The sequence below is a fragment of the Panthera onca genome, chromosome B2, assembly GCF_046562875.1.
Source record: "Panthera onca isolate mPanOnc1 chromosome B2, mPanOnc1 haplotype 2, whole genome shotgun sequence".
In the NCBI taxonomy this organism is placed as follows: domain Eukaryota; kingdom Metazoa; phylum Chordata; class Mammalia; order Carnivora; family Felidae; genus Panthera; species Panthera onca.
The window spans coordinates 19,500,541-19,788,898 of record NC_138343.1 but is presented as its reverse complement, the minus strand read 5'-3'; the positions used below and the strand labels follow the sequence as shown (position 1 = coordinate 19,788,898).

Here is a 288,358-nt window from a genome sequence, read left to right as displayed (position 1 = left end):
GAAATCAAGAGTTGGGTGCTTAACTGACTGAGCCACCCAGGCTCCCCAGTATTTATCCCATTTCTAAATTGAGGTGGTTTCTGTTTGTTTTGCTATTTAGGTGAGTATATATATACTAGATATATTAGATATGTAATTTGCAAGTATTTTTTTCCTATTCTGTAAGTTGCATTTTCACTCTTGATTTTTTCCTTTGTGGAACATGCAACGATATTTTACTAATCAATGAAAAAATTTAACACTGTCCCATAGTATTAAAACATTTTGTTAAAATATTAAAATCTTTTGCACCGTGTGAATAAATGAAAAATTAGTAAAACTAATAATTAGTACAGTATGACTGAAACATTAAAATATTGTGAACTAAAGTGTTTTATTTCTTAATAAAAAAGTATCAGGGCACCTGGTGGCTCAGTCTGTAAAGCGTCTGACTTTGGCTCAGGTCATGATCTTGTAGTTCATGTGTTCAAGTCCTGCTTTGGTCTCTGTGCTGACAGCTCAGAGCCTGGATCCCACTTCGGATTCTTTGTCTCCCTCTCTCTGTTCCTCCTCCACTCGCACTCTGTCTCGCTGTCTCTCTCCCAAAAATAAAGAATAAAAAAAATTTAAAAATGTATTAAGAGTAGTTTGGCCAATGCTTGCCTTATTCTGTTAGCATAACTTCTGCTATGGAACACCCATTCTTTCTATGCTGTGGCAAACTGTCATGCTCCTTTCCAGGTTTGGATCAGTTTCTGATATTTTATCTTTTATATTTTCAATGTCATAAAATATCTGTGAGGTTTTGTTTGTTAGTTTTATGTTAATAAATTCACCACTAAGTTCCTCTGACTGAGTATCTAGACTGTCTTGAAAAACAACACTGTCGGGGCGCCTGGGTGGCTCAGTCGGTTAAGCGGCTGACTTCGGCTCAGGTCATGATCTCACGGTCAGTGAGTTCGAGCCCCGAGTCGGGCTCTGTGCTGACAGCTCAGAGCCTGGAGCCTGTTTCAGATTCTGTGTCTCCCTCTCTCTGACCCTCCCCCATTCATGCTCTGTCTCTCTCTGTCTCAAAAATAAATAAACGTTAAAAAAAAAAAAAAAAAAAAAAAGAAAAACAACACTGTCAAGGATTCCCAAGGTCAGCTGTTTCTTCTGTTAACTCCGTTTACATGTGATTCTCCTTTCACTCCCAGTGTTACCACCTTTCATTTCTTTGCTACATTTTCATCTTTGTTGGTCAGTTCTGTGTTGATTATTCATTTTTGCAAAGTGTCACTTATTTATCACTAGGACACAAGGAAGCAACCCGACAATTATGCTTTACTGTCTGTCTGTGAACTTATGACAAATGCATTGTGACCAGTCACCGGCGGACTTTGAAGGAAATAAGAGAACTGATTACTGATCACAATGTACATCTATCATTTATATATTGATGTGTGAACTAAAGAGTTAGCAGCAAATTTTTACTTTATGCAATTACAGTTAACATGCTGTGGTAACTAAACTTGGAACTATATTTGGGGAAAATTGGTATTATTTAAGTAAAACCATGATGATTTTTTTTTTTTTTTTTTTTATAAATCCAACAGAATACTATTTCTTTATTGGTAAATTTGAACATTTAAATTTGAATTTTATACATAGTGTAATTTATGACATATTTGGATTTAATTCCTCCTTATTTTACAGTTTTTATTCTGTCCTTTTTGTATGATTTCCCCCCTTTTATACCTTCTTTTGAATACAAAAAGATTTTTAAGATTCCAATTTTCCTTTACTCACACTATGTGCATCATCACTTTCCTAGCTAATACCAAACTGTTTTCTAACATGGCTTTACTATTTATACTCCTATCAGCAATACATGAGAATTTTCTTTGCTTTCCATCCTCACCAATACTTGATACTGTTTGACTTCTATTATTTTTGGCAGTCTTGGAGGTGTGCAAATGGTAGCAGTTGTCTATGTCTTCTCTGCACCGGTCCTATGTCAATTACACGTGTCACAAATGTCTTTTTCTATTTTATTGCTCACTCCTTCTCTTTCTAAGGTGTTTTTTGATGAAAAGTTAACTTTAATGTAATTAAATTTATCATTTTTCTTTGTATCAGTAATCTTTTATTTATTTATTTATTTATTTTTTAATATATGAAATTTACTGTCAAATTGGTTTCCATACAACACCGAGTGCTCATCCCAAAAGGTGCCCTCCTCAATACCCATCACCCACCCTGCCCTCCCTCCCACCCCCCATCAACCCTCAGTTTGTTCTCAGTTTTTAACAGTCTCTTATGCTTTGGCTCTCTCCCACTCTAACCTCTTTTTTTTTTTTTTTTTTTCCTTCCCCTCCCCCATGGGTTTCTGTTATGTTTCTCAGGATCCACATAAGAGTGAAACCATATGGTATCTGTCTTTCTCTGTATGGCTTATTTCACTTAGCATCACACTCTCCAGTTCCATCCACGTTGCTACAAAAGGCCATATTTCATTTTTTCTCATTGCCACGTAGTATTCCATTGTGTATATAAACCACAATTTCTTTATCCATTCATCAGTTGATGGACATTTAGGCTCTTTCCATAATTTGGCTATTGTTGAGAGTGCTGCTATAAACATTGGGGTACAAGTGCCCCTATGCATCAGTACTCCTGTATCCCTTGGATAAATTCCTAGCAGTGCTATTGCTGGGTCATAGGGTAGGTCTGTTTTTAATTTTCTGAGGAACCTCCACACTGCTTTCCAGAGCGGCTGCACCAATTTGCATTCCCACCAACAGTGCAAGAGGGTTCCCGTTTCTCCACATCCTCTCCAGCATCTATAGTCTCCTGATTTCTTCATTTTGGCCACTCTGACTGGCGTGAGGTGGTATCTGAGTGTGGTTTTGATTTGTATTTCCCTGATAAGGAGCGACGTTGAACATCTTTTCATGTGCCTGTTGGCCATCCGGATGTCTTCTTTAGAGAAGTGTCTATTCATGTTTTCTGCCCATTTCTTCACTGGGTTATTTGTTTTTCGGGTGTGGAGTTTGATGAGCTCTTTATAGATTTTGGATACTAGCCCTTTGTCCGATGTGTCATTTGCAAATATCTTTTACCATTCCGTTGGTTGCCTTTTAGTTTTGTTGGTTGTTTCCTTTGCTGTGCAGAAGCTTTTTATCTTCATAAGGTCCCAGTAATTCACTTTTGCTTTTAATTCCCTTGCCTTTGGGGATGTGCCGAGTAAGAGATTGCTACGGCTGAGGTCAGAGAGGTCTTTTCCTGCTTTCTCCTCTAAGGTTTTGATGGTTTCCTGTCTCACATTCAGGTCCTTTATCCATTTTGAGTTTATTTTTGTGAATGGTGTGAGAAAGTGGTCTAGTTTCAACCTTCTGCATGTTGCTGTCCAGTTCTCCCAGCACCATTTGTTAAAGAGACTGTCTTTTTTCCATTGGATGTTCTTTCCTGCTTTGTCAAAGATGAGTTGGCCATACGTTTGTGGGTCTAGTTCTGGGGTTTCTATTCTATTCCATTGGTCTATGTGTCTGTTTTTATGCCAATACCATGCTGTCTTGATGATGACAGCTTTGTAGTAGAGGCTAAAGTCTGGGATTGTGATGCATCCTGCTTTGGTCTTCTTCTTCAAAATTACTTTGGCTATTCGGGGCCTTTTGTGGTTCCATATGAATTTTAGGATTGCTTGTTCTAGTTTCGAGAAGAATGCTGGTGCAATTTTGATTGGGATTGCATTGAATGTGTAGATAGCTTTGGGTAGTATTGACATTTTGACAATATTTATTCTTCCAATCCATGAGCAGGGAATGTCTTTCCATTTCTTTATATCTTCTTCAATTACCTGCATAAGCTTTCTATAGTTTTCAGCATACAGATCTTTTACATCTTTGGTTAGATTTATTCCTAGGTATTTTATGCTTCTTGGTGCCACTGTGAATGGGATCAGTTTCTTCATTTGTCTTTCTGTTGCTTCATTGTTAGTGTATAAGAATGCAACTGATTTCTGCACATTGATTTTGTATCCTGCAACTTTGCTGAATTCATGTATCAGTTCTAGCAGACTTTTGGTGGAGTCTATCGGATTTTCCATGTACAATATCATGTCATCTGCAAAAAGCGAAAGCTTGACTTCATCTTTGCCAATTTTGATGCCTTTGATTTCCTTTTGTTGTCTGATTGCTGATGCTAGAACTTCCAGCACTATATTAAACAACAGCGGTGAGAGTGGGCATCCCTGTCGTGTTCCTGATCTCAGGGAAAAAGCTCTCAGTTTTTCCCCGTTGAGGATGATGTTAGCTGTGGGCTTTTCATAAATGGCCTTTATGATCTTTAAGTATGTTCCTTCTATCCCGACTTTCTCAAGGGTTTTTATTAAGAAAGGGTGCTGGATTTTGTCAAAGGCCTTTTCTGCATCGATTGACAGGATCATATGGTTCTTCTCTTTTTTTTTGTTAATGTGATGTATCACGTTGATCGATTTGCGAATGTTGAACCAGCCGTGCATCCCAGGAATGAATCCCACTTGATCATGGTGAATAATTCTTTTTATATGCCGATGAATTCGATTTGCTAGTATCTTATTGAGAATTTTTGCATCCATATTCATCAGAGATATTGACCTGTAGTTCTCTTTTTTTACTGGGTCTCTGTCTGGTTTAGGAATCAAAGTAATACTGGCTTCATAGAATGAGTCTGGAAGTTTTCCTTCCCTTTCTATTTCTTGGAATAGCTTGAGAAGGATAGGTATTATCTCTGCTTTAAACGTCTGGTAGAACTCCCCTGGGAAGCCATCTGGTCCTGGACTCTTATTTGTTGGGAGATTTTTGATAACCGATTCAATTTCTTCGCTGGTTATGGGTCTGTTCAAGCTTTCTATTTCCTCCTGATTGAGTTTTGGAAGAGTGTGGGTGTTTAGGAATTTGTCCATTTCTTCCAGGTTGTCCAATTTGTTGGCATATAATTTTTCATAGTATTCCCTGATAATTGTTTGTATCTCTGAGGGATTGGTTGTAATCATTCCATTTTCATTCATGATTTTATCTATTTGGGTCATCTCCCTTTTCTTTTTGAGAAGCCTGGCTAGAGGTTTGTCAATTTTGTTTATTTTTTCAAAAAACCAACTCTTGGTTTCGTTGATCTGCTCTACAGTTTTTTTAGATTCTATATTGTTTATTTCTGCTCTGATCTTTATTATTTCTCTTCTTCTGCTGGGTTTAGGCTGCCTTTGCTGTTCTGCTTCTATTTCCTTTAAGTGTGCTGTTAGATTTTGTATTTGGGATTTTTCTTGTTTCTTGAGATAGGCCTGGATTGCAATGTATTTTCCTCTCAGGACTGCCTTCGCTGCGTCCCAAAGCGTTTGGATTGTTGTATTTTCATTTTCGTTTGTTTCCATATATTTTTTAATTTCTTCTCTAATTTCCTGGTTGACCCACTCATTCGTTAGTAGGGTGTTCTTTAACCTCCATGCTTTTGGAGGTTTTCCAGACTTTTTCTTGTGGTTGATTTCAAGCTTCATAGCATTGTGGCCTGAAAGTATGCATGGTATAATTTCAATTCTTGTAAACTTATGAAGGGCTGTTTTGTGACCCAGTATATGATCTATCTTGGAGAATGTTCCATGTGCACTCGAGAAGAAAGTATATTCTGTTGCTTTGGGATGCAGAGTTCTAAATATATCTGTCAAGTCCATCTGATCCAATGTATCATTCAGGGCCCTTGTTTCTTTATTGACTGTGTGTCTAGATGATCTATCCATTTCTGTAAGTGGGGTGTTAAAGTCCCCTGCAATGACCACATTCTTATCAATAAGGTTGCTTATGTTTATGAGTAATTGTTTTATATATCTGGGGGCTCCGGTATTTGGCGCATAGACATTTATAATAGTTAGCTCTTCCTGATGGATAGACCCTGTGATTATTATATAATGCCCTTCTTCATCTCTTGTTACAGCCTTTAATTTAAAATCTAGTTTGTCTGATAGAAGTATGGCTACTCCAGCTTTCTTTTGGCTTCCAGTAGCATGATAAATAGTTCTCCATCCCCTCACTCTCAATCTAAAGGTGTCCTCAGATCTAAAATGAGTCTCTTGTAGACAGCAAATAGATGGGTCTTGTTTTTTTATCCATTCTGATACCCTATGTCTTTTAGTTGGCGCATTTAATCCATTTACATTCAGTGTTATTATAGAAAGATACGGGTTTAGAGTCATTGTGATGTCTGTATGTTTTATGCTTGTAGTGATGTCTCTGGTACTTTGTCTCACAGGATCCCCCTTAGGATCTCTTGTAGGGCTGGTTTCGTGGTGACAAATTCCTTCAGTTTTTGTTTGTTTGGGAAGACCTTTATGTCTCCTTCTATTCTAAATGACAGACTTGCTGGATAAAGGATTCTCGGCTGCATATTTTTTCTGTTTAGCACACTATAGATATCGTGCCAAGCCTTTCTGGCCTGCCAAGTTTCAAAGGAGAGATCAGTCACGAGTCTTATAGGTCTCCCTTTATATGTGAGGGCACGTTTATCCCTTGCTGCTTTCAGAATTTTCTCTTTATCCTTGTATTTTGCCAGTTTCACTATGATATGTCGTGCAGAAGATCGATTCAAGTTACGTCTGAAGGGAGTTCTCTGTGCCTCTTGGATTTCAATGCCTTTTTCCTTCCCCAGTTCAGGGAAGTTCTCAGCTATAATTTCTTCAAGTACCCCTTCAGCACCTTTCCCTCTCTCTTCCTCCTCTGGGATACCAATTATGCGTATATTATTTCTTTTTAGTGTATCACTTAGTTCTCTAATTTTCCCCTCATACTCCTGGATTTTTTTATCTCTCTTTCTTTCAGCTTCCTCTTTCTCCATAACTTTATCTTCTAGTTCACCTATTCTCTCCTCTGCCTCTTCAAGCCGAGCTGTCGTGGTTTCCATTTTGTTTTGCATTTCGTTTAAAGCGTTTTTCAGCTCCTCGTGACTGGTCCTTAGTCCCTTGATCTCTGTGGCAAGAGATTCTCTGCTGTCCTGTATACTGTTTTCAAGCCCAGCAATTAACTTTATGACTATTATTCTAAATTCACTTTCTGTTATATTATTTAAATCCTTTTTGATCAGTTCATTAGCTGTTGTTATTTCCTGGAGATTCTTCTGAGGGGAATTCTTCCGTTTGGTCATTTTGGATAGTCCCTGGAGTGGTGCGGGCCTGTAGGGCACTTCCCCTGTGCTGTGGTATATAACTGGAGTTGGTGGGCGGGGCCGCAGTCCGCCCTGATGTCTGCCCCCAGCCCACCGCTGGGGCCACAGTCAGACTGGTGTGTGCCTTCTCTTCCCCTCTCCTAGGGGCGGGATTCACTGTGGGGTGGCGTGTCCCGTCTGGGCTACTTGCACACTGCCAGGCTTGTGTTGCTGGGGATCTGGCGTATTAGCTGGGGTGGGTAGGCAAGGTGCACGGGGGCTGGAGGGGCAGGCTTAGCTCACTTCTCCTTAGGTGATCCACTTCAGGAGGGGCCCTGTGGCAGCGGGAGGGAGTCAGATCCGCTGCCGGAGGTTTGGCTCCGCAGAAGCACAGAGTTGGGTGTTTGCGCTGTGCGAGGAAGTTCCCTGGCAGGAACTGGTTCCCTTTGGGATTTTGGCTGGGGGATGGGCGGGGGAGATGGCGCTGGTGCCTTTGTTCCCCGCCAAGCTGAGCTCTGTCGTCCGGGGCTCAGCAGCTCTCCCTCCCTTTGTCCTCCAGCCATCCCGCTTTCCGAGCGGAGCTGTTAACTTATGACATCCCAGACGCTAAGTCGCGCTTGCTGTGGGAACACAGTCCGTCAGGCCCCTCCGCTTTTGCCAGCCAGACTCAGGGGCTCTGCTTGGCCAGCGAGCCACCCCTCCGCCCCGGCTCCCTCCCGCCAGTCCGTGGAGCGCGCACCACCTCGCCGCCCTTCCTACCCTCTTCCGTGGGCCTCTCATCTGCGCTTGGCTCCGGAGACTCCGTTCTGCTAATCCTCTGGCGGTTTTCTGGGTTCTTTAGGCAGGTGTAGGTGGAATCTAAGTGATCAGCAGGACGCGCGGTGAGCCCAGCGTCCTCCTACGCCGCCATCTTCCGGACCAAAACCATGATGATTTTAATTTGAGCATAGTGGCACCATGAAAAGAGAGGACTACATGTTCTAAAATTGTGCAATATTGAGTAACACTGCAATAGAATTTTACAGATTGGATTAATGATGAGTTGGGTTTATATAAGGATTAAAGTGTTCTTTTAGGCCAATATTTATAAACATAGGCAATAAAGGAGGGAAGAAGCATGGTATAAGTGGGTCAGAGGGAAAATTTTCCTGAATACACCAGAGAGAGTACAGTCCTTACCAATGGATAGGCAGGAATAGGACAGACTGTGGCAGGATTTGAAATTTAGGCAAATTTATACATTAAAAAAAAAAAAAAACTGAAATGAGAAAATCATGGTTAATAGAGGCAGAAAAACCAGAGTTTTTACTTAGACTTTGTTACACATTCCATTTCTAATCTTTCGTAAGTCATGGAAATTGGTTTCCTCATTTGCACAATGAAGGTAATCCTCCTTAATCCAAATGGCTGAGGATTGAAGTTCTTGAAAGCAAATAAAAACTTAGAACTGTATTCATTCTTCAAACAGCATTTAGTGAGTGCCTGCTTTAGGACAAACTGGGCTAAGTATTTCTATCACAGAGATGATAGGAGATTGTCTTTCTCTCTAAGAGTTAAGAGATAAGAGGAGCGAATAGATGTTTAAACACAAAAATTACTGAGCAATCTGGTAGCTGCTTTAAGGAAATTAATAGTGAATGGTTGAACAGGATACAATCATGCTAACATATTATAGCATTTTAGGAAGAAATCTATGGTAACTCCTTGCAGGGTGACTTAAAGAGGATGGATGTCTAATTTTAGTGATGACTTTATAGCTCCTGTTTACTGATCCAAGGTCTACGATCAAACCAATGGAGTGAGGCACTGAAAGGTACTGAGGAAACATTTGGAGTTAAGGTCAAGATTTTGAAAGTCCAGAGTATTCCTTGAGTCATCTACATATACAGTAAAGTTCCCAAGAATGATGGCAAGATTAATCTTCATTTATAAAGGTATCTATATGAGAACAAGTCCTTGATAATTAAGGGAGTTGACTTCAATCCTTGATTGGTTATCATAGCCTAGAATATAGATTCCCAAGAAGCAGAAAGTATGTTCATTACCTATCGCATGTTGCTTTAGTGCTTCTCAAACTTAATGTGCATAAAAATCACTTGGAATCTTTTAAAAAGCAGATTCAGAATCTATAGATGGCTTCTGGTAGTATTGACATTTTAATAATATGAATTCATTGTTGGGTACATAAGTATTAATAATTGTTATATTTTTTTGATGTATTGATCGCTTTATCATTATGCAATGACCTTCTTTCTCTGTTTACCATTTTTAAGTTAAAGACTATTTTGTCTGATGTAACTACAGCCACCCCTGCTTTTTGTGGTTACCATTTGCTTGAAATGTCTTATCCCTCACTCTCAGTCTATATATCTCTTTAAGGCTAAAGTGGATCTTTTGTAAGCAGCATATTGTTGGGTCTTGTTTTTGTGTCCTTTTGTCCATTCTATGTCGATTTTAGGAGAATTTAAGTCACATTTAAAGTAATTACTGATAGCTGAGAACTTACTATTGCCATTTTCTTCTTGTTTTCTGGTTGTTTTGTAGATCAATTTTTCCTTGTTTCTTACCCTACTGTCTTTGTGTTTTGATGTCTTTGGTATCAGTATACTTTGAGGTCTTTATTCTTTCATGTAAACACTACAGGATTTTCCCTTGTGGTTACTGTGAGGCTTCCATAAACCATCTTAACCTATGATATCTTATTGTATTTAAACTTATAACAACTTAATTTTGATAGAATTCATAAACTTTACACTTTTACTTTTTTTTCCCTTTCACATTTTAGGTTATTGCTATTAGAGTTTATATAGCTTTTAAACTGTGTAATTAATAACAGATTATTGTAGTTGTAGTCAGTTTTACTATGTTCATTTTTTTAAATGTTTAAATTTTAGTTGTATGTTCTGCACCACATCATTATTACCATATTGCAGAATCCAACTATGAATATAAATTTATCCTTATAAGTGATATTTATGTTACCTTTCTTATGGTTTTATGATGTTTATTAACATTCTTTTACTCCTACTAAGGAACCCCCTTTAGCATTTCTTATAAGGCAGGCCTGGTCATAATGAATTCCCTCAAGTTTTGTTTGTTTGTGGAAGACTTAATGCCTCCTTTCTTTCTAAAGGACAACTTTGCTGGGTATAGAATTCTTGATTGACAGATAGTTTCTTTCAGTATTTTGAATATGTTATCAGTTCCTTCCTGGCCTAAAAAGTTTCTGTTGAGAAATCTGCCTGAAATCTGCCTCAAGTCTTATGGTATTCCCATGTATATAATTTCTATTTTCTTTCTTTGCTCTTAACAGTTTTTCTTTATCTTGACTTTCGACAATTTAATTATAATATGCTTTGGTGTGATCCTATTTGAGTTCAACCTATTTACGATTCTTTGCACTTCACGAATTTGGATGTCCGTTTTGTTTCCTAGATTTGAGAAGTTTATAACCATTATTAGTTTAAATATACTTTCTGTCAGTTTATCTTTCTATTCTCCTTCTTCAACTCCCATATGATAATACTGTTTCTTTTCATTGTGTCTTATAATTCCCATAGGCTCTTAAAATTCTTTTTCATTCTTTTTATCCATTTTGTTCTGACTGGGTAATTTCAAGTGTCTTATCCTCTAGGTCCCCAATTCTTTTTTTTTTTTCTGCATAATCAAGTCTATTTGAATTTTTTTTAATGTTTATTCATTTTTGACAGACAGAAAGAGCACGAGTTGGGGTGGGGCATAAAGAGAGGGAGACACAGAATACAAAGGAACTTCCAGGCTCTGAGCTGTCAGCAAAGAGACCAATGTGGGACTCGAACCCAAGGACTATGAGATCATGACCTGAGCTGAACTCGGATGCTTAACCAACTGAGCCACCCAGGTATCCCTAATCAAGTTTACTTCTGAAACTCTATTGAATTCTTCAGTTCAGTTATTATATTTTGACTCTAGGATTTCTGTTTTTTTTTATGGTTGCCACTTACTTGTCAAACTTCTCATTAGTTTTAATGCATTATTTTTTCATTTTATTTATTGTCTGTCTATGTTTTCTTATAGTTCACTATAACTTAACTTCATTAAGGAGATTATTCTGAATCCTTTGTTTCACAGTTTATAGATTTTCCTTTTGTTAGAGTCAGTTATTGGAGCTTCATTAGTTTCCTTTGGTAGTATATTTACCTGATTTTTTTTGCAATCCTTGATTCCTTATGTTGGTATCTGTACATTTGAGTAATGGGGTTGCTCTTATAGACTTTATAGATTTGCTTTGGCAGGCAGGTCTTCACCAGTCAGCTCAGTTTCAGTTCTGGGTATGTTTGCTGGTAACATCTTTGGGCAGGTGGGGCCTGCTATTATGACCTATTTTTGGTTGAGGCAACAACTATTCAAGCTCTGAGGAAAGGGATAGTGGGGTGTGCCACTGACTGAGAACACTTGGATAGGACTGCTGGGTTGGTTTCAACCCAAGTGAGGCTGTAGGATGGGCTCAGTGATAGCCTGGATTTTCTCACCAGACTTACTAGATGGTTTAGACTGGGTACTATAGTCACTAATAGATGGGGCTATGATATAGCTTCCCTGTCCTGGCAGGGAAGCAAGTTCCAGACTGAGTTCTTCACATGAGCAAGGCTGCTGATTGAAATTACTATTTGGACACTACAGGTGTGAACATGGATCCATCTACCATGATCAGTGACTCACAATGTTGAGTGGGGGGAGCTGGTTGTCCCTCCTGGGTTCTCTTTTCCTGCTGGAAGAAATGGAGGCTTAGCGAAGACCTGTTGGCATGGTGTTATGCTGGCCTTGTGGGTGGCAATGCAGTCAACATGTAACTGCTTTTTTTACTCTTCTGATGTAGTCAGTCTCGGTCTCTGTTGTTGCTTCAGCCTCACTCCCATATCCTAGAATTCTCTCAGTGGTGTCTTGTTCTTGAATAGTTGTTAGTTGTTCTTCTTGTGGGGGGGAAGCAAAGTCTGTAATGACATATGTCACCATCTTGGTGACATTACACCTTCTTGTTAATTTTTTACTCTAGGATAAATTCTGAGAAATGGAAACTAATAAGAGATATGGGAGTTACTGTAATTCTGCATTCTTATTGCCAAATTATATTAATTGGCTATTATATTCTTCTATTGAAATAAATAAGGTTATTTATTGATTACTATAATCTTTTAAATGTTTGCTGATTTAATGGGTCACAAGTTATAACCTGGTTTATTTTAATTTGCCTATGATTCTTTGATCACTAAGGAGATTAGACAATTGTTCACAATCAAAATGCAATTCCATGAGCTGTGGAATCAGATTACTTGAGTTCCAATCCTGACTCTGCCATTTACTAGATGATATATTTGGGACATTACATAAATTCTTTGTGGCTCTTTCTTGCTTTGTAAAATTTAGATATTTATGGCACCTGTCATGTGGATATTCTGAGTTTTAAACCAAATAACTTATGTAAAGGCCTTAGAATAGTGCTTAGAACATATAGATAGCCAATAGTTAGTAGTGGTAGTAGTAGTTATATTTTCAGTCATAAATGGTCTATTTGTGCCTTTTGTTTATGTGCATTTTTTAAGAAAAAATTAAATGTTTATGTATTTTTGAGAGAGAGAGAGAGAGAGAGAGACAGAGTGTGGTGGGGGGATGGGCAGAGAGAGAAGGAGACACAGAATCTGAAGTAGGGTCCAGGCTCCTAGCTGTCATCACAGACCCTGATGCAGGGCTTGACCTCACAACCCATGAAATCATGACCTGAGGTGAAGTTGGGTCTGACACTCAACTGACTGAACCACCCAGGTGCTCCCTTTATGTGCAATTATTACTGAAAGTGTCAATACTAAAATACTCACAAGTCAAGGATGCAAACAATAATTTAGGTCTGTATTGCCCAATACTGTAGCCACTAGTCACATGTGACAATTTAACTAATTAAAACACAATAAAATAAAAAAAATTAAGTTCTTATGTCATGCCAACGACATGTCAAATGGCAGTAGCAACACATGACTAGTGGCTATTGTGTTGGACAGTGCAGATTTAGAGACATTTTCATTATCATAGAATGTTCTATGGACAGTGCTGATCTAGACAATTCAGATTATCAAGATTAAAGTGTCTTTTGAACCTTGAATTATCCAATAATTTACCTTGAATTCTTTACTTTGCTACTTTAGTTTTGGCATATGTTTACAGTTCTGTTATTTGAAATTTTCAGACGTATTTCTTTAGTTTCTTAAAGTAACTAGTAATGACATAACAAAGTGAATCACAGGGTGTTAGGAATGAGAACTTATGCTATATTTGTACAAGAAGAATCAAGGGAAACTGAAATGCTAGAGAGAATGTTTTTCAATTTTCATAGGAACTGTAGTGGAAAGACAATAATAAACCAGACTATTTCTATTTATTATTTTTCCAATAATAAACTTTTATAATAAAATTTTTAAAGTGTTTAAAATTAGTTTCTCTATTATTTGTATATTCTTTATAATTACCAAATAGTGATTTCTTATATATAGTTAACCCTCAAACAAGTTTACCAAGCAGCAATAAAATTGATATTATTGGATATAATCTAACAGGCTACAAGTGTTATTTTTTAAATAATAATAACTGTACTTACCTAAGTACTTGAGGTAACAGACCAAAAAGTACTACATAATAAATTGAGTAAAATAAACTTTACAAATAATTAAAACAAACAAAAAAAGAATACATTATTTAAAATTTTTGGTTTTCTAAGGTATTGATTTTTACTAGAACTCTTAGGGTTGGAAAATGGGTCATTTACCAATCAAAGAAAACTTAACTACATTTGAAATTAAATCTTGACCTTTAAGTAAGTTTTGGAGTCATATGGTCTCCATATTATTTATTAGATGTATATAGATTAAGAAAAAAAGAATATTAGTAAAAACCAAAATGCTATAGAGATTCAAAAGAGGAAGCTAACCAAGTCATTTGAGAGAATCAAAAAGTAATATATGGAGCAGCTCACATTAGAAATGGACCTTAAAGGATGGGAAGCATATTCCTATGAAATTTAAGAATGTCATTATAAACTCATGACTTTTCACATACTGATGTTATGTCATCCATTTCAAATATTATCCTTTTTGGCTGGTGGAAACCCCATCTTTGGCCAGTGGGGACACTTCACCTTGCTTCCGTGTCCTAGAACACAACTCAATTAATCTTTCATGGCTTCTCTGCTTTCCTAACAAGATGCCCAAGCTTATCTTAAATATGTCTTGCCCTAGACATAGAATAATAATAGGCAGGTTTTTTTTAAATCTGAGATAGTGAGAAAAAGTTTTGGAAGGTAGAGGAAGGCAGACAAATGTTGAGGGGGAGTTGCTTCTGTATGTCTCCCTGAAGGAGTAGAGAGTGGGTAGATTAAAGACAGCGTGGTTGTAGGTAATTGGTTCTAAAAACTGTAGGTGATGATGAACCATCTTATCATTATCATTTAATATTTTTAAACAGATGTATGTCTTGATTATGTGTGAAATTTTAAGAAGACAGATTTAAAGATCACATGTTAGAGGAGAAGAAACTACTAAGAAATTAATTACAAGATTATTACAATAAATGCTGTGAAAGTTGATGAAGACTGCAGTAGAACTGGGGAAAGATGGTATAGATGTGAGAGATGTTTTAAAGGTAAAATCCACAATACTCGACTACTGATTGAATATAGGAGTTTGGAAAAATGAAGACTTCAAACATGAAAGAAATCTATGGCCTGGAAGCACAGGAAAGCCAGGAAGAGCAATTAGACTTATGAGAACCCTAACATTTGGGACATATCAAAGCAGGTAGGTATCTAAATATCAATGTCCAGAAAGCAATTGGAAACTTAAGTCTAAAGCTGAAGAAAGAAAAGAGACAGAAATTTGGCAATCTCTGTTATTGAGATTGCAATAAATCCATTAAGGAAGTGTTAATTTAATAGACTGCACAAAGAGGGAAAAGACGGCTTAATAGAGAATCTTGCATAGTCCTTATCATTTATGGAGAATGAAGAGTAGAAAGAATTGTTGAAAGGGACAAAGAAAAAGACTTCATAGAATCAAGAGGAATGAAGATAACTTGGTAGCATGCAAACTAAGAAATGAGGGAGTTCTCTCAAGGATGAGGCAGTACTCAACTGAAAGACTAAACAGAAGAGGAATTGGGGAAAAGCCATTTTATTTTGAAATTGTGTACTCATCGACCCAATGAAGGGTGCAATAAAAGTGAAATATCTTTCATACGTGGGCATGACCAAGAATGGGTGGTACTTGGGTTAAGAGCTAAGAGGTTGAAGTCTAGAAATCCTTGTAGCCAAACAGAAACTGATAGATGATGTATCTTGGATGGTTTATCATAAGAGAGTGAGGAATGAGGCATGAACAACAGCCAAAGGCTAGTTCCAGGAGATCAACAGGTGATCAAGAGCTACAGACAAGGTAGACATGTGCAAATTCCTAAGGCAAGGAGTAGATAGACTAAAATGTCAAGAGCTGAGACACACCATTACCAGGTGGCGTGATTGGAAATTCTGTGGTTGTTCTTCAGTGCCACTTCTCAGTGGAAGCTTGTGGTCCTTATGCACCATACTAGAAGTGGTGGAGAGGATTTGAACTCAGGGAGCAGATAAGACAAGCTGGACTTAGCTGGATTGAGATCTTCTGCAAGAAGTTTTACAGTGAGGGAAGGAAGAGATAGTTACTTCGAGATGAAGTAGGATCAAGGACAGACATTTTTTTATGAGGTTGGAGGAATGTTGAACATGTGTATATGCAGAGGAAAATGGGTCTGGAAAACAGGAGGAGATATAAAAGTGGGAACAGGAGAAAATAAGTTTGGAAAGAGAGAGAAGAAAAAACAACGAAACAAACAGAAAAACATAACCCAAACCAGTTTAATTTCCCAAAAATTGGGCACTGTTTTCTCATTTTGTTTGAGATGTTTGATGATTACTATGCCACAGGGCCTGATTTATGAGTAGACTCAAAGTTTATTTTAGTAGAATCAACTGGCAACAGTTTTGTATTTCAGATGAAATACAGGAAGATTTTTTTTAAATAATGATTTTCAAATAGTACTCTTATTAGGAAAACGTGATTTTTATTGAAGTAAAGTTAACACACAAAGTTATATTAGTTTCAGATATACAACATCATGACTTGACAATTCTATACATTACTCAATGTTCGCCATAAATATAGTCAACATCTGTCATCATACATGATTACAATATTATTGACTATATTCCCTATGCTTCACATTTTGTCTCTATGACGTATTTATTTTACAACTGGAAGTTTGTACCTTTTAAAACCTTTATCTATTTTACCCCTTCCCCCACTACTTCCCTTCTGGCAAGCACCAGTTTGTTTTCTATATTCAAGAGTATGGGGGCGCCTGGGTGGCTCAGTCGGTTAAGCATCTGACTCTTGGTTTTGGCTCAGGTCATGATCTCATGGTTCATGAGTTAGCACTGGTGTTTGGCTCTGTACTAACAATGAGGAGCCTGGTTGGGATTCCTTCTCTCTCTGCCCTTTCCTCTTTCTCTCTCAAAAATAAATAAATAAACATTTAATTTAGAAAGTCTTTTTTTTTGTTTGTTGCTTATTTGTTTTTTTTTTTCATATCCACATGTAAGTGAAATAATGTGGTGTTCATGTTTCTCTGTCTGACTTATTTCACTTAGCATTATGCCCTCTAGGTTCATCCATGTTGTCTCCAATGGCAAGACCTCACTCTTTTTTTTAATGGCTGAGTATTATTCCATTACCACATCTTCTTTATCTATTCATCCATCTATGGACACGTGGGTTGCTTTCATATATTGCTACTGTAAATAAAGCTGCTGCAATAAACATAGCGGTGCATATATCTTTTCAAATTAGTGTTTTCATTTCCTCTAGGTAAATACCCCATAGTGACGTTACTAGATCATACGGTATTGGTTTTTAATTTTTTGAGAAACCTTCATACTGTTTTCCACAGGAAGATTTTAATTGACAAAGATGTCACCGATTGCTCCTTATTTTTAGGAGAAGCATTTTTAGGTTGATTTTACAGTGGTGATAGTGGTTTTGCAATGAACCAGCCATATTGTCTTATTCAATTTCCCTATAGGCTATGGGCATGACTTTTCCTGTATAGTGTCTAGAAACATTGTTACACTTTGTGGCCATGAAAGAGAATAAAGGGAACTGTCCTTGTGAGAGATTGAAAATGTCAACTCACCTCAAGATCAGAATGTTTTAGCCACCAAGCTGTTTTTTTGTTGAGAAGTGGGTAGGCACACTTTTGTGACCACATTTTCATGAGCCCTGAATATGTTAACCAGAATCATTATTTAGTGGGTATACAATTCCCAGTTTAGTTAATTAAATGTTAGATTCATTTACTTGAATCACATCTTCCATAGGGAACTTCACAGACCATTCATTCCTTCTTGACACTGGATTTTAACTTAACCATCTTAGAAATGACTGTCTCCAATTAGATTGAAATATTTACCTATCCAGTTAGGAAGGAATGCAATGCTGGAAAATGTTTGGCAGGAATGCAAATGCTGGAAAATATTTTCACCAACAAGAATTATCTTTTTTTCTCTTAAATGCAGCATCCCACGTGCCATATGTTTCCGTCCTGAATGTGTGAGAGAGAAAACTCTATTTTATTTGTTTTTTCCACTGGCTCAGTTATGTTCCAAGAGAATCCTAGAATCAAAAATTACTCGTTAGAAAGACAACAGTTGTATAAATTTTCTTCAGCAGGTGTATAAAATCCATTGAGGAAGGTGATGACCTCAGAAACCTCTTAAACTATCTGGTAATCTATAGGAACTCAGAAAGGATATAAAAACAAAAGCTTGAATGGAGCTGTCTTCTTCCACTCACTTTCCTCCTCTCTGTTCAGTCAGTTTGAGCTGAAGCTGCTCGTGGGGTTAATTCCTTGACTGTTCTGTCAAATGTTAGGCTCCAGTACACATACTTGTGTATATATGAACAACCGTTTTTTAATAACCTGCCAAGAAGCTATAATCTTCCATTGCAGTCCCCTTGGGATTTAATTAGAATGGTTTTCCACAGCCTGACATGTTTATGGGGCATAGGTAAAGAGACAGTTCATAAAACTGTCAATTTTCTGAGAAATTAAAGAAAAATTGGGCTGCTTAGTGCTTTGGCAATTCTGTGCTGCTGATACTAGCATTGCAAGCAATGAAATCAAAGGAAACATAACAAGATACTGATGCATTAGATATGGGTGGGTTAAAAATAATGTACAAGGGCATTTGTCAATTTGAATGCATAAGGAGGCAACTGGAGAAAGCAGAACGGAAACTGGACTAGCCTGACCTTGGGGTGTTTGGGAACAAGGAGGTAAACACTGAGCAACAGTTTATTTGCATCCAGAAGATTTATAATTTTGTCTGATAGACTAGATGAAGAAATGAGTTCTTGAGAAAACGTAGAGTCTCCCTAGGGAAATTGTAATGTGATAAGCAGTGCTTTGATTTGAAGATTCTTCATTTGAAATATCTTTCCTCCTTTAGCTAAAAATTCTTAATCGGATATAGACTCTAAATTAAGAATCAAGTCTGTTGGAACAAATAAACCAAAGATACCTTGGTGAAGCCTCTGTTCACACTCCAACATCATGTTGCCTAAAAAAAAAATCCAACAACAATGACAAAACTGTAAAACGATGGAATAAGTACAAAATATGTCATTCTAGAAGAAGTCCAACATTGAGCGCTGTCAAAATGTCTGTGGTATGAGTAACAATAATCACCCTGTATGTGCTAACAACACCCAACCTAACAAATCACTGGCAGGGGTCTTCTGAAGATAGTGACATCCTGAATGCTATCACTCAGAACAGAGCCAGGGCTGGTAGAAGGTAGAGCTTGGAACCTGGATGTCACTGTGACAGTCTTACCTTGACCCTGGAGAGCTCCATCCCTACCATCTGGGAGTCCAGTTCATAGTCTGCGAGTTTTATTTATGCATCCACTTACTGATTTATTGCTTTAGTGCTGTGTTCCAGGCATTGTGCAAAGGACCTGGGGTTCAAAGTGAACTAGACATAGCCCTCTTTATACAGTGGAAGGTCATAGGCTTTGGATTCAAGATTCTGACTCTGCCACTTACTAGCTATATGACTTTGGTTACTCACCTTCATGCTACCCAGTTTATCCCAGGAAAAATGAGGAAAATATTACTTATCTTATAGGTGGATAGATAACTTGAAACATATTAGTTTTATCTTCTTTTCTTGTTCCTCAAGATGTCCTAAGTTCATAGATGTAGACACAATAAAAAAAAGAAGATTATAGTGTTAATTAATAAATGCTTAACAGAGGTATACATTGGATCTCATAGGGGAATAAAGGATGGGTTCTTCCTGGGATGTTGAGGAAGTTTTTGCAAAGGAAGTAATATTTGAACAGCATTAAAAAAAAAAAAAAAACTTTTTCAAATGGAGACTATGGAGAAGGAAGTTTTCAGATAATCAAGGGAACATAAGTCACCTTATGTTTCTGAAACACAGTGTGCATGTGCACACGCCTGTGTGTGTACTTGTATGTGTTCATATACCAGTGCAGGTGAGGGTGGGGAAGTGGCCGAACAGACAAGCACCAGACATTGAAGATAGGTAGGGTTCCCAGGGTAAAAGCTCTTACGCATTAACACTTTATTCTACTGAAATGAAAAGCCACCAAAGAATCTTAATCGGTAGGGTTAGAGGAAAAGATTTGTATAGCTTTCCTATGGAATTAGCAGGCATTTCTATATGATGAAAACAGTTTAGTTCTAAGCCACTTAAATTACGTGTTGATGCCACTGAATATGTAGACAAGGCAAAACCAAGCCCAAACAAAACAACAACAACAACAACAACAACAACAACAACAGAAAAAGTCACTGTTAATGTCAAATATGAGAAACACACAGATAGTTCTAGCAAAAGATGCAAAAACCAAAAGGGGATTTAATTAAACCTCAGTGTTACTTCCTGTGACAGAACTCCATTGAGTTGTCGAGAGAAGAAATTTGTCGGGGGCGGGGGAAGCTTGTTGAAAAATATATCCTATAGCAGAACATGGTGTTGGTTTAAAGGAAATTAGGAATTTATACCGAATCAGGGCAGCATGGATTGATAAAGTCCATATCATAGCATTTTCTGGCAACAACACTTTTGCACGACTTCACAAATCAAGGGGCCTGACAACACTGAAATTATCTTCAGAGTTAAATGCCTACAATTAAGGTCTATGTAGAACCATAATTAATGCAATGTTATACTTACAATTTTGTAATGATAATAATAATTTAGTGTGCTGTACCTTCTTCCATGTAAGCGTCTAAAAATGATTCATAATCACTAATTAAAATTCTTAACAGCATCTCAAGGATAGGCTAAATGGGTTATTCAGAACTTAATGCTTTGTGTAGAGGAAGTTTAGTCTTCATTGGAAACCACTGGAAAATACACATGTGATGGGGGGGCAGGAAATAAAATCGGTCAAGTTGGGAGTGATCAGAGTATTGACATTCACCTGTTTTACATGAGTCATTTCCAACACGCGTGCCAGATCCCAGTTGTGCTGATCCTGAAGAATGAGTGATCCTGTATAATAGTGACTCTGAGCCCTAAGTACTGTTAGGAAGGCACCTATCTGCATATGGAAAATAATCAAGTCCTTTGAAGTGAAATGTTTTGGCCTCAACGGGTGACAGAAAAGCAGGGGGGAAAACATGTTGGGTTATGATTCCTGAACAAAGAAGAACTTGGTTCTGAGTTGACAACGGTATTATCTGCCTACTCTACAAGTGACTCATTTGCTGTTCTAAGTTATATCATATTTTATTATCATATTGTAACACCTGGCCAAAAAGTGAATTAGGCTGGTAATGGTTATAACTTACTCTGGCTCACTGATGATATAGAAGCATATGTTTAAACTATGTTACTGTTCTGCGTTCATTTCAAGCAAATTTACTCTCCCCTCCAGAAAAAATATTTAGCTTGAATTATTTAGCTTGTTAGAATTATTTAAGAATAGGGGCGCCTGGGTGGCTCAGTCGGTTAAGCGTCCGACTTCGGCTCAGGTCACGATCTCGCGGTCTGCGGTTTCGAGCCCCACGTCGGGCTCTGGGCTGATGGCTCAGAGCCTGGAGCCTGCTTCAGATTCTGTGTTTCCCTCTCTCTCTGCCCCTCCCCCGTTCATGCTGTGTCTCTCTCTGTCTGAAAAATAAATAAAAACGTTAAAAAAAATTTAATAAAAAAAAAAGAATTATTTAAGAATAGGTGCAAGCCTTTTGAAAGTATTAAACCGGTTATATCTTTTCATTTGTTTTGAAAAAAGAAATAGTTACAAAGCACAGAGTTTTTGCTTACTCATTTGTACGCTTTTGATCCAAAATATGATTACAGGATATAAATGTATTTCTCACTGCTTTATATTAGTTTCAAGCAATTGGTTGCAGAATATTGATATTGAGGGTGACAATAAAATATTTCAAATCTTGAACTTGAGACTTCTAAGTTATCTAAAGACTGTAACTATTGGGGGGGGGGGGATGATCCATTCGGTTAACCATCCAACTTTGGCTCAGGTCATGATCTCATGGTTTGTGAGTTCAAGCCCCACATCAGGCTCTCCACTGTCAGCATGGAGCCTGCTTTGGATCCTCTCTCTCTCTCTCTCTCTCTCTCTCTCTCTCTCTCAAAAATAAATAAACATTAAAAAAAGACTGTCACTGCTAAAGAGTTGAATCTACCACCTATGCTATAAATGACACTACCCTTATTCTGAAGCCATGATACACAAATGAGGTACGTATATTTATTACACTAAAATCAAAAGTATTTAAATAACTTTAGTGTATAATAAGTATGCTTTTGTTATGCCAAATTCATCTTTTTGGCTGGTTTCATAAATTTTCTTTCTTAAGAATGACATAACAGAATCCATCTTGTCTGTGTAATTCCATTTCTCTTTTTCTTTTTCTCCATTTATAACCTTTCTGTTTCTCTTTCCCACAGAGTGCTGTCTTTACTTTTTATTATACACTCTGTTTCTTCCCTCTGTATTTTTTTATTCATTTTTTCCAAAGTTTCAAAATATTATTGTCACTTTTAAGGAAAGCATAGGCAATCATTAGATACAGATTTTCATGTGATTTGTCTTTTATAAACCATAAGCCATCAGAGGGAGGACATGTTAGCAGCCTGAGACATCATAATTTTATTTTTTGCCATATTTTTTCGTGTCTTGTGTGTTTATCATTTTTCTCAGGCCACTAATGGTTTCCTATGCATTCATACAATAAAGTTAAATAAGTGACATCTCTCTCTCTAAGTACGTAAAATAAAGAATGAATGCTTGTAGGCAGAAATAGAATAAAATAAAAAAAGAATGAGAGTCAAGGAGAGATGCTCTAAAGGGTCACCAAAGTAATATAGAATTCATTCAGATCAAAGAAAGTTGGGAGTTATTTGACAGTGTTTAATATGAAGCAGCTGCATTGAGAAGTCTTCTGTAATATTTTATCCTTCTTTTGACTTGCAGGGTGCTGAGCTGTCCCCAAAGAATTCAGATCATTGAATGTGGCCACCCCTTCCTCATTTCCTTCGCCTGTTCAATTCATAAGATGTGATACAATGTGATGTGTCGCTGTACGTATGATCGAAGTGTCAGTCTCTATAAGTACTCAGCTCCAGGATCCTGGGGTGAAATGCTCCAAAACACATCTTTGGTGGAGCAGAAATAATGTTGTCTTTCCTGCACTTCCCACGGCTACTGTAGATGGAATGAAATGAATTCAGAATTCTCAGGTTGGTCAGGCCGTCTTCTCCGTGAGCTTTGCCTCAGGCACCCTGGATATTGCCACGTGAGAGCTATATTAATTTGTCCTCAGATGTTTGCAGCTAAAGGGCCACGTTTTAGGGCTGCAATCTGTGCCTCCCAACCAACCATACCAGCTTCGACTACCTGTAAAAATAAAAATCCATCAGAATTTGCTAGGATTTATTGCAAGAATGGTTGTCTGTTTCATGAGTTACCAGTGATGTGAAGCCAGGCTTTACCAACCGTCCATGTTATGTAATAAATTCAAGTCATTATCTAATAGTAATCAGAAATCATTAACGGTCAGTGGAGGAACTCTCAATCACCAAAAGGCAATTCTCAGATAATGTGTGAGAACTTCGACTGGGTATTGTGAGAAGCAGAAAACATATGCTGTAGTTTACAGTGAAAGCAATCACTGGCCTTCAGATTCATTACCAGAAAGTCTGAAATTCAAAAGGTACGAGCTCTATTCTCTGTTATTGCCGTTGGAGAATCCAACATGGTAGGTTGGAAGAAAGGGATTGTGGATCATCTTGTCAGCCCCACCCCCTCATTTACTTCACTTTCTTTTCAGAGACCCAGAGGCTAAGTGAATTGCTTCCCTGCAAGTCCTTCAAGCTTCCCAGGTTCCCTCTCTTTCCCCAGCGAATACATGCATCTGTCAATATCTTCACACATTCTTCTTTTCTTCTTTCCCTTTTCGAGATAGAAGTGTAAAGGGCGAGGCTAGTCCCCCCACTGAGCCCTGGCCTCATCATCTGTTTAGCCTGGGGTCTTCCTCCAACCACGACCTTTTCTCCTTCCTTTTAATTAACTTTTATCCCACTTCCCATCAAAGGAAATAATATTGCCATCCATTCAAGCCTTCTAGAAGCTTTGTGATTTGGGGGAAAATGTTTTTTTTTAACATTTTATTATGGAAAATGTCATATATATAGCAAAGTGAATAGAAAGTAAGCCTCCATTAATACAACACTTAATCTCAGCAATCACCAACTCACGGACAGTCTTGTTTTATCTCTACTCCCACCATTGCCTCCCTGCCGGGTTGTTTTGAAACAAATCCTAGTTATTATATGATCTCTGGTATTTATTACTGAAATAAAAGGACTCTTTTATTAAACATGACAACAATGTCATTGCCACACTTTAAGATGAACATTTATGCTTTAGCAACCATCAAATATCTAGTTAGTGCTCAAATTTTCTGAATTGGCTCAGTTTCTACAGAGCAGTTGAGTCAAGATTCAAATAAGGTTGTATTTTGCAATTAGTTGGTATATCTCTTAAGTGTCTTCCTTCTCACTCTCTCTCTTGTCTCTTTCTGTCTCTCCCTCTCTGCAATGAATTTGTTGAAAAATCTCTATCATGTGTTAAGTGGAGTATACCAAAGTCTGGGTTTTGCTGATTGTATCCTGTGATGACATTTAGCACGTTCTGAACCCTACGCTTCCTACAAATTGGTATTTGGATCCAGAATGTGGAGGAGATTCAGGATATAGATATAGATATAGATATAGATATAGATATAGATATAGATGATATAGATATAGATAGGTAAGTTTTATGTATATAAATAAATTTATATATATCTTTATATATAAAGTTATATATATATCTTTATTTATATATATATCTTTATATCAATCTATCTATATCTACATCTATATCTATATCTATCTATATCTCTCTATATAAAGAAATACCTTTCAGATAGTGTTCTGGTTTTCATTTAGGAGGTGATAATGTCTGGATGTCACATTTGTGATATTGGATCAGTTGACCAGATCCAATGTCATACCAGTGGAAGTAACCTGTTCTAGGGTATAGCAATAAGGGACACATTGCCTACAGTAATTTGAATCCTAAAGAGAACTTAAAAGCAACAATAAAACTAAAGCTAGCATATTTTTTTTTTATTATGAAGGCTGCCAATTATAAATAATGTGTCTGGAAAAAAATCAGTTGGACTCAGTTCTAAACAATTGCTGTGGTTACTGTTGACTTTTAATGATATATATGTAAGCTTCAAATTAACACATTTTTATGACTTATCCTTTAATCAACAGTTTCTTCTACACGGCGATTAGTTCAGAGAAGTCCAGTTTCACAGTTAACTTTGACACTAGGTACTCCATGAAGTGTTTTCACTGTGAAGTGTTTTCATTTCAAGATAAGTACATGAGGATTTGGATTCATTACAGCTTGGTTTGAGTGTGGTCTGTGTCTCCAATCCCTGTGGGGCTGCATAGTCCTGTATTAATTAGAAATCAATAATGAGGGGCACCTGGTGGCTCCTTCAGTTCAGTGGCAGACTCTTGATTTAAGCTCAGGTCTTGATCTCACGGTCCGTGAGTTCGAGTCCCACGCTGGGCTCCATGCTGACAACGCAAATCTTGCTTGGGATCCTCTCTCTCCCCCTGTCTGTCCCTCCCCCACAATTCTCTTTCTCTCTCTCAAAATAAATAAGTAAACATTAAAAAAATGAAATCAATAATGATATCACAGTCATTTTAAAGAGGAATACACACATGGAATGTCAGTTACCTCAATCCTCAAGTGCTTATTTTGTGTGACCACTTGAAGTTATTTGTTTTTTAAAAAAAAAATTAATGTTTATTTATTTTTGAAGGAGAGAGAGACAGAATGTGAGTGGGGGAGGAGTAGAGAGACAGGCTCCAGGCTCTGAGCTGTCAGGACAGAGCCCAACGCGGGGCTCGAACTCACAAACCGCAAGATCATGACCTGAGCGGAAGTCAGATGCTCAATCGACTGAGCCACCCAGGCACCCCTATTTGTTCTTAAATTTTAAAAGACTGAAATAGAATGCCAATTGGATCGTGTGATACTTTTGTTTGGTATGTGTAAATTTTAGTTTATATGTGAAATATTCCTGTATTTGATTGAAATATTTAAAAATGAATTTATTCTTTTCACATTGTTAACTGTTTTAAACTAAAAAATGCGTTTGTATAGGAAGGCAGGATTAACACTTGGTTCTTTCTCTTTACTAGTTTTCAAGAAAATGAGTTGGTTCTTTATCATCCTTCAAAAGTAAGCAATTAGGGTTTGTTTGTTTGTTTGTTTGTTTTTTTGTCACCATGAACTCATTGATTTAAAGATATTTGATGTGTTACAACACATTAAATCATTGCAACCAGATTGCAATTATTATCTTCTGGATATCTCAACTGCCCATCTTTGGCTAGTGTGGGAATCTCTTCAAATTAGCTTCTGAGTCCTTTTGATACAACCTTAGAGTCTTTGATTGCTTTCCAGCTTTCTGGTATGACAGGATGTTTCAGATGCATTTTGTACATGTTTTTTCCCCTGGCTTGACATCAGTCCATTTTTCCAAAAAGAATTGGTTTCTTTTAGTGTGAAATAGTGTTACGATTCAGTAATGGTACTTATTGCTAGGATGTTGGTAATGGTTTCTAGGCATTTTTGTGGCTAGCACTAGATTAAAAAAATGGTAAAATGCTCAATAAGCTCAAACTGATATTTCCAAATCATATTTAAGACTCCTCAGGATTTTTACTTTTCTTCATCAATAATACATCTCCACCTCGGAATGGAAATCCAGTACTCACAAATGCCAACATAAACACTGATTTGCTTTATGACATAATTCCTGCAGCATGGCCTTAGAACAACACCACCAAAACTGCTACCCATGGTACGATTAATGAAAATAAAATTTATTTCATAATTATTTTTGTCTGTAGGGCCTCCTCTACCAAAGCCGACAGTCATATTAGTGTTTATTAAAGTCACCTAAAATTTTTCCACTTTGGGACACCTGGGTGGCTCAGTAAGTTAAGCCTCTGACTTCAGCTCAGGTCATGATCTCACGGTTTGTGGGTTTGAGTCCCGCATCAGGCTCTGCGCTGACAGCTCAGAGCCTGAAGCCTACTTCAGATTCTTTGTCTCCCTCTCTCTCCGCCCCTCTCCAGCTCATGCTTTGTCTCTTTCTCTCTCTCAAAAATAAATAAATGTTAAAAAATTTAAAAAGTTTTTTTTCCCACTTTTCCTAATTGTATCCACTTGATGTGTATTCACATTCATTACTTTCATTTCGCTTTAGATAACGGATCGCTTTGTAACATTTAATTTTGGTTTATGATGGAATAAACTGTTTGCATGGTTCCAAAAAAAAATTCTACAAAGCAAGGAATCTTCCAAAAGGTCTTTCTTTCTGTCCCTGTTCTCTCTACCTCTCGACTTCTCAGGTGTCCTCAAAAAATTCTAGTTTATCTTTCCATTTTTAGTCTAAGCAAGCATTTGCTGATGCTTCCAGTTTTAGTAGTTACAAATATAAACAGCAGCATGCTATGCACGCTCTTCTATACCTTGGGAATGTTTTTTAAAGTCTCTCACTGTATTAGGTCATGGTTAAGATAAAGGTTATGATACCTACTTGGAAAGTTTCAGTGTGTATTAAATGAAATAATATTTATGAAGTTCTCACTACACATAATTGACACACATTTATTGCTGTTTTTTCCTTCTTTCTAAACTCCATCAATCCAGATTCTCCTTGTACCTAAAGGACATACCCCACAAAGCCAGCTCTGCCTCGTACCTACAAATTTGGGGCAAGGGCCAACCAAATTCGTCAACTTCAGTCTTTCTTACAATCAATGGGAAATAATTAATTATTCATCAAAACCCTGTTAAGACCCAAAAAAACAAATATTAAATTCTTCACGGTGTGATTTTTAACTTATTTTAGCTTCCATGAATGTGTATTATAAATTGAGTAAAATATCTTTGAATGTTAGACCTCATTTTTAACCTAAAGTATTCCAAAGACCAGGGATTCCAATCTGTGCTTTCTAAACTTCTCAAGAGGACAACAGTTGAAATGGGGCTTTGAGCTGTTATATGGGTGGATCACAGAGCAATGGGAAAGATTCTTTCATTTATGTCGTTTGGTCCACAGATTCTTCCAAATCATGGACTAGTGGAAGAAAAGATAATTGAAAAAGAAAATGTCTTAGTGGTTGCGACTGGGAACAATTAACGTTTAACAAGTCTACCTCCTTCTGGATAGAGGTAGTAAGACTCTGCTCTACTCAGTTCTTTCACACAGTGTAGGGAAACACTTCATACTATATCTACTCACCATCTGATAGCTCACCACCTGACAAAGCTACACTTGAGTACAACTCTAGGCCAAGAAACGTCTGTCCTTGGCAATGACACCCATCTCATTACTCAGCGGATAGCCTCATTGGTCTGGAGGGCGTGGTACGATGACATTAAACTAGCTTCGTACAGTTCACATCCAAGTAGTTGCTGAGAAGGCAATAAACTTGTCAACACATTTAATGCTTGCAGGAGACGGGACCAGATATGTGATACTCGGCAAGCCACCCAAGCTACACTGTGACACAGAGCAACTTTCTTTATCTCTTTGAGATTTGATGTTCTCATCTGCAAAATGCAGCTGTTGTACAAGGTAAGTAACATTTCTTATAGCTCTGAAATTCTAGGTCTCCTGGTCCACCATGAGCCTAATTCACATCAGTTAATGATTATATTGGTGTAAATGTCACATAATCCTCATTTTCTCACTTTCATTTCAATTTATAAGTAGTTTTGCATTTGGAAAGGAACTTCCAGGGTGTTTTTATCTTCGTGTGTTGGAGAGAGACTGTAAAAACTGTTAAGAAGGAGGTAAATGTGAGTTGAAAGATTGGATTTTGTTGGTTTGAATGATGAACCTGAACCCTATGGTGTTCTTAAATATTCAGACCCACGAAGTTCCTTTTTGGCATGAGAACACTGAAAATTTCTGAAATCACATGGAAAATATTGCATATAAAAAGGTAAAAACTACAAACACTTCTTGACCACTTATAAGCTGGATGCATTCAAATAAATTTTCTCATTTAAACCTTACACAGATTCTGTGTTGTATATTACCATCCCTGTCGATAGCCTGAAGATCAGATATGTGTTAATTATTTTGCCCCCAAATCACACAGCATGTAAAGAACATAGATTTGAACTTCATAGAGCTGTTATGAGTTAATATATTTAAGGAGTGTAAGAGTACTCAGTATCCAGTATGCACTATAACTGTGACATATTCTTCTCTTTCTTCTTCTCATTGGTATTATGACCCCAAAGCCCATTATCTTTACTTGGTGAAAGACAGTTCAGTGACTTCACATTTAAATACACATACTGTTGTTATCTAGGTGTGTGGTTGAAGGCAAACTACTTTATCTACCTTCTCTCCATGCCTCAGTAAGTTTTTGCCATCTACAAAGTAAGAGTAAATAGAGTTTTTAAGTTTTTTCATGAGGATTAAATGACCTCGTATACATAAAGTCTTAGAATAACACTTGGTATATGAAGCACACAATAATTAGAAAATATTTCCATTAATATATTTCTTTCTTCTACATTGATTTTGCAGAAATAATTCTTCAAATGCTACCATTCACAGTGTTATTATAAATAAGATAGAGACTAATTAGGAAAAAAGAAAATACTGATAACACACATTGATCAAATTCTGTGACACGATGGTGTACAAAATGACTTCTTTCACTGTCTATGAATTAGAAAGTTTAAGTCAGCTTAGGTCCATTCTTATCACTGCTTTTTTAAAAAGTAATTCCTTTGAAAGCTACTTGCGGTGATGAGGAAAAAGTAAATTCTAAAATAAGGTCGACTCTTTTTTAGCAAATATCTATTCCTCTACTTTGAAATGAGGAAACACATAGTTGAAATGTGATTATTTTATCCATCCATCCATCCATCCATTTGTTCAATTATTCCTTCACCAAGCACCCAGGATTGCTCCACAGATGGAAAGAAAATCAGTCTTGGAATCACACATCTAATACTGAAATGACATTCTGTCTTTGCTAGCTGTGTGATCTTGGAAAATTTATTTAATCACTCTAAGCCTCAATATTCTCCAGTGAACTATCAGATTAATAACACCTTCCTTTATGTTGGCTGACCAATCCACCAATGTATGGAGGGCAATGCATTTATTCTCCTCCCAGAATAATGTCTCAGAATAGCCAACACAAAGTTTGTCTGCATTTCTATTTATCTCCTTGGGTTTTGGTTCATGATTTCGTTCTGTCTAGAGTAGGAGCATCATAGAGTATAGAGCTGGAAAAGGCCTTAGACCTCATCCTATCCAACTTGCTTATTTAATAGATGAGAACATTTTGGTCCAGACAGGCTAAAAGAGACTTGCCTTGAAATCAAATCTGCTAAACTGCAATGCATTATATTGTTTGTGCCTTTATTTTTCACTTTATCCTTTCCTTATTTCACAATAAAAATGAGTACCTTCACTTATCTATCTTTAGAAAATTCCCTGTCCTTGACATTCAATATTCAAGAAAGGTATATTTTTTCTAACCTACTTTTTTTTCTTATATCTTGGGTTGAAAATATCCCATTTTTACAAATAAGTCAATACATTTAAAGAAATACCAATCTAAATCTTCAAAATATACTTTATGGAACTTTATAAGTAAATTATAAAGATTATACAGAGGAAAGGAAGCATAGGACTAGGCAAGAAAAATTTTAAAAGAGGAATGAGGCAGAGTTTTTTCTACAGATATCAATATATAATATAAAACTACAGTAAACAAAATTATGTGTTTTTTGTATGGAAATGGAATAATAGATCAATAGAACAGACCAGATTCCGGAAGGATACTATGACTATGAAAGCAGCACTTAATTTTTTTTTAATGTTTATTTATCTTTGAGAGAGAGAAAGACAGACAGACAGAGTGTGAGTGGGGGAGGGGCAGAGAGAGAGGGAGACACAGACTCTGAAGCAGGCTCCTGAGCCAAAGTCGGACGTTTCACTGAAAACAGCATTTTAAACAGTGCAAAAATCATTTAATAAATGATATTGGATAATTGGATACAGATAATCCAATGGATAAAGATTTAGAATCCTATCTTTTAGATGTGCAAACTCTATACAAAATAATAGCGAATATGCTGTTAAAAAATAAGGAATGAAGAAAACAAATTGGCCCTATACATATATAATGAATATTCCAGTCCTATGTGTACTTAAAAGAGCATATCTGGTGTGTGTGTGTGTGTGTGTGTGTGTGTGTGTGTGTGGAATGTCAAGGAATGAAATCATCAGAGTGAAGTTTAAGAGGTTAGGGGTTAGAAGAAGCTTTTATTTTTTTATTCTCTGTGTATCAGTGTTGTTAATATTTAACATTTTCCATAATTTTTATGTAATTCTAAAAGAAACAGTCTAAAGTACCAAAACAAACAAACAAACAAACAAACAAACAAAAAACCTCACCTCTCCATCGAATGGCACAATTTCTAAAAGTTTTTGGCAAATTGTACGTGTGTGTGTGCGTTGTGCAAACCAAATTATATTGTAAATTCAGTAAGAGAACTACCTACTATTTGCAAAGTTACAGTTCTTCCTTTCAAAAAAGCGAAGACTATCCTCTAATCTCTCCAGTTCTTAGGTTTAGGATTTGGCACATCTGGCTCTCTTTAATCGTGCTTATTTGCAGTTGCCCTTGCTATCTGGGGGAACCTGATATCGATTAACCATGTCATGCTCACTTCTGAAAGATGAGGTCGGTCCTAGACTCTGTTACCTGCTTTTGCTTAAGCTTTTGTTAAAGTTTTCTGTAGCTGAAGCAGTGGTTGAAGACTACAAGACCAGTGATTTCCATGTGACCCAGGGGAGCATGGAGTAATGAAGTTCTGAGGTATAAATATAATCGCTTTCTATCATGTTATTTGGGTAAACTGGTAAATATTTGGGTAAATAACAAGGGTAGGTTAAATAAATTCAATAATTAAAAATAATAGACTCCTATTCTATTCTTCTATTAATAAGAATGATAGAATATAGGAAATAGGTCTATTTCCCTAGCCCTGAGCCAATACACATGTAGGAGACCTTTTTTTTTTTTTAATGCTTACTGTGTATCACGTCAATTTTCACGATGACTCTATAAGGTCGTTCTACTCATGAGGAAACTACAGCATAGAGAGGTTAGTAACTTGCCCCAATTCACAGATGTGTTGAGTACTGAAGCCCAGGCAACCTCAATCCTTTTCTCTAATTTTAGCCAATAAGGCAGTGAATGTTCTTACATATGTTTTCTTAGGTCCACATGGGCAAAGTTCCCCAGGTGTGGAAGTCTTGGTCGTAGGCCGTCTGCAACATTCCTAGATGTTTCCAAATTCTCCACATTTTTCCTAACATTTTATTATTTTTATTTATTTCTAATTTTTAAATTTTTATTTATTTTTTTATTGGAGAGAGAGAGAGAGAAAGAGAGAGAGTGAGGATGCATGAGCAGGGGAGAGGAGCAGAGGAAGAAAGAGAATCTTAAGCAGGCTCCACACATAGCACAGAACCCATCACGGGGCTTGATCTCACAACCTTGACATCATGACCTAAGCCAAAATTAACAGTTGGGCACTCAACTGACTGAGCGACCCAGGCTCCCCTACATTTTTACTAACACTTTAAAATAACTGTTGATATTGAGTATGAAAGGTAGATCATTGTTATTTTTATTTTTCATTTCACTTACAACTAGAGAGGTTGAAATGTTTCCACTGGATTTTTCCTATAGATTTGGAAGGTTTTGTTTTTTATCAGAATCTACCCATTTATTCAGTAGAGATATTCCTGGGCTTTGTTCTGTTACTTTGGTCTATTTCCCTAGCCCTGAGCCAATACACATTGTCATAGTTTCATGAGCTTTTTAAAACTTTTTTCTCTTCTTCCTTTTTCTTCCTCCTTCTCCTTCTTGTGAAACATCTTGTATCACATAGGACAAATCAGTCCCTATGTTCTTCCTCCAAATAGACTTGACCACTGGTGGTCTTTCAGCGTTCATATAAACTTGAAGGTAACATTATCAAATTCCAGAAAGTAGATTGGGTATGTGAATGAATTCAAGAGAATGGATATGCTAGTTCTTTCCAGCCTGTACTTTCTAAAGATGTTGGACGCTGTAATTAAATTAGTTGCAGGGGCGCCTGTGTGGCTCAGTCGGTTGAACGTCCCACATCAGCTGGGGTCATAATCTCGTGGTCCATGAGTTTGAACCCCACGTCAGGCTCTGTGCTGACAGCTAAGAGCCTGGAGCCTGCTTCAGATTCTGTGTCTCCTTCTCTATCTACTCTTCCTCCACTCACGCTCTGTCTCTCTCTGTTTCTCAAGAATAAATAAATGTTAAAAAAAAAAAAAAATAAAATAAATAAATAAATAAATAATAAGTTGCAGAACGTAAAAGTTAATGAATTTTACTGGTTGTCAAAAGGAATTAAAAGCTTCTAAAGTAACTGCTTATGGGCACAGCCTCTGTCAGATGTCAAGTGCTGTGGCTAAAGTTTTAGAAAATTTATTGTTGTTTTAATAAATACTGAGGTCTTTATATATTGTTTTTTTAATTGATGTTATTGTTTCTATTTCTCTGGTAGAATATATATATATATATATATATATACACACATATACATATATATACATATACATATACACACTCATATGCATATACATATACATATATAATATATATAGTAGAAACTAGAGAATCACATTTGAATATTGATGATCACCATTCTTTATGCAAGACCAGCTCCTTGGGATTATCTAAAAATTTCTTTGGCATCAATTCCTAATCCTTTTGGAGATCCAGAGGCAAGGCTATGCTGAGCTGGAATCAGGTGTCACAATGCATATTTCAGGCACTTGTTGATGTGGCATGATTCCAATTTGGTGATTAGGATTGCACTTTGGTGTATATGTTTCAATCTTAATTTTAATATTTTAATCTTAATCTTGATTTTAATCTGTAACCCATATTATCAACTAGATATCATCTCAGATAAACAGGCTGAAAAATCCTATGAAAATCTTGGCAGGAATTTATATAGCATGGTTTTGCTACCTTCCAGACAAAATTACCAGGCTTGACTTTTTGCTTTAGACATACAAACATCCTGCTATTGGAAGAGCCAAGGTTGCCATACACATTTCAATTACTTAGATTATTGATATTAGCACTCTTAAAATTCATCTTGCGCCATGGCTTACTGAAACCATTTCTACCACATGCCAAGTACTGTGTTTGCCCCTTTCATATCAATTACTAATTTGCTTTTCACAACAATCTTGCAGATTAAGTATTTATCTCCACTTTATGAGGAAACTAAGGCTTAGAAAAGTTTCAAAAGGTACTGTAACCTTGGGTGTTGTAACTAGAAGCAACAACATTGGATTTCAACCATGGTTGTATTACATCGACGTATGCATTATTTCATATCATTTCATTTGTTCTTCCACTGGTTAGGAACCGAATGATAAACGAATGAACAAACAAAAAAACAACAGAGTTGAAAGTCAGTCAGATGCTGATACTTGAATTAGATACTAACTCCTAAAATTTGAAAGAGCTCCTTCCTTTTGCCATCCAGTAATGGTCCAACTCAATGTTTATTATTCTGCTAATTTTGTTACTTAACTTGCTAAGAAGCCCAAATGGTATGCTAATAGAACCAGAGATATTGCACAATAGGACATTTCTAATGTTAGTTGCATTTGGAGTTCAACTCATTACTCCAACATGACAGAGTTTTTAAAATTTATTTATTTATTTATTTATTTATTTATTTATTTATTCATTTATTCAGAAGTGTGTGGGCAGAGAGAGAGGGAGAGAGAAAATCTCAAGAAGGCTATGCACTGTCAGCTCAGAGCCTGACGTGGGGCTCGATTCCATGAATGGTGAGATCATGACCTGAGTTGAAATCAAGAGTCGGAAGCTTAACCAAATGAGCCACCCAGATGCCCTATGTTTTGGAGGCTTCATAAAGTCCTAACGCTTAATGTTCTTCTCCTCTAGGCAGAGTTCATAAACCCTAATATGCCGTTATAGCAGTGATCCACAGTTGATACTGAGGAGCAGTATCAACTCTAAAGAGGACCACTTCCATTAGATTTTCACTTCACATTTAATTTGACCTTGGAAATTGAAGTCGGTAGATTTGAAAATGAGATGCTTTTGAGATAGAATAGTCCTAATTTTTCTATTGATTTTTAACGTTTAAAATAAAGACTACAGATCCAAGAAATTTAGAAATATTGTTTCAACTTCTAGTAGTAGAAAAATACAATTGAAAGACCCATGCTTTTTTGCAAATTAATTATTACACTTACATGACAGAACCAGGGAAAAGTTTGGAAAGGATGCTGTCAATTCATGAAGTTTAAAGAACAAACTTTCTTTGCATGTAGAAACTTCTATACGATCGACTGTAAAGAACAGCCAAAGGACGAAAGGAAGATAAGCCCAAATCGACGCCTTCTGCATCCAGCTACACAGGCTAATGGATTAGGGTCACCGGAATGCAAATTATTGTCCAGTTTTGCAATTTTATTTTCATTTGACAAGCGTATACTGATAAATAAAATGCCAGGCCCCCATCTAAGAAGTCTGATTTGGAGTACAAAAACAGCTGGCTGAGGATCAGTAGCAGTGTTGCTAGTCTAAACTCCCTGTGACTTGCTGTGTGATATGGGCATGCCAGTGCCTTGGTTTTCTCCATGTTGCTCAAGGTTAGGTAGGACTCACAATAAAATTGACTTACATTCTATAACATGTCCATTTTCCTGCTCTCCCACGTTCTTTCCAGCTCTCAAACTCTGTGAATCTGGGTCTGATGGGGCACTCCGGTAGAAAGAATAAGGAATGAATGGCCCCAGCTCCTAGTTTCAAATTGGAAGATACTAAACTTTTCTTTTAGGTGAGCTTGACCTGGTAATATGCATCTCACAAAAACACTAGAATGAAGCAATGGCTCTCTTTTTCCCAGAAACAAAGGACAGATTTTAATGGATGGGAAAGTTTTGGATAAAAACACCAAATATGAAATATCTGGGTTCATGTTCTGCTCCTGCCGCATATGTATTCCATGACTTAAGACAAATTTTTAATGTCTCTTTGTTTCTTATCTGTAAACTGAAGGGATTATATTATCTGAGTTACATTCAACATCTAAAAACTAAAAATAAACCCAAAACACTGACTGTTATTGTGTTTCAAATGCACATACAATTTGAGCAGAATATTAGGGTTAGCTGATAAGATGGGGAGCCATCTAACTGTATTGAGAAAATTAAGAAATGCTCAATATTAAAATCAAGGCACATTGTCAGATAAAGCCCCATACGCTTGGGCATCCCTCTTCAAATCCTCCCCAGACTGTAAAAATGTATTTTAAATTCTTAAGGTTATAATAGATGTCTCTAAAATCAATTTGTTCAAGAGCTTTTCAATTTTATTGCTTAAAATTGTTGGAATATTTTGAATATATATAGTTCACGTGGAAATTATTTAAAGCCATAAGGTGGACCCTTGTCAACCTAACATAGTTTATCTGTAATTCTGCTTGGAAGCTGGGGTATAGATTATACGACTTCCATAGGCCCCCCGCATGTCCCTGGAATATATAGGTAATTGGTTTAAACAGTGCTTGAACAGCACATGGTTTGAGTATAGAGTAGGCAGAATTTGACCCCAGGAAGACAGACATAATGTTAATTTTTTAAAAATAAGAGCACTTGAAGAAAGCCAGAAATAAATCTAGACTTAGTATAAACAAGGCAGAGAGGCTTACTCATCACAGGGAAAAGTCAGGCTCATTAAAGAAGGTAATTATTACCTCTGACATACAGAACTGTGTGCTGCTTTAAATTAAGGTTCTTAACGAGGCGTTTCATTGTATGTCCTTAACTGAGGGATTTAAGGAAGCAGCCTTTCTTCCAAAGTCAATGTGAATGGGACTTCTGTAAGAGTTAGGAAAGGATAGTTCGGAAATATTAAGTATGCAAATGTACATATGTATGTACAGTTTTCCAACAGATTGATGGGGTGCTGAATGCCCATCCAAGCCATGTGCTTCTAAGAGGAAAATGTAAACTTTGCCACACGCTAATGATACGCTAATGAGTTTTCACCTTAGATGGTAAAGGCACTGTCTTTGCTCCTTACCTGTTAATGTCATTAATGAGCTTGAATAAACAGTTTTAAGAGAAAATTGTAAATGTTTACATTTTTTCCATTTTTATTCGGTTCAGCTTATATCACTTTTCTTGCTCATCAAATGTCCTTTCTCCCCTTTCTGTGCCTTATTGCTTATGGGATTCAGGGTGGACTTTATTTTATTTCAGATTGAACATACACTCACCTTCTCACAAGATGAGGATTTGTCTTGGTCACTGAAAAGAAATTCTTTATAACTGTCTCTAACCCGTTGCTATATCCAAAACTTAATATCGAACACCAATATCAACTTCTTTTAATATTCATTTTCAGAAATGTGTTATGTTTTAAGGAAAATAAATTGTTTTTCAGTTGATACTTATTTTAAAAGATATATTTTATGGCTCTCTGCTTTTCAAAAGTCAAAAATAGCTCACCAAACCACCCTGCTATTATAAGAAATGGAATGGGGATGTTTGCTCAAATCTAAAGTTTGTGGTCTACTCTTTTCCCAAGCATGTAGCAAATTCTGGAAAACCTATAGCCCATTAACATGATTTCCCTAAGGATTTTTACCTGTTCCATCTAAGAGTAAGTGATAGTATAGCAATTTTGTAACCTCATTTTCTATATCTATCAGAAAAGCAGCAATGTCTACCAAGCACCCAAGAGGTACACTAGTCCAAGATAGAATCTATGAGCTGTACCTACCATGGAGCAAAAAATCTAAATCTTTCTAAACTTCAGCATACGAGAGCATTTGAGTGTGACCCATAATATTACTAGCTGGTTAAAATCCATTTCCAGTTAAATTACAAAGTCCTATTGTTATGCACACATACCTCACCATGGGACATTCACAGTTGGTTCATGTCCTTGGTAAGTGTTGAAAATGTTCTCTAAAGTCAAATATTCTATGACATGAACTGTTATGTCAGTGTTTGATGCTGACCTAGCCTTAGTTTCCACCATGATGTCATGCTTAAAATATATGTTTAGTCTGTTTTTAAAATAAATACATCACTTTCCGATTTTTTTACGTGCTATCTTTTCAATCTTGACAACTGGTGAAGTCTTTATTCTTCTCTGATTTTCTCTCTGCATTATTTATAGATCAGAGGACAGATGTCCTACCACGGGCCATTTCAATTAATCCAGTTTCTCCCTATACATTCCACATCACTTAAAATTGAAATTCAGGATGTAAAATTTCTTTTAAATATGAAAATTATCAGGAAACTTGAAGTAAGGTATTTATGGTGAAAATATTCAGAACCTGTTTTGAATAAAAATGAAATACATCCACATGTACACTATCTACGTCCAATATCACAGTTATTTGATTTTTAATTAAGAGTTTAATTCTATTCCCATAAAATCTGTTCATTTAAAGGGATTCATTACTTTAATCAATGGCCACATCTTCAGGTCTCAATTTTGTGTGGGTACCTAGAGACCACAAAGCACAGAAAAAATGCCTCAGATATGTATCTTCAAGAATATTCCATTAAATGCATATTAATAATCATTTCATTAAATTTCAATGTTCCGTCACTGAGAGATCTTATTGGGCTGTCTCATTCTCCCCATAGTTATTCATATCTAAATCATATGCCTTAATGTCTTTATAGGTCAATTTCTCACCTGTAAGTTGAAAGGGTTGTAAATGTCCTTATCATATTTGGGGATTATTGAGAGGATTCCTTTGACACTGTCCATTTATAGTCATGGTTATAGCTGTAAAAACTAATAGCTCATGGAGCTTTAAACATATTTTAGACCTAATTTATAGATGGGAATATGGACGTTCTAAGGAGTTTAAGCTCAATCAAAAATGAATATCCAGGGACCCCTGGGTGGCTCAGTTGGTTGAGTGTTGGAGTCTTGATTTGGACTCAGGTCATGATCCCAGAGTCATGGAATCGAGCCTGGCATTGGGCCCTGTGCTGAGCTTGTAGCCTGCTTAAGATTCTCTCTCTCTTTCTCTCTGCCCTGCTCACACACTCTCTCTCTCTCTAAAAAAAATCTAATTTTATCAATTGTTTAGTGGAAGAAGGAAAGCATGACGTGAATCTCATGATCCTTCATTTTCTAATTTTTTGCAGTAAAATAAGTGTAGAATTATGACAAAATATCTAAATTACCTATTACAGTTTAATGTGCTCTTTCAAAACAGCCCTACGGTTATCAAACATGCTAGTGAATGCTAGTTGTCAATGTTTTTGAAAGTTGCAACTAATTAACTGATTCTAAGGATCTTTTGGCAGCTATGTTTTAGAGCTATTGCAAGGAAGTTTGAACATTCGTGTTTGACCTCCTTTAAAAGCTTTTATTTTACATTTTTGTCACTTCCCAAGCACAAGCTCGTGACTACTGCTCTGAAGTTGAGACAGTCCGAAGCAAACACCACGAGTTGCCTTTAAAATCACCTTCACGTTATGCTCTCCTTATATTGAACAACTGTAACACCCTTCTCTTAGCAAAGGTAGCTGGAGCTAATGCTTCACTGTTGCTCTGGATCTCATCTTTGTAAGTCCTTCCAGGACCTCATCTATAATCACATCTCAAGCGTCTATGGAAATCTTCTCTCTTTAAACATATTCAGTTTCCATTGTCCTGAAAACCAAGCAAAATCCCATTACCCAAAACTGCTCATTTACTATCATTATTTTTCCTTATCATGGGCACTATAATTTTTCTTCTTTCTTTTTCTTTCCAAATTAAAAAAATGTTCCGCAACTCATCGATTTATTGGTTCATTCATTCTTAGATGCAATTATCTGTTAAGAATGTTTATTAGAGACCTGACACTGTGTGCTAGGCCGGTGGAGAAAACCCTATGCATGTCTCTGCCTTTGCCATCAGGACATACTTAACATATAGTAAATGCCAAGCAAATGTGTTCTTTTGCCTACTCACCCCTCATTTTCTCCCCACAGTCACGGATTCTCTCCCCTGTTCATTTAAATTTCTTTTATTAGAGCCGAAGTCATACTTACTGTGTGTAAAGGCCACATATGCAAAATATAGGGAAGTTTTTAAAAAGTTATCACTTACAATTATACCATTTTAATACTACTGTTTATTTGTTTTCATTTTCTCCAGGAGTACTTACATGTATATGTACTCTCATGTCACAATTTTGTGTTGAAATCATGGTAGTCTTATAGTCAGGCATACTGCCTTTTGCTCTATCATTTCCAAAAACTCAAGGAGTATACTGTAAAGCATAGAATAAAAATACAGTGAAATTCCATCACCTTGAGATACCATCTCAATATTTTAGTGACCATGATTTATATATTTCTTATGCACAAACACTTATAATTTCATATGGATTGGATATTGTTTAAACTGTTCAAACATTTCAAAATCATACCTGTAACATTCAAAGACATTGTAAATATAAAAATTTCAAGGAATCAAACTCATATTGAGTTCAGTCTAAGCTCTTCTTCTTGAGTTCAATGTGGCTCCTTCTTGAGTTCAATGTGGCTCCTTCTAAGTCTTTCTCGACACAAAAACATATATGAGTAAATATCCAAATATATAATATTAACAACATAACTGAGATTGTTCTGAAAGTGTTTGCCTGTGGCTCACTTAATATAACTATCTTGAACATGATACCAAATCAATGGATCTATATTCACCTCATTCAATGTTTTCAATCTCTTACTTTTAATTCAATAATACACACATGGTTTCAAAAGCACTTCCTACTATAAGGCTTGAAAATAAAACCAGCAGTGGATGGCTCCCTCCTACTCTAACTCCTCAGAAATTCTTCTGAACACTTCTTGTGCATTCAGACCTGTTTTTCAAAATAACACTTTGATACTGTTGGTCTTAGACTTCTTTATTTTAGACATTGTCTATTGATTTCTTACAACAAAGGAGTGTAATTTATTATTCCTAAGCTCCCCAACCCCTTCCCCTATTTCCACTTGCCTACCTGCTACATTTCAATCATTTGAAATTCCTGTTTAAGATTCCTGTTAATTCAGGAATCTCTCTTTATAGAATTACGACTGTAGGCATACTGTTCATGGTTAAGAAATGCAGAGCAGCACAATCACATTCCCTTTCTTAACTGCCCTGGCAGTTTATAATCGGCTCATTTTGTATTGTTTCCTTACTCTCCCTTTATATTTGTTATTAACTTATCTTCAGATTCTCCCGATTGGACTACCACATCCCCACCAGCAGGTGGAGCTCTCCTTGGAGACATCCACCTGTTAGCATTCACGAACTTTTTTCCTGGAGGACCAAACCTTTTGAACCTTTTGGTTGGGTTCTTTTTCATTCGATGAGTTCAGTGTTCACAGACCCTTCAATCTGAGAATCAAAATTTTGGGTGATTTTTTGTTCCGAGAAATTCGTTTGTATTATTTCTTTGAAGAGTTTCTTCCTTGTGATTTTGTTGTTTTTTCTGTAACTCCTAGATTGATTCTTTCTTATACAATGTTTCATTTGTATATGTTTGTTCTACCTTTTCAGAAATTCCTTTGATTTTATCTTTTCGTCTTTAAATTGCATTTTAACTTCTCTTGTACTAGCTATTAATTTCCACGGGCTCTTGTTTATGAGTATTTCTTTTACTTAATAGCATATTTTTTTCATAAATCTTCTTATGCTGTTTTATTTTTTCCCCCTAGGTTATCAAATCCAGGGTTGTTTTGCTGTTTGTTTGCTTTTTAGTTTTCCTTTCCGTTAATGGTCTTATTTTCTCTGAGTTCCTTTTCTCTGTCTCCTTTAATCTTTGTCATTCATATTGGAAGCTTTAAAAATGTTTTATGTTTCTGGTTCTATGCTTGTATTTGAAAATGAAAATTTTCAAATTTTCAGGTGGAAAATGAAGGTGGAGAGTGGATAGATTTGTTGACTTTGGTTAACACAGTCAACTCAGTGGGGGAACTCAGCCTTTGGTTAGGGTTATCCAGGCATTTTTTTCTTGAACTGGGAAATTTTCCCAGACAGACATTCTCCAGTCTCCTAACTGTGAGGCCAGGGTAAGGATGATGTAGAAGAGAATGTGATGTTAGCTTGGTTGCCAGGATTCTGAGAGTCTGGAAAGGGGGGTATGGGTTCATATTTTAATATGCATTTTTACCCTCTCTTCCCTTCTTGGTGTTTCACTCTCATGCACCCCTACGTATGACATCTGTGAGCCCACAGCTTCTTGGATTCAAAATATTTCCATAGTAACCTCCCATCCTGTAGGGTGGCAGAAATGTAGTTCCTTGGGGGAATCAGATGAGAAAGGGTACCTGGGGTGTAGTTACTATTTATACAAACTTACAACTAATCTCCCTTTTTCATCCCCATCCTATGTCCTTGCCGTCATATGTACAAGCTGCCTCCAACTTTTGAGATATTCTTAGACTGCTTAGTAAAAATTAACTTTCTCCCTTGTTGGCCTTTCTTAGAGTGAAGGGTGCTAATACTTAAGTTTGTTACCACACAGCTATCAACTTTATATATATATATCTTCCTAAATATCCTTGAAGTTTCTCCTCTGCTACCATGTTTTCTATAAAACTTTTTCTTTTTTCTTTTGTGGTTGTTTTTCTTTTTAATTCCTTTACTGTCACTTGAATAAAAATTTCCTAAGAGGGCAAATCTCAACCCGCCATTCCATTCTTTTCTCAATGGTCAGTAATGGCTTTTTTCTCCTCAAATCATTGCTGATTTACCATGTTCATTCTTGACATTCCCACAGCATTTAATATCCTTTACTATTTACTTTGAGTTCCATGAGTCAGCTCTCGTTCTTCCTCGATGCCCCTTCATTCTTGGTCTCTTTTGCAGATTTCTGTTCAAATGACTATCCTCTCAATATGAGAGTTTTTGAGGCCATGTTTATATCTGCACTTCTGAGGATTAAATTAGATAACATGTATCAATCACTTATTGTGCTGCGTAGGTTCAAACAGCAATTCAACAAACTAACCTTGTGACTTAGCCTCATATAAACTTTTATTTACCTTTGAAACACTGTTTATCAAGTTGAATTGCAACTTTGAAATCAGGATCTATGTTTAATTTGCCTTTGTGTGTTCGACCTCTAGAACCACGAACTATGTTTGCATATATATAAAAAAAAAACACATAGGACATGTTCAATGAATGCTTGTGTAGGGACAAAGGTGAATTAATAGAGGCAAAAATAAATTGATATTATTTGCAAGATTTATAGATTTAAAAAATGCTCATGATGGTTTCTTTGGCTTGATAATGAATAAAAGTGATGAGAAAATTAAAAAAAAAACAACCTTACATTCTGGGGCCACTGTTTCAGACAGTGGAGAAACATTATCAGCGTTTTTATACTCATTTGCTAAGAAAAAGTTGAAGTTTCATTCAGATCCAAGATTTCCTTAGCCTCATTCCTGCAATTAGATTTACTCTTCTGGATTATATAGTGCAAATATGCCACAAGCACAAATGTGCACACACACACACACACACACACACAAACCCAAGATATCAAACTACAATATAACTTATAACTAAAACCCACGAGAAGTGATGCACCTTGTTCAGTAATGTCTTAACAACCAAACGCATAAGAAAATGATTAATTGACTAAGTAAATGTTATCATCTACAAATGTCATTGAAATGGCTGACAAAAGAAGGTACCACAAGATAATATCCCCAGTACATAGCCAAAGTGGAGGGAGGACTTTAAATTACTGCTTCCAGGGTACAGATGTCTAGGCCAGGCCCGTCAGTATTGTGGACAGTGAATAAGTTGTAGATTTCATGAAAAGGATCAACTGGCTGTTGAAAACGTCAACCTAAGGGAAACAAATATAGGGTATATTTCACATACCGTCAACATCTACCTCAAGCATTTGAGCATTATTGTCCTGACTGTGTTCATGTTCTATAGTTATTTCGTGTCCACACGTCTTTTCTCTTGGAGATGCTCTTCAAGGTTAGAATTCTCTCTAGGCGCTAAACAAACACTTAAGAACCCAGTAAAGATACCCATTTGGTGTGCCTCTTTCCCCTCAGTGGGAATGGTCTGCATACCTCTGCCTACTTTTTGGAAGAAAGTTTCTGGGAAATGGCCATTCACAATATCTATCAAAGCAAATGATATCTGTAAAGGAGAGATTTACAAGAATCCTGCAATGTGAGTTCATTCCCAGGACCAGATTCTACTCTTCCCTCATGCCAACCAACTGGCTACAGCCCTGGTGGTGGTTTTCTCAGGATGGCGTGGTGGTGCCTTCTTTGTTGACTCCAGAACCATTGAGTAGAACACATTTAGCAATCTTAAGGGGAGGTCTAATTGACCCCAGCTCTATCATTTTTCAATTTTTCAATCAAAACAATTCTTTATATACCTTATATTTAGGGTGTTATTTTTTTGATGTTTTATTTATTTATTTAGACAGAGAGAGGCAGAGCATAAGTGGGGATGGGGCAGAGAAAGAGGGAGACACAGAATCCGAAGCAGGCTCCAGGCTCTGAGTTGCGAGCACAGAGCCCGACACAGGGCTTGAACTCCCGAACCGTGAGATCATGACCTGAGCCAAAGCTGGATGCTCAACCAACTGAGCCACCGAGGCACGCCTAGGGTGTTATTTTTGTAAGCAACGCCAGGGTACTGAGGGATTAGCTTTAGGCGGACCCTGAGCAGTCTTGTTTTTTTTTATGGTTTAATTCTTAAAAGAAATCCTAGATTGAAGTAAACCCTACTCTCAGATAGTTTCATTAATAATACAGAGAAACATTTTTTACTTCTGTTTTTCTCTGTACATGTCTCTCTGCAACATTCACAGGTACTACAGAGACGTCAGTGCAAAATTGATGTAATCAAGAAAAGAGAGATATTGGGGTGCCTGGGTGGCTCAGTTGGTTGGGCATCTGACTTCGGCTCAGGTCACGATCTCACAGTTGGTGGGTTCGAGTCCCACGTTGGGCTCTGTGCTGATAGCTCAGAGCCTGCAGCCTGCTTCAAATTCTGTGTCTCCTCTCTCTGCCCCTCCCCTGCTCATGCTCTGTCTTGCTCTGTCTCTCAAATAATAAATAAACGTTAGAAAAAAATAAAAGAGAAATAGTTACACTAATTTTCACAATTATCAATTTGTCAAATTTTGTAGAAGATAAAGAAGCTATGGGTTTAAAAGAAGGGAGTGTGCTTTGTCTCCTGTTTGTCCACTGGAACATTCTATAATTTTGGATGAGACCAGCAACAACAGGTTGTCAGAGTTCACATCCGACACTGAGAGCACATCCGTGTGGGAAATACAGTAGAAGACCACATATATCTGAGGAAGGGCCTCGGAACATTCTCTCCTGAGGAATTCAACCTCATATCAGTAGAGGTAAAGTGGATCTAAGAAAAATGCTGTGTCTGTGGCGAGCATTAGGAAAGGTCATATATTTCAAAAAAGAATATTGTTTACAAGGAGTGTTAATAGGTTTCAGGGGAAATGTTAATTTTTTTTTTCCTGGATGAAATAGTTACTGTAAGTTTTTAATGGTTAATCATTCATTCTTGAATTTTTATATTAAGCATTTTATATTACTTTATTGACTTAACTTTTATACTCTTCTTCATTTTGACAGTAAAGAATGACCAGGCAATACTCTTTGAAAATTGGAGACCATTTGGAGCTGTTCTCTGTTGAGGAGAGTGAATAATAGGCTACCCTCAAGGAATTTCAAAGGTATCACTCAACAGAAACTTTTGTGTCTGAAGAAAACTAGATCATTTTATCATGGTAGGCATACTGATATGTTTGCTTTAATAAAATGCCATATTTCTGCCTTTAATCTCTTGTCAGCCAGCTATTAAAAAGCCCCAAAGTGCATGCGTGCAGGACGTGTAAACACTTGTGGTTTTGAGGTTACTACAGAACATACTAATAAAGCATGTAATTTGTGTTTTGTGCACAGACTGTAATAATTTATTGAGTGTTAGAAAGAAGCTAGAAAAGGATTTTCTCTAACTTCAGCCAGCAAGTCAATTTAATTTTAGAGCTCTACTCAGCGGTGCATGTATACGCGTGTTCATACAACAAAATCATGCTTAAAAAGCATCACAAGGTCTTCAGAACAAAAGTAGGGCAACATGTAAATTAATTGCATGCGCACCAAACACATGCTATCAAGTAACATTGTTCCTTTAAGTTAATCAGCTAGGAGGGGGTGCTACGTATTCCTTCCCAAAGGAGTGTGCGCGTGCATGTGTGTGTGTGTGTGTGTGTGTGTGTGTGTGTGTGTGTGTATCACATGCTGACGATACACTGGCAGATGTAGATTCAGCTAATTCAGGTAAATTAAGATAAACCATAATAAAAATGACTTTGTAACACTTTATGAACAGGATCTCCATAGTCCCTGTGAAGAGAGGGCAGAGGATAGTTTTGTTTCCCTTTTTTATACGGAATAACAAAGTGTGGGAAGGTCAGATCACTTCTACGGAGTCACAGAAGAGCTTATTGTCTGACTACAGCTTCTATCACGCTTATTTGAGTAGCTGACTTATCTATTTGTGCGAGACCCTTATAGCTAAGGATTGTCTGTTACCCATCCTTCTAGTCTTTTTCCCCCATGAGTTAATTAGCATGTGGCAAATAATGAATGCAGATCATTGGAATGGAAAGGCCTTACGTGTATGGAGGAAGTGAGACCCTCACTGCATACGTGCCAAATTGCCGAAAAATTTTGTGAAATTCTGTAGTTGGGGACTAAAGCCTTATTTGCTCAGACAGACAAAAGCTTATTCAGTGGGGAGAAAATGTCTCTGCCCAGAGGAAGTGGATGTCAGGAATCTAAATGTCTTTATTCCAAAAAGGTGCAAAACTTCTGTCCTGGAAGACAATCTACCATGTTCCATGCCTTTTTTTTTTTTTTTTTTTTTTTTTTGCTTAAAATGTATACACATTTTAAATGTGCAGACAAATCTTTTGCAGTTCAGAATCTTTACATTTGAGAACTAATTAAAATGAAGCTTTTGTGCCACCTTTAAACAATGAGCCGCAGGTTAGAGTGGGAGAGAGCCAAAGCATAAGAGACTGTTAAAAACTGAGAACAAACTGAGGGTTGATGGGGGGTGGGAGGGAGGGCAGGGTGGGTGATGGGTATTGAGGAGGGAACCTTTTGGGATGAGCACTGGGTGTTGTATGGAAACCAATTTGACAGTAAATTTCATATATTAAAAAATAAAAAAAAATTAAAAAAAAAAAAAAAAAAAACAATGAGCCGCTTTTTCAGTTTGTACCTTTACTTCTATCTAATCAACCAGTTCCAGTGTACCCAATTGGGGATGGCAGAACTTCCAATGGCCATTGGAAAGTATGGAGGCATTTTGCAAATCTGCAAGGAGACAACGGCAATGAGTGCCTGAGGCCCGGAGTAAGTGAAGGAGAATTGAAATTGCACCCAGGTATGCAAAGCTGATCAAACTTGCAAAGGGATTTTTTGAATAAACAGTAAAAAATGAAAAAAAGGGGGCGCTTGGGTGGCTCAATCGGTTGAGTGTCCGACTTGGGCTCAGGTCATGATCTCACGGTTCATGAGTTCAAGCCCCACGTTGGGCTCTGTGCTGATAGCTCAGAGCGTGGAGTCTGCTTTGGATTCTGTGTCCCTCTCACTCTGCCCCTCCCTCGCTCATGCTGTCTCTCTCTCTCTCTCTCTCTCTCAAGAATAAATAAAACAGTAAAAAGATAAAAAATAAAAACTTGCAAAGGGGTTTTCTACAAGGGACTAAGCCAGTTTTCCAGTCTCATGAGAAGGAAACCATATACCTCATGGCCATTCTATGATTCCTGTGGTCTGAAGTGCTCCACTGTTTAATCATGTGCTCATATGATAGGTTCAGAGAGAGAGAGAGAGAGAGAGAGAGAGAGAGAGAAGAAGAAGAAGAGGAGGGGAGAAGAGAGGAAGAGGACAAAGGAAGAAGAAAGAAAAAGAACAAAGAGGGCCCTATCATTCACTTAGTTGTCTTGTGCATGTCAGTTAGTAGTATTTTGTTTTCTAGTAATAGAGGTACTGAAGTCAATGTTAATGAAAAGCCAGGAACTAGTGTTCTCAGATTGATAAAATTACAGTGTGGAAGGTTTTTGATTGGCATAAAATGCAGGGATATATCAAGTGGAGATTAACTACTTAAGGAGCTAAATTAAAACAAGCTTCGTTGGGGTTCTTTTGCCTCACATCTTTTTTTGTGGTATTTATCTTTGGGTCTCTAAACCCCACATGGATGTCAAATCATCTTTAGTGAAGTGTCTTTTAACTGAACCGATTACTTTCAACACACACAACAAAAGGGAAAGAGGGGCAAGTACACACAAAAGATTCAGAGTCAAAACAAAGATAGTGTTCCCCAGGTCACGTTTAAGTCTGTAATTCTGTAAGATTGCAAAGGTTCACACATATCAAACTTCCTTTATTTTATTTTAATGTGTTGGTCACAACGGCTTTGAAACGTGTTAGATGAAGATGGACAGATTTGAAGACTAGTAACAAAAGTGAATCAACTTAGAACACCACGTACAGATTGTCCTCTAAATTAAAAAGATTTAAGAAATAAAATCAATATCCTCTACTCTCTTTTTTAGGGCTTTCATGTTTTTTTTTTTTTTTTTTTTTTTTTTTTTTTTTTTCAACGTTTTTTATTTATTTTTGGGACAGAGAGAGACAGAGCATGAACGGGGGAGGGGCAGAGAGAGAGGGAGACACAGAATCGGAAACAGGCTCCAGGCTCCGAGCCATCAGCCCAGAGCCTGACGCGGGGCTCGAACTCACGGACCGCGAGATCGTGACCTGGCTGAAGTCGGACGCTTAACCGACTGCGCCACCCAGGCGCCCCAATCATGTTTTTTATTTATTTTGTTAAATGAAAATGACATACGTGAAGCCTGTAATTCCTATTTAAAGTGATTGATTTAAGCAATTCTATGGTTGCAGTAGAACCATCATTGGTACCAAAACACACATCATTGACATCACAGGATACAAGGCAAGTTGTAACTCACTAAATCTACTCATACTACATGAAACTAAAACCTGTGAAAACCCATTTTTCTCCCATCAATAAGAAGAATGAAGGAAAAGCAATACTTTAAATTTATTCCCCAATCAATACATATATTCCAATGAATACACACACACACACACACACACACACACACACACACACACACACATATATATCTTTGTAATGAGATCTAGAACTAATGAAAGAGTAGAAACTAAGAGCGAAAGAAAAGTATCACTGGTTCAAGTTCTAAGAGTTTCATAATGTCTGTAGTTTGTCAATATCTCATAGTAATCGTTGATCCTTCATAATAACTTGTAAATTTCTCCTTTTTTAAATTTTTTAACGTTTATTTATCTTTGAGAGAGAGAGAGAGCACAAGTTGGGGAAGTGGCAGAGGGAGAGGGAGACACAGAATCCAAAGCAGGCTCCAGGCTCTGAGCTGTCAGCACAGAGCCTGACGTGGGGCTCGAAGCCACAAACTGTGAGATCATGACCTGAGCTGAAGTAGGACGCTTCACTGACTGAGCCACCCAGGCACCCCATGAATTTCTTCTTTTAAGATCACAATTTTCCACCATTTAAGATTAAGTAGATTAAGTAGATGTGAAATTAAGAAGATATAGATTCAGACACATCTGGGCTACATCTTGTTGAGTGTGGCATCAACAGCTGTATTTGTTAGGATGTTATAATTTCTATTTGCTCAACTTTCTTTAGTGTTTACCTTTCATATTTGATCATTAGTTCTGAATGAACATTTAAAAAATCATTCTAAGATCTGTCAATTTTGGGGCCTGATGCAAAATATCAATAAACTCAAGTGCAAGACCTCCTAAATTCTGATATTAAAAAAAAAACCTGCATTAATCCATTAATTCATTCATTTCTCTATGTGCCATTGAGAGGGTCTAAATAAATAATGTGCAGGATGAGAGAATGAATGAGTCTGAATAAAGTTTCATCCATCTGGAGCATACCTTTTATATATGAAATGAACATTTTTTTTAAAGGCATTCTAGGTGCTGGAGATTGTGTTGCAACACAATAGACTAAATTTCTTGCCTTCATGGAAGTGACACTCTAATGATAAAATTTCGTAAAAAATACTCCTGCCTGTCAATCTAAACTCCATGACATTGTTCTCCCCTTCCCCTCCCCATGGTCTTCTGTTAAGATTCTCAGGATCCACATATGAGTGAAAACATATGGTGTCTTTCTCTGCCTGACTTATTTCATTCAGCATAATACCTTCCAGTTCCATTCACGTTGCTGCAAATGGCCAGATTTCATTGTTTCTCATTGCCAAGTAGTATTCCTTATATATATAAACCACATCTTCTTTCTCCATTCATCAGTTGATAGACATTTAGGCTCTTTCTATAATTTGGCTATTGTTGAAAGAGCTGCTAGTTAATTGGGGTACAAGTGCCCCTATGCAAGTGGGTGATGGGCATTGAGGAGGGCACGTGTTGGGATGAGCACTGAGTATTGTATCAAAACCAATTTGACGATAAGTTATATCTAATATAAAAAATAAAATAAAATCACATGAAAATAAAAAAATAGAAAAATAAACTCCACAACAGCTGGGAAAGTCATTTTTCTTTTTCCCTTTTATTATTTATTTATTTACTTTTTGAAGTGTTTAAGTTGATTTATTTTGAGAGAGACAGAGGCAGCGTGAGTGGGTGGGGGAGGGGCAAAGAGAAATGGAGAGAGAGAGAGAGAGAGAGAGAGAGAATCCCAAGCAGGCTCCGTGCTGCCAGCACAGAGTTTGATGCGGTGCTCGAACCTGTGAAACGGCGAATGCTTTAAAATGAGTTGGTACAGGTGCACTTCTCAAGGTGAGGGAACTCTGCTGCTGTGACGTGTGTGCTTGCTCGTGGGGGCATTATTAGGGCGCATCTCAGGTATAAGCTCAGGAAAAAAAAATAGATTTCTACACAGCATTAGAAAGTTGAAACCAAAGTCCGAAACATTCATCAATCGTTTCCCCCAGCGCTCTTCTCGATAGAAATGTCAAGAACATCGCCCGTGCCAATGACCATCTGTGTACAGATGTCTCCAAGAGGCATTTGCAGTGCCCCTTCTTTCAGATTAGATTAAAACTGGCCCGATGGAAAGGGGAGAAAACAATCTTCCTTTGTAGCATCTATCACTGCTTCTCCTATATTTTCCGACACAGGAGTAGCAGGTACTCTGACTGCTTCTTGAAGTCATATTTTATTTTTCTAGCAAGTCCACTTGCTGCCCCAAACTCCTGCATGGGATTTCACTGACTTGCATCACCAAGAAGAGAGACGTCAGGTGCAGTGGGGGCCCAGGATTCAGACATGGGGCAGATTCCGGAGTAGCCTTTATTTGCTTGAGGTATTGAAGAGTCTTTCTAAGGAAGCTTCCTGCCAGGATGAAAGGAACAAAGCACAGACGTTGGAACCAAAGAAAAAGGGCTCATGGTCAGAAAGGGTGATTCTGAGATCAGAGGAGGATTTGTCACCCATATCCCCTCTTCTACCCCCAGTTTAACCCTACGGAATCATGCCTGAGTGTTAGAGAGGGAGCTATGAGAGAAAGAAGAAAAAACAATAAGAAATAAATGTTTCTGTTCTGCGAGATCACAGCTGCGTGGCTGTGAGGGCCACATAGTGGGTGAGTGTAGTGGGTGGTCACGTGGCAGGGGCAGGCTGTCCCCGGGGGTTTGAAGCTCACTCATAGACGGCTACTCAGGGGTCCTAGAGAACCCATGCCTGACTCGTAGGCGTGAGTAGCTGTGGCTGGCTTTCAGGTCACACAAATTTAGCACCGGGATGCTTCAGCAGCACCGACCTCAAGACAAAACCAGGCTGTCGGCCCCAGATCTTGACAATACCCGGTACTTAAGCCCTGACTATGTGCCTGGAAAAATTCTAAGTTTCTTACCAGCATTAACTCCTAACAACCCTCAAAACAACTCTATGAGTTTATTATTCTCATTTTATAGGGAGGGCAACAGAAGCACAGAGAAGCTAAGTAACTGGCCCACTGTCACAGAGCAATAAATGGCAGAGCCACTATTTTAATCTGGGTAGAAGAAGAAAATGAGGGATTTTTCTAAGATCCGAGAAAGAGTGAATTGGCTGAGAAGAAGGGATTTTTGTTTTGAAGGTGGCATCAGGGGGTGCTGAAATAGGCTGGAATAATAAGAAACCTATTTTTTTTTTTTTTTGGTAGTGCTGGGTTAACGGGTCTGACAGCCTTGCCTTGGAAGCAATGGAATAGCTGATACCTTTCCTATACTCACCCCCTTTGGGAACTGCATTTCAGTCAGGCCCAAGAGAAAAGGACAGAAGAGCTTGTCTGAAATGCCTATCATGAATCAGATGCTGGCCCAAGGGTGGTACCGCTCAGCTGATGTTCACAGATGTCCTGCCGGGGACCGTTTTCATTTCTACTTTGTAGTTTAGGAAACAGGCTGGGAGAAGCTAAACAAATTTCTCAAAGTCTCGCTGCTACAAAGTTGCAGAAATGGGATTCGCATGCAGGTCTGACAGATTCCAAGGCCAGCTTCCTTACGGGTACTATGTTGTTCCTCCTCGGAGAAGAGATACATCAGAATGAAAAAAAAAAAAAAAAGGATTTCAAACATCTTTTTGCTGAAAACAAAAAGTGAAATTCGTAACACATATTAAATGAGTAAATTGTTAATTCGCCAGAATTAAACATTCTTCAGGACATGATTGATTAAGATCTATTCATCTATTTACACAAGGGAATAAAGTCACAGTGTTGCAAAGGCTTCGGTTGTTAACGGCAGGTTTCCCCTAAATGCATCCGTGCTGGTTTTGATTAGGGCAAGGACAAACGCTGACCCAGCTAACTTGCCCCCATGCTCAGGAAGCACTTTGGAAACCAAACTGTGACGACTTTGTATCGACTGTAGAATTCGTCAAAACCTCGGCTGCAGAGCATAGTGTCGGATACTACCCTGCATTCATTCTCTTAAATGTTCACATTCATTTAATAGCCTGCTTCTGCTATAAAGCGTTTCTCTTACTTCTTCCTTAGCCAACACATATATTTTTTTATTTTAATTTTTTTAAGTTTATTTATTTCTTTTGAGAGAGAAAGAGCCGGGAGGGGAAGACAGAAGCAGAGACAGAACACCAATCAGGCTCCACTGTCCCCACACAGCCGGCTGCGGGGCTCGAACTCACAAACCATGAGACCATGACCGCAGCGGAGATCCAGAGTCGGACGCTCAACCGACCGTGCCACCCAAGTCCACATATATGTTAAACGTCAGGTATGACAATGCAGAGGGCAGTTTTTGATTTTAATAAGCTATATTCTGACAGCTTTTTGGAAATCAAATCTATTGTCTCAGAGGCTAATGTTTATAAAGATGGCTAAATTTTCAGTTAGTCTGCTTCACCTATGCTGCAGATGAAGACTGCAGACTCCAGCGGCCGTCTGGAGGAGTGGAGAGAAGATAAGGTATCCTGAGAACAGGGTTCAGAATCTTTATGAGTAAAGGGGCGGTTCTCCTCACTAAATCATGTTTCCTAAGCCTCCTTTGTAAATCATGGTGGTTCCAGCAACCAGGCTATAGGTCTTTCTCTTGGCCACACATGGTTCTGAGCACTTTACATATTGATGAATCCTTATAATCCCCTGAGGCCGGGACTATAATTGGTCCCATTTTACCAAAGAGAAACATGAGACACAGAGAAGTTAAGTACTTCACTCAAGGTCACACAGCTGGTGAAGGGAACCAGAAGTTGTAAAACGGGGAAAAATTATATCCGTATTCACAGTTTGGAGATTCACTTAAAAGATATGTGGGAAAGCACCCCTCAGCAAAGTCTAAAGGTGATACCATGGTTGTTTTTTTAAGTTCAGAGTTAAAATGCCATAGAGAGTAAGGAGGGGGAAGGAAAAACTTCTTTTTGGAGAAACACAGGAACAGCCCCAACACTAAATGGATGTGAAGCGTGTGCTTGGAAATCTCACTTGATCCTGTGAGCATTTCACCTTGAATCCCCCGAGCTTCTTCAGTCCCTCCTCAGGTCCTCCTGTGCTCACAAGCTCACCCCTGAAGGCCTACTTGAACTTCCAGGGGAGGCTGGGGCAATGGGGAGGGAGGGCTAGAGTTCACGGTTTTCTGATGCTTTGACATCAGTGAAAGAAAAACACACAAAGTGCTAGGTCAGTGGCTGATCCTCGGAGTTTTTGCTAAATAAGTCACATGAGCACCGTGTGGCCTGTCCTGCAGCAGGGGCTTCTGGGAGTAGACTCTAGGGTTCAGAGAGGTGGTCATTTGGATTATTCGTAAGCCAGGCACTAGCGGTAACATTTCTGGCCATTTTCCACAACTTGAATTGAAGTACAAGCCTCAATTAAAACTGATTTAGAATGAGTAAAATTGCTCTTATTAAGGTTTTAACCAATTTGAGCTCATACTCAAACTTGACAGACTAAAGATGTAAACCACTCCACTTTCAACTTCAAGGATTCATAATCTTAAGGAAGACTCAATCCTCCGCTTTCTTTCTTTCTTTTTTTTTTTTTTTAAACGTTTATTTATTTTTGAGACAGAGAGAGACAGAGGATGAACAGGGGAGGGTCAGAGAGAGGGAGACACAGAATCCGAAACAGGCTCCAGGCTCTGAGCTGTCAGCACAGAGCCCGATGCGGGGCTCGAACTCACGGACCGCGAGATCATGGCCTGAGCCGAAGTCGGACACTTAACCAACTGAGCCACCCAGGCGCCCCAATCCTCTGCTTTCAAATGAAAGTTCAACAGTCACAAAATATAATAGTTATATATTTCAAACACTATTGCATTTCATTTCGTATGCTGCTGAAATTAGTGTAATTCTGTTGTCAGTGTCAATGAAATGTGTTAAAGTAATTACCACTACAGGTTGATGGTGCTTTAAGACTAACTTAGCATTTATTTTCCTGCATAGTCTCAACTGCTAAAAAAATAAAAAAATAATAAAGAATAAAGAATAAATAAATAAATAAATAAATAAATAATTTTTTCTCTCTAGGAGATACCAATGAGATCTTTTTTGGTGAAGGTGTGAATTATCACAAACAACTCTCTCTAATCTTTTCTGAGAGAGAAAAGATTTGGCTCACTATGAAAGAGGTCTCTGGTCTTTTTCCTAGACTCAGTGGGAAACCTTACCACTTTCTATTTGAATACGATATTAGTTAAAAAAAAATGCTACAAACAAGGTAGGAAACATGGACCTAAGAATGGTTGCCCCCTCCCCCCCCTTTTTTTTCCTGACTGAAATTTTATTTGGATTATTGCTTTAGCAATTACCAAAGAGCAAAAACAAAAACGATGTGGAAATAAAACAGAATGTTTTCTTCATTGTGAATATGGTGAAAAATCAAAGTCTTCAAAAATCCTCAAGTATCAATTAATATGTTTGAATAAATTCTTGTTTAAAATGAATGGTGAGGAACACCTGGGTGGCTTGGTTGGTTGAGCCTCCGACTTTGGCTCAGGTCGTAATCTTGTGGTTCATGAGTTCAAGCCCCACATCGGGCTCATGGCTGTTGGTCCGGAGCCTGCTTCAGATCCTCTGTCCCTGCCCCCCTCTTCTCTGCTATTGATAACCGGCACTCGCAGATCACTCAGGCACACCTAAAATTTTGTGAGGATCTATGGGGTCGCCATAAGTCCGTGTGCTTTTAGAATGCATTTTTAAAGAATGAAGATCTTTTAAGGATTAGTAGACACTTGAAAACCAGTATTTGTTTGGCTAAGTAAAATTTCTCAGAGATTTGTTCCTGGATGCTGAAGAAGAATGGTGGCCTAGAACAGACTAATTTAGTCAACTTGATGGACATCAAGTGGAAGGCATTTGGTAACCGGATGTCCTGACAGGACTGCTCATGACACATTGCAACAGCCTTCAGTGAAAGGAACAGGTTCATGAAGTATCTGTCTGTGGCCATCCAGAAGACTCTCGGAATTAGAGCCTGGAGGTGCAGTGGGTTTACGTCCCAGGCTAAGAGTTTTTGAGCCGCTGTGAATAGTAACACAGTAACATTCTTAGGATAAAGCAACACTCCTTGAATCTTCATTGTGAACTTGAAGCTCACCAAAACCTACCTGTTTGCCCATATACTGCTGGGCACAGACCTGGTATGGCCTTAAGACTTTGTAACAGATTTCAGCAAACACATTTTAAATGTTTTTTTTTTTTTTTCTTCTCTACTAGAACCTTAGGGTTACTCTTTTCCTATTGCTTTTCTATGAAAAACGAAAAGGTTGATTCTTATCTTTCACCAGGGAGCCTTTCGGGTATATAAATAATAGTCATAGCCATGTGGGTTTGATTTATTGCTCAGACCATGGTAGAGTTCTGCATGGCCATTGGTGTTCAAGGTTTAAGTGTTGCATGTCTCCTAGTGGAACTATTATATTTTAAGTACAATTCCTGTAATTCTTTTTTTATTCTTCCCCCTATATTTAATCTCAGATTATACCATAAAGGTAACCAGCTGCGGAAATGGAAGAGTGCCCGACGTCTTAGGGAGTGGATAATCTGAAAAGGGCTGATAAGATCTTTTCAGTCTCAGCAGAGCAAGGCCAGAGGGCAGTTTGTGGTTTGCTTTATGCAAACCAGAGCGCTCTCCTCTCCTTTCGCACCAGAGTCAGGCCTGTTAAACTGAGGACACAGTGTTCTGAAACTAGAGAGCCTTTCTCTTTTCAGTTATTATGTGTGAGCGGGCCTATTCTGTTTAATTACAAAAACATGATGATGCCAGAAACCTGATAAACTATGGAGAGATTGAAAATCAGGTTTCGGGCATGTCTATTTCCTCTGATGCTTCCAGTTCCATTGGAGGAACTGGTATGGATAGGTTAATCTGGAAATGCCTCTAGGCAAATTCAGTCCTTTGCTTAGGACTCCAAGCACCAGGATCATTTTCCACCCATGGATTATTTGCGCAATACTTTTCCTGGGTAAGTTAGTTAATGAAAGTAAAACCTCTAGAGAAACTACACTTATATCTTGCTTCTTTATTGATCCATTTAATATCTTTCCCCTTCCTTTTGGGGGGAACTTAATCCAGTGTATGGTGCTTTTGGTCTGTGGCTGCATGGCGAAAATAAATCTCAATTTGGGGGGAGGGGCAGCAAGTATCTGGAGATAGGAGTCCCTCTCCTGTCTCTGCTACCAATTAATTGTATCATTTTGAAGAGGCACCAAGCATTCTGCTTCCATTTCTCTATTTGCAAGAAGGATCCTTCGTGTGGCTACATGTCTAGGAAAGAGGGTAATGCATTACTTATGGAGGAGTAAATACACTCAGCTGTGTAGCTAACTCACTTGTTCCCACATTGGCCCCTTGTATTCCCTATTTCTCTACTCAATTCATTTGTTCATTTGTTCTACAGTTTTTTGTGGTCCAATTATGTACCAAGCCCTGAGTGAGGTACTGGAGACAAGACATTCCAGTTTTCATAGACTTTGCATTTTGTCAGGGAAGAGAGACAAATAAATGGGGCCACTAATAAAATGTTGGGTGCCTTTGCAGGAGAAGTATGACATACTTTAGGAGCACATGAAGGCTGTCTAATCCCGCTAAGATGGTTCAAGAAGTCCTAGAAACGAACATTTAGACAGAAACCTGAAAGGATAAGTGAGAGGCATGCAAAAAGCAGGGGACTTATCTCATGCTGAGGGCACAGATGGTGCCAAAATGTCAAGGTGAGAGGTCATTTTCAAGGAAACACACAAGAAATTCAAAAAGCATGGAGAACAGCGTATAGAAAAGACAGCCGCAAGTGATGAGGCTGATTGGCCATCACAGTGAGAAGGGCTTTGAAGCCTCGAATTGGGAGGGGGACATCATCAGTGCCAAGCTTTGAATGGTACCTCTGGCCGTGGTGAGGAAATGGGCTAGGGGAGTCAGGTATCTTTAGGGTGCTTAATAAATGCTCGTTGGTACACAGTATCCCTCACAATCTGAGAGCATAAACATCTTCCTCATCCCACATGAATCATTGGAAATGGATTCTTGGTCTAAATTTGCATCCTCTTTTCTGCAGGAGTGTATTATAGAAGCATTTTAATCTTTTCCATGGCACCAGTGAGAATGGATGCTCAAATGGGAAGCCCACGTCCATGGGCATACCTAGTTTTATGGATTAATTCGTGTGTTAATCATCATTATGGTCATTGTGCTTACCATCATTATACCATGGTCCCGTGGACTGGACATATGGATAAGATAAGCTTTGGTGACACAGGAGCCGTATTAAGTTTGGTGATAGCCTCTCCCCCTTTTTCTCCTCATTGAAATATTAGTATCAGGACTCTTGCTGAGCACTGAGGTTGTAGACGCCCCCACGTCTTGCACCATTGGGAAGAGTTCGCCTGGTTTTCTTACCTTCTTTGCAAGCCAATTTATTTTCTTCTTTTTTTTTTTTTTAACGTTTATTTATTTTTGAGACAGAGAGAGACAGAGCATGAACGGGGGAGGGTCAGAGAGAGGGAGACACAGAATCTGAAACAGGCTCCAGGCTCTGAGCCGTCAGCACAGAGCCCGACGCGGGGCTCGAACCCACGGACAGTGAGATCGTGACCTGAGCTGAAGTCGGACGCTTAACCGACTGAGCCACCCAGGTGCCCCCCAATTTATTTTCTACTGTCTCATTCGTACCACTTGCGTTTGCCAGTTTTCATGTACAGTATATTGCTGATTCACTAGGTATCTGCTGCAATCTGGCTGGCTTTCTTTAAGCCTTAGCCCTGATCATATGATATTATTTCAATTGTTTGGATAATATGGGTAGGGCAACTCAAGGTCTCATTCTTGTCCATCCTCAGTAAACGAGGAAACAAAAAACTACAAGGTTGGAATAATGACTTTGAGGAAAGTGACCTTTCTCCCTCTTCCCCTGCCATTCTTATTTTTGTCAATATCAGTCTTCTTTGTGAGCTCTGACGTCCCATTTTCCAGAAACAGAAGTGGAGGAAACATGGAACGGGCATGTGACCATTGGCAAACAATAGAAATAGGACAGATTTAATGAGAAGTTCTCACAAAAAAACTAACTTTCTCTGAACCCTTTAAGAACTTAGCATAAATGAACTTGGTTACACACAATACGAGTCTTTTTTAGGAAATGCACTTACTTCAACAACAACAAAAAATATAACATAAAGCTATGTGAAGTAGAAATTATAGTCTTGACTCTTGATTGCTTCATTTAGTTTATTAGCCTCAATAACTTTATACACAAGTATGTAGCTTCATAACTTTCTATGTCTATCTATCATCTATCTATCTATCTATCTATCACGTTATATACAAATGACTGATAAAATACTGAGGTTCAAAATAAAGAAGTTAGGAGAATTTCACATATTGCAAAAGGCTTCATTCATCAATTTAAAAAGTACTGGACTGAGGGCTTTTTTAAATAAAAGGGCACTTTTAAGACATTTAAAATATTTAATACATTTTATGTAACTACTTTATACATATAGGCTCTTAGATTTAGTGGGAAACCTCAAGATTATTTAGTACAACCTCAACAAATGAATGAGTGCTCTCCACAACATTTGTAATAAGGGGTTGTTTCATTTGCTCTGTATTTCTATTGATGCGAAATGGACAATCTCCTTTGAAAGCCGGACATATTTTCAGGCAAAACTTCCTTTCTATGATTTTCACCTGCTTAGTTTTTGTTCTGCCCTTAAAGGGTCTCAATGAATTCTTCTAACCTCTGTCCCACCTGACAATACTTCAGATATTTAGAAATGACTATTGTATTTCCACTGGTTTTCCATCTCCTATTAATATCCTCAAAATTGTCAACTGTTAACATTTGTTGGTTAAAGACTTATTGAATTCAGACACCCAGACCTGAACACGATGCCCCCAAGGTGGTCAGAACAGGACAGTGGAGATTCAAGAGTCACCTTCTTTGGCCTTGAAATAACAAGAAAGAAAGGAAAGAAAGAAAGAAAGAAAGAAAGAAAGAAAGAAAGAAAGAAAGAAAAAGAAAGAAAGATGGAAAGAAGTTTCTTTCATCTTTTCGGACTACTTTGCAAAGAAGATACCCATTGGATTAACAACTGTCTTTATACTTGTGGTTTTGTGCTTTCCCATTCTATTTTTGACTCAAATTTGCATTAAAAAAGTCTGTGATAAAAACATAGACAAAGGAAAAGGAAATAAGAGATAAGATCAGTTTTCTTCTTGGAAAAAATTATAAATCAGTGCTCAAATTAAAGAGCTTCTTATAGGAGATTTGCTTTTTAGGTTACTAAATGGAAAACAGGAACATGTAAAATGTTCCTCACGACATAAGAATTTTATAAATGGGGGCTCCTGGCTGACTCAATCCTTACAGCATGAGACTCTTGATCATGGGGTTGTGAGTTCAAGCCCCACGTTGGGAGTAAAATTTACTTAAAGTATAAAATTAAATTAAAAAAATAATTTCATAATTGTTTTAACCTACAATTTTGCTATTTCATTTCTGAACATTTTTTTATTACTATTTAAATTTAATGTATAGAAAGTCAGTCTCTTAAATTCCCCCCCCCCCAAGCACAGCTGAATTCATTTCTATAGTTAAGATATATTTTTAAAATCTGAGTTGTAGTATTTCTTTATATATAAACATTTATATCTATAAATATATATGTTTGTTTGTTTGTTTAGACAGAGCATGAGCAGGGGAGGGTCAGAGAGAGAGGGAGAGATAGAATCCCAAGCAGGGATGCTGGGGCTCGATCTCACAACCAACCGTGAGATCACCACTGTGAGATCATGACCTGAGCCCAGATCAGGAGTTAGACACTTAACTGACTAAGCCACCCAGGGACTCCTGAGTTGTAATATTTCTAAGGCAGGAAACTTGCCTTACTAACTTTGGATGCAGTGATAAATCTTGCTGTTCTCAAACTCACACCTGAATATTTTTTTTCTTCAGTTGTCTTTCCCATTTCTTTATCCATTCTCTTTCTGGGCATTCACTCACCCTCAGGAGTTATCACCCTCTTGCCTAATTGTTTTAAATTACAGTCTAGTAGATACAGCACAGATGAAATCTTCTCTGACTGTTGAGAACGCAATGCCCCACTCTCCTGGTTTATACCTACCTTCTGTGCAGAGAAGGAAAAGAAGAGGTATTACCTGGGGGGGAAATATAATAGGTAGATTTCTTCATGGTGGAAAAATAAGTGTGCAAAGAATGTTTACATGGATTGGATAAATTGGCAAGAAAATTACTCTATTAAGTCTTACATATTTGGGGGGCTTCATATACACAATACAGAAAATACAGAAAAATAACTATACACAGATTTGCATTAATTAAAAATAGAAAACAACCCCAACATTATCTTTTAAATGACAAATCAGTAAGAGAGTGTCCTTTCACAAATATTTCCATTTTGCCCATTCATTTTGTATTTCCACGAAGCTTCTGATAGACTGTGCATTTAACCACAAATATCACTGCTTCCAGCACAAAGAAACTTTGTATTAGTTTTATGAGTTTGAAAGCAGCTTCTTGTCTCTTTTTTAAGCCCCAATCTTTCTTTTCCACATTTGAACAACTTTCTAACAGAAAGAATAAAGAATTTATCTATTCTTTGTGCTTACTCAGATTTTGGAGCGATGTGATTTCATACATTTTATAGTTTAATAAAAATTAATGAAATGTATTTACATCTAAGCTTAAGAAGTTGTTGGAAGAGTGTAAAAGTTATCTTTTTATACATCAAAACATTAAAAACATGGATTCCATATCAACATCATGTACCTCTAATATGATAGACTGAGAAGGACACATCAATTCCATGACATTCTTGCCAAAAGTATATAATATTAATGTGATCATAGGAAAACATTAGATAAACCCAAACTGTGGGATATGAGACCAGGATTCATTCTGCAAAATACACTATGAGTACTCTTCAGAAGACTATATGTTAAGGGCATAGAACACAAAGAAAGATTGAGAGACTGTTGGACATGAGAAGAGACTAAGGAGACGTGACCACTACATGTATCATAGGATTCTGGACAGAAAAAGGACAATAATAGTAGAAATAGTGAAATCTGAATAAAGACTGTGATTTAGTGAATAGTGTTGTACTGATGTTATTTTCTTAGTTTTGATCACTTAAATTTTTTTTAATGTTTTATTTTTTTAATGAAAGAGACAGATTATGAGTTGGGGAAGGGTAGAGAGAAAGGGAGACACGGAATCTGAAGCAGGCTCCAGGCTTCAAGCTATCAAGCACAGAGACTGACACGGGGCTTGAACCCACGAACAGTGAGATCATGACCTGAGCCAAAGTTGGATGCTTAACCAACTGAGCCACCCAGGCGTCCCAGTTTTGATCACTTTTTAATGGTTATGCAGTATGTTAACATCAGGAAAAGCTAGATGAAGAGTATATGAGAATTCTCCATGCTACTTTTTCAATTTTTCTATGACTCTGAATTTATGTTAAGATAAAATTTTAAAACATCTTACACTTTTCTGAATGTTCTATAGAGGCATGCTCATACACATTTATATTTCTCCTTATTTGAGGATTGGCTTTATTTCATATAATAGATGGTGACATAGAATTCTTAACTTAGATCTGAAAGGGGGCTGATGATCAGGCAATTTGATCTCATTTTATAGAGTAGGAAGATAGAGAGCCAGGGAAATTGGTGACTGTCTGTGTGCGTGCGTGTGCGTGTGCGTGTGCGTGTGTGTGTGTGTGTGTGTGTGTTTCCACATCATTCTGACTCCAGACTGAGGAGGGCTATTAGCAGAATTTATGATTTAATTACTTTAGACATTTTTTAATTACAAAGAATAACTTAAATAATTTAAGACCTGCTTTGCACCTATGATCTATTCAGAGCCTGGTTTTTGTTTTTGCTTTTATCCATAAAAGTGTTTGCTGGCTTTGCAGTACTAAATGAAATTTAGAACTGGTGATCTACAAACATATTTATCAAAAGCAAATATTATTTTATTTATTAGTGTTCTCTGACAGCATATAATTCAGTACAATCTATTGAGTGAAATAGATTGGTTCGTGTCTATTGATTGTTTCTTTGAATTTTCTGAAGGTAATTTATTAACAAAAGGCTATCTCCGCTATTACTTCCAACACATCTGTTTATTCACATCTTTCTCCTTTCTTACTAAGTAAAAATGAAACAGTTGAAGCAGTTTTTCAAGGTTTTCCAGAAATTTTACTTATTTCTTTGCATATATGACTGTGTTTTTCTTCTCCAAAGTATAAGGCCTTTGTCTTTTTTATAGAAATTAACACAAAAAATTAAAAATCCTAGGTGTTTCTAATGTAGATCTGAGCCAGTTACTAGGTTGCTAAATAGCACAAGTACTTGATTTAGAGCAGTTTTATATTATATTTAAATAGTTATCCATGATTTGTATTTTTTTTTATTTTTCAATTTTTTAAATATTTATTTATTTGGAGGGACACAGAGAGAGAGAGAGAGAGAGAACACATGAGCAGGGGAGGGGCAGAGAGAGAGAGGGAGAGAGAAAGAATTCTAAGTAGTCCCCGTACTGTCAGCGCAGAGCCTGATGTGGGCTCAAACTCACAAACCATGATCAAGAGCCGAACAGTTAACTGAACCACCCAGGCCGCCCAGTTATCCATGACTTTCAAAATGTGCTGTCCTCTTAATATTAGTAGCCACGTTGCCTGGGGTCTTGAACTGAAGTGTGGAAGAGGCAGTGGCTCTTTACCAGTCACATTAATATAATACAATGGCAGCGTTCCTCTTCTTTAGCCTTACTTATTATTTTCACTGAAATATTATTAGATATGAGAGAAGACATCTGTGGATGAGTTAGACCTCTTTTTCCTATCAAAGGAAGCTTTCACATGCAATGCTGACTGTAGTTCTAGGCTGTCACCCTGTGGAGGCTGCCTGACGTCTGATGACCAGAGGTACTGTATTGTAGAAACTGAAATGGAGTCTCACTACATTACGTGGTCAAGGAGAAGGTTTCACCTTAAAATAGTGCTCAAAAGAGGATCAACTCTTTTGAGAGGTTGATAAGCCTCTAGCCAGGCCAAGAAAGAGAGATGACACAAATTATTAATATCAGAAATGTAGGAGGGGACAACACTATAGATCCCATGGACATTACAAGGATATTAAGAGAATACAGTGAACAGCTCTATGCCCCTAAATTTGATAACATGGATGAAATGGACCAATCCCTTAAGAGACACAATCTGCCAAAACTCAGACAAGAAGAAATAGACAATCTAAATTGGCCTGTATCTTTCAGAAAATTAAATCAATAACTAATAGCATTCCAAAAAAGAATGCAAAAGGCACAGATGTGTTCACTGGTAAATTCTGCTAAACATTTAAGGAGTAAATTATATCAATTCTTTACAATTTGTTTCAGAAGTAGAAGCAGAAAGAATGCTTTCTAACTCATTTCATGGGGCCGTTATTACCCTAATATCAAAACCAGAAAAACATAATACAAGAAAAGAAATTTTACAAATCAATGACTCTCATGAAGGTAGAAGCAAAAATCCTCAACAAAATGTTAGCAAATTGTCTAGAACAATGCATAAAAATAATTATATACTGTGATCAAGTGGGATTTATCTCAGATATGAGAATTTGCTTCAACAATTGAAAATTAATTATTGTAATTCCATCTGAGGCTAAAGAAGAAAAATCTGATTATATTAATAGCTGCAGCAAAAACATTAGACAAAATCCAACACCTATTCATGACAAAACACTCAGCAAAATGGAAACAAAGGGGGTCTTCCTCAATGTGATAAAGAACATCTACAAAAAAATTTGCCAGTAATATCACACTTAATGTGGGAAACCAGAAACTTTCCAGCTAAGATCAGAAACAAGACACATATGTCTCCTCTCACTACTCCTCCTTTTCAACGTAGCGGTGGAAGTCCTAGCTAATTGAATAAGCTTAAAAAAAGAAATAAGAGGTATACAGATTGAGGAGGAAGAAATAAAATTGTCTTCATCTGCAAATGACATAATTATCTATGTAGAAAAATCCAAAAGAATCAACAACAGAAGTCTCTTGGAACTAATAAGTGATTATAGCAATGTTACAGAATACAAGGTTAATATATAAAAGTCAATCATTTTCCTATATACAAGCAATGAATAGGTGGAATGTGAAATTAAAAACACAATTCCTTTTACATTAGCTCCCCCAAAATCAAATACTTAGAATAAATTTACCAAAATATGTACAAGATTTGTATGAGGAACACTACAACACTCTGATAAAATAAATCAAAGCAGAACTAAGTAAATGAAGAGACATTCCATGTTCAAGGACAGGAAGACTGAATGTTGTCAAGGTGTCAGTTCTTTCCAACTTGTTCTGTAGATTCGTCACAGTCCCAATTAAAGTCTCATCAAGTTATTTTGTGAATATCAACAAACTGATTCTAAAGTTTGTATGAAAAGGCAAGTCAGCACAATATTAAATAAGAACAAGTTGGAGGACAGACGCTACCCAGCTTCAATATTGACTATAAAACTATAGTAATTAAGACAATGTGATATTGGTGAAAGAAGAGACCAAAAGATCAATGGAATGGAACAGAGAGCCCAGAAATAAACTTACAAAAATATAGTCAACCAATCTTTGAAAAAGGAGTAAAGTCAATAAAATAGTGTTTTTAACAAATGGTGCAGGAACAACTATACCTCCATGTACAAAAAAAAATAAATTTAGATACAGACCTGATAGATGCCATTACACATTTGTCAAAACCCACAGAATATATGACTCCAAAAATGAACCTTAATGTAAAGTATGGACTTTGGGTGATAATGATGTTAACATAGGCTTACTGATTGTAACGAATGTGCCGTTTTGGTGTGGAATATTGATAATGGGGCAAATTTTGCATATGTGGGAGCAGACAATATATGAGAACTCTGTGCTTTCTTCTCAATTTTCCTGGGAATCTGAAACTTATCTGAAAATGACATCTATTCATAAGGAAAAAGGGAAAGGAATGGACTACTGATAATTCAACAACTTGGGTGGATCTCAAGGAAGTTTTGCTGAGTGGAAAAGGCATATAAAGTCATATAAGTTAATATACACACAGGATTCCATTTATATAGCATTATGTAACATTCTGGAAATGATAAAATTATAGGTATAGAGATTTGCAATTGTCCAGGTTTAGAGATATTGGGGGACAGGGATTGGGTGTAGCTATAAAGTCATAGAGAGGCATCTCTGTGGTGATGGGACAGTTCTGTCTCTTGATTGCATGATAGTTATAGGAGTGGTATAGAACATACACACACACACATATTGTACCAATGTCAATTTTGGGGGTTTAATATTGTACTAGACTGGGGCATGGTTAATTCAGTCGATTGAGTGTCAGACTCTTAGGTCAGCTCAGGTCGTGATTCCAGGGTTGTAGGACGGATCAATCCTATGTCGATTTCACATTGAGCCTGGGGCCTGCTTAAGATTCTCTCTCTCTCTCTCTCTCTCTCTCTCTCTCTCTCTCTTTCTCTCTCTCTCTCTCTCTCTCTTTCTCTCTCAAATTAAAAAAAAATAGTACTGTAGTATACTTATGTAAGGTTTGTTACTATTGGCAAAAATTGGGTAAAATTGTCCATGGAACCTCTCTGTATTATTTTGCAACTTGGTTGAACCTGTAATCTATTCAAAGTAAAAAGTTTAAAAACAAACCAAAATAGGGGCGCCTGGGAGGATCAGTCAGTTAAGCGTCTGACTTCCACTCAGGTCATGATCTCACAGTTCATGGGTTCAAGCCCCGCGTCAGGCTCTGTGCTACCAGCTGGGAGCCTGGAGCCTGCTTCAGATTCTGTGTCTCCCTCTTTCTCTTCCCCTCCCCTGCTCATATTCTATCTCTTTCTGTCTCTCTCTCTCTCTCTCAAAAATAAATAATAAAGATTAAAAAAAAATAAAAAAAACCAAAATAAACAAAAAGGATGTTCTAGCTCTTAACTGGAAGTGACTTGGAGAAGTTTGAGGAGCCCTGTGGGACACTCAAGAGGGGTGTTTTTAAGAGAATGTCCTACATCTTCTATGAATTTAAAAGGCTTCCATGTTTGTGTTCATCCTTTCTTCTCCTTGAAGAGGCAAAATTTTTCTCTCATTTTTCAGAGAGAGGAAGATTCATCTTATTGGACAGTATGATTAAACTTCAGCAGGTGAATTGTTTTCTGGTGAGGATTCCCAGAATGGCACAAATCCAGCTTTACATTAAACATTTGAAGAAGGAAAAAAAAAAAATTAAATCGCGGCACCCATTACTCAGAAAGTGAAGCAAAGTGAAGGTGTCTTAAAAACATAATTACTAACTAAACAAAGAAAAGCTAGAGCAACACTCGAAGAATTCATGTTAGAAGTAGTGGATAATCCCGTAATTGCCACTTCTCAGAAAAGTTCTGTGCAAATGTGGAAGAAAGCCATGATTTAAATCACGGAACATTACACATCAAAGCTGTTTCTGTCAAGGATGTTTTAGCTGCTTTAAACATATTTAAAAAAAAAGAAAAAAGAAAAAGACAAGACTTAGGTCCAATATTTCAGATGAAGCTAAAGGAAGGGAAGGAAAAGAAACTTTCTTTGTATTTCCAAGGGCATTCTTTTCCAAGAAAAAAATGTAGTCCTTTGTGGTAAGTTAAGATGTAAAAGCAACATTTCCTTGCTGGGAGCTTACTGCATTGCATCTGTCTCTTCTCCATTTCCCTATTCCCACTATGGGGCCTTTCAAGGGGATTTGGCACACTCTGGATTTGCCAAAGACAGGCAGGTAAAGTGTAAATATGATGATGCCACTGGCCTCCTTAACGCTCTGCAAATGACTTCATAGATTTTTAACTTTTCAATCTCTTGATGTGAAATAGAATCCCCTGTCACAATACCTCCTCCTAGACTACGGATGCTGGCGAGGAGGTGGAGAAACAGGAACCCTCTTGTACTGTTGGTGGGAATGCAAACTGGTGCAGCCGCTCTGGAAAACAGTGTGGAGGTTCCTCAAAAAATTAAAAATAGATATGGGGCGCCTGGGTGGCGCAGTCGGTTAAGCGTCCGACTTCAGCCAGGTCACGATCTCGCGGTCCGTGAGTTCGAGCCCCGCGTCAGGCTCTGGGCTGATGGCTCGGAGCCTGGAGCCTGTTTCCGATTCTGTGTCTCCCTCTCTCTCTGCCCCTCCCCCGTTCATGCTCTGTCTCTCTCTGTCCCAAAAATAAAAATAAAAAACGTTGAAAAAAAAATTAAAAAAAAAAATAGATCTACCCTATGACCCAGGAATAGCACTGCTAGGAATTTACCCAAGGGATACAGGAGTGCTGATGCATAGGTGCACTTGTACCCCAATGTTTATAGCAGCACTTTCAACAATAGCCAAATTATGGAAAGAGCCTAAATGTCCATCAACTGATGAATGGATACAGAAGTTGTGGTTTATATACACAATGGAATACTACTTGGCAATGAGAAAGAATGAAATCTGGCCATTTGCAGCAATGTGGATGCAACTGGAAGATATTATGCTGAGTGAAATAAGTCAGGCAGAGAAAGACAGATACCACATATTTTCACTCATATGTGGATCCTGAGAAACTTAACAGAAGACCGTGGGGGAGGAGAAGGGGGAAAAAAAGTTACATAGAAGGAGGGAGGCAAACCATAAGAGACTCTTAAGTACTGAGAACAAACTGAGGGTTGATTGGGGGGGGGGAGGGGAAACTGGGTGATGGGCATTGAGGAGAGCACTTGTTGGGATGAGCACTGGGTGTTGTATGGAAACCTATTTGACAATAAATATTTTTAAAAATATCCAAATACCTTTTTCAGTGTGTAATTGTGCTTTATTGGGGGAAAACAAATAAAAAAAATACCTCCTCCTATTTCCCACCTCTACGTCTTTCAAACTTGGTTCTCTGGTAATTGCGATTTCAGCTGTCGCTCTTTAAGATGCCATGTTGTTTCACACTGCGAGGCATTGGGCTTGCTTTACCCTCTTTCTACATGCTGTCCCTCCCTCAAGGCACACAGGGCACTCCTCATTCTCTTGTCTGTCTGTGCTGCTGTAACTGAATACCATAGGCTGGATGGCTTATGAACAACAGAAATTAATTTCTCATAGTTCTGATGGCTGGGAAGTCCAACATCAAGGTGCCAACACATTCAGTGTCTGGTGAGAGCCTGCTTCCTGGTTCATAGATGGCTCTCTTCTCCCTGTGTCTTCACATGGCATAAAGGGATGGGGGAGCTCTCTAGGGTCCTTTTATAAGGCCCCAATCTCATTTGTGAGGGATCCACCCTCATGAACTAAACACCTCTCAAAGCCCCCACCTCCTATTACCACCACATGGGGCCTTAGAATTTAACATATGAATTTAGGTAATCAGTCTAACTGTGGTACCAGGCTAACTTTTAAGGCTAACTTTTACTGGTACCTTACACCTGCGTGAGCCACCCCCAAGCCCTCGTGGGGGGGACCGATGTTCCCAGCATCTCTCTATCAAAGCCCTTACAAGAAGGAACAAGAATTACCTATTGACTCATCAACCACCCCTTTAGACTGAGACCCCCTAAGAGAGGAAGGCCACATTATCCACACTTCTCAAAAAGTCAGCACACAGCATAAACTTAGTGAATAAAATGAAGTTAATCTTTCCAGTGATAGTACCGCCTTTCTTATGCTTTATTGACTCAAGAAGCAGAGTCTGTTGGACCCCAGTACATTTTGGAAACTGATTAATTTGTAATATATTTGTATTTTAGAGGTCCCCATGAAACTCTTTGATGTTACTTGTATGATCTCTGTGATGCTCTTTTAAGCAGTAATTAGACTTTACAACAAATATACATGAAGTCTGTTGTCATAGCATACTTTCAATTTTTCTGTTGAGAATATAGGTTTTGGGTCATCAAGGCATCTCCGGTGTTTGTAAATACCCTTAGGTTGTCCACAGGATTTTGGGGTAGGTGCATTTTGGGGGAGAGAGAATCTATACTTTTCTGGAGATATCCCAAGTCGTCTGGAAAGAAGAAAAGGAAAAGAAGGAAGAAGTTACCATATAGGGAATTCTGGAACAAAAGGAGACAGGTGTTCAGAAAGAGTAAAATGATACACAAAAAGAAAGTGAATAGGGCCATGGACAAATCCCATTCGATCAAACTTTGTCCAAATTTCGACGTAGTATGATGTTTAGTCCCTCTTTGGGGGATTATTTAAGTGTGAGTATAAATAGAGTCTCTTTTCCCTGCCAGAGTGAGAAAAAACAATAGAGGGTTTAAAAGGATATGGCACTCAGAGCTCAGTGTCTGGGTAATACTTATCTTTCTAAGTCACAGTATCCAACAGATATCAATAAAGTGAGAGGCATATGCTATTTATGACATAACTTGCTTTTGGTCAAATGGATGTAAAATATTTAGTACCTGAGAACAATTCTCTCCGGAAAAGATATTTCATGAACAAGAAACTGAAATTAAAATATCGAAAGCCGAGTTTCCTTTGGAAATGTCCGTGACCAAGATAAGAATAAAATTCTATGTCATCCCAGTGACTGGAACAGGGGACTCCCTGAGCACATCCAAGTGTGACCTGTGCAGACATTTATTTGTTTCTAGGTGACCTCCTCAGATATGACAGTTTCTATAGCTGTGGAGGAACCAGCCACAGGATTTCAAGTTCCAGAGAAAAGAGGAGAAGTGAAAAAAGAGAATCTCAGGGTCTACCTTCATTAAACTCAATTAATTACAAAACAAACTGAAACTTAAATGAACTGGAAATTTTAACTCACCATCGGGGGGAGGGGGGGAGGGCGGGGGTGGGGATCAAATCAACAGATTTCCAAAATTCTACTTTAAAAAAGGAAAAGTACAGCATTTATAAATAAAAACCAAGACATTTATTCAACCCAAAACTTCACTGTCTGGCAGCTTCGAGGATGTTCACCAGGCTGCTGTTAGGTTGAATGCAGGTTGAAGACTTTTGACTAGAGGATTTAATTTACTAGATTCACATAGGTGTCAGTCACTGGAGTAAGGAGGCCACGTAGAAGTATTTTTAGCAAACATTCCTAGAGTGAGCACCTTAATTTGTTGTCTTATAAAGGTTCAAGAACAACGGGGCATGCTTGCAAACATTCCAATTTTACATGCATTTTTAATACAATATGTCTCATAAAAACCTTACTGAGTGGTTACGTTTTGTTAGTAATGGTCCTTCATCTCAAATCCCTGGGGGGTTCTTTATTCTGGGAAAAGAGTATATAGGCACAACCCGCCCCCCCGCCCCCGGGTACTATTTAGGAGGAATGACTGCGTGATCATCTACTCCTGTGTCAGTTCAAGTTAAAATATTTTATAACACTGTCAAAATTTGGTCAATAGCAAATAACTTATTGTCATAGTCTATTGCAATAACAAGTAAGTATTTGTCAATAACAATGCAAAGGATAGCTTATCCATCCTGGGTTTCCGTGTGGGCGATGCTGAATCAAATGTCTACAAAAAGAAGAGAGGAGGATATTCTAAGATTAAATCTGCTTATGGAAGGCATTTGATATCTCAGGCAATGGGAAGATGCATGCTCTTAAATAACGGAGAAAGAGATCTTTGAAGAATGAAGAAAAATAAGTATTGGAGTGAAGATTTTCTCAAATGGAGCAAAGGAGATTTTTTAAAAGAGTCCCAAGTTGGAAGTGTATTTGAAATACGTATGGAATGTTTTTCACATTTGTTGTACATGCAGACTCTTACAGTGAGGTTATTTTTCTGATGCAAACTTTAATGAAAATGACGATGGTTTCGAGGTCACAGTTGCTGGGGATAGAGGAACAGTTTACAGAATCGGAACCTCTTATTTTGATGACCATTGCTTTCTTCACCTTGTGATGGTCTGCGGAAGAAAATTTCTGTACCCAAGCCATTGCCGGGACTCTGAGAAACGGAGAGGCTATTTGCATGCCCTAGATGTCAAATTCATTTTACAGGACTAGCTTCTGCGACTTGATAAAGCACTAAGGCACCGATTCCCTGAAGCATGGTCAGATCATAAAGTCTGAGCGTTGGAATAGAATTTGAGATCATCTAATCTCACACCTCTCCTTAAAATAATACTCCGGACTTCAACCTGTGTGCAAGGAACAGCAAGTATTGTCCAGGAACAGGACTGTCTCTTCTTTCTGGGGCAGAATTTTCATCTATGCTATTGCTCAAAGTGTTGAAAAGATGTTCCTTCCATTGGTATTGCTTCTGACCATAATTACATCTATCTACTTTCCTCTATCACAGTCTTTTAAGATAGCTACAAACCCCCCTCCAAATTTCCTCCTATTTCTCTTGTGTGGTTTCCAGACATTTTCTCATCTTGGTGATCCTCTTCTGAACATAATTAAGTTTTCTAGCTCTTTATAGATAAAGAGCTAATGTATTTTGACCATTGATAACCAAGGATCCTCACCTTTATTTATCCAAGCACTGTAAGTGCAGCATAAGTTTGTCTATCTTATTGTTAGTTATATGTGACATAGATTTATGGGGCACTAATGATGTGACCTCTAGAAAGAGTGAGCCATGTCTCTATTTTTTTTTTAATTGAGACAGTGGACACATTATCATTATAGAAATTCTAGAATGTAGACACAGGCATAAGCCCCAGTAGGAGAAGTGGAACACATGGGGTAAAGTTGAACCCAAGGACCATGCAGAGCCATTGCAGAAGAAATGGAATGCTGTCTCAGGGGCTGGCTAGAAGAAAACTCTATTGAGTAAAAATATAACTTTAATCATAACAACAACCACTGCTATTTTTAAATGTGGTTCCCCTACCTGATTGCTTTTAAATCCTTATCACAATCCTGAGAAGTAGATATCATTACCTGTATTTAACAAATAAGGAAACTTAATCCCAGAGTAGTCATGTCCATAGACAAGGTTATACAGCAAGTCAATGATGAAATTGGACCCCAGGCAGGTCAATCTGATTCTGGACCACTTGATTATAATCAAAATGTACCAAGCCCCGTAGATATGACTCCCTCATCTTGGGATTAACCAAGGAGTCTGGGGGTCACCCCCGAGTGTACAGAGTTTAGTGGCCCAGAGCTGGTTAAAAGGACAGAATGTAAGGCATTGGGACTGGTGGAGCCTTAAGTTTACTATTGGCCTGCAAGCAATTTACTGCCATGCTGGTCAAAGTGACATCACTGGATTGAGAGCGACATGAGATGCCTTGTATCTGACAAGCCACAGATCGCCCTTTGCTTCTTATCTCCTAAAGAAGCTAGGCATTAAACATGGATTGAAAACAAATTGTGTCAAAGGACAGTCTCTCCTCCTTCCATGCAAAAGGAAAGACCAAATCTTTGGAATTAGAAATATAAAGATTTTGGGAGCTCCTGGGTGGCTCAGTTGGTTAAGCGTCAGATTCTTGATTTCGGCTCTGGTCATGATCTTGTGGTTTGTGAGACTGAGTCCCATTTTGGTCTCTGTGCTGACAGCGTTGAGCCTGCTTGGGATTCTCTCTCTCCCTCCCTCTCTGGTCCTCCCCCCATGAGCACTCTCATCTATCTCAAAAATAAATAAATAAACATTTAAACAAAGAAACACAAAGACTTTAAAGTAGACTGCTGAAAACTGGCGACTCATCCTGTTTTAGGAACAACAATTAGAGTTATTTTTCAAGCCAGCAGATATTATGTGCCTTCCACTGTCTTAAGTGCTTTTCATGAATTAATGTATTTCATGCTTATGATAACTTAATGGACTGGGCACTATTATTCTCCTCACTCAAAGTATGGGTAAACTGAGGCACGGGTAGGTTTAGGCAGCTTGTCCATGTTACATAGTTAGGAAATCACAGAGCTGACCTTTGGACCCAGGTGTCTCTAAAACTCCCATTTTCTTTGTCCCTACATTATAGAGTCCTTCTATTTGGCATGGTAATACTTTCTTGATCTCTTTCTGGATAACTCCTTGGAAAAATGCTCCTATGAGACATCAGGATAAGCCCCCACCTAACTTTGGGGAACTGAACCCTACCTTATCACCAGGGAACACTTTGGTTTAGGGCTCAGAGTTTTAAATTTTGAATATTAAGTGATTCCCTTCCTGTTTTTTTGTTTGTTTGTTTGTTTTTGTTTTCTTTTTTTTTTTTTTTTTTTTTTTTTTTTTGCTTCACAGAGAGTTTCTTTTTGGAGAAATAACTGATACCCAAATGGCCTTGCCTATGTCTCTAAGAAGTCTGTTCTACGGTAGTCACCAATACCATGGCTATTTTAGGATATTTTTTCCCCTATAACTTATTTAGTTTTCTTAATGTCACCTTCATTTCCACCTTTCTCAAATCTCATTGACTTCAATTTCTATTAAAAAAAAAATCTTCCCCTGAAAAATGATTCCTCTCTTTTTACAGATTTTTCATTATTTGAAGAGGACTTTAAAGAATTATTGTAATGATAATAATAACAATAAAACAACAACAACAACTTGCAGAGGCAACGAGTGGGTAAGGAGCTATCACTTCGGTCCATTTGCTATTTTCTTTCTTCCTTCTTCGCCTGGGCCTATGTTTATTGAACTCCATAGAATGTCAAGACAGCATTTGTAAAGGGGGATTTATTTAACTGTGGGTGTGTTGTACAAATGCAATAATGTGGCCCAACTCTTGTTTAATTTTGAAGGCTTTCTCCTAGACAACATTGCTCATAATGGACGGTTCAAGCCAAATTATCCATTATTGTTCCCAAAGTTTACAATTAAACTATCGATCAAAACTGGCAGTGATTCCTCCAACAGCCTGAGCATAGAAGCTGCTGAATTGAATCAGAACCTGAGCGTGTGGAGCCAGAAGAAGGTGGTGCAGACCCACAGATAACAGACTGACAGACAGACGTGCCATCCACCAATCACCCTGGGATCCAGCCCTTGGTAATTTTCCTTGAGCCAAGAAACAGGCTGCGGCCACGAGTACGCAGTGTGCGTGTATGGTTTTAATAGCCTGAGGTCCCCGCAATTTGTGACCCCTATCCCTGGCTGTAAAAATTGGAGTTTAACAGGTTCGGCTCCATAGGGAACCAACCTCAGCTTTTAGGCTCCTTTAGACACTGCAGAATGCATCTTTTCTGGGGACTTCTACAATAAAATGACTGTTATTTATCATTACAAACCTCTTTATCATTTAGTCAATAAAAGGCCTCTCTCTCTCACTTTTTTTCCTGTGGCGTGCTCAGAGTCAGAAATCGGTATTAGTCTCTCCTGGCCTGAAGGCAGGAGATGTCAAAAGCTAAATCATGATCTACCCTGGCTTCCTGGCTAAATTGTGTATGAAGGCCTGAGGCAAAAAGGTGCACGTGCTCATTATTTGAAACCGAGATTTTCCCCCCTTTCTTTCAGTTTTTCTTTCTTTTTCTCTTTCTTCTTTTTACATATTGAGACATGTAATAAATACATGTATGACTCAGAAGACATCGGACATGAGACAAGGCGACAAGAACTTAACGTGTAGCCCTCATATATTTTCTGATCAGGAAATAAAACAGTGGATTGTCACTTAAACAAACAAACAAACAAACAAACAAAATAACAGTGGGTTTCACCTCTTGAACTTTTTGATCCGAGTAGGGGAGAGAGGGTGTTGTTTATGATTCAGTATCAGTAATGGGTGGCTTCAAAATGGAGAACAGAACTCAAGAAAGGCAGATTTTTAGTTCAGCATTATTAGCGTCATTTTTATGTGCATGGACAAGCGGATGCAGACTTCCTGGGATGGACAGGTGAGAAGGATCTGTTCCTTTGCAAACAGGTTTTGCCTCCAGGATTCCCTTACTTCCTACAGCACTTCTGCGGTGACCATGTGGTGTGAGATGCCAGGATCCCAAAAAGTCAGCCGGCATGCATCCGGGGTACTTCCTGCAAAATCAAGTATCTCGAGTGTGGTCTGAACATCACACTTTAACATCAAGTACAGTGTGGTGGCCTTCAATCTCCCTTTCATTAAATTGCTGTGGGTATGTGCTTTCTCCTGATATTTGCATGTTCCAGATAAAGACAACAGTCCGCAGGGGTATGAGTATGTTTGTTTCTTCATTGTCTTATTTACTCAATGAGCATAATCCGAGCTCATCCTATGTGGCAGATACTATGCCCATGTTGGGAATACAGCTGTGAACAAATAAGGGTTATGGGGTACATTGAGATGGACCCAGGAAAAGCTCTTAATGATTACATTTATATAGATTCATGCCCAATTATTTCATTTCTAATAGGTCAATTTGCAAGTGAAGAAATAAAATCTCATGGTATCTCTGATGCTAAAAACTTGATATTTTTCCCTAACTCCTGGAGGATATAACCTGTGGAAATATAGAAGCTGATATTTTTAGAGCTGAAAATACTTTAGAGAGAATCTTGTTCAATAACTCCTATTTTATAGGGGAAGAAAATAGGAACTAAGAAGCTTAAACGACAAACAAAAATCTTACAAACATTCAACTGGTAAGTGCAGCGTAGGAGCTGAAACTTGGATTCCTGTCAGTAGGTCTTTTATGATCTCTTCCATTTTATGCTTTTCATATGGCATTTAGTGGTGATGCATTCAAAGTTTGCCTGACAATGGGAAAAAAAAAAAGACAGAGGGGGAAATGTTGTCTCAGTGGTATCCCATAGTTGGATATAGTATCATCATTTGCTCATCTGAGTTCTTAAAGATAAGCAAGAATGTACGTAGGTATAGAGTGGTTCAGTTGAGGAGTTCAGTTGGACTACAGAATCTATTCATTTTGGGATGTATGTGTGTATACATATATATGTATATATACAGACTCATGAGATACACACATATATATATATATACATACACACACATATATGTATATACACACACACATTTATATGTATGTATGTGATCTTTGCTTCACTTTGTTATTGGTCATTCCTGTAACTGTATTGATGTTCGCTTATTATCCTCGATACAACATGGACAAAGATTGAAAGTATCTGTTTTAATTCTGGCCTTCTAGCCTTGTTTGACTGGCCTGTGAGTTGCTCTTTGACGTGGTCTCTAGGATAGAGCGATTGTATAGGGCTCAAATCTGTAAGGCAGAAGAGCCAATCCTAAAGTAACTCAGCCCTAAATAGGCCCTTGCTAACCTTTGAGGCTGTATCAACAAGTTTTGGGGAGAAACACATCGTGTGGTGTGAAACCAACAGTGTGTATAGCAAAACTTCCATTGTGATGAAAAATGATGTGAGGTCAAACTGGGGATACCGCAAGAAAATCAATCACAGTTTAAAATCTTCCAATTATTAATTTATTTATATTCAAAACAATGTCTATAGCTGCATTATCAACAATAGCCAAGTATACACACACACACACGTATTTATATATATAACACATATATGTACATATACACATATACAATGTATATTACTCAGGCATCAAAAAAATGAAATATTGCCATCTGCAACAACGTGGATGGAGCCACAGAGTATTAAGCTAAGTGGAATCAGTCAGAGAAAGACAAATACCATATGATTTCACTCATACATGGAATTTAGGAAACAAAACAGATGAACATATGGGAGGGGGAGTAAATGAAAGAGCGAAATGAACAATAAGAGACTCTTAAAGATAGAGGACAAACTACAGAGGGTAGATGGAGGGAGGTGGGTGGGGGATGAGCTAGATGGGTGATGGGTGTTAAGGAGGGCACTTGTTACGATGAACACTGGGTGTTGTGTGCAAGTGAGGAATCACTGGCTTCTACTCCTGAAACCAATATTGCCCTGAATATTAACTAACCAGGATTCAAATAACAGTTTGAAAGCAAAACAAAAAAAAAAAAACACCAATGTGGAATACTTCAAAATATTTACAAAAAAAAAAAAGTTTGCTTCTAGAATGAAGCCTGATATTCTCATCTCGAGAGTGAAATCTTAACGACAGCTTATTAGCCCTTTAACAAGGTGACTGTGATGAGAATGGGAGGTTAGCAGCACTGAGCTGAGACACCACTAAAATGAAGGGCAACATCAGATTCGTCTCTTCTTCCATCTGAGTATGATATTTATATCAGGTTTTGCCTTTAACCCGTGCAGCATTCAAAAAAGAAAACAAAGATATATGCATATAATTCTCTACCTCTCCTCTTTCCTTCTTTCGTTTCCGTTTTTCAATGCTATTAAGAAAAAAGACCTTAGCTTGAGGTGGCCGGCTCTAACTTGCAAACGACAGCAGCCTTCATGTTCTTAATAGTTTGAAAATTTTCTCCGATTGTCTCTCAAACTTACAATTGTGCCTCTTTTGCCATTTAACTCTAACTCCACATCTCCTAGCTATACCTGTTACACGGGCACGGCGGGGTGGCCCTGCCACATTGCCAGTAAATAAAAGAACTCTAAGAGTATCAATGAGTTTACTTGGATATCTGCTACTTTATAACCTAACTGCTCATTTTCTTCCTCAAATTAAGCACTGGCTTCCTGGGCCACAAGCGGCTTGGTGCTCATGCACGTTTGGTCTAGTTGCCTAATGAAGAAGGCGGATACCTTCGTCAGAGCGTCATCCAGCACTGTGCCATTGGAGCCCCTTTTAAAACTGATGGGTGAATTTCTGGTGGGAGGTCATAAAAGTAGCATGCTGGCTTTCTGTCATGGGGACGCACTGCCCCTGCCGTCATGTGCGGGTGCTGGGGTATTCTTCAGGGTGACCAGGACATGGCACTCTGCCTCTATGGCCACGTGCCCTGATTCCCTTTCGAGTGTGAGCTCTTTGAGAAAAGGGTGTTTAATGCGGACTTTTTCGATTGAGTCAAGTTTGGCCTCCTCCTGGGCGGGGGTAGAGTCTTCAGACTGATACTACTGTGAATCCTGACAGAGATGCGATTTGGAATATTTCACGTTCAAGCTCTTTCTAATCCCAATATGTAACTTCATGAAATTGTTGACGAGCCACACTTTTGAGACTGATGAACAAGGGTCGTTCATAGTCAGGTTCTCCAAGATGGTAATAAATGGTTTGTTACTTATTTTTTAAGTTTACTTTTATTTGAGAAAGACAGAGAGAGAGCGACTGGGCAAGGGGCAGAGAGACAGAGAGAGAGCGACTGGGCAAGGGGCAGAGAGAGACAGAGAGAGAGAGAGAATCCCAAGCAGGCTCCTTGCCGTCAGTGCAAAACCTGATGCAGGGTTTGCACCCTACAAACTGTGAGAGCATGACCTGAGTCGATGTCAAGAGTCACATACTTAACTGACTGAGCCACCCAGGTGCCCCGAAAGATGGTAATAAAGTTTAAATATTTAAAAAATACCGAGGAGGATTTTAGGTTGTTATTCCGGCTGGATACATTTTACATTATATACACATAAAATGTGCATATATGTGTTATTTAAAATTCCCTTAATAATCGTTACAGCTAACACAGCCTGGAAATTCCTTTAGAATGAAATAGTCACACTTTCTCATAGATGCTCCTATTGCACTCAACGATTACTATCTCCTCTGGTAAAAAGCTATGTACCCACTCATTGCCATGTTACTATGCCTCCTCTGGACTCCAAGAGTAGGGCTTGGTCAGGTGACTTTCTTTGCCAATGACAAGTGAGCAGATAGTCATATGACACTTGTGGTAGAAACTTGATGAGCCCCTAAGTGTTTTTGCCAATTCTCTTGCTTTTCTTCTCTGCCATGAGAACAGTATGTCCCAGATAAAGAGTTCTCCTTCAGTCCAGAATTTTAAGTTACATGCAGAACCACAAAAGCCTCAGCTTCCAACATTTGACGCAACTGAAAAATAAATAGTTATTAAAGGCTATTCAAATTTTGGGACATTTTTCTTGTAGCAAAAGAAACTATTGTCCTCACTAGTGTTTCTTTTCAAGAAGGATAATTGGATTTTCGAGACACAGAGAAACAAAAAAGAAAAAAAAATAGCGAAAGATTCCTTATCCCGGAGCACAGATAACCTTTGTTAAAGTGTATTTACAGTTTAGAAAATTCAAGCTGGACAGAAAAAGACTATATTTTGAATATATAATTTAATTATGATAGGGTGATATGTGCTTTTTATTGTATTTCTTTAAATGTATTATATGATGGTTATATATCATTAGAAAATTTGAACTCATATTTTTATGTATTATTTACCTAACTTTTCTGTGCGGTTAATATTTAAAAAGGAAAAATGGATTTCTTACTGTATTTATTATTTACTTTTCAAAACTGAGTACATTGCCAATGTTTATAATGTCTGTACATTTTCTCTACAAGAAAATCGAGACTTATTTTGATATTATTTTAATTTATTTCCTATAAACTAAAATAAATTTCCGTTCCACCATGAAGGAGATGACTTTTCTTGCTTTGTCTATGTTTTGTCTTGGCAAATAATCATTTGAGAATGTGAAACGGGCCTGACACTTTATTCCAAAAGATGGGCTTCTTCAGAGAAATTTCACTGCAATTTCAAACCTGACTCCCACGTACAAATCTTTGCAGTGGATGTGCAAAGTAATGACAGCAGAAAACCATTCTTTCTATCGCACTTGTCAAGAGGTATTTAATTGTGAGGGCCATTTCATTCTCTGCATGCATGTTGCTATATGCGTAGAGTGTTTTATTACCTTTGCCAAACTTTTGTTTTAGAATTGTTGAGGGCCCAGTACCTAGTGATGATGGACAAGGGCGGTTGTTACTCTGAGAACCACAGAATGTGCATTTTGGAGCTGGACTTGGTTTTCAAGCATTCTGTATACAAGATATCGATGGATGGATGGAGAGGTATACAGATAGACATACGAAATAAATATGTTATATATAATAAGTTATATGTATTTACATATGAATAAATGAAGGAGTTTGGAAAGTAAAAGTGCCTACCACAGTGTCTTGGACTGTGATCATTCCAGATCTTGTACTTATTTTAAACATCAGGTGCGCCTGGGTGGCTCAGTCGGGTAAGCATCTGACTTTGGCTCAGATCATGAGCTCACCATCCGTGAGTTTGAGCACTGCATCGGGCTCTGTGCTGACAGCTCAGAGCCTGGAGCCTGCTTCGGATTCAGTGTCCCCCTCTCTCTCTGTCCTTCCCCTGCTCATCCTCTGTCTCTCTCTCTGTCTCAAAAATAAATAAACATTAAAAAAAAATTTAAACATCCTCACAGCTGATAGAAGACTCTTCCTAGAACAGATTATTGTACTTAATGTATTTAGTGCAGTTTTTACATTGAAAATGTCCAGTTTTGTATACATGTACCATCACTCTAAATTCATTATAACATCTTTGAGGGCAAGAGCTATGTCTTTTTCATCTATATGTCTGCATCTCTTAGTGCCGTTCTTGACTTACAGGTTAATGTAAAATACATTATAATTATGATAATGTGGTATATTATTGATATAGTGGGCTAATAAGAATTACAATGAAGTCCAGAAGCTCAACTGCAGGGGCAAGCAATCTTATGCTTTGAATATTTGAAGACAAAGAGAAGGACGAAGGTATTGAATTTATTATTTGTTATTTCAGGGGGTAAAGCAAAAAAGACATAGATTTCAGCTCTGTGTAAAAGAGTTTTCTGATATATAGACTTTCTTTTTTTTTTAAGTTTATTTATTCATTTATATTGACAGAGGTGGTGGACCTGGGGAGGAGCAGAGAAAGAGGGAGAGAGAGAATCCCAACACAGCCCGATGCGGGGCTCAATCTCAGGAAACTTGAGATCATGACCTGAGCCGAAATCAAGAGTCAGATGCTTAACCTACTGAGCCACCAAGGTATCCCTGATATATAGACTTTTCAAATAACTTTTCACTGGATGTGCCCAAGCAATGTTAAGATGCTCATTTATCAGCGATTTTAGAAAATGGATTCCCATACTATAAGGCCAGTTAAATTGAGTGACATGTGCAATTTCCTCATTTTCTATGTTAATTTGAAAGGACCTGAAGAGAAGAAAACATTGAAGACAAGAAGTTAAGGGAGCAGTCTATTGAAGGAAGCAATGAGTGGACGAGGGGACAGAACCCAAAGTAAATCTAGAGGAATGGATTCGGTGCAGTAGGAAAGGTGAAACATTTTGGTGATGGAGGGTCAAGAGATAGAGGCATGGCGAGTGGGGCGGAAAGGGTTTCTTAGCTTACACTGTGTTTAAAAATTAAAAGTAATTAAATGGCCTGCCTTATTAGTATTCTAAATTTGGCTTATTTTTATTACTTTATATAGAGAATCCCTCACTCCTTACTTTTTTAAGAGACTTGATCACACTTGATTCTCTAAATAACTCTGAGCTAAAGGGAGGGGAGTTGATATTTTTGCTATTTTATTAGTGAAGAAACAGACCGAAGGAAAGGATGTGACTTATCCCAGATGATGAAGGTCCATGCTAGCTCTGGAATTGGACACAAATCCCACCCACTTCTGTACTATGCACCTGGTATTCCATTCCATCATCAGTTGGCTCTGATCTCACTTTGGAACCTTACTTTCTACCTTCAACTTCTAAGTTTGGCATCTGAGTTTTGTCTCCCCTCAAAGTACCTTGGTTTTCCCCCCCTGGCAGTCTTTTCCTGTCTGGACCTTTGGATTTTACCTCTTATTTGTCTGGTGTAGTAAAGTAACTATGTATTCAGCCCTGTCACATGGTTAGATCCTTATCAGGTTGGTCTTGAGCTTCTTGGTAGGATCAATCTGGTTTTAATTCACAGCTAATTAAAGTCAGAAACTGAATTAGGAACTAGGTCTCCTAAACCAACTGGGACCTGGAACATATATCACTTTAATATCCATTAAGTAGGTACTTGTATCAGCTAGGTTTAAGGAGACAAATACCAATGGAAAGCTGTGCCATTGAAAGCTTCTACTATGTGCATAGGACTTGGCTGCTTCTATGTACAGAGTAAGCTGAATTGTTAGCTGATCTTTCCTGAATTCATTTGTGCCTTCCTATTTTTGAAGGTAAATATTCTCACAATCTGCTTGGACAACAAGATTGCTTTTATTTTTACTCCTTTGCTAAAATCCTTACCTCTGCTTTCTGACAAGCTTGGATTTATTCAAAATGTGTGTTGCTTTGTAAAGTGTTTGAATGGAGAAGGCTCTCCATCCCATACTCAGGCAACACTTCCAACCAACTCGCATGTTAAGACGTCCAAATGGTATCACTTAACTTCTGTCCTTTACCTTGTCTGTGTGCCTGGGAACAGTCTGTTAAATCAAGTAGTATTGAAATTATAACACATTTAGGTAGTATCTGTCTTTAGCAATTGTTGGTTTATTAGGCATCATGGGAAATACGCAAAGAAAAGAAGTAAGGGGGTGCCTGGGTGGCTCAGTCGTTGAGTGTCAGACTCGTAATTTTGGCTCAGGTCATAATCCTAGGGTTGCAAGATCAAGCCCCATGTTGGGCTTTGTGCTGAGTGTAGAGTCTGCTTAAGATTCTCTCTCTCTCTCTCTCTCTCTCTGTCTTTGCCCCTCTCCCCCACTCATGCTTTATCTCTCCTTTCTTTCAAATAAAAATTAAAAAAGGAGAGAGAGAGAGAGAAGTAAAAAGACCCCAGCATCAAATTCACATCGTATCTTTGTTCAACATGAGCTACACCTAAACCCAAAGGAATGGGGAGTCTAGGCCTAGAATTTAATCTAAAGACACACTATAGTGATATGCCCTCATGGATAAGTAGAATTAGAGCAGGAGGACCTCAGACTTTCACAAGTATTGTAACAAAAGTAAGAAACTCTAATAGTTATAGGATATTCTGAAGTTGCAAAAGTTTGGTACCTACTTTAGAATAGAAATTTTCTTATGTTTGCAGATGAGGTCTAGGTGCCAGGATACCTAATTTCTATCCCAATTGTTCTTATATTTCAGGTGTGATTTTGGCTAACCAGTCTCCAATTGTACCAGCCATCCTGCATTCTTGTTACTATAATAGAAACTGAAAAAAGCCCATTAAAGCTGCTTGAATGTATTGTTTTTGAAAAGTTTTTTAATCCACTGATGTTTATTTTATACTTTATGTTTCAGATCTGACTCTGTTCCCAATGTTCCTTTCTGTTCTGCAGTTAAAGTCACTTCTTGTTCCTTTCCCAGGAAAGAGGGAACACACATGATTGTATTGCTAAGTATATTTTTTATTTGATCAAATTTGCAAGATAAATGTTTATAATATTTTTCTGATTAGAAAAGTGTATTATAGAAAAATTTAAAAACATGAAGAACAAATTAAAAATAGCTCATACTTCTGCTTTTTGGAAATAACTTATTTATGTACTTGCAGATGAATGTGATAATGTTTTTCTTACAATAGAAGTAATCCTTGAGTTAGTTGAGTTTCATAGTCTTAAATATCACTTTTAATAATGACATAGCGTTTTATCAGTGTAATCATTAAAAAAATTCCTTTATAACAAACGTATGGTGAATATTCTAGTAAATAAATCTGCTTGTAGTTATCTGATTAATTTCTCAGTATAAATTCCAAATTTAACGTAAGGACTCTGCTCATGGTATAATGATTAAGATTTGGGGTTTTAGAGCCACACAGACTTGGGTTACAGATCAGCTCCACCAATAAAACAAACCAAATCAAAACACCTCACACCAAAACAGATATTATGGGAAGCCTCCTCAATCTCAAACTCTCTAAGCTTTGCTTTCATCATCTATAAAATGGGATACTTATAGCTACCACAGAGGACTGCTGACGATAATAGAATGCAGTGAACTTATGTTTATAAATGCATTTCATGGTTGCTTCTTTTTAAGTACTGTTTAATTGTATTATGTGTAAAATTTCAAGAAATGTTTACACTGAATCTGAGTTAGTATAGTTGAGTTTATTACATGGTTAACTAATAATGTTTATTTTGTTTTTAAAACTTTTTTAACGTTTTTATTTATTTTTGAGAGAAAGAGAAACGGAGTGAGCAGGCGAAGGGCAGAGAGAGAGAGAGGGAGACACGGAATCTGAAGCAGGCTCCAGGTTCTGAGCTGTCAGCACAGAGCCTGACTCGGGGCTCGAACTCAAGAACCATGAGATCATGACCTGAGCCAAAGTCGGACGCTCAACTGACTGAGCCACCCAGGCACCCCAATAATGTTTATTTTAAAACATACAAATTTAAATTGTATGATGGGTACGTCATCCCAAACCTATCACTTTGTAAATCAGGAACTCCTTGTTAAATTCATGCTTTCCCTTGACATGTTACACTAGTTTCTTGCTTGACTTCCTATTTGACACAACTCTTTGGTGTGCGTCTCTTAGGTGAAATTGCCAGACGTAGCAAGTAAGAATACACAGGCTGCCCAGGAAGGTGTGAATTTCAGATACACAACGATTTTGCAAAGTATAAGTATGTCTCATTTGTACTAAAAATTATTTTTAATTTGAAACTGAAATTTAACTGGGCATTTTTAACTTTATATTGCAACTCAGCCCTACTCTTGGGACCTCACACCTTCACCGCAGCGGATAGATTCCAGCCGGGGTATCTTAGTGTAACCCTGAGGCTGTGCATGGCCTAGATGAGACCTGAGGATAGTAGTTCAGGATCCAGCAGGAGATGGCAGGACACCTTGGTTCTTACCTCTATTTCATGCCACAAGTTTTACATGACCTATTTCCTGAACGTCAGTTTCTTTATTTTTTTCAAATGACAGTTGTGTACTAGATATCATGTGCTTGCTTTTCCTGCTCTAGAACTCTTCTCCCTCTTTATTTCATCCTCCAATATAATGAACATGTTTTGATGAACTCCTTCAGCCTATCTGCAAAGAGCAAACATTCAGAAAATTTTTAAGTTTATTTATTTATTTATTTATTTGAGAGGGAGAGTGAGTAGGGGAGGGGCAGAGAGAGAATCCCAAGGAGGAGGCTCCCCACTGTCAGCAGGGAGCCTGACATGGGACTCGAACTCACAGATGATGAGATCATGACCTCATCCGAGATCAAGAGTCTGATGCTCAACCGACTAAGCCACCCAGCCACCTCTCAAAGAGTAAACATTTAAAAGGGAACATCAAGAAAATACGTCTGTCTCTACCTCTACTGCTGTATTTATCCCCCAAGCACACAAAATAGTATGAGGAGAGAAAACAGAAACAGAAATATCAAGACCTCCTTCCCTGGGAAGTGGTGTTCTTCCTGGAAGGCCAGAATAATGAGAGAATGGGCCATTTTAAAGGAGTATATGCTCAGATTTTATTCCCCTCTTGCTCTCCGATGATGAAGAGCGTGGGCTATGCAGAATTCACCAGATGACGCAATATGGTTTCTCAACATGCTCTTACTACCATAGATGGCCACTTCCCTTGCTGGCCTACCAAGGCTTTTCTAGTCCCATGGTAACACTGTAGCTGCAGTTACATTTCAATAACCTGCCACAACATGTTCCCTGTACGCAGGCTGAACCCTCCCAGAAGAGAAGCCAGAAGTGCCTCAGAGGCCAGGAATTAGTTGCCCTGGCATTTGCCACCACTTAGACCTGCGCTGAACTCAGGACATAATTTAAAGAAAATATCTTACTGCTGTGGTTTGTTGTTGTTATTGTTGCTGTTGTCGTCGTTGTTACTCCTTTGTCTTTCTTGTCATGCCATATATATCATACACATTTTGCTTTGGAATTAGACATTCTTGCTTCTGTCTGGAAGACTGTTCTTTCACCTTGGACAAAACATTCACTGCACAATCAAGAGAAAGCAGCATTTAGTAGATGACTTTGTGTAACTGAAGTTGAATGATTGGATTATCTCACTTTCAAGTCAGCTCATTTGCTAATCAAAATATTAGCCTGCTATCCTGAAAGAAAGGTCAGCAGGAATTTATTAAATGTATGTAATAGGGACATCTGGGTGGCTCAGTCAGTTGGGTGTCCAACTTCAGCTCAGGTCATGATCTCACGGTTCCCGGGTTCAAGCCCCGTGTCGGGTTCTGTGCTGACAGCTCAGAGCCTGGAGCCTGTTTCAGATTCTGTGTCTCCCTCTCTCTGCCCCTCCCCTGCTCATGCTCTGTCTTTCTCTGTCTCTCAAAAATAAATAAACGTTGAAAAATTTAAATGTATAAAATAACGAAGAAACCTAAACTATTTAAAGGTAATGGATAAAGAAGAAATAAGGTGCATCGATTTACAGTTTTAATGACATTGATTGTTTTTTATGATGATGTATTTCATACGTGTATACTAAAAATATCGGGCCCATGAATGCCAGCTGATAAATGTAGAGGAAATAATGCAATTACAGAACTGCTATTGGGCAACCACCTTAGAAATGCTTGATCCAGACCAGGAAATGTCAAGGGATGCTAAACTAGTGGGTAATCCTGATGAGAAGCATGATATTTGAACATCAAATATTTCAAAATATATCAAAATATTACTCTAAAAGACACTTGTTAATTACAAAGGAAAAAAAAATAGCAACTTCCCATGCCTAACTCCTTTCTTGGGGATCAGCAAATCCCCTGATTATCAGCCTGGTGGGTGACCTGCAGTTAACTGAAAGCCACTAAGGAAGGAGATTGGCTATTTTCATCTTGGGGGCTCATTTCCCAGGCCAAGAGAACAAAAAGCAAAAACAAAAAATAAAACACAGCTAATGAAGCACACACACAGTAACAATAAACCTCACCACCACAACAAACAAGTTTGGGTTCCTCTGAGCTTTTTGGCTGTGTGTGTCATTTGTTTTGTTTTGTTTTGTTTTGTTTTGTTTTCCCCTGTATCTTTAAATCTACCTTATTTTTTTACATCTTGGTGGATAGGTGCTTACATATTGACAAATGGCCTATAGAAATGAGCGTCAGCTCCAGAAAAGTCAGAATCTTCTGTCTTTATTTTTGTTCTCAGTATCCATTGCCTAGCACTTTGTAGGCACTGAATGCTGATTGAATTAACAATCAAAGGCACCCTGACCCAAGAATGATGAAGAAAGACATCTGGGAGAGAAAGGGATTTGAAAAGAAAGAGGAGCTAAAGAGAGATACAGAAAGGTGACAAAGGGAATCTTGACAATTATGCCTAAAGCCAAGTCTACTCTCAAGTTTTTAACAAGATTTTCCTTCACTGCCCAAATTCCTGGGATTCTGTTTCTAATATTTTTGTTTTGTGCAAATAGTTTCCACTTGGGAGAGGGAGAAAATTCACTTGAATAGCAATGAAGAGACTTTAATAGAAGACAGTTTGGCTCAGGCTTTACTCTGTAATTTATTTACCATCCCTTGGGATCATCCTTATAAATTATTCCACATCTCTCCCCTGTCCTTTTCATAATGTAACTTTTTGTCAAAAATACACAGTTTTACAAACTTCACAGATTTCCATCTCAATCAATTTATTTTTATAAAACTGTAGCTTATGCACCGATTATATCAACCGCTGCAGGATGGGCATCTATTGTCAAGCCACGGAAAAGGCCAGTCTCATACAAATAGCCTTGGATTGAGGTCACCATGCTTGTCCTAAGGGAAGGAAGCAAACATCAGTCTAAGAATCAAACAGCTCAGAATCCTTCGTGGGAAGAGAACTCCCCCATTATCTCAGAAAATACCTTACTGGGCCTGATGGTTATGGCAGAAACAGCCTCCATAGCTCCATTCCTGGACAAGAGGAGCTAATATGTTTTGGGTCGGAAAGTGATAGAGACTGGGAGGTTTGTTGGAAATTACCTTCCAAGGACTAGTGACAGACAAGGGAGCACTACTGAGACCTAAGGCCTAGTGTTCAGAGGAAACAGGGAACAGAAGTGACGTGAGAACACCAAGCCTAACATTCACAGAGTTTACTCTGCTCCAGACATTTTTCTGAGCGCTTTGAATGCATCGCTAATTTAACCCCTGAATAATCCTATTTGGTAGGTAATATTATTTCTCTTTTATAGATGAGAAAACTAAGGCACAGAGTTTAAGCAACTTATTTAGATTAGACAGTTGTAAATGGAATATTATAAATTCAAACACAATCTGGTTCTGGACACTTGATTTTAAACCACTATGCTACCTTGCTCTGAGCCATTGACTATAATCTTGGTGAGAACATTAATTCTCCCACTGTGCATGGGATGGTGACTCTAATTTTTATTTTATTTTATTTTATTTTATTTTATTTTATTTTATTTTATTTTATTTTATTTTATTATTTTTAAGGGATGTGTAACTCCAAATGTCTGGAAAGCTTGGAACCTTCCAAACAGTATATGATAAGGTTATACATAGACTTATCTACTTGTTTTTGGCTATGAATTAACTGGTACCCTCATCTATTCTTCTAAGTTCTGCCCATGCTCTAAAATGCAATTGCTGTGAGCCAAACACAGAGACATTCAGTGATTTATTATTCAGTCTTTAATACGGGAAAGAACCGAAAGAAACTTTCGTCATATGATTTCTGTTGTCTTATGAGGAGTCTCTCTCATCCCAACTCTGCAAAAGCAGCTTAGAGGAAACTCAGAGACCCTAGAAGGTAAGTAAATTATATCAGAACGAGTAACGGAGTCAAGAGCTGTGTGTTAACTTGGCTCTCCTACTGATATTTCACTAATATTCACAATGCCACATGCCTTCTTGATGTATTTTTGGAAATCCCTCATGCATGCAAAATTCATAAAATATAAATGCCTACCAACACATTATATCCTGCTCTTCAATATGCTTCTTTTCCTCTATTCCTTCTTCAGTTCAAGTATCACCCTCTCCCTAATCACCCAAATGGAAAATCTTAAGTCCTACTGACATGACCTCTCTCTATTCTGTCCACGTGCCATTCCTTCTCGATTTCTACTCTTATCGCTCTCATCCTGTGCCTGGTCGACTGCACCAGGCTTTGAATTAGGCAGCATGACGTCAGAAGCTAGCCCTCTTCAAATCTGACCTCTGTCCCACACTGCTATGCCTTTCTCCCCCATTTACTGAAGGGACAGATGGGGCCTGTCCACTTGGCTGAACCTTCAGTGTCTACCATTACGGAGTCTAAGCAACTTGCCATGGTATCTACAGCGGTCCATATTCAGGCCGTTGCGGTTTAGGCCGTCATCGTCCTCTTTTCATTTTCTGTTCAAATGCACCAAACTGCTTCCATTCCTCAGACTCTATGCACTTCCTTGCATCTACATGCAAACCAGTCTCTTTGCTTGGTTGTGACACTCCTTCCCTTCTCCTGGTTAGGTCCTCAAGGGCTCCTTCATTCTGTTTCTATAGCATGCTGCCAATTTGCCCTATCTTAAAGAATGTGTCTGAGTTGATCTTGTCCCTATGATAGATGAGGAACTTTTCAAGTGTGGGGACCTCACCCTACTCGCCTCTTCAGCCTCCTGGTATAACTCAGTGTCTAGGACATGGTAAGTGTTCAAGAAATTGTCATGAATCATTAAAATGAAATGATCTCAAATGAGTCACTTCCCCTTCCAGTTCTCATCCGACTAAAAATAAATCAAAAATTACCATTACATATGGCAGATAATATCCTGCTTAAGATTGTAAATACTATGTCATTTTCAAAATCCCCTTTGTGTAAGTGTGTATGTTTGAAGTTTCAATTAATGAGGCATATTTGGGACTTTCATACCCCATTTTGCTTATAGTTTTAAGTTTTACAAATCACAATCTCCAACTCATATGAGTTTATATTTATTTAGTGATGTCACACTCCTCCTTATATTTGGCTTTTGAAAAGAGTTTGTAGAAAACTTTCTAATCAAATGATAATAAAGAGGTTAAATCAATAGCTTTGAATATGCAACACTGGGTGGCCTTTGAGATTTTAAAAGGCAATGATATCCCTTTGAAAGCGGTATCAGAAACCTGTTGGGTTCGAATATCCATTAATATGATGAGCTCATAGAGTTTGGAATCGCATTGATCTGATTAAAACACACAATCAGCCACTCGTTATCATCAAGTTGATTCATGCAAATTACAAACATAAAAAGACACATATTGTCCTTATTTTTGACCTGGAAATAGTAGTGCATCGTTTTCAATATTATACTAAGCATTAGAGATGATTTCTATAAAGTGTATAGCATGGCCCCAGATATCTCTACTGTAATGTTGATAATGATGCTAGTAATGACCATGGGGGTGATGATGCTGATGGTGGTGATGATGCTGGTGGTGGTGATGGGGGTGATGATGCTGGTGGTGGTGATGGAGGTGATGATGCTGGTGGTGGTGATGGGGGTGATGATGCTGATGGTGGTGATGGAGGTGATGATGCTGGTGGTGGTGATGGGAGTGATGATGCTGATGGTGGTGATGGGGGTGATGATGCTGATGGTGGTGATGGGGGTGATGATGCTGATGGTGGTGATGGGGGTGATGATGCTTATGGTAGTGATGGGGGTGATGATGCTGATGGTGGTGATGGGGGTGATGATGCTGGTGGTGGTGATGGGGGTGATGAAGCTGATGGTGGTGATGATGCTGGTGGTGGTGATGGGGGTGATGATGCTGGTGGTGGTGATGCTGATGGTGGTGATGGGGGTGATGATGCTGATGGTGGTGATGGGGGTGATGATGCTGATGGTGGTGATGGGGGTGATGATGCTGATGGTGGTGATGGGGGTGATGATGCTGATGGTGGTGATGGGGGTGATGATGCTGATGGTGGTGATGGGGGTGATGATGCTGGTGGTGGTGATGGGGGTGATGATGCTGGTGGCAGTGGTGGTAGCCTTTCCTACCTCTGTGCCTTCGCACATGGCTTTATCTCTGTTAAATGAAGTGCCCCCATTCCATGGGCTATCATCCCCTCCCCCATCCGTCACCTTCCTAAGCTCTACACTTTAAATGTCAGGTTTCAGTCTGATATCATGTCCTAAGAGAGCATCCCCTTTCCTCTCACATAAATGAAGCACCCCTATTATAATCTCACTTGGCAAGCATTATGCACTTTTCTCTTTCATGGCGCATTTCACAAATGTAATCAATGTATTATTTACAAAATATTACCGTAAAATCTCCTCACCTGACCGTGGGCCGGTATGTTCACCTTACCTCTGTATCCCCACAGCTTAGCACTGTGCCTGACCTAATTCCGATCCCTCAATATGTATGAGCAACACGAAGACAGGAATGACAACGACTACCAACTGAAATCATTGCAAAAGGAAAACATGGTCTATGGAACTTAATCCTAGGAGTTGAAACAAGTGACTATTTTGTCTGCACTTTAAAGACCATCATCCCCAAAGCGAGAACCGTGTTGAAGAAGATAGGGACAATTTTGCAGAATCTATATAAACAAAGTCTCAAATGAATGTAAGCACATTACTCAGGGTATACTGTTAAGAAATACAAAAAGGGAAAAAAAAAGAAATGGCCAAAAAAATGAAGAAAAATAATTGAAAAGAGCCTCTTTTGATTGTTCTTCTTCTTTCTTTTCTTTTTTTTTTTTTTTTTTTTTTTGTTTGCTTCTGTAGGAGGACAGGTCCCTAGATAATGAAGGTGACTGAGTGACAGTGGGGCATTGCTGGGCATCGATGAATCCCTTGATGCTTTCCTGTCTTAGGCCACAGTCGCTGTGCAGGACAAGAAAGGCCCATAAAGACGACATGTTTGCTCGGCGGCTCCCTGTTGGGGCTCCAATGTATTACCTGGATCTAATTATCTCATCTCCAGCTGACAGAGGAGTTTCCATGGACCCTTTCCATCACTGCTGCCTCAGCCCAGCTTCCAGGGGGCTGTCTAATAGCTTGATATATTTTTGGATCCCCTGCTCATTGGATGAACAAGCTGAAGCAAATCATGTATTGACCTCAAAGCATTTATAAACTGTAGAACATTATATTCTCATCAGAGCCATAGGGGCAGTAAACTATAGTTTCTCTGCTGTGAAACATGGTTTTGCTTATGCACTGTGTTGCTGGGGTTGTACCTAAACAACAATACATCATTTGTGGCACATGTCGCCTTCTTTATTGAAAGGCAAAACAAAGAGTTGAGGACAAAAATCATTACTTCTTTAGCAATTTTTCACAAAATGCTTTTCTTTTGTACTTGACACACAGATGGGACATTGTAGTGCGAGGGAAATGATGTATGGCAGCGTGACAAATTTCATTTCCTTTCTAAAACCAGAATCAGAGGGATGCACACATTTGGAAAAGTTGTGTTTCTTTAAAAAATAATAATAAAATAAGCTTTAAAAAAGGAGTTGGGGGGAGGCTCTAGTGGGTCTCCCTGAGAAAGCATTTGTATGATTTAATAGACTTGGCGGGTATTGATCAAGGTGCTTAAATGAAAATACTGGTATCAATAAACCTCATCTTGGAAAGATCGTCTAGGACTGAGGCTGGAATTAAGGGTGTGATGCAGCCAGGTAGGAACTGGACAGACAGAAGCCAGGGACCCAGAATCGGCTCCTCTGGGCCCAGGAAAAGTTTTGTGCGTGAACTGTCTGAGCGGTGGATGAAAGAAGGCAGTGGCTCTCAGTTCTTGCTATTCCTTCTCTATCCTTCCTTTTTCTTCTCCACTTCATCCTCAAATGTTTCTCAAACCTTATCAACCTGCCACCTGCTTCCAAGTCCCCAGGATGCTTCTTGAAATGTGAGATGCCCTGTGCCACACCTGTGCTTCTGAATGGGACCATGTGGGGTGGGAATGGGGGGGGTGTGTGTGTGCATGGTTTGTACATCCACCCAGTGATGCTTCTGTCCTCTAAACCTGTGTGGGAATCACTGTCCACATGTCCCAGATTGCTGGGAGAAGGACCCATGATGAACATCTATAATGCAAAGGACTAAACTTCCTTTTCTGACTTCTTCCCCCTTGGGGTCTCTTTCCCTCAGTGTCTTCCTGTGTAACTTTTTTTAAATGTTTATTTGTTTTTGAGAGAGAGAGAGAGAGAGAGAGAGAGAGAATACAAAATAGCTCCAGTCTCTGAACTGTCAGCAAGAGCCTTACATGGGGCTTGAACCCACAAACCCTGAGACCATGATCTGAGACAAAGTCAGACACTTAACCAACTGAGCCACCCAGGTGCCCCCCTGTGTGACTTTTATTTTTTTTTTATTTTTTTTTAACGTTTATTTATTTATTTATTTATTTATTTATTTATTTATTTTTTATTTATTTTTGGGACAGAGAGAGACAGAGCATGAACGGGCAGAGAGAGAGGGAGACACAGAATCTGAAACAGGCTCCAGGCTCCGAGCCATCAGCCCAGAGCCTGACGCGGGGCTCGAACTCACGGACCGCGAGATCGTGACCTGGCTGAAGTCGGACGCTTAACCGACTGCGCCACCCAGGCGCCCCAATGTTTATTTATTTTTGAGACAGAGAGAGACAGAACATGAACAGGGGAGGGGCAGAGACAGAGGGAGACACAGAATCTGAAGCAGGCTCCAGGCTCTGAGCTGTCAGCACAGAGCCCGACGCGGGGCTCGAACTCACGGGCCGAGAGATCCTGACCTGAGCCGAAGTCGGACGCTTAACCGACCAAGCCACCCAGGCGCCCCCTGTGTGACTTTTAAAAGTGATATTACCTATGATGATTTACAGTGTCCCTCTTCCACATAACCTGGCTGAATTTTACCAGGAGTTTTTGATCCTTAATTCATCGTTTTTCAAATTGTGTTAGGCATCTCTTCAAAAATAAATAAATAAATAAATAAATAAACAAACAAATAAAAAATAACAAATAAAGTTTCAAATAGGTTTAAGAAATGATGGCTTAAACTTAGTTAAACTTAGTGAGGTATCTTCACTGCAGGTCTCGTTAGGGTATTTAATACAGGCACATATGCTGGGAACCTTCCAACAGGGATTTCTTAAATGTGCTTGATAGGAAACTGCTTTGTTCTGAAGAATTGCATGAGATTTGTGTTTCAAAGAGCAAACCAGGAAATACCCTCTAACTCAGAAGGAATGTTAATGGGTGAGTAGGAATTCTGGAATCACTGTGGCAGGTGGGCTGTAGCCTACGGATGTTTGATGCCTCTTAAACATTATCATCTATGTGGCTTTATTACACTCATGCAGAATTCTGTACTTATGGAGGAAAAACTGTCTGATAACTGAGAAACGAACAATTGTGTGTCTTTGTTTGGGCTGCTATAACAAAAATATTATACACTGGGTGGCTTATAAACAACAGAAATTTATTTCTTACTGTTCTGAAGGCAGAAAAGTCCAGGGCAAAGTCACTGGAAGATTTGGCGTCTAGTGAGGACTTGCTTTCTGGTTCATTAGCAGGCTGTTTTCTCACCGTGTCTTTACATGGCATGAGGCGTGAGGGAGCGCTCTGGGGTTCCTTTTATGCCAGCATTAATCCTTTTCGTGAACACTCCACCTTCATGACCTAATTACCTCCCAAAGACCCCTGCCTCCAAATCCCATCACATTGGGGATTAGGTTTCAACATATGACTTTGGGTGAGACACAGATATTCAGTCTCTAGCAACATGTTTGAGGACTTAATATTTACAACAAATGGATTCACCCTACTAGAAAATATTTTCCAGGCTATGTTGTATTGGTTAAAAAAAAATTGGTACCATTTATTTAAATAATGTAGCTATAATATTTAAGCTCCTGTTACTCTCTTGTTATTCTTCAAACATTTTATCAGTCACTTGGATTATGAAAAAGACAACAAACTTTTTAAACACCAATATAAACACTGGTGACTTTGAGTGTGTTTATCCCATCTTGAGGATGCTTCCGCAAATCAGGGCCAGCAATAATCTCAGTAATTCCTAACATATTGAGACCATCACGTACGCTTTTGAGATTTCTGATAATGGCGATGGGACGTCTTCTCCGTAGCCATTACAAATGCAGATGCAGACAAAATTGCCCACTATCAGTTTCTAGTGCTCTATGAATCATCTGAAGGAAATTCCAAATGTTATAAAGGCATCTTCACAGAGGATCGTTGGACCAGCATCTCTCCCAGAGCCTTTTCTGCAACAGTGTTCTGTGATTCTCCTCTAACTTGCCAAAGCCCATGTACCTCCAGTCGGATATCTTCCTTTTTTTTTCCTTGCCTTTGTGTAGCCCTGATTCTATATCTATGAAGGCTCAGTTACAATAACTGGTTAAACTTCAAGGAGACTCTGAAAGTCCTTTATATTGGAAAATGTAACACTATTTTTCCACTTATCCAAAGTTATTATTAGCCCATTTCTTCTGGGTAGTTAGGGTTCATAGTTAGAGACTGACTCATGGCGGCCATAAACAACGAAAACATTTTGCAACAAGTGATATAGAGAAACTATTTTTCAGAACTGTCAAAGGTGCATGAAATCAGCTCTCCACGTTGAGAAACGAAAGCCACTATTCTCGTTGTGATACAACACGATAAAATTGTAAATATTTCATCAAAAATTGAAGCGACAAGCTGCTCCGACCACGTACAATCATCTGTGCACCATTCCCCTTAACATTTTTTTAATACATTTTTTTTAGAAGTTTTCGGTTTCCAGAAAAATTGAGTGGAAAGTACAGAGAGTTCCCATACCCCTCCGCCCCTACACATGCACAGCCCCCCTCCTTATGAAAATCCTACATCAGAGTGCTACTTTTATTATAATCGATGAACCTACATTGACACATAATCACCAAGGTCCATAGTTTACATTAGTGTTCACTCTTGTTCCTGTATATTCTATGGGTTGTGATAAGTGTATGATGACGTACATCCACCATTATGGCATCACCCAGTATAGTTTCACTGCTCCAAGAATAATCTGTGCTCCTTCTATTCAGCCCTCAACCCCTGGCAACCACTGATGTTTTTTTGCCTCTTCCTGAGTGTCAGACAATTGGAATTATACAAGACCTAGCCTTTTCATATGGTTTTCCCTCATTTAGTAATAGACATTTAAGTCCCCTCCATGCCCTTTCATTTCCTTCTAGTGCTGAAAAAGATCCCATTTTTGGATGTACCCCAGTTTATTTATCCACTCACTAACTGAAGGATATCTTCATTGCTTCCAAGTTTTAAGAATTATGAATAAGCTGCTATAAACATCTCTGTTTATAGCTCTCTCTGTGCAGCTTTTTGTGCAGACATAAGTTTTCAACTCCTTTGGGTAAACTCCAAGGATCATGACTGCAGCATTGTATGGTAAGAGTGTGTTTAGTTTTGTATGAATCTGCCAAAATGTCTTCCAAAGTGTACTGTACCATTTTGTATTCTCACCAGCAGTGAGGAGGGTTTCTGTTGTGCTACATCCTCATCAGCATGTGGTTTTTCCAGTGTTCTGGATTTGACCATTCTAATGGATGAGTAGTGGCATCTCATTATTGTTTTAATGTGTAATTCCCTAATGCCATACAATGTTGAGCATCTTTTCATTTACTTATTTGCCATCTGTAGATCTTCCTTGGTAAGATGTCTTGTTCAGGATTTTTCCTCATTTTTAACATGTTTTTTAATTGTCTTTTTACTGTTGAGTTTTAAGTTCTTTATACATTCTGTTTTTTTAAATTTTTTTCCCAATGTTTATTTATTTTTGAGAAAGAGAGGGAGACAGAGTGTGAGTGGGGGGAGGAGCAGAGCCAGAGGGAGACATAGAATCCGAAGAAGGTTCCAGGCTCTGAGCTGTCAGCACAGAGCCTGATGCGGGGCTTGAACTCATGAACTGCAAGATCATGACCCGAGACAAAGTTAGACTCTTAATCGACTGAGCCACCCAGGCACCCCATTTATATATTTTGGATTACAGCCTTTTCTCAGATATATCTTTGCAAATATTTTCTCCCACTCTGCAGCTAGTCTTATCATGTTCTTGATCCTCCAACATGTGAATCATGCCATGCTAGTGTCAATAGAACATTTGTAGGGGTGTTTTGCATTTCTTGATAGAGTTTGAGGCACAGAGAAAGTTATACTTTATTTTTGTCATTTCAATATTATTTTGAAAGGAAAGATTTATTGTTTTAATAAGTGAAAAACCAAAAATATAGCGATTATAATTATCTCCAAAGTGTTCCAGAAAAAAAGAAAACTAAGATATTAAATAACTTGAGGAATATATCCAAAATAACTTAGAGTGACTATATTTTTCTCCTTGACTAAAAAATGTGTGTTGTGTGTCTGTAAACACATCTATTTAGTCTGCAAGGCCTTTTCCTTTTGAAATATGAGTTTGCTCTGCACAGCTCCATCAGTTCCTTTTTTTAATGTTTATTTATTATTTTTGAGAGACAGAATGCAAGCAGAGGGGAGGCAGGGAGACAGTGAGACACAGAATCTAAAGCAGGTTCCAGGCTCTGAGCTGTCAACACAGAGCCCAATGCAGGGCTCGAACTCATGAACTTCTAGATCATGACCTGAGCCAAAGTCAGATGCTTAACCAACTGAGCCACCCAGGTGCCTCATGCACCAGTTCCTTTTGAAGAAGCTGGAACTTTTGGACCCTACCTTGAAACGTGCGATCGTGTTCCCAAGTATACTATTTACCTGGGTTTATTGCTTTGGGATAAATATTACATATAATCCTTTCTTCTCTTCATTTTAAATGAAATATCTACACTACAGATAAGGCAAATGAAAAGAATTAGGGTAGAAGCTCGTGGATTGCAATTTTTGTTTCATATTCCAAGTAAAAAACTGGTAAAAAGAAATTATTAAACCGGGATTCATCCTAATTGGTCATTTTGGCATGGAGTCTGCTTTAACTATTTGGAATAAGCTATCTTCTATCCAACAGATCTGAAAATCCAGATGTGGTTTGGTAGCACGCAAAAAAGGACGAGAGTCAATGTTATCAGAGACTGATTATTAGCACTTAGCGACCTTCCGATGGCAGATTCATGGCCATGGAGAGATCTGGCCAGAGCTAACTCAGGAAAACCCGAACCACGTAGGTGGAACGTGTAGATAGTTTAAAACAACAACAACAGCAACAAACTCCTGCATGTGTTCTTTTCTTATCCGAGTTTCGAAGAACATTTCAAAGCATATGGTTGAGTGTCAGACATTGCAAGGATATGGATCACATAGGCACGTTGCTGTGTCTCTTGCAGGATCTCTGGTTCCAAGTGTGCAAATTTTGCCTCCCACATCCATTCATTTTGGTGTCATGGACCATTGAGGTCAGGTATCTTGCCTCATCTACTCATCAAAGCTTTCAAGCCTCTATCAGCAGAAGCAGGAATGCATTATTTTCTTGGCTCAGTCAGCTGGAAATGCCTCTAGCACCTGAGTGGTCAACTGTGCCAAATGCAGCCTCTATTTAATTCTTGCATGAAGGTGTCTATAAAGTCATTGGAGCTTTTCTATTTTTTTTTTTCCTTTTTCAAGTTCCTACTCTACTTTCATCCTTGTCACATTTATTGCAGATTTAGTGTTTCCAAATGTTGCTCTTGGAATGCCATCATTGATTAAAATGGAAGAAATACCCTGCTTAAGAGTGCATTTAAAGATGAATCTGAAAACTGCATTTAGTATTATTTTTACCATGGTTGCCCAGGTTATATTTGTAAAGTAAATGAAAATGCTGTGAGCCTTGGCCCGAACACACATGCCATTTGCGCAAGTAGAAAATGTTTCTTCTTCTCCTGCCTCTTTCTTTTTTAAAATATTAAAATATGAATATTTTTGTCTTATTCATGGTCCAGCTACTGAGCTGTGTATGGTTCAGTTATGATAAAATGTATACTTATTGTTCTTTTATATATCAGTTAATAAAAAATTAAGCCATTAGGACTGGAACATTTAGACAAGAGAGAACGATATTTTTTTAATTTCACACTCAAAACCACATCCCTTTTAATCAACATCTGCTCTGTGTTAAACTGCCTATAAAATCTGGTGCCCTGTTGACAGTGGAAGATGAAAACAAACAAACAGGAAGACTACAAAAGGCATGGTATTGACATCAAAGTGAAAACCCCTGTTCTCTTCCTTTGGCATTTGAAAAACGTCTTTATTTTGACCCTAAACAATTGGATTTTCTCCCCACCGATCTTGATGTTGGGGCTGGGGATTAAGAAGACTTGCCTGTGAACTAAAACAGGAGAATAGAGGGAGCCGACAATGAACAAGGACCTGTTTGACCACATTCAACCTCTTGCAATTGTAAAACCTCCTTTATTGTTCTGGACAATCAGAAAACAGCACCACATTTGTTTGTAGATTAAACTCATGCCCCATACAGCAAGACAAACTGATCCCAACCATAGTCTTATAACTCTGCAAATAAAGCAGTTCAAAGGTTTGGGATTATAGAGAATAAAAGAGAGATCTCTTGGATATTTTTTTGTGGACATTGGAGTTTAGAAACAACATTTTTTTTTTCTTTTGCCAATTGGACTGGAGATTGAGATTTATCTTAATAATTTATGACTAGCTCTGTGTCTATACTAAAAGCAAAATAAAAAGAATGCAGTGATTTCCTCACATTAGGATGTTGCTGATTATGGATATGTCCACTAGACAGGGATTGTGCTTATCACAACAGAAAGCATGTACACATTCATGCCTTACATGGAGTAGTCTGCTATCTATTTGTTCATTAACTTATCTGTGTCTACTGTTAGTTAGGGGCTGGGAGCAGAGGTAAACAAATTTCAGTCTCTGACCTCATGGAGCTGGTGCGAGAAAATGAACCACCCTCCCTAAGGGCAGCGACAACAGAAAGATTGCCATACAGGCTACAAGATGGTGCTGAGAAGATCCATCCTTCTAAGCATGGTGGTTTTCAGAAGGTAGTACTTCTCTTACCATATGACGGAGGGATTCACAAATGAGGTATGGGAGGCTAAATTAGACACTAAAGAGAAGAACGCATAGGGAGCATCTTTTTCTTTCAAAAATATATATTTTGAAAAGATTCCTTTACTTTTCTGAAACTTTGCATTTCACTACCCATCGATAAGAGCATATCCACCTGTAAATATTTGTACCACACTCACCATAAGCCCTAGTGGAATCATTTATAGGGGTACACCAAATTTGTTCTTCTTAGGATCACTAGATTCTAAGACAACTTCTTCCCCTTTTCTTTTTTTTTTTAACGTTTTTTTATTTTTGAGACAGAGAGAGACAGAGCATGAACGGGGGAGGGTCAGAGAGAGGGAGACACAGATTCCGAAACAGGCTCTAGGCTCTGAGCTGAGCTGTCAGCACAGAGCCCGATGCGGGGCTCGAACTCACGGACCGCGAGATCATGACCTGAGCCGAAGTCGGCCGCTTAACCGACTGAGCCACCCAGGTGCCCCTTTCTTCCCCTATTCTAACTTCTTCAAAGTCTCTTTTGTAAAGATTTCAATAGGTAGGCCATGGAGAACTCAGGTTGTTGGCGTCTTTTTCTGTTCAAAGAAACCCAAGACAGCTTCCTGGAGGAGAACTGCGGGTGTCCATTAAATGTCTGGGCAGGGGCACAGATTTTAGACTTAGACTTTAGATTTAGACTGCCATTTTCCAAGACTACATGTCTATCATAAGCATGGATTTGAGAGAGAACCATGGAAGAAGAGAAATTTTGAGGCCAGGTTACGTAGCTGGGAAAATCAGAGAAGGGCAGAACACTTCCATGTTTTGGAGGGAAGACAGAACGTGGCACAGAAGGGGATTGAAAGGTCAGAGGCGTTCTGCACTGTTTTATTTACATATCTTTTGGATTTTGTCTTTGACCTGGATCACTAATGGACCGATGATATCATTGAAGTCGTTCATCCTTACTGATTCACGTTCTCCGGCTTAGTTGCCAGTGCGCGTTGAATTTTGATGCTCTCGGAATAGTGACCGAAGAGGAGAAAGGAGGGAAAAGTATTTCACAGATCCTTAAGGGTCACGGGTATGGGACCTATAAAAGTCACCTACTCGAGACCAATAGCTGTAACCGAACTAGCTGTGCCAGTCCTTCGGGAGTGTTCAGCTACTTTTTAAAAATCACTGACCTTGAAGTTTATTGACTTCCGGTGCATTGGAGTCACGCTCCAGCAGATGCATTTACATGGGTGGTAGAGGGGGATTCTGAGGAACCGCTCAGCCACGCAGAAGGATGTTTCTTCGTGAGGTGTTTATGTTCAGCTCTTTCGTGTAAAGCTCCAAGTTCGAAAACAGAAGAGGTTATTTCACTGTAGTTTTTTTTTTCCTTAACCGTAAAAGGAAAGGAATTTCGTCCTGTTAAGGTGTAGATACAGCTAAAGATTCACATAAAAATGGATTTCAATAGTATGTACACTAAATGTGGAAAATACCCAATCTGCGTTCATCTGTTTCGCCTGTGTGTGAAACCTAGAGGCCTTCCCAGCTACTGCAAATATTATTCAGCTTTTACAATTCCTCATTAATAAAGGGTCGGGAATCCTGAAGAGCAAAAATCCCCCAGCGAAACAGAAACCACATAACTACTCATTTCTCACTCATGAGACCAATTTAATTTGTAAAATGGTCTCTTTCTCCTCACTTGTGTCTCTCTCAGGCCTGCTGAATTCCTGTCTCTGCTTCTTTCTCCTTGAATCTCTTCTCTTTGTTCTCATTAATTAAACAGTGGCTACTAGACAGCTACAGGATGCACAAAGTCCAAGTCTAGCTTCACGATCCACATTAAGAAGATGTAAACAATGGTGAATTTTCGTGGCGAATCTTGTAAAGGAAAGCGCTAAGTTGATGCAGCGTATGTATAGTGTGACACACAGTACATCATATTGTAGAAATTCTTTCTCATTTCTCTCTCTACATATATATTTATCAATATGTGCATTTTATAATATATTGATAAGCCTATGCCACCTTATAGCATTCAGTGGATGAGAATACCCATGAGTTCTCCCGCTTAATGGTAACTCAAATAAGCACCCTTCTTAGGTAATCCATTTTCCTTCACGCTATTTAAAATAAAACAAGGTACATTTTTAAATTATGCACACAAAGGCAATATTCAGCGGGCTGCTTAACATTCAGAAGGGGTTTCTGTGATCCACCCTGTCACTGCCGTTCCTGCCCTCTCAGTACAAGAAAACACTGTTATTTACCCTGGGACACAGGTGACTGAACTTATAAAAATCACTACAAGACAAGATGTATTGAGGCCTGGCATGGAATGACAAATTCTGGTGAGGTTCACCAAGAAGAGACATATTGATTCTTAAATGATTAATAAGGAGAATATAATTGTATTTCATTAAGATGGATGGGATTTCATTTAGTCTGTCTTCTCCCTTTTCCACTTCAGATGCGAGAGGAAATCAGGCCATCATCAATGGCACCTCGCGTTAGCCTGCCATGGCAACAAGCTCATTGATTGAGTAAAAGAACTTTCAGATGCACTAGCTGGTCTTTAATGGGCTGCTGAAGGCAGAGATAACACCGCCAAAGGAGCCAGCCGAGTTTCCGTGGATATATAAAGAAAGACCGGAAATTCACAGTGAGATTTCTCAGTGGTTCCTAACGCAGTTAAACCCTTTTCACCAATCTAAGATTGGCGTACAAAATGTTACCTGCTTTGCTCATTTGGTTATAGCTATTGAGTTGCGGGAGGGAGGAGGATTTGTCCTGCAGAATAATAGAGTCTGGGGATTAGCAGAGCGCTAAGCACTAAGACTTTATTAAATTATATTTGTATAATAATAATAGCTAAGGTATTTAGTAGGTGTTGGATTTTCTTTGTCTGCGCAGCACCTCCATTATTTTTCAAAACAGCCCCCAGTGCAGGGAACTGTTAATAGAACCATTTTAATGATGAGAATGTTGAGGTTTAGAGTGAATTCCACGTACATAGGGGCAGATTCAACCCTGAACTCATTATACTTTGATCCTGTTTAGAAAAAAAAATTTGAAGTTTATTTTTATTTTGAGAGAGAGAGATCCAAAGCAAATGGGAGAGAGGCAGATACGGAGGTGGGGGGGATGCTGAGCTCGAACCCAGGAACCGTGAGATCATGAAGTCAAGAGTCAGTCTCTTCCCCCACTGAGCCACCCTGGCGCCCCTGATCCTATTCTTAAAGTGACTCCCGGTTTTCTTGCAAGGCCTTTTTGTATGTGGAGAAACCAATCTGAGGACAGCAGTGGAGTGATTACACGTGTCTGCTCTGGAGTCAGACTCTCTGAGACTAAGATCAGCTGTGCCACTTAATAGCTATGTAACCTATCAAGTCACCTGCCCTCCTATGCCTCTATCGCCTCCTCTTTATAAAGGGGTGGGGTTTATATGTTGTGTATATTTATATATTTATGCATTGTGAGGCTTTATATGTATTGTGTATATTTACATATTTGTGTATTGTGAGGCTTCGAGAAGCTCATGTATGTGAAACGCTGTGCATGTGCTGTCTCAGCGAACAACGCACTGTAAGCATACAAGACATGTGAACACACGCCTGGGTTAGACAGATGCCCAACAGCACAAGCTCCCCTCGACAGCCACATTTCAAGTCTAGCTTTCCCTGTTCTGAAGCAGGTTCTGAGGCCAAGCCCAGCTTCAACACAAGGGGCAAATACATTCTGTCCATTGCAGACGTGATGGCGAGAATATTTGCTGAACAATAATGCAACTGAGCAATCAGTTGAGTCTGATTGCTCAACTTTACAGGAATCGTTTCTGTATTCTGTGAAAGGGGTAACCATTACAGCATGTGTGACAGATACATGGAGGGAAAGCGTGTAAACGGCTCAGCTCTGTGCCCTGGATGTGGTAAGTACTCCACACGTGTTAGCTATTACTGTTATTACTGATATCATTATTGACGCAGCCCAATAAGCGTATCAATAGTAAAAGAGAAAGATCTACCTAATCCAAAACTGTTTCATGAGAGAATTACTGCAGAGAGCCTCTATGGTTTCAAAACACTCTCAAAAGAATTAGCATATGATGAAATGTACTCAGTGACAACACTGAATGGAATTTATGACGATAATCTTGTGATCCGCACGATATTTGGAATTCCTCAATTATTATTGTACTTCACATACTCAAAAGTATAACTTGATGGAGATATTCAATACACGAAATGCTGATGAGACCAGCTTGTAGTGGAAACGGGCAGGTTTTCAGATTCTCTTAAACTGTGGGGTAAGACTAAATACAGAAGTTCTGGAGGGAACCATTAAACAGCACAAAAGTCATACTATTATTATTTCGAAGATATTATACGGTCAGACAGAGAAAACAAGAATGCAGTATGCGGCTTTTTACTAAGAGGGAAACTGAGGCAGGGAGGATGGACGATTCCAGTTAGTGCTGTAGCCAAAGAGCTCTTTCCACTTCTGCACTGTGGTTCAGTGCTTTGGATGTCACCGTATCCAGAGGCAGAGTCTGGTGGGCTACAGGAGCGCATGTGATTCTGCTTTTTGCCTTATTTACAAATAACTTTGGAGACACCAGTCTCTCTTAATGAGCCTCTGGGACGGTAGAGGAGTACGAGCAGAGTGGTTGGGCATTTTAAAGCCAGAGCCCTGAGGACCAGAGGAAGGTGCATGCGGGTGGGAGTCAGGGGTCCTTAGCATTCACGGTGGCTGGGCATCCCTGCAGGAGTCTTAAGGAACTCCTGAGTAACTCACTGGACCAGCAGCTGTGAGCCTGACCTCCTGGGAGGCAACGAGTGACACCAACTGTTTATCAGAGAATGAAGAATGTGTCTGTGTTCAGGTGCCGGACAAAACAAAGACAAAAGAAGGAGTTCACAATTAGCTCTAAGTTCTTATGTTTGGAAAAGGCATTCACTTATCAAGATGTAACTTGATACATATTGAGATGTATTGCTTGAGATGTGACTGCTCACCAAGGGAAGTTTGCACCAACATGAAATGCAAACTGGGGTCTGGAATCCCCTGAGGAAGGAGAGCTCACACCATCCCCCAGGGTGTAAAACCCATTTGGGCAGCAGAATGGGGCTTGTCTCAGACTTCAGGGTGAATTTGTATTAGGCAACGGCGAGTGCACTTTTTAATAAAAGTAAAATAAAGCTTAAATGGCACAGGAGTCTCCTTAGATTTAAAATGGTCCCCAGAAAGTAACTTTTTGATGCTCTAATTGGAAATGAATCAGAACATATAGATTAAATTTCCTTGAAAAAAAACATTGTCTTTTGTATATTTTTTATTACATTTTCATTTTCAATATCCTGAAGTAGGCTCCAGAAAAAAATTAAAAAGGAAGGAAGGGTAACGGAAACATGTATTCAGCTCTGAGCATGATGTTGTTTCATAATGTTTTCAGTAAATAAGAGAAACTGAAAAAAAAAAAAAAAAAAAAAAAGCTGGTGTGAGTGTTTGTTATGCAATACATCCTGGAGACTTTGTCCTTGAAAACAGGATGGATTTAGAATCTAACAGCAAAACAAAAAAAGACAAAAACTGGTTAAAAAATACAATTACATAGGCAATGTTTTTTTAAAACATATAAATTACCCTCTTCAGTGAAGGAGGATAATTTTGAGAGACTCCTTTATAGAAGGACACTTTTGAATAGTGTTTGTATGATACACTGAGATATAATTTCAATTTGAAACCAGGTTTTGAAGGGTAAAGTGATGCTTCCTAGATGAATTTTCCTAACAAAATAGTAATCATGGAAAGACATTAAAAAAGAGCCTTATGAAACGGAAAAAGGATGTGCTGGTATCATCAATAATAATAAAATGTTAACTCAATTAAGGAGCACTATACATTATCTCATGTTATCCTATAATAACCAACTGTGTTATCTATGGTTATCTCTGTTTTACAGAAATGGAAAGCTAAGTTTATGGATGCAAAGTGATTTGCCTGGGTTTGTATACTACTTCCCAACTCAGCCTATGACCATCCCATCGCACAACCTGTCTTACTTGATTTAGTCCCTTTATTTGAGCAGAATGAAAACTCTTGTAGTTTCTTCAGAAAAAGGGCATGGAAGGTAAATTGTTGAGCTTTCTATGGATGAAAAAAAACTTTTATTTGCTCTACATGTGAAGGATAGTTTGTCTGGGTATAGAATTTTAGGCTTAAAATTGTTCTTCAGAATTTTGAAAGTGCTGGGCTTTGTTTTCTACCTTCTATACTGCCATTGAGAGAATTAAAAGGCCATTCTGATTTCTGATCCTTTTTATGGGACCTTTTATCTTTTCCTCTCTGGTAGTTTTGGCATTTTCTTTTATTCCATTGTTATCACTATTTCATGGCAATAGACTAAATTGTTTATTTTTTATTTTTATTTTTAAAATTATTATTTATTTATTTATTTATTTATTTATTTATTTATTTTTTGTCCCAAGGGTTTTGTCAGTTTTTTTTAGCCTGAAAGTTTGTGTCATTCACTTCTGGAAAACATTATTTAACTATTTTCTTGGTGATTTTCTCCTTCCATTTTTTTTTCTGTTCTACATGCTTGGAAACTTTATTTTGGGGGTTACTGGATTTCCTGAGCTGGTTCTTAATATTTTTTATTCTCCTTTTATTCTCCTATTTTTCCATCTCTTTGTCTTTTTTTCCCCTACTTTGTAGAAATTCTTTATCTTACAACCCTTTTACTGAATTTTATTTGACAAATTTTGTATAGACATGTAAATTTTCTGAGAGCTCTTGTGTTTTTTGTTTTTTGTTTTTTGTTTTTTTCCCCTCATTATCTCTTCTTAATACCATCCCGTTCTTGTTTCCTAGATGCCGTTTCTTTTTGAAATTTTTGGGGTTATTAACAGTAGCCTTTTGCGGGGAGAGGGAGAGATTTCTTCGGCTTGCACCACCTCAATATTCTCTAAATTGTTGTTGTTGCCTTGTTTGTATTAGTCACCCACTTTTACATCAATGGCTTCCCTCTGATATGTTAACCTTTATGATTTTTTTATATCTTTGAAACTGAGAATCAAATTGGAAGCTATGATCACACAGGCAGAGCTTGTCAACTCTGAGAACCACTCTCTTTAAATCTTCGATTCCCTAGGGAAGACTCTAGTCTGGATCATACAGGCCTGGCTACTCTTCTTTCAGGGTGGGACCTACAGATTTGGTGTGCATGTGTTCACTTATGACCCCATGCTTTCAGCTATCAAGTAGCAAATTCATCACCACTGTGTCTTACCCAAACAGAGAACCTACTTCATCCACTCCAGAGAATAAATATCCAGTGTTTGGCTAGGCTGAAAAGAGGGAGAAAAGTCTGAGACAATGTGTGAGGAGAATGATATTTGAGACTGGACTGCTTCTTTTTTTATTTTTTTAATATATTTTTTAATGTTTATTTACTTTTGAGACAGAGACAGACCATGAACAGGGGAGGGGCAGAGAGAGAGGGAGACACAGAATCCGAAGCAGGGTGCAGACTCTGACCTGTCAGCACAGAGCCCGACACGGGGCTTGAACTCACAGACCGTGAGATCATGACCTGAGCCGAAGTCAGATGCTTAACCAACTGAGCCACCCAGGTGCTGCGAGACTGGACTGCTTCTTAAGCAGTGTTCGGTCATTCTCTTTATTTTAAAACAATCTCTACCCCCATAAATTTATAGAGGTACTTGGTTCCCCAAATCCCCAAAACATTTGGGTATTCTGCCCTATAAATTTCATTCATTCTCAGCTTTCCTTGTTGCTGGCTCAGGGTTCACCTAAGTCAAATTATTCAGCCTGCACTTTCTAGCTTTTATGTATGTATGTATCTACCTATTTATTTTTGCTCTTAGTTCTCTCCTATTCTTTAAGAAAGCAACTGTAATTCTACTGTAATTTTACTGGAGTTTCATAAGATAGCTAAATTAAATGTATATGTTCATACTTATTTAAGTGTAATCTTGCAAACGTTTCTATTTCTTCTGACGATTAAAAGAATTCTTGAAGGGGCACCTGGGTGGCTTGGTCGGTTAAGCGTCTGACTTCGGCTCAGGTCATGATCTCACGGTCCGTGAGTTTGAGCCCTGCTTCAGGCTTTGTGCTGACTGCTCAGAGCCTGGAGCCTATTTCAGATTCTGTGTCTCCCTCTCTCTCTGCCCCTCCCCTGTTCATGCTCTGTCTCTCTCTGTCTCAAAAATAAATAAACGTTAAAAAAAAATTAAAAAAAAAAGAATTCTTGAAAATAAAGAGAATGTCCTTTTTCTGTATCAATGTATCTGTCAGAACTTTAAACATAGACATGTACATAATAGGTGCCCAATAAATGCTGAATATGGTGCATTACATTCTACAAATACTCAGGTGGAACCTTGGTCTTAATAGTTTAAACTGAGATTTGGCAAATGATAAAGGAAAATAAAATAAATTAGTTAAAAGAAAAAAAGAAATAAAATTTCAAGATATTACATCTCTCTCTCTCTAATGTATAATATTTGTATGAACAAAACACCTGAAGTATTCCAAAAAGAAAAATCTGGTTAGCATAATATATTATTGAAAATTCTATATCACCAAACAAATTGCTTCCTTTCAAACTAATCAACTATTTTTATTAAGTTAGTAATTCTCAGGTTTTGGTGACAATTCAAATGAAAATAATAGATGAATAGCCTTTCAGATTCAGTATTACATGGTAAGATGTTTTACAGTTTTGTAGAACTCCCACACAGATTAACACCTTGCATAGTAATCATCAGTTTACACACCAATTGCCCGCTAATCATTGGGTTTCTCCAATCAGTGATTATATCTTATTCATATTTGTAATCTTATCACCCATTTGCTGAGGTACCAAATTGGTGCATATGCGTAACTAGTCTTCTGATCAATACTGTCCTATAGAAACTGGGTGGTCTTTACAAAGAACTTAAGATATCCTTACCCTGTTAGAGGAATCGAAAAGAGAGGCACACCATTATAGCACAGGTAAAGTGGCTGAATATCTTTAAAAATCCCCAATTCAAGAATACTGTGGAGTAAGTCATAATAATCTTTCTATATTGAGACTGTTCCCAGTTGTGTGGGATTAGGAAGGTCCACTGTGATTAGCTTTCAAGGTCCACTTTATTATTGCTGTTGAAATGTAAGTAGAACAAACAACAAAGAAATTATTGATGTTCATTTAAAAATTGTTTAACGTTTTATTTTTGAGAGAGACAGAGAGACAGAGTGTGAGCAGGAGAGGGGCAGAGAGGGAGGGAGACACAGAATGCGAAGCAGGCTCCAGGCTCTAAGCTGTCAGCACAGGGCCCAGTGAGGGGCTTGAACCCACAAACTGTGAGATCATGACCTAAGCCGAGTTGGATGCTTAACCAACTGAGCCACCCAGGTGGCCCTTGATGTTCATTTTTAATGTTCTTGCGTTTTTAGCAATCTTTCTAATATATGTGGAAGAACAGTTGTACTATCTTTGCATTGTAAATATTTTAAATATGCAAAACCATACTTTGAGATAACAAATAATTTTCATCTCCCCTGGAAATACCTTTATTGCTAAATCTGTAAGTGGAAAGACAGGTAAAATCATATGGTGTGGCTTTGAAGGAAGAGGTTGTACACAGTTTCCCTTTTTTGTTTTCTTTTAATACAGCTTTAAGATGGAACTTACTTTACATATGTTCATAAAATGCTTTAATGATCAGTGAAATAATGACGCTTTATCATTAGAGTGGATCCAGTTTTCACTGAGAGCAATTAAAATCTTTAAAAATATATCTATTCTTAAAATGTATGAGGCTTTACCCCTTATGTCGGTTAATAGTGTCAAGAAAGTACAACATATGGGCTTCAAACAGGGTAACTCTTTGATCTTAGAGCTCAGAGACTGGCAAGAGTTAGAGACCAAATCCTCTCCTTTGTTGTTTATCCCTTGCTGAAGATTTCCTTCCAAGTTCAAGTGCTGGAGTCCCTAGATCATTTTTTCCCTCAGGACTCTCTCCACCCGCCCTCCTTGTCTTATATCACAACTCTGGAATTACAAAGGTTTTTAATTAAGTGCAACTCAGTTTATCAAGTGTTAGAAAACTGAGATCTTTATGCTAGCACTCCAAAAACTGTGGAAAATTATAAACTAGGAACGTCTTCAGGGTCAGCTTCTCCCTTGTCTGTTTCTGTTTCCCTAGAATTCAGCATAGCACGTGACACAGTAAGAACTTGATAACTATTTGTTAAATCATTAAATGGGTATCTGATTCCAAGAGATTGCGAATCTAAGTAGGAAGGACAGCGAGAAGTCCTGTAGGAAGTTAGTGAGCCAGAGCTCAGAAGGTATGGAATGTGCTGAGAACTCTGCAGAAGACTAAAGGCTCATGGCAGCCACATAATTTAGTAATCCCCAATTCCTTTGGACATCAAAGGCACTTAAAGAAAAAAAAATATTAGCTAAGATATTCATCAAAGGCCCAAAGTCTACTCCAAGAAACAAACCCCAGCCCCCCAAAACTAGTATTATTTATTTATTTATTTACCAAAAATTAGTATTTCAACATAATTGCTTAGAGGATGTATTCAAAGGCATCCCACTCAGAAAGTTGCGGATTGACATGGTAAAAACCAGAAAACAAAGCAAATTAATTGATATAGTCAGCATCAAGTCAGGTACTGATCAAACCCAACTTGACTATGAACTGCTCGAGGGCAGGGATACTTTCCATGTTTTTCATTATTTTGTTCCAGCACATGACACAGTATGGCTCCTTCTGCTGGCTCCTCAATGATCTGAACTTATGTGAATGAATGAAATCTTATTGTGTGCACAGTGCTACTAGCTGCCTAGTGGGTTCAGGCTGCTATATGAGAATCCCACAAATTAGGTAGCTTATAAGCAAAAGACATTTATTTCTTATAATTCTGGAGGCCCGGAAGGCCAAGATGAAGGCTCCAGCAGAGTCAGTGTCTGATAAGGGTCCCCTTTCTGGTGCATAAGCCCCCTTCTTTTCACAAGGTCCTCACATTGTGGAAGGAGCAAGGGAGCTTTCTGAGGTCACTTTTAAAGGGCACAAACCCTTGGGGCGCCTGGGTGGCGCAGTCGGTTAAGCGTCCGACTTCAGCCAGGTCACGATCTCGCGGTCCGTGAGTTCGAGCCCCGTGTCAGGCTCTGGGCTGATGGCTCAGAGCCTGGAGCCTGTTTCCGATTCTGTGTCTCCCTCTCTCTCTGCCCCTTCCCCGTTCATGCTATGTCTCTCTCTGTCCCAAAAATAAATAAAAAACGTTGAAAAAAAAATATTAAAAAAAAAAAAATAAATAAAAAAAAAATAAAGGGCACAAACCCCATTCATGAAGGCTCTGCCCTTATGACCAAATTACCTACCCCAAACCCACCTCCTAATACCATCACATCAGGGATTAGGTTTCAAATCAGAATTTGGAGGGGTACAGGAACATTCAGTCTCTAGCCTTAGGTGTTTTTATAGGTACAAAATATTTTTTACGATTAATGGTTCTTCTCTGAGAGTCCAAAATGAGCTGAGGACCCACAGGAAAACCACAAAGTTGGACAGGGAAATATGCAGCCTTTAGGAGTTTTAGAAACTCAATGTAAAGTGGCCCAATCAGAGTAAACAGTGGCTAAGGCTTAACCCTTTCTCTCTTGCAAATAATAAGAGATTTTCAGAGCAAAGAGATAGGTGAGTAATACGGCATCGACCTTTTGTGGGTGCGGTATTGTTGTGTCCTTGGACAAACACTTGTGTTGTTTTGTTCCAAATTCCCAATGCCCGGACCTTTTCAGCTGGGTGATACCCTTAGATGCATTCATCCTCACGGGCAGCAGAGAGCATGTGTACATTGCATAATAAAGGGTCAAATACTGTTCAAACTAGCAAATGCATCATCCTTAGCTCTAGGAGCAAAGGTGAAGAGTATTTCACATCCCACAAAGGCCCTGCAGTGCTAGGCACAGTGTGTGTTTCCATGACAAGGATGAGAGACTGAAGCTGTTGATTAGAGTCTTGGTCATGAACTGGACTTCTCACGCCTTTACTTTTTAGTAATTTATGATTTGATGGCCATGCTTTAATTACCTATGAAATTGTGTGGATACTCTGTGCTCTGTCCATGCCTCAGAGGTGCACAATGAGAAGTAATTATGTGCAAACAAAGTTGCCGAATGGGCAGTGGAAATGGGAGTTTCAATTATTTTTTAACAACCTGTTTACCGATTCTCTGGTGTTTAGTATTTTTCGGGCTTATGAGGTTCCTCATTGATGGCTTCAGGCAAGAAACCAACAGAAAACTGATGGAGAGGATCAAGGATGCCCCGGTTCATGGGCAATATTCTCTCACTCGGGGCTATGATTACAACCTCTGAGTTGTAGAGTTTTTAAACACAGGTGCAGTGCTTTCTGCTTGTCTGAGCGAGGAAAATACCCCATTTGGTTTAAAAAAATGCGATTCTCATTTGAGTGAGAGTTCTTGGCTTGACATGGCCATGAGTCTCACTCAAAAGGCATAGAAAAAAAAAAAAAACACAACTATTAAATCACAGTGTAACCCACTCAGGCTGTCATTAGTCATGCAAATGATTTGTCTATCAGCTTAGACAGGAGCAGATTTTATGCTTAAAGAATGCAAATTATTTTGAACACTTTAATCGAGATGGAAGAACCATTTAAAAAAAGAATAACAGTTATTTCATGTAGAAGAATGGTGTGTACATATATTATTATCCCTAAAAATAATACATAAGATATTTGAAGTGTGTATTTGGTTCCCTGCTAAGAAATAGCTTCCTACATTTGTATTTGCTGTCTTGGTAAATTTGCCGGGTTATTTAGAGGTATTATTATTTCTATTTTACAGATAGAAAAATGGAGGGATTGAGTAAGCTTTTGGCAATTGTACTATATATCAGAAGTCATGGCACACATAGGGCATATAATCCAAGCTACTTGATTCCCAGATGAAGGTTCACGTGAATAAATAAAACACACAAAGCTAATGCTGTATTTTGGCAGGCATCAATAAGAGTATTTTTCTCTTGTCGGTAGTGAAATGTGTCAGTAGTCAAATTTGAGTTCTAAGGAAGCAGATTCCTGGGTTTTCAGATAATACAGACTCTTGCTTTTCTTCTAGTTTTTCTTTCCCCGTCGTCTATAACTTTAGGATATTTTATTGTATCTAGCACTTCCATTGGATAGTAGAAGGCATCCAGGCTTCATCGTGTGTTAGCAAAGCCTCATTATGCAGATTTTTGATTTCTGGCAGGGGAAGTGCACTACTCGTGAGCTAGGAGTCCGAAATTAACCATATAACGCTGGTTTCAAACCTTTGTTCCAGTGCTGGCTCTTCTCCTTTTCTACTGCCAGTCAAGAAGAAAACCATGGCACAGCTCCCTAGTACTCTTTTGCTTAAGAGTAAATGCATCTCTTAATCCTGCTCTGGAGCCCCTCTCTGCATACACACGCTCTCTCCCTTAGTCAATAATCCCTTTTATTGGTTACAGTGCCACTACACTATTTCAAGCTTTTCCACAGCCAAGCACAGCTGCTCATGTAGGCTATTGATTCCATATGTTCGCTCAAAATTGTATAATAGTCTGTTCTAATAGTTGCCTTTGGCTTTTTCTCTCTCCACTCCAAAAAGTGCCCTCTGCCCCTGGCCTGGCATGTCGGTAACTAGAAATGGATCCTAATTATATCAACCATTCTTCACCAAAAAGTCCCAATATCTGTCACATGTTGGAATAGCTCGCTGTGGTTTTGGTTTACACGGCTTCGTGCTGCTCTACGGAAAACACTTTGAGAAACTGATGCTATATTTGTTGGTGGAAAGAAAATATTGCCGTATGGAAGGTTTAGTGACCTCTCACTACAAGGAAATTTTCTGATTATTCAAGCCTATCTTCTCTCTAGTTATTCCCATATCCCTCCATGCTTGTCTCTATTTCAACCCTGTTACTTTACCTATAACTGTGAACTGCTTATTTATTTATTTATTTATTTATTTATTTATTTGAGAAAGAACCAGATCATACTTTGGGGAGGGGCAGAAGGAGAGAGTATGAGAATCTTTCTCTTTTCTTTTTTTCTTTTTTTAATTTTTTTAATGTTCATTTATTTTTGAGAGAGAGACAGAGCCTGAGTAGGGGAGGAGCAGAGAGAGAGACACACACACACACACACACAGAATCCATGATCTCAGGTGAGATCATGACCTGAGCCAAAATCAAGAGTCGGACCCTTAACCCACTGAGCCAGCCAGCTGCCCCTGAAATGCATATGTAAGTTGTACATTAAGAATAGCATTTACCCCCAGGAAGACAATTTGAACAGCACCTAGTAAGTGTCACCTCTGGAAGATTTATGGAAGCTGACAGTTGATGCACACAGCCGAACAGCTCCGACAGTCCAGCGGGCACACTTTGCCTCAGTGTCTCTGGGCATCTGAGTGACCCAGAAGCTCATAACCTGATCACAAAGAGCCTAAATGACAGCTCTTTCCAGGGCTCCAATAACGTCTCGTGTTACAGTGAACAACCGAACCGCTCCTCTCTTGCTCTTTGAGCCAAGGTGGCTGAAAGAACAAGACATGGAATGTAAGTCGGTTCAGGAAGATCTGCTCATCAGACAGAGCAAACGGAGTTCTGATCTCTCACGACAGCCTTTCAAAACGTACCTCAATGCACAAAGCACATTCAACACTCCTAGGCAGATCCTAGAGCCAAAATCAACCATAAAGAAGTAGAGCATAAACTGAATGCAGTTTTGCAACTTGGAAACCTGGAAGACTTGCAAGAGTTTATTTAGCAAGGTGTAAGCAACACAAGCCCTGCCCCACGGAACTTTGAACTCTCTTCTGCCTCTGCTTCCAGCATCTGAATCCAAGTCCTGTGGATTGTCCCTGTGCTATACCCACTCCTTCTCTTACATAGGTCTGTTTCATCCCATATCTACATGACTGACAAATTCCCTGCACATTCTCTGTTTCCTGTTTCCTGTTCCTGTAGTCCAATCTTAGTGGTGAGTGGTCAGATTAATCTTCCCAAGCTCTCCCACTGACCATGCCACTACTCTTCCAAAAAACCTCACACCTTGTCATCACTGGCCAAAGAAATTAGTCTGGTAGAGTGTATGTTTTTTTAAACTTTTTTTTTAACGTTTATTTATTTTTGAGACAGAGAGAGACAGAGCATGAATGGGGGAGGGTCAGAGAGAGAGGGAGACACAGAATCCGAAACGGGCTCCAGGCTCTGAGCTGTCAGCACAGAGCCCGACGCGGGGCTCGAACTCACGGACCATGACATCATGACCTGAGCTGAAGTCGGACGGTTAACTGACTGAGCCACCTAGCGGCCCCTAGAGTGTGTGTTTGTGTGTGTGGATGTGTGTAATGGAAGTTGGTGGCAGGTTAAACAAATTGCTCCAAAGAGACTGTGTCGAGTGTAAAATGTCTCTAAGACATATATATTTCTGAATCAGGCTAAATTGGTTAACATTTAAATCTCCAAATCTTTGGGTAAAATCAATGTGCCCAGAAACAGTGCCTGGTTTTATCCCATTGTGGCTCAGACTGGTTACTCCCACTCTCTCCTCTCCTTCCCTGCGCCAAGGCACAGACTTAGACTTGGAAGCAAATAGGCCTCACAAGATGGCCAAAGCTCTACACAAGCTGTCCCAGGGGTCTTCGGTCTAACCACCCATTGCACTTTCTATCCTCAACCAGCCTAGACACCCCTCCCGACTCTTGAGCAAACATTTTATTTCTTCTACTTTGAAGGTTTAGTAGGTGGATGGTTTACTAAGTGGATGGTAGATCCACTCACAAATAAAAACTATCCTAATTACTAAATAAAATGCTTTTTGTCCTTTGACATTTATTTTCTTAAGAATATTGTCCAAACCTAAAATGTTGACCAAACGCTCTTAAGCGGACCCGAGTTCATGAATTCTCGAGGCATCTACAGATTCTCAGCCAGATGAACGCACCCAAATTCTCAGAGATTAACGTGGCTTCAATAATGAAAGCGCACCCTACTCCACATTTTAAGTCCCATAAACAAGTCATTTCCTTGCTCCTCCCTCAGTGCTGCCATGGTTCCTTTTGAAACTTCTAACATTCTTTTATTTTTCTATGGCTCCCTCACTGAGGGGTAAAGTATCAACCAGCTCAATGCCTCGCATATGATAGGTGCTTACTAAAGACATTATGGAATATATTGACTGGATGGTAACTATAGTGGTAGTCATAGGGATGGATTCTGAAGGTTCTAGAATGTTTCACAATTGGAGGGTGCCCAAGATCCACCTAATTTCGGAGCTGTGAAATTAGAAATTCTATCCACAAGGAAACTTTACAGTTCAATGCAAAAGAAGGCTACTGTTGACGGGACCCACATAGGTCAGGGAGCTAGCGGGATGCATGACAAACGGTCGGGATTCTGAAAGCAGAAAGGCACCAAAAGGCTCTTGTAAAATTTGGGGGGGAAATGAACTGTTGGGATACACTCTCCTAAATATACGTTCCGTAAGCAAAATGCTAATCTTGACCTCCGTAATCCAGCACCCTCCCTTCCAAAATCTAATTTGCTTTGGGTTTATATAGGTTTTTTCCACCAGGAAGGCAATTAAGAATCCTGCCTTTTCAATTTCAGAGAGATGCGAATTAAGCATTTTATGAGACCATGTGGGTACAGTTTGAATCGACGCAAGAAGGAAATTGAACATTAAGCATTAACACCTCGCTCTTACCCCACCACGCCTTCCGAGGGCTCGCAGACGGAGAACACTTGTGATGGAGTGCCAACGTTTTGTGCCGCTTTGCATAGCCAGCTTACATTTAGGGCTCCTATTAACTTGAAAGAGAGTTCCAGGTGCGTTCAAGTTCTGCTGAAGAAATGGAAAGTTGGAAGCTTTATTATTAGCTTAGGCCGTTTTCAACTCACGTGAGTAAGAGATGGAGAAAAGTTATTAGAATTTATTTTTTCTTCTTCTTCTTTTTTTTTTATAACTGCTGCTTTTAGGTCTGATGTAAAACTGAATACAAATGTAGGTGCTTAGACAAAGTGTAGCGGCTCTTTCTTTTCGTGTGACAAAACAGCATGGGTCTCCCACTTCTTTGTCAACACGGGCTTTAACGTGACTTTAAGTAAATGTTCTTGTAGAGGTAAGCTTTCAGCTTTTGGGCCCACAGATAACAGAAGTGCTTTGGCAAGAAGGTGTAGAAAAATATTCCAACAAGTAAAACTGGAGAATTTGGTGGAACGCTACAAAAATAGCTCACAGAAGCCAAGGATAGGAGGTGAGAACAGACACAGGAAAGTCACAGGAGCCACACAACCGTTGACCGTTCCTTTTTCTCCCTCCACTGGGAGCTGTTTTTTCGGATATATTTATATGCAGTATTAATAAGGTTGCCATGGTACGTTTGCTAGGTCTCTTAGTTCAAGGGAATAGAAAGGCCAATACTTTCTATTCCTTCGTCTCCAATCCAACCTTCTGACCTTTCCCATCTTATGCTCTGGGAGATATAACGTGCTCAGTCTAGTTCAAGTCAAATATCCAACCCTTGTCCAACACGGAGGAAGCAAGGCTGTGTGGTACAAATACGGTTGTGGGAGCTTTTATCTTTCTTCGTGTCTCTTTTCTTTTAAAGGTTGTAAATGCCTATCCCATAAGGCAGACAAGAAATTTGCGCTTTGCCTAAAGAAGAATGCTGCAGATATGAACTAAATCTCACTGGGGTCCACTGAGGCACAAGAAAGAGCGCCTCTTTCCTCCTAAAGGCCTTTCTTTTCTCCTTTTTTATATATTTCCCAGTAGCCCTGTGTGCCAATGCCTTTGTATATCCACATTGTTATTCTCAATTCTTTTGTCGACTCCCTTTTGTCTCCCTCCTTTCTTTGTCAAGGGAAATCGTGGTAGACTAGAGCAGTGATTCTCCAACTTGAGCTGTATCAGAATCCTCTAGAGGGCTGGTTAAAATGCAGGTGTTGGGCCCCACCCCCAAAGTTTCTGATTCAATAGGTTTGGGGTAAGGATCTGAGAATTTGCATTTCCAACAAGTTCCTGAGTGGTGCTCATGCTGCTAGTCTGGGGACCATACCTGGAGAACTTTTGGACTAGAGAGTGGAAAAGAGTTCCTGCAATTCAATCTCCTCACTAAACCATCAGGGTTGTCCTTCTTTCAGCCCTATTTTTCAGGTTCATCATCAACAAGTACAGGTTAAGAAACCACTGCATTCAAGTCAATAAATATAAGACATGTTTCCAGTCTGGTGATCTAGCTGGAGAAGCAGGATATAGCTGTCCTTAGATGATGGTGTAGCTGGGCTATTCTCGTCGTTGTCTTGGTCATCATATTGTGTTAAATCAGTTCTTTGTTTTCATCTGTAAGCAAGAATGATAGCCATCATATCTACTTTGCAGAGCTATTGGGAGGATTCAAATAGGCAATACATATGTAAATTTAAAAGTGCTAGAAAATATTAGATGTCATTTTTAATGTACATGGAGCACCTTAATGTGTTGGTGCCATGAATCCTCCCACTCGTGGACAGCCTTTTGTTTGTCTTTCTGCGGCGATCCTTCCTTAGGGGAATTTCCGACAATTCTATTAGCATTTCTCACAGCTTCTGCAGCCCTGGATTCTTACTATTTTCACCTCTCTTTCCACTTCTCTAGTCTTCTGAAATCTTGTTCTTCCATGAGTTGCCAATCTTTCTTTTGGACCGCTATCCAGCTTTCTTCTTTGAGTTGTCTCTATGCCACAGCCAGAACATCTTTTTCTGACACAAGTGAGGCTACATTACACACCCCCCCCCCCCATCCCTGTTCAGACTCCTTCAAGAACTTCCTTTTGCTCTTAGGTCTTCACAAGATCTTGAGTAATTTGAATCTTCCCTTATTTCTCCGAACCCATGCTATACCACCCTTCTTCTTGTTCTTTGTGACCCACATGAGTTGCCCTTCTGTTGCTGGAATACAGCAAACCCATTCTTAACTCAGTTCTTCCCTTTGCTTGGAAAATTCTTTTTCCAACTTTGCCAATAGATGATTCATTAATCCTGAATCCTTTGCGACTCAGTTCACCGTTGCATCCTTAGATGCTTCCTTCTATCATATCTCCCCATTCATTTGCTTTATAGCCTTATATAATTTGTTTTTATTTCTCTGTTTACTTATTTGCTGTCTAGCTCTTCTGCTAAACTGTAAGCAGCCATGTAAGCAGCTACTTATTTAGAGATTTCTTTCAGTGCCCATGGCAGCCGCTCAGTACAGAATGAATGAAAGGATAAAGATTCCTTTCAAGGAGTGACAAGATAGTCATCTAGATGATCTTGCTTCTGTTTCTTCTTCTTCTTCCTCTTCCCCTTCTTCTCCTTCTCCTCCTCCTTCTTCTTCTTCTTCTTCTTCTTCTTCTTCTTCTTCTTCTTCTTCTTCGAGAAACCAGACCAATATGGTCAAATTTGTCATTTTTAAAGTATTGATTGCTTTCTGTATAAAGAGCCTCTTGAGCTGTCTCTCTCTTTCAATAGAATATCAAATCTAAAATCCCACAGGTTTTTAGTATAGGGGTGAGGATTAGGAACTGACTTTGAGGTTTTTAACTCTTTGACCTTGGGCAAGCCATATAACCTCTGTAAGCCTAGATTCTTTTTCCACAATGGGTAAAGATTCACAGATTATTGTGAGTCTTGAATAAGAGTGATTTATAGAAAGTCCTTAGCACACTGCTGCCAGGTATAGGGTAAGGGCTAAATGGATATTAACCACATACCTAGCATATGTATCTATTCCCCTATTCAGGTCTTCTCACCATTCTGGTGTCCAGGTACAGTTTCCCCAGATGCACATCCCTTCTGCTACACTGGGTCTGGTTCTTCCCTGTCCAGAGCAGCAGTGGACTCCCTCCTCTGTGCTTTTCTAAATTCTACCATCTTGAAACACTTCAACACCTTGGATACTGTCTCTACGCTAAAGCCTTCTCTGAGCTCACAGGGTTCACCCACTAACTAAAGGGGCACAACAGTTTTGATCAGTGAGAAGAGAAGAAAGAATTTTAATAGCCACTGAATTTTTACTTTGTGCCAGGTTCAATGCAAGAAGGTATTGCCATTTATGCTGACTTATGTTGCCTCATTAAATCTTCACAATAATCTTAAGGGTACTATTTTCCCTGGTTTCCAGATGAGAACATTGTGGCCCAGGAGATGAAGGAGTGTGCTAATAAATGGCTCCTGTTTTAATGATAAATATAAGGAAATTCATCACCCAAGTATAAAGCTATTGTAACTAAAAATAAAAGAAAGAAAAAGAAAGAAAGGAAGAAAGGAAGAAAGAAAAAGAAAGAAAGAAAGAAAGAAAGAAAGAAAGAAAGAAAGAGAAAGAAAGAAAGCCCTAGCCTACCAGAGATCCAAAATACTACCACCAAATGCTTAAGAACAAAGAGCAATCTGGGGTCAGGTTACGTCATTAGGCTGGTTACACACACACACACACACACACACACACACACACAGATGAGCATATTGTCATCTTGACCATGGATGAAGCACTGAGTATAGATGAAGTACCATAGATGAAGTATTGAGCTAAACACAAATAAGGACAAGAGCCCAAGGGGTCTCAACATTATATTTCTAAGCCAAAGTTAGGCCAACAACATGTCAGAGGTAGGAAGAAGTATTGGAGCTCAGGCTCCCACACTAGTACAGGGCAGAGGGAGAGAGCAATAGACTGTCATGAGTGATGATTTCAAAAACTTCAAAAGAAAACACAGCCTTGAGTTGTACCAGTGGATCTCATCCCTATCTGCACATTAGAAATCACATAAAAATGCCCTCTTCTGAACCCAATATCAGACAGGGAGACTCACTGACTGAATCTGGGTTGGGATCCAAGACGTTTTAGTTTTAAAGTTTCCCAAGTGATTCTAATGTAAAGCTGGTGAAAGAAACCCTGTGGGTTATAGGGGACACTATTCCGATGGTTCTCAAAGATTGGTCCTGGAACCAATAGCATCATTATCATCTGGGGAAATGCAAATTCCCACCCCCATTTCAGGTCCACCAAATCTAGAATCTCTAAGGGGTTGAAGTTTGGGAACTCCTGTTTTAGCCAGTGGCCATAGTGTTTAAGTTGTTACTGTACTATAATGTATTTTTTAATAAAATACATTGGAGCATTTAATAAAAGTTGGAGCATTTTCTTTCTCCTCGCTTCAAAATTTCATGAAATTCTTCATTTTTAAAAAGCTTCAGGGGTGTCTGGGAGGCTCAGTTGGTTAAGCAGCTGACTTCAGCTCAGGTCATGATCTCACAGTCTGTGGGTTCAAGCCCCACATCGGGCTCTGTGCTGACAGCTTGGAGCCTGGAGCCTGCTTCAGATTCTGTCCCTCTTTCTCTGCCCCTCCCCTGTTCGCACTCTGTCTCTCCTCTCAAAAATAAATAAACATTAAAATTAAAAAAAAGTTTTAGATCACATGATACAAGAGATAAGAGATATGAAAAAGTTTTAGATGACACAGTCCAAAGGATTAGAGCTATCTTAGGGGTACAACTTTACCATTAACATTTTAGAATGGAGTGACTAGCTTTTGGGTAAGAGGAGTATTAAATATCAAGAGAAAGTAATGGTATCTGCAACTGAAAGCTAATTATTTTATCTGTAGAATGCCTCCCTAAAAAAGTTCCATTTCTTGAGATCTGCAATGGATACATGTGGCTTTATCTCTCTCCATTTAACAAGGAGATTATAACGTAACCAGGATAGGTTGACACGTGATCATCATACTGTCACTTAAGCCCTGTATCCTGTGGGTCCTCAATACATATTAATCTAATTAAACAACTTGCATTGTTTGGGAGTCTCTAGAAAACCTCCAGAAGTCTTCAATTACTCTACAACGATCAAGTCATATGTTATAGAAGAATATACTTCCTGGAGACAATTTTGTAAGCTCTGCTCATGATCGGATCACTTTAATGTATCACTTAAGGTGCTGATTTTGATCACCTCAAGGTCTTTTTATTTTCCAGTTCTTAAAAAAGTTTTTGAGAGGGGCGCCTGGGTGGCTCAGTCGGTTGGGCGTCCGACTTCAGCTCGGGTCACGATCTCACGGTCCATGAGTTCGAGCCCCGAGTCGGGCTCTGGGCTGATGGCTCAGAGCCTGGAGCCTGCTTCCCATTCTGTGTCTCCCTCTCTCTCTGCCCCTCCCCCGTTCATGCTCTGTCTCAAAAATAAATAAACGATAAAAAAAATTTTTTTTTGAGAAATGTAAACAATTAATATTAAATGTGAATCTCTGAATAGAATTGAGCACATATACATGATCATTTTAGTTTAACATCCTTTTTTTAATGTTTTTGAATTTTATTTTGAGTGAGAGAGAGAGAGAATGAAAATGAGCAAGGGAGGGGCAGAGAGAGAATCCCAAGCAGGTTCCTTGCTGTCAGTGCAGAGCCCCATGTGGGGCTCGGCCCCACAACATTGGGATCATGACCTGAGCCAAAACCAAGATTCAGTTGCTCAACTGGCTGAGCCACCCCGGTGCCCCAAACATCTCTCGAGGGTAGTGTTTTCACACATAACAATGAATTATTTCCTCCAAATCATTGTTTGATGTTTTTATCTGTTAGTTCCTTGAGACAAACACTTCTGAAGTGATTAACTGATGTCAGACAATTTCTATTCTTAAAATAGTCTGTATTGTCTTAGGTTCTTTAGCAAATACACATATACACGGTCCTTATTAATGACTTCCAATTTAAAAAAGACATACCTCTATTCTGCTCTCTCTTCATCCTCTACAATCCTTGGTTTACTTTTACCTTAGTGTATGCCTACTATTTTTCTCTTTAATTTGACTTTTTCTATTTTTCTAAAAGTTTATTTCATTTGTTTGGAGTAAGAGAGTGTGTATGAGTGAAGGGCGGGAGAGCTAGAGAGAGAGGGAGAGAAAATCCCAAATAGGTTCCACGTTGTCAGTGTGGAGCCCGACACGGCTGTGAGATCATGACCTGAGCCAAAACCAAGAGTCAGATACTCAGCCGATTGAGCCACCCAGGTGCCCCAGTTTGACTTTCTCTTGAGTAAAGAGTGGCAATTCTTTTGAATTCTTCATGTGAGATATTAAGATTTTCCTTTACTTGTTAGGATTGAAAGGACAATCTTGAAGATGAAAACATACTAAATAATACAATGTTCTTACGTAACCCACATAAATGTTGATTTTTTTTTTTTAATTAAAGAGGCAAGATGAAAGGAAATATCTTATGGAATGCTAGTGTGGTTTAGGATAAATTTAGTATCTTATCCAGCAACATAAGAAGTAATAAAATACAAACATAAAATTGGGCCTGGATGTTGATCCAGATGTTGGGAGAGATGCTTTGGTGGCAAGTCTCAAGCATGACTGAGCAGACTGCAAAGGTTGTAGTGCATTCAGGGACAGAGAAATTGTTGCGTCGACTCTTGCTCTGAGATGTTTATTACATTATAGAATGAGACAGGTTGGTCTTTTGGATCAAAGTGCGATGATGTACATCAAAATACAGAGACTGTACTGGACACATGTTGGTGACACAATATATTTTTAATTTTTTCTTTAATTCATCTTGAGGCCACACCAGACTTCTCATTCCTATGTGAAGTTCTTCAAATAGCCAATCTCTAAGAAGCGTATAGAAGACACATCCTAGCAAAAGATGTCAAGAGACAATGCCAGTTCTCCACTTTATTGTACCACCAACAAGGGAGAGTGGTCAGGCAGTTTCATTTTACCCAAGAAATAATTCACTCAATCCCTACATTGCTATGGATTAAAAAATACAGCCACAAAACGATCCCATTCTAGAATGGACTCCCCTTTGTGATGTGTCTTTGCTGTTTCTTTGCTGAAGTTTATTACCTCATCTCTTGAATCTTGACTAATCAGTTGAGACTGATTAGTCTTGATTGTGACTACTTTCAAGATTGCTAAGATTGTAACTGCTTTGACAGATACAATACGACACAACTTCCAAGTCTAGACTTTAGACTTAACCTTAGGAAGCCTTGTACCTTTCACGTCTTTTGTCTCTTGAAATGGTACTATCAGTCTACCATGTAAGAAGGCCAGTCTAGCCTATTGGAGGGCAAGAAGCCAAGTGAATGGTAAGCAATGTGCCATAATCAAAGACCAACACCAATTGCCAAACATGTGAATGAAGTACTTTGTACTTTCCAGCCCACACTCAAGCTAGTATCTATAGCCATATGGGTAAGCCCAGGTAAGACTAGCAGGGGAACTTCCCAGAAAACCCACAGAATGGTGAGAAAAACAAAAAACAAAAAACAACCCCAAATTCTTGTTGTAACCCTCTATATTTGGGGGTAGTTTATGGCACTGCTTTGTAACAATTTCTGTTGTACGTATCCTCACACTTAAAGTTGGCATTCTGAAAGCAGTCTACCCTGGTACAAAACCCCATGTCTTTTGGACTGTAGTTGGCAATTATAATTGCTTCTATAGCACCACTTCCGGCAAGAAAAAATGGCTAAGAGTCAAGGCTTTCTGGGTGGTGTGTGTGTGTGCATGTGTGTGTGTGTGTGTGTGTGTGTGCGTGCGCGCACGCACATGCACACACGCATGCACACGTGTGCGTAAGCATGCGTGGGAGGGCGGGGATTATGCCCTAAATTAGAGAATATGAGAGGTCTGGTGGATTTAGAAAGCCCAGATGGCTTTCGATTCAACAATGGTTGGGATCTCCCCTTCCACCTCATTGTTGCTTCAGGGTCGAAAGCAGTGAATCATTTCCATACCAAGTTAAGCAGACTCAGAGAAGCATCCAACATTCCAATCTATTTTCATACTCGCCAAGGGTCTAAGCCCCATTATGATAGGCAGTAACAGCAGGATAGTTGAAGACTTGTAAAGCACGTACCATAGCTGCATTCAGTGTCTGTAAAAGGTGAAGTCCATTTACGCTCCTCATTTAGCTGAATGAGAATGAGTCATTTGCTTAATGGATAATTTTAACTTGATTTCCAATAAGTGAATTAAGTAATTGAAGAACTTCAACACCCGGCGGAATATTTGTTGTAGCATTTGGAAAAGAAACCAGAGCCAGGTCCTTCAGCAACTAAAGATGGAAAATTCCTATTAGTCAACCTATCAATAAGGCTTCATTATTAAGCAACGTTCTAATGGCTTGGCTACATTGCTGACACGTTGCAGGCATTTGCAATGTTACACCAAGGTTGCGGGCTCTCCTGATAGGCCTCATGCTGTTAGTCCGTTTTGTTAAATAGAAGTTGATTTTATATTTAGCTGTGCATGGAGTGTACAGATGAAACAAATCACTTCTAAAAGCTCAACAAGATGAATAGTTGCTGTTGAAAACTAGCAAGGAGCTGGATGCAAGATTAATATGCAGTCCCAAGTTCCACTTCCTACAATTTTTATTGATTGTGTGAAAAAGTACTAAAATTCATGATTTCTTAGGTGAGTTAGATTGAAACTCTTGCATAGCTATAGTAGGTGTAATTTCTCGGAAATGTACCATTTGTCTACAAATAGAGCTTTTCATTTGGGACCATGTGCAATGAATTCTACGATGAAAGCAAACCCTTTCTGATGGCACTCTTTACCACAATCGTACCCAGTTCCCAGGATGACTTCTTTCTGCTCTTTGGTCTTTGCCAAATTGCCTCCCTGGGAGTATTTTCTAAATGTCCCCTCCTGCTGTGGTCCAAATACCAGGATGTGTTTGGAGAGTTTTTTTTCCCCCATTCCCACAAACCACAAAAGATTGAATGTTGTGATATCTTAGCATTTAGATCTTTCTACTAACATCTGAATGACATTCCAGCTAATTTAACACAGTGTTCCATCTTCTTTCGGTAGGCTTGAGAAAGAGAAGAGGCTATTAAAGCCTGTCCTTAATTTTTTTACTTTTATAGCTGGTGTCTACATTTTGGTAGAGTGAGAGCAAGGATTGGGTCAGTTTGGGCTCAGAGCACATTTTCCAGTTCTGTAACTAGTCAGTAATTTTAGAAAATATGTGGATACATTTCCAACAGGTACATTTAGGTGTTTATTTTTCTATTGAAGCCTATTATTTTAGTAAATTCTTTTTCAAGTTTATTTATTTACTTAGAGCACAAGTGGGGGAGGGATAGAGAGAGAGGGCGAGAGAGAATCCGAGTCAGGCTCCGCAGTGCCAGCACGGAGCCTGATGCGGGGCTCAAACTCATGAACTGTGAGATCATGACCTCAGCCAAAACCGAGATTCGGGTGCTTAACTGCCTGAACCACCCAGGCACCCCAGTTTTAGGAAATTCTTGAATTCAGTTATGGTACCTCAAAGCTCCATGGATCCTTAACTAGCTCAAGTCTATTAACATATGTTGAGCTCCTTGATTCTGCAGATGAATCAAGCTTTGCAAGAAATCTGAGATTTGATTCTCCCAGAAATATCTATTGTCATATAGTATGAAACTTGAAGCTCAAACTGTCTCTTTGGCTCAAAATCCAGGTGAGATATATCCTTTTCCTCAAGTTTCAACTTTGAGTGTGTAACAAGACCCAACTCCCAAAAGTACTGAGATATAAGTGATTGAGATATAAGTAGTCATTATATTTCTTATGTTTTAGGGTCACTTATGTTTTACTTTGTATATGATACTATTTTATTTTATTTTAAATAGATTTCATTTGTTTGTTTGTTTGTTTAATATAATTTGTTGTCAAGTTGGCTAACATACAACGTATTCAGTGGGCTCATGGTTTTGAGAATACATTCCCGTGATTCATCGCTTACATACATGAGCTAGTGCTCATCCCAAGTGCCCTCCTCAATGCCCATCACCCACTTTCCCATCTCCCCCCACCTCCACCATCAACCCTTGGTTTGTTTTTTGTATTTAAGAGTCTCTTGCGGTTTGCCTCCCTCCCTCTCTGTTTGTAACTATTTTTTCCCCTTCCCCTCCCCCGTGGCCTTCTGTTAAGTTTCTCAAGATCCACATATGAGTGAAAATATATGGTATCTGTCTTTCTCTGACTGACTTATTTTACTCAGCATAATACCCTCCAGTTCCATCCATGTAGCTGCAAATGGCAGGATTTCATTCTTTCTCATTGACAAGTAGTATTCCATTGTATATATAAGCCACATCTTCTTTATCCATTCGTCAGTTGACGGACAGGTAGGCTCTTTCCATAATTTGGCTGTTGTCGAAAGTGCTGCCATAAACATTGGGGTACATGTGCCCCTATGAATCAACACTCCTATTGTATATGATAGTATTTTAAAACCCTCTAGTTATACAGCACATTTAGGTTTTCTCAAAGACCTAGATACCACTGCAAATCTCAAAGCAAGTGATACTGAGTTTTGATATTGAGACAATACACTTCGAAATAAAATAAAAGGAAATGAAAGTTACTTTTTTTAAATTGGCGAATGGTGCTTCATCATCTCTTCTCCTCATGCTCTTGGAGGGTATTTGCTGCTTCCTTGGATGTCAGTCGGAGAAGGTATAGATAGGAGAAAACCATTATCAACTCACAAGAGAAGTAGTAGCTACAGAGGTAAGCTCCTTCCAGAAGTCTGGAACAGCTACACGTGAAATTCTGAGTGGGACTGATCTGTACTGGAGGCTAGGCTAGGGTGATTGAATGGAACCCTGAATCTCCTCCAAAGACAGATATCTTCCTTACTCTAACTACGAGCAGCGTGCATTTGGGACAGAGATTTTTTCTGGCAACATTCTTCATTCCAACCTCTGTTCTCCTCTACTTTCCTTAAAGAATGTGCCTTATGGGGTCACCGTTTAGGTGGCCGACTTTGACTCAGGTCATGATCTCACAGTTCGTGAGTTCGAGCCCGCATCGGGCTCTGTGCTGACAGCTCAGAGCCTGGAGCCTACTTCAGATTCTGTCCACCCCCCCTCTCTCTACCCCTTCCCTGCTCACGCTCTGTGTCTCTCTGCCTCTCAGTAATAAATAAACGTTAAAACAATTAAAAAAAAAAAAGAATGGGCCTTATGTTTCAGCACTCTCATTTCCAAAAGTATTAAAGCTGATTTTCTGACTGACACACAGTGAAAGTCTAAATAATTTACTTTATTTTGTTGGGTTAATGGTCCCATAATTCCCTACTACTGGATATCATTATTTAAACGATAGTAATGAACTAGAATTTCTGGTGGTGATTTTTGTTACTAAATGTGTGAACATATTCTTTTTTTAAAAATTTTTAATGTTTATTTTTGAGAGAGAGACAGTGAAAGAGACAGAGCGTGAGCGGGGAAGAGGCAGAAAGACAGAGACACACAGAACTCGACACAGGCTTCAGGCTCTGAACTGTCAGCGCCGAGCCCGATGAGGGGCTCGAACCCACAAATGGCAAGATCATGACCTGAGCCGAAGTAGGAAGTTTAACTGACTGAGCCACTCAGACGTCCCAATGCGTGAACATATTCTAACACCTTCTCTTAAACGGGAGCTTACATGACGACGTCATTGTAGTTCAACTGCATGTTGCTGAGGAACACTGCTTCCTGTCTACCCTTTATGTTGAATTATGCATTAAGATTAAACTGCATTTTGGGAGGATTTCCATTTGTCCACCTAGAGATTTGAAAATCACTGGGCAGAGTACAGATCATTTAAAAGGTTGCTTATTTCCTATATAGTCTCCTGTGTGTATTGCTGTGTGGAGTTTTAAATGAGTCGTTTAAATGGGCCACAGTTTCTATGGCTAAAAGACGAATCATGTTAGTTTCGGCACACATTGTAGAAATAAAGGTACACGCATAATAGGTGCGCTTTTACTGCAGATACGAAACACAAATAGAAAGGCACAAGGAAAATCTTCCCTAAGAGATTACTAATTTTCCCCCAATACATTTATGCACTAATATCACATTGAATGCTCTCCACTGGCAATAGCGTGCTAATGTTGTTATCAAAAGCATGTTACTTTGTTAATCCATTAAACTAAGATTACTGCTTTTAGTTGCTTATACATTTATATGCTTATCTTAATGTTACAGCACAATAGAGAACACATTTTAGCAGTATGTTGGTTATCTAGAGTATGTTTGATTAATCCTAGACCTATCATGACATTGAAAGTACAGGCAAATATAAAAATTCAATGGAAAATATTTTGAGATGTAAATTCTGTGCTATATCTTATTAAAGAGGAACCTGGCACAAATAAAAATGCTTTATATCCCTCTCTTTCCCAGTTTTGCTTCTTTCTGCAACATTTGGTATTATGGGAACCATCACAGAAATTGAACAATAAGTATGACCACCTATAAATCCAATAATGTTACCTTATAATTATCTTCAGGGTGAATGTTGGGCAAATCTGTGCTACTCTGTCTCAGTCTGGGGTGGAGGACTGTGGCACTAAGAATGTTAGTTCAAATCCCATTTTGAACTGCCTGGTGACTAAAGGCACACAGTCACACACAGACAGACACAGACACACACACAGGAAGAGGCCAGTGGAGACAGATCACGCTTGAGCCCTTCTGCTACATAAAATTTAGCAGCCATTACACAAATAATTGCTTTATTTTAGAAGCTTGTTCTAATTGAGCATTAGTCACACACTCTCCCTTGACCTCTGCTTCCTGTGTTAAAAATCACCATCCTAAAAAAAAAGCTTACTTTCTGCATTCCATAATTATAAAAAGTCCCCAGAAGAATGCAATGTTTTATCGTTGCTTTTTAAAACGGAAAAAAAGCCATATGCATATGTCTATGTGTGTATATGTGTGTGTGTGTGTGTGTGTGTGTGTGTGTGTGTGTGTATGTATATAGGCATACTTTATGTGTGTGAAGATACACGATTGTATTTCACAAAATTTTTGCAGTCATATTCCAAAAAGCACAAGGGAGATGAGAGAATATGGGTGATGCTGGGGAAGAGAAGCTGGAGAAAGGAAAACAATAGGTACAAATTTCTACCAGTTTCCTCAGGCATCCATAGCAGCTGCTTAATGATACATGTATCATTATATCCTGGAGTAGTTGGAGGGCAGAAACAGACTTGATTACACTACAGACAATTGTTTCACAATAATTCTGGGCCATTTTTCATTAGCTGTCTCCCCTCACAGCAAAACACAGGGTAATTTTTTTAAGGAACAAAACAAAACAAAACAAAACACCCTTATACCACAAGAAGGTTGTCCGGCAGTTAAAGATTTTTAATAATTCATCATGCGAAACATTTTAGGCTAAATGCTAAATTTCTCAACTATGACAACAAAGACGAGTGGGAAAAAAAAAAGAACCACACAGCTTAACTTGATTTTATAAAAACAATAGGGTAAAAAAAAAAAAAGGAATTGCATGTTCACTTTTCATGATTACACCATACATTTTTTTTTTTTTTTTTTTTTTTTACCTTGCTTTGTCTGACAGGCTTTGTCACTAGCAGGTGGGATAAAAAGGGTTTGTTTTGAGGAAATTGATTAAGATGCTGATTTCCTTTTAAATGATACATGGAAATCGTTATCAGTTAAGGATTTTTACACATCAGCTTACTGGATCCAGTCAAAGCCCCCTTTTAAGTCTTCTTTCTAAGGAAGATGGAGAATTGTAGTCAAGATACATGTCTTTCAAATTAGGACTTTATTTTTCCTTCAGATGATAATGATAACTAACAGCTGTTAGGGGTTGTGTCTCAAGCAACTCTTCAGAGTACTTGCTATGGATTACTTTATCCAATCACCACAACTGTCCTATGAGGACGGAAGCCCCAGGATTCCCATATAATGGACTCAACCCATCTTAGGCATGATCCTCTTGCGCAGTCTGGAGACGCTCTTAGAGCCTTTCTGAGAACCATACTTTAAATGTATAAAATAAAATACATAGGCTTACCAAATAAATCAACTATATTAAAATAGTGAACAAAATACCCTAAAATCATCCTATAGTTTTATGTATACTTCTTCATTAGTGGGTTCGTTAAGAATTTCTATAGGGGAAGTCTGATAACAACTATAATTTCCAGACAGTGATGAGAATAAGCAATATTCTAAGGTAACCTCAATAACTCTGATGGAATAGACTTCCTGTGATCTCTCCTGGTGAGGAAGTCACGGTACTGCGAATACCATTGTAATGTGTTGCCGACCTTCTTAATGGATGGGAAACCTAACTTTTGGTTAAGGATAAGTGACAATAAAGATATACTTTTTCTTTTCTATGCAAGGTCATGTTCTCCACGTTATGAACTGTTGACAGTTTCATGGCATATCTGACTGTGTAACAAAGTCAAAGAGGAAGTAAATACAACATCAGATTGGTTTGAAAAACAGGAGAAACAAGTGTCGAGTAAACAAGTTCAGAGAATTTGGAGTCCATTGTAATAAAAATGGAGCAGCCAATCTAAGCACCTTCTACTATGGGAACTTCCAGGTTTTAGTATAAAACGTGGTTTTGTTCCCAGGAATTCTTTCATCCTTCATAATTCAGCATTTTTTATGCCACACTGGAAGAATAGGAAAGGTACAAATGCCAAAGTTCAAAGGACTAATGTTGACTGAGAAAGTCTTCATCTGGAATTTGGCTGCCTTTTGTGTAAGAGGCTGTAACTTGCACTGCTCTTTTCAAGCTGACTGAGTCCCGGGTGGGTGCCTTTAGATTCAACATGTCCCTTCTTATCACTGGGGCTTCCAACATGTGGTCTCTCTACCCTTCACTTTGGTCTCATCTACTCCTTAAAGCTTTCTTTGACATCCCTTCATCCTCTGCTTTCCCCACATTATTCTCACTGTTTGGAGCATGTGTTTTGTACCCGATGATGCGGTCTTATGCCTTTTGCCCAGTGACCTAAGGTCTTTTTTGACATTATCAATCGATCATGTTACAGATGGTCCCATCTTACAATGAATGGTTCAACTTCATGGCGGTGAGAAAGCTATACCCATTTCATAGAAACCGTACTTTGAACTTTGACTTTTGAATTCCGATATTTTCCTGGGCTAGTGATATGCAGTCTTACCCTGTTTCTATGCTTAGGCACACCACTGCTCCCGGTCAGCCACGGGGTCCAGAGGTTGAACAACCAATACACCTCCAACCACATGTACCCATACAACCATTCGGTTTTTCACTTTCAATATTGTATTCAATAAATTACATAAGATAGTCAACCCTTTATTATAGCATAGGCTTTGTGTTATATGATTTTGTCTGACTGTTGGTTAATTATGTGTGCTAAGCATGTTTAAGGTGGGCTATGCTAAGCTATGATGTTTGGTAGGTTAGGTGCCTTAAATGTAGTTTTGAGTTAGGATTGCTTTATCAGAACATAGCCCATTGTAAGCCAAAGAAGATCTGTATGTATTTTTATGCATATTTAGCTTATCAGGCATATGGAGATCTTCTGCTACACTTCGCCCTGCCCTCTGCCACCTGGATACACAGAACTGATACAGTGTATTTGTGTTCATGTATGATGCAATGCGTGTGTGTTATGTGCAATGATTTTTTGATTTGCAGATGACTCCAGAAGACTAATGTCATTCTGTTTCCCAAACACTCTATTGAAGGTGTAAATTTTGTTTCTCTACTCTTACTTTTGACAATACACTTTTATGCTTTTCTGCTCTTCTATCTTTTGAACTTTGTAGAACACTTCATTTTCTCTGTCCAAAAATCCACATACGGAGGATGTATATCCTGATACTTCTGTTGATGAATCCTGTTAAAGACTTGGACTGATGTAGCAGCAGGAACATGCTCTTTACAATTCAGCATCCTGCCAGTTTTCACCAGCATTTGTGCCACGCTACAGTCAGGATGCTGGATTTTCACACCACCCTAAAGAACACAATGATCCTCTTGAACAGGAAGGTCTTGCTCTCTCTAGGAACAAGATCAGTCCCTGGTGTGCCTGTGTCTGGATAGCCAAATGAGAAGACTTGAAGTGTTAGAAGCTGTTTTGACTATTTCGGGTTGAAATGGAGCATGGTGTAGAGCTGGCATTCAATATCTATCTGTTGAATGAATAAATGAATAGGTGCAAAGCTCTGTTTTGACGCATTTTCTCCGGTTTTTGCTGCCAATTTTTCCCAGAAAAAAGTAAACTATTGTAGATAACAGAACCCAAATTAAAGCCATGGCAGGGGATGGGTGTGGTGATGTTTCTTAGTTGTGGTGATGGTGGAATTTCCTTTGGTGTTGGAAACATCCACTTCTTGCTGTTAAAAGTAGTCTACAAGAGGCAACAGGCATGAAAACAGACTGTTATGGCACTCGCTAATGTCTGTTAATGTGGAAGGCACAGAGAGGAGGTGTGTTTAATACTGATATTATATCTATCTATCTCTCTATCTCTCTATCATCTATCTGTAGATATATAATCATAAAGTGAAATAACATTTTTAAATGTAAAAAAAAAAAAAAAAGGACCAACCAAGGGTTAGCTGAGAAGTGGAAACTTCTCTATGGCTGTGAAAAAAAAAATGCCAAGTAGAATGTGGGAGAACAGGGAGAATTTGAAAGAGGTGCATGTGTAGAAGTAACCTGAGGCCAGACTTTGAAGTACCTTATTGGCCAGAAACTGGACTTCTTCTACCAAAAAACAAAACAAAACAAACAACAACAACAACAAAAACAAAAAACCAAAACCAAAACAAAAAACCTAATAGAGATCTTTAAGCAGGAGAATGAAATAATTAGATCTGTTTTATGGAATGACTTTAAGTAACTCTGTATTTAAGCATTTAGAAAAATGTATCTCAGGCATATTTTCCCCAATTTTTCAAGCCAAATCTGTTCTACTTTTCTTTGGCCAACACCATCCTTTTCATTTTCTTTCACTCACGATGCCAGCAGCAAACTGAATACCACAACCTAGATAGTGCCGTTATCTCGCCAGAGAAAGACAATTTTATGTCCCCCCTGCCTTTGAGCCTACTGGTTTTTTACTCTATGAATTATGGCCCACGATTGGGTCAGCAGATGGCAGCTGAATAAGGCACCTCCATCTATTTTGTGTAGCCTGGTATTGTCTGAGAAGTCTTCAAGGTTTGGCTAATAGTTTGAGGGAAGCTTCCTTGTGAATGGAATACGGAGAAACACAGACGACCTGAGACAATTTCAATGTATCCCAAGTCCTTGGGAACTCATTCTTCACACAAAAAATAAGTGGTAAATCTTCATTCCAAGGAATTGAGAAAGAAAAGTGTTCCAGAAAAACAGTGCTTAAAGCCTTTCATATGAAGATCCAATTTGTAAAGAAAAAGAAAGCTAAGGCAGAGGATTTGGAATGTAAGAGATGACAGGATAAGAGAAATAAACATCTTTCCTAACTTTATTCATTAATTGATGACATTTTTGCCCACATGCTTCAGATGCTGAGTCTGATTTCTTTCAAAGCAAAATTTTAAAATACTGCAACAATTTAAACCAAGAAATTGTTCAAAATACTTAGCTAGATATACTAGAGATAGTCAAATACAAAAACTAGCAATAACTTATCTTCAATTTACCTCAAAATATTTGTGAATAACAGATATTGCTTCCAGCTGGACCAAAAAAAAAACACAACAGATGAGCAGGAGGGGGAGGAAACTCAGGAGGTCAGTCCATCTTCTTTAATGGTAATACAGTCCAGATTTACAATGGCTCTGATGACCATTCTCTCCCCTTTGAGAGTTTTCCCTTCTTATACCTGCAAGAGCAGAGCCTTTGCCCTGAGAAGACAGGTCAGATGGCAAGAAGACCAAAGGAGCTTGATCTTCCAGAATTCTACCCCTGTGGAGTCAATCCTAGAGGCTCTCCTATAGGAAATGGGAATCCTAAGAATAGGCAGATAATGAACAGAGAACTAACTTCTCAGAGTACTTACTAGCAAGGCTGAGTAACAGCCAGAGTCCTTGAGCTAAGAACAGAGTGTGGAAAGTTCGAGAATACTTTGAAGTGAACACCATGCTTATTAGCCCACAAGACTATTTCAAAGCCTTAGAAGGATGCTACTTTTCACTCTGGATATGACACACCTCATAACACCACCCAATATCTACTTGAATCTGGGTTTCTGGAATAGGAGGAGGGGATATCAGGATGTCCACTCAGTGTAGCCAAAGTTCTTGATAAAACTCCTGCAGCAAAAGCAGGGACTATTCATGTGGTGTTTGGGAAAATTCTGAGTTCCCTAGAAGACGTGAAATGCATCTGGTGTCTGAATGTTCATGAGATTGAGGGTGTAAATCACTTTAGGGAGGTGTCACTTTTCACTTGATCAAGTCCTGACTCAGACACCAAGAAGAATTGTTTTAACGGGCAGTCTGACAAGTTACCACATCCTTCTCAACTTTCAAGTGTGAATGTTAACTCTTTAAAGTCAAGGGGGAAAATAAGCATGATTAAAATATTCAACAACAGGAAATGAAACCATCTGACACATGTTGAGCTGAGATTATTCGTGACTCTCAAGAAATCAGATCCCTCTTCTCTGATTTCATGACTGTGCTTACCCCTCTTCAGCCAGTCTGCTTCATGTCTTCTCAGACATAGCCTCATGTAGCATCAAAGGTGCTCACTGATCCTTCTGAGCACCTCACAGAAGAAGGGGGGCACAGGATAGTTGCCTCATGTTCTGTCCTTCTGTCCTGTGACTGAAGATGGGCCCCCCGAGCCTGTCAATGAGGAGATTCAGGTAATTCTCTCTCCCCAAGAGTTGTGTCCTTTGTAGCTCAACGGCTTTACACACACACTCACATACACACACGCATGCACACACACCTCATTCACATGCCTACAGGATGCCCAGATGTAACAAATACAATTATAGGGCACCCAGTCAGTTAAACTCAAATTGTAGATAAACAACAGAAAAACATTTTTTGGTTTAAATATACCTTTTAGGCATGGACAGATTTCGGGGATTTTTGTTTATACACATGGTGTGTCTGTCTAACCAACCAGGGAACCACCCTGTGGACAGTGTCTCAGCTTTGTCTCAGAAAGATGGTGGACTTGGAAAAAAGAGATTTTAATATCAGAAGCGGTGTAGGGTAGTGATTAATATTAGAAAGAGAGGCCTTGTGTCCAGTTCTGACAGCCTTACAATCTTTGGCAGATGATTTAACCTTTCTAAGATACAGTGCCCTCATCTGTAAAACGGGGATAATTCCACCACCAAGAGTTAACATTTCTTGAGCACGGACTAAGTAGTAGGCACTGTTCTAAAATCTTTACATGTGTTGACTTGTTTAATCCTTACACCAGTCCTGTGAGGTAGATATAATTATTAGTATTATCCTCATTTTATGTCTGGGGATCTGGGGCACTGAGAGGCCAGACAGAATTACTCAGCAGTGGAATTTTGAATTCAGGAAGAATTCAGGACGAATTCTGGAAGAAAGGTTAACTCTATAGCGTCAAGAAATAAGGTGTGTATGGCACCAAGCCCAGTGACAGGTGTGTACTCAGCCCTTCATCTGTGCGATCACCAACCTTATCAGAGGCAGCTCTGCCTGGCCCCTGGGGAAAGCAAGCTGTCAACATACGAAAGCATAGCCCAAGAGGAGAATTAGAGTTCCTTCCCAGCAGGAGCAAGTGACTAATATCCAAGAGGCAGTCTCTAAAATCCAACACAATTCCTCATGAGCTACAACAGAGCAAAACCAAAAAGGTGGAGGCTTTGCTCAACTCCTGCTGACCTGAGAAGACCTTACTTAGTCCTAGCTGTCTCTAGCCTGGGTCCCATCCACTGCCGTGAGACTTAAGGGTATGTGGTCTCACCCAGACTACAAGGGTCTGCCCTTCAGTGTGCTCAGTTCACCTTTTTGTTGTTATTTGTCCATTCATTTCTACTAAAGTATTTATTGAGTTCGCTCCATATTAGACCCATTGGATGTTGGGCTAGGTTCTACAGGTACCGATGTAAACACAAGACCATGCAGTTTGTGCAGATGCAGGTCTATAAAGATAAGATCTCAATGCAAGTTGATTCAGGCATCAACAGCAGAGGTGGCTCAGAGTTCAGAGAGAGCAGCCTACTTAAGGCAGAGGAGAAGGTAGAGAGGGGCTGTGAGGAGACCAAAAAAGACCACTTAGAGCAACAATGATGGATTTGGACTGAAGGAGGATTCTCATTGCCAGTGTCTGCTGAGTTCCTACTATGGGTCGGGGACTCCTGTAAGAACCTCCCATATTTTAACTCATTTCATCAGAAGCACACCACTATTATTCCTATTTTACAGATGAAGAAAAAAAAAAAAACCATAGTAAACCAAGTTCAAGTAACTTTCCCCCAATTACACAAGTATTATGCAGCTGAGCTCTGATTTGAACCCAGGTATCTGGCTTCAGAGTCCATGCCTTTTACCACTGTGCCGTTCTAGTCCAACAAGGGATTTCCTGGTTAGGAGTGAGGGCAGGTGTCACAGCCAAGGACTAGCAAATGCACAGGAGCATGCGCAGTGAAGTGTGGGGAGAGATGGGGGAGGCAGGATATGAACCTGGAAAGGAATGCTGTGCGATACTTCCTCTGTTATTATGGTCATTGGATTTTACTATGAACAATTCTGGAAGGGCTTGAAGCAATGGAGCAAGGATCATATTTGTATTTTAAAAAGGTAACTCTGAAATAGGGAGGACACAATGGTTGACAGTTTTGCTTTTGGTTGAGACATCAATTAGAAGATTCTTGCAGTGATCCAGCTCAGATAAGATTCATGTCTGTCTGTGAGGTGATATCTCATTGTACTTTTGGTTTGTATTTCCCTGATGAGTGATGGTGAGCATCTTTTCATGTGTCTGTTGGTCATCTGATGTTTTCTTTGGAAAAATGTCTGTTCATGTCTTCTGCCCATTGTTTCATTGGATTATTCATCCTTTGGGTGTTGAGTTTCATAAATTCTTTTTATATTTTGGATATTAACTCTTTATCAGATATGTCATTTGCAAATATCTTCTTCCATTCCATAGGTTGCCTTCTAGTTTTGTTGATTGTATCCTCTGCTGTGCAGAAGCTTTTTATTTTGATGAGGTCCCAATAGTTAATTTTTGCTTTTGTTTGCCTTGCCTCAGGAGATATCTCTAGAAAGAAGTTGCTATGGTTGACGCCAGAGAGGTTAATGTCTGTGTTCTACTCTGGGATTTTTATGTATGTTAACTAACTAGAATTTCAATAAAAACTTTAAGATAAAAGACTCATGTCTGCCTGTGTAGTATTCTAGCAGTATACCTGGTATACAGGGGTCTTTCAGGAAATTAAATGGTATTTGAAAAGGATATTAAAATCGATGGGAATATATATATGCATTTGTTGGCACTTTACCCAAGAATTCTACCTCCAGGTGTAATAAGGCAATTAATTGTAAGGCAAGATGATCTAATCATTGAAGATGGGTGTTACGGTTTCATCCCAGTAAACTATAAACCCTATAATCCCTTCTAAATGTAACTACAAATCTTCTTTGCTTTTCAATAAATATTTAATAACAGAGGATTGCAGAGGAAGGCTATACTTCAAAATTCCTAATTGCTCTAAAGAAAGCATCTGTAGACCTAGGTATTAACACACCTAATTTGCTGCTAAGATGCATTTATCAACCAAGATGATCAACCAAGATGTAAGCAATGACTCTTCTAATCTTTGGGTGGATAGAGGACAGAAAACTGACAGCTGCATTGTCTCTCACTCAGCAATTTTATGTCTCACCTGTTTTAGATCCAATTTGTCTTTTGCTGATAGGCTGTATAATCCAGTTCAATCTTGTGTTTCATTAGTTGAGTGTAAAATTTTCCATTTTTTCCTGTATCTTATTTTTTTTTAAGTATTCACTCTCTTCTATTCCACATGCACTCAGAGATTTTAAAGGTAAAGTACCTATTGATGCCTTGTCCTTAGCTATTTTATTCTCCAACTCAACTAATTTATTCAACAAAAACGTATTGAGCATCTATTTGGGGCCAGGCACTATTCTAGTCCCTAAGATAAGCGGTGAGCCAAACAGACGAAGCCACTGCTGCCTCAGAGTTGGACCAAGATGGAGAAGACAGACAGTAAACAAATCAAATACATAAAATATTGGAGTCAGATCACAGAGACAGATTGTGTTAAAGGTTTTGGCTTGTAATTCAATGTCAAATGGACTAAAAATGGATGAAATAATCATTCAAACTGAGGTTATTGTTCCTTGATATTTCTCTAGATTTTACTCAATTAGTTAAAAAGGTGTAAATCATCTGAAATTGCCAACAGGGGCTTGGGGCACAGACACTGGACAGAAAGTCAAGGGACTCTCATCCTTAGCTTGACTTCCTCACCAACAATTCTAATTTATTTGAAAATAACTATTGTTGTCTTATTGGAAAATAAATATTATTTTTATAACTTGCCCAGAACCCCATCTAGATAAGAACTACCACAGGAAAACTTAAATTTCTGTAATATCGAAAACAGTAACTAATATGTTCACAGAAACAATCAATTTTTTCCGGAGAAACTATCATGATTCAAAGTTAATCTGTTCCAAGGAAAGGAGCTGGAATTGGTTACTGACATGCAATCATTCATTTCTTATTTTACCAACAGTAATTAAATTGCCCGGAACTGTTGTCATTTAACAGCCTATTAATTGACTAATGTGCATTACTTGCATTCAGAGTATAGGTAAAATCCAGGGATTAAGCAAGAAGGAAAAGAGATTTGCAAACTCCGCCTGTCATCCCAAAAGGGGTAAATTTACCTCATACTGCAAGGTAATTTACAAATGCATAGGTCGCTTGTGTTTCAGAAGAGGGGAACATGTGAGCCTGGAATTAGGGGGCAGCGGGAGCCTACAGCCTCCCTTAGAGCCACAGAAGTTGGTGTCGTGAAACTCTTCTCATGAGCAGAAGGACCCGCTACCCTTTACCATCACCCGCATGTCTCCTCTGCTACACCTTCCTTTCTCATGAACGAATTTATTCACTTTTGCCAATTCAGCCTTCGGTTGCCTTTTAAGACACGTTACTTTACATCCCTAGTAGGAGTCATTCCCATTTTCCAACACTCGTGTAGCACTTTGCTACACACCCATGCTTTATTTTCTTTTCCAGTTTTAGAATTTTAAACACAATTGGTTTATGAGAAACTTGTAGCATATTCTGAGGGCACAGGCTGTGCTTTTGTCTGAGCACAGCCTCAGGACTGAGGCTTCCTGAGATCTCTGCATCTTTGAATTTCCAGGATATCAAATAGGCCTGGAACATGGAAGATGTCAAATGATGTTCCATGAATTGAACTGAAATAGGAAATAATTTACTATTAATAAGGTCAAAAGGAAGTGACAAAATTGACATTCACTAACATTATTAAAAGTTGCAGTTCTGGGATCTCATCATTTTAAATTGCTAGCAACCCAAAGGCAAGTAACTCTTTCATTCATAAAATTTTCTTCAAAGCCTCTTGTCCGCAAACAACATTTCTATCGAATTACTCTCAGAGCCACTAAGAGTCCCTGTCTCCTTTCTGAAGCCAGAAAACTTCCTCTCCTTGGACTTATGGTAGAAAGTCTCTGTTAAGATCACATCACCCCTGCCAGGAAACCTTTCTGTCTAGACTCATTACAGTCCCAGTAAGCATTTACACTTCCTCCTGTTTCTGAATAGTGCATTCTGCTGACCTTGCCTGAGTAATGTCTCCCCAGGCAAATGCTCTTCCTGCTCAATGCCTCAGTTTACTGCCTATAAAATGGAGATAACAGTGCCTCCTAATTTCCTGACACAAAGTAAGTTGGAGATTTACTTTGGCAGGGAACTTAAAGTCTGGATGGGGCATAATAAAGTAAGATGTAATAGTTCACTTGGGATCCTCGATAACCCATTCTCCTCTTCCTCCTCCTCCTCTTCTTCTTCTTCTTTTTCTTCTTCTTCTTCTTCTTCTTCTTCTTCTTCTTCTTCTTCTCTAGAGGTAAGAAGGAGCAAAGAGAGAGAGAGAGAATATCTTAAGCAGGCTCCACACTGAGCCCCCAACCTAGGGCTCAATCCCATGACCTTGGGATCATGACCTGAGCCGAAATCAAGAGTTGAACGTTCTACTGACTGAGCCACCCAGGCAACCCACTTTGCCTCTTGTTCATTGTGGATGACATTAGCTAATCTCACATTTCTTCAGTAGGATTGATCTATAGAATAGTCTATGGTCTTTTATTTCTGACCAATTGTTCTTCGTATAAATAACACAGACATAGAGTAATTGTATAATTATACACTTATAAAGTATAAATAAAACACAAGGTATAAGATGAAGTTGTGTGCCCTCAAACATAAATTCAGAATTGACTTGTTTGCTCTTAGTTAATTGTCAGCCTCCAAGACAAAGAGACCTTCTTTGTAAGTGGGCAACATGGATGGTTGGGGAAGTATAAATTAAGGTATGACAAGATTATAAGGGTAACTGTGCCCACTTAGGTTGATTAAGTGACCTTTCGTAAGTCTAAACCTCACTGTTTTCATCCATGAAATGGCAGATTGAAACAGGTGGCCGCTAATGTATTCTATGATACATTACACAGAACTGACTATGTTAATAGAATTAACAAGAATTAGGCTGGTGCATTTGTCAGAAATCAAGACCAGCTGTAATCAACCTTTCCTAAAGAGCGTAAAAAATATTTTTCCTGTCTTTGTGGATTCTATGCAAAACATTTTAATACTTCTTGCTTCCTCCAAGCCAAACTAGCTATGGGATTAACTTTACCATTCTCTCTGTCAATGTATTTAACCTGCTAACTTTTCTTTTTAAGGTCAACTTCCTGTAACAATGTAAAATTCCTAGTATCTGTTTGTGAAAGGCTGGTAGAAGATAGAGTGATGACTAAATAGTCCATCCTGGATCCCTTCAAAACATATTTTATCAGAAATCATAATTATGATGCCCGAATATATATAGATTTTCTGTGGCATATCACTAGAGCCCTCACAGAGTGACCTCTTTCCATTGAACAATGCTTTTCTTTTTTTTTTAAGTTTATTTATATATTTTGAGACAGAGAGTAAGGAAGAATGCAAGTGGGGGACAGCAGAGAGAGAGAATCCCACTGATATTGCAGAGCCCAATATGGTGGTCTATCTCAGGAACCAAGAGATCATGACCTGAGCCAAGATCGATAGTCAGACGTTTAACCAACTGAGCCACCAAGGAGCCCCATTGAACAATACTTTTGAAGGACAGATCTTCAGCCAACATGGATGCACCTATCTATATTCTGCTCTTTGTTTCTAAAAAATCATTTTATTCAGTGCTTACTACCATATATACATAATGTTGTATTAAAGCACTTCACATATGTTGTCTCTGCTCAAAGTCTGGGGAAGGGGCTCAGGGTCCTTCCTCCACATTACTGCAAAGATACCATGAGAGGTTCCAGTCAATATATTTCTTAGACACATGTGATTCTTACAGACATATGCTTCTAAGCCTTGTAATTATGGACAATTTATAATTATGGGGTGAAAAGCCTCATTTCATAACAAGAGATGTCATCAGGAGAGACCCAGGGAGTTTTGGAAAGACTGAGGGACACTTCCTAATGTGCTGGGTATTAAGCAGAATAGATTCACTCCTTTGCCAAAGGCCAAACAGCATCTAAGACAGGAGAGTATTGCCTGGCACAGCAAAAGCCCATTAAAAGCAATAAATAAACACATTCAGCTGACATCTGGATAGTGTTCTCAAATTTGAATTCAAAGAACTACACAGTGCATTTCAATAACAAATTGCTGATCTGAGAATTTTCTAGGAGAATCTATTGTGTATCATAAGTTGATGGTTCATCTCATGCCTCTGTAGAAATCTGTAGACTGAGCAGCCAGACTGTCTGGCTTATAAATTGCAACATTATTTTTCTTAAATCCCCAACATTCATGATTTCATTTCAGCAAAACAGTAATTTAAACAATGACTAAAAATGTGTAAGAAAAAATACATGGAAAGCTGTGGAACAATTTATTAATAATGGTAGGACATTTTCTGCAGTACTTTTAATGCATCACTTAGGACCGTATTGATTCAGCATCAAAGTTCTTGGAAACAAGCCTCTTACCAATATCTAAGATCCTGATGTTGTAATTGAACTAGAAAATGTAAGATTTCTACTGTTCCTGCTGAGAATTCTTCCCAATAAATGTGTGTTTTCCACTGAGGCTAAAACCACTGCTACTTGTGTTTTTAATTTTTCCTCCTGTTTCTCTTTTCATATTATTCAGTTTTCTTTTTTTTTTTTCTATCTCTCTCTCTCTCCTTTACCAGAAAAATAGACATATGAGACACTATTTATTCCTCTAAGACAACTTGCACTTTAGGGGGCCATTTGAATGATAAACTTTGTTATAACTTATAGCCAGAAAATCACCAGTGTGCAGTGTGAAAGAACTGGAAAATATATTAGTGTTTAACTCTATAAAGTGGTTGAGTGAAACTTTTAGCAGAGATGAGCTTTCATTATTTCTCCCATTGTTTTACGTGTTTTCTTATAAAAAGTTTAAGAAATGTCTCCATTTGCAGCCTCATTTAGAAGACAGGGCATGCCCCTCTGAACTTAATGAGTTGCATATGAAGGCATTAGTACCACAGACTTGTTTTCTGGGAGGACAAAGAACACTCAACTAAGGTTAACGTTCTGATTCTAGCACTCAATAGATGTATGACTTTGGGGAAAGTGTTTTATGTCTTTGAGCATCTAAACGTGAAGAAATTGGGTGAGGTCATCTCTAAGGACTTCTCACTGCTGTAACATACCTTGGCAGAGCGTTTTCAGAAGTTAGAGGAAAGCAAAACAGAGCTACTTGAAGAAAGCTGACTGAAACATTCCTCATTAGGGGACTTGAGCCTTTTCCAGAATTAGAATGGAATCATTCTAATAAAAGGAGTGCTGAAACCCTGAGTTTCATTGCGGTGGGAAGAAATTTGGCTCACCCATGGCTCTGCAGACAGTATCTCCACACCTGGGTATTGGGGCTGTGGATTCCAGATGTAGTAGATGCTGTGCTGTGCTAGTCACACATCCCCTTCAGGAATGAGATGCTCATTCATCAATGAGCTGGATGGAACCAATGGACTTGGTTTCTGATATCTCAGACACATCCCTCTCCTGGTACTTCTGTCAGCTGAAGAGAACTACTTTAACCAAGGTTATCCCCTCCTTCCTGGGAATAGTCTGCTTCTAATGATCATTCCATGTAGGGGGCGGGGGTTACAAAGGTTTAGTTCTTTTTTCTCAATTTGAGACAACCATGAAGGATCATCCCAACTCAGAGTGCCTCATAAGATGGTGGGGTCCTCTGAGGCTTCTGTGGCAAATGCGTCGCCCTTTACTTCAGTTTACTTTCTCTCTCTGCCAATTTTTACTTCCCTTCTGGATCATGGGCATGAGAGAATTCCACAGTAAACTTCCTACCCAGAAGATAGGAAATAAAAGCTTTAGTGTTAAAGGTCCATTGAGAGATGGGCTGAGGTCAGGGATAGTGGGGTAATGGGCGGAGAAGAATAAGAGAAACAAAAACTGGAAAACTATTGGACCCTACCCAAATGGAGTTAGTACAGATAATATATTAGAATAAGGTACTTCCTTTGTCGAATAGAAATAACCCCTTTAGCCACTTTGGGGGGAAGTCTCTGTTAGAAGACAATAAATATTTTAGTAGAAGAACAATAAACACCAGTGATCGCCATGATATTTTGTGCTGATAGTGCCATCATGAAGCCAGTGGAGGGTGGGGGGCCAGGGGTACTTCCAGAGAAAGGAGTCCACAGAAGCACATGGTGTTTTTGAAGAATGAGATCCAATCCACCAGGGGTAGAAGCAAGAGAACTCCAAAATCTTAACAAGCCTCACTTTCTGTCAAGAAAAAAGTCAGGACTCCATGCCAATTCTGACAGAAATCTTGAGAGAGGGAGAGAGAGAGACAGAGACAAACACAGAGAGGGACAGAGAGAGAGAAAGAGGAGGAGGAGGTGGAGGAGGAGAAAGAGGAGGAGGAGGAGAAGGACAAGAAGGAAGAGAGAGAGGTGGGTAGAAATTTGTCTTCCTATGAACAGTGGGACATAAGATTGTGCTTCTTAAGCCAGAATCTCAGGAAACATAAATGGACATTTTCTTGACCACTTTGCTTTCTGAGGAAGTCACTTGAGGAGCTTGTTGAGAGAACAGATATTCAAGTAGCAAGCAACTTGGGAAGGGGAGAGGTAGGGTGCTGACACATTCAGGGCTTATTCGATTTGAATGCCCGATATTTCTTTAAAAACACTGTAATGAGCCAAAATCTCTTTCCCTTTTTCTCCCCACAACATTTTATATCTGTGCAGCTGCATTTAAAAAAAAATAATGTTTATTTATTTTTGAGAGAGAGAGAGACAGACAGAGCACAAGCAGGGGAAGGACAGAGAGAGGGAGACACAGAATCCAAAGCAGGCTCCAGGCTCTGAGCTGTCAGCACAGAGCCCAACACGGATCTTAAACTCACGAACTGTGACATAATGACCTGAGCTGAAGTGGGATGTTTAACCGACTGAGCCACCCAGGGAGCCCCTGTGCACCTGCATTTTAATCATATGGTGTTTCATATTCATATTTACTACATTTCATCTTGTTATATTTGGACCTTGCTTCCAGCCAGTTGTGAATCTCTTCCATTCTGATGTGATCATTCACTGCTTTCTATAACCCGTATTCTACTCCCACTATTTCCCCTACTCTGTGTTTTGCTGCCCATTATGTTGTTAGGCATACACTACAAATATCCACTAAGAAGAATGTAATTGGTTATGCCATTTATGTTTCTTCAAAAAATATACAGTAAAAAACAAAGCAAAACCGGAAACACAAGATTTCCATCTTTTCTCCCTCTAATCATAGCATTAGATATTTTACTTTCTAATGTAAGAATGCTGGACCCCTTATTAGCATGCCTATGTATTAGTGAAGGGCTTTAGCTGAAGAGTGTAGACACCAACTCTCATTAACTTAAGCAGAAAAAATGTTCAGGTAATCTACAGAGCTAACAGATGAGTGAAGAATTGGGTTCAGAAAATGGACAGGGATGTGGACAGCTGAGTTACATTCTTGCAGTTAAAATATATTCCCTTGTTCTTCCCCAAAACAGATATCCCAAATTTTCATCAATATTCACTTATCGCACCCAGTTGTTACCTTCCAGGTGATGGCCATCCCTTCCCTTATTGTCTCAAGATCCTGGTTAAATATTATGAAACCTATGGAATAAGTTGTAAAATTATCAACAGCCAACATATTCTATATGCAACTGTGAGGAGATAGGTAGAAACAAAAAGGGAAATTAAGATACAGAAAAGCACACATTCGCAAGAAAGAGAAGTTATGGATAAAAGTTCTAGAAATTGTGGATAACAGGCAATGAGCTATAGCTGGTGTTTAATACATTCCTTTTTCACATTAATTATGTTCTCTTTGCCTCTGCCTAGTGCCTCATTTGGTCAGATTTCTTTCCTAGTATGGAAACCCAAATCTTGGTGATCCTCTCTTTTTGGGATTATCATGATCCATTATCTTTGGCCATAGAGCAAGGTAGGATGATGAAATATCCTGAAGGCTCCACTGGATTCTATTTATATGTCCCGTGTACTGTACACAACAATAGTAATTCCCCTTGGTAGTCAATGTCAATAACAGAAGACAACAATATAGCTAGCATTACGCTTTAGCTTGTGCACTCATGAGTTGAAGACTCTGAAATGTCTAAGTAGCAGTTACAGATTCTAACTTAAAAGCATTATCTTTTATCAGTGAAAGAAGTTCTTTCTTGGTTACTAAAGTCTCTAAATTTGGAAGAGCTCAGAGCTGAGAAAGCCAAATGAAAAATCCCTTAAATAGATCATTCCCTGAGAGTGAATATCCACACTTGAATCCTTTGGATTTTGCCCACCTATATTCTTACCCATTGAAAAAATTGTACTGTGTCTTGTTTAAACTGAGTCTTAGATCATGTCACCATTCTAAAGCCATCTGCATCTGGCTGATGATATGTTTTAAGACCTTGAATTCCATAGGCATCATCCCATCGCTTCGGTTCTTCAGCTGTAAAGCAAGTTCCTGCATGGAAGTCTATGTTTTATGATTGTGCACAACATGGTTCATGGGTGATGTTGTTTACAGGGCAACGATGGGAGAGAATACAAATTAAAGTCCACAAAACCTATATTTTTGCAAGGACAAATTATTATCCTGATCATAAGCGAATGGAGTTAAATAAAATCAACATGTTGCTAGTGCCCTGGAGGTGTGATATCAAAGACGGACCTTTGGCTCTGCTATGGCTTGCTGAAAATTGCTCATTGGGAGGTAGGGTAACCATGTTGGTGAAGTTTAAAATCCGTATTATTGAGCCTGTATCTAGCCTCTAGCAATGCCACTATGTTCCTTTGTTCATAAGATAAACACTGGAGTGGTTGGAAATGGGAGTTGACAAGATCCCACAAGGGAGGTCCACATGTTTATGTCCACATGTTCCTTTAGGGGATATTTTAGCACTCACAGGAAATATACATATTTTCCAAATTTGGGGTCCGTTCTATGAGGCCCACTCACATACCTTTACTGTTAGATCCTTGCCAGTTCTCTAATCCTGTTCTAGAACACCTGGTAAACATCAATTATTGCCAATGAATCAATGCAGAATCTTATCCCCAAGTAATCTCTCTTCTGCAGGTAGGTAAGATGCAATCACTGAGGTTAAACTCAATATATTTCCCTTCTACACAGTCATCTCAGGTCACTTCTGAATGTGGCTAAAACTCTATAGAAGATATTTTGTCTAGAGTCAACATCACTGCCTATCTGCTGAACCCAAAATATTTTTATGTTCCTAGGAAATTCCCCAAGAGGCCATCAGTCATTTAGGAGAGTGAAGAATTGTGATAGGAGTAGATATTCTGGGAATGTGACCAACATGTATATGAGAAACTTCCTTGTATCTTCCAGACCTGTTCACTTCCAATATCATATATATATATATATATATATATATATATATATATATATATGTTTTGTGATTGTGTATATCTATTTATATACCTTGATTTAATGACAGACTCTTTCTGGGAAGAAGTGCATTTGTGAACAAATGAAGCATATAACTTCCAGGTCTTACTAGTCAACTCAGATTGTCTGGTTACTTGATATCCCAAGATCAGTTGTTCACTTTCCAACAGGGCCCAGTTAGTTGCAGGTTAAAAGCTATTTATAAAGAGAAAATAATTATTTGCTGAAACAAACATAAATTTACTATAGAATTCTAGGTTCTATAGTACCTACTCATCTATTTTTGTTGTATGGATCCTATGATCAATTAACTGCTACCAAATACCTTTGTGAATTCCCACATTTTGAATTCCTATACCATTTTGATTCCCACACTGATCCTGGTCCTTGGATGATTAATATCACCTTGCACTTGGTGGTTAAAGGCTGTCCACTTGGCATATGACACGATGGACACCTTCCACTCTATTAAAATTAAGGAATGCACATATGAATTGTCGAGTTACAAGAAATAGAGAAGTGGCCATTAAAGTGTTGTTTAAAAATGCTGGCTTTTTCTGAGGGTTGATGGGGGGTGGGAGGGAGGGGAGGGTAGGTGATGGATATTGAAGAGGGCATCTTTTAGGATGAGCACTGGGTGTTGTATGGAAACCAATTTGACAATAAATTTAATATATTAAAAAATAAAATAAAATAAAATAAAGTAAAAAAAAATGCTGGTTTTTTCTCCCTGATTTATTTCTCCTTATTTGGGAGTGGTTGCAAGAAGCTAACATGAAATTCTAATTCCACATTCCTATCCTCTAAAATGATTGAACTCTCTTTCCTTTTTCTTTTCTAATTTTATTGAGGAGTAATTGACAGATATCATTGTATATATTTAAAGTGTACAATGTGATGATTTGGTATACATGTGCATTTTGAAATGATTAGCAAGATACTTAACACATTCATCACCTCACATAACTTAGTGTGTGTGTGTGTGTGTGTGTGTGTGTGTGTGAATGCTTAAGATCTACTCTGAACAAATTTTAAGTATACAATACTGTATTATTAATACAAGATATTTTAAATCCTTTTTTACTGAAGTACAGTTGACATACAATATTATATTAGTTGTAGGTGTACAACATAGAGATTCTACAATTATATACATTATGAAATGCTTGTCACCATGCAAAGCTATACTAATACAATTGACTATATTCCCTATGCTGTATTTTACATCTCAATGACTTATTTATTTTAAAACTGGAAGTCTGTACCTCTTAATCCCTCTCACTTATTTTGTCCAATTCTACTACCCCCTCTGGCAACCGTCAATTTTTTCCCTATATTTATTAGTCTGTTTTTGTTTTATTTTATTTATTCATTTGTTTGTTTGGATTCCACATATAAGTGAAATCATATGGTATCTTTCTTTCTCTGTCTGACATACTTAATGCCCTCTAGATCCATCCACATTGTCATAAATGGCAAGATTTCCTTCTTTTTTATGGCTGAGTAGTATGTATTCCATTATACATATACATATATATATATATATATATATATATATATATATATATTTAGTGATCACTATATATGTGTGTTATGTATGTATGTATCCGTGTGTATATATATGTATATGTGTGTGTGTGTATATATATATATATACATATATATATATACATATATATATATATACATAGTATGTCACCATGCTATACATTAGATCCTAAAAACTTATTCATCCTATAACTGAGAATTTGTACCCTTTGACCTATGTCTCCCTGTATCTACACTCCCATGTTCGTTGCAGCATTCACAATAGCTGAAATACATAAGAAGTTCCTAAATATCAATCAATGGAAGAATGGATAAAGACGATGTGATCATATATTATAATTATATATTAATATATTATATAATATTTTATACATCTATATGGAATATTATTCAGCAGGTAAAAGAAGAAAATCCTGCCATTTGCACCAACATGATGGGACCTAGAGGACTTTACGCTAAGTAAAATAAACCACCGGCAAGACAAATAGTGTATGGTGTCACTTATATGTGAATTCTCTTCCCTATATTAAGCCGATACATCTTTGGCAATTTGTCTTTGCTTAGAGTTGGCTATCATAATATTGCTTAGTGTGGACCTATCTTACATACTCACCACTGTCATAGATAGATGTCATGTTGTTTTTACTATTGTATTTGTTTCTTCTTGTTCTAGCATACTCAAAATATACTCCAACATTCATTAGACAGATTTTCAATAATCTAGACAGACAAATCCAAGAATAATTGGGTGTATATCAGATATATCCTGCTCATTTTTGCCTTTAATTAGCTCCTTGGTGCATGCTAGGCTTTGTTTTGACTACAGATGCGGACATATTAAAGGGACTGGGCCATTAGCATTGGCTCCCTTCTTGAATGGAGAATCACCATATAAGACAAGGAGATGCCTCTTCAGGCAAATACTTTTCATGGGGATTGTGGTTTCAAGATGCTTTTCAAATTCTAGGCATTCTCTTCATCACTAATCAATGGCCTTATTTTTACTAAGAAATGGTAAGGTTGGAAATTTAATTGGCATTTTAATTGAGCAGCCAACAGAGTAGAATTTTGAGTTTGCTTCCAATAACCTCAGGCATTTAGTATTTGCCTTGTATTACTGTTCTGGAATATTGGTAAGACTTTGACTGCCTTTTGCCTCGACTAGGACAAGGCAACCAATGTTTTACTCCTCACGTATTTCTGAGGTTCTGTTTTCTACAACTCATGCTCTGGTTCCCTGAATGGAAGCAATACAACATGACTACACTAAGTCTAAGAACTAACTTGTTAGAACATTATTTCGCAGCTCACAGAAATAATTGGAAGGCCCATAAAGTTAGCAGAAAACAAGAAAGAGGTAGTGATAGAAACGAAAGTGTTATACTGAAGAGGCAACCTGGTAGAGACAACCCTTGGCACTTTCTCTACCACTATCTCTGGACATTCCAGCTACCACCACTCAAAACTATGTCACTACTTTCACTGCTATCTGCTGATACTACTCATGGATTCTGACTCTCACTTCATCTTAATATCATTTATTCTGGTTTCAAAGTTCTTTCTGGAAGTATCCAGTTATTCTACTCTAGGTCACAAGCCTGCACCTTAACTCTCAGGGTGAGGGAATAGAGCATTTGGCCCCATTTTTAATGTATATAGGAAAGTATGACTTCCTTCCACAAAGACTTTCACAATGAAGAGTCTTCCAAGATAGGAATGAGTTTATGTGCTGGGAAGACCGAAATGACAAATGTCTACTTCATGCACAAATGCTGTTATAAAGGTAAGGGATATTAGTTACCTTACTTCCCAATTAGCCACAACAATGACCACATTTTAGTAGTTAACCACTGAGTAGCTGGAGGCAATTTATTATAACTTCGCTACAAGTATGTATGGCATTTAGGCAGTTAGGCACAACCAGGGCCTAAATCTGCTCTGTGTTTTATCTCCAACTACCTATATTAATTGGGCAAGTGTGTTTGTTTGTTTGTTTGTTTGTTTGTTTTTAACTTTCCTGGACAGTATAGAGAGGGCTGGTGGCTTACACCACTAACATTCTGAATTTCTATCTCGACTAACCTTCTTCTGGCTTCGACTAACCTACTTCCACAGCCCCTGCTAAACCAGCTGTGGAAGGCAGTCCTCCCGGCCCTGTACATGGACCCTCATGGGGTGAATATAAGTTCTATTTGTAGGAGCTGTTGACACCCACATTTTAGAACCCAAAAATCAAGGTCTGTACCTCAAACATATGGTTTTAATCTGGCCTTCCATCATTCTTCCAAGATGCAGAACTGCAATGGAAATCTATGTGTGATGAGAGAACAAGAATGATTTATTTAGTTGCAAGCCCATCAAGATCGGAGGGTAAGGGAGAAGCTTTGAAAGCAAATTCCTAGAGTAGGAAAGAGTAGGTACCATAAAAATTCAATTTTACCAAGGGCTAAATGAGTGTTGTGGTTTTGTTTTTTTTCCTTATTCTGAATTAAGTTTGTTCTGAAATAGAAATCCTTTTCTTTTTCCTTTTACTTCACTTCCATTCTCAGCTCTTGTCTAGGGACCCTATTTAGGATTAAAATAAATGGACCATTTCAGCATAAATGTAGCAGTGCAGGAAGGAGTGTGGAAAGTGCTTACTGCATAAAACACATCCCTTTCTGATTCATTACACCCTTTTTCTGCTGTGTATAAGTGGACACCTTTCACTAACTCACTACAGGGTAGCTGTGCACATGCATTTTGAAAGGGGGAGGAATCCTCTCCCAAAATACATAGGCCTAAACCATAAATCAAATAGACTTATCAAAATCAATCAATTAACAAAAGGAGCCTTTGAAAACTTATCTCAGTCAAGCTTGAAACCTGATTTTCCTGTTAGGTAGGTCCCATAAACAGATACATTTTCATAGGACATAAGCATTCTTTATATCCCAAAGTTACTCTGATTAGAAAATAGTTTATGCAGGAAAAACCAATCACTGATAATAATTAGCTCCCCAAAGAGTAACATTTTGTAAAAAGCAAACTAGAAATCGAAGTATGAGATAGGGCTGAATTAAGGGATTAATTCAAATATGTAATTAACATAACATATTTGTTGCCTGCAATTCCAAGCCTGTAGAGTTTTAAATCTTTGGGTGCAGTTAGAAAGAAAGATATCACGAGAAGCATTGATGAATTCTTAATATTAGATTATTTTATTGAAAAATTTTAAAGACACAGTAATGAAAGTCTTGTCTGTTCTTTATCGAAGATGGAAGAATATATAAATGTGAAAGCGTGGGACCAAGACAATACTAACAGAAGTGTGCATAATGCCTTATATTTTTCAAGCATATATTATCACATGCTCTATTCCAAGATCTTTTCCGGAAACAGTGAGAAAACAGTGAGTAACAGTGAGTTACAACAACCAAATTTGCATTTCTCCAGGAAGGGAGGAAACCAGGAGTGAACATATTTAGCTCTCAACTAGTCAATAGGCTATATTGAGAAATAGATTCATTTAGAGTTAGCAGTCCTACCTGTAACTCACCAGGGACTAAGAGAAGCTAAGCAAATATGCAGGAATCATTGAAGACTCTCAGTATTATGATAGTGTACATGAGCAGTCTAGGTTTCAGGAACCTGGCACTGATATTTACTTTGGAAATTAGGACAGAGATAGCACGAATGTCCATTTTAATGAGTTTGCTCTGCTGCTTGTCCCAAACTTAGGACAAATGTTCTCAATTTATGTGATCATTAATATCTTCTAAAATGTTCTATTTATTTTGAGAGAGAGCATGAGCTGGGGAGAGGCAGAGAGAGAGAGAGAGAGAGAGAGAGAGAGAGAGAGAAGGGAGAGAGAGAGAATCCCAAGCAGGCTCCTCAGTGTCAGTGCAGAGCCTGACACGGGGCTCGATCTCACGATCTGTGAGATCATGACCTGAGCCAAAGTCGGACACTCAACTGGCTGAGCCACTCAGGCACCCCAAAATATTTTAAACTTAATATTTTTACCAGTAACACTGTTTCTTTATTAGCATAAATTCCACAAAATCTCCACCCTCTAAAACTATACTAACTTGGGCATCTTTATTTCTGTGTGGTTATGTATTTCTTAGTGATGGTAACATTCTTAGTTCTGCTTTACTTCAAAAATCAATGAATATTTGGGGCTTCTGGGTGGCTAAGTCAGTTAAGTGTCTGACTCTTGATTTCGGCTCAGGTCATGATCTCACGGTTTATGAGTTGGAGCCCTGCATCTGGCTTGGTATTCTCTGTCTCCCTCTTTCTCTCTGCCCCTCCCCAGCTCTCTCTCTGTCTCTAAATCAATCAATCAATCAATAAATAAATAAACTTTAAAAATCAATGAATACTTAGGCTAAAAAGAGCCTGGAGTAATCAACTAATTCATCCTTCTGTACCCAGACATCCTAGACCTTAGACCATCCTAAAATGATGACTTACTCTTGCCTAATATGATTCCAGACTTAGAGCATCCTATAATAATAGATTACTCTTCCCTGATATGAGTACTATATGCTGGACAAATAATGTACATTCCTGTCATTTATTACTTTTATCACCATTTCACATGTGCTTTTCTTTCACTGAACTTCTTACAATTGATATTAATTACTTATGCATAATTATTTTAAAATGTCTTTTTGTATATTTATTTGTATATCCAAATATCACATAGTTCATCAACTAAGGAAAAATGCTAGCTCTGTCTGTATAGCTCAGTCTTCTACCCTTGTAATGTGGGTTGAATTATGTCTTCTCCCCGCCCCCCCCCCCACCCAAATATGTTGAAGTCCTAAACCCTGGTATCTGTGAATGTTACCTTTCTTGGAAATAGAATTCGTTTTTTGTACATGTAATCATGATTAGGATGGGCCCTAATCTAATATAACGGGTGTCTCTGTAAGAGGAAGATGCCACATGAAGGCACACAATGATAATACTATGTAACAACAGACACAGACATTGGAGCAAAGCAGCTACAAACCTAAAAATGCGAAAGGATTCATGGCTACCGCCAGGAGATATGATAAAGGCAGGGAAGGATTCCACCCAGAGACTTAAAGGGAGCATGGTCCTGCTGACATCCTGATTTTGGACTTCTGGCCTCCAGAACTGTGATAGAATGGATTTCTGTTGTCTTAAGACACTGCTTTTGTAATTTATATTAGCAACCCTAGGAAACTAATACATGATGCAAGTCACAGTTCATAATAGACACTCAATTAAAACTTGTTAAATGAATTCATGAGTGAGTGAGTGACATCATTATACAATGTACTGTAGAAAAGTCTATAAGTGCATGTACACTTGAATGAGTTCATGTACAAGATACTGTTGAGCTACTTTGATGGGGGTAAAGCATTGCTAAGCACAAGCCAGCTTTCTATTTGGTGTGTTATAGTAAATCTATTGTAAATTCCAGGGCAATTTTCCCTACCAATGAACAATTGGCCTCTTTAATGTACAGTCTCTACATTTAAATAAGACTAGTAGATTGTAACCTTTGGCTAAGCAAAATGTAATTATAAAATGATATAATCATTGAAATGTTACATAATATTCTCAATGTAATAAAAATAGAAATAAACATGAAATAGAAATATGTACTATCTTCCATTTGAGAATATGAAAATATTGGAGACACATAGCTAGCATCTGAGTGACAAATGCTTTGTTATTATTATTTTACATTTTCCTGTGATGATTTATAAATGTTTCATTGTATAAACCACTAAGGAATTCTTTAGAATATTTATTTCCATTTTACAGGTAATTCAACCAAGGCATTTTAATATCTAAATTAGGAACTAAAAATGTCAACACTAGGTCACATTTGTCTTCTGACTTTAAACCTCATACCATATAGAGAGACTGGCTTGACAAAAAAGAATCATTGTATCTCCTTAAACCATAATTTTAATGACTTGATAAGCTTAATGCATTTTAGTACAAAAAATCTCTCCCAGAAGGAGAGAAAATGAGACCAAATGACAGAAATGGATTTAAACAAGTACAGAAATACAGACATGATTTATGTTGCATATTTGATGTATACACACATGAAGATAAGAGTCTGAGATGGAATGTATACACATCTATTTGCTTGAGAAAACAAGTTTCTGGAAAGCATGACCTATGCTGAAATTTTAACTCCTAAAAGACACTGTCAGATGGGTTGATCTTAATGAGTGCCACTTAGCAACGATAATCTGTCTCTTAATGTTCAGATCTTCTGATCTCTGTTTGCTCTCTTTGAGCAACAATTGATTTACTGGCTATAGGTAAAAACCTACACACTTGGAAGTACTATGCGTCTATTTTTTTTCCATGATTGCAATAAGCATAAGAAGTCTATTTGTTATAAATAAACTCTAGAAATTTCCCAGTAGGGCAATTGAAACTCTACAGCTTGTTTCCTTGCATGACAGCCTTCGAAAATAAGTTCCCCTAAAAGGTAGTGTTACTTTGGCAGTAGGTACAATGGATATCAATGGGCTGGCGTGTACATATCCTCAGGAATGAAGACATGGGTAAGCTTTGGTTTGAGGTCTTTTGTACGGGCTTTAAGAAAAGCTCCTTCTTATTAACGTGACAATATTTACGGGTATGTTTTTTACTTGGAAATTTACTCTCTGTGAAATTTATATGTTACCTATTAAGTAATCACAGCTATTTGATGACTGATAAAAAATGGGCACCCGTTATACCTTTTGCAGTGTTTAAAAACCTTCCTTGTCTATTGAAGGCAGAGATGATAACCTCTGATTAGTACCATCTCTCTAAGGATGGCTCCCCCAGTCTGGAACCCCAGGGCAAGGAGAGATCTTATGGTTGCCTGTGTCCATTGCCTTTAGAGTACTTTGTGTCTCCTGTTCCAGGCATCTCTCTCTTCTGCAAAATATCCTGACATTGTCAGCTCATGGCGAACTCCCTCTTCTCACTGATATTTAAATTTTATAACAAGTCAGCACTTTGTGCATGATTGTAGCCAAGTGCTAGTTTTTTGATCTCATGGGTAGCTTCACCTCCCTATGCCTATGACTAATCCCCCATAAAATGGGAATATTAATGGTTGCCCCAATTCTAAATTCTTTCATTTGTGTATTCAGCTGTGTTGTGATGATCAAATACTATCATATAGACTGAAGTGCTTTTAAGAAATATAAAATAGGTAGGAAATATGAAACAGTGTGTTAGTTCCAAAAATGTGAACCCTCTATTAGATCTGGCAATATAACTATCTACTTGTGTCTCTCTTGAAGTGCATCAGTACAGTTGTCTTGCTCTGTACACATATTTGTATATCTGATGCCCTTGTTCTGTTTGTTGAGCCTGACAAATCTCACCTTTCCCACCAGACTAGAAGCCGCTGAGGGCAGGGGTTTATATTTGTCTTATGTCCCTCTGCATATGTAGCAGATTTCTGGTCTCCGTTCGTGACTGATTTATGACACTATTCATTTCTATACCATCAAGGACTTTTCTAGAAAACCACTGTGGTTTTGTGGTAGCTTTGAGCAACTTGTTCTGGCTGTTACTGGTCCACCAACATGTGCAAAATGGTAGAGCACTGTGATCCCAGAACCCAAGGAATCTGAAAACATGGTGAATTCCAATTGGCTTAAAAGTTATCAGTTGTATTGTCCCTTTTTTTGTTAGATGTGTGGCCAACCCAATCATCTTTCTTTTAAGTGTGCTTGAAGACAGTACAGATGTAAGGCAAGCTTTCCCTCCCATGTTTCATCTGCTGCCTTCCACAAAGAAGGCAATAGCAATAGATTTATCACTGAAGGATATGAATGGCTTGCCCCTTTGCTTGCCTGTGTGCAAGCACGGAGCAAACAGGGTCCTTCAATTGCAGGGAAGCCCACTCTGCTACAGCGCTCAGCTTGGAGCAGAGGGAGTTAAAAAGCTTTGGTTTTCCCTCAGTAACCGTTTAGAAGTACACAATGCAAGTCAACCATCGTTTAATTTATTTTGCTTTGTTAGATGGCGGCGTTAATTAATTTTGCTTTGTCGCCTCGCTTTCCTCTTGATAACATCATTCTTTTTAATAGCAATGGAACCTTGCAAATGTCAAGCAGCCTGCCCCAATCACAACAGGCTGCAACATAAAAACACATTAGTTTGGAGGCACCACAAGTAAGTACTTTAGGAAAAAAATGTAATAGCTGTAATTATGTTTGTGCCTGCCAGTGAGCTGCCCTCCTCCTTTCTCTCTTTCTCTTTCCCTGTGTCCTTAATGGATTTTTGTTGTACAAAAAAATCACCATCTCTTGTCAAATACTCAATGGCCTCTGCCTTTTGAGCGGTCAGCTATTTGTATCTGAGTTGACCCACCTGCCACATTGTGATGCTCTCTGATGCTCTCTGTGCTCAAATGTTACTTGTTGGGTCTATTTGATTGACCTCCTTCTTGAACCATTTTGTACGGTCTCCATAATTTAAAGATTACTTGTTTCTCTGTATTAGATTAAAGCCTGCTTATATCTCCAAAGCACATCCCACAGCCCTAGGTCGATAACTGGGTTAACACGCCATTCCCTATCTATCTAAGGCCCTCTACTAGACCTGGTACTCCTATCAAGGCTGAGTCCTAAGTTTGTCACCAAGAAGGGAAGACCTTAATACCTAATCTCCAAAGATTTCAACCCATTCCCCAGCTTCATGCAATCTGTTTGGCTTTGTAGCCTTGGGGTGTGTAAAGGTGAAAAGAAACTTAAATCAGTAAAAGGAGTTATGGTTCCCTGAGATATCAGTGTGGTGCTTTCAGAGTGATAGTTCCCATGGGTTTCGCACTGAGAGTTGGTGCACTGAAACAGTTGCTGTGATGACAAAGAATGGGAAAGAAGACTTGCTTTCCATTTTCAAGCCTGAAATTAGGTAAGCGAGGACACAGGGGTAAAAAGATATGTGTGTGTGCAGAGTCTATGATCTTGTATAAGGGTCTTGGCTTTGGGAGCATGGGTGGCTCAGTTGGTTGGGCATCCAACTTCAGCTTGGGTCATGATCTCACGGTTCGTGCATTCAAGCACCCCGTCAGGCTTTGTGCTCACAGCTCAGAGCCTGGACCCTGCTTTGGGTTCTGTGTCTCCCTCTCTCTGCCCCTCCACCACTCACACTCTGTCTGTCTCTCAAAAATAAATAAACATTAAAAAAGGGGTCTTGGCTTTAAGAGTTCTTCTCTGGATCTCACAGACAGATATATAGAATCATCAAATATAACATAAGAGGGTTATCTGGAAGGATCTCAAGTCTAGGATACTTATTTAACTCTGAGTAAGCTGAGACAGAGAAGGGAGAATCCTTCTGCATGCTGCCAGCTGCTATGGGAAGGTGTAGCATGTAGAGAATCCTGCTAGCATGCTGAAGACAGTATGAATCACTTTAGAGTCATATAGACTCTGGGATCGGTTAGTGGATAGTTGAGTGTGCTTGGAGAAGGCTCTTAAATTCTCTGATGCTCAGCTTCTTTACTTGCAAACGGAGACTTTATGGGACCCTTCTGAGGGTGAGAAATAAGAAATCCTAAAGTAAATTAATTTAGCTGTCATAACTCCAGATGATTGTTTATTCATTCATTTATTGTCTATGTGTGTGTGCGTGTAGTTGTATATACGTATATGTGTGTATGTATGTACCTGTCTGTCTGATTATGTACCAGGCTAGACACTGGGACTATACTAATGGTGACCAACACAAACTTAGCCACTGCCTTTCTGGATCCTCTAATCTAGTGGGAATGACGTGATACGTTTCACGAAAGGACTTAAGGCATTTAGTGTCTAAGTCCCTCTGGCATTTGACAGAAATGGCCTGGGAGAGAGGATATGCCTAGGGGTAGGAACGGCATAAGCTAAGACTTACCAATTAGAAAGTCAAGGAATGTTGGAGCAGTGAAATAGAGAGCATACTGGATATAGAGGGAGTTTGTGTCCAAGGGACTAGAGAGGGACACTGTTTGAGGATCTCAATTTTCATGCGAGGGGATTATTGTGCTATTCTATTGGTAATGGGAAGCCAGGAAGCCATTCAAAGATCTTGAGTGGTGGACGAAGCAGTTTAGGAAGAATGACCTGGAATCAGCAGACATATATAGTGGAGGGGAAACTGTTTAAGACAGTAAAATGCAGAGCAGTTATGCTATGAAGGAAGTGAAGAAGAGTCAGGGAGTCCCTCTAAAAGATGAGACTGTTTGGGGAGTATACGAATAACCGCCAGGAGCAGGTGAGAGGCTACCTGGTATAACAGATGGGATTGCACGATCCAGAATCAGAACAGGTGGGCTCAGATCCCTTCTCTATCCTTTACTTGCTCTGTGAAGCTGGGGGAGGTAACTCACCTGGTCTGGTCGATCCTTGTTGCCATAGGGACCTCTAAGGGCTTGGGGGAATTCCTGAGGGGACCTCTCTCAGCATGTGCACTGCTCCGCACAGAAGCAGCAAACCGGTGCTGGCTGTCATTATTTTGCGGGTCCTTACCTTGCTGAAAGTCTCACCTGCATTTTTTCATTTCATCCTTTTACTGTTTTCCTGACTTTTGAAAAAGAAAGCTTAAGCCTGGGACGGCTAACCTCTTCGCCCCAAGTCCTACAGTTGGTGAGTACTGATATCCAGATTTAATCCGGACCCAGAGAATCCAGATATTCACAATTTTCCGAGATCCAAACACCACCTCCCTGTTTCAGAGAAGAAACAACCAAAGCGTGGTTTAAGGCTCTCACTCAAAAGATAAAGAGAAAAAAATATGCATCGAGAAGAAACAAGTAAAATAGGGTTTCATAGACTCTAGAAGGAATAACAAATGAAAAGGGGTGCCAGTAGGTAAATAACGTATGGGTGTTAGCATTTCTTACAGGATCTAATCATTCTATCCTCTGTGCCAGAACAAGCCTTGGAAAGGAGTGCTTTCATTCTGCCAGCCCTGAACTGGAGAATCTTCAGTGACTTTCCACCGCCTTAGGACAAAAACCTCGTCACCTTAATGTGCCTTTTGAAGTCTTCACCCTGGCCCTGGCCTATATTTATAACTATATCTTCTGATCAATTCCTTGGAACATCATGTGTACTGGACCATTTTTTCCCCCCACTGAAGTCCTCCTAGAAGTCCTCCCGAAGTGCCATTCTGCTTTGCCATGGTCTCTCGGCTTCTCTGAGTATGCAGAAGACTTGGGAGGTGATTAAGGTGGAGGCCTCTGGAAGCTGACTTCCGAGGTAAGGTGTTTGTCCTGGCTCCACACTGTCTGGCTTGGGATTGGAGCCAAGGGATTCAACCACCCTATACCTCAGTTTTCTCATCTATAGAATGGGGATGTAAGTCATGCAATCCTAGAGTGTTTTCAGGATTAGAAGACACAATTCATGGACAGGACTGAGTAGCATTCCTGAGATGGTGTAGAAGGTCGATAGACATTTGCTTCTGTTATTATCTCATGCCTTCTTTCAAAGCCTAGGACAAAAATCCTTTCACTTAAAAGGCCATCTTTGACCATTAATAACCTCCACCTCTAACCTCCTCAAATTTTCACAAAAGTTACTTCGCATTTACGTGTTTCATGTTGTTAACTCGCGAATGCCCTGTGTGTGTATGTGTGAGCATGGGTGCATACGCACGTGTGTTTTCTTAATTAAACTGCAAGCTACTTGGGGGGCGAAATGCTAGTAAATAATTTCCTCTAACTCTTAGTGTATTTAATCTAGTTCTTTCCAAATAGTAGGGCTCAATGAGTATTGACTGATTGGGGCATTACAAAGCGTTCTGAGGGATGGTTCCGGCAATATTACCAAGGCTTTTATCAGCTGTAAGCAAAAGTAATAAATAACTAACCCAGAGAATCTGAGGGAAGATATTCACTGGTCAATCAAGACAGCATTTTCAATTTGGCCCATGTTTACATGAGTCTGCCATTTGAATAGCAGCCAAGGATCACACGAAGAACATGCTGGGCGGGGCCAAGACAGATACTGCGTCTGCTTGACAATTGCAGTGTCTTGAGTAAACTTTGGAGGCCATCCTGCTCCATAGCCTCCTTTTCTACTCACCTTTTTAATATCCTCAAGAAATCTATTCTTAATAATCAATTGGAATTAAAGAAGTGCACAGACATTTCAAATTAAATATCTTAATTAAATGCACATCTGAGAACCTTAATTTAATGTATTACCTAAAGCTACATGCTCTCAAGACATCTTAATTTACACTGAGTATAATCGCACCTTACTCTTAATTCAGGCAGTAAATGGTACAGGTAGCTCTTTATACTCCTTAATGGAGAGTAAAATCTCTATTATAAAACAATACTGCCCATGCAAACAACCTCTATTTATTTTTAAGCATAAACTGTTTATCTAGACAGGTCATTAAGCCTTTCTCTTATTATTATTTTTTTCAACATTTGAGGTACTCCAGCCAAGGATTTATAAACAGAACAGAGGAAGAGTATGCATTTCAATTTTGGATTCTGTGATAGCTAATAATGCCTTAGTTTAGTTGAGGTTAAAGTAAACTTAAAACTCCAGTAAAAATTAAAAACAAAACACAACAGTTGTGTTTCCTCTGAGAATTAATGCTTGCCAGAAACGTGGATAATAGAATGATATATTATAGCAAAACATGTACTAAATTCTATATTTTCTACTTTCTGTAAAGTTGTCTTTGAGTTAGCATGCTAATTTTTGAAAAGAAAAAACAAAGCTTTCTTCACAAGTGATTTTTTAACTGCAGGGTTTGCTTCCTATTGTCGAAAATAAGATTTCTGCCCTTCAAATAAATGCACTAAATAGTTTCTCCTATAAGTGTTCACTTCCTTTCTCCCTCCTTTCTTTCTTTCCTTCCTTCTTTCTTTCCTTCCTTCCTTCTTTCTCTCCTTCCCTCCTTTCTTTCTTTCCACCTAGAAAATTATTAATTTTAAAAACAATTCAGTATATTATATTGATATAATTTCTACTGCTTTGGAAATAGGATATTTTACTTCACTTTTTTATTGCAAGTAGTCACATAAACCAGAATTAGGAACCAAGAAAGTTAAAGGTTATGACCAAGTAGAACACAAGAAGCTGGAGAATTTGGAAGAACCACAGTGAAAACGAACCATGCTCCCTTCTTTGGGCCAGTAAGACATTCTTTAATGTCTTGATTTAGAACAGTAGGAAATGAGTAGTAAGTGATGGAAAAACCCTTGAGCATAGTCATAGAAAAATGTGGTGAAACAACAGCAGAAAAACCATTTAAATTTAAAAAATTTAATTTAAAAAATTTAGATGCATGAGTTCTAGCATAATGAATGTCATCTCTGACATCATTGCAGAAATATTTTATACTTGGTATAAAATGATAAGGCATGCGTAAGATTTGAGAACTTGAAGATATAAGATGGAAACGATGGAGAATAACAATGTTTAAATCAAAGCATAGAAACTATATTCACCTATTTTAAATCTTACCTCTTTTTCGTCCCATGTCAAAGCCATGCAATTCATTTAGATAGACTGGTTTACCTGATTTATATGCAGCTGTTGTGTTTATGGGTGACAGGGAATTTTTTTCCCCGGGTTTCAATGAGCCTTTAAAAAGGATTATATTCTACTGGCAAGCTAAGAATGATGTTTAAACATGCCTTTCTCAGCATTTACCTCTGAGTGATTGAATCTGAGTATCTCCTAGGAGTGAAATATTTGATTATGAAACTTTTGGATTGCACTTGAAAGGCCACTCCATAAACATTTCTCCCAGCCCATGTGAACAGCTACATTGCCCCCCAAAAGTGCATGGTGACCTTGAGGAAAATAGGTATTAATTGTAGCCAGAATACTCCATCGTGCGAAAACCAGGAAATGCTAACAGTGAAGAGGGAGGCATTAAGGACCTCTTGCTGACTAGCCTGGGCTAGTTTCTGAGGCCTGTCTTTGAAGTCCCTCATTCGGTTTTATTTTCTGGAATATTTGCCACCCCTGCACCCCTCCGCTCTACCTCCCTGAGGAAGAGAACAGCCCAGTGCTATCTGAACCGGAAAGCTAATACTTCCTGAAAGTGACTGATGAGTTCTATCTCTTAATAGGCCAAAAATAATCAATGGGGCATGAGATGTGCTGGGCAGGAGCTGGCTGACCTTGCCGATGCAGACAGGACCCTACAGCAGCCAACAGCATGAGGGATGCAGCCAAACCCACCAAGTCCCCTTCAGTTACCAGTTAAGTAGTATTAGTCCACATTTCTCACAGAAAAATCATTACCTATCATTTAACGACAACTCCCATTGTGATTGGGGTCGTTATTTGTCAAGCACAAAGCATCACGCAAAATCACTGCCCTTTGTCATACGTGATGAATATTTCCTGCATAAAAGAAGATGTAGTTGTCTCTGGAAATTCTAAGACATTTTCCATTTAAGAGGGTATGCCAGACTAATTTGTGGGATGATGAGGTCATTGGTCTCAGGCTTCAGCTCACTTTTTATTTCTCTTCTTTAATCTCATTCTCTTCATTTTCTTTATTACTGAGAGGGAAGCAAACTCACAAAAACCTGTTATCTATTATCCTTGTTCCAAATTTTGCTGGTTCTCAGTCCCTAGGGTTCAAAGTCAATATGTTTGGTAATGACTTTTTACAAAGAAAAAGGGAAAGGAACAGAGATTGGATTTCAAGTGTTATGATAAATGCATATCTGAATTTTCAGCTGAGTGTGGCTTCAAGAACTCTGCTTCAGTTATATAGGAAGGCATATCTTCTGAGAAACCGAAAACTTACTGAATACTAACCCAAATGCCATATTCTGTGTGTGTGTGTTTCTCGGTCTGTCTCTCTCTTTCATCAGTACCTCCTCCCTCTCTCTCTTCACACACACACACACACACACACACACACACACACACACACAGAGTCATCCCTCATTCTGGTAAAAACACAGGGAACTACTTACTCATGTTGTGAACAGAAAATAGTTGAGTTTGTTATCAGTTGGAGAAGCCAGCGTTTATGTCACTCAGGTCTTTCTCCCCCCTCGAGTTGCCTTACTACTCGGCTTCAAATTCGCTTCATTGCTTGCATTATGTTAGTTTTGCAGGGTGAAAATATACGGTGAGTTCTGGATTTTTAAAAAAATATGTTAGGGGCCCCTGGTTGGTACACTCGGTTAAGCGTCCAACTCTTGAACTCAGCTCAGGTCATGCTCTCACAGTTTGTGAGTTCGAGCCCTGCATCAGGCTCTGCCTAGATGGTGCAGAGCCCGCTTGGGATTCTGTCTCTCTTCTCTGGCCCTCCTCTTGCTTGTGAGCACTCTGTCTCTCTCTCTCAAAATAAATAAATAAACTGAAAAAATAGAATTGATTAAAAAAATACATATGTATGCTAAAATATGTTGGAAACCCCACTAGCAAAATGAATTCCAAACCCAATGTGATTCAGACACACACAATCGAAGATGAATATTAATTTATTTTGTATAAATGCTATGTGATGATATAGATGTTAAACCAACAGTATTTTTATTAATTTTTTTTAAATTTTTATTTGTTTTTGAGAAAAAGAGACAGAGCATGGGGGGGGTGGGCAGAGAGAGGGAGAGACAAAATCCAAAACAGATTCCAGGCTCTGAACTGTCAGCCCAGAACCTGACGCGGTGCTCAAACCCACAGACCGCAAGACCGTGACCTGAGCTGAAGTCAGATGTTCAACCTGACTGAGCCACCCAGGAGCCCCCTAGTATTTCTTAAAGAAGAAAAATAGAACAAAAGCTTTATAGAAGTGTCAGTTTCACCAGTTCTTATTTGTAAATAATGCAGTTTTCTGGCTGACAGTGGAAAATTTAGGAAATATTGTTGCATTTTTGAAATTAACATGTAAGTCGACCTCTTTTTCTCTCAAGAGTTTTCCCTAGATATTTTATTCTTTATTTTCTCAAGGACTGTATGAGGAAAAAGTGTGTGTGTGTGTGTGTGTGTGTGTGTGTGTGTGTGTATGTGTGTATACATGTGGGTGTGTGTCCCCACACACATAATTATGTGCAACTGTGGGATTTCCTAATTGGAAACTAAGTTTTCTGAAAGTTGGAACTGGCTGGGGTCTTGGCATCTTTAGTGTCTGACCAAACCCAAAAAGTTTAGGTCCAAGTGGAAAATTACCATAATGGTTACGTTACGTTTTTTACCCCCAATCCAAAAAGCAGAGTGCTTTCTAGGAATGCACAGACAAAGGGACAACTGGAGTGGCCGGCCTCGCTCTTAAGGGACATAATCCTTAGCAATCTGGTGGCCTGCTGCCTTCCATGCTTTGGGGGATTCTTACAGCACCCCGTAGTAGTTGAGATCACTGAGACTGTGAATCGAGGAACGAGGAAAGAAGGTGAGAGATGGCTGGTTTTTCACCCAAGCGGGAATAGTATTTTTCCCCCGATAAACTAGACATTCCATGCTAGGGCAGAAGTTCTCTCCCCCAAAGCTGACATCTGATGAACCTTTGCCTGTAAACTCGAATGTCCTTCTCACGCAGGTGTCCAGCTACCAGGCTGTGAGTGTGCACATCATCCGTTCATCAGATTGTCCCATGGATCTGATTATTTCTGCCTCATTGGGAATATTTGGGGATGGTCTAGGCACAGCTGGATGTGTGCAGCTGACACAGCTGAGAAAGTAGTGCAGATCAGAGGGAAAAAATCATTTTACACTTCTAGACACCCTTGAAAAGGGAAAGCAAAGCACCACTGCAGCCAGGTATTCGCCAGATGTCTCTGCTCCAGTCTGAAGGCAAACTAGAGCAGAGCGATGACACTAAGGGCCCTTAAGCTCCTGCTGTAGATTTGTTATTAATTAAAAATTCAGCAAGGGAAATCTCAAGTTCTTTAAAGGAATGCTTTATCTATTTCCCCATATGAGGATGAACTCTTATAAAGTCTATTTCATGATACTCATATCGATGGTTTGGGAGAATGAATTAATTGTTGGGGGAACAAAGCAGGTGAGTGAACACAGAAAAAAAAGCCTTACCAAAAGAACAATTAAATGAGATAGGTCATATGATCAGGGTTGAATATACTCCTGATGATTCTCCAGGTTCCTTTCTTTCTGCATGAGAGGACTCAGAGAAAGCACTACTTTCCCAAGGACTATTATTTAAGTCTACAAGTGTATTGAAAAGCTTAAGGTCTGGAAATCAAAATCTGAATGATTCTTAGGGAATTAAGAGTTCCTTCAGATAGCCCTCATCATAAGTGAAATCACATTATGGTTCTAGTACTCAAAATTCCAGTAGTACTCCCTTTTTTCCTCCCTTTAATTCAGCTCAGTGGTTTAAGGCACATTTTTCAATGCTAGAAATTTTGGTGGTGTAATGAAGGAAAGACTCAACATAAAAATAAAATAAATCAGTAATATTGATAAAACAGTCACTACCATGGTTAAATGATATTTCCCATTACCCATAAAGCATCAGGAGTTACGGCATTTTTTTCTTTTGTCCAAGTTTGATACCCTTTACAATTTTGGTCAACTCTTTTTTTTTTTTTTAATTTTAATTCATTTTTGAAAGGCAGAGAGACACAGAACGCGAATGGCGGAGGGGCAGAGAGAGAGGGAGACACAGAATCCGAAGCAGGCTCCAGGCTCCGAGCTGTCAGCACAGAGCCCGACGGGAGGCTCGAATTCACGGGCCGCAATATCATGACCTGAGCCTGAAGTTGGCCGATTAACGGACTGCGCCACCCAGGCACCCCTGGTCAACTCTTTCACTGACCTAATCAAGATGTCTTCAACTTCGGGATATTGAGTTGCAGTTTTTCAGTAATGAACAAGCTTTCTTTGGTGCCAGCTTCATTTTAGAACCCTGGCCTGCTCGTAGCAGACACCCAAGGTAACCCACGCTTTCTCGTATCATGCTTACAAAGTTGTGTCAAAATAGAATTTTACACGTGAAAGATTTTAGGAAGTATATGTGAAATAGTGACGTGTCTCCACTCACGTTTGCATGTAGGAACACTCAGTAATTAGTGCACACCACAATTTCTATGGAGACTAATTCCCTGCATGTGGCCAACCCTTGGACATAACTGCTAGAGGGAGAAGGCACAGGTAAAAGAAGGTCCAGGTGTGAAATTGTGACCAATGTCCTCATGGTAAGAAAGAGAGAGTGAGATCCTCGAATCTTCAAGATGGCTCATAATATGGGGCAGCCAATTGTTACAGGATGTGAAGGAGGGGAATGTTTTGGCACATTCTAGCCTTGGGAAATGGAGGAAAGCGGACGGCACAGATAAAAACAAGGCATGTTTGGGGGCGCCTGGGTGGCTCAGTCAGTTGAGCATCCAACTCTTGATTTCAGCTCAGGTGATGATTTCACAATTTGTGGGATCAAGCCCTCCATCCGGCTCTGCACTGAAAGCACAGAGCCTGCTTAGGATTTTCTCTCTCTCTCTCCTTCTCTCTGTGCTCTTTCCCCACTTGCTCTCTCTCTTTCTCTCTTAAATATAAATAAATAAACATCTTCACTTAAAAAAAAAAGGCACCTTTAGGAAACATGAGGAATCGTGTTTTGAAGCATTGATAATTTGGACCTGAAAGACAAAAGATAAGAAATGAAATCTCTTCCTCAGTTGCTCTGAGAGTAATCCTGAACCCCAAGCCACTGCTAAGAGCTGAACGTTCCGGACACTCATTTTTCACAGTGTCGTCAAAATATCATGTAACACGGTTACATCTTCACCAGCCTGGAATTCAGCTGCTGCGTATTGAAACTATGTCTTCTCCCTCTGTGTCCCAGCCACACTGTTGCCTTCCCCTTAGGCAAATAGGGTCAGAAATGTTTTTGGGGAGTGCTTTTAGACATGATCTGCACGTGGATAGGTAATTATGTTGTTGTTGTCTCATTTTCCACAATAATTGTACCATACTATTTTAGAGCTGGATTTCTTTATTTATTCTCTCTCTTTCTCTCCCTTCCTTCTTCCCTCCATGTTTTTATGAGGATGTGTTACGTATTTTATAAGATACTGCTAATCTTTTCTAAGGTAAGATATTAAACTACCTAACCCCTAATGGTAGATTCTTAGAAATTCTAGCATCAGCATGGAAAAAAAAAAATACATTTAATTCTCATCCACCTCATGCTGTCTAATCACTCCATCTTGAATGATTACCCACACGACAGGAGTTGAGAATATGGACTCCAGCATAGGCGGGCCATGGTGGGGTCACCTCGGATTGCGTTGCCCAGACCTCCTTCTGACATAACTTTTGGTGAGGAGTGAACTTAGCTGACAGCCTGCAGTCACAGTGCATTTGGGGTGCACAGCACATCCAAGCTCAGCCATGCTTTCCCTGGGCAGCTGTCAGCTAGTGACCAAGCACGGCTGCATACTAGCACTTGGGCATTTCTACTCCACGCAGGACCCCTCCATGATGGGACCCCTTCCATCTTTGTTGGGAGCTCCCAGGGGGCTGACCGAGATCTTCTCTGAGGTAAATGGCAGTATGAGTCTTCCTATTCAGTCCTTCTTCTTACCCATTTTCCTTTCACATATATCAGAACATTTTCTAAAGACTGTCCCCACCTGCTCCTTCTCTCTCTCTCTCTCTCTCTCTTTACAGGTGCCACTTACAATAAATCCTTTGCATTTTCACTCTATATTGACAATCGCTTTCCAAAGGACCCAGACTGACACACGTGGTTTACATATGGCTCTTACATGTTCTAGTTATATGAACGTGAGAGATTAACTTAATTTCTCTCTATTCTCATTACTGATTTTTAATTATTGAAGCTGTGCATGCATGAAAAATCAACTCATCAATCAAAGATTCTTGCACATTTTACCAGATAAACTCCTCAATTAATTTCTCTGAAATAGAGCAGTAGGAGATAAAATTCTGAGTTCTTACATTTTGGAAAAAGTCTTTAATTTTGATTTTGCATCTGATTATTAGTCCCCTTGGCTACAGAGTTATGAGTACAAATTCATTCTGTTTTCCTAGAAATTTGATGGTATTACTTTCTAGTAACAAGTGTCATTGCTGACAAAAGCTAATGACAGTTTTAAACCTAATCCTCTAGAGGTAAACTATATTTATTTACTTTTTAGAAGTTTAAAATTTTTTTTTAAAGTTTATTTATTTATTTATTGAGAGAGAGAGAGAGAGAGAGAGAGAGAGAGAGAGAGAGAGCCCCAAGCATGCCTGGTGCTGTTAGTACAGAACCTGACTTGAGGTTCAATCTCACAAAGTGTGAGATCATGACCTGAGCCTAGAGCAAGAGTCAGATGCTTAACTGACTGAGCCATCCAGGTTCCCTAGAAGTTTTAAGAATTTTTTATATACTTTTGGTGCTTGAAAATGTCACTGGCATGTTCCCAGGCCCAGGTCTGTCTTTATTTATCATGCTGAGTACTCAGAGAACTTGTTTACTTTTAAGACTGATTCATAGCTGTCTTCAGCTCTGGGGAATTTTCTTCTATTATTTCTTTGATTATTTCCACCACTTCAATTTCTTTCTACTCCCTTTCTGGTAGCTCTATTATAAGAATGTTGGATTTATTGGGGCACCTGGGTGTCTCGGTTGAGTGTCCAGCTCTTGGTTTCTGCTCAGGTTATCATCTCAGGGTTGGGAGATCGAGCCCCATGTTGGACTCTACCCTGGGCATGGAGAGTGCTTGAGATTCTTTCCTTCTCTCTCTCTCTCTCCCTCCGCCCCTCTCCCCTGCTCATGCTCTCTCTCTCTCTCTCTTAAAAAAAACAACAGAATAAGAATGTTGAGCTTCTTGATTGCTAACGTATATGTATTTCTCTCACATTTTTGCAAAATTATTTTTTAATTATTTCATGTTCTGCTTGTCTCAACCACTGCTATTGACTTTTTTGCATATCCATTCTTAATTTATAAGAGTTATGTTTTATTTTCCTTCTGATTATTTCTTTTTGTTATAAGCTTTTGGGTTTCATATATATATAATGGTCTGTCTTAGCAAGAAAGAGTGAGATAAGGTAGTGTATATGTCTAGGCTGAAATACTTTTATTATTATTAATTAGACTCATGTTTTCCTATCACTTTGTTAAACTTCTTTCTTAGTTAATTTTTAAAATCCATAGCCTGACAGAGCTTATTTAAAATTAAATATTCAACTCTTTTCCAGGGTTAACTGGAAGTACTCATTTAACTTGGATTTCATTTGCTAGTTAAGTTTAGATTTCGTTCCCCACACCTGTAACTCCTATGCATACAAATCTACTTACATTTTAATAACCCAGGATAATGTTTCCTCAAAAACTTCACCCACTCGGTGATCATTTTTTCCAGAAATGATTAATGATGATAATTTATATAAAGCCTTCTACTGAAAATCACATTAAATAACAACATTGCCAGTACATCCTCATATCTCATTACACTGAAGAGCAGTATTTAGAATAAATGCTGCTACTTTAACCAATTTCAAACCTTTAAATTTACATCTATGAAGAAATGGAATAGTTAAAATAAATTATTTTAATAGATATGTGTACTGACCATAGTATCCCTATTCACAGTATCAAGGAGTCATTAAAATTTCTCATTCTCGGGGTACTTGGGTGGCTCAGTCAGTTAAGCATCTGACTCTTGGTTTCAGCTCAGGTCATGCTCTTGTGGTTCGTGGGTTTGAGACCTGCATTGGGCTCCACACTGGATTCTCTTTGTCTCCCTCTCTCTCTGCCCCTCCCCTGCTCATGCTCTGCTTCTCTCTCTCTCTCTCTCTCTCTCTCTCTCTCTCTCTCCCTCAAAATGAATACATAAATTTAAAAAAAAGTTATTCTAGAGATAGCAGACTAGGTTTGGATCTCAATTCAACTGCACGCTCATGGATGAACTAACTTTTCAGAGTCTGTTTCTTAACAGTGTTGGTGAGGATTAACAAATATAATGCATGTGATGGAGTCAGAATAGTGCCCAACACACTGTAAGCACTCAAAACACGTGAATTCTTATGATAGGCGAGTAAATTGACAAACTCTCAGAAGAAAATTTTTGTGTCCATTTTTTCCGAAAGTGATTGCATCGTTTTCTTTCTTACTGCCTCATTGCATTTTGTTTTACCTCTGGAATAGTTCTTGTTTACTCTCAGCTTGTGTATGTACAGTTATTTTTCTGCTTCTCGAACTCTACGTTTAGAACGAAGTGGCCAGAGATTGTCACCTTTTCTCCTCCAGCAAAACACTCAGGCATTTTGCATATTTCACTTCATCGATGAAAAAGAAAAGGTAGTGGTCCAGCAGAATGGGAATATAACCTGATACCAGAGTCTCTATGAAAAAAAAAAATTCCAAAGTGCAAACTCACTGAAACATTTAGGAGGTAAAATCTGGCAAAATGTCCAATGAGGAAAAGGAAGATACTTGTAAATAAACAAAGAGGAACTTCGAGAACGGGTGGGCTTTCATCATGAGTGACAAAGCAAAAAGAAAAAAAAGTGCTCATTGTAGACTGAGTAAAGGAGGTTAAGCATGTTCAGGTTGTGAACACTCTTGTGTTAATGGTATGTACTTTTAGAAAGTAATTTTTGAACATAATTAAGGGTAGGCAGGGAAGAAGGCTGGGGAGTGGGTGTGCACTATGAAGAGCTTTAAATGTGAAATTAAGGATCTTGCCCTCAGTCTTTACTCCTGGCCACTACTGTATCAGATGGGGAGTCCCATTCATAAAATAGTGTACATCCTCACTAGGAAAATGGATGCATCTAACAGGTTCTTTCTGAGAGGGAACAGATACATGGCAGCCAGTAATGGCTTCTTTTCAACACTGTGGCTGAGATTCTGGGCTGAAATTTGGTGAAATTTGGTGAAGCAAATCCAGTGGTCTTAGAATAGACTTGATAGAGTGCCAATTATATGAATGAAAGGTCTACAGACAGCTTTGAATTATTCCTGATCTCCAACTTTCTTGCTGTGGGTTTGGTCCATTTCTAGATCATGAGAACCAACCAGCACTATCCCTGGTCTTTAATGTTTCAGATCCAGCCTTTGTCATATATCGAAGTCACTGCCATTCGGATGCTCATCAGCACTTCCATCACAGAAAGGAAATGGGAAACAAAACAGAGTGGAACCTAAATCCAAGGATTTTAACATGTCTTCATGGATTTGACAAAGGAGAAAGGTAAAACTCTGGACTAAATGGTTTCAAAAGTTTCACCTGTGTTTAAAACCTCTCACAATGAAAGAAGATCAAAATTAACTTTTAATATTTTATTCTACTTTCAAATCTTTGAAATACTTTGTCTTTGTTATTCTAAATTCCCTCCAAGGCCTCTGTCTCTCTTGTTTACTACTTTGGCTAACAGCTAGAGTTCCTTGAGAATTAGAAATAGCCATATCCCAACTCTGATTCCCACCTCCTCCATCCAGGGAAGAGTGGTTTGTTGTTGGTCTTGGTGTGTGGAGCCTAAGGATCTCTCTGTGGGAGGCTGGGGAGGGTGTGAAGTTTGGGTCGCAGGGGAAGGGGCCTGGTAATGTATCACAAAGCTCCTTCCTTCCTTCTTGGCAGGCGTTTTTCCTAGAGCCAGCAGGTGCCTAATGCTGTTAAATTTATGAGTAGCGAAAGCTGTTGGATTTCTTAACATCTGGGTAACATAAATTATCAGATTTTTTTTTTTTTTTGGCCTGACATAGTTGGAAAGTGATTTTGAAATCCATAGAAAGCCATTAAGTAACCTTTACTGGAATGTGTTTATTTCTGCACATTTACCTCCGTTGTCTGCAGGCTGTCCCTAGATGAGCTGACAGGCCCTGGCCTGGCAGGAAGTGACAGAGTCAAGAAAAACTGAGCCACGACCCTTTTCTCTTGAGACCCCTGTTTAAGACGGACAGCACTTTTAATTTACACGTTTATAGTTTTTGTTTTGTTTTCTTCTTGCTCAAACTTATCAGCGAGTTAAGGGCAGAACCCCAGTATCAATTTGCAAATGACTTCCATTGGTCATTTTTCATTTTAAGCCAGTTGTGATATTGAAAGCCATTTATGGATTTCCCTTTCTTTCTCTTGTCTCTATTCCTTCATTCCAACAGATGGTAGGTTTATAACCTGTCAAGAGAGTGCAAAAACTAAAGTAAAACAAGGAGGAAGGAATTGACCTTTTCTTTACTGTAACCAGTCCTGCTGAATGCAAAGAGACATTTTTTTTTTAATTTTTTAATGTTTATTTATTTATTTATTTAACATGAAATTTATTGTCAAACTGGTTTCCATATAACACCCAGTGCTCATCCCAGCAGGTGCCCTCCTCAATGCCCATCACCCACCCTCCCTTCCCTCCCACTCCCCATCAGCCCTCAGTTTATTCTCAGTTTTTAAGAGTCTCTTATGGTTTGGCTTCCTCCCTCTCTAACTTTTTTTTTTTCATTCCCTTCCCCCATGGCCTTCTGTTAACTTTCTCAGGATTCACATAAGAGTGAAAACATATGGTGTCTTTCTCTGTGTGACTTGTTTCACTTAGCATAACACCCTCCAGTTCCATCCACGTTGCTACAGAAGGCCATATTTCATTCTTTCTCATTGCCTAGTAGTATTCCATTGTGTATATAAACCACAATTTCTTTATCCATTCATCAGTTGATGGACATTTAGGCTCTTTCCATAATTTGGCTATTGTTGAAAGTGCTGCTATAAACATTGGGGGTATAAGTGCCCCTATGCCCTGCTGGAAATTTACCCAAAGGATACAGGAGTAATGTTTATTTACTTTTGTGAGAGAGACAGAGTGCCATCAGGGGAGGGGCAGAGAGGGAGGGAGACACAGAATCCAAAGAAGTCTCCGGGCTCTGAGCTGTCAGTCAGCATAGAGCCTGACATGGGGCTCCAACCCATGAACTGTGAGATCATGACCTGAGCTGAAGTCGGATGCTTAACTGACTGAGCCAACCAGGTGCCCCAAGAAAGAGACATTTCTTGAACTTTTAGCCGCTGTTGATTTTAAGTGGTCATGTCCATACACAACTCGCACTAGTATTTCCATGTTGTGAAAAGGACCATGCTGCAGTGTATTGAGAGATTCTTTTCTTCTCCATCTTTTACCATCTAGCAGAAATTGGGGTTGTATGTAACATTGGCTCAAAATATTGCTATTTTTCATGTTCTATATAGTGACTGTATAGGGATGCCTCGGTGTCTCAGTGGGTTAAGCATCCAACTTCGGCTCAGGTCATGATCTCGTGGTTCATGAGTTCAAGCCCCACGTCAGGCTCTGTGCTAACAGCTTGGAGCCTGCAGCCTGCTTTAGATTCTGTGTCTCCTTCTCTTTCTGTCCCTCCCCAACTTGTGTTCTGTCTCTCTATGTCTCTCAAAAAAATAAATACATGTAAGAAAATTAAAATAAAAATATATAGTGACCGTATAACTGAATTTATTGGATGAAAAAAAATCAACACAACACAAAATATGCTAACCTGTTTTCACAAGATACAGTGGAAAGAATAACGGACCCATGAGCAGAACTACCAGGGAGAGACCCAGTCTCCACCATTTTTGTGCGCTGTGACCATGGGCAAAGTACATCCAAAGTCAGGGGTCCCTGCTTCTCCCATGGAGTAAGATCTGCAATGAACACTGCAGATGACAGCCTAGAACCCACTATCACATTTTCATCCTACAGCTGAGCACTGAAACAGTTTGGGAACTTTCTATAAGCTGAGGGGAGGATTTGGTTTCCCTAAGAGTTATCTTATTCCTTCGTGGCAATGACTTTTTAAGCAATGGGTATGTGATCTAATTCTTGTCAATGTGACACCACAAAATATTTTCTGGAGACTTCTGAGATGGTTGTTTCAGTTCTTAAGAGAAAGTCACCAGAAGCTTCTCTCTCTCTCTCTCTCTCTCTCTCTCTCCACTTGTATTTAAATCTGGAAACATGTCCCAGGTACTACTCTAGCCAACTGTGACCTTTGAAGGAAGACAGCTGGAAGACAAAGCTTAAAATTTAATAAGGGTCAGACCTAAGTGGATGATAGAGAAAAGATTTGAGAACTTTAATCCAATCTCCCCTGGATTCTACACCCAATTTGTGGGCTTGCAGCTATGTGAGCCAGTACAATTATGAATTGTTTATAGGACACTTTGGGTGACTTTATATTACTTTTGGCTGAAAGGACCACAACAAATACAGGAACATTCCACCTACCCATCAGGGTTATTTTGAGGGCTAAATGAACAACTCATGTGGAATAACCTTGTGGATTTAAGTACGCATTACAAATGGTTTCCCTGTGGGGCGCCAGGGCAGCTCAGTCGGTTAAGTGTTCAGCTTTGGCTTAGGTCATGATCCCCCAGTCTATGGGTTCAAACCCTGCGTTGGGCTCTGTGCTGACAGCTCAGGGCCTGGCACCGGCTGGGGATCCTGAGTCTTGCTCTCTCTCTGCCCCTCCCCCACTGATGCTCTGTCTGTCTCAAAAATAAATAAACATTATACTTTTTTTTTTTTTTTTTTTACAAAATGGTTCCCCTCTGTCACTTGTAGTGCCTCTAACTCTTCCCCAAAGACAGTGGAATCAAGACGTTGAAACATCTGAGAAAATAAGTGGAGGAATGGACTAAGTTGCATTCTTATATGGATAAGGGTATTAAAATAAAAGTGAGTGGTGAAATAGATTAATGTTTTAAAAATATTATTTATGCTGTTATATACTATGCACTACTATATTAGTATATATTAAGAGTAATATACTATTATGTACATATCATAATATATATAGTCTTAGAACATTAAGAACATTATGTGTGTGTATATACATGTTTTAAAGCATTGCAAAGCACAAACAAATGCAATAAAATAGATACACCTGGGCTATTATATATAATGTTTTGTGGTTTCCAAGAAAGGATATACTCTTTTCAAAAAATGTGTTCAAGTGATATTTTACCTTCCTTTGGAAGTTCAGTTCTTCCAGATTTTCCATATTGACTACTCAGGAAAATATGCTCTTTAAAAAATGTGTTCTTTAAAAAAAAATGTGTGTTTTAGCATGGCACTTGCTCAAAAAAATGTATAGATGTTTTGCTCTGAATTGTATTCATTTATGGGAATATTTTAGGATGTTTTCATAAGAGGGAACCAAAACCCAGGGCTTTCGGATAGGAACTATAATAATGCTTCACAACTGAAGACAGTTTTCTTGGTGGTTTTGCTCCTTCTAAAAAAGAAGAACAATAATGCGCCAGAGACCCCAAAGGGAAATATATTGCTAATGGAAAAAATTGCCTTCATTCACTCTTTCTATTTAAGGGAACTCTTGCCACCAGGTTATAATGAAAACATAAAGGTCTAATACAAAACTGATCAGGGAGAAGGAGGCAGAAGAAAGGAACCCAGAAAATGCAGCATCTAATCCAGGTGTTAGCATAGGTGGAGTGGCTTTTGTGAAATCTAGCCAGCTAACTTTATCCTCCTCATCTGTCCTGAGATTCCTTCTTCGTGATCAAATAAAAAAAAAACCAACCAAACAAACCTATTTTTCAGGTTTCAAGGTTTTTTATATAATTTAGTTAAATTGTATTTACTAATAAGAAAATTTTCTATATTTTCTTTTGTATTATTACATCAGCTTTTTACAAAAATTATCTATAATATTGGTTCAGTTTAGGCCATGAGAAAATTGAAAGAATTATCTAATGTTCTTGATTTCCAAAGAAGAAAAAGTAAACCCCACATGTATGACTTAACCAAAAAATTGAATGAATAGAAAGTTCTTAAGGAATCAACCTAGGTGAGACAAAGAATTTCTTTGTATTGGAATCATTTATATATTTTGCTTTTAAAATTCTATAACAATCGCATCTACCACAAATTTGTTTCTGATTTGATTTCAAACTTCTTTTGCACTAAAGATAAAGAAGAGAAAATATTTAACCTGCAATTTAAAAATATATGCAGTCTGGGTGCCTGGGTGGCTCAGTCGGTTGAGCGTCTGACTTCGGCTCAGGTCATAATCTCACGGCGTGAGTTCGAGCCCCACGTTGGGCTCTCTGCTGACAGCTCAGAGCCTGGAGCCTGCTTCATATTCTGGGTCTCCCTCTGTCTCCCTCTGCCCTGTCTCGCCCATGCTCTCTCTCTCTGTCTCTCAAAAATAAATAAACAAAAAAAAGGTTTCTTTTTAAATAAAAAAAGAATAAAGGCTCTGTAATAACATTCAGTAAGTTAATTTTTTTTCATTCAGTAAATTAATAAATGTGATAGTCAAAAGGAATTTGAACAATGCAGTAACGTTTACTTTATATTTGGAAAGTACCTTTTTATTATACATTTATTACTAATTTATAGACAAAAATGGAAGCTTATTAGAACAAGATTTTTGCCCACTTGACTTAATATCAGCCTGTGTTATTACCACAACCTCTAAGTCTTTACTAGCCTCAACAAATAAGCAAATAAACTCTAAAGCTACCTTAAACGATACACACATAATTTCATTTATTTATTCTCTAAATCACTGCTACTAAAACAAAGATAAAAAAATGTACTCATTTTGTCTTACATTTACAAAATAAATCATTAAGAATTACCCAAAAGCAAATGTGACAAAAGTAAACATCGAAACAGTACCATACTGTATGGTACTGTTTTGACACATAGATCAATGAAACAGAAAAGAGAATGCAGAAGTAAATCCATGATCAATTAATTTATGACAAAAGAGCCAGAATATACAATGAATGAAGGACTATTTTTTTTCAATAATTAATGTTGGAAAACTGGACAGTCACATACAAAAGAATATAACTAGACTGCTATCTTATACCACACACAAAAATTCACTCAAAAGACTTGGCCTCTAATACCTGGAATGAAATGGAATGGAATGGAATGGGATACAAGACCCAAAGCCTTAAAAATCCTAGAGGTAAATAAAGGTGGTAAAGTTCTTGAGATTTGTCTTGGCAATTATTTTTTTATACGACACCAAAAGCAAAGCCAACAAAAGAAAAACAAAACAAGTGGGATCACATCAAATTAAAAAGCATCTGCACAGCAAAGGAAACCATCCACAAAGTGAAAAAGCAACCTATCAAATGGGAGACAATCCTTGTGAATCATATATATGAGAAAGGGCTAATATCCAAAATATATCAAGAATCTATGCAACTTAATAGCAAACAAATAGTCTGATTAAAAATGGACGGGATCTCAATAGACATTTTTCCAAAGAAGACGGACAGATGGCCAAGAGGTACATTCAAAGATGCTCAGCATCACTAATCATCAGGGAAATGCAAATCAAAGCTACGATGAAAATCCCCTCACATCTGTTAGAATTGGCTAGTAGCAAAAAGACAAAATATAGGGTTCCGGAAGATGGCGGCGTAGGAGGACGCGGGGCTCACAGCGCGTCCTGCCGATCACTTAGATTCCACCTACACCTGCCTAAAGAACCCAGAAAACCGCCAGAGAATTAGCAGAAGGGAGTCTCCGGAGTCAAGCGCAGACTAGAGGCCCACGGAAGAGGGTAGGAAGGGCGGCGAGGCGGTGCGCGCTCCACGGACTGGCGGGAGGGAGCCGGGGCGGAGGGGCGGCTCGCCGGCCAAGCAGAGCCCCCGAGTCTGGCTGGCAAAAGCGGAGGGGCCGGACAGACTGTGTTCCGACAGCAAGCGCCACTTAGCGTCTGGGAGGTCATAAGTTAACAGCTCCGCTCGGAAAGCGGGAAGGCTGGAGGACAAAGGGAGGGAGAGCTGCTGAGCCCCCGGACGGCAGAGCTCAGCTTGGCGGGGAACAAAGGCGCCAGCGCCATCTCCCCCGCCCATCCCCCAGCCAAAATCCCAAAGGGAACCAGTTCCTGCCAGGGAACTTGCTCGCTCCGCGCAAACACCCAACTCTGTGCTTCTGCGGAGCCAAACCTCCGGCAGCGGATCTGACTCCCTCCGGCTGCCACGGGGCCCCTCCTGAAGTGGATCACCTAAGGAGAAGCGAGCTAAGCCTGCCCCTCCAGCCCCCGTGCACCTTGCCTACCCACCCCAGCTAATACGCCAGATCCCCAGCAACACAAGCCTGGCAGTGTGCAAGTAGCCCAGACGGGACACGCCACCCCACAGTGAATCCCGCCCCTAGGAGAGGGGAAGAGAAGGCACACACCAGTCTGACTGTGGCCCCAGCAGTGGGCTGGGGGCAGACATCGGGTCGGACTGCGGCCCCGCCCACTAACTCCAGGTGTACACCATAGCACAGGGGAAGTGCCCTGCAGGTCCTCACCACGCCAGGGACTCTCCAAAATGACCAAACGGAAGAATTCCCCTCAGAAGAATCTCCAGGAAATAACAACAGCTAATGAACTGATCAAAAAGGATTTAAATAATATAACAGAAAGTGAATTTAGAATAATAGTCATAAAATTAATCGCTGGGCTTGAAAACAGTATACAGGACAGCAGAGAATCTCTTGCCACAAAGATAGAGGGACTAAGGAACAGTCACGAGGAGTTGAAAAACGCTTTAAACGAATTGCAAAACAAAATGGAATCCACGATGGCTCGGCTTGAAGAGGCAGAGGAGAGAATAGGTGAACTAGAAGATAAAGTTATGGAGAAAGAGGCAGCTGAAAGAAAGAGAGATAAAAAAATCCAGGAGTATGAGGGGAAAATTAGAGAACTAAGTGATACACTAAAAAAAAATAATATACGCATAATTGGTATCCCAGAGGAGGAAGAGAGAGGGAAGGGTGCTGAAGGGGTACTTGAACAAATTATAGCTGAGAACTTCCCTGAACTGGGGAAGGAAAAAGGCATTGAAATCCAAGAGGCACAGAGAACTCCCTTCAGACGTAACTTGAATCGATCTTCTGCACGACATATCATAGTGAAACTGGCAAAATACAAGGATAAAGAGAAAATTCTGAAAGCAGCAAGGGATAAACGTGCTCTCACATATAAAGGGAGACCTATAAGACTCGTGACTGATCTCTCCTTTGAAACTTGGCAGGCCAGAAAGGCTTGGCACGATATCTACAGTGTGCTAAACAGAAAAAATATGCAGCCGAGAATCCTTTATCCAGCAAGTCTGTCATTTAGAATAGAAGGAGAGATAAAGGTCTTCCCAAACAAACAAAAACTGAAGGAATTTGTCACCACGAAACCAGCCCTACAAGAGATCCTAAGGGGGATCCTGTGAGACAAAGTACCAGAGACATCACTACAAGCATAAAACATACAGACATCACAATGACTCTAAACCCATATCTTTCTATAATAACACTGAATGTAAATGGATTAAATGCGCCAACTAAAAGACATAGGGTATCAGAATGGATAAAAAAACAAGACCCATCTATTTGCTGTCTACAAGAGACTCATTTTAGATCTGAGGACACCTTTAGATTGAGAGTGAGGGGATGGAGAACTATCTATCATGCTCCTGGAAGCCAAAAGAAAGCTGGAGTAGCCATACTTATATCAGACAAACTAGACTTTAAATTAAAGGCTGTAACAAGAGATGAAGAAGGGCATTATATAATAATCACAGGGTCTATCCACCAGGAAGAGCTAACTATTATAAATGTCTATGCGCCAAATACCCGAGCCCCCAGATATATAAAACAATTACTCATAAACATAAGCAACCTTATTGATAAGAATGTGGTCATTGCAGGGGACTTTAACACCCCACTTACAGAAATGGATAGATCATCTAGACACACAGTCAATAAAGAAACAAGGGCCCTGAATGATACATTGGATCAGATGGACTTGACAGATATATTTAGAACTCTGCATCCCAAAGCAACAGAATATACTTTCTTCTCGAGTGCACATGGAACATTCTCCAAGATAGATCATATACTGGGTCACAAAACAGCCCTTCATAAGTTTACAAGAATTGAAATTATACCATGCATACTTTCAGACCACAATGCTATGAAGCTTGAAATCAACCACAGGAAAAAGTCTGGAAAACCTCCAAAAGCATGGAGGTTAAAGAACACCCTACTAACGAATGAGTGGGTCAACCAGGCAATTAGAGAAGAAATTAAAACATATATGGAAACAAACGAAAATGAAAATACAACAATCCAAACGCTTTGGGATGCAGCGAAGGCAGTCCTGAGAGGAAAATACATTGCAATCCAGGCCTATCTCAAGAAACAAGAAAAATCCCAAATACAAAACCTAACAGCACACCTAAAGGAAATAGAAGCAGAACAGCAAAGGCAGCCTAAACCCAGCAGAAGAAGAGAAATAATAAAGATCAGAGCAGAAATAAACAATATAGAATCTAAAAAAACTGTAGAGCAGATCAACGAAACCAAGAGTTGGTTTTTTGAAAAAATAAACAAAATTGACAAACCTCTAGCCAGGCTTCTCAAAAAGAAAAGGGAGATGACCCAAATAGATAAAATCATGAATGAAAATGGAATGATTACAACCAATCCCTCAGAGATACAAACAATTATCAGGGAATACTATGAAAAATTATATGCCAGCAAATTGGACAACCTGGAAGAAATGGACAAATTTCTAAACACCCACACTCTTCCAAAACTCAATCAGGAGGAAATAGAAAGCTTGAACAGACCCATAACCAGCGAAGAAATTGAATCGGTTATCAAAAATCTCCCAACAAATAAGAGTCCAGGACCAGATGGCTTCCCAGGGGAGTTCTACCAGACATTTAAAGCAGAGATAATACCTATCCTTCTCAAGCTATTCCAAGAAATAGAAAGGGAAGGAAAACTTCCAGACTCATTCTATGAAGCCAGTATGACTTTGATTCCTAAACCAGACAGAGACCCAGTAAAAAAAGAGAACTACAGGCCAATATCCCTGATGAATATGGATGCAAAAATTCTTAATAAGATACTAGCAAATCGAATTCAACAGCATATAAAAAGAATTATTCACCATGATCAAGTGGGATTCATTCCTGGGATGCACGGCTGGTTCAACATTCGCAAATCGATCAACGTGATACATCACATTAACAAAAAAAAAGAGAAGAACCATATGATCCTGTCAATCGATGCAGAAAAGGCCTTTGACAAAATCCAGCACCCTTTCTTAATAAAAACCCTTGAGAAAGTCGGGATAGAAGGAACATACTTAAAGATCATAAAGGCCATTTATGAAAAGCCCACAGCTAACATCATCCTCAACGGGGAAAAACTGAGAGCTTTTTCCCTGAGATCAGGAACACGACAGGGATGCCCACTGTCACCGCTGCTGTTTAATATAGTGCTGGAAGTTCTAGCATCAGCAATCAGACAACAAAAGGAAATCAAAGGCATCAAAATTGGCAAAGATGAAGTCAAGCTTTCGCTTTTTGCAGATGACATGATATTATACATGGAAAATCCGATAGACTCCACCAAAAGTCTGCTAGAACTGATACATGAATTCAGCAAAGTTGCAGGATACAAAATCAATGTGCAGAAATCAGTTGCATTCTTATACACTAACAATGAAGCAACAGAAAGACAAATGAAGAAACTGATCCCATTCACAATTGCACCAAGTAGCATAAAATACCTAGGAATAAATCTAACCAAAGATGTAAAAGATCTGTATGCTGAAAACTATAGAAAGCTTATGCAGGTAATTGAAGAAGATATAAAGAAATGGAAAGACATTCCCTGCTCATGGATTGGAAGAATAAATATTGTCAAAATGTCAATACTACCCAAAGCTATCTACACATTCAATGCAATCCCAATCAAAATTGCACCAGCATTCTTCTCGAAACTAGAACAAGCAATCCTAAAATTCATATGGAACCACAAAAGGCCCCGAATAGCCAAAGTAATTTTGAAGAAGAAGACCAAAACAGGAGGCATCACAATCCCAGACTTTAGCCTCTACTACAAAGCTGTCATCATCAAGACAGCATGGTATTGGCATAAAAACAGACACATAGACCAATGGAATAGAATAGAAACCCCAGAACTAGACCCACAAACGTATGGCCAACTCATCTTTGACAAAGCAGGAAAGAACATCCAATGGAAAAAAGACAGTCTCTTTAACAAATGGTGCTGGGAGAACTGGACAGCAACATGCAGAAGGTTGAAACTAGACCACTTTCTCACACCATTCACAAAAATAAACTCAAAATGGATAAAGGACCTGAATGTGAGACAGGAAACCATCAAAACCTTAGAGGAGAAAGCAGGAAAAGACCTCTCTGACCTCAGCCGTAGCAATCTCTTACTCGGCACATCCCCAAAGGCAAGGGAATTAAAAGCAAAAGTGAATTACTGGGACCTTATGAAGATAAAAAGCTTCTGCACAGCAAAGGAAACAACCAACAAAACTAAAAGGCAACCAACGGAATGGGAAAAGATATTTGCAAATGACACATCGGACAAAGGGCTAGTATCCAAAATCTATAAAGAGCTCATCAAACTCCACACCCGAAAAACAAATAACCCAGTGAAGAAATGGGCAGAAAACATGAATAGACACTTCTCTAAAGAAGACATCCGGATGGCCAACAGGCACATGAAAAGATGTTCAACGTCGCTCCTTATCAGGGAAATACAAATCAAAACCACACTCAGATACCACCTCACGCCAGTCAGAGTGGCCAAAATGAAGAAATCAGGAGACTATAGATGCTGGAGAGGATGTGGAGAAACAGGAACCCTCTTGCACTGTTGGTGAGAATGCAAATTGGTGCAGCCACTCTGGAAAGCAGTGTGGAGGTTCCTCAGAAAATTAAAAATAGACCTACCCTATGACCCAGCAATAGCACTGCTAGGAATTTATCCAAGGGATACAGGAGTACTGATGCATAGGGGCACCTGTACCCCAATGTTTATAGCGGCACTCTCAACAATAGCCAAATTATGGAAAGAGCCTAAATGTCCATCAACTGATGAATGGATAAAGAAATTGTGGTTTATATACACAATGGAATACTACGTGGCAATGAGAAAAAATGAAATATGGCCTTTTGTAGCAACATGGATGGAACTGGAGAGTGTGATGCTAAGTGAAATAAGCCATACAGAGAAAGACAGATACCATATGGTTTCACTCTTATGTGGATCCTGAGAAACATAACAGAAACCCATGGGGGAGGGGAAGGAAAAAAAAAAAAAAAAAAAAAGAGGTTAGAGTGGGAGAGAGCCAAAGCATTAGAGACTGTTAAAAACTGAGAACAAACTGAGGGTTGATGGGGGGTGGGAGGGAGGGCAGGGTGGGAGGGAGGGCAGGGTGGGTGATGGGTATTGAGGAGGGCACCTTTTGGGATGAGCACTGGGTGTTGTATGGAAACCAATTTGACAGTAAATTTCATATAAAAAAAAAAAAAAAAAAAAAAAAAAAAAGACAAAATATAACAAGTATTGGCAAGAATGTGGAAGAGAAAGAACCCTTGTGCACTGTCGGTGGGAACACAAATTAAGGCAGTCGCTTTGGAAAACAGTATGGAATTTCCTTAAAAAAATTAAAAATAGGGGCACCTGGGTGGCTCAGTCAGTTGAGCGACCGACTTGGGCTCAGGTCATGATCTGATGGTTCATGAGTTCGAGCCCCACGTCGGGCTCTGTGCTGACAGCTTGGAGCCTGGAGCCTATTTGAGAGTCTGTGCATCTCCCTCTCTCTCTGCCCCTCCCCTACTCATGCTCTGACTCTCTCTGTCTCAGAAATAAATAAACATTACAAAAATTAAAAAAAAAATTAAAAATAGAACTACTTAATGGCTCAGCAATTCTACTACTAGGTATTTATCCAAAGAAAATGAAAACACTGACTCAAAAGATATGCACATCCCTATGTTCATGGCAGCATTGTTTACAGTAGCTGAGATGTGGAAACAACCTAAATGTCTATCCCATAAGTGGATGAAGGGATAAAGAAAATGTAGTGTGTGTGCGTGTGTATGAGTGTGTGTGAATGAATATTACTCAGCCATGAAAAAGAACGAAATCTTGCCATTTGTGACAACATGGATGAAACTTGAGGGTGTTATGCTAAATGAAATAAGCCAGACACAGGAAGACAAATACCATATGATCTCACTTACATGGCAAGGGTTGTGTCGTAGGCAAAATGGGCAAAGGGGGTCAAAAGGTGCAAACTTCCAGCAAGATAAATAAATCCTGGGGAAGTAATGTACAGCTTAGTGACTATAGTTAGAGATACTGTATTGCATATTTGAAAGTCGCTAAGAGCATAAACCTTAAAAGTTCTCAGCAGAAGAAAAAAATTATAACTATGTATGGCGAGGGATGTTAGCTAAACTTATTTTTGTGATTGGAGATGTTTTGCAATACATACAAGCATCAAGCCATTGTGTTGTACACTTGAACCTAATGTAATGTTATATGTCTTTTGTACCTCATTTAAAAAAAAATAGTAAGGAGAAGGAAAAGACCTCTACAAACATCCAGGCAAGAAAAAAGAGCTTATGTCTTAAACAGTGGTTCTTGGCACTGACTATGCATTAAAATCATTGGGTGAGGCTTTAAAAAATACTGGTGTTTGGGCTCCCTCCTTAGACATTCTGCTTTAATTATTCTGGGATGAAGCCTAGGCATTTCCATTTGGAAAAAAAAAAAAAAAAAACTCCCTCAGTGATTTGAATGTGCAGCCAGGGTTGAGAACTATTGTAGCAGGAAATGAAGGCTGGTTTCCAAGCAGGGAGGAAAAGAATACTTTACTTGATCAGGAGGTCATTTGTAGAAAAGTCCAATGTTTGTCTACAAGGGAGCACTCAGAAAATATTTCAGTCCCGATTGAAAGCTACTAATCCATCCATCCCGGGGATGGATCGGGATAAAGAACTCGAGGGTAAAGATGTCAAAATAAAGAGACTGTCGGAAGCAAGAGGGACTAGATAAAATCTAGAATTGATGAAGGCCCGGGAAATAGGTTCTGTATATATAAAGATCATCTATGATACAATTAGTGTCATCTCTGAAATAAAATAAAGCCTACCGTTCAATTACCTTCTCACTGAGACTACTAGTTGCTACACTGATATCTTTTTTTCTGATTTTCCCTATAGTAAGAGAATCCTCATTGTTTCCCCTTCCCAGGAGAAGAGGGACATCTTTCAGGCTGTCTTGCAACCAGATGTGCTCATGTCATTACATTTTGGCCAATGACATGTAAGACGATGCATTGTGTACAACTCCGAAAGCATCTGTAATGGTCACAAGATACATCCTTTGAACTCTTCACCCCCTTCTGGAGGGCTTGGTTAAAGACGTGATGCCAGAGCCCAAGGAACATGTTGAACCATGAAGAGGAAGCTTCTTGCTAAAGGTGGCAGAGATGAAAAGTTTTAGTGCCACCATACAGCCCTATGCTGTCTGCTGGCAGACTCCCTTTCCATAAGAGAGGGGAAAAAACTTCTTACTTTATTTATTTGTTTTGGTTTATTTGTTTGATGGAACCAAACCTGACCCTAAGTGAAACACAGCCCTTTTTTTTTTTTTCCTGTCTGGAATTTTAAACAAAAAACTATCTTGACAGAAGAGCAACCAGAATAGAGAATTTCACAGGGTCAAGACTTGGAGAAGTTACAAAAAATATCTCTCACGAAGTGCATCTTATTTTTATGGCATGGGAACAGCATTGTTCTTTACAAAGGCTATTGGTCAGAGATCATTTCCATGATTCATCTATGTAAATATCATGTGTCTTATACTCTTACGCTTTAATTTTCGCCGTGCCAACTATATCAGAATTATTTTTTTTCAAAATTCCTTGGCCTCGTAATACCAATAGGGAGAATGAAAATTTTCCACAGTGAGATAACCATCAACAGCAAAAGATTTTGCTGATGGAGTGTTATAAACACTCCATCGCACACATTTTGAAAATTGTCAGCTTTTAAAATCCAATATATGAAGACAGTTTTTGAATTTGAAATAATTATACGGTCAAATGTGTGTTTACTCTTGCCAATAAAGTTGAACGGCATGACTATTCTTGTCCCAAAATATGTTGCTGTCATTGATCTTTAGTCCTTCATCTTTTAAATAATAAGAATCTGCCCGTAAATCTTGTCTTTCATCTTTTTTGAAATAAGCTTTCCTTGTCCAATAGGAATGTTCTCTCAAAAGGACTGAATAACCCAGGTGTGTGTGACTCTTGTCCTCGACTATTTTACTAGCAAATTTCTGATGCCAAAGTTGTATCTGCTAGATAGTAAATTTCCTTTCATCTTGAGTCTGAATTAAATGAAATTGCCAAAATCATTTCCAGCTTTAAGTACCAGCTGGTGTTACTAGTCAACATTGTTCCCTACACGGCCCAAAGCCTTCTGGTTTGGAACAATTCGGGAGTCTTCTTGTGGCCAGCACCATTATGGTTGTAGGACTGATGAAGAACAGGCTTGCCCACTGCTCTCTGCCCCACACATCTGGTAATGTTTAGGTGATGGTTGTAGCAATCTTTTTGTTTGTTTGTTTTTTGGCTCTTTACTATCCATTGCTTCTCCTATTAGCTCTGTAATCTTCCCCTTGGGGGCATTTTCCACGGAGCATAGACACAGAGGAAGGCAAATCCTGGAAATTGCCTTCTCTCTCTGGGTATAGTCTTTCTTCTGCCCAGACATGATGTGCAACTCAAGGTGCTCTCCTAGGCTGGGCTAGCATGTGAATCCCTCTCCACGCTTGATGTCATGCAGCCCCAGCAAAGGACGGGTCCAGACCGCAGTGGAGCAAGCACAGGATGGCCCACTGCCCATCAGTTCCATCTTCTTATCTCCTCTAACAGTGAAGACCGTGGTCTGGCTCTACTCTAGAGCTTTCAATCCCCATGGATTTCCTTCGGAACCATTTATGTTTCTTTTTATCCCTTTTCTAAAGAGTCACAATACAATTTGAAATTATTAAGGATTTCTAGAGATCCTCTGATCCAGAGGTCTTCAAAGTAGGCTGCAAGGAGCCATGAAAGCTGTTGCAGGGGCTGATGGAGGGTGAGAAGGGAGCCTGAGTCTCCAGGTCCACTGCCTCCGTGGCACCTGGTTTCTGACTCTCTTACACTCTGGCCTCTCTTGTAAGATTTTCGTGGAACAAAATGCTCCTTGGCCCAGAAAACAGCCTGCAAATCTCTAACTGGGTCCATTTCGCTTTCACGAAGGATATCAAACGAGGTGGCATTTCTCCAAGTTCATGTAACCCAACTGTGGCAGAATTAAGGCTAGACTTGTCTCATTAATATTTTTACTCTATCATTTGGACCTTTCTAAGTAATGTATATACCCTTTGACTTAGCACCCACTGTGATTTAACTCGAAGCAAGCAAGAAAAAAAAAACATGATGAGAATATGAGGTAGACAATGATGTTTTGGTGAGACAAGAAGGATTTTGAGTGTGCTTGAACCATTGAACCAGACCTACTAAGTTCATGAAGAATTCTGTTTTGATCATATCAAGATGCTAATAAAGTATGCCCGATTTTCTATTTCTAAAAATAAAAAGCAAGGATAGGAGTGGATATTGGAATACAAAATGAGTACATTTTTGATACTCATCTGCACAACCGATTTCACCAAATTCTAGATTTGATTAAATCAACTGATTCAGATACAGGCAGAGTGACTCTGAATCAATATTTAACGCGCGCGTGTGTGTGTGTGTGTGTGTGTGTGTGTTTAAACAGCAACTTACAATTTCTAAGTTAATTTATCACATGGGAATCTGATACCTTATTTCTCCAGCCATGTGACCATCCATCCATGCTTTCTGATGATATATTTGGATAAGTTTCTAGTCGGATATTGAATTAGCCGATACGGGGACACAATTTTACTGAATTTATAATATTTGAGAAGATACGTGGGAAGGGGAGAGAGGGGAGATTTGCACAATTGGTTTCAAACTGAATTACAAAAATTGGTAAAACTTTCAAATAAATAACCTAAGAATTCACACTAAGCAAACTAGTAGTGACCCGTGAGATGAATGTGCCAGTTTGTCTACCCATGATTAAAGAACATCTGGGCGGTTTTTGGGGTGAGGATGTTGTATATACCACTGCTAGAAACATCCACGTACAAGTTTCTGTGCGAAAATGTTTATTTCTCTGGGATAAAAGTCCAAGGGCGCGATTCCTAGTTGTCTGCTAAGGCCATTTGTAGTTTTGAAGAAAAACTGCCGAACTATTTTTTAGAGTGACTGTACCACTCCACAGAGTGACCAAGTTTCTCTGCACACTTACCAGCATTTGGTGATACCACAATTTTGTATATGAGCCATTCCAGTTAGGTGTGCCCTGATCACTATGTTACAATTTGCCTTTTTACTCTCGTGTTTTCTTTTTTTTTTTTTTTTGCTAAGTTTGTAATTTTGACAGAATCCGAATTATCAATTTCTCTTTTTATAGGTTGTGTTTTTGTATGAAGTGTAAAAACTCTGCTCAGTCCCAGGGGACAAAGAGTTTCTTTTCCTTTTCCCCCCGCTAAAAGCTGTATATTTTAATGTTTTATATTTAAGTTTACAATCCATTTTGGGTTAATTTTTGTATAACAAGTAAGTTTCAGACTGAGGTTCCTTTCCTTTCCTTTCCTTCCTCCCTCCCTCCCTTCCTTCTGTGCTTCCTTCCTTCTCCCTTCCCCCCTCCCTCCCTCCTTTTCTCCTTCCTTCTTTCCCTCCCTCCCTCCCTCTTTCTCTCCCTCCCTCCCTCCTTCCATCCCTCCTTTCCTTCCTTCCTTCCTTCCTTCCTTCCTTCCTTCCTTCCTTCCTTCCTTCCCTTCCTTTTTGCTTCCTGGCTTTGCAGGCTTTCTAGTTTTGGAATCAGGTAATATTAGTCTCATAATGTGAGTTTGGAAATATTCCCTCTTCTTACATATTAGGTAAGTGATTGTGTAAAATTGGTATTAATTCTTCTTTAAATTGCTTTTAAAAGTCTTCAGTGAAACCATCTGGACCTGTCAATTTCTTCCTTGAGGGATTTTGAATTACAAATTCAGCTTCTTTATTAGTTTTAGAACTATTCTGGTTGTCTCTTTCATCTTGACTGAGTTTTCAAGAAATTGGTCCATTTCTTCAAAGCTATCCAATTTTTCAGCATAAATTTGTTTGTGGTATTCCCTTATTACCTTTTTAACAGCTGCAGGATTTGTTATGATATCCGCTGTTCAATCTCTGACATTGGGGATTTGAGTCTTCTTTCTTTGTATTAATTTATTGATAAAGTTTTATCAAGTTATTTTTATCAATTGCTAGAGGTTTATCAAGTTTTTGAAGAACAGGCTTTTTGTTTTATTAATTTGTTATTGTTTTACTGTTTTATTTTCATTTATTTATGCTCTAATTTTCTTATTACCCTTTTTCTTTTTGCATTACCCTTCCTTTTCTTGTTTCTTGAAGTAGAAACTTAGGTCATTGATTTGAGATCATTCTTTTTTAATGAAAGCACTTCATGCTATCTATTTACCTCTCAGCCTTGTAGCTGCACCCCCTCCCCAACAGATTTCAGTATGCTTTAATTTTCCTGTAGTTATACATATATTTTTTATAAAATATGATTTATTGTCAAACTGGTTTCCATACAACACCCAGGGCTCATCCCAACAGGTGCCCTCCTCAAGGCCCATCACCCACTTTCCCTTCTCCCCATCCCCCATCAACCCTCACTTTGTTCTCAGTATTTAAGCATCTCTTATGGTTTGCCTCCCTCCTTCTATGTAACTTTTTTTCCCCCGTCCCCTCCCCCATGGTCTTCTGTTAAGTTTCTCAGGATGCACATATGGGTGAAACCATATGGTATCTGTCTTTCTCTGCTTGACTTATTTCACTCAGCATAATACCCTCCAGTTCCATCCACGTTACTGCAAATGGCCAGATTTCATTCTTTCTCATTGCCAAGTAGTATTCCATTATATATATAAACCACATCTTCTTTATCCATTCATCAGTTGATGGACATTTAGGCTCTTTCCATAATTTGGCTATTGTTAAAAGCACTGCTATAAACATTGGGGTACAAGTGCTCCTATGCATCAGCACTCTGCAGTAGAAGAATGAATGTGAGACAGTTATATGTATTTTAAAATTTTCTTTGAGCCTTTTTTTGACCCATGCATTATTTAGTAATATGCTTTTCAATTTCAGTGTGTTAGAAGAGTTTCCTACTGTCCTACTATTGATTCTAATTGGATCCCACAATGGTTAGGGATATCCTCTGTATGACTTTAATCCTTTTACATTTGTTAAGGCTTCTTTGATGACCCAGGGTGTGGTCTATATTGCCGAGTGTTCTGTGGACACTTGAAAAGAACATGTATTCTGGTTTTGTCAAATCCTGTGTTTCATAAATGTCAGTTTGATTCTCTCGGTGGGGGGCGTTTTTCAGTTCTTCTGTCCTTGATAATATCTGACTAGTAGTTCTATCTGCTGCTCCAAGTAAGACGCTGAGGTCCCCAGCCATAATTTTGGCTTTATCTAATTTGTCCTTCCAATACTATCAATTTTTGCATCATGCAATTTGAAGATCTGTTGCATCTGATGCAAATACATATAGGACCACCGTTATCTTCATGGTGCATTGATTATTTTATGAATATGCAATGTCCTAATTTGTCCCTATTTGTTTTCTTTGCTCTGAAGTCTGCTTTATCTGATATTAATATAGCCAATCCCATCATTTCTTAAAATTAATATTTGTATGATATCTTTTCTTCCATCCTTTTGCTTTCAATCTACCTATGTTGTTAGGTTTGAAGTGAGTTTCCTTTACACAGCAAAGAGTCAGGTCATGATTTTTTGTTTTTCCTTTTTAATTCACTCAGCCAATCCATGTCTTTTAACTGGTGTATTTATATCACACATATCTAAAGCAATCGTATTATAGAGCTAAAGTCTTCCTTTTAGACTTTTTTCTGCCTGTTCTTTCTTCATTACTTTTTTCTTGTCTTCTATGTAACTTGAATTTTTTTGGCTTTCATTTTTATTTTGTTGTAATGGCTTGAGTATATCTCTTTGTATAGCTTTCTCACCAAACACAGTTGCTTGCTTTAGATATCACAATATACATATATAATTTAGACTACTAGTGTCAAAGTCTTACCACTTTGAAGAAAATGTGGAAAACCGTTGATGACCCTTTGTCCTTGCCACTTTCTACATATTATCACCCTAAGTATTTCCTTGACATACAGTGAGTATCCCATGGAGTTAATTTTTTTCTTTCAAACATAAACTATGTTTTAAGAAACTCATGAGGTGAAGATTAGTCTATTATGTTTACCCTTACTTTTTAAACATTTTTAATGTTTATTTATTTTTGAGAGAGAGAGAGAGAGAGAGAGAGAGAGACAAGAGCAGGAGCGGGGGAGAGGCAGAAAGAGAGGGAGACACAGAATCTGAAGCAAACTCCAGGCACTAAGCTGTCAGCATAAACTCACTAACCACAAGATCATGACCTGAGCCAAAGTTGGATGCTTAACCGACTGAGCCACCCATGTACCCCTACTCTTATTTTTACTTATTCTGGTGTTCTTTCCTTTCTGAAGGCTTCAGTCTTCTGTTATCACTCTCTGCTTTGAGAGCTTTTTCTAGCTATTCATTAAGGGCTGATCTGCTGGTGACAAATTCCATTCGTTTCCTTTCATCTGAGAAGGTCTTCAATTTTCTGCATTTCTGAAACAGTTTGACTGGATGTTGGATTTTGGGTTGACAATTCTTTTCTTTCACCACTTGAACAATATTTTGACACTTCCTTCTGGCCTTTGTAGTTTCAGATGAGAAATTCACTGTTTTTTTGAACAGATGTTTCTCTGTAAGCAATGCACCATTTCTATCTGGCTATTTAGTTTTCAGTTTGAATAAAGTTTAATTATGTTGAATCTTGGTATGAGTTTTTTTTATCATATTTACCCTATTTGGAGGTACACTCAGTTTCTTGAATCTTTAGGATTGTCTTTCACTAAATTTGGGAAGTTTCAGCCACTGTTTAAATACTTTTCTGCCCCTGGTATTCTTACCAGGGACCTGATGACACAAATATTAGTTCTTTTTTTTTATTGTCCCAGGACTCCTAGAGACTCTCTTCCCTTCATTGTTAGTAACATTCATTTTTTTTAGTCTAGTCTTTCTGTTGTTTAGATTGAACAAACTGTTGATTTGTTCTCAATTTTAACTGATTCCAGCCACTGTCATCTCCACTCAAATCTCGAGCTCATCCAGAAAGATTTTATTACTATTATTCTACTTTCCAGTTATAAAATTTCAATTTGGTTCAGTTTTTTTTGTAATGTCTGCTGTTTATTTAAGAGTTTCTATTTTTTTTAATTTTTTTAAAAAGAATTTGATTTATTTGTTGGGTATCTATATGACAGCTGCTTTAAAACAGTGACAGATCATTCCAAAAACATATTCATCTCAATAATGGCTGTGGTCTTCTTGTCTTTTGTCATTCAAGTTGTGTTTTCTGTAATTCTTAGTATAATGAGCCTTTTTTTTTTTTTTTTTTTTTTTTTTGCACATATCCTGGACATTTTGGATACAATATTAGGATACTTCATCTTATTCAAATATTTTTTAGTTAGCAGTAACTCTATGTAGGTTTAGCATGTAGGTCCTAGATTATTTTACCCACTGTAGTTTCAATGGCAATTCAGTTTTGAGAGATTTTGCCAAGCTATTCTGGTCAGCCTTGTTCCTACGGCTCTGCTGAGATTTTTGACCGATCTTTGCAAATTCCACCTGTCTTTCCCAGTGCCATTGGGTGGGAGGTTCAGGAAACACTGGGCCTTACTCAACTGCTGCTAAGGTATATTGGGTCCCTCCTGGCCTGGGGACGAGGCAGGTACTCTGCTGATGCTGACCCTGTGGCCCATCAGGTCTACTACTGGCCAGGGTGTGGTGAGAACATCATGGATGCTTCTGCCGAGTGTCTGCAGGGCAGACTAAGGATGAGTTCCTGGACGGGCCCCGCCCACAGTGGTGTTGGGCAGGGGTGGACCTCATTGTTAGGTGTCTGCTGAGCTGCCTCTTTCCCAGCACTTTAACCAGAAAGATCAGGCTTTGGTTGTTTGCTTGTTCTCTATGCCTTTTTCCAGTTTCATCTTCTAGGCCTCTCTTCAATCCAGCATGTCAAGTTTGGGGGACAAAGAGAAAATACAGGAAGTCAGTTTGGTGTCTTTTCTCAAGTCCTGAGATCCCTAGCCAGTCCACCTTCTTCCTACCTTCTAGAGTCCTGTTATGATCACCTGCTGAATTATTTCTAGAGTATGTGGTTATATTTAGATGAGAGGAACTAGGGGAGAAGTAGTCTAGAACGTTCTATCTCACCACACATTTTCCAAATATTTTATTGGTCATTTTTAATTTCTATTAGCAAAGGGTTTGGCAAAACACTTCAGTTGTCTTATTCCTGAAATTGGATCCAGTGGTAGTAAATATTGGCTCTAAATGGTAGTAAATTTAAACCTTTAATATGCTATATAGATATGTTTATTATTATACTAGTTATCCGTGATTTTTTTTTGCCTTTCTCCCAATTCATTCCATGCTGTTACTGTCAATCCATTTACTCCTATTTCCTTAATATCCATGAGAAGAACACACTGATTTCTAGCTTTGAGTCACGCTCAGAGTTTTATACTGATCACAACTGCTTCTGACATTCATTCTCCATGCCCTTCCTTTCCACAGACTCGTTTCCTGGTGGAATGCTAAAGCCAAAATATCACAGGAGTTTTTATTTTAATAAAAATTAGGATATGTTCATCCAAAATAATAACCATGGTATTTCATTGACCTGAAGAACAACTGGGAAAATTTCCAAAGATAAACCCAGGATCAAATGAAATCACAGGTAAAAAGCACTCCATAAATGTTAATTGTTATTAAGGCACAATGACGGGATTCAACTTTACTTTTGCTTTTTTATTCAATTGTTGAGTTATCAGAGCCATAGGAACCATTACAGACTATTATGCCAAATATTAAAAATAATCTTTCAAAACTCTCCACCTTTGTCAGATTTCCCTTATAGTATCAGAGGGGTTTCTATATTAAATAATAGCAAATGATTTCAGATAAAACGTTCCTGCAACAGTTTTTCATAACACACTACTTTTTTTACTACATGATGCATCGGTCATTTAGAAAAAGAAAATTCTTGACTAATATGTCATTATGAAACTTTTATCTGTTTACTATTGACTACAAATATTACTAATATCCCAAACCTTTTTGTTTTAATTTTAAGAAACTCAATTTCCAATAATAGTGTCTTGTCACATTCATATATCAACCACTCTAACCTTTACATCAAAATGTATTATATTTTATTCTACTAACTTATCTGTGCCACCATATCTGTTGGCTAAATGTATCCTAATAGGTAAATAATCTTAGCTTCATTTTATCCTAGATTTGATTAGTGAAATATCCAAGGAAAAGGATACACTAAATGGTCAATGTTGTTCTGAGTTTATATTTATATCCAAGTTTTGTTTTCCCCAATGGGTGTGGGAAGATTACTTTACTTTGATCTTCACTGCCAATGGTAACTTGTGAATTGGAAAAAAAAAATGGTCAGACAAATTGAAGGCAGAGGAAATGACTATACCAGCTTCTTAGAATAAATGGGAAGTTAATAATTCGAGTTGTTTGAGCCCTAAGCTGAGAGATGTGTATGTTCTTTAATATGGAGAACGCAGGACTGACTCCACTGCAAGTTCTCTTCTTCCTTAAATTAATCAATAAGCAGATATTTTTGAATGCTATTCCACATCAGGTAACATGGAAAGAACTATGGCTATTTGGGTGAATAAAATAAACATGGTCCTTATTCTCAGAGAGTTTAAAATTTAATGTAAGAAGGCAATAACAATAAATTATGCTAAGAGAAATATGACTTACAAATCAATGACTTTAATACTTTCATGAAGAGAAAAGAAAGCGATAACAAAGAACAAAATGAATAAATAAATATATGTGTAAATTTTGTTAAGTATAAATGATGGAAACTGGTAAAGGAGAGTGATAGAAACTATCTGACTGGTATTCAGGAGTGGAGAGAGGGAGGTTGAATTTTACTAGATACTCTCTAGGATATTATGTTTCAGCAGAGAACAGAGAACATTGGCCAGGGGAATCTTAGCCATTACAAAGTCTTCTAGTTTACCTACAACTATAGTCATAGAGATAAGTAACTAGTGACATTTTTGTCCATGAACTTGGATGAATTTTGATGTAAAATAATCTCTATTATTTATTCACATTGTGGGATGGTAGTTAAGATGATAAAGGAATCAGTTTTCCAAGACCCATCTCTATTCAGCTTAGGCATAGTTTATAGAATGGCTTAGTGATCGACATGTATTCCATAAAATAGATGTCAAGCCCATTATTTTAAATTACCCCATAAAACAATACTTTCTATGTCTCTAGATACATATAATTCTGTAAAGTGCAAGGTAGAGCCTTAGAACACCTGGTAGGTGCAGGAACGAAAGTCTCCCCACACCTCCTCGAATGAGTACAGTGGAAATGAAGCAACTTGAGATCTTTTCCTGAGCTGGGAAAGTGTGAAACAATCCCATAAGCGTACTGTAAAGGGTCTCTTGGCTGAGTCACTTCTGTCATCCTTTCTTTTCTTAACTGTTACTGTGGGGGGTAAGATGAGAAAAGAGCACAGGAAACAACATAGAGAAAATTCTTCTGTCTGCTTTTTAAATCACCACTTTTTAAAATCAGTCTTAGTTGGAGGAAGAAAACGTGATTTTTTTTTTCTTTTTCCTTCATTCCCACAAATTCCTATTGCAAAATGACATTACTTTATTATCTTCAGAAATAATTTCATATCTCTGAGCTTTACTGTTCTTTGTTTTAAATTTTTAATGTTTATTTATTTTTGAGAGACAGAGTATGAGAGGGGCAGGGGCAGAGAGAGAGGGAGACACAGAATCCAAAGCAAGGTCCAGACTCTGAGCTGTCAGCACAGAGCCCGAGGCGGGGCTCGAGCCCATGAACTGCAAGATCATGACCTGAACCAAAGTTGGATGTTTAACCAACTGAGCCACCCAGGGACCCCTGAGCTTTACTCTTCTATCTTTGAAATATCTAAAGTCCTGTAGGATCGAAATAGTAGCTACTATTTATTATACACTTATCATATGCTAGTTATTGACAATGCACATGTTTTATTTAACAATAACAATACCAGTAAACCTATACTAAAGATAGTGTTATTCTCAATCTGCCAACAAGGAGGCACTCTCAGAAATATTAAGCAACATGCTAAAAGCCACACAGCTAGTGATGGGCAAAACTGTATTCAAACCCAAGACTGCTTTCTTAACCACCTTACACACATGTAAGTTCTATGGGTTGCATCTACACCATGGCTGGGGAATAGATTTTATTTTTTAGAACAGTTTTAGATTTCAAAAGAAACTTGTGCAGATGGTACAGAAGAATTCCTGTACACCCCTGCTCCCCTGCACCACTTCCCTTATTCTTAGCATTTTACATTCATGTGGTCTATTTGATACAACTGATGAACTAATATTGATTATATTGTTATTAACTATAGTCCCTAGATCACATTAGGGCAGATTCTTTGTATAGTTCTATAGGTTTTGAAAATGCACAATGTTGTCTATCCACCATTACAGTATCATACAGAATAGTCTCAGGGCTCTAAAAATTCTGTGCTCCAACTATTTATTCCCGCCTTCCTCCCTCCTGGGGAGTCCTGACAATGACCGATTCTTCCCTTATTTCCATAATTTTGCCTTTTGCAAAAATATCATATAGGTGGCATCACACACTACACAGCCTTTCCAAACTAGCTTCTTTCACTTAGCCAGACGCATGTAATTTTCTTCTATGTCTTTATGTGGCTTTATGGCTCATTCCCCTTCAGTACAGAATAATATTCCAGTGTAAGAAGGTACCATAGTTAGGTTTATCCACTAACCTATTGAAAGGTCGAAAGCCAGCTTGGTGGCTTCCAATTTTTGGCAATTAAGCATAAAGCTTCCATAAACATTCATGTGTAGGTTTTGTATGGACGTAAGTGTTCAACTCATTTGGGTAATTAACTAACAGCACCATTGCTGAATTGTACTCTAAGGCAATGTTTACCTTTATAACATTTTGTAAGGAAAGAAGCAAACTGTCCTCAAAGTTTCTACGCTATTTTGCATCTTTTTCAGCAATAAATGGGCGTTCTTGTTATTTTGCATCTTTGGTAGCAGTTTTTTATTCTCTGTGTTTTGGACTTTTAGCCTTTCTAATAGAGATGCAGTGGCATGTCATCATTCTGAATGACACACAGTTTGGAGCATCTTTTCAGATGCTTATTGGTAACCTCTATATCTTTGGTGAGACATCCGTTCAAATCTTTTGCTCATTTTTATTTATTTTTTATTTTTTTAACCTTTATTTATTTTTGAGACGGAGAGAGACAGAGCATGAACGGGGGAGGGTCAGAGAGAGAGAGAGACACAGAATCTGAAACAGGCTCCAGGCTCTGAGTTGTCAGCACAGAGCCCGACGCGGGGCTTGAACCCATGGACCACGAGATCACGACCTGAACTGAAGTTGGACGCTTAACCGACTGAGCCACCCAGGCGCCCCTCTTTTGCTAATTTTTAAGTTGGATTTTGTGTCCTCTTGTTGAGTTTTCAGAATTCCTTATCTATTTTGGATACAAGTCCTTTGTCAAATGTGTGTTTGCCAATATTTCTCCCATTCTTTGTATTATGTTTTCATTCTCCTAACAGTGATATTTGCAGAGCAGAAAGTTTTCATTTTAATGAAGTCTAACCAACTTTTCTTTCATAGGTCGTGATTTTGGTGTTGCATCTAAAATTTCACCAACAATTCACCTGTTAATAAAATAAATTTAAAAAAATTCCTCAACTATTCAAGGTCACCTCGGTTTTGTCCTATATTACCTTCCAGAAATTTTAGTATTACACATTAGATTTAGGTATACTAACCATTTTGAGTTAATTTTTTTGAAGGATGTAAAATCTGTGTCTACGTTATCATTTTTTTTTTGTATGTAGATGTCCAGTTGTTCCAGCACCATTTGTTGAAAAAATTGCCCTTTCTCCATTGAATTAGCTTTACTCTTTTATCAAAGATCCTTTGACTATATTTGTGGGGGCTTATTTCTGGGTTTCTACTCTGTTTCATTTATTTGTCTGTTTTGTAGTTTGTGTTGCTTTATTTGTATGTTTGTCTTATTACTGTAACCTTAAGTGCATTTTAAAGACAGGTAATGTCAGTCCTTTGATTTCGCCTTCAAAATTTGTGTTGGCTATTCGTAATGTTTTCACTTTCCATATAAACTATAGAATGAGTTGCTAATACCTCCAAAATAACTAACTGGAATTTTATTGGGATTGCATTCAATCTACAGATCAAGTTGTGAGGAACTGATACTCTAATATTGGATCTTCTTATCTATGAACATAAAATATTTTATACAGTTGTTGAAATCCTCATTGATTTTTTGCATCAGAATTAATTATTTATTTAATTTTTCTGGTGCTAAAGTAAATGATATTGTACTTTTAATTTCAAATTTCCCAACTGTTGATTGTTGGTATTTAGAAATTGACTGTTTTTTTAAGATTATTTATTTATTTGGAGAGAGAATGTGCACATTTGCACACACACTTGCACACAAGGGAGGAGCAGACAATGAGGAAGAGAGAGAATCCTAAGCAGGCTCTGTGATTTTGGCAAAGAGCCTGACACTGGGCTTTATTCCACAAACCATGAGATCATGACAGCCAAAATCAAGAGGCAGATGCTTAATCAACTGAACCACCCAGGTGTGCCCCACATTGACTGACTTTTTATACTAACCTTGCATGATGCATATCTTGCTAAAATTGCTTATTGATTTCAAGAGGGCTTTTTCTTGAGTCTTTGAAATTTTCTACATAGAAAATCATGTCATCTGTAAACATAGACTGTTTAATATCTTTTTTCCCCAATCTGTATTTCTTTCATTTTGTTTTCTTGTGTTACTGCATTAGCTAGAACTTCTCATGCAGCATTGAATAGGAGTGATGAGCTGGGGTGCCTGGGTGGCTCGGTCGGTGGGGCATCCGACTTCAGCTCTGGTCATGATCTCACGGTTCGTGGGTTCGAGCCCTGGGTCAGGCTTTGTGCTGACAGCTCGGAGCCTGCAGCCTGCTTCGGATTCTGTGCCTCTCTCTCTCTTTCTGCTCCTCCCCTGCTTGCACTCTGTCTCTCTCTCTCTCTCTCAAAAATAAATAAACATTAAAAAAAAAAGAATAGGAGTGATGAGAGGCAACATCCTTGTCTTATTCCTGATCTTAGGGGTAAAGCTTCTAGTTTCTAACCATTAAGTATGGTTAGAACACTATCTGTAGGTGTTTTTTGTAGATGTGTTTTATCAAGTGGGAAAGTCCTATGTATTCCTAGTTTGCTGAGGATATTATCATGAATGCATATTGGATTTTGTCAAATACTTTTTCCTGCATCTTTTGGTATGATCGTGTGATTCTTCTTCTTTAACTTATTGATGTGATGAATACTTTTCCTTTGGGTGTACTTTAAAATGGTTATTTTTCCCCTTCTTCTGCTGGAATCCCAAAAAGACTCTTTTGGGGTTTTCATTTATTTGTTTGTTTGTTTTTGTTTTGGGATCTGATGGAACTCATGGAGATAAGACTCATGAAAGTGTTAAGTACCTACCTTCCTCCACCAAAGACTGAGGCCCTATATTTTTCTAACTCTCAAGCTAGGCCACATCCACCCTAACATCAATTCCTCAATTACCATCTAAGTGTTCCCAGTAAGTTGTGATTCTCTGTATTCATTCCCCCAGTTTGGGGGACAAGCGTTTACTCTGTGACCTCAATTTTCTTATGAATCTAAAAAGAATGGTCGATTTTCAATTTGTTCAGTTTTTGATTATTTTGAAGATTTGAGTGACAACTCCTGGGTTCTTTTTTTTTTTTTTTAACGTTTATTTATTTTTGAGACAGAGAGAGACAGAGCATGAATGGGGGAGGGTCAGAGAGAGAGGGAGACACAGAATCCGAAGCAGGCTCCAGGCTCTGAGCTGTCAGCACAGATCCCAACGCGGGGCTCGGACTCACGGACCGCGAAATCATGACCTGAGCCAAAGTCGGACGGACGCTCAACCGACTAAGCCACCCAGGCGCCCCAAGGTTCTTTACTTGTCAGAATGGAAACTCGAATTTTCAATGAATTTTTGAGGAGTGTATTAGGAACTAGCATTTAGTATATACAATATGTCTACCTGGGCATAAACTTGAGAAAGTATTAGTAAGTAAGAGTAGCTTGCTTTGCATGCTAGATGTTTCTTTTCTGGAATATGGAATGCTTAATAGACATTCTGGGAGTTTTGTAGGTAGTTTGTAAACTGAATGGAAATAACTCAATGTGTGAATGAATGATCAGTAAGTTTCAGGAGCTCTGTTCTGTCAAATTATTCTGTCAAAGTTTTGACGATTCTGTCAAAAATTCTGTCTGTTCTTCTTTGTACTTCTACTATTGCAGTTAGTAGCTGTCTTCTGAAAGTACTGGATCCCACCAAGGAAGTCTCAGGATCCAAAGGAACTAAATAGATTTGGTTATTATACTTCCCTTCAGCAGTGACACAGATTACGTTTTCTTCTATCACTCCCCTAATTTGTAAGTTCAAGACTGAAAAACTCAGGGGCGCCTGGGTGGCTCAGTCGGTTGAGCGTCTGACTTCAGCTCAGGTCATGATCTCACGGTTTGTGGGTTTGAGCCCCGCATCGGGCTCTGTGCTGACAGCTCGGAGCCTGGAGCCTGCTTCAGATTCTGTCTCCCTCTCTCTCTGTCCCTCCTGGGCTCACCCTCTGTCTGTCTACCTCTCTCTCAAAAATAAACATCAAAAAATATTTTTAAAAAAATTGAAAAATACAGTTAATTGATCCCTGGGTACCCTTTAATTTACTCTTCATTGGCTTCTATTCCCTGGATTTTGTCAGCCTGACTGATTCTTATGCAAGTGTGAACTGAGGGTCACCATATTATTGACTGTTAATCTGTTTCTGATGCTTGGGAACTATTCCTTGGTAGTAGTACTTGGCTGTCACCCATGACCATGACCAAACCTGGCAATGACCTGTATCTGTTGAACCTTTCTACCGAGACTATGAAGTTAAAGAGCCACAATCATGTTTACAAGTGACCCTTCCAGATTATGAATATTGAATTCACAGATGAAAAAAAGACTTAAACAATGGATTATAGAATACAAATCCAAAATTATCATAGGCAAGAAAAATCATAAAAAATAAAATGCAATGTCATTGAGATATATGTGAAGCTCTGTGTTTTATTTTGGACTTTTTTTCTCTTTTTCTTTTTTTAAATTTACACTGAGAGAGTGTGTGTGCAAGTGGGGAGGGGCAGAGAGAGACAGAGACAGAGACAGAGAGAGAGAGAAGAGAGAGAGAGAGAGAGAGAGAGAGAGAGAGAGAGAGAATCCCAAACAGGCTCCACACTGCCAGTGCAGAGCCCAATGCAGGGCTCAAACACATGAACTGTGAGATCATGACCTGAGCTGAAATCCACATTTGGATGCTTAACTGACTGAGCCACCCAGATGCCCCTATTCTGGATTTTTAAATTGCATCAAGCATGAAATCAAGCATGGTATAGGGCAGGCTTGGTGCGATATTAAAAATTATTCGTTGGGTTAGTAAACTCAGTTTAATACAGCATAACTACTAAAAAAAACCCTATCTGGATAATAATAATAATGGAAGTACACTGTACTACTCAAAGAAGAAGATAGTTTGTTCATCTTAAAAGAGATTTAAAGAGTAGAATATCCTTAGAAGAATGTGCATAACATGCTGCTATGCTTGAAAAGCATATTACTTGATGAAGTAAAACAAACATATAGACAAAAATATTTTTTGACATGTAGGAAAAAAAAATCTTCCCAGAAACGCCAACAGCAAACTTCACACCTTTTGGAAAACTCTCATATCCAAGATAATATAAGCTTGTTACCTATTGCTAGAAAGCACAACTTAGAAAAACGTACGGGTCTTAAGGAAGTATTTGGGAAAATAGCAATCACAGTAGATTCCTACCTCTGATGACTTTCAGGATGAGAATAGGTATGGATTTCACACTGGCTGTACAATTACGCTAGACAGCATCTAACATTTTGTTACATCATAAAATTCTACAACATTTTAACGATGCAATAAGATGGAAGTCTTCACTGCCATTTGCCATCAAGGATTCTTTAAGGAGAAGCTATAACTCTTCGAGTGTTAGTTTTAAAGAAAAACTAATGAAGCGCAATATATATCTAGTACTTAGGGGTCAAGCACCTGAAAATTTAAATGTAAGTTCTTTTTTATTAAGTTTATTTACTTTGAGAGAGAGAGACAGAGAGAGAGAGAGAGAGAGAGAGAGAGAGAGTACAGTGGGAAAGGGGCAGAGAGACAGAATCCCAAGCAGGCTGTGCACTGTCAGTGCAGATCCCAATGTGGGCTCGAACTCACGAACTGTGAGATCATGACGAGCCAAAACCAAGAGTTGGCTGCTTAACTGACTGAACGACCGAGGCTCCCCTAAATGTAAGTTCTTACTGGTTTCTCACATAATCTTGTACAGCATTATTATGGTATCCCATTTGACATCGAAATAAACTAAGGCTTATCAAGGCTATGTTACAGGTCCGAAGTCTCCAATTCAGCAAATTGAACTGCTGAGTCATCTGATTTCAAAGCCCACACATTCATTAATCGTAACAACTGCTATACCTCTCCCCTTCTGGTTGGATTCTTAACGGTTGGAAGCATAAGATAATTCTTGCCTCCTACAGGTCTGCTCCGATCTTATAAAACTGACTTCCCCAGATGCAACAAAAATGTGACCACATAATTTTAGTGAAGTAACAAAATTAAATTCAGAGGGAGGTTTGGCTGGACTCTTCCACTTTGGAAATAATATTCCTGGAACTAAAGTTTGGCGTGGCACCCTAGGGATGCAGTGAAGCTATTGTTCTAATTTAAGTTATTACGTTTATGAGCCTCAATTTTAGCTTGCTTATTGGAGTCTGTTACATGGACTACAGAGACAAGCCCCTAATGCATAATTGTTTTCAATTTGTTACGAGAAATTATTTTGGCGATTTCAACATGGGTACATCTCTACACCCTAGGTCAATCGTTATGCCTGCTTTGGGCTGGGTACCTGGTGACATATTTGCTTCTTGAAGACACAAGGGGGCACAGAACAGGGCTGTGAATCTCTAGTGCTTTCTGCCAGCTCTCTTCCTTGAACTTCAGGTATAATTTGCACTCAAATTTCTCAGTTGGCCCTCCACTTTCATTTCTATTTATACCTCTGTTTCCAAGTAAACTCAAAATTATACTGAGGTACCGATGCTTGGTGATTAAGGGTACGGAATCTGCGGCCAGACGCCCTGGGCTCAAAGCCTGACTTAATGCTTTTAATCCCTCTGAGTGTTGGTCATCTCATCTGCAGAAGAGGGATCATAATATCTCCCTCAAAGAGTAAATAAATTAGCACATGATAGGGAGGTCCTTGCACTTGGTAATAACCCAATAAATACATGTATTATCTTTATTTGATTATTATTCAAAGTGAGGTATGATTACATACCAGACCATGTGTTTTGTGTTCTTTGAAATGTCAATGTTTAAAATTTTCTTTGTTTCTTTTCTTCTCACTCCCTTTCCTATAATCCTTTGTTCCTTCCTTCCTCTTTTCTTTTCTTTCTCCCTTTTCTCTTTTCTTCCTTTTTTTCCACTTTTCTTCCTTCTCACCTTCCCACCTTCCCTTTCTCCCTCTTCATCCCTCCTTCCCTCTCTCTCTTTCTATTTTCCTTCCTTCCTTCCTTCCTTCCTTCCTTATTTTTATTTTTTCTTTAACAAATATTGACTTTGGGAGGAGTGCCTGGGTGGCTCAGTCGATTAAGTGTCTGACTCTTGGCTTCGGCTCAGGTCATGATCTCATAGTTCACAGGTTCGGGCCCCCCATAGGGCTTTGCAGTGACAGTGCTGAGCCAGCTTGGGATTCTCTTTTCCCACCTCTCTCTGCCCTTCACTTACGCGCACTCTCTCTCTTCTCAAAACTAAATAAATGAGCCAAAAAATTTTGAGTTTAGAGTGACTCCACTGGTGAGGCGAGCCCACACAAATATCTCTGTAATTTCCAACCTAGCAGTCCAACTGTTAACACTGCCACTCTTGGATTTTGTGAGATATCAGAGGATTTCTAGGGGAAATAGAGAATGTTTTCCTATTTACCACATGCAGAAGCATGAGGCTCACCTCAATAGACTGATATGAGCTATTCCCAATTGTTAAGCCACAGCAACATCCATCTATTAAGAAGGCAACTATATTGGGATCAGGGGAGTGCCAGGATAAAACATGATCTGCTCATCAACATCTGTTTTCTAATTAGGATGGCTCAATGGCAATTTTCACCCGATAATTTAGTTAAATTTCATTCCTAAAGTATAAATATCCTCTGAAGGCACATGGGTGAAGTTAAATCAATAACTGCATTATTGTAAATTACTTCATAATTATATATTGATAAACCGAATAAGGTTATATGCTATCCATTTTCCATATCACTTCGTACCTCAGACAACTTCATAGAAAATTGCATTCTTATGTTGTTTTCAAACAGCGCTGTTTTGTATAAAATGCCTTTCATCATTTTAAAGCAATATAATTTCAGCATAGTCCTCCTTGTCTTGTTTAGATTTTCAAACCATGTAAACTCAAGGTATCTGAGTTATAGTTTGCCTCTTTAAATGTTCTCAGATAATCTTATGTGAAAAATATTTTTAAGGACTTGCAAGAAAAACAAAAAACAAAAACATTACCTTTTGCTGACTTTAGGCCTGGCTACAGAGTACTGGGAGACTGTAAGATGTTAAGATATTTCAAGTCAACCTGCCTCCCATCTATCCCATAAACCTGACTGACCATCGGCTTAGAATGTTCTTTTTATCTACTGGTCCCCCTTCTATCTTGAGTCTCTTCCTCCCACGTGCCATTTGTCATATGCTTATTTCTGCTGACCGCGTGCCCTAAACGTTCGCAATCATCTGATTAAAAATATTCTGTCCTGCATAGGGTGGGCCCTGAGCAGCTGTGCTGAGTGGCTGAGAGGCTCTTGGGGTCTGGTGGGCTGAACAGACTCTAAACCAAGCAGATGGCTTCAAGATGCACGGGAGTGGGGGCCTCCGTGCTCCAGAGATCACTCCAAGACCAGGAACAGCTGGAAGAAAACGCAGTTCCACAGCCTTCCACCAGCCACCTGGAGACCTCCAGGGCAGACAGTTCCAGAGAAGGCTGCCCCTTGAGAGCAGTCAGCCTCAACCACCAGGCAGGACCTCCTGGAAAGGCCTGGAAACCCCAGAGCCAGGGCAGTAGGGTCTCCAGGCTATGTGGTTCACTCAGCCAAAAACACCTTGGGTGCCATGTCCCTGAGAATCCAGGAGTCCTGCCAAAGTGGCACCAAGAGGCTGGTGGAAACCCAGGCGAAAGTCAGGAGGAGGAGAAGAGGCGCATGGACGAGCAGGAGCCCCCCGACCCCCCGCCCCAGCTCACAGCCTGAGTGGCAATTGCACCTGGCTGTCTGGAGCTGTCTGTCCCTGCCCCTCAACCCTGGACCTGTGGGAGGGGAGAGGGAGTGTCTCCTCTCTGCCCAGATGGGCCCACATGACTACCCACTGCGATGGTCCAGGAGGGAGGCTTTCCGGAGCCCCTCCTCCTCACTGAGCCCCTCTTCTCCCTCAGTGAATCTGACAGTGACCTAGAGCCTCTGGGAGCTGGAATTCAGCCTCTCTGCACACTGTCACAAGAGCTAGCCAAGGCCACTGTGACCAAAGAGAGTGGCATTTGCGACTGAGGACTGTGCCTTCAGGTAATGCCCTCCTCCCAAGCATCTTTTGGGGGTCCTTCTCCCCCCTCCTCCTCCTCATGTATGAACGTGCGAGAATGGAGTCCTTTTCTGGAAAAACCCACAGAGCCCATGGGCCCAGCAGCGTAGGAAGTGTACAAGTCTTTCCTGCCTGGAGCTGGAGCTTCTGACTTCGCTGATTCTGTCATTAATTGAGCATACCGGGGAGCCGTCTCCCACCTCCTCATTTTGGGGTGGTGGTGTCCCCACGTCCCTTGCTTTGAGCACAGTCAGGGCCAGGAAGGAAGCTCTATATTGCAGGAAGCAAGCCACATTTGACCACCGTGTCATCACCTCAGGATCAGTGCATCCCAGCGAGTTCCTGAGGAAGCCCCTGGGAGTTGGCCGTGCCCTTGACCACTGCTAACAAGGGCCCAGGTGGAGACTGCTCAGGGGCCCTCTTCTCCTGCTGCAGGCATATCTGGTCCTGCAGTGACCGCCTGATGCACCCTGAGAGTAATTTGGGGAGGGAAATGGGGGCAATGGTCCACTCTCCTCCCCTCTTGGGCTTCAAAATTCATCCAACACTTTAGCTTTCTGGCTGCCTCCTTTGCTACATGAAACAAAGGCATGAGAAGATACTGGGGAGCTCTGAGCTCTGCACCCAGGAGTGGGGTCTTCGAGGAATCATTCCCTGTGTTGCCAGTGCCCAGGCTCTAGAGAGCCCAGCTCCTGTCCCTGCTTCTGCCACCAGAGCCCTGCAAAGAAGGGATGGGAGATATTTCCAGGCCCTAAGACTCTAGGCTCACAGGTACCTGATTACATTCAGGGCCAGGCACTGTGGATGTGCAAGGAGGGGAAGCACTGTTCGGTAGCGATTTCTGCCTTTGGTAAATTATTTAAGAAATTTGTTTTATCATTTTATTAAAAAGAAACCAGCATGTGACATCCTTAGGTAATGCTGCTTTTTCATAACAAAAACTCACCTTCTATAAGAAAATAAAATGAAATAAATTGAAATAAAATAAAGTAAAATGAAATGAAATAATAAAACAAAACAAAATAAAATAAAATAAAATAATTCTGTCTTATTTTTAGTAAACGTGACACAATTTTTGGTTGAGAAAACATGGCCACTGTATGTATACCTATAATTAATGTATCACTTGTCTCTTAACTAGAGCTTAAGTTCATGGGTCGGGTGTATGTCCTTGGTATGACACTGTCCTGTATTGACTTTGTTCCTCTCTGCAGAAAGACACTGGGAGGGTATGTAAGGAAAGAGAAAAGAGTAAGGAAAGAGGATCAAACTTGCCCTTGAATCTATTTTCATTAGTTGCTAGATTTTTTTTCCCCCTAGCCAAGTCATTTAACCTCTTCCTATATGACATAGAGATAATACTCCTTCCTATCACCGAAGCATTTAATTTTTTTTAATGTTTATTTATTTTTGATAGAAAGAGAGAGAGAGAGAAAGAGAGAGACAGAACATGAGTGGGGGAGGGGCAGAGAGAGAGGGAGACACAGAATCTGAAGGAGGCTCCAGGGTCTGAGCTGTCAGCACAGAGCCTGATGCAAGGCTCAAACTCACGCACTGTGAGATCATGACCTGAGCCACCCAGACGCCCCTCACCAAACCATTTAAATGAGATTAGGTGCTTAGGACTACCCTTGGTTTTTAACACTTAGTGGGTACTCAATATATGGTAGGGATATTGTTATTGTGGATAACAATATCATTATAAATTCGTTATGTAAATGAAACTCTTTCTGTTCACCATCATCCTATTTATTTCACTAGATCTCCTCTTAAAATATTAGTCATAATTTCTGTGAGATGGATTTTTGTTTAGTGGTATTTTGTGTGATCCTAAAACAGCATTTCTCAACCATGTGTGACCATCCATTAGATCCATTCCCAAATTCATGAAGCCAGAAATTTCAGGGATGGCTATGTTTATAAACCCCACACAGAAATTGTGAAGTGGAATCTGGTTAAGAACCACCGAGCCCAACATCTGAATAGGGTTTAAAAGTTACGTCCAAAGAAATCTTACTTTCCTTCATGGTAATTTGCAGGGATCTGCAAGAAAAGTTTCAGTGTCAGTTTTTGGAATTGGAAACCTGCATATCAGATGTCCCAGGTAGGACCATTTCCAAGCAGAGAGTAAATAGATAGGGTTGTACAGAGTATGGACCCTCCACACATGTCAGTTCCATGCAAGTGACATCTAGGGACAATGAACAGTAGAAGCACCTTTTAAGTGTGTATTCTCATGGTTGTAGAAGTGGGAATTTTTCTTTGATAGGCAGGCCTAGCAAAGCTCACATGCCCACTGCTAATTGTCTGTCTTAGGTCCTACTTTTTCCCTCTCCTTGAGCCACCATCCGGAAAAGCTACTCCTTTATCCTAGCTCTCATGGTCTCCAAGATGGTTCCCTCGTTTAGCACCACGGGATCACCCAAGGCTTCCTCCTGAGTTTGCTTCATTAGTACATTGTGAACTATTGGGTCAACAGCTTATTCTTCTCACCCTAGTACCCAATTAAGGAGAAGTGGAAGAGTGGGAAGTAAGGGTGATGATGATGTTTGGACTTTATCCGCCATTGATTTATAATTGGTTCTAGAACCACACATGGAATCATAGTTTCTGTGCATTTGGGCCATTATATTTTCCATCTTCCCTTATAAAGTGCTCTTCAGACAATACACGGATGTGTTTTCTGAAATCCAAGCTGATATTCTGAATGATTTTTGGACATGATGCCTCAAGCTATACCCAAGAAAAGAGAAAAGCTGTGCCTTATAAGCAATTGCCCACTAAAATCGGGAAGAGGTAAGAGATGAACTTAGGGAATAAAGAAGATGAACCTAACCAGTAGCCTTTGTTTACCTGTACTATAAATAACAAATCTTGCTACTTTGAATAGTTTTATTTGCACGATTAGTTTAATACTTCAATTACCTGAATCTTTTAAGAAATAATCAAGCTCTTAAAGATTTTGCACTAATTTCTCTGGATGCCTCATAAATGCAAGAGCATTTGCATTTGAGAAGCATAAAAGATGCAAATCACATCTCTATCTCTATTTAACAACCAAAACGCTTGTTTATGATCATAACTCTTTTCAATATCTTCCTAACTGTAATACACCATTAAGAATGTTGCAGAACATTTACAATGTATTCTAGAAAGGAAATCTGACATCAGTGCATTAGTGCCTTCTGTATTCTGTAGGTACAAATGCAAAATATGTTACTATGAAAAATGAGGATATGTTTCAAAATTCAGGATTAATTAAACAATTTATTCATTCATTTTTTTCACTCACATGTATTTAACAAATTTATTGGCACTCTTCCTGTGAACAAGTTGCTGTTCTGTCTGAAATTTTATCAAGCTTACATTTTAGTGAGGAAAGTGGTCAAAATAAGTAAACGAAAAAGAAAAAAAAATATCAGGCCTAATTAATCCTGCAATAAGCCTTTATTTTTAACCCAAAACTTACCATGTGCAAGTGTAAAAAGGAGTCATAAAAATATGTTTTTAAAGCTAGTTTTTTAAACATTGTCTCCATGTTAAAATTGTTCATCTTTTCAGTTTTTATGAAAAAAGTCACTTAGCCTTGTTGTATTAAAAGGTGGGGGCAGGAAAGTTGTGAGAAATAAAAAATGTTGGGATAATTGGTATTAAGAAAACTTTGGCAGAAGAAGCTCCTTTAATTGTTTCCTGACATCGGGGTCATCCAGGTCAGGAATCAAACACCTTTTCTCTTGTTCGCTGACTGCTCTCCTTACCCATTTCATCACATGCACTACCTCGGGTCACCCAAGTGGTTACCATTTTCTTTTGTTCCCATTTTCTAAGAGGGCACTCCTTTGTCCCTGGTGACTCAAGAGAAGTCAATTAATTTTGACAACCACTGTCCACACAAAAGCAGAGATGATGGAAATGTTCAATGCTTGGAAATACCTAGATTCCAAGTGTTGGGATTTCTAGGTGCTTTGGCCAGTTAAAATATATCTCATTTATTTATTGTTTTTTTTTTTTTAAGTGAGAAAAATCAGTCATATAAATGAGTGCCAAACCAATTCGCAGAACGAAATTGCTTTGCTATGGTCAACCCTTAATCAATGAAACTAGTATTCTATACTTGCTTATCATATCAATGAGATTTGGGGGCCATTTTAGGGCTAAGTGTTCATCTATTTCAGCAAAAATTCTCTTCCTGTTAATTTGAGCCAAGTGTCCTTTTCGGAGGATTACCAGTTTTTAAATCCCTACAACTGATTTAAACACTATACAGACACCTATGTATTTAAGAGGCAAAATCTATTGTTGGAACTTGTAGCAGCTACTTGCATAAAGCAAATAGAATTTTTAAATGAACAACCTAATATTTAGACACAGAGGTATCTTTAAAAGTAGTACGAGCAATACGCCCACCTCTATGCAGTCTATATTTTGAAGACCGCCTGTGGTAATTTGTGGTTGTTGTCTACAGTCAACAAGCAGTGTTGAAAGATGGGAATTGAACACCATGCAGTACTTGTCCACGTCCTATAGTACTGTGATTACCTGATATCACCTTATGTAGATTTGTTTTTTCCCTAGTACTGAAGATGTTAATAGAACATAATAGAACATCAGCAGACTCCTTGATGCAAGCCAGGCATAATCAAGCAAGGTCAGACCCAGGGGCCAGCAAGCCAGGTAACAGAAGCCAACAACCTAAGGTGAAGAAATTAAAGACACAGATTATTCTTTAGACAAGAAAGGTGCCCTCTAATGTTCCCTTCTCAATATATGAAGGGTATGAAATAAAGGTTCTTAGATTCTTCTCCTACCACCCCCTTCGTGCTTTTGTGTATATGTGTGTTCATTCAGTGCTTCTCCCAATGGACAGTGACCTCCTTGAGGAAAAAAAAAAAAAGACACAATGGTAATGAAATGAGTTAATTGTAACAAATAAAAAATTACTATCTTTAATGAAGTTGCTTTTTCAGAAGGATAGGCACTGGTATATTATGCTGATATCTTCTGGTTTTACTTATTTTCTACTTTAGGTATACATTGACACATGTTTGCTTAAATATGTTGTTAGCTTTTCCATGCTCTTGTGCTATGTGGTCAGGAAAATCTAATATATTTCCCTACGTGTGGGCTTACTTCACGGACATTCCACCATAAACAAAGAGCACTACACTATTATGTATTTGTGCAGCTACCAATGTAGACTATGAAGTTTCTCTTGATTTTTTGGTGGTACCCCTTGTGGTACTCATGAAATTCTGTAAATTTACAAGCATTTCCTATAGAAAATTCAAATACTGGGAAAGTGTACTGGAAGAGAACAAGGATGTTTGACAATTACTAGTATATGAACACTGTCATCTTATTTTCTGTAAATAGAAAAGTACATGCCTAAGATGTTACTCAATAATAGTTTTAAGTTCCCTAGAATATTTTGCCTGGTACCCTACCTGCTGCCTCCACACACATGCATCTCTCTACCACACACTTCTAGCTAGGCTGTGTACCCATCTTCTACATTTTTCTACACAGCAGACTGTGTGGGTCTTCATCAAACCATCTACAACACAGTATGATTATCTGTTCATCTGTATGTCTCCCAAATGAGCATAAACCCTCAAGTGAAAAGACCAGAGCTTATTTGTGTTTGAATCTTTTGTTTTTATCGCAATGCTTGGCTTACTGTAAGCTCTTAAGTGATGTGTGTTGCATTGAATTGAAGTGACTTTCGGGGCACCTGAGTGGCTCAGTCGGTTAAGCGTTCAACTTCAGCCCAGGTCATGATCTCACAGTCCTTGACTTTGAACCGCGCGTCGGGCTCTGTGCTGACGGCTCAGAGCTTGGAGCCTGCTTCGGATTCTGTGTCTCCCTCTCTCCCTGCCCCTCCCCTGTTCAGGCTCTGTCTCTCTCTCCTTCAAAAATACACGTTAAAAAAAAATGACTTTCACTTGGGTTTAACAGTAGAATACTCATTGCTTATCCAACTTACTCGGGAGAGAAGCCTCTGGTCTCATTTTCATTTGCATCTTGGCCATGATCTGGGCTATTGTTAATCATTATGGAATAGCAAACTGGGCTATGGTGAACCAAACTACCTATACCTGAGATATCCTTATTAGCAAAGAGTCCAGGCCATCAGACCAGTAAATTGAAGCCTATGATTATCATGGAAATGTGCTTATGACTTTAATGTCAATTCATTTTGTGAAATATTTCTTTTTGCTTGAAAAATATTTATAATGGTTACAAAAATAACAACTAGTATTTGCAATATTCCAAACACCTAGATAATTAATTTTTTATTTCAGTAAATAATCTGAAAAACATTATTAGATAAAGCCCTTTATTATATATATTTGTCCATTTTTAAGGTATTTTGGCTTACATTTACAATTTAAAATTACCCGGTGCATATGTAAGTGAAGAATCACTGAATTCTACTCCTGAAATCAATATTGCAATATATGTTAACTAAATTTTCGTTGTTGTTGTTAACGTTTATTCACTTTTTGAGAGACAGAGACAGAGTGTGAGCAGGGCAGGGGGCAGAGAAAGAGGCAGACACAGAATTGGAAGCAGGCTCCAGGCTCTGAGCTGTCAGCACAGGGCCCGACGCAGGGCTCGAACTCACGAGCTGTGAGATCATGACCTGAGCTGATGTCAGATGCTTAACTAACTGAGCCACCCAGGTGCCCCATTATATGTTAACTAACTAGAATCTAAATAAAAGTTCAAAGAGAAAAAATAATAAATAAATGACAGAAATGAGAAAATTGTCTGCATCATTCAAGCCAAATTTCTTTTTTAAATGTTGATTTCTTTTTGGGAGATAGAGAGAGAGAGAGAGAGAGAGAGAGGGAGTATGAGCAAAGGAAGGACAGGGAGAGAGGGAGACACAAAATCCAAAGCAGGCTCCAGGCTGTCAGCACAGAGCCAGACGAGGGGCTCAACCCCACGAACCAGGAGATGATGACCTGAGCCGGAGTCAAACTCTTAACCCACTGAGCCACCCAGGCACCCCAAGTCAAACTTCTTTTTAACACCAGATATCTCTACCAAGGTTTTGTTGTTGTTAATTCATTCTTATATTCTCATTGCTGGTACATCGTGAATACTCAGAAGTAACTAGAGTTTATTAAGAGCTTACAGTAAGCTAAAATATGCTGCTACAATATGTCGCTACAATGTGCTACCTTACATTAAACCTCTCAACGTTAAATCTTACTCAGAAATACTCATAATTGTCCTCTGAGATAAGAGAGTTTATTATCTGAGTCTTAAGAGGATTAAAGTAACTCACTGAAGGTTCAGTTAAGAACGTGAGCTATCTTTTTTAATCATTGTTATCCATAAATATTTGTTGAGTAAATGATCAAATGCATTTTGATCAAGCATATGTTTGATTAATGATTATGAATGGTTAATAATACATTAATGTTTTTCTTATTCCGTAGGTATTTTTTGATCATTTGAGAAAATATAAGAAAAAGTCACAGAAAGGAAAGACAGAAAGAGATAGAGAGAGTACAGACAGTAAGAGAGAGATGAGAGAAGGTTGGAGAGAGACAAGTATAATAATCATAAACAAGAAAATATGCCTGTGGTATAACAGATTACAATTTTTTTAAGTACCTGAGTTTAGAAAAATGAGTGGTATACTATATAATTGACTATTTGAAGGAAAACTAGCTAAAATGACATCTTTATTTTTCCCAATGTTTATTTGATATAAAAAATATGTTCTGAATATTCTCTAGTGGTTCTTTCCTTTTGGAGGTCTTTGGTCATGGAAACTTGTCTTAAAACTTGTACTATGTGAATACATAGAAAGTCCAGGGGTTACAAATTATGGAATTTCTTGTTAGTTAATTGGTTTAAAGTGAATAATCATCACTGAGAAGGTCAATTTACTTCCTGCTGGCATCTGGGGTTAGTTTGCCTACACAGCTATATGGGGAACAAAAATATTCTCCAAACCTCTCTCTCAGCAGTACAGAAAATCCAGATGGAAAGGATATCATCTGTAGCAGAAATAGGAGATAAACGTTCCCCAAAATAATAGACACTAAAGATGAATGAAAGAATAAACAAATGAATTAAAGTTTCCTGTAGTTGGGAAATGGTCACATTTGGTGGATAGGGAATAGCACTAACATATGGACCAGCAGTCCTTGTGTTTTTCTTGAGCTAGTTCCATGAACTTGGGCAAAACATCGGCACCCACTTGCCTCATGGGTAAAACATTGCCAATAGCATCTGTCATTCTTACTCCATTGGTGGTTTATAAGGTTACGGAGATTAATAGACATGAAAAAAAAATGCATTAAAAGCTAGTTATAGAGTAGATGGTTAGCATATACTTAATTAATATAAAAATAAAATAAAAACTAGCATAGGAGACGAGGTATTTATTAACAGCTAATAAATTAAGTGTCAATTAGGACAGTATTGTGTTTCACCTAAACGTATAGTAGAAATCCCTTAGGTCTGAATATTTTTTAATTGATAGCAAGAATTCAGAATGTTAACTATTTAAGTATGTGTAGGGTGACTTTCCTTTTCTTCATGATATTGCCTTGTTTATCCCTCTGATTTATCCTCCTATCCCTCTTTAAGTAGGCTATGCACTTTAATGCCATCTTGTTTATGGGAACTAATAAAAGAAAATTCTTTGCAATGGGAGATTTGCTTTATTTAAATGCAAATTAAAACTATATTCTTTCAGTTACAGGCCAAAGATTATAAACGCATGCTGTTTAACAATTTCAGGCAAAAGTAAGAATGCTTTTTCTTCCCATAATCTAATGAAATTGATTTAGTTCTTTTAAAATGGTGTAACTAATTGAGCTGTGACTTTTATATTTTCTTATGTATGTTTTATGCTGCTTTTTAAAGGAGAAAGTAACGTTTATATAAGAAACGGTAAAAACTAAATTGCTAGACTAGTTAAGAAATTGGCTAATTTGAAGCTAATTGAGATAAGAATATCTTTCTGTTTTACTGTTCAACTGCTATGGCCAAACAAATATAGTTCTTCTGCCCTTTTCATTGTATCTGTAAAATAATTAGCAATATTTACCTCAAAAGGATTTTCTAAGAATCAGTACAATAACTTGCCAAATGGATTTAAGTTTTAGAGAATCGAAAAGAGAGCCTGGTCAGTGTCTGGAACCAGATATAGCCAATTTCCTGGTTGGTAATCATCAGATTTCAAGGGAAGGATCCAGAAATCGAGGAGGCAAAAGAGCAGAAGAAGTAAACATCTTGCCTAGAGGGTGATGGCAACTCGGAAAGATCAGGACTGTGTGTATCTATGCAATGTATTTAAAGAAAATGAAATGGGCCAAGAGTTAAATGAAAAATATCTAAGTGTAATTTTGGTTCCTGTTCCTACCTTAGGATTCAAGGTAGAATATAGTCCTCGGAGGGTGAGGATTTACCTCTACTCTCTTATAGCTTCCATACTGGACCTGTGATTATTTCTACTTTCAGTCAAAACCCACTTATTTCAGGGTACTATGATTTCCTCCTTTCATATATTGGAAGATGCATTTTCTCTAATCATATCCTTAAATGATTGCTTGAGACTGACTTTGGGGTCAGTGGGAAAAAATCTGTCAGCACTACAAAACAGGAACCCACAGCAATAGTATAGTTGTCCAGCTGTTTTATGTTTATGTTATATCCTCTACGTAGAGACAAAGTTGTGTTGCTGTTACTTACGTAACAATGGATAATGATCGAATAGAATGGAATAGTCCTACCCGTGCAATGTGAATAAGACTATTTAATGTTAAATGTATGAATCCATGTAAAACTTGAAAGGACATATTCAGAATCAAATTTCACAGAAGGCTGTTATAAAATAGTGTTCTTTCCTGCAGTTTATATCAAGCTCCATTTTTGCAAAGAGGTCAAATTTATGGAGAGCTGATTGTGCAATGATTGGAGACAGCAAGGTATTTTCTTTGTCTTGTACAAATAATTTGTGAAAATGTTAAAAAAAAATGTGGGACAAATTCAGTAAAATAATACTCTTTCAACTTGCCTGACCCTCACGCCCCGAACAACTTTTCTTAGGTTTTCTGCTCTATATTTTATATGATATAGATACAATATCTAATAGAGTGGGATTCCTTTTTGAGGCATTTCCCACAAAAATACTATAGTTGAAAATTTTGAAATTTTTAAAATCCGTGTCACTTACTCTGTACCTAAAAAGGAAATGAAAATGGCATTCTTAATCACCACATTACATAGAGTAAATAATAAATAAGAGTCTCAATCCCAATCATTCTGAGAACAAATATCTTAAATAAGAATGAGAAATATTTCCCAAGTGTTTTCCATTCTAACGTTTAAAGGGGTTTGTGCTTTTTTTGAAAGTGAATGCATTGATTATCAATTGAGGAAAACACCCTTTCAAAGTAAATAGTAATGGGCAATAACTAAAGAAGGAAATAAATGCCTCAAGAAGGTCATTCAGACAAAAGAAAAGGAAAAAAGAACGAAGATTTGTTGCAAAGTTAGACACACATGTTATTTGATTAACTCACATTGCAACCTTGTGAGTTAGATGTTAGCTCCCCTCCGATTTTCAAGATAAGAAATGAGTCAGGGAGGTTAAGTAACTTGCTCAATGTTCATGAGTTGGGCCTGAAAAGATCTGGCTTCAAAGCCCAACATGTGACTAAAGATGCAATAAGCTGTCGGACTTGTAGGATCAAATGATGTTGACAAGCAAAATAAGAAAAATGTCGTAGCAAAATATTATAGAAAAATGTTAGCTCTTATTTTCACTTGAATGTAGCAGTTCTGCAATTCTTGGATAAGAGGGTATATAGAACAATATAACACAGGATGTATTGTAGATTTGGATTTTTCAATATATGAGAGACAGTTGCATCTTTGGCATGCTCTAATTCAGGAAACATCTCTGAGCAGACTTTTCCATTTCTTCATACCGTGGATCAGTTGGGAATTCACTAGAATTTGCCTGGTTAGACACATCCCCTCTATGTACGGAAACAATATTTCTTGCTGTTTGGACTCCTTATTTTACACTGCATGACTGAAATTTTAGTTAGGGTGAAACAAAGAACCATTTCCCTAAATTAGATTAACCTTTGAACCTTTGGCAGCTCAGGTTAATCCCACAACTGCCCTGAAGACGAAGTGGGATCTGGGGCACAGGACTCTCCTTCACCGAGTTGAGTTAGAAAATTATATCCAAGTAGAATGACAACCAGAGAGAAAATCGTAAGCATGTGCATAAAAAGTCCCTTTTAGCTGGATCTAATGCATGAATTTAACGAGATACAAGAACTGCTTGTAAAAATCAAATGAGTTGTAATAAAAGTATTTGGTTTGATCAGATTTGGAAAAGAAGTTATTATTAATGTGCCCAATACACATACTGATAGTTGCAAAGGAATCAGATTGGCATAAGTACTTGATAGGTGTCCATTACTCTCTGGAAAATATAAGGCAATAGTGGAAAACTAAAAAAAAAAAAAAAAAAAAAAAAAAGCGAATTCAAATGTACAACATTTTGATTCAACAATTCCATACATTACTCGGTACAGTCACCATCTGTCATATAATATTGTGACAATATTATTGACTATGTTCCCTTTGTTGTACTTTTCATCTCTGTGACTTACTCATTTTATTTATTTTTTTGATGTCTTATTTATTTTTGAGAGAGTGTGTGAACAAGGGAGGGACAGAGAAAGACAGAGAGAGACAGAAGATCCAAAGCAGGCTCTGTGCTGACAGCAGGGAGCCCGATACAGGACTCAAACTCACCAATTGTGAGATCATGACCTGAGCCAAAGTCGGACACTCAACCGACTGAGCTACCCAGGTGCCTTTATGTTATAACTGGAAATTTGAACTTCTCAATTCCCTTTATCTATTTCGCTCATCCCCCCCACCCAGCTGCCCCCTGGCAACCACCAGTTTGTTCTGTATATTAAATAATTAATAATTTATATATATATATATATATACACACACACACACTATATTTTATATAATATATATAGCATGTATCCATATGATATATGTATATATGTATATTTGTTATACATTATATGTATATAAGATATATGTGACCATAAATAATATAGCATATGATCATATATTAAAATGCATATGTGTTAAATATAATATGTTATATATTATATATTATGCCTATTTAAATGTAAGTTCAGTCACAGTAGCGTTCTATATCTTATGCCACTGGCTAATACTCAATTTTTATATAAATAGCGGTTGAAGGAGTATAGCTATAGTAAACACAGATAGTGTTTATAGTAAACACAGATAATTAACAGCAAAATATTAAAACCCAACTAAACAGAAAAAAGTAGATGATGAGAAGGAATGCATATATCCTTAATCCTTATGAATCATAATTACTCAATATAAGTGCCTGGTAAAAGTGTTCTTAGTGAATGTTTGAATTACTGAATTCAATATATACAGTGAATTAATTTTCAAAATTACATTTAATATACTGTAAGGATCCATATCTTTTGAAAACACTCTATGTAGTAATATTTATGCTTTTGAGATATTTGTAAATTGGTTTAATAACATGCATACACTCCTAATTAAAACAAGAGCATCGTTTCCAATTTCCTGTTTATGAAAAATAATTTGGGATATTATTTATTTAAAAAAGAAATATGAAATTATACATGCTTTGATTTCATTTGAATTATTTCAAAAGAAGGAAGGAAAAGAATGCAGGAAAAATGTGGGTCTTTTATGGTTTAATTAAGCATCAGAGTATTGCAAATCCTCTTTCCCTGATTTTTTCAAATTTTGCAATTCAGAATTGTTTTGGGGTAGTCAAACAGAAATGATTAAAAGAGTCGAGGAGAGGATCAATAGAAAAAGATTAAAGGGACTGTCGCTTCTCAGCCTAAGGAAGAGAGAGAAGGCTGAAGGACTTCAAATATATGGGGTTTTAAACATTGGATGGTGATTAGTTGCTATTAATTTATGTCAGTAAAGGAGAAGAAATATGTAAAACTGCATCGTGAAGAATTTAGATTAGACACCAAGAAAATATCTGATTATGAAAATGAATAACTAAAGAAGGCTGCTTGTTTTGGGATTCAAGAATTATGTTCCCATTTGAGTATAGAATTTCTTGAGCAAGATGGGTGGATAAATTCCTAGCAGTGCTATTGCTGGGTCATAGGGTAAATCTATTTTTTATTTTCTGAGGAGTTAGGAATTTACCCAAGAGATGTAAGAGTGCTGATGCATAGGGGCACTTGTACCCCAATGTTTATAGCAGCACTTTCAACAATAGCCAAATTATGGAAAGAGCCTAAATGTCCATCAACTGATGAATGGATAAAGAAATTGTGGTTTATATACACAATGGAATACTACTTGGCAATGAGAAAGAATGAAATCTGGCCATTTGTAGCAACGTGGATGGAACTGGAAGGTATAAGTCAGGCAGAGAAAGACAGATACCATCCTTTTTCACTCATATGTGGATCCTGAGAAACTTAACATAAGACCATGGGGGAGGGAAAAGGGGAAAAAAGTTACATAGAGGGAGGGAGGCAAACCATAAGAGACTCTTAAAAACTAAGAATAAGCTGAGGGTTGATGGGGGGTGGGAGGGAGGGGTGGGTGGGTGATGGGCCTTGAGGAGGGCACCTGTTGGGATGAGCCCTGGTTGTTGTATGGAAACCAATTTGACAATAAATTTAATATTAAAAAAAAAGATGGGTGGATCTTCCACACACTGTTTCCTATGAAACTTTACAAGACATGTGTTCATTACACAAAACTTGAAAGCACAGAAAAACATAAAGCAAAAAGTCACCTTTAAGAGGATCCCTATAAAAGAACTCATGTTAGCATTACATATTTATTATTCTTGCAAATCTTTTGTCAACGCATTGATATACCTGTGTGCGTTAATAAAATTTCATACATTTCAAAAACTTGATTTAGTAAAAATAAAAAAAAAACAGAACTCTCAAAAACAAAATTAAGAAAAGAATATAAATCATGCCCATTGTAACATATATTACCTTTTCAATTAACATTATTTATAGGAATTTTCTCTCATCATCTATTGCTTTTGAAAACACAACGTTGCATTATATGGAAATGCCATAATTTAAGTCTTTAGATTATTCCACTTTGTAGTCATTAAAATAAACATTCCTGATGCCCTTTGGCAATTATCTTTAAACACATTTCTGATTATTTCCTTAACCTACATTTCTATAAGTAGAATTACTTGAGCCGTGAGTATAAGCAACTTTATGGCTTTTCACAAATCTTGGTAAACTGATCCTCAGAGGAGATACGTCCTGTTAACATCACCATTTTTAAGTAACAAGTGGCTAAAGATGCAAGTAATTATGTTTTCTCATATTTAGTTCTGTAGCGGAACCATGATAGACTTTAAACATTGTCTTGTGGAATTGTTTTTTTTTCCAGTTAGAAAAAAGAACACACACCTAAAAGGACCTTAAAACCTGACATAAGACCATGTCACTCTCAAGAAAAGCATGTTTCCAATAAAAAGGAAATGTCAGCCTTGAGCGTTTTTATTAACCATCTCCCCATCTTAACCTTCAAATTCAGCTTTTGCTGACCACTTCCTCTGTCCGGTTTATTTATATTAGAAATAAGTAGATTCATTAGCTGTGCCAGTGGTGGGTAGGCCGGGCCTGTGAGTGTCCAATAACAGATAATCATCGTATTTATCAGGGGGTGACTGATGTTTACTTTGTTGATGGCCCCAGGAGCCGATGTAATCGGAGATAGGTCTTTGTTTACGACTTGTTCTCCTGACAATGCTGACCCATTTGAAACCAGTGAGAAAGAAAAATAAACATTCTGGAATATAGTACCAGTGGTAAGTCTTCCCTTGGTGACTCTTTTGGAACATCTTCAAAGGCTCCTTTTAACCCACTCTTTGCCCAACAAAAACCTTTATCTTGTCTCTCCTCTCCCAATTAAACCCAAATTAATCAACATCCAACCCAATAAAAAAAGAAAATCAAAAATGCCAAAGACTAAAATGATGACTTAAAAAGAGTGCTTATACGGCACTGAGTTTTTTCTGTATGCTCAAGTATTTTGGGTAGGCCATTTGCTAATGACATATATTTATAACGGAGCCCGTCTACAGCAACTGAAATATTCTTTTAGCGTGTGAGTTAGATTTTTCTATCCTGACTTGCTGGTTCCATACTTTTAGATGTGTTGAAATGATTTTCTTCTTGACGATATGAAATAAATAAATATGAAGTGAGAGAAACATTTTTTATAACTTACTAATAACAAATGTAATGGAAATTTATTATTGTGCCACACACTTTATTAAGCTATTTGTTACACTATCTTAATAATCTACACAGCAAATACTCATATTTTACATGGGAGAAGAGTGAGATATAAAGAGGTTAAATATTTACCCAAGGGCAGAGGGCCAGCAATTAGTGGATGTGAACACAGTCCCACACCTGCCTGAGCCTAGAGTCCATGTTCGTAGCTATTCCACTGTGCTGCCTCTGTACTTTATAATTCCCAATATGCATGAAACATATAAAACAAATGTATTGGCATCTGTATGTCCAAATGAGCAATGTCCATTCTAAACTGGTCGTGTGCCAACCATCTTCATACATACAACACTTAGTTCAGGAATGACTGGGCACTTATTTTAATTTTCCCCCTGAGGAAGGCTGTTTTGCCACTGTTCAAACCATTTTTGCTATTCTAATTCTGAAATTCTCTTTATTTGCAATTTTAGTGGTGAGTACATGAACTTTATCATTTCATCAATGGTGTATAATTGATGCATCTAATTTATATATATAAATAACTTCATTACCCAAAATTAGTTACTATTTTTGCCTTTTACATGTGTTTTAAAAAATTATACTTAATCTCAAAGAATTTCCATTATCTTGCACATTGGGCTTTGAAAGGAATTTCAATAGAACGTGAGTTGTCGCAACACTGTTAGAAAAACAGCTACTTTTAGGGACTATTCTTTGTGTTGAGTTTTAACAAACTTGTTGGGGCTCCTGGGTGGCTCAGTTGGTTGAGTGTCTGACTCTTGGTTTCCACTCAAGTCATGATCTCATGGTTTCCTGGGTTTGAGCCCCACATCAGGTTCCACGGTGACAGTGCTGAGCTGCCTGGGATTCTCTGTTTCCCTCTCTCTCTGCCCCTCCCCCATGGGCTCTGTCTCTGTGTCTCCCAAAATAAATATATAAATTAAAAAAAATTTTTTTTAAAAACTTTCACATTACTTTTTATTCATATGTTTTACATTCACAGCCTATATATACTTTTTAAAATTGTGTGGCATGCACTTAACACACATGATGTGTTTGCAAAGCTAACAATTATTTCCCAGAACAAAACTTATTAGTTAAAACACATAGTCCATGAAAGATAAAAACAAGAGGCACTCCCTTGGAGCTGCATAAGGATGCTGACTAGAAGATACTTGGAATAGAAGAAGGTGTTTGAGGGCATTTTGAAAATAAATAAAATAAGGATGCTGTCAAAAGCTATCTTCTTAGATTAAAAAGGCTGACAAGAAAACAAAGTTTCACCCTGAAATCGGTGTAACCTAGTTAAATGGTTAGCTCAGTCATGGAAGGCAGTGAGGCCGGCATACAACCCAGTGTGTTCAGACTATTGACACTGTTAAAACTTATGCCGGATCTTCAGTCCATATAAAAGCCTGGGTTCTTAGAAGAAAAATCCATTTCAACTCTTGCATTCAATTTTCCAGGAATACAATCCAAAGTAGCAGGGAACATTTGGAAACCGTTCTTGGGGGTTGTATTGGGGTGAAGAAACCCAGAATAAGGAAACATTAACGTAGAGAGCACCCAAACAGAAATAATGGCTTACGCAGGCTGGGCTACAGTAAGACACAGTGTTTACTTGTTGAGGATAATTACGAACAGCTATAATGAGAAGGATGTTTATGACGATATCGAAATAGTGTGTGCCTATGAGTCTCATGTTAATCCTGCCTTGCGAAAACAATGGAGAAACTGACATAAGGGTGATGAGGAAAATTATCACTATTTCTCATTCAGGGTTAATTTTGTTTCTTGGATTAAAATTTCGCTCATCCTCTTCTATGGATTCAAAATTGTTTCTTTCCTATGTCAGCATGAATTAGGATATGAACTGGTTTATACATGAGACACTATAGGCACCTTCCTTATGGCATATGAGCTTTCTTGGGGGGTGTGCTTTGGTTGTAGCTTGGGCAAAATGTAACAATCATGATTATGATGACGAGGATGATGATAATAATAATAGTAATTAATGTTTACTTTGTACTGGGAATGATGTGAGGGCTTTATATCCATTAACTCTTCTGATATCCATAACAACATTTGGGGTAGTTCTTTAATTATCACCTTTTTTTTAAAGTTTATTTATTTATTTTGAGAGAGAGAGAGAGAGAAAACCAGCAGGGAAAGGGAAGACAGAGGTGGGGACAGAGGATCTACAGTGGGCTTTATTCTGACAGCAGAGAGCATGAAGCGGGGCTTGAACGCACAGACCATGAGATCATGACCTGAGCCAAAATCAAGAGTTGGATGATTAACCAACCAGTCACTCAGGTTCCCCTTTAACTGTCACCTTTTACGAACGTTGAACCTGAGGTGTAGTGAGGCAAAGTGACTATCCGAAGGTTAGATGGATAGTAAGTGAGAGAACTGGGCTTCTAATCCAGGGAGTGTGAGAGCAGTGTTCTTTCTTAAACTTCCTGTCACACATGTTCAGTAATAGAACATCCGGGAAAGGGCCTTCAAGCATTCCACGGTAGACAGTCCAAAAGCCTGCTAAAACTGTGACTATGCTTCAAACCCAGTCAGAGGGAAGAGCCAAGGTCCCGAAGCAGAGGGAAATCTGGTTCAGGGGAGAAACTGCAACCCAGTAGGTGTGGATGAAGACCAGATATGGGGCCAAGGTGCCATGAGAGAGAAGCCAGCCAGTTAAAGCCTTACAGGCCAGGTCCAAGTTTGGGTTTTATCCTCAGAACATGGGAAGCCAATAAAGCATTTAGCCAATTAGCGTGTTGTTTTTTTTTTAAGTTCATTCTGGAATCAGTTAGAAAATGTATGTGAAATGGAGGAGGCTGTGTAGATGCCAGGATCACCTTGAGGTAGATTCAGTAACCTGGGTAGAAATGAAGGGTTTCAGATTGTGGGCTGGTGGTACAAAGGTGCGCTATGAAACATGAACAGGCTTTACGCTCCCTCTGGCCCAAACTTGGAAGCCAGCTAGGCTGCTTGTTAGCATGTAGACACCCTGCATACGATCCTTTGGCCTTTGGGTGATTTTATTTTATTTTTTTTAATTCCAACGTTTTACTGCAAAGTTCTATTTGCTTTCAATATAATATATGGCTTTCATTCTTGAACATGAGACAGGTCACTGGAAATGTACAAGAAAGGAACAAAAGAAAAGGACCATGTTAAATTTGCAATGGTATCTAATACAAATAACAGAATTAGTAATTTGCTGTTTTGGGTTCCTCATCCTATAATAACAAAAACCAACCAAACAAACAAACATGAAATCCGACCTGAAACAATAGTGAAAAAGTTAAACCAACACAAAGTCATTAGGCTGTTTGCTTTTCCTAATTCAACTCAATATATGACTTCAATATTTTCACAAGGATTAGGATCATTTTCTACGTAAATCTGTATTGCATTATTAGCTTACAGGTGGCTGCAAAGCTGTAGCGTAATAGGAAATTATTTTGACATGATAAACTTTCTGTTTGTATTTAATTCGTCAGATTAATGATATCTGTACAGAGATTCCAAATTAAAAGTCTAATAGCGGGGCGCCTGGGTGGCGCAGTCCGTTAAGCGTCCGACTTCAGCCAGGTCACGATCTCGCGGTCAGTGAGTTCGAGCCCCGCGTCGGGCTCTGGGCTGATGGCTCGGAGCCTGGAGCCTGTTTCCAATTCTGTGTCTCCCTCTCTCTCTGCCCCTCCCCCGTTCATGCTCTGTCTCTCTCTCTCTGTCCTAAAAATAAATAAAAAACGTTGAAAAAAAATTAAAAAAAAAGTCTAATAGCAAAATAATCTATTTTTCTTAATTCAAAAATACTAGTTTGTCTAACTTTTATATATTCAAAATGTATAGTTTGATTCCAAATAATGAGAAATTAAAGTGTGGGTTTCAGTTCCTACATAATAGTAAGTAGCCTTCGCCCATGTTCTGACCCAATGGCCTCCTAGATTTCACTTCAAGTGTAGGTAAACACTTGTTGAAAGAGTTTATTGAGATTTCCATTAGGAATGGCCACTACTGGGAAATATAATTTATTGGACAGTCTCTCACAGGAATAAAGCAAGTCAGATTGATCCAGGATTAAAAAGAGCATTGTTTGTATACTGGGTAAACCCGTAAAATATTTCTGAATGTGTTTATATTTATACTTCAAATAAGGATTGCGGAAAAAGTTCAATGGTAGGTGACTTTTCTATACCTCTTTCTAAGAGCAGGGTTAACTAAAACTATTTATCGAAGGCATCTTTTGTTCATAAATGATGTAAAAAATCACTAAAATTCCAGTATTTGTGATAATGGAAGTGATCCAAGTGAAAACGCTGGACAGAAGAGACAAAGGTGGAGGATTGTGGTTTCAAATTCTACATACGAGTTAGGAAGAATCGCTCTCCTTGACTTTGTCAGCTGAGTTCTCTGAAAGCCATATGTTTATTTTTGGTCTATAGGGAATCCAGTGCTGCTCATTGTTTGTACAAAGTTACTTCAGTGACTGATTATTATTAATTACCCTCCTGAAAGAATTTCAAGTCACACAGGACTCGAGTTTCAAAATTAATGTATATATCAGCCCTTCTCATTTGAATAGGAAGATCTCATGATGGCTCCCGCTTTCAGTCAGACCAGAATAGCCGCACTGGACCCAGGTCCTCACGGGCTTTCCCATGGAAGTCCTACTTAGGTAGGGGCATTTTAGTGACCTGAGAGATATTACCTAGAAACTTGGCTATACATAGTCAGCTTATGATTTATTGTGTAAACAGCTATCGATTTGCAAATCAACAATGGTATTGTTCATAACAAAGGTAGGTCAATGGGTATAAACTGTAATCCTCCCAGAAAACAAACAAACAAACAAACAAACAAACAGAAAACAACTAAGAACCAAGAAACAAATTGGGGCACTTGTGTGGCTCAGTCAGTTAAGCATCCATCTCTTGGTTTCAGTTCAGGTCATGATCTCAGGGTTGTGGGTTTGAGTCCAGGATTGGGCTCTCTGTTGTCAGCAGGGAGCCTGCTTTGGATCCTCTGCCCCCTCCTTCTCTGCCCCTCCCCTGCTACACTTTTGTGTGCGTTCTCTCTCTCAAAAATAAACATTACAAAATTCTTTTAAAAGAACCAAGAGACATATCAGAAAGTCTTATGAACACCCCAAAGTGATGTCAAGAAAAGATGACATACTAAGGTTTAAGCAGATTATTATGAGAGACTATTTTGCAACTTTATTTAAAATGAGGCTTCTCTTCATTTAGATACACTTTGAATACATTTTTCTTAATCATGAATTGCAAATTCATAGGATGGGGTGGATTCCTTAAGAGGGAAACATGAACAGAAAAAGTACTCCGAAAAATGGCACAGAAAGAATTAACAGAAAGAAAGAAAGAAAGAAAGAAAGAAAGAAAGAAAGAAGAAAGGAAGGAAGGAAGGAAGGAAGGGAGAAAATTAGTCATTGTGGATTGTTTCATACATGACAATTTAGCAAGCCTCAAAAGGTCCTTTTGGCTACACTACCCCAAAGTAGTAACTCCATTTCCTAGCTTTATATCAAAATATTCTCATCCAGATGGGGTTTTCTTTTCTGCTAGAGCAATTTCAATCAATCCATAAGTATTTACTGAGTTTCTAACACTGCTGTAAGTGTGTGTTATCTTTCCAAATATCCTTGGCATTTTCCCTTTAGTTTCAATAGTCACGTGGTGAGAGAATTAGATCCAGTGTAAATCTATTCTTTGCCATAAGCAGGTAAACCAATTTAAAGTGTTGAATATCCCCCTTTTCTCAAGACTTTTCTATGCTTTTTCACCTATTTTTTAAAAGATGTAACAGGTCGTCAAGACACTTGTTAAAATTCATTAATACAAGAAATGAGTTAAATAGGTAAATGCCTTCTGTTTTCTTCTTTGTTGTTGTTCCCTCTGAGCCAGTTGGATAATTACTCCATCCCCTAATTCCCCCTTCAATTCCCCTAATTCCTTGTGGGAGAAGTTGATCACACCTCAGTCTGCAGGATGGTTGTACGGGAAAATGGAGAGAGTCCATGAAATGACTCTGTCCTGAGGATACAGGATGAAATCCTTTTCTTAAAGAAACTATTTAGCAAAAACTGATTTTATGTGCAAGATGAAGGAATAACCAAAATACTTTAACATTTTTGTCTGTTAAGAATCAAGAGAATCGGGGCGCCTGGGTGGCGCAGTCGGTTAAGCGTCCGACTTCAGCCAGGTCACGATCTCGCGGTCCGTGAGTTCGAGCCCCGCATCAGGCTCTGGGCTGATGGCTCGGAGCCTGGAGCCTGCTTCCGATTCTGTGTCTCCCTCTCTCTCTGCCCCTCCCCCGTTCATGCTCTGTCTCTCTCTGTCTCAAAAATAAATAAAAAACGTTAAAAAAAAAAATAAAAAAAAATAAAAAAATAAAAAAAGAATCAAGAGAATCAAGAGAGCCTGGGTGGCTCAGTTGGTCAAGTGCCTGACTGTGGTTCAGGCTACGATCTCATAGGGTTCCTGAGTTCGAGCCCCTCAATGGGCTCTCTGCTGTCAGTGCTGTCAGTCAGAGCTCACTTCGGATCCTCTGTCTCCCTCTCTCTCTGCCCCTGCCCCCCCCCCCAAATATAAATAAATATTTAAAAAAAAAAGAATCAAGAGAGAGACACATACAGACAAACACACCTTCTTCCTAAAACTCATGTAGATCATCCGAGTTGAATTTCAGCACACGGGATTCACTGCTGTGGGCCAGCTCTTCCTCTGTGTGGATTTTAGTGCTGGTATTCAGGAATTATGTCACACGTTCTGGTGTTAGCAATAAAAAGGAGCTGGAGGGTGCTCGGGTGGCTCAGTCAGTAGAGCACGTAACTCTCAATCTCAGGGTCATGAGTTCAAGCCCCACTTTGGGAATGGAGCATGGTTAAAAAAAAAGAAAAAAAAGGAAAGGAGCTGAATATTGGTAAGTAAAAAGGGAGGTGATGCCAGGGTGTGGTAGGGGTGGCGCGCTTTGCATTTTTTCTGTTCAGTCTGTGATGAACCCTGGGCAAGAGGAGAAGGCCAAAGTACAGTCACTCTCTCTGGGGAGACGCGGGTTGAGATGTTGGAATCAAAAATTCCAAATTTTCAATCCGGCAGTCATTTTGATAAATATCCAGACATTGAAAAAGAGTCCCCTATAAAGCGTATGATCTCAATAAAGTAAAGCAAATTTGCAAGCCATCTTCTTGAAGTCAGAGAACAGGGAAGGTTTTGGTGAATAAAAGTGGGTTGCATTGTAGCCTTAACACTAACTTAATAGGTATATCACCAGTAGCACTTACTGTTTCTATTCTTTTTTTTTTTTAATGTTTATTGATTTTTGAGAAGGAGAGAGACAGAGCGTGCGGCGGGGAGGAGCAGAGAAGAAGGGAGACACAGAATCCAAAGCAGCTCCAGGCTCTGAGCTGTGAGCACAGAGTCGGACACAGGGCTTGAACTCATGGACTGTGAGATCATGACCTGAGCCAAAGTCAGATGCTTAACCGACTGAGCCACCCAGTCGCCCCTCTTATTTCATTTTAAAAAATGTTTCTATTTGGGGCACTTGGGTGGCTCAGTCAGTTAAGTGTCTGACAGTCTGTGAGTTCGAGCCCTGCATTGGGATCTGTGCTGACAGCTCAGAGCCTGGAGCCTGCTTCGGATTCTGTGTCTCCCTCTCTCTCTCTGACCTTCCCCCACTCACGCTCTGCCTCTCTCCCTCTCTCAAAGATTAATAAACATTAAAAAATGTTTCTGTTTAACAATAGGTGGCTTCTTACCCGTTCATGCCTGTCTAAATCTCCCAATTGTCTTTTTAAAATCCCCTTTTTCCTCCTTAAATTTCCAAAAATGTGTTTCTTCTGCATAGTTTGGAGCTGAAGCCCTCACAGTTTGCAGGACCTTTTTCTAAATATATTATTGCTTTGCTTTCAATCCCAGAAATAGCCCTTGTACAGGGACTTGTCATTGGGAGAACGCTCTCTTGTTCTTGCTTAGATGACTGGATGGCGTCACCTGGAATCCAAATCATTCCACCTTGTTTTGGCGTTGTGCTGGGATGCCGTAGACTTGGGATAATTAATGGGGATTCATGGAATCATACATGTCTATTGCCTAAATATGAGTATTCAAATGCATCCAGTAGGTCTATGTATTAGGACGCTAGCCCTGCTGTGACAAAGTACCCCACACCCACGGATTCAACAACAGAAATTGATTTCCTCACAGCCCAGGACGCTAGAAGGCTAAGATCGAGCTGTCGGAAGGGTTGGTTTCTCGAGGACTCTCTCGTGGCCCTATAGATGCCATCTTCTCCCCATGTGCCCTCGCGTTGTCTTCCTTGTATGTGTACCTGTGTCCTAATCTCCTTTGTATAAGGACACCAGTCATATTGGATGCGGGCCCACCCAAATGACCTCATCAACCTTAATTATTTCTTTAAATACCCTGTTTCCAAATGCAGTCACATCCTCGGGTTAGAACTCTAACATACAAATTTTGGAGGAGACGTAATTCGGCCCATGTAACACTTAGGATGTTAATCTTACAATTAGTCAATTGAGGGTTGTTTGGTAGATGCCCTCGTTTTGGTAATTGTACACTCCTGCACTGTGTTACCAAATGTCTCTTTCTCAGACCAACTTGGAGGAAACAAAACACAAGCGAATCCCTCTTATTCCTGACATACTACCAGGAACAAAACCACTGTGGATAACGAACCCTGGTGGCACCTGAGGTTAAAACACTGGTGCCCTGCGTGGCCCATTAGCATCAATGACAACCATTTAACGCATAATCTATTCCTCGCGTCGGAGGGCTCCGAGCCGTGCACACCAGGAAAACAGAGTCCTGGGGTCCCTGTTGCGTTATTTACCTCTGCTTTGAGCTCTTGAGTCCACCACAGCCATTTAGTAAATTATCAGTTTTCTTATTGGCCCTAAATCGTGCCTAATTAAAAATCTGACCTCCACAAGCTAGCCCTCTTCCTAAAGAGACAGAACATAAACAGGAAAAATCAGCTAATTGCTCCAAAAACTGCTTTTGTGGCACTGTAATTGGACCTCAGTGAAACAAATGAACCCACTGGGGATTCCTTAATGAATGTTTAACTGCAAACGGTAGTCGGGCACTTAAGCAGCTAGGCTGATGGTCCCTAATGAAATCAAATAAAATCAAATAAAAGAATCTGGCATTTTTACTAACCAGATTTCTTGGCACTGTGACATGAAGAATAATTTATTTCCGAGTAAATAAATATAGGAAAAGTTATAAATGGTGCCGTGAAAACTTTGTTGGAATTGCTCAGCTTACCCTTAGAAAAACACAACCCACAGAAAAACCTCAACAAAGTGACACATGCTGTTTAATTTCACACATGGCTCTCTCTGTCATGAAAGGCACTTGAGAAAACTACTGAATTTGAGTTGGTCTATTTCCTCACCGACACTTATGAAAAGGGCAATTTCTTTACCTTTCTTTCAAAAATGTTTTCAGTTCGAAGAGTATTTTAAAATGGACAAGCGTTAACATCACAGTTTACCGTGTTATCCATGGGCGTCCTGAGGGAGTCAGTGACATTTCTCGTTCATTATTCCCTTGCCTAATAGGTGATAAAGGAATTCTAGTGATGGCGAAGTAGCTCTTTAACTGAGATTTCCTCTCTGATTATATCAATAGTGAAAGAAATCTTAATAAATCTTTATTATCGGGGCACCTGGGTGGCTCAGGCACTTAAGTGTCTGACTCTTGATTTCAGCTCAGGTCATGATCTCATGGTCTCATGGGTTCGAGCCCCACATCGGGCTCTGCGCTGACAGTGCGGAGCCTGCTTGGGATTCTCTCTGTCTCCCTCTCTCTCTGCCCCTCTTGCACTCTCTCTCAGAATAAATAAACTTAAACAATAAAATAGAGAAAATTTAAAAAAAAATCATTATTATCATTATCAATATTTAGATGATGTGTATCCAGCATTGGTGACTAAGACCACTACCAGTCACCATCATTTGTGTGCTTCCCTCCTTCCTTGCATGCTGTGAGTTTCAGTCCCCTGTGCATAGATGTAAGGGTTGTAGGACAACTTCTGAGTTACAGAAAGTAGGAGGAAATGATTTTACCACTTCTAGGCCTGGCCCATAAACATCCCCAGGACTTTCCATGTGGTCTCGGTCTTTTGCTGTGACTAGGTATAAGGATATAGAAGACTTTGGGGGTACAGAAAGTGGTTACCAAAGCCAAACACAGAGGATCTCAAATCACTATCCCCAGACTTACAACATCACAGCACCAGCATTATCTAGGAGCCTATTAAACATGAAAATCCTCAGACCCCAATCCAAACCTACCGAATCAGAAACTCTGGGAGCAGATCCAACAATCCACTTTGGTGAGTCCTCCAGGTGTTACTGGTGCATTTTAATGTTGGCATATCACAGGTCTTGAAGACAGCTACTAACTGGAAGGTGCCAACGTCCCTGAATGAACGAACAGACAAGGAACCGATCCTTCCCTGCCCCAAGTGATTGGAGAATAACATGAGCAAGAGGTCATTCTCAATTATGCTAAAATGCTGCAGGTATTTGGGGGGGGTGTGTTACAAAGGTTACATAATATCCCCTCACTTTCACATAAAATCTGTATTCTATTAGTTTTAGCCTCTTTTGCATCCTGATGGGGTCATAAGATAATTCCTGACCAATGAGATGTGGGAAGAAGTGACATGTGGCATTCTAGGCCTGGCCCATAAACATACCTGAGATATTCTTTTTTTTTTAAATGTTTATTTATTTCTGAGAGAGATTGAGGGACAGAGAGTGAGCAGGGGAGGGGCAGAGAGAGCGGGAGACATACAATCCAAAGCAGGCTCCAGGCTCTGAGCCATCAGCACAGAGCCTGATGCAGGGCTCAAACCCATGAGAGATCATGACCTGAGCCAAAGTCTGACACTTAACTGACTGAGTCACAGAGGTGCCCCACTCCTGAGATCTTCCTTCTGTCTTTCTTTTCACCTTTGCTCTTTGGAGGGATATATAAGACTCTGCAATCCTAGAAGATAAGTATTTTTAAAATCTACCTTTAGAAAATGAAAGAACTGATGTCCAAGTGAAGCAGGTTAGCTGAAACCACATTACTTCTTATACTAGATAAGCCAGGAACCCCACATATAGCATACAATTAATATACAGTCAGTATCCTCACTGAAGATTTACCATTGGATTTTAACTATGATACTTCATACTTTTGGTCTTTATCAATATCAGTTTTCCCTTTACATACTTACTTCATTAGATATGTAGTAGTAATAAAATCACTTATTTATAATTTCTGGTACTTCATTATTTCTAGTCCTTTGTGTCATCAATAAAAATTTACTGAACACCTGCTATTTGTTGGGCACTATCTAGAAAACAACTCTTTCCTGACCTTTAGCTATTATTTTACTATAGCTCAGTAGGCTCTGAAGAGAGCTATATCCCAGTAAAAACTTGGAAAAATATTTTACAAATGCTTATATGACTTAGAAAATAGTATGTAAAGCAGGGCGTTATAGAAAAAATCTAGAATAAGTCAACAGAACAATTTTCTCGTGAGAAGTCTGGTTCTGTCATAACCTAACTGTTGCAAACTTCAACAAGTCATTTTAGAATCTAGTTCTCAACATCTTTAAACGTAAAATCAGAAATTGTGCTAGATGAACCATAAAATCGTTTCCACCTTTAGACCTATGATTCCAATTCAAAAATTCTAAATTTAGAAGCCAGGTAGGATCTGTGAGATTGTGTTCAGTGGTTCAGTGTCTCCCCCTCTTTTTGAAAAAAAAAAGTAAAAAAGAAAAACTATTATTTCACCTTGAGATGCTGAGAATGATACAAAACGCCTCAGTCATGTCCAGAATACTAACAGTATTTGCTGATAAAAAAAAAAAAAACACAGAAAACAAAAAACAAACAAACAAAAACCACCACCAACAACAAAAAACAGCAACAGTCTTTGCTGTTACAAAATGCCTTACATGGGGTTCGTAAATATTCCGATTGCTTTAAACGCGGTCAGCCACTCAGGATCATTGAATGGCCTCATGATGTAAATGGTGACCATCTGGAATTATTCAGTGTGGCAACCCGTGACCAAGATCATTTAGAGTCATGATTATATTGTAAGTCACGGGTCCAAGTTGTGGCTCTCCTAACTGGGACCCATTGCCTCATCATCTATGTAAGCATATTATATTATATACCTCACTTGTTGACTATATTGCCATATCCTTGTTGTTAAGCTCAAATGGGCAGTTATACAAAGGTTCTTCATTAACTGTAATATCTTCTTTGCATGTTTGTGCCTAAGACGTTTTCATTTTCTCTTCGGAATCTTAAATTCAGGTGAAGAAAAAAGATACCGTCTGCATTACACTTTCTGATTCAGATTAATTAGAGAGATCTGTTGAAATTGGTAACCCAAGTTACTACACTAATTTAAAACACAGTTTATTATTTTCTGAGTGTGTTGGTACTTGAAATAACTGCTAGCAAATTGTTTTCAAGTAGAGATCCTTTGGGACTACTTAAATAAATAGTTAAGACTCATTTGAAATTAGCAGCCCTCATTTGCATACAAACAAAATAATGTGTTAAAGCCTTTAAAAACTATTCAGTGGTATGAATTTAAATTCTGGGCCCTAAGGAACAGTATGTACACCTGTAATTCATGAAGCCTAGCTGTTTACCTGTAGCTCGGAGCCACAAACTCATTTCTTTAAGCAGTGAACTGGTCCAGGAAAATGTATCTTCCAGGCTTTTTAGAACCCAATGTACTTTATCTCAGTTTCTTAGTGTCTCCGTTCTCACGTTCAGACTTTTCCCCTGGTTGGCTCTCATTGTGTATAAGGTATGGGTGGAGTCTGGGGGCTTTGGCAAAAGCCATAGGATTTTCAAAACAGGAGATGCTGGCTGAAGAAGCAGACCCCTTCCCACCCACATGACCCCATCACCCCCCTCCGGTCCCACCCCCCATACTTCTGATTGACTTGGGACATTTCTGAGCCCCTGGCCTTTATCGTATCTCACAATGCAGAAGTTGAAAATTAGTTGCTGAAATTGGAATCTAATATCTAGTGAGCAGCTCCTTCATCCATTCAATTAATTCCTATTTATTGAACCTAGATTATTGCTATTAGTAGTGCGGTGCCATTTAAGGCACTTTCACTGAACTCAGGAGTGACAAGTACCGAGGCATTTTCAGTGAAGGTTTGTGCTACAGACTGCATAGAAGCAATCACGGGTTCCCATGGTAACAAATCAGGAGCTCTTAATTTGATACGGGGATTTTAAACATACCGCCCGCAGGAGGTTAGGGTGAGATCTAAGCAAAGATTTGAAAGACCTTTAAAAATTATTCAGGTAGGGGCGCCTGGGTGGCTCAGTCGGTTGGGCGTAGGACTTCGGCTCAGGTCATGATCTCCTGCTCTGTGGGTTCGAGCCCATGATCTCCTGCTCTGTGGGTTCGAGCCCCGCGTTGGGCTCTGTGCTGACAGCTCAGAGCCTGGAGCCTGCTTCAGATTCTGTGTCTCCCTCTCTCTCTGGCCCTCCCCTGTTCATGCTCTGTCTCTCTCTGTCTCAAAAATAAATAAACGTCAAAAAAAATTTAAAAAAAATTATTCAGGTAAATGTAATAGTGGACAGAGGTTTTTCCATCAGATGTAAAACCGCAGAGGCAAGAGAAACGATGACTGCGAGTATTCAGTGACCTACAGCCTCTCCCATGTTTCTGCAAACCTCATCCTGTGGGGGCACCTGGGTGGCTCAGTCGGTTGAGCCTCAGACCCCAGCTCAGGACTTGATCCCAGGGCCCGGGGAACAAAACCGTTTTAGAGACTTTGTTTTAGAGACTTTGTGCTAAGTGCTGAGCATACAGCCTGTGTAAGATTCTCTCTCTCCCTCTGTCCACCCCCACACTCTCTCTCTCTCTCTTAAAAATAAAAAAGAAAATTCATGAAAATAAAAATCATTTAGAGGACTGCAGAAGGCTTTTTTTTTAAATCTGAGTACCACTTTTTTTTTTTTTAACATTTATTTATTATTGAGAGACAGAGAGACACAGAGCATGAACAGGGAAGGGGTAGAGAGAAGGGGGAGACACAGAATCCTAAGCAGGCTCCAGGCTCCGAGCTGTGTGCACAGACCCCAATGCGGGGCTCGAACGCACAAACCGCGAGATCATGACCTGAGCTGAAGTCCGATGCTCAACCGACTGAGCCACCCAGGTGCCCCTGAGTACCACTTCTTGATATAGAGTAGTGTTGCCCATCCCAATTCATTTTCATGTATGCTCCTAGAGAAATACTGTTAGCAAATGTTTAAAAAGGAGTAGTTCTGGGGTCTCTGGGTGGCTCAGGCTTTAAGCGGTCAGCTCTTGGTTCTGGCTCAGGTCATGATCTTGAGTTCATGAGTTGGAGCCCCACCTCCGGCTCTGTGCTGACAGTGCAGAGCCTGCTTGGGATTCTCTTTCTCTCTCTCTGCCCCTGCTTCACTCGTGCACGTTCTCTCTCTCTCTCTTTCTAGAAAGTAAATAAATAATCGTAAAAAAGAAAAAAAAAAAAAGGAATACTTTTGAAAGAGGTAAGATTACCTCCAGGGACTTTTAGTCTCCCTGATTAAAATATTGACCAAATTAAGGTTTAGAGATAACAGGAGTTCTGGTCTCAGTACATGATGTTGATGGTAGTTTATGTGCTGTTTGTTTCTTTATCCACTGATTTAGAGCCCCAGGGAGCCTCACCGTTTTCAAAAGATCCCAGGCTAATCTACAATGTTGAACTAAATCCAAATACTTTTACTAAGAATTACTCGCATGAATCACATCTCCAGTGGAAGATCTGTGACTAACCACCATGGATCTGCTATAAAGCCAAGGGAAAGAAGACATACGGTGTATGGTAAATAATGTGTCCCAAGGATTGCTTTTTCCTCACGCAAGGATACATGTTGGAAAGAAGAAACAAACAAACAACCAAAACCAAAACCAAACAAAAAAACAAAACTGAGAGTAATGAACATTACACAAAACATTACCAGCATTTTGAAGTCTCGAAGAACAAGATAAAATTTTCAACACTGTATCGGCCAGATAAAATGTCAGAATCTACTTATTTTCAATATCTAAAATAAGCCTGGAGCAGATAGTGCTAACGACAGAAAAGAGTAAGATAAAACAAGAAGAGGACAATGGGCTCCCATGGGGAGGGGCATACTAAAAGGGAGGCAGAATCTCAGTGGTGTATTGGAGGTAGCAAAGAAAGGAAAGAAATGAGACAGAGACAAACTATATTAGATGAGAACCTGAGACAATCTCCCTAAGGAAGAAAAAAGGACAAATATTGAAGTGATGAGATAAAAGCCTTCAGTTCTGCATGACACATGCTAACGTTAAGAAATGGGAAATTTAGGGGCGCCTGGGTGGCTCAGTCGGTTAAGCCTCCGACTTCAGCTCAGGTCACGATCTCGCGGTCCGTGAGTTCGAGCCCCGCGTCGGGCTCTGTGCTGACAGCATAGAGCCCGGAGCCTGCTTCCAATTTTGTGTCTCCCTCTCTCTCTGCCCCTCCTCTGTTCATGCTCTGTCTCTCTCTGTCTCAAAAATAAATAAAACCTTAAAAAAAATTAAAAAAAAAAGAAATGGGAAATTTAAAAGATCAGCAGAGCTAGAAATAGTAACTGACTGGAAGAAAGATTCATGACGTTTGTTTACATACATGTGGTGGATATTGCGTCTGGCCAACGTTGAATTTTAAAGATTAAAGAGCAAATCCTAAAGTCTCTAAGGTAGGTCAAAACAAACCAAAACAAAACTAAGGAGAAAACTTGTGTCAATTGCAAAGCAACAATTGGAATTAGAATTCTTTTGCACAGGCCTAAGTACTAAAAAATAATAAAGACTTATCTCCAAATTTTGAGAAAAAGAGACAATGTTCCAACAATTTTAAGTTCAAAAATGATTTCTTGCATGTCTTAAAATGTCATAAAGAAATACTTCAACAACAGGAAGATAGAAAATATGCCACCACACATATCATTTTGAAAATAAAAATATAACCTGAACGTGGATATCAGCTACTCAAGAGAGAAATACAATTAAGATTCTCAGAAATTCTAGGCCTTCTTTAAAAAAAATAACTTTCTATTATTTATTTTGAGAGAGAGAGAGAGAGAGCATGAGACGGTGAAGGGCAGATGAGAGAGAGAGGGAGACACAGAATTCCAAGTAGGCTCCAGGCTCCCAGCTGTCAGCACAGAGCCAGGCAGGGGGCTCGAACTCATGAGCCTGGAGATCATTACCTGAGCCAAAGTTGGAGGCTCAAGGGAATGAGCCACCCAGGTTCCCTTAGGACTTCTTCTTAAAGGACAATTGGAAAGCACTAATATAATTAAAATTTAACTCTGATAATTGGAAAAAGGAAGTGACCAAAATAAACCTCAAGGAGAAAACACAAAATATTAATTAAATAAGTTATTCACAGCAATTTCATTTTCTGTTAACAAACATAAGATAGAGGAAAGGATGAGATTTAAGTATAGTATACTAAATTTAATTTCTTTGATAACATTAAGGGAAAATCACAAATTTAAGCGGTATAAAGCAAATATTAGAAAAAATAAGACATTATAGGAGACTGTCACATATCTACTTGAGTCTTAAAGAAATCAAGTAAATCATAAAGTAATAAGAAAGTATTTTGAATACCATATGGATGTATATATATTTATACATGTGTATATCTAAATCTATTGTCTATCTATCTATCTTCTATCTACATCTCCTATCTTGTTTAGTAATTCATACAATTTCCTACACTAGGCAATAAAGTTAATAGTTGTCAAATAAACAAATAAATGCATAAGTACATAAATAAATAAAAAAATTTTATCTAATAAAAATACTTGGTTTTCTTTTTTTTTTTTTTTTTTTTTTTTAAATTTTTTTTTTCAACGTTTTTTTATTTATTTTTGGGACAGAGAGAGACAGAGCATGAACGGGGGAGGGGCAGAGAGAGAGGGAGACACAGAATCGGAAACAGGCTCCAGGCTCCGAGCCATCAGCCCAGAGCCTGACGCGGGGCTCGAACTCACGGACCGCGAGATCGTGACCTGGCTGAAGTCGGACGCTTAACCGACTGCGCCACCCAGGCACCCCAAAAATACTTGGTTTTCAAGACGACAATATACTAAGGGAGAAATAAAATCTGTACAAATTCTGAAAAAAGAAAATTTATGAGTGACAATGTCTCAGTATTATAATCACTATTTGTAAATAAGAAATATTAAAATACTATTTATGAAATCCAATGAGATAAGACCAAAGCTACCTTTAGAGCAACATTTGGTGCCTTGATTTTTTTTCCTTTTCTTCTTTTAGTTAAATTCAAGTTAGTTAACACACAGTGTAGTCTTGGCTTCAGAAGTAGAACCCAGGGATTCTTCTCTTAACATATGATACCCAGTGCTCATCCCAAAAAGTGCCCTCCTCAATGCCCATCACCCACTTAACCCATCCGCCCACCCAATGTGACAAGAATGTTACAAAAAGAATCACAAAACCAGCTAAAAGCTGAGGACAATAACATCTATAAAAAATACTAACTGATAAAATGGAAAACACAGATCAGTAGAGCTAAAATATGTAAGAGAAAACACTTTGAAATGGGTTGTAAAATGGACTCTTTCAAAAAAGCAATTAAAAAGAAGGCATAGACAAGTTCAAAACGAGGACCAGAAACGTTGGTTTACGTGTCTTTTGTTTTCATAGGGATGCGTGTTTCTGTCAGGGTGCAACTGTACACGGTCTCTCTGAGTCAGAGGGTGTGCATATGAACTAAAACAGGCAAACTGATCTGTAACGACAGAAGTCAAGATATTGATCATCTAAGGAGAGGAGGGGAAGATTGGGGAGTACTGGGAGAGGAAGGAGCCTGGAAGATACTGCTGGTATTCTGTTCTGTGACTTCGTGGCAGCGTCAGACCCAAGTTTGATTCTGAGAGTTCAGTGAGCTGTGCAGTTAGGATTTGTGCATCTTGGGGCGCCGGGGTGGCTCAGTCGGTTAAGCGTCAGACCAGCTCAGGTCATGATCTCATGGTCTGTGAGTTCAAGACCCGCGTCGGGCTCTAGGCTGGTGGCTCAGACCCCGGAGCCTGTTTCAGATTCTGTGTCTCCCTCTCTCTCTGCCCCTCCCCCGTTCATGCTCTGTCTCTGTCTCAAAAATAAATAAAAAACGTTTAAAAAAATTTAAAAAAATTAAAAAAAAAGATTTGTGCGTCTGTTTATATATACGTTATACTTTAATTCGAAATTATTTTAAAAAGAAGAAAAAGTATACCAGACACAGAGCATAGAACAATTTCTAGAGAATAGAATGTTCGTTATTATGTTGGTACGTTTGAAATCCCAGTAGAACAGATGCTTAGGAAATTATGACCATAAAATTGATGCTAATAGTTGGATATTTAATGAATTAAAAACTGAGTCAATAAAACATCACAAATGATTACATCTATAATCTCTTCAGAATAATAAACTATACTTTATTAGTCTAGAGAATTATAAAAAAAATAATGCCACGTAACTTAAAATGCAGTTACCTAATCCTGACACATATTGAAAAAAAAAAGTCCATGTTCAAGAATGATTACAGAGGTAAACATCCTAACAAAATATTACCAAATCATTTGTACAGTATTAAGAAAGCATACTCAACCAAGCACTAACGACAAGGAGGTATAGAATTTTTATTCAGTATCATTTCAATGTAAAGGCAAAACAATGGTATTTTCATATGTATAATTAGAAAATTTACTACCCACAGAAGTCTAAGGATTTGTCATATATTCACAAGAAGAAAAATAATTCAGGCAAAAATAAGAAGATAGAAAGTGCAATGCTGACTAGTAATTTATAAATTTAAAAAATTATCTAAATGGTGGTGTTATTTAAAAAAAATAGGGATTTTTTAAAACAAAAAACAACAACGTTAAAGGCACAAAACAAAATTTAAAAGGAAATCAAAAGAAGCTGTTGAAGTATTCATCAAAAGCCATCCAGGATCTTTGAGTGTCACCTTACATGGTAAAACAAACTTAGCAGATGCAATTAAGTTAATGATCTTGAGGGGTACCTGGGTGGCTCAGTCAGTTAAATGTCTCAGGCCCTGATCTCTCAGTTCACGAGTTCGAGCCCCACGTCAGGCTCTGCACTGGCAGTGCGGAGCCTGCTTGGGATTCTCTCTCTCTCCCTGATCCTCCCCCACTTGTTCTCTTTCTCTCCCTCTCTCTCTCTCAAAATAAATACATAAACAATAATAGTAAGTTAATGATCTTAAGGTGGAAGAATATCCTAGATTAAGCAGGTGAGCCCCTAGTGCCATCAGAGATGTAAGGGGGATTTCACAGGACAGGAGGAGGAGAAAATGTGGCCACAGAGGTAGGGGTTGGTGTGATGGGGCTACAAGCCAAAGAGTGCTCCCAGCCACCAGGAGCCACAAGGACTTTATTTTATCCTAGAACCTCTGAAGGGAGTGTGACGTGACCAACATTTTGATATTAACCCAGTGATACTGATTTTGGACATCTGGCCTCCAGAAGTACAAAGAACTAAATTCTTGTGTTAAGCCATCAAGTGTGTAGTCATTTGGTACAATGGCTACAGGGGAACAATGCAGAGACCAATAAAAATCTTTTTTTTTCTCATAAAATGAAAACGGCAGCCCCAAACTACCTCAATACAGGAATTACCACGAATCCAACAACAGAGCCTGGAAAATATATACAGTAAAAAGTAACAAAAAAGATAGGAGAAAATCGGAAAGGCATACTTAAGATGAGAAATTTTAGTATATCTCTTTCAGAAAATTAAATAAAATTCAATGAGTAATGAATTCAGTCCCCATGATGAAAAAGCCTGTGATAATGGATCTATGTGGTTTCACATCCAGAGGAGGGAAAAACAAAACAAAACAAAGCAAAAAAACCAAACACACACACACACACACACACACACACACACACACACACTGCTCATTGTTTTCAGCCACACATGGAGTCATTTACCAAAAAGTGTCATGTAACTGGCCACAAAAGAAGTCTCAATCAATTTACATTTTGTAGATCACATTTCTGGTCACAATCCAGTTCAATCAGAAACCAACTTTAAAAAGGTAGTTGAACTATAAAGTTCTATTTGAAAACTAGAGAACACCATTCTAAATGATTTATACAATTAAGAATAAAACATGCCGAAATTATAAAATCTTCACGATTGAGTGACCACAAAACCAATGTTATTCCAAATACGGAAAACAAGTAAAAAGTATTTATATGGGAATTTGTGTCCTCAGTGCATTTAATTAAAAGAAAAGACTTAAAATTATTACGCTAGCATCTCTGTCAAGGAATTATAAACACATAATTTAAAAAATTAATTCAAATAAGTTGGATGTAACATTAAAGTAAAACAATAATTAAATAGGGAATAGAATATGTACATTGAAACAGAAGCACCTTTTTAAATATATTTTCATTCCTATGTGGACCCTGAGAAACTTAACAGAAGACCATGGGGGAGGGGAAGGAAAAAAAATGGTTAGAGAGGGAGGGAACCAAAACATAAGAGACTCTTAAATACTGAGAACAAACTGAGGGTTTATGGGGGGGTGGGAGGGAGGGGTGGGTGGGTGATGGGTGTTGAGGAGGGCACCTGTTGGGATGAGCATTGGGTGTTGTATGGAAACCAATTTGACAATAAATTTCATTTAAAAAAAAAAAGAAACAGAGGCACCTTGGTGGCTCAATCAGTTGAGTGTCTGACTCTTGAATTCATTTCAGGTCATGATCTCACAGTTCATGAGGTGGAGCCCCTTGTCAGGCTCCCAATGACAGCATGAAGCCTGCTTGGGATTCTCTCTCTCCTTCTCCCTCTGCCCTGCTCCTCCCCTGTTCTCTCTCACTCTCAAAGTAAATGAAATAAACATTAAAACAAAACAAAACAAAAAACCCCTTACCCATAAACCTCTAAAAGTGATCAGGTGCTTTTTCAGGAGAATTTTACAAAATCTTCAAGATCTAAGCAATCCTTAATACAGACTATTTGAGGATGCATACTAAAAAAAAAAAAAAAAAGAAAAAAGAAAAAAAGAATCTACATGCCTCATTCATTGAGATCAGTGGAATTTCTAGAGGTGATTTCAAATCATAAAACGTGACCTAATAGAAATGATACAAGGAAAGCTAAAATACTTCAACTTGCAACCACAGTAAAGGTTAAAAAGGTAGCAAACCAGTGATAATAGTTGCAATAGATGCAAAAAATAAATAACCCATAACATGCAATACTTACTGAAAACAGTAAGATGAGAGACCTTTCATAATCGGAATAACATTTATTTACTAAAGACCAATAGGTATCATTGTACTTAAGAACAGAATTTGAGAAATATCTATGTCAAAGGTAAGCACAACATGAATCCTTCCTGTCATGTATCATTCTACTGAAAATGCAGCTGGTGAAACCAAAGTAGGAAAATAGAAATAAAAGTATAATGATTGGAAAGGAAAATGAAGAATTATTATTTTTCCACAGGTTATTTCTATATAAAGAATTTTTTAAAAATCAATGATAAATATAGAATCGATATGAGTTTCTTGCCATTGCTAGATATAAGATCAACCTCCAAAAATCAGTAGCATTAAGAAAATGTAACAAATGGAAGGGTTTTTATTATCCACGGGTTTTCGGATGCTCATGGACTAGGCCAAACAGTGCCAACATAGACATTTCCTGATTATTTTTGTTCCTTTTTGGAATTTGGAAAAGGGTAAAAAGATCACCCTTCAAGAACACAACTGGGTCGCCTGGGTGGATCAGTTGTTTAAGCTTCCAACTTCGGCTCAGGTCATGATCTCCCAGTTTGTGAGTTCAAGTCCGGCATTGGGCTCTGTGCCTACAGCTCAGAGCCTGGAGCCTGCTTCGGATTCTGCGTCTCCCTCTCTCTCTGCCCCACCACCCTTGCACTCTGTGTCTATCTCAAAAAATGATAAACATTAAAACAATTTTTTAAAAATTCTAATTCACTCTTAAGAATTATTTGTGTGGGGCGCCTGGGTGGCTCAGTCAGTTGAGTGTCTGACTTTGGCTCAGGTCATGATCTCACGGTCTGTGAGTTCGAGCCCCACGTTGAGCTCTGTGCTGACAGCTCAGAGCCTGGAGCCTGCTTTGGATTCTGCATCTCCCTGTCTCTCTGCCCCTAACCAACTCGCATTCTGTCTCTGTCTCTCTCAAAAATAAATAAAAACATTTAAAAAATTAAAAAAAAAGAATTATTTGTGAAAAGAGAACGATAAGTACCAGTTAAATTTCATTGCCTATTTCCTGCCTTTCTAGAACTCAATAATTGTAACTCTAATGTTCATTTCACACAGCTGGAGAAAAGTTTACATTGTGGTCAGCTGAATACCACGACTGCCTTCAGAGCAGTAAATACCAGTTCATTTTTAGATGCTTCTTTGATCTATTTTAGAGGCTGAACTAATGACTCATGCATATCTGGCCTTTCTTCTTTCGCAATGGTCCTTCAAATATTTCTGATTTTCTGTGATTAAATCATCAAAGACTATTGTTTGCAGTATTTTAAAGTGTAGGAATACCAACTCATGGAAAATCAAGTGTATTTAATGTGGTGTGCTCTTAAGATGCCCTGGTAATGACTTTCAAAGATACTTCCTGATGTATAACTTTGTTATCAGTAAACAATGACTAAACGGTGAAAATACAGAGATGATTGTAGGCTGTCCAAAAATGCAGGCTTCATTCTACAATTACCATGTGCTCTTTCCATGGTCATATTCATTTTTAAGACAAAATTTAAGATTGCTTTTAGCAGCTTTCACTTACAAGTACACACTCTTTATAATGTCTTTGCAACTAGCTCAAGTTTTAAAATACAAGTTGTATGCACGATAGGCAAAATCTCTAAATGAAGCTTACTAACACATCATTTGTAGTTTTTAACATTATGATTATAAACTCTTCTACCAACAACATTAAATAATAAAACTAGTGTTGTTGTTGTCGTTGTTGTTAGCAGTTCTATCAGAAAAGCTCATAGGGATGCCTGGGTGGTGCAGTCGGTTACGCATCTGACTCTCGATTACATCTCAGGTCATGATCTCACAGTTCATGGGTTCAAGCCCTACACTGGGCTCTGTGCTGATGGTATGGAGCCTGCTTGGGATTCTGTCTCTCCTTCTCTCCCGCGTGTGCTAGCACTCTCTCTCTCACTCAAAATAAGTAAATACACTTAAAACAAAAAAATCATATAGGTGCTCCTGGGTGGCTCAGTTAGGTTAGCATCCAACTTCGGCTTAGGTCATGATCTCACGGTTCACGAGTTTGAGCCCCACATGGGGCTCTGTGCTGACAGCCCAGAGCCTGGAGCCTGCTCTGGATTCTGTGTCTCCCTCTCTTTCTGCCCCTCCCCTGTTCATACTCTGTCTCTCTCTCTCAAAAACAAATAAACATTTTTTAAAAAGGCATATAAAGGAAGGGCAAGAACATTGTCTCCTTGTCACTTGCTGTGACTTACCCCACACTCAATCCCCTAGCCGTTTGGGTCCAACTTGTCTCTATAAAATCCTAGGACCCTAAGAGAAATCACTGATTTTAATGACTACTGATTATAAGTTTAATCTCTCTTTCTATTTCTGTATAGATGATAGAAACATAGATAAATAGAAAGATGATCAATAGATGGATAGATGATAGAGATATATTTCACAGTGTTTTGAAAAATCCTGTTGATTATACTATATTCTGTACTTTAATACACACACACACACACACACACACACACACATTTTCTTATCTATTACTTTTGGGTTTGCTTCTTCACTGTATTCTATTTTTAGAAGTATGTCACAGGTTCAGGGGAAAGAGGGATTTATGGGGGAGAAGGGATTATACAAAGAAATGGATACCAGGGGGTGGGAATCGTGCTGTCCTCCTTAGAGTCTGTCCACCCAAATGTTTGAAATAAGCAGTGAAATACTTGTCTCCATTTGAAAACCTGGTTGTCTAAGTATTAATCAGCAAACAAGTTCATTACCCATTCAAATCGAGAAAGGATGTTCTATGGGCACATGCATTTGTTTCTACAGAATGAATTGGTGAGTCAAATATCAGTGAGTGAGAATGTATAATCCAATTACATAGAAAAAAAAGCCTAAATCATTGAGCAAAAAATCTAACATACTATAGTTCATGTAAATGTCTGCTCACAAATGCATGTAGTTAGTATATATACTTTAGGTATTTATACCCAAAAAAGTTTGACAGTACTTTCTTTGTAAGTAAATGACTGATATAGAAATATATTTCTAAATATAAATTATAATAGAATCTTTATTCTTTAATGTTGTTTTTAGGTTTTTAAATACTTTTTCTGAACAACTGTCTCAGAGTGTACCAAAATATTTTAGGCTGCATCCTGAACAGAATTTTTTTTTAACCTAGGACACAAATGATTTAATGTTATCTATAGCCTCCTTTTTTAAAAATTTATTTTTTGAAATATAATTGACATATAACATTGTGTAAGTTTAAGGTGTACAATGTGTTGATTTGATACACTTATATATATATTGTGATATGACTGCCAACATAGAGTTAGCTAACACCTCTGTCTCGGCACATAATTATCATTTCTTTTTTGTAGTGGGAATAAATAATATCTAGTCTCTTAGCAACTTTGAAGTTTATAATACAGTAGTGTTGTCTAGAATCACTCTGCTGTGCATTAGATCTCCAGGAATTATTTCTCTACTGGTTGCAAGTTTGTATGCTTAAAAAATATCTCTCCAATCCTCCTCCCCACCTGCCCCAGAATCCACCATTCTACTCTCTGTTTTTACAAGTTAGGCTTTTGTAGGTTCCACATATAAGTGATATCATAGAGTATTTGTCTTTCTCTCTTTGACTGATCTCACTAAGCATGATGTCCTCAAGGTCAATCCATGTTGTCAAAAATGGCAGAATTTCCTTCATTCTAATGGCTGAACAATATTCCATTGTATATCGATACCACATCTTCTTTATCCATTCATCTGCCCATGGGCACCTAGGTCATTTCCATATCTATTGCTATTTTAAACAATGCTGCAATAAACATGGGTGTGACGATATTTCTTCCATATTCTGTTCTCATTTTCTTTAGGTATATACCCCGCAGTGGAACTGCTGGATAACAATCCTTAAGGATAGTCTTCTTTAATTTGTATTCTTTGATGCACATTTCTTGATACAAATAAAGGTATATAATCCCAAAAGTATTATGTTTGTACTTGTTCTAAACTTTGTTTGTCTATACTATCTTAGGATATTTCAAAATGACACATACATATGAATGATTCACTCACTGTTATCAAATGTGTATAAGTGAAATCTATATACAATAAAATATTCCAGACTAATGAATGACTACTAGCTACAATAATACATTGGGCTTTTTGTTCCATGTGTATTTTTTCAACCACTTTCTTGATAGCAAGGACCCTTTCTCCTTTGATAGTATCTTTGAAACTATTCAGTGAAAGTAGTCATATAGTCTGACTGGTGAGAATTGGTCCATAAGGCTAAAATAATACTTAGTTTTTAAAGAAATAACCAAAAATAAAAACAAATATTTTTCAACATTAAGAATAACCATAGTTTAATTATTTTCAAAGGAATTCAAATGCAAAATAGATTAATAAATATAGTTAGGCTTTATCTTAAAGAGGAGACGTAAACTTTTTAATAAAAAATACTCAAAGTCTCAAACCTGCTTAGAATGCATCTTTCAAAATCATCCTTTAACCTCACCTCAGAATCAGACATCTTTTGGAATTGTTACTGGCTCTATCATTTCAAGTCAAATAAGTTTCCACCTTCTCTGTAAGAGTTAACATATTTAACAAGTTTGGCTCTGAGAGCTAAGGAAAGAGGTGATGCCAGAAGACTTTCTAGAGTTTTCAGTATATCAATGGGCTGTTCTTTTGACCCTTTCCCTTCTCATGCTACATTCCTAACTGGCTTAGAAAGAAGGAAAACAAACAAACAAACACACAGGGTGTCTGCATGGGTTGAAGAAAGGAGAGGAGTATTAGAGTATTAATCTCTGTATTCAGCATCACCATTTTACAAACTAACATTCTTCTCCAGTCCTAGATGATATCTCAAACGTTTTGCTGTCCATTTAAAAAAATACACTTGTTTTTGTTCTGACAATAAATGAAATACCTGATTGTTGAATACATTTTTCAAACAGAGAAACATTATCCCAAATTCTACCTTCAGTGAAAACTACTCTGTTTTGTTATATAGATATAATAAAGAGTCTTTATTATTTTCTCCCTGACATTATTTATACTTTCCCTGGTAAAGGTGCCATTATTTTCTTTGGAGAAATTAACCCAATAGATGGGTGTGCTGGTTTTCCAATCCACTTGTCAACATAAGGTTATTTTATATATCAAAATATTTCAAAAATTATTTATTATTGCTTTTATTTACATTTCTGTATTTGCTGGTGAGGATAAACATATCCTCATGTGTGTATTTCCTTTTGTGGCAATTCAGTTCATGTAATTTGACCAATTTACTGTTTGATATAAGAGATTAAAATTAATTTATTAACACTCTTTAAAAATATTAATCTTCATCCTGTGTTTTTTTTTTTTATTTTAACACAGACTGATAGTTTTTAAATAGTCAAAGCTGTTGCTTTCTACTCAATGGTGTCTTATTCTTCAAGTATTTTGAACTTCCCACATACTTTCTTTTTTATTAGTTATTTTTAAATTTTTTTGTTCTTTAATATTGATTTTTTTTGTTTTTTTATATGAATTTGTGTTTTTGAATAAACTTTTCACATTTTCTAAAAAGTGATCCATATTTTCTACAAAAAATTGAAACAATGTATAAAATATAAGACAACATAAATGTTCACTGCAGCACAAATTACACCACCAAGAAAAATGCAATGTTAGGATTGTATGAACATCATTACGTAAACATCGCAGATGGAAGTTTTGATGGATTCATAGATAGATAGATGGATGATATAAAGATGTATTAGCTTTATAGGAATGGGATTAGGGAATGGTTTATCTTTTTCCATCCCTTTACCTTTAATATCTATCTTTAAATTTAGAGTGCATCTTCTATAGAGAGTATATGATGAAGTTTTATTTTCATCTTTTCTTAATAATCTGTGCCTTCTAATAGAAGTGGTAAAATCTTTAATTTTTTAAAGTGTATTTATTTAGTTTGAGAGAGAGTGGGAAAGTGAGCAGGAAAGAGACAGAGAGAGAGGGAGAGAGGAAAAACCCCAAGCAGCCTTCTCACCATCAGCAGGGAGCCCCACGTGGGACTAGAACTCAGGAACCATGAGATCATGACCTGAGATGAAACCAAGAGTCAGGCACTTAACTGACTGAGTCACCCAGACACCCCAGAAATATTAAAATCTTTAAAGGTTTGTTAAGGTCTTTAAAGATTTCCTTCTTGTTCATCTGGCCTGTTTTATTATTAGAAGTAAGCTTTTAATCAGATTGCTATTTCCTTGTAGGCAATTTATTCTCTTTTATTTGTTGATTTCAATATTTGGTGTTTGTCTTTTAACAATTTTACTCAATGTGTCTTTGGTGTTTATTTTGCACTTTCATTGTCTAGCATCCTGCACCTTCAAATTTCAGGCATTTTCTACTATTCTTTCTTCAAGTATTTGTTTGCTCCATTCATTCTCTTTTCTCCTGGATTTTCCATTACACATTTGACTATCTGATATTATCTAATAAGTCCCTGAGTTGGTGTCCTTTTTTTTTTTCTTCTTATATTTGTTCCACTGTTTTTCACTCTGGATAATTTTTACCTTGCTATCTTTAAGTTCACTTACTCTTTCTGTGTCATATTTATTTAGCTAAGTTAATCCAGTAAAACTTTATTTAAAACAATTACTTTTGTTACTACTAGAATTTCCATCTGGTTATGTATCATTATCCCTATTTTTCTACTTAGACTTCTCACATCACTACCAAGATTTTCACGCATTGAAAACATGCCCTATTTCACCTCATTAAGGATAGTGTATAATAGCTGCTCTTAAATTTTTGTTGCAACATCTAGTTTATCTTGGGTTGGACTTGATTGATTTTCTTATCTCTTTAGAATGTGCTCTATTTTCTTAGTTCTTCACATGTTGGGTAATTTTGGATTCTATCATAGACATTAACTGTCAAAAGGATATCAGATTCTGTTATTTTTCTATGATAAGTATTTTTCTGTGATAAGTATTTTTAGCAAGTACTTTTTTGTTTTGTTGTTTTTTGTCTTATTTTGTTTTTGTTTTTTGTTTCTGTTTGCTTTTTTAGCAAGTAGTTTTTATATCTGAGATTAAACAACTTTAGGGATTTTTTTCCTCTGACTCTTTCCCTTTCAGGATTGCCCACCCTCTTCAGCACACATGATTTGTTGGTTTCTCTTCTTGTTCAGCAGACAGGAAGTCTAAGTATTTCCGTGTTTGCTCTTGCCTCTACTGTGTGTTCTATGGACCGCAGTTAGCCTCAAGGTGAAATTGCAGACAGAAAAACTAAATTTCTCATCAGCCCCACCTCCAAGAAATTTCTACTCCACCAAAACCTGCCCACTTATGTTAAATATTCAGGGTAGCAACATTCACAACAGCAACATTTATCACCGCTTAGTTTTTTGTTTTTTTTTTTTGTTTGTTTGGTTTTGTTTTGTTTTTTCTTTGTTTGAGCTGCTGTGATTCTACTCCATGCATGTACAGTTTAGATACAAATCAGTGATGTGAGTAATACAGAGTTTGGAGATTCTGGCTCCAGCTCCTTCCTTTCTGGGATTTTCCCTACTCTCTTCGGTGTTCACAGTGTCCAGGTTTTGTTTTCCTGGCTCCTTGGCCACAAAGTTTTTGAGATTTCCCGTGTGCATTACCTGCTGCTTGCTCAAAGGACTAATCGTAGCTCCTCAAAGATGGTAATTATTGGTACAGCTTGTTGACTTTCTCCTCCTAGTAAGCATGGATTTTCTGACAGAATATATCTGCTCTGTTCACTGCTTAGCATCTGTAGGGAGCTCTTTTTGTCCTGGTTTCATAGTTAACTATCTGCAAGGTGGTTTATCTAGTTGGGTCTAGGTCCAGCCTACCTAGATGTGAAAAAATTCCAGTGGATTTGAATAGAATATGATTTTTTTATGCTATTTGTTCAATAATTTCCTTCTCCAATTTTTCTTTCTCTGTTTTTAGACTTAGTAATAAAACTGACCATTCCTGCTGAGTTTTTCTATGGTTCATCTTTTGTCTCAGGATGTCTTTATCAGTTTTTTGCAATGTATTCTAGGGATTTTCTCAGTTTTATTTTGAAACCTTTAATTTAGTTTTTTATTTTGATCCTTATTATTTTTAAATTCTTGTTCTTCTACTTTTTCTTTTTTCATATATCCTGTTTTTATTTATGAGTGAAATGTCTTCTTGACTCTCCTTGGTCAAACTAATTAGTGTATATAAAACTTTACTTTTCTAAATTATCTGGTTTAATTTTTGGTTAGATTGTCTATTTATTTTGGTCATTCTCTTTCTGCTACAGGACATCTTCTTTGATTTTCCACTCATGTTTTAAATTGAGGCAGTAAAAGAGCTGATTGTGATCTTTGTAAACACGGGAAACATTTGACCAGTGGTTGGCTTTTAGCTTTTATTTAGTGAACAGATGGGGAACCAGTGATAAATATGTCTACCACCCACACTAACTGTTACAATCCCCTTTGGTTTGTTAACTTGAGAGAAGAGTCTTCTAATTTTTTTTTCCTTTGTAGAGAGTAAATTTTAATCTTCTTGTATTCTGTACACCAGGGTAGTTGAGTGGGTGAGGGTTGTTGTAGGATATAGATAGTTTTGCTTAGACAAACTTTTTAATTATCTTATTTCCATCTTTATTTCTCATGCATTTTCATTTGCTCTGTTGATTTCAAGACTGGAGCTTCCCAAGATTCTTTTCATGTGTTCTCATCTTTTGGTGAGCCATGTTGTGGCTTCTTATATATCATGCATACCTGTATTCATCTTCTAGAAGTTCGTTGCAATTTCTCTTATATTCACAATCACCATCTTTATTTTTATTAAATTTTCTATTTATACATTTTTATTCCTTCACCTATTATTTTCAAAACTTTTTCTTTCTTTCTTCCTCCTCTCTCTTTCCTCATTTTCTTTCTTTCTTTGTTTCTTTCTCTTTCTTTCCTTCTTTCTTTCTTTCTTTCCCCTTCTTAACTTTCTTTTCTTTCCTTCCTTCCTTCTTCCTTCCTTCCTTCCTTCTTTCCTTCCTTCCTTCCTTCCTTCCTTCCTTCCTTCCTTCCTTCCTTTTCTTCCTTCCTTTTCTTCCTTCCTTTTCTTTCTTTCTTTCTTTCTTCTTTCTTTCTTTCTTTTGTTCTTACTTTCCCCTTCTTAACTTTCTTTTGTTTCCTTCCTTTTCTTTCTTCTTTCTTTTTCTTTCTTTCTTTCTTTCTTTCTTTCTTTCTTTCTTTCTTTTCTTTCTTTCCTTTCTTTTGTTCTTTCCCCTTCTTAACTTTTTCTTTCCTTCCTTCCTTTTCTTTCTTTCATTCATTCTTTCTTTCCCCTTCTTAACTTTCTTTTGTTTCCTTCCTTCCTTCTCTTTCTTTCTTTCCTTCTTTCTTTCTTTCTTTTTTTCCTCCTTCCATCATCTCTTCCCTACTTCCTTCCTTTCCTTATTTGTGATAGCAAGAGGAGGCAAATATCATTCTCAATTGACCATTCTGGACTTTACAATTGTTGAATGTTGAGGAATAAATTCATTTCCTGAGTGTTTTCTTCTTTCTATAAACTGATGATATAATTTCAGTTAAATAAAATAATTTTTATTAAAAAGTTTTAAAACGTGTTCTAACAAAAAACCTTATATGGTCATTTTAACAAATAGTTTTCAAATTTTAATAGTATTTATTATATTTACTTATAAAAGTAGTTTATTATTATTGGAAATACCAAAAATTAACAATGACAGTGTAATCACTTAAAATCTTTTTTTCTAAAGTTTATTTATTCTTTACATTTTTTTTAATGTTTATTTATTTTTGAGGCAGAGAGAGACAGAGCATGAGCAGGGAAGGGGCAGAGAGAGAGGGAGACACAGAATGTGAAGCGGGCTCCAAGCTTTTAGCTGTCAGCACAGAGCCCGACGCGGGGCTCGAACTCGTGAACCGTGAGATCATGACCTGAGCCTAAGTCGGACGCTTAACCGACTGAGCCACCCAGGCCCCCCTAAAGTTTATTTATTCATTTTGAGAAAGAGAGAGAGTGCACACGTAAGGGATGGTCAGAAAGAGGGAAAGAGAGAATCCCAAACAGACTCTGCACTGTCCGTGCACAGCCCATCGCAGGCCTGGATCTCAGGAACCTTGAGATTGTGACCTGACCCCATATCCAGAGTTAGAAACTTACCCAACTGTGCAACCCAGGCTCCCATAATCATTCAAAATCTTATCTTTCAAAGACTGATAGTGTGCTTATAAGTGAAATGGTATCACAGTAACATATGTGGTATTGGAGCATTAGCATAGAAATATATACACATGACTTTCCAAAACTAATCAATACACAATATTGCATTACAGGGAAAGAAGAGTATCTAATATGATGAGTTTATTTACAGATTTAGCAGAATAAAAATGATTGCCCTGCAAAGAAGTATATCAGAGAGCCCAATGAGAGAGAGAGAGAGAGAGAGAGAGAGAGAGAGAAAATGTATGCAGGAATTTGTGGGACACTTTCTTTAAAAGTTATTTCTCTGGAGTGTGTTTCCTCATTCTTTTTCCTCTCTAAGAAATATCTTTATTTATGAGTCCATAATATGAACATATTTGAAAATAGATCAAACTAAAGCCTTTAAGAAAATTTGAGAAAGTTGTTAGCGTTCTTCTCTTATAAAGGAGAATTTTGAAAGTATACACAGACAAAACTTGGATTTATAAGTTATTACAGATACCTATAATTTTTGCTTAAGGAAAATCTTTAATCACAGATCTTTCATCACAGTGCATGTGTAAACAACTGGCAAAGTAACAAAAAGTACTTGGTCTCAATTTTGTTAAGTTCATGATATTATTAATCTTGGTGTTGTTACTAGAATAGGATAATGCCCAAAATTACCACTCTTTTGAAAGCAGACACTATATTGCTATTTTAATAAAAATTGCTGAGGTCGGAGCTGGGTCTAAAGCTAGAAGTTACAACTCCAAAGGATCATATGAGGTGTAATTTAAACACTCATTTCTTGGGGCTCCTGGGTGGCTCAGTCAGTTAAGTGTCCAAGTTCAGCTCAGGTCATGATCTCACCATTATGGGTTTGAGCCCCACATCAGGCTCTGTGCTGACAGCTCATAGTCTGGAGCCTCCTTCAGATTCTGGGTCTCCCTCTCTCTCTGACCTTCCCCTGTTAATTCTCTGTCTCTTTCTCTCTCAAAAATAAATAAAAATTTAAAAAATTGATTTCTACCTTGCTAGTTAATTTTTTGTATGTATATACTTAATTTCTAACCAGACCAAATACATACTAACTGATAAATTAATTGTATTTTTTCCAGTAATTTTTCACTTTTCTTACTGTAACATACACACTATTTACCAAGACTTTTTTCACAACCTTCCTCTTGATTCCATAGCATTATGTATAATGGGGATTCTTCTTAGCCTCTGACCTCCTAAGTCTCTTTCTTTAGTTCTTCCTTTGACCAGATGTGCTTCTAAGACCCATCGTTTCTCTCTCTTTTTTTATTTCCTCCTTACTTGGAAAATGACAATCATGAGATTCACTGACATAGATTCGACTACCACTGACACATACTTGGTTTATGAACACATATTTCCCAACTTGACTATGTTGAGATCTAGGAACATATTTTAAATTTTTTTTTAACGTTTATTTATTTTTGGGACAGAGAGAGACAGAGCATGAACAGGGCAGGGGCAGAGAGAGAGGGAGACACAGAATCGGAAGCAGGCTCCAGGCTCCAAGCCATCAGCCCAGAGCCCGACGCGGGGCTCGAACTCACGGACCGCGAGATCGTGACCTGAGCTGAAGTCGGATGCTTAACCGACTGAGCCACCCAGGCGCCCCAGAGATCTAGGAACATATTTTAAAATATTACTGTAGCATAAGTGCAATTGAACTCAACACTGATCCTTCTCTTTTTGTCTTCTATTTTGAACAATCACTACTCATTCTTACTTCGATTAGAAGTGTTCTCCGTTAGTGTTCTCCTAGCCTGCACTGTATAATCTAATCAGAATTCAAGACCTGTTGTTTTTACTGCTGAAATGTATCTTTAATTACTTGCCAAACTGCCTATGTTCATAGCAGCTTCCCTTATTCAAGTCTCCTAATTGTTGTCTCTAACTTCCTTTGTGTGTGTGTGTGTGTGTGTGTGTGTGTGCGTGTGTGTGTATGTATGTGTGTGTGTGTGTGTGTATATATATATATATATATATATATATATATATATAGCTGCAATTTATCCTTTTTCTTTTCTGAGAATACAGATTTGATCATGTTCAGCATGCCTACGCTTCTCCAAAAATCGTCATGGCTTTGTCACTTATACAACAATTCTAAAGTGTTAATAATCGGTTCTATTTTTGGGTTTCGGGCTATCTTCTCATACTTACTCTTTCTCTCCTTCTCTGCTCATTCACACCAAACAAAAACATCATCACCTAGACCAATACTGTGAAAGAAATATTTGGGATTTTCTCACAGAGCTTTCTCTATCTGAATTCATCTTCCTCATCTAGGTAAAACTCTACCAATACTTCCAGACCCAATTCAAAGTCAAACTGTGTCAATTCTTCCATTCAGTTGTAAATTAGCCCCTATCTGTTTATATTAGCATATACTATTATACATTGGTGGCTGCACACAATTTTTTTAAATGTTTATTTTTGAGAAAGAGAAAGTGAGGGAAGGGCAGAGAGAGAGGGAGACAGAGAATCCTAAGCAGTCTCTGTGTGGTCAGCGCGGAGCCCAACAAGGGGCTTCCACTCATAAACTGTAAGATCATGACCTGAGCTAAAATCAGGAGTCAGACTCTTAACTGACTAAGCCACCCAGGTGCCCCTGCACACAATTTGCCAGCATTAGACTGTTAGATCACTTGGACAAGATCTCTATTGTTTAATATTTTTATTCCTTACAATGTCTGTCATGTTATCTTGCCAATGCATCCATTATAATAGCTACTGCTATTTAAATCCATAACTATCGTGACCTTTGAGAATATGAGTCAAATAAGTATGAAAAATAGAATAAATTGATACAGTTTGCTTTCTTTTTCAACAGTAGATGTCTGAACATTAAGAGAATATGTGGTTCTCCAAGCATTACAACACAATGACAGAGAGGTCACTCATCAATCAGACTACCTGCTACTATTTCTCATAGAAGGCAAATGCAATGGACTGGCGAGATGTTTTTGTGAAAATCTATATAGTTTATATCTCTTTTATTCATGTTTCAAGTTAATACAATATTTGTATATGTATTAAAATTCAACAGTAGTAAGTGCACAGTTTGATGAATTTTGGTGATTTGTACAACAACTTAACTGTCTCCACAATCAAGATATAGGACAGTTTCCTCACTCTACAAAGTTTCCCCTGCCCCTTAGCACTTGATACCCTTTCTCCACTCTTGACCTTAGGTGAGACCTTATCTTCTTTCTCTCTCTCTTTTTAAGTTTATCTATTTATTTTGAGAGAGAGAGAGAGAGAGAGAGAGAGAGAGAGAGAACAGGTGGTGCCAGGTGGTGAGCGACAGAGAGAGAGGGAGAGAGAATCCCTAGCAGGCCCCACACTGTGCAGAGACCAACACAGAGCCCAAACTCTCGAACCATGAGATCATGACCTGAGCCAAAGCCAAGAGTGGGATGCTTAACTGACTGAGCCACACCGGAGCCCTTATCTTCTTTCTGTTGAAATAGCATCACCTTTTCTAGAATTTCCTATCAGTGTAATTATATAATATTTAATCTTTTATGCTTGACTTATTTTCACTTAGCATCAAGTTTGTGAAATTCAACCATGTTTTTACCTGTATTAATATTATATTCCTTTTTGTTTCTGAGTAGTATTCCATGTTATGGATATACCACAGTTTGCTTATTCACCAGTCAGTGAATAAGTGATCATTTGGTTGTTTCCAATTTCGAGTTATTGTGAATAATGATGCTTGGACTATTCATGCACATGGTTTTTGTGTGGGAATATGCTTTCCTTTCTCTGAAATAAGTATCCAGAAGATGAATTTCTGAGTTATATGGGAAATTCATACTTAACTTCACAAGATACTGCCAAACTATTTTCCAAGGTGGAGAACCCCATACCAGTTAGTAGTCACACCCTAGTCTCCCTAATCACACACACACACCTCTGACCTTGAGCAAGCACTACTTTCTTTAATCATAGACTTGCCAACTCTTGACATTGTCTATAAGTAAAAGCATATTGGTCCTTTGTGACTGGCTTCTTTCATTTAGCATAGTCTTTTTAGAGGTACATCTGTGTGTTGTAACATATATTAATCATTTGATTTATTTTTATTGCAGTATAATATTCCAAGATTAGACTATGCCACACTATATTTACCTATTCCTCAGTTGATAGGCATTTTAAGTTTATCCTTTGACTAATAAGCCTGTCATAAACATTTTCATACGAGGTTTTCTGTGAACATATGTCTTCATCTTTTGGATATATACTTAGGAGTGAAATTGATGTATCATATAATAATTCTATGTTTAACATTTTGAGGAACTAACAAATCATTTTCTGAAGCAGCAGCACAATTGTAGGTTTCCAACAGCAAAACGCCAACGTTTCGATTTTTCTATATGCTCACGAACAGCTATTATTTTAGTTATGACTTTGCTTACAGTCAGTGTAATAAGTGCGAGGTACCTCATGGTTTAGATTTGCATTTCCCTGGTGATTACTGATATTTAACATCTTTTTATGAGTGTATAGACCTTTTGTATGCTTTCTTCAGAGAAATTTTTATTGCCCAATTTTAATTCAGATGTTTGCTTTTTGTTATTGAATTGTCAGAGTTAGTTCTTCATAAATTCCAGATACAAATCCCTTAGCAGATCTACAACTTGCGAGAATTTTCTCCCAATCTATGGGTTGTCTTCTCATATTCTTCTTAAAATTTTTTCAAACTTCAAAAAGAGGAAAAAATGAAAAAGAGTTCAGAAAGCCAACAGGAATAATGGGATACCATCAACAGAAATAATATAAACATTATGATAATCTCAAAAGGAGAAGAGAAAGAGAAAGGGGCATAAAGTCTATTTGAAGCAATAATAGTCAAAAATTTATAAAACATGATGAAAGAACTGGACATCCAGATTCACAAGGCCCCCAAACTCCGAATAGGTGGACACGCGAAAGGGATACACCAAGGCACGTAATAATTAATTGCCTAAAGACAAAGATGGAGAATTTGAAACTGACACAAGAAAAGTGACTCATCACATAAAAAGGAACATCCATAAGACTGTAGGATAATTTCTCAACAGAAATTTTGCAGGCCAATAGAGGCTGAGATGGTACAATAGACTCTGCAGTGGATGCCTGAAATAGCTGATAGCACCAAACCCTATGTTACCATGTTAATGACATCATTTCCTCCTTTAACTTTCTTGGCAGTATCATTTGCAGAAAAAAAAAAAAAGTTTTTACTTTCGATGTAATCCACATTATTTATTTTTTTCTTTGTCACTTATGCTTTTGGTGCTGTATTAAAGAAACAATTTCCTGCCACGAAGTCACAAAATTGTGTGAGTTTTATAGAACTAGATCTTACATTTAGGCCTCTGATCCATTTTAAATTAATATTCTGTATAATGTGAGGTACTTATCCAACATGATTCTTTTGCATGTGAATGTTCAAGCACCATGTATTGAAAAGAATATTTTCTCTTCTTTGTATCTTCTTGGCACCCTTATAAAATTTACTGTTAAGTGCATAGGTTCATTTCTGTACTCTCAGCTCCATTTTTTTTATACCAGTAGCAAAATATTGATTACTGTAAGTTTTGATTTGTGTAAGTTTTGAAATCATAAGATATTAGTCCACCAAACATCCCTTTATTAAAATAAATTTGGCTCTTTTAAGCCATGCATGAGGTTTGACATCTCCTTGTCAATTATTACAAAAAATAAAGCAGCTGGAATTTTGATGGAAATTCCATTAAAACTCTACGTGAATTTGGGGATATTGGCTTCTTAATGCTATCACATCTTCTGATTCATGAACATGGGATGTCTTTCCACTAATTAGGTCTTTTACAATTAATTTCAACAATATTTTGTAGTTTTTAGTGATCAAGTCTTTCCTTACGTTAATGTATTCATTTTTTTATGCTATTACAAATAAAATTATTTTTGTAATTTTATTTTTGCATTGTTTTATTTTTGCTCATTGCTAGTGCATAAAGATGAAATTGACTTTGTATATTGATTGTGTGTCCAACAATTTTGCTATATTCATTTATTGGTCCTAATAAGTTTTTAGGGGGCTCTTTAGGATTAAAAATGATTTTATCTTCCTTTGTAATCTGGATGCCTTTTATTTCTTTTTCTGGTGTAATTTTCCTGGCTAGAGCCTCTAGTCAATGTTGGGTAGAAATTATTGGAGTGGACATACATCCTTATGTTGTTTCTGATTTTAATAGAAAAGCATTCAGTCTTTTGATACTCAGTATGATTTTAGCTATAAGTTCGAACAGATGTCTTTTATCAGGCTGAAGATATTTCTATTTCTAGTTTATTGAGTGTTTTTATCATGAAAGGCTTTTAGATTGTCAGTTTTTTTTTTAGTCAATTTTGATCACCATGTAGATTTGCCTTTGATTCTATCACTGTGGTGCATTACATTAATCAATTATTGGTGTCAATCCAACTTTGCATTCCTGGGATAAAACCCATTGGATCAAAGTGTATCATCATATCTGATATGTTGCTGAGTTTATTTGCTAATATTTTGCTGAAGTGTTTTTGCTTTTTTTTTTTTTTTTTGCATCTATGCTCATGGGAAATACTAATTTGTAGTTTGCCTTTCTTATGATATCCTTATGTGTTTTTGTTGTTAGGATATTATTGGCCTTATAAAATGAGTCAAAAAGTATTCCTTCTGCGTGTAGTTTCTCAAAGAGATTGTAGAGAATTGGTACCATTGCTTTCTGAAATGTTTGGTAGAATTTACCACTGAAACCATTAGGGCTTAGGAATTTCTTTTTAGAAAGTAATTGATTATTGATTAAATTTCTTTAATATGTGTGATCTTATATAATCTATGTTACTTTGTGTCTTGGTAGCTTCAGTATTTCAAGGTAGTGGTCCATTTCATCTAAATTATCAAATATTGAGGTATAGAGTTGTTCATAGTATTCCTTTGTTATACTTTTTATGTCTCTGGGATCAACAGTGTTAGCCTTTATTTCATTTCTTACGTTGGTAATTTTCTTTCACTTGGTTAATCTAGTTGGAGGTTTATATAGTTTATTGATCTTAAAAAATAGTTTCCATTTTTATTGATTTTCTTTATTTTTTTCTTGTTTTCAATTTCACTGATTTCTCCTCTATTTTCTACTATTTGTTTTCTTTTTCATGCTTTAGGTTTAAATTTCTCTTATTTCTTCTATTCTCAAAGTAAGACCATTAGGTTATTGATTTTAGATATTTACTTTTTCTGACATATGCATTCAATGTTATACATTTCCCTCTAAGAGCTGCTTTTGTTGCTTCTTCTGTTTTGATAAGTTGTATTTTTATTTTCATTTACTTCAGAATATTTTTAAATTTCTCCTGAGACTTCTTCTTTGCCCCATGCATTATTTACAATGATGTTGTTAAATATCCAAATATTGGGAAAATTTCCAACTATCCTTCTGTTGCTGATTTCTACATTAATTTCTTTGTGGTTTGAAAAATAATACTTTGCATGAGTCCTATTCTTTTAATTTTGTGAATATGTGTTTTATAGCTCGGGAGATTGTTTATCTTGGTGAATGTTCTAGAAAACTTGAGAGGAATAATGTATTCTGTTGTTTTATGGATTAGTCTATAAATATCATTTAGGATACATTGCTTGACAGTGCTGTTCAGGTCAATTATCCTCAATGATTTTTTTTTCTTAATTTTTTTTAATGTTTATTTATTTTTGAGACAGAGACAGAGCATGAACAGGGGAGGGGAAGAGAGAGAGGGAGACACAAAATCTGAAACAGGCTCCAGGCTCTGAGCTGTCAGCACAGAGCCTGACGCAGGGCTGGAACCCACGAACTGTGAGGTCACGACCTGAGCCGAAGTGGGATGCTTAACCGACTGAGCCAGCCAGGTGCCCCTATCCTTAATGATTTTCTGCCTACTTAATTTTTCAGTTGCTAAAAGAGGGGTCTCCAACTATAACAGTGGATTTATCTATTTCTTTTTTTCATCTCTATTAGCCTTTGCCTCACATATTTGGATGCTCTGCTGTTAGGCATATACATGTTAGAGATAGCTGTGGGTCTTTTATTTATTTGTTTGTTTGTTTGTTTGCTTATTTATTTTGGAGAATTGACTTTTCTTCTAATTTTCCTCACTCTGAAATCTGTTCTGAATGAAACTAAATTCCTTTCTAAGTTTCCTTTTAATTACTGTTAGCATGTAATATCTTCCATTCCCTTTCCTTTTACTCTGTGTTACTACATTTAAAATGTTTTACTGTACACAACATACAGTTGGGTCTTGATTTTTTCCATTCATTCTGACAATCTCTGTCTTTTAATTGATGTATTTAGATGATTCACATACAAATTTGATATATTTAAATTAGTATCTACCATATTTATAACTCTTGCGTCTGTGTTTTGTTTCTTCCTCCCTCATTTTACTACTTTCTGAGGTTTTACTTTATTTTATTTTTTTCTGAGATTTTCATTGAACATTTCATATGGTTCTAGTTTATCTCCTGTCTTAACATATCCTTATATTTCCTTAAAAAAATTTTTAGTGGCTGCCTTACATTTTGCAACATATATTTTAAAATAATCTAATTGCAACTTCAAATCACACTGTATTTTTTCATGTGTAGTAAAAGTACATTGTAAAAGTGTTCCCAATTCATCCCTCTTTTCCCTCATGATATTTGTGTCATTCATTTTCCATTCATCAAGAGCTCAGCTGAGCTAGGAGAGAACTGAGATGCCAGATGTTGGAGTAGCCAATTAAAGCAACAAGCTAAAGATGAATGAGTTAAGCCTTTAATAACTTACTAGGATGGTATAAGCAAGAGTGTAAAACTGGAGAAATCCCCAGCACCCTCGGTTCCTTTTTCCCCCATGGAAGTAAAACCAGTCAAAGCTCAGGTGGAGCAGCACATCTGGCTCTTGAAGGAGTGTGGTGAGAAAACCGCCATTTTGAGTTGCTGACTAGCCGTTTTGAAGCATGGCAACCCTGCTTACACCCAGAGTCTGGACATTTAGATAAAGACTTGTTACAAATTCTTGCTTGCTTTTCCCAGAACATCTTTTAAAATAATCACTTAGAGTTGAGCCTGTGAAAAGTTAGCAGCCACCATCCTAAGCATCTTATAAATAGTAAGTACTTGCTACCCTGCTTTCTGTTTCTTGCTCACTTATGACCTGGGACAGAGGACTGCCTTTCCCCTGGCTCTGTGCACACCTTCCATCATATTTCTAGGATACATAAGTCATAAATCTTGTGACTTTACTTCTTTTGTGTAAGTTTATAGAAGCTTTGTCTTCACTCCCAACTGCCATGGAGTTTTCACTTCCCCCCAAGTGAGAACTCATGCTGAGGGAGCCATTCACTAATTCCCTGTCAAAGCAGGTCATAATCTTCATATTCTTAATTTACTACACCAGCTATGGGGTGGCAAGGGGAGGGGGAGAGGGCAGCACAAGGAGCTTGGAACAAAAGTCTGTGGTAGTTTTATGGATCCTGGGGATGGAGGAAGGGTGAGGGGAATATCTAGAGTAGTAAAATCCTGAGTAGGGGTAGGGAAAATTGTCTTCATGATTTTCTCCTCCTTCTCCTGCTCATAAAGACACCTCAGTAGGGATGCCTGAAGAAAACCTCTGTCCACGATCTCAGATAAAAATATCTATGAATGAAAACTTCAGGGTTAGGAAAGCAAATATGCCCAAAGCATGAGTAGCCAGAGGGGCCTGAGCTCCTGACTCTAACTACCTTCAGAGATTCTGATACATTGACTGTGCATCAAGTCTGGTACAGGGAGGGCCATTTTCCTTGTGAGGCCTTCCAGGTAAAGGCTCTGTGATTTACTATGGTCAGGCTTGAAGAATTACACAAAAGGTTTTAAACATACCCAGATTCCTCGATATCCATTTTGTATAATCACCCACTGCATTGTAGTGTTGTTACTTTAAACAGTTACCTTGCATATCAAGTCAGATTTAAAAAAAAAAAACAAAAAACAAATACTTAATTTTAACTTCACTTACTCATTTTCCAACACTTTTTTCCTTTACGTAGCTCTCAGTTTTTGACTTCTATCATTTCCCTTCTCCCTGAATAACTTCTTTCAATATTTCTTGCAGGGAACTTCTGCTGCAGATAAATTCTTCCATATTTTGCTTCTCTCTTCGTTTTGAAGGGTGATTTGGCTGGATATAGAAATCTAAATTTATGTTTTTGTTTTTTCCTTTGAACATCTTAAATATTTCACCCCACTTGTTTCTTCTCTGCATGGTTTCTGATGAGAAGTCTGCTGGGTGTTTTGTTTTGGTTTGGTTTGGTTTTGTTTTGGTTTTGGTTTTGGTTTTGTTTTGTTTTGTTTTTTTGTGGGTGTTGTTGTTGTTGTTGTTGTTGTTGTTTTAGTTGTTCCTTTATAGGTAAGGTGAATTTTTCCCTTGGCTTCTTTCAAAATTTTCTCTTTATCTTTGTTCTCTATAATTTGAATATGAGGTGTCTAAGTGTAGTTTTTTGATATTTATTCTGCTGACTGCTCTTTGATATTTTTGGATCTGTACTTTGGTGTCTGTCAGTAATTATGGACACTTCTTGGCCATTATAACATAAAGTACTTCTGCTCTCCCATCTTTTTTCTCTTTGTAGCATTTCCTTTTGATTCTCAAAGTATAGATATCTCTGACCACATTACACTTCTGTTTATGCATGTTTTCCACTTTTTCCATGAATTCTCTTAATACAGTAATCATAATTATTTTAAATTGCTTATGTGATAATTTCCAAATACAGGTCAAATCTGCGTCTGGTTGTGATACTTGCTTTGTCTCATCAGCTCGTATTTTTCTTTTCCCTTTGCCTTAATATAACTTGTAATATTTTTTCAAAGCCAGAGCTAATGCATCAAGTAATAAAAATGAAAGTAAATAGGGCTTTAGTGTGAGGTGTATGTTGATCTGGCTAGGAGATGGACTGTTTTTAATGTTTCAAAAACCATCGGCAGGTGGTAGAGGCTCCAAATTCTTCTAGTATACTTGTTCTTGCCATTCTTGTTGGCTTTGGCTTCTATAAGTACTCCTACTCCAGTCAAGTCTGTGACTTATAGATCTTGCCCCTGCAACAGTACTTATACTGAAGTATTGTTGATACGGTGAGAAGCTGTTGGGGAGGAAGGCATTCTATAATCTGATGACCAGATCCCAGTCTTTTAGTGGTCCTGTGTTCCTGGCTGTGGGTACAGCCCAGGAATGTTCATTCCTCCATTAGCTATTCTTCCTTTAGGTGACACAAGAAGAATAGAGGGTACTAGAGTCGAGATGCAGTGTCTCCAGGTGGAATGTGGCTTAGGTAAAGATGTTTCTTCTGGCAGGTAGGTCTTTGTTATAGACAACACTCTGAGTATATCTCACAAAATTTACATTCTCTCCTCCATCCGGAGCCATCAGAATATTTTTCTTGGTTCTTCAGTGTGAAAATTTGGTGAGTTTCCTTGAGGTCAAACCGCAAAAGAGTTTAAGTCCCCCTAAGATAACAGCCCCCAGGAATTTCTCACTCCCTGGCAAAGCCAAACTTGGTCCCTAGCAATTTATAAAAATTACCATATAATTGTTTCCACCAGCTTACAGTTCTAGCAATTTCTCTTCCAGATAAACCTATCCTGGTTGTGATGCTCTTGCTTCACCTGTCTCTCTTGATTTTAGGGTGGCAGTTTCCCCTGTGTCTTAGTTCTCAGATCGATCTAAGAAGAGTTGGTGATTTTTAAAAGCTATAGCTTTCTCTTGTTGTAAGGACAGGGATAATGACTTCCAAGCTTTTTACATGTTAGAACTGAAATCAGAAACAAAATCCGTGTTTTTTTTCTATTCCTCCAATTTTAAGAAGTTTAAAAAGAAAAAAAAAAAAAAACGCCAATTATTTGCATGTTGGACTCCTTTGCTGTTGTCCCAAATAACTTGGGGAAGTGTGTTTTCATTTCACTTTTCTGTTCACATTTCTATTTCCCTTTCATCTTTATAATATTATTTCACTTTTTTCCACTTTTTACATCAATTTTGTTTTCTATTTACCTACTTTTAAATTCAATAGAAGTTGGCAAGTCTGTAGGAAGAATTCTTTATTTTTTTAAACTTTTTTAATGTTTATTTACCCCTGAGGCAGAGAGAGACAGAGCATGAGTGAGCAAGGGGCAGAGAGAGAGGGAAACACAGAATCTCAAATAGGCTCCAGGTTAACACAGAGCCCAATGTGGGGCTCAAACCCGTTAGCCATGAGATCATGACCTGAGCCAAAGTCGGATATTCAACAGACTGAGCCACCCAGGCGCCCCAAGAATTCTTTATTTTTAATGTTTTATTTTTCATTTCTTGCATTTCCAGTTGGTTCTCTTATCATATAGTTTTCAAGTCCCTGTGAAATTTCCTATCTTGTCATAACACTCTCATATATTAGGTTTAGCATGAAAGTTACCTGAAACTTGTGCATTGTGAAAAAGGATAACTATCATTTGTAAGAGTGCATACTATGTGTAACTTATTTCTTTAAAAGATAGTATAATTCAATATTTAGCCTCTTAGTTGTTAATTTAAGTTTTTTATAACTAAGTAATAATTATAAAAAAATCAACATTAGACTCAATTCGTGGAAGTGGATAGAAGATATTTTATAGAGCCTTTGGATAAACAAAACCTATAAATGTGTCTGCTTTAACATTTTTTTCAGAGATAACTGCTTATTTCTGTTCAGTAGAGACAGATTTTTATAGCCAAAGGAATGGTGAAATTTTCTGCCTTCGAGGCAATTGTAAAAATGTTTTAATGTACCTCAGCTGGAAATTTCTATGTTTTGCCAAATTAAATAATCACTTTTTCCCTGCAAAAATGTCTTTCATCTTGGAAAGAGTTTGAGAATAGTGTACATTTGAAAACTATGCAAAATATTTAAAAATTTTCAGTGTTTGGCATGAAAATGGCAATTTTTAATCTCTGCCTTAGTTACCAATGTGAGAATTCATGTAAAGGAAGAAAAATTTAACAAAAGTATGCACCATAGGTTATAAAGAGGGACCTTTCAAGAAAATATACTTTAACTTATAATAGAGAATGGTTATTGGATTATGCCTTATTCCTGAAAACTTTTAAAACAAGTGTTATTTCCCTTCCTCCTCTGGTGAAATAAAAGATTTCTAGAATACTACTTGTTGAAGACTTAATTTAGCTAGATTTTACTTATGATTTGCTTTCTATTTAACCAAATAATAGCAAGCTCACTACTAAGTGTCAAATGGATTTATACATGGTTGCATTCCTTTACAGAGAGTTTTCTAATTTATTCTAAAATTAATAATCTCATACTTTAAAAGTAATTACCAACCTCGTAATTATTTTGGGTAGCGCTATTATCATCTCATAATAGATTCTAGAAACAACTTTTCAAGGCACGCTTATTAGAACACACATACACACTTATTCAAATGGCCAAAATATGAAACATTGACACCACCAAATGCTGTCAAGGAAGTGGAGCAACAGGAACTCTCATTCATTGCTGCTGAGAATGCAAACTGGTGCAGCCACTTTAGCAGATACTTTGCCACTCTTTTACAAAACTAAACATACCCTTACTACACAATCCAGAAATCATATTCATTGGTATTTATCCAAAGGAGTTGGAAACATATCCATTCAAGAAGCTGCATGGGGATGTTTAAATCAGGCTTCCTCATAATTGCCAAAACTTGAAAACAACCAACGTTTCCTGGGATAAATGTATAAATAAACCGTGGTACATCCACACAATGGAATATTATTCAGTGCTAAAAAAAAAATGAACTATAAAGCCATGAAAAGACATGGAGGAAACTTAAATGTATATTACCAAGAGGAAGAAGCTAATCCGCAAAGGCTGCATATCAATGACTCCAAACAAATGACTTTTTACCTTTTACCTTTTGGAAAAGGTAAAACTATGGAAACAGAAAAAAAAATTGGAGTTGCCAAGGGTTGGGTTGGCTGGGGTGGGGGAGATGAATAGGCAGAGCACAGATTTTTAGGATAGTGAAAATGCTCTTTATAACACTATAATGCTATAATATATACACACCATATACATTTGTTCAAACCCATAGAGTGTACAACACCAAGTGTGAACCATAATGACTTTGAGTGATTATGATGTATCCAATGTATTGGTTCACTGATTGTAGCAAATGCACCACTCTGGTGAAAGATGTTGATGAGATGTCTGAATGGTTAAGGGCAGGGGGCCAGAGGTAGGGGGCAGGGACGGTTTAAGAAATCTCTGTAACTTCTCAATATTGCTGGGAACCTAAAACTCTACAAAAGTAAAGTCTGAAATAAAAGATTTTTATCTTGCTCTTATAGAAATAGTTTTCAGTGACTGATCCAGTGTATTTGAAGGTGGTCATTTCCATTCAGACTTTTATGGTTAAAAAAAAAGAAAAGAAAAAAATGCTGACTTCAATAAAGGAAATGACTACATTGTCAGTCTTAATAATGTCTCTAAGGGAAAAGGGCGAAGGCAGAACTGGCATGAGTTTTAGGCCTGGTAAAGGTGGGCTTTTGCACATATAAGCCTGACTATGTTTATGGCATAATAAATTAGGGTGGTGGGCATAGACTTGAGGATGCTGAAGTGAGAGAATAAAACCAGTCTTGGAGAATAAACAATGATTTGTTTTTCATTTTGTTTTAAAGAACATTTTCTCTGGTGGGCAATGGTGGTTGGGAGTGAAGGCAGAGGTTGAAGCAGGAGAATAAATTTCTTAATTTCAGTAAGCCTGAGTTTAAATTTCTATAAAATGAAATCATGTGCATATCTTGTTAGGGTTCTTTGTGGTTTAAATGAGATAATGCACATTAAACCCTGTGAACAGTGTCCATTGTAAGGATGTGCCAGTAAGGATCACCATTATGATTACCCTTAATGTTACCAAATATTCATGTTTTCCAATGTATCTTTTTTTTCCCATGATGCATGTATGTTGTGTCTTTTTTTAATATGAAATTTATTGTCAAATTGGTTTCCATACAACACCCAGAGCTCATCCCAACAGGTGCCCTCCTCCATGCCCATCACCCACTTTCCCACCCCTCCCACCCCCCATCAATCCTCAGTTTATTCTCAGTTTTTTAAGCATCTCTTATGGCTTGGCTCCCTCCCTCTCTAATTTTTTTTTTCCTTACTGCTTCAACCTCTGCCTTCACTCCCAACCCCATTGCCCACCTGAGGACCCCAGGCTGGGGGGATTCCGATTGAGTGGTCCTCTATGACATCATGTGTACACAGGGCATCCTGACTGGGATGCTGCCATAATGGTATATGTGATGCAATCCTTCTTTCTTGTTCTGAGTGACCATGAGCACACACGAGCACACACATACTAGCCCACACTGCTATAAACATGGGTGTGAGGTACTACACACTGAGTACACCCACCAGCTCACATTAACATGGCTAGCACACTCTACTATTCCCTAGCACCCAGTAGCACACTAGCTAGTACTCATACTCGCACAAAGAAAAGTACACAGCTAGTACTCACACAACAACACTTCGTATAAACTGGCGTATGTCGGTACACACAGTATTATGTCCAGTACATACTGCTACACGCTAATACACAATAGCACACGAGCTATACTCAATCTAGCACACACACCAGCACATACCTCGTACACATGCTGGCACACAGTTGCAAACCTATTACACACTAGAACACACTAGTACACACATGCTATACTAGTACACACTAGTACACACACGGGCATCTACTAGTACACACACTGGTACATACTAGCATACATTAGCTCATCTTATAGACACTAACACACACTGGTACACATGCTAGTTCCCAAATATTCGTTCACGTGAGTACAACTGTAAGCATGCACACTAGCAGACACAAGTACCCATGCTAATATACACAGGAGAACACACTAGCAATAGTTGCACACTCACTGGCACGCCTAGTACACATACCAGCCCACACAACAGCAGAAACGAGTACTCATGCGAGTATACACATGAGTGCCCTAGTTGTACACTCACTGGCACGCTTAGAACACATTAGCACACACAACAACAGACATAAGAACGCATACTGGTAGATACACTAGTGTACATGTGTGTATCAGTATACACACTAAAACACCTGGGACACGTCAAGAGGTCTGACACAAAACTTGTGACATCTGGGTCTAAATACCCAATTTGCTGTTCTCAGTACTGAAACCACGCACTGCAAGGGACGCCTGGGCTGCTCGGCCAATCAAGCGTGCAGCCCTTGATTTCGGCACAGGTCACGATCTCACAGTTCCTGAGTTTGAGCCCTGTATCAGGATCTGCCGTGACAGTGTGGAGCCTGCTTGGATTCTCTTCCTCCTTCCCTCTCTCTGTCCTTTCCCTGCTTGTTCTCTCTCTCTCTCTCAAATAAATAAATACTTTTGGATTACAATTAAAAGTAGCTGGCAATTGAAGAGAGTCATTTTTGATTTTCAATTGAATTTACTTTCCTGGAGGTCTCTTAGGTATAAGAGTCCGGAAATACAAGTCTGGAAATGATAGCAGGTAGGTACAAACTATCAACTTGTGCCTTCCATCAAGAAATTCAGTAATTTATCATGATTAACAATAATAATTTCCAAAATGGTCTTTTTGGTTCGCTATTGACTACCATAAACAAAGAAATTAGGCGGTTTTCTTTTTCAGGTAACACTGATTCTTTGGTAGGGACATAATTTAGTGTTGTTTTGAAAAAGAAAATATAAAACACTATTCTACAGCAGTTTTTCATGATCACAGAAGCCATGATCAGAGAAATGTGTAAATGTCAACACTCACACACACAGCCTGTGTCAGGTGATCTGGTCAACTAGGAACACAGATATGCGGCAAAGATAAAAAGAAAGGGAAAGTAAAAGGCATCCACATAGAGAGGATATTTACACATAGGCATCCACATAGAAAGGATATTACATCTGATGAAGTGGGACTCCTATTTTCAACCCAACCCATTTTAATATATTTACACTAAAGTCCTCAGAGTGGTGTGGCATAGTTTTGTAATACAGCATCCTTCAGTGTTCCCCTTTGCACACATGACCCCCCCCACACACAAAGAACATTTTTTCTTATCCTTACCAGAAAAGAAGATGCAAATAAATGAAGAGGTTTCTTACAAATTATGTCACATCTCTCATCAATCATATTTTAAACAAATGGAATCTACTAATTTTTTAAAAAATAGGTATTTAAAAAAACTTATCAGTGAGCTTCAATTATCATTTGCATCTTACACTTTTTAATTCTATTTTTATTTTTAAAGCTTATTTATTTATTTATTTATTTAAGTAATCCCTATACCCGAAGTGGGGCTCAAATGCATGGCCCCAAGGTCAAGTCACAAGGCCCCTTGACCAAATCAGCCAGGCGTCCCTACATCTTACATTTTTTAAAAATGCCACATACATATCTTTATTTATCATGCAGTTAAGGATATCACAATAATAAAAAAGATTATCAAAATATTTCCAGAAGTCATGAGATATCTATTCATGGTTCTCAAAGAGACAAAACACCTCTCTGCCCTCTACCTTGTACTTTGATTTAATACTAAAAACCCAGTATCTTGACTACCTTACTAGGCAAATTGTCAATATTTTATTATTGACTTTATCTTTCTGGATAGAAAAAGAAAGCAAGAAACTCTTAGTGGGCAAAAATAACATACCTTCTTAGCCCTTATGGGGAAATTCGTTTTTGGATACCACGTTCTATGTACTTCTGCTATCCCGCTTTCACAAACAAGAAGTCCATATATGACATAAGCCTGTTCATTTACAGCTTTAATCATAGCATTCATATTAGTAACATAAAAGAAAACCTTCAGCTCTTACTTTTAAAGAACTTATTTTAGGCTTCTGATATTAATAAGGAATGGGGACACAGATAGCTCAAATTTTTCATATTAAAAGACTCATTTGCAAAAAAAAAACAAAGTAAATGGAAGAAAAATAATTTATGCAAGGACTGCTAATCCAGCTGTTTTGCTTCTGGGCTTAATTGGATTTACCTAGAATTGATATTTGGAGTCAGCATGTGTTATATCATCAACATAAGCAATAGTTACCCAACATAAAAGAGGCAATGCAGGGCAGTAAACTCCAAGATTAAAAACCTCAAACCAAAGACAAAATAGTAATTTATTTGATTCAATCTTGGCACAAACACTTTCTTTGAGTCATGGACATCATAGACTTAATATAGCAGCTTGATGCTATATTTCTACATTTCTATCCTTTGTATGTATCTGGTAGATACATACATTCCTTTTAGTGAAAAAACGAGAGTCCAAGAAAATGAATTTGGAAATGATTACGCACTTCTTCTTCTGTCTGGCAGGCAGCCAGTTAACTATTGTCTCTCAAGGAAGGTTTGTAGCATCTCACTTTCAAAGCCAGGTACCGATCATTAATTATGAGGCCTTTCCCATTTGTGTGTAGAAAAATAAACTTATTCTTTGCCAGTAAATAACATAAGCCATGTTCAGGGAAGAACTTACATATGTGCTTATTTATGTATATTTTAATACATTTATCTATGAGAACTTTTACAAGTGAATGTCAGAATTTTTTTTTTAGTTTAATGTTCATTTATTTTTGAGAAATAGACAGAGAGAGAGAGAGGGAGAGAGAGAGAGCAAGCAGGGGAGAGGCAGAGAGAGAGGGAGACACAGAATCTGAAATAGGCTCTAGGCTTTAAACTGTCAGCACAGAGCACAAAGCAGGGCTCGAACTCATGAACTGTGAGACCACAAGCTGAGCTGAAGTTGGACGCTTAACTGACTGAGCCACCCAGGTGCCCCAGAAATATTTTATTTATTAAAAATATTAAAGAGATTACCAGGGTTTAAAGGAAAAAGCATTTTTCAATAGAAATGTTGATGAATATGCATGTATGTCAATCTGGAATGTAAATATATTTTATATATAAATGCACGTTCATATCACATGAAATTGCAACACATTCAATTGTTTTAAAGCTTCTTTCTTTATTTTGAGAGAGAGAGAGAGAGAGAAAGTGCAAGCGGGGGAGGAGCAGAGAAAGAGAGGGAGAGAGACAATCCCAAGCAGGCTCCAGCTGTCAGCTAGAGGCGGACACAGTGCTCGATTTCACAAACCATGAGATAATGACTTGAGTGGAGATCAAGAGTCAGACGCTTAACCAACTGAGCCACCCAGCCCCCACCCCACTTCAATATTTTTAGTTGCATAACTCATACTTTGACATCCTTCACTACCCTCTCCACCCTTTTTGCAAATGTATCCCTCATTGATATTGGCACTCCTCAGCTTTCTTTCCTGCTCAACTTTTTCTTTTTCCATTGCAGTTATCCCCTAAAATGACAAATAATGTATTTGTTTCCTATGTCTCTTGATTGTTATTTCCCCCTGCTTTAATGTAAGCTTCATGAGAGCAAGGATTGTTTTGTTCACTAATAAATCCCAATTGTCTATGACAGCAGGGCATGAGTAGGGTAGGCACTTAGTAAATGAATGAAGGAACATGTTACAAATATTACATACATGTATGTATTTATATGTGCTAGTATATGCGAAGATAGACAATACATAGGTACATAGATCAATAGATATGCTTTCAGACTTTTAAATTCGACTTTCCATGTCTTTTGTCTATGCCATCTTTCTCCCTGTCATTTAAATAGACTCAGGAATGCATAATGTCTACAATTTCAATTCAAAAAGGTCCAGCTTTGTGGCCTAATAATCTGACTTCAGAGTTCTGAAGTATATACTTACCCAACAAAATGCTAAAGAACAAAAATCGTATGTTTCATTTTCTTAACTTAATGAATTGCTATCATTGTGCTCTGAGCTCGGTTGACCGATATTTCTTCCAAATCAAATGAAATGAAAAGCTACTCCTGAACTAAATGAAACAGTCTGGGTTACATCCAGATCTTCCGATGAAATGGTCACTGGAGCCCAGCAGCAGTCTCTGAGCCAACTTAGCTCAGATGAGTTCAAGTTAAGTGCAAACATTCCCACCCCGGAGCAAAATAGAAAATCATTCTGAAAAACAAAAAAGAAGAAAGTTATTCTGTACACTCATGTTTTAAGCTGGCAAATTTAAGGTCTGGAAACCTCATACTAGAGTATCTCCATCACCAATGGCAAACCAGTTGGGTTGTCACAACTGATTAAAGAAACCATGCAGGTGGATTCGACAGGATTGCAAGTTGTTCATGAAAACAATATCTTTAGTTTCTGCTCAAATATTCGGTCTCTGCTCAAAGTGTCCCTCCTTAGTGATTTCTAAAAGTACTCTCTTCACCACACTTTTGCTGCCTATTATAATTTATATTCATTTTTTTTTCCTTTGGTTTTTGTCTGTCTTCCACACAGGATAGCAGTTCTATGGAGGCGAGAATTTTGTATGTTTTGTTCATTCTTGCCTCCCAAGCGTGTCAAGAAATATATACCTTATTAAGTTTAGGTGTGATAGTAATAGTTATGAAATCAAGTAGTAGTTGTGAAATCAACAAATAATTGTGAAACCAAGAAATTAATGAAAATGAGCAGTATCAGGAGGGGACCTTTCTTCTACTGGGCATTTGCTTCCTTCCAAAGCTTCTTTGAACTCTTACACTAACCCAAGGAAGGCTCTAAAAAAAGACTCTATACTGAGCATTTAAAATAATATCTTTATTTGGGGGGGGGGGGAAGCATTTTTCTCCTTCCTAGAAGCATCTCTACGATGTGAGTTGATATTCTGTTGTCATGATTATTACAAATCACATTAGAGGATTCAATAACTATGATCTCATAACTATATGCTTATGCTTAGTTCTTAGACATTACCTGATGTGTAAGTTACTTTGTTTTTGATTCATGAGGCTGAGTGTTAACATGAAAAAAAAAAAAAAAGAAGGTAAATAAATATGGTACTTGAGAAAAGGGACAAATGCATCTGCAAAAGATGCAGAGCTTTAATGGCGGAATAGGAGAAAGTCAATGTTCCAATTGTAGACATGGTGTCTTCTCTGGATTCAGGCAGATTTGATGAGGACACAATTGAACTGGAGTGGCCTGGAGTCAGGGGAGATGTCTTAGCTGAATATGTACATTTGGGATTGACTTTCATATGCATAGTTAAGGCCACAAGTAAGGAAATTAATGTACATAGAAAGAAGAAAAGACTTGAAGACTGATCTTGAGATACTCCAACCCTAAGCAATTGTGATTGTTTGGATTTTTTTTTTTTTTTTTTTTCAAATCATCCAATTGTGATGATTGGATTTACCAAGGAAGACACAGGAGAATGATCAGGGAGGGTAGAAGGAAGAAACAAGTAGGCAGCTATGGTGTCCTAATCATCCAGTAAAGAAAACAAATTATGAAATGCTGGCTTTGAAAGGCTGGAATTAAAATATATTGTTTCTTCATGGTTTTTTAAAATTACTTTTAGTTCTATTTGGTTTTCATTATAAAAGTAACAGGCACATGACGGAAGTACTAGAAAAGAGAAGAAAAGTTACCTTGTATTCAAGTTCAGCAAAACATAAACAGACATTTGCTGGAAGATCTCAAAGCTACTACTAGTTAAATTTAATTCCTTTTCATCTTTTTCCATTTTATGCATATTCTTAAATACTGACTGTATGTATAGTTACTATAATAGTGTAAAGTATATTATATATAGTATATGCATACTACTAGGTGAATAGATTTCTAGCAAACGTTCATTTTACTTAAATTGTAAACATTTAAAACATGAATGTTTACTGGCTACAATTTCTTTTATATTTTTAAATCAAGATATAATTGACATATAACATATAACATATTGGTTTCAGGTGTAGACTACTATTTTTTTAATAAAGAATTAATAATCAATAAGGAGTTAAACTCTATTAACCTTTTGTTAATAAATATTCAGATTTTATCTTTCAATCAACAAATATTTTTGAGAGCCAATTTGTGTCAGGTAGAATATAGAGAAGAAAAATATTCTAGAGAAAAATAGGTACTGGTTGATAAACGATTATAAAATAATACAAAATTCAGAAATTTACATTTATTGTATACCTGATACTGTCCTGAGTGTTTTATACATATCATCATATCTAATATTTACCAAATACAAAACAAATATTATTATGAAAGATGAGTATGCACACGAGAATGGATTAGCTCGGAGTTATTAAAAAACATCAACTCATTTGTGAAAATATGACAGGGGGTAGATTATGGCAAGCTGGTTGCTTTCAGAAGATTACATTGAGGGGTACAGCCAGGGTTGCCTGGAGAAAAAGGCTTAGGATTAGTCTACAAAGAACCCATGTGATGACTCAAAGAGAGCCTAGAGATCCTGGAAACTGGTTAAAGACTTTAGAAATCGAAACGGTTGGGGCCCTGGGTGACTCATTCCCTTGAGCCTCTGGCTCTTGATTTCGGCTCAGGTCGTGATCTCACGGTTTGTGAGTTCGAGCCGGTCATTGGGCTCTGCACTGACACGTGGAGCCTGCATGGGATTCTTTCTCTTCCTCCCTTTCTGCCCTTTTCTAGCTCTCTCTCAAAACTAACTAACTAACTAACTAACTAAATAAATAAATAAATAAATAAACAAATAAATAAAATTGAAATGGCCTGAATAGATTTATGGTTTACAAAAACTGTTCCATAAATGAAGCTAGAACCACGTAAGTCACTGAAGAGGCAGTTGCAGTGAGAGATTTCCAGTCCTGATTGAAGCGTTCTTTTCTGTATTTGGGGCTATTTTTCAGAAGTGTAGTAACTGATCAAAAAAAAAAAAAAAAATATATATATATATATATATATATATATATATATATAAACTTTAGGAAAGAACTTAATTATTAGGAAATTTTCCCCCAAAAGATTTGGTAAGCTTAGAGTATATAGACATGATTTTATTTTGATAGTTTTTATTTAATTTCTCTTCCCATTATTATTATCAGCAGGCCAAGTTCACAGTTATTGCCAATTATCATTCCTGTTTTTTCATTATCTTTGATTTGAGCATTTTGATTATAATGTGTCAAGGCATGTGGGTGTTTGATTTTTTTAGGTTCCCATGCTAAAAATTTTCTTGAGATTTCACTTCACATTTTTTTTTACTAGTTTCATGATTATTATAATTTTTACTTATAAGGTGATAATGTGATATTTAAATTTTTTTAATGTTTATTTATTTTTGAAGGAGAGAGAGAGAGCATGAGTGGGGAAAGAGCAGAGAGAGGGAGACACAGAATCCAAAGCAGGCTCCAAGCTCTGAGCTGTCAGAACAGAGCCCGATGCGAGGCTCAAGCTCATGAACCGTGAGATCATGACCTGAGACGAAGTCAGACGCTTAACAGACTGAGCCACCCAGGCGCCCTGGTAATAATGTGGTTATTGTTGTCATCTCATTTATCAATGTATTTAAATATAAATTTATAAATACAGCATAATTTTTATAAAACTTGTCATATCCCATTGCCAATTACCTACACTATAACATTAAAGTGCTCATTGAGCCTTTATTTTTTGACATTTCCAGTGATCTTTGTTTCTTTATGAGATTCAAGTTTCCGTCTGATACATGCCCGTCACCCGAAGAGCTTTGCTTTAATATTACTTGACAAGCAGGTCTGAAAACAATGAATTCTCTCAGCCTTGTCTGCAAAAGTCTTTATCCACCTTTATTCTTTTTTTTAATGTTTATTTACTTTTGAGTCAGAGAGAGAGCATGTGTGCGAGTGGGGGAGGGGCAGAGAGAGGGAGAGAATGAATCCCAACCAGCCTCTGCACTGTGAGTCCAGAGACAGATGATGAGTTGATCTCACGAACCCTGAGATCATGCTTTGAGCTGAAATCAAGAGCCGAAGGCTTAATCGACTGAGCCACCGAGGGCCCCCCACTTCCCTTCTTGAGAGCTAGCTTCTATAAATTTCCATCAATACCGTTCTTTTTTTTTTTTTTTTTTTTTCTCTTAGTCTTTTAAAATTATCACTACATTACCTTCCTGGCTGGCGTTATTTCTGAAGAATTGTGTGTTGCAATTCTTATCTTTATTCTCTTATGTGTAGTATTTCTTTTTTCTCTTGCCTGCCTTCAAGATTTTTTTCTTCACATATTTCACTTGGACTGTGATGTGTCTTGTTTTGTTTTTGGTCAGTTTGAGGTCTTCCAAGCTTCCTTTATATGTGATTTGATGTTTCCATTATTTTTACACCATTCTCAAGTATTATTTCTTCAAATATTTTTTCTGCCTTGTTAGGTCTCTCTTCTCATAGGACTCCCAATTTCATATATACATCATTTGATGTTTTGCTGAATATCCTAGATGCTTTGTTATTCTTTTTTTTAATTTTTTTAATTTTTTAAATTTACTTTTGAGACAGAGGAAGACAGAGCATGAGCAGAGAAGGGCCAGAGAGAGAGGGAGACACAGAATCCAAAACAGGCTCCAGGCTCTGAGCTCTCAGCACAGAGCCTGATACGGAGCTCGAACTCACAGACTGTAAGATCATGACCTGAGCTGAAGTCAGACACTTAACCAACTGAGCTACTCAGGCGCCCCTGTTATCCTTTTTTTTTTTTTTTTTTAATACTTTTTGAAGCTCTTTGTGTTTCAGCTTGAATAATTTCTGTTGACATAACTCCGAACTCACTGAGTCTTTCTGCACCTGTGTCTGTTCTACTCATGATTCTGCCATGGATTTACTTTTTTATCTCTGCTATGTCTTTTTAGTTTTTTTTTTTTTTTTTTTAATTTTTTTTTTCAACGTTTTTTATTTATTTTTGGGACAGAGAGAGACAGAGCATGAACGGGGGAGGGGCAGAGAGAGAGGGAGACACAGAATCGGAAACAGGCTCCAGGCTCCGAGCCATCAGCCCAGAGCCTGACGCAGGGCTCGAACTCACCGACCACGAGATCGTGACCTGGCTGAAGTCGGACGCTTAACCGTCTGCGCCACCCAGGTGCTCCTGTTGTTGTTTTTTTTTAATTTAAATCGTTTCAAGTTACTATTTTTGGCTGCTGAAATTTCCCATTGTTCATTCATTGTCTACCATTCCCACTAGATCCTTTAATGTTTAGTGGTAATTGCTTTAAAACTTCCTTTGGTTAGTTCCAATATCTGAGTCATCTCTGCTTCTTGTTATGTTGGTTGGCTTATCTCTTGAAAATGGGTTGATTTTTCTGGATTTTTTGTGTATTTCATAACTTTTTCTATTGAATGTCAGATAGCGCACATAGAATACTGTTACGAGAGAAAAGTAGTATTTAAACCTAATAATCGTTCTACGTTTTCCTTTCTGAGGTAGTGTGTGGGGTTGAGCTAATCTGGGCTGGGCTTATTTTTGCTATGTTACTTTCAATGCACGATAGGCTGTAAATTCCTTCAGCTGCTTAGAAGGGAGTCTGTGATCCCCAAAGTTTTTCCCAGTGTGATCCCCGGTTTTTCCCAAGCTGATTTCCCCACATCAGCTTTTGGCCATCCCTACACACCTGTGCCCCAGAGAAAAGGCTTTCTCCATGTTCTTGCCACTTTCTCAGTAGTAGCATATTGTGCTGGGTACTCACTGCTTGGCTTGGTTCTTTGTTGTTCCAGTCTAGCATTAATCTTAAGTAGGAACTACGTTTGTGTCCAGGCTTCCGGGATGTGACATGTTTAGTGTTCCTGTCCCTTCTCCCCGTGGCAATAAACTCTGCTTTATATCTGTGACTGGTTTTAAGAGACAATTCTCCATCAGTCTCTTGTGCTTCTCAACAATATACCAGCAGAGACACTGACTGCCTTTTTTTCCTGAAAGATCTTTCCAACAATTTTGTATAGTGAGCAACCTTGTAAGAAAAAGATAATGTCTCTGGAGCAGAGGGTAGATTTGTTTGCTATTCATTAAAATAAAGATAAAATCTCCTTCTGGGGCAAAAGTCAGGCCAGTCTGTTTGCCATCCATTATAAAGGATCGAAATATCCTACATTGGAGTTCCTCTTCCGTAAGGCAACCCACTACTTGTACAGGCATCATCTAACCCTCATGATGTCACCCTATGGGAAAGAGGGCTCAGGGATCTGGATAAGGAAATGATAATATGCTGAGAACACAATTTCTGTGAGTGTTAAACTGTTTTTGGCTATGCCCCAGGAGCCCCATGCTCATGCTATTTTGCCAGCATCTATGAAATTGTGTCAAGCTCACTCATTAGCTTGTAAGTAGGGTAAAATCTCAGACCCTTCACAGTTCTTGACGATCTTGGGTGAGATTTCCTGCCCCACCCCTAGCAATATCAGGCCTTCATTTAGTATCAGTGTAGGATCCTAGGCCTAAAACTGTTTTCTATCTCTTCTTCTTGAGGATGTAGGTTTCAACCTTTTTTCTTTCTGTTTTTTTTTTTTTTTTAATTAAAAAACTTATTTATTTATTTTGAGAGAGTTAGAGACAGTGTGAGTAGGGGAGGGGCAGAGAGAGGGAATCCCAAGCAGGCTCTGCACTGTCAGCACAGAGCCCAATGTGGGACTCAAACTCACAAAATCGTGAGATCATGACTTGAGCTGAAACCGGGAGTCTGACGCTTAGCCGACTGAGCCACCCAGGCACCCTCAACCCTTTTCCTAATAGCAATGAGCTTTTATTTCTGTGTCCTGAGAGTTTCCTTCCACCCCCCCATTCTGAATACATTTTCTTCTCCTCCTTCAGAAGCTAAGGTATCCACTTTGTAAGAGAGGCCCAGAGAGGTGGGCAAGGCTTTGGTCTGTACCCCCACCAACACTCATCACCTGCATCCCCTGTGATACTGAAAGATTTCTCTGGCCTCTTACCCAACCGTCACTTTTCTCTTGAACATCTGGCAGGGGCCTGTGAAGAATATTTTGCAAGTAAGCACAATGCAAACTTCCCTTGTTCCTAGGCTCTGACCTATTTCAAACTAACATACTAGTCCACTCTTGGTCTTTATGGATTCATTAAAATTTTTGCTTATTTCTTTTGTACTCACTTGCACCTCTATGGTCGTCACCTCTTTCTCTCCTGTCCCAACTAAGGTGAGATAGTTTGTGTGTCCTGTCTTTCCTTGAATGGTTCTACTCATCTATGGATTTGGTTTCCTCATTGCCTTGAGGAATCAACTCTTTAATGAATTCAAGAAAAGTTATGATATTGTAAATCATCCAGCTTTTTCTTCTTACTAGGTTTGAAGCAATGTCCTTCACAGTTTTCCACTCTGAGACAGAAATGGAATAGTATCTCATTCACTTGAAAACTACTTTCCAAGCTCTACTGACAACAAAATCATTATACTAAGCTATGTTGGGGGCATCCAAAGATGTACAAATAATGGTGAAAAAGTAATATTCTCCTCACTATCAAGGTAGTAGTTTGGAAGAATGCCTGGTTGTTATCTCATTGGCAAACTTGTAATTCCATTTTAGGTCCAGCTTCCTGGACTCCAAGCTTTATCAAGTCCACAAGTCAGGATGTGTCATAATTCTAGAGATTCCTTGTTCCTTCCTAGTCTATATCAGATGAGTAACCACTACCATATTACGATTTTGCCTATTGAAGGCACTCAAGGATCTTTCTTTTTCTCTATTTTTTCCCCCCTTAGTTGGCCAAGTGAGAGCCAGAGGGTCTGGAGCAAACTGAAATTGAGCCCCTTAAAGGTATTGGTGCATAGGAAATTAATTCTTCCAAGGATAGTGCCTCTTAGCTATTTGATTTTTCTTCCCCACAAGCTTAGCTTCTTTATGTTTATGAGAGAATTAAATGAAAGAACCTTCAGAGTTCTGTCCATATGACAATCTGTGACTCTTTAATTTTGTTGTCTTCAACAAGGAAGATGAATTATATGATTTAGAGCTGAATAGGAACATAGAAATATATACCCTAAACTTTTTGTCATAAAAATGAGAAAACTGAGACAAAGGAAAGTTAGATGATTTGCCCAAGGCCACATAGATGAAAATGAAAGCAGAAAACAAGAACAAGTTTTAAATCATCATTGCTTGACCACAAGCAAGGCCTAGGAAGGACAGACTGCATTCAAATCCTGGATCTATTGCTTACTTATCTGTAAAACATAAGCAAAATGACTCAACCTTTCTAACTGTCTATTCACCTTTTTGGGAACCAGGGACAATAATACCAATATCGGCTTCCTAGGGCTGAAGCGAGTATGAAATGACATTATTGTTGAAAGTGCTTCACAGACCTTTCAAACAGTAAAATGTATTTTATGCTATTAGTGTATAAACTTTCAACGCATGAGCAGAGGGAGAAACTGTCAAATCAGTCTTTCTTTGCAGTGGTTTGAATGGAAATATGTCACATCGTCTCACAGGCCTCAATTACACACAGGAAGGACAGGAGACCGTTGTAAACTTGGCTTATGTTATGATTCAGATTGAGCGGGGTTTTTTTTGTTTGTTTGTTTGTTTAACTAACCTAATTGACATATCTGTTCGCAAGTGCGTGGAAGGCGGTACACTTCTAATGGCACTGCAAGCCTTTACATGAAAGTAAAGATGTGGGTGTGCATGTGTTTGGGGAAGAAAATGGAGAGACAGAATTGGAGGAAAGCCCCAGCAAGTTTAACTGTCAAATAACTCAGCCCCCCACCCTCCCCAAGGATTGGCTGTGGTAGTCAGTGGTGCCAGCTTGGAGTTTCTAAAATGTATTTTGTAGCCAATGCTATAATTTGTATTCCTGTTTATTGACCAAGAACTGCTTCATTTACTGACCTAACCACCTACAAGAGCCATCGTCCCGCCCTGTGGTTTCCCCGCATTGGCCCTACAGGCAATGCCCGATGCTCTCCCATAGATGGCAGCATTTCACAAACAACGCCAGCACCCTGACTGGGGGCTTTCCACACTCTCCTCTCAAAGAGAAAACAGTTCCTTAATCTGTTGACAGGATTAAGGACCCCTGTTGTTTTACAGGAAGTAAATAAATCCTTATGGTATTCTGGAAACCTCAGAAGTATATGAGAGTGGTAAGTAATTGTTTATTCTATGGTAGAGGTATCAAATGAATATTTACAGCATTTAAAACAATTACCTTAGATTGATGTGGACTAGTGTTAAACCCCAGCCTGTTTGCATTATCTAGTTTAGAATATTTGTTAAACTCTAGCACAGTGGGTTTACTTTCTGTGTAAGGAATTTCTTGCTAGCATGATCTGAGAGTGAACGCTAAAGCTGAGAAGACAGTGACATTTTCTTTCTCAATTCAGATGAGGCACTTAGAAATTAAAATATTATCTATTGTGTACGCAAATGATTGCATAAAACATATGCCACACAATACTATAAACCAGAGGAACATAAGCAAAATAAGATACAGTAAGAGAAAAAAACAAAAAAAACCTAAAAAAAACTAGTGTTTTTGTTTAAGCAAAAGGCTATCTTCAACTTTAAAATCCAGTGAAATTCTCAATTTCAGATAGCATTGTTTAAATTAGATAGAAAAGTACTCTTGCCATAAATCTAGAACACTGATGCTACATTAAAAGGTTTTAGTTGTTGTACTTAAGAATGTTTCTTAGCCACCTGGGTGGCTCAGTTCCTTAAGCATCTGACTCTTGATCTCGGCTTAGGTCATGATCTAACCCACAGTTTGTGGGTTCTAGACCTGCCTCAGGCTCTGCACTGACAGCACAGACCCGGCTTAGAATTCTCTCTGCCCCTACCCTACTCGTGCTCGCTTGTTCTCTCTCTCTCTCAAAATAAATAAACTTTAAAAAATTAAAAGCAAGAATTGTCAAAAATGACAAAGGGATGGGGAACCTGGGTGGCTTAGTCGGTTAATCATTCGCCTTCAGCCCAGGTCATGATCTCATGGCTCAAGCTCCCACAGCTCAGAGCCTGGAACCTGCTTCGGATTCTGTGTCTCCCTCTCTCTCTCTACCCCTCCCCTGCTCGCTCTCTCTCTCTCTCTCTCTCTCAAAAATAAATAAACATTAAAAAAAGAAATGACAAAGGGCAATAATCTAACTTGATCAATGAGGTTTACCCAGAAGTCAATTAAATGATCTTACTATTTAGGTTTTCCACTGCCCAAGGGTGTACTATTTTTTATTTTTTTACTCTTATTTTTTTTCTGTAACTTCCTTTACTCTGTATTTACTTTGTATGTTTTAAGAAGCTGATGATTTCTTTTAAGTACATTTGATTTGTGGTCATGATACATTCCTAACTAAATAAATGATAGTCATTTTTGAGCTACAACACATTTATTTAACATCCAAATTTCCAATAAGAAAATTTTAAAAATAGTTTTGTCAGTGGTAGTCTATAATAAAATGTCTGGTCTTTAACAGTACAACTAGTCCATAAAGACTTAACCAGACACTATATGCAACTTTTTAATCAAGTATTTGTGGGTTTTTTGGTATGATACGTAAGATTTTTAAAATATATTTTGGATGATATATGTATATATATACACCTAAATATAATATAAATAATATATAAATATGCAATTACATATGATATAATATACAAATATATACACATAAATAAATATGTATATAAATCTAATTCAATATATAAAAAAAAACAAATACTACGCATATATACATAGGATATTGTAACCCCTTTTCAGATATATGATTTGCTAATATTTTCTCCTATTCACTCTTCACTCTGTTGATTATTTTCTTTGCTGTGCAGAGGCTTTTTAGTTTGATAAGTCCCAGTTGTCTATCTCTGCTTATTTCCCTGCACTTTTGATGTTATAGCAAAAAATCATTGCTAAGGCCAATGTCATGAAGCTTTTCCTTTATGTTTTCTTCTAAGAGTTTTATAGTTTCAGGCCTATGTTTAAGTCTTGAATCCATTTTAGTTGATTTTTGAGTGTCCAATGCATTTTCTGAAGTCATAATTTTGTTAAAAAATTAACAAAAAATAAGTCATCATTTTTTTTTTAAATTTTATAAAGTAATCAATCTTATATGCACAACAAACCTATATACAACTTCCTTTTAAAATGATCTCTCTTGGGGTGCCTGGGTGGCTCAGTAGGTTAAGTGTCTGACTCGTGATTTCTGCTCAGGTCATGATCTCAGTGTTTGTGAAATTGAACCCCGAGTCGGACTCCTCACTGTCAAGGGAGCTTGGGATTCTCTCTCTCCCTTTCTCTCTGCCCCTTCCTTTTTTGCTCACTCTCTCTCTTTCTCAAAATAAATAAATACACTTAAAAAATTAAAATCCTCTCTCTTGATTTCAAAATATAACTCAAAAACTTGTTTCAATAGTTATAAATAATCTTGACTGTTTTGAAGCCATTTCATTAGCGTTTTGAATTGTCTGTTTGAAATCATGTGATTACATATAAATATGAGATATAGGCCAGGATTTTTGAAAGAGTAGCATATTTTCACAAAAGTAAGAAACCAATGAAAAGATTTGCCAAAAGTTTGTTAAGATACCAAACATACTCTTTCCATGTATCATATAATTTCTAGAACAAACCAAATTAAAGTATTATATTAATAATAGCACAGACCATTAAAAAACATTTAACTGTTTTTTAACATTAACATTAACATTTAACATTAACATTAACATTTAAATGTGATTTAGTTTTTCACCTTTCCATGGGTCTTTGTGTAAATATATTAAAAATAAAAAGACAAAATCTCCTTTCCTTCTGGAAATAAGGTCACCATAGCCAATTGTCTCCTGTCTGGGTTAGACCTTCTGCCCATTGGGCCAAGGTGGGCATATTTCACCACATGGGCTTGCTTCTCTGCTCTCCAGAATGTTTCTAGGCTGCCTGTTGGCTTAGAAACATTGCTGGCCCTGTCCTCATTTCTGGGATAAACTAGACATTGAAGTACTTCATTACTTCAGGTACATGGGTAGAGTTTCCCTTTGGTAGTAAACACAATGCGACATCTTATTTTTTCCCAATTAACATCTATCCCTTCCTTTTGTCCCCACTCATCACCTCACATTAGGATACACCTCATAACAAATGGCTCTGTTTCTGGTGCTGCTGCTGTTTGATGTCACGAGAAAATTCTTCCCCCAAAACGCATCTTACGGTCCATCAGTTGCCAACCCCCTCAAAACCCTCTGTGTCATTTTCAAGGTGGTAAGATAAGTATGTGTTGCCTCTCCAGTCAGATTTTCCACTCCTTCCCCACAAGAGCCCTTCAGATCAGCCTGACTCCTCGCAATCCCAGAATACGTCATTCTTAACTCAGTGACTAGTCTTCCTTTCCCCACGTCTTCTCTGTGAATTCTCTATCCATCCCCCTCTGACTATATCCAGAACCTATCCTTCCTCCTAGGGCCCACTCCGATTTACTCACTGTTGTATCTCTGGTGGGGGCATAGCCTGGAATGTGGTAGAGACTCAGTAACTTCAGAGACTGAGTGAACCCAAGACCACTTTGCCTGTGATGTTGTCTCTGATTATTCCAGGTCACAGAAGCCCCTCCTTTCTTTGAAATCCTTTCATGCATATGGCCTAGAACTACGCTTCTATTTATTCTTTTACTTTTCACGGTAGATTGATCAACCAGTATTCTTTCGTGCAGGATTATATGCTTGTATATTGCTTAATAAACACTATGAGTGATAGTAACTTGTTGGCCCATACTTGCTTCCTTCTACATTTGGGCAGCTGCCTCATGACTTAGGATTTGTCCTGCAAAGTGAGTTCCCCAGGGAGGAGGTATACCGTGGTAAGTAAGCATGCCCATATTAAATTCAGACCAATGTTGGGGTGCCTGGGTGGCTCAGTGGGTTAAGCGTCCAACTTCATGTTACGTCATGATCTCACGGTTTGTGAGTTCAAGCCCCACATCAGGCTCTGTCCTGACAGCTCAGAACCTGGAGCCTACTTTAGATTCAATGTCTCCCTCTCTCTCTGCCCCTCCCCTGCTCATACTCTGTCTCTCTCATTCTCTCTCTCTCTCTCTCTCTCTCTCTCTGTGTCTCTCTCACTCTTTCAAAAATAAATTAAAATTTAAAAATAAGCTAAAAAAATTCATACCAATGTCGGTTTAAATCCTGTCTCTCTCAAAAACTAGTTCTGTGACTTCAACTTTTCTAAGTCAGATCTTTATTTATGATATGGGGCGGGGAGAGTCTTTCTCATATAGGTAGCACAAAGGTTAAATAAAATCAGGTGTGTAAAGGGGCGCCTGGGTGGCTCAGTCGGTTGAGCCTCCAACTGCAGCTCAGGTCATGATCTCATGGTTTATGGGTTCGAGCC

At 38.2% G+C, this 288,358-nt stretch overlaps 1 pseudogene; it reads left to right on the top strand.

The window, feature by feature from the left end:
• The first annotated feature begins 207,437 nt into the window (after nt 1–207,437).
• On the top strand, nt 207,438–210,620 carry LOC132666401 (protein PIMREG-like; annotated as a pseudogene).
• Nucleotides 210,621–288,358: the final 77,738 nt, after the last annotated feature.